A 234,290-nucleotide genomic window follows, 5' to 3' on the forward strand; every position below is an offset into this window, starting at 1 on the left:
GAAATTTGGTATGAACAACAGGTTTGTCCCTAAAATGATAATCATATAATGTGTAATTCAGAAAGCTGACATAGATGTGGGTATTAATATGACAAAGTAAAAAAACACCGCATCATGAATCATTTGGATCAAAAAGTCCGGTATTACACAGATGTATTTGAAAGTAACAGGCTGTGTCCCAATACTGTAATAAATTGACGCTGCTTCGTTCCATTCTTCGGCTCTGCTCCGTTCTACAGCCCGTGACCCGGAACTGCATCTAAGTACTGCTCTGCGAGAGCGGAGGAAACTTCTAAAGGAGGTAGGAAAAGTGAGAAAACACGGGTGTGTCCTATGCAGAAGTTTTAAAAAATATTTTTGGACGAAACACCGAACGCACGCATAGATTCTCCACCCTCTTCACACATTCAGTCATCTTTGCTTAAATATTAAAAATGCATCACTGAACAAATCAGCGAATTAATCTTTCTAATTAATGGGTTCAAAAGAGAGTAATTGCGATGAAGCAAAATCCCATTACCTTCTGTAGCTTTTCTATTTGACGATCAAATTATATTTAATAAACATGATCAGTTACAAAATACAGTAGGTTTTGTTGAACATATACAACATACAGGAAAAGAGAAAATAATATGAAAATAGAAAAGGGAAAAATAGCATGAGCATAGAGATATAGTACGTTTAGCTATTTTTTAAATCAAGAAATATAAGAAACAATTTGTATAATGGAAATTTTGATTATAAAAGTAAACATTATGACAGCGAGTCACTATTTTGAGATAATAATTTATATGTAATATATTTATGAAATAAAAACGTTTGACTGTTACAACTAATCATTATGACCAATTCCTCATAACTTTTTTTATCTTATAATTATGACTTAGTACATCATCATTTAGACTTTTACCTAATAAATATGACTTCGTAGTTCATATATTCCCCCGCTTATCCTCTTTTATGTCAAAATTATGATTTACTAAAGCTTCCTTACCAATAACAAACCTTCTTGACGCCCCGCGTCACGCCCAGCCTCTTCCTCGCTGACTGTGAGCAGCAAAGTCGGAAACACAAGTTCAAGCGCATCTTTTATGTACCGTTAGCCGAATACCGTTACTCTGCTACCGAGCCAAAGCAAGGTAGCCAGACAGACAGGAGAAACAGAAAGCATGGCGAAAACGTACGATTATCTGTTCAAACTGCTGCTCATCGGAGACAGCGGAGTGGGCAAGACGTGTCTGCTGTTTCGATTCAGTGAGGACGCGTTCAACACCACCTTCATCTCCACTATAGGTCAGTTCACCTCTGTGGCTTCTGTGTGTACATTACAGGAATGCCTCTTATACGGCAGGAGGAGAGGAGAAATAAGTTGTTCTAGAGTTACTTGCAGGTTTACACACACGTGACTGTCTGCTGAAGTGACAGGAAGAGGCCGTGGATGTGACTGCCGCTTCACTTGAGCTATTCATCGACATGTGTTTTATTAGCGTTTCAAATGACAAACACCCGATTTTACTAAATGAAATGTCAGGATCACTTGGAATATACTACTTTAATCTGTAATTTGAACACGACGTTATAAGCATGCTGTGTTTGTAGAGCTAGCATGTGATTAGCTGTGTTGTGCTAGCGGTGTGGGTTGGACTGCACTTTAGTTTCTGTGGTTAAAGAGACGTGTAGAGTCACGTTTTACCACTAAACTAGATTTCAAGAGGGCCAGAACGAGCACTTTACTTGGTTAAGAGTAAAAAATGGGTTTGTGTGCTGTCACAGGTGGCTTATTTCATCAGCATCTGATTGCTTACAACATGGTGATGTTTCTACGTACACTTTCACTTTAAAGTTAGCATGAAATTTAATTTCATGCTAACTTTGTTTTGTAAATTCATGTTATAGATCCTATTTCGAACAATTAATCTGTGTATACGTTTAATTTTTTCATGTTTTGATCTCATCAAAGTGTCACATTTGACCCTTCTGGGAAAAACGACAGACTTCTCTCTGGTGACATATGCAGGACTTGTCCAATCGTTTAGTCTACTTAAACCTCACCCCTGCAAGCTCACATTCATCTCCCTTCACTTTTGAGTGCCACATCTCAAAATCCCATCAATCACCAATGGATTGAAAGTCCTCACCCTGCATTTTTTCTTTTTCGGTAATCTGTTTCAGTCGGATGTACGCCACAGTAGAAAAGATCTGTAGTTACTTCCTTTTCGTTGTGATTTTAACACTATTACAGAAGAAGCATTATGTTTCTTAAGTCAGCAGAGCTATAGTGTTATTCTAGAATATGGAACCCTCAAAATCAGAATGTACACATCACAAGAAATTGTACAAACATATATGGACTAGGTCATCAAGCTCATAGTTTTTAACCAAGTTACTTGTTGTGATATTTTTGACATGCCTTTAGGTAAACCTGTCTCTACTGTGGTCCAATACATCATTTCCTGTGCGAAACCCGTGCGAGAGTTCCTTGACCTTTTGTCATTGTTATGCCACAGACTTCCCCTATTGCCATAGACAATACTGGTGTGTCACTTCCTGTCCCATGTCCTGTCTGAGCTTTCACTGGTGGCAGGATTGAATGCCTCAATACACACTGCCAAGTTTTCTCATAATTGCCATAATCAGGGGCCATGTTCTGTTGCTACTGAAAGCAACGGGTTTACATGCATGTGCAAAGCCTTTTCCAACACTGCAGCCATTGAGTCGGTCAGACATATGTTACACCATTCTGACCTTTCTACACATTCCATCTCCATAGTTACGCCATGAAAACGTGCTAATGCAACAGTCCCCTTTAAGTGGAAAGCTTTGTGATGTGTTCTGAAATGAGTCAGTTTCACATTGTGGGGTGGTGCGTGGTGCAGTGGATAAGACACATGCCTTTGGTGTGAGAGACCCCGGGTTCGAATCCACTGTGAGACACCAATGTGTCCCTGAGCAAGACACTTAACCCCTAGTTGCTCCAGAGGTGTGCGACCTCTGACATATATAGCAATTGTAAGTCGCTTTGGATAAAAGCGTCAGCTAAATGAATAAATGTAAATGTAAATGTGTCATGATAGGACTGACTTTTGTCGTGTGAACACTAGGTTTTGAGATGAAGTTTCACATCACTTATTTCTAAACATTATTATTGCAGGGATTGACTTTAAAATCAGAACAATTGAGCTGGATGGGAAGAAGATCAAGCTTCAGATCTGGTGAGAACTTGCACAAGTCTGCATTATACTGTATAAAGCAAAGATGCCCAAACCTGTGTAAAGATTTGGCCGCTATGCCATATCACAAATGGGGGGAAAATAGGGAAAAAAAAATAGGGATGCTCCGATCAGGAATTTTGAGGGCGATCACAGAAAGCGGTATCTGCCGATCCGATCACCGATACTGATCTTTTTAAAGCCATCTTTTAATCATGTAGAATTATTTATAGTGATACTCCAATGAGTATTTTTAGACATTTATTCAGTGCCTGAATTTCATTTTTGAAAATGGAAGGTATTCCCTTCTTAGGTGACTCTTGTGAGAGAGGATTTTTTTAATTTGAGGGGGAAAATATACATTTATCTCACCTAAATGTTTGATCATCCAGTGCATTTTTGTTTTTACAATTGTGCAATTGTTGCAGAAAAGCTTACACACAGCACAAGCCTGATTTCACACAGGAGTCCACTACTGATGTGAACACAACATTTATCCATTATTTTGATTTCAAATCCAAACATTGTTACTGAAAATGCTTTTTCATTGTGATTCTGTTTTCTTTTACAGTAATACAATCTTTATAGACGTGCTTAAATGCAGTGAATATAAGAAACACATTATTCAATGCTTTTTACTTTTGCATTTAGGTTACTTCTAGATTAATATATTAAGTTGCTCAAGCAAGTGGCAACACATTTAAACTACTTTTCTTATGTTATCACAAACATTCTAAATTAACTTATGACTAGCAGAAACAGTCAGCTCTACTGAATTTTCTTTTGCATTTAAATCTTTATTACAAGCAATCCTGCCGTTTATAAAGAACTTTGCTTTCCATACTTCCATGAGTGCCATCTATTATTGCCTTGTTTATAAAAAGTTTTTTTTTTTTCCCCTTTAAACCTAGCCAAAAAGCCACGTGATGACTCTGAAACACAGTAGACTGTAATTATATGCATTTATAGTAATTACTACATTTTCGTGTCAATCCATGTTCATATTTACCGCAAACAATGTGCTGTCACTTTGATTCGGTGCGTGCAGTACAGCAAAGATAGACTCGGTGCAGAAACGACCGGAGTAATGTGAATCTGGCATTATGTACGTGCGCTGCGAGTGTGCATGAGCGCACATCGGTTAGAGTGTGCATCAGCTAGAGATCGGCTTTTTTAGAGACCACCGATCAAACATCCCAAAGCAATTATCGACAGATAATGATAGGTTCCCGATCAATCGGAGCACCCCTAGAAAAAAAACATTCCATTAAAGCATATTTTGAATTTATATTGTTGCTTTACAGTTTTTTGTATTGCTTTTGAAAATCATTGAATTTGGATTGAACTGGATAATATGCAGGACTTACATTAGCCCCACAACCCTCAATCAAGTTTGATTTTTCGGCCTGCCTTAGTAAAAAGTTTGGGCAAGCCTGGTATAAATTATAATGTGTACAAACTATTTTTAAATGTGTTTTTTAAATTTGCCATAAAGGGATACAGCCGGACAGGAGAGGTTCAGAACCATCACCACTGCATATTATAGAGGAGCAATGGTAATGGTCTTATTCTTTTGAGCAAATAATGCTAGATATGCTTCTGCACAGGTTACATTGCCTAATCTATGTGTTTCTTTTCTGTCATTTTCACAGGGAATTATGCTGGTGTATGATATCACAAATGAGAAATCATTTGACAACATCAAGAACTGGATCAGGAACATTGAAGAGGTGAGAAACAGATCTAATGCATGAAGTTTTCACTTTTTTCATTTAAAGTGAGATTCATTTTCCCTCTGTCTGTTTGATCAGCATGCATCATCAGATGTGGAACGGATGATATTGGGTAACAAATGTGACATGAATGATAAGAGGCAAGTTTCAAAAGAAAGAGGGGAAAAGGTATGTATCATTATGTATCAGTCATTTTCAAATGACTGAAAATCTATTTTATGAAGCAAACCTCAGTTCAGAAACAAGCTAGTGCGTAAAAATGCTGATATGTTTATTTAAACAGTTCCCTTTTTTCTGCTACAGCTAGCTATTGATTATGGAATCAAGATCTTGGAAACAAGTGCAAAATCTAGCTCAAATGTTGAAGAGGTGGGGGAAATGCTTTTGCTAAAATCAGTCTTTTTTGGATCTAATGTTGATTAATGTTTTTTGAACAAGATTTGCATTTTTTACTGATCTAGTCTAATGGCATGTTTTCTTCAATGCTAGGCCTTTGTCACTCTTGCTAGAGACATCATGACCAGATTAAACAGAAAAATGGTGAGAATGAAATATTACAATCATGTAGAAAATGTTTATCATCCTGAATCTCAGAAAATGGTTAGGCTTAGTACTACTCACTGACAACTCGAATACAGAAATATAAGATGTTAGTATTTTTGTCTTTATTGTGTCCAAAAAACTTTTAAATGTGGTTTTATGTCTAACACTAATGCTGAATGGATTCTTGTTTGCTTGCATCTTTGTGTTTAGAATGAGAATAACCCTTCGGGAGGAGGAGGAGCAGTCAAAATCACAGAGAGACGATCCAAGAAGCCAAGCTTCTTCCGCTGCACTCTGCTCTAACCTGGCAACTTCTGCAGCCTCAGTGTGTGAATGATTTCATTTCTCTTTGTGTGTTTGGCGCGCGCGTGTGTTTGTGTGAGGGTTTACAGTACCACTGGACTTTCAGCTGTTAGCTGCTGCTGAGAGCTCTGGACTTTAGTCTGCCTGATCTATATGTATTGAAGGCCTGAAGAGAGTGTGCTAGATAAAGGACTCTTGCGCTGTTCCCAAAACATTCCTTTTAAGCCAAAATATCCATCTACCTACCCCTTAACCTCCTGGATCAGTCCCAATTTAGTGTAGGCTAATTAGAATTTTGAGAGCCTTTTTTTTTTATCTTTAAAATAATTAATTACATAGTCAATTTATAGTTACGTTGATTTTAAATGGTTTATTAAAGCACCATTTAATGAAGGAAAATATATGAAGAGATTACAGTATATCGAAGTCCTGCTATTAGTTTTTGGCAATAAAGATTGTGGACCTAAAGTAGCGACTGAAGAACCTGATGGTTTGACAGTTAAATATTGGTCAAACTGAAGGGCATGCAAAATATATATATATATATATATATATATATATATATATATATATATATATATATATATATATATAATTTTTGTTGTTGTTGAATGTTTTGATATATTTTAAGTCATCCATTTTATATTTACTTAATTGTGCTTTTAGTTACTGTTCCAAAGCCGCAATAAACTGTGGAATAGAAGGCAATGTTCCACAGGTCTTCGTCTTCCCCCGTTCCCTGACTTCATGTCATTTAACTTTAACTGTAACAGAGACCAAAGTAAAAAGAAATTGAAACTGTGATGGATACTAACAGTAAAAATTTCTCCTCCTTTTTCTTTCTTTTTTGGTTGTAATCTCTCATATATATTGAGCATGAAAAAGAAAGACAAAAGAATAAAGAGAGAGGGCTAGGACCTGTTTCCTAATGCTTGTTGAAGCAGCAGCCAGCTAGGCCCTGTATATTAGTATATACAGTATTACATTTACTAATGGTATTCTATTTTTATACTCTTGTCGACGCAAGCATCTTTTACTCACCACTGCATATGAAGCACCTAAAGCATGTTAACCTGTGCTTATGCGAGATTGATTTATTTGTTAATACTTATTTTTTTAACTCATTTAAATGTTGTCACAGTATTCTGTACGTTGTCTTTTGTAATTCTATCTTTTATAAGACTCTTATGAGTGTGAAGTTGTGTGTTTACAGCACCACTGCAACAGTATCTTTTTTTTTTTTTTGAAGTCATGCACTGTTATTTGTGTGTGTGGGTCTCTTGTAGATCCTCCTCACTTCATAAACCACTTAAAGTCCCGCCTGTGAAGTCAGCTACTTAAAAAAAGAGCGCAAGATTGTAATAGCTTGAATGTGTTCAAGTGTCCTTTGAGCTTAATGGGCTATTACCAGGACCATGTGGAATTTGAAGACTTTTATCACTGATTCTGTGGGGGGAAAATACATGGCATTTTACATTTAAACATGGTTAACCAGAGCTGAGAGTACCAAACTCTCATTACCTTAGTGTATGAGAAATGTTCCAATTCTGTGTAAATCTGCAGATCTTTCCATGTACAGATTCCATGTGGGCCTGTTACAAATTGAGAACACAAACTGAAATGCTGAGAGTCAACCTAGATATTTCAGAATGCACCTAAGTTACTCAGAATGAATGAATGATTCTGTTTATGTTTAAGGGTATACGATTGCTCGAGTTCTATTGGCTTTATGCATCTGTTTGAAAGAACTCGTGCTTGTGAAGAGTGCCATTCCCAATTAAAGTGATAGTTCACCCAGAAATAAAACTTCATTAACTCACCCTCATGTCAGTCCAAACCTGGCTTTCTTTGTTCTGTGGAACATAAAAGAAAGTATTTTTTGAACGAGAAATGTGTTTTTTTTTTTGTCCATACAATGGAAGTCAATGATTCGGTTAAAACATTCTTTAAAATATGCTGATTTGTGTTCTGTAGAAAGTCATACAGGTTTGAAACAACATGAGGTTGGGCAAATAATAACAGAATCATAATTTTTGAGTGAACTATCCCTTTAATTGCCCAGTAGTCATGTTTTGAATATGCATGCAGGCACATTTGCATATTTTTCAATGAAACAGTGACAGCACTCAGCCTCCCATATGAGCATAAAGTCTTACTGACCATTCGATTCAAGCTTTTATGTCCTATTTTATAACATGTCTTCCTTGATTTTCTTGTCTGTACTGTAATATGTCAGTGTTAACAGATTATGTAAAAAAGATTAAAATATCTTTTCTAAGTTATTTACAAGTGCCTGATTTATTCTTTATGATGCTTTACCATATTAAATAATATATAATTGATATATTATATTATTGAAAGATGAAAGATGTGAAGTTGTTGAGTAATAAACAGCATAACTGAAGTTAAATTTCCCTTTATTTTGAAATAATGGGTTAGTTAATAGCTACAGCACAGAGGTAGTCCCTGATTTCCCTTTTTGCATACCAGGTTTTAGCATTCAAATTAAATAATAAATAAACATAAATGTATGTAAATATGCCTGCTAGCTAAGATGTCAATGCACAAGCATAGCTAGTGTTCGTTAGAAGTGTGATCCATACTGGAAAACAATGAAAATCAACTTTTTAACCTAACGTTACTGTGATGCTTTTGGTTTTCGCTTATTTCTGTGTGTCTGTCCTGTCTCTGGAGGGTCTGTAGTCATTGGTGTTGACTTCAAAGGCCCCAGCCAGGTCTTTCACACTACTTGCTGCTCTAGGTTTATCCAGGATGTTCCCTACAGCCTTTGCCTTTCGTGGGTTAGTGTTCAGACTCTTAGATCGGAGTGAGGGGTACATCCTGTCCTCTGCAACATACAAGTGATCTGAGTCTGTCAGCTCATCTCTTTTCTCTTCTCCTCCCTCTGTTTTGGTGCTTTCGCTATTTGCCTCTGACTGATCCTCATCTTTCTTCTCCTCACTTTCCCCTTGTTGCGTTTTTGTCCACTTGCTCTCCTTAGAAGATCCTTCTTCGTCTTGGGCCTCTCTCTGTCTTAATTTCTCTGAAGATGTCTTGGGTGAAAGTCCAAATGGGGAGTGATGAACTTTGTCATCGAAGCGTGGAGGCCAGCGACCTAATGTTGGCGATCTGCTTGCTTGATCCTGTAGGCCGTGGGGCTCCGAAGCCCACGTATTCCCTGGACTGCACAACCTCGACTGTGCCATCGAGACGTACAAAGTACCACTTTGGGATCTGTTCCCGTATGAAAGTGAGTTACTTTGAGCTTCAGTTGGGTACTGCCTCAGGGATTGCGCCCTTTCCAGAGGATGTGAAACTGCTATGTCTATTCCAGATACTAGCAGAGCTTGTGGATCTTTAGGGTGTTGAGCGGAGGTGAGTTTTGGGGATTGAGAGGTCTGGACTCTGTCTTGTGACTCGCAAGGAGAGATGATGATGTCCACACTGGAGCTGGAGCGTGTCCTTTGCCGGAGGGGCACCACATCCAGCGTGGGTCCGTAGCAAGAACCTTGATGAGGGTTTAGAAGGAGGTCGCTGCTGCCAATACTGCTGCGTCTCTCTGCGTGGCTCTTCCTGTCCCTTGACATCTCCTCACCGTGGTCCTCGGTATCCAGGTGCCAGCGGTACAAACTGTAGCCGTCGGCGCTGTTGATGCTACCTCGGCGAAGCAGGCCGGATTGGTCCACAGCCATTGAGCTCCCGGATCGAGCACGGACCAGTTCGCAGCGGTCTATGCCAGTCAGACGTTCCAGCGCGTGCATCATGCGGCCGGAGAACTCCTCTAGCTGAGCCAAGCGCAGGTCTACGGTCTGCAGAGAGGCTTTCATGGAGTGCTCTCGTTCATTCACCTCCTCTAGGCGCATGGACATGTTCTCGACTCTGCGACAACAAGTGTTTCAAATGATTGTTTTTTGTTTTAACCTCAATAGTTATTCTAAATGAAGGGCTCAACAATTAGGATGCAAGTGTGCGAGAATGTCGCACCAGATGACAGAATTGTTGCCAGCTTTTTTGGGCCAGTGCTGCATTGCCACTAAACATATTATATTCACTGAGTTAACAATTAGCAATTCTGCTAATTTGCCACAAAGACAATGTTATCTAGATGGCTAACATACAGTAGATGAGGATTTGTTGAAAGTCTCCAAAGCATAAGGGGCTGTTCATCTCACACATGATGGCGTTCTAAAAAAGCACCCTTAAGTTAAAAGAAGCTCAAGTAAAACTTTTTTCCCATTCTACTGTTCGAAAACAAAACTCAAGATGCAACTTTTTTAAAAGATAGACTACAATTTTCATTCCGCTGACTTCCATTATAGCAAATGGGAATGCGGGACATAGGAAACGCAAGCTCATGTCAATTTTTGCTGCGTTTCAATGTTCAGATTTGGTTAACTCTGACATGCAACTTTGTATCACGTCAAGCTGTGTGATCAATAGAAGGTTGGTTTGATTTTTTTGCTGAATTAGTAGTAATTAGAAGTATGCTAACTATAAATATGCAGAATCGGAGTGGAGTAGGTTGCATATTTTTACATTTTGAATGTATTATATGTTGAATTATGTTTAAAGAAACAGCAGAGTGTGATATCATATTATGAGCATTGCAGTGCCTGTAGAAAGTCTAGTATGTCCACAGCATTACTTCAGCGCTGCATTTTTAGAACATCATCATGAGTGAGATGCTGCAAAAGAGAGCAGATATGATGCAACGGTCAAAGAAATCCATATTTAGCACATATTTACTTAAAAGGGAATCAATTTGAAAGCAGTGCAGTGGAGTGCAAAAACACATTCTTTTAAAAACTACATACCAGATCGTAATGTTTTACATCGCATACAATAGTTAAAAAATCTGTTTATGAATTTATGGAGTAATATTATAATTGTGTTTTGCAGCTCATTACAAATGTTCCTTTTCTCAAAAAAAAAAAAGGGTAAGAAATTGATATAAATGCATTAAAAATGCATACAATTCATATAAAAAAAATGAATAAATTGATATAAATGCATTGCTAACTATAAAAACTGACCATTCAGAACCACAAAAGAAGATCCTTATTGTTGAGCCCTGAAATGACATTTGCAGGTGCAGTTATTATTTTTCATCCAGTACCTCTGGGAAGTAATTCGGATTCGCTCATCATTGGAAGACTGCGCCTCGTCCTCCTTCTCTCTGAAGTACTCCTCCACACACTGTTCCTCAAACTCATACAGACTCTTCAGTTCCTCCAGACTCAGAGTCAACTCTGAAAAAAAAAAATATATATATATATATACAGTCAGGTCCATAAATATTGGGACATCGACACAATTCTAACATTTTTGGCTCTATACACCACCACAATGGATTTCAAATGAAAAGAAGATGTGCTTTAACTGCAGACTGTCAGCTTTCATTTGAGGGTATTTACATCCAAATCAGGTGAACGGTGTAGGAATTACAACAGTTTGCATATGTGCCTCCCACTTGTTAAGGGACCAAAAGTAATGGGACAGAATAATAATCAGAAATCAAACTTTCACTTTTTAATACTTGGTTGCAAATCCTTTGCAGTCAATTACAGCCTGAAGTCTGGTACGCATAGACATCACCAGACGTTGGGTTTCATCCCTGGTGATGCTCTGCCAGGCCTCTACTGCAACCGTCTTCAGTTCCTGCTTGTTCTTGGGGCATTTTCCCTTCAGTTTTGTCTTCAGCAAGTGAAATGCATGCTCAATCGGATTCAGGTCAGGTGATTGACTTGGCCATTGCATAACAGTCCACTTCTTTCCCTTCAAAAACTCTTTGGTTGCTTTTGCAGTATGCTTTGGGTCATTGTCCATCTGCACTGTGAAGCGCCGTCCAGTGAGTTCTGAAGCATTTGGCTGAATATGAGCAGATAATATTGCCCGAAACACTTCAGAATTCATCCTGCTGCTTTTGTCAGCAGTCACATCATCAATAAATACAAGAGAACCAGTTCCACTGGCAGCCATACATGCCCACGCCATGACACTACCACCACCATGCTTCACTGATGAGGTGGTATGCTTAGGATCATGAGCAGTTCCTTTCCTTCTCCATACTCTTCTCTTCCCATCACTCTGGTACAAGTTGATCTTGGTCTCATCTGTCCATAGGATGTTGTTCCAGAACTGTGAAGGCTTTTTTAGATGTTGTTTGGCAAACTCTAATCTGGCCTTCCTGTTTTTGAGGCTCACCAATGGTTTACATCTTGTGGTGAACCCTCTGTATTCACTCTGGTGAAGTCTTCTCTTGATTGTTGACTTTGACACACATACACCTACCTCCTGGAGAGTGTTCTTGATCTAGCCAACTGTTGTGAAGGGTGTTTTCTTCACCAGGGAAAGAATTCTTCGGTCATCCACCACAGTTGTTTTCCGTGGTCTTCCGGGTCTTTTGGTGTTGCTGAGCTCACCGGTGCGTTCCTTCTTTTTACGAATGTTCCAAACAGTTGTTTTGGCCACGCCTAATGTTTTTGCTATCTCTCTGATGGGTTTGTTTTGTTTTTTCAGCCTAATGATGGCTTGCTTCACTGATAGTGACAGCTCTTTGGATCTCATCTTGACAGTTGACAGCAACAGATTCCAAATGCAAATAGCACACTTGAAATGAACTCTGGACCTTTTATCTGCTCATTGTAATTGGGATAATGAGGGAATAACACACACCTGGCCATGGAACAGCTGAGAAGCCAATTGTCCCATTATTTTTGGTCCCTTAACAAGTGGGAGGCACATATGCAAACTGTTGTAATTCCTACACCGTTCACCTGATTTGGATGTAAATACCCCCAAATTAAAGCTGACAGTCTGCAGTTAAAGCACATCTTGGCCGTTTCATTTGAAATCCATTGTGGTGGTGTATAGAGCCAAAAATGTTAGAATTGTGTCGATGTCCCAATATTTATGGACCTGACTGTATATGTTTTAAAATAGGTTGTTATAAAATTGATACATTGAAGCAGTAAAAATGAGTAACAGGAGTAATAACTCAGTCCGCGGTCTCTCTCATCCAGCTCTCCTTCCTGTTTCTTCCTGCAGCGGCAGCACAGGCGCTTCAACACAATGTACATGTGGCTGAAAATGATGAGGGGAGGAGGAAGCACCGGTCTGTCGTGAAAAGTCATGATGAGCTGGTAGCGTTGGAACTTCCATACTTGGTTGGAGATGGATTTCACTTCAAAGAATGTGTTACTGTGAAAGGAATGAGTTCTCTCAGTGTTGTAGTGCTGATAATGAATCTATGAGAACATAATATTGTGCTACAGTACTATGGCTCATCATTGCTTTACATCACAGTGCTTACATTTTGTGTTTATTTTTTGACTCACTTAAATACAGCAATGAGCAGGTTAACCAGTAGGATGTTGGCTACCAATAAGTAACAGGCCATGATGGCAGGTGTGAGCCAGGCCCCAGGTATACATGGAGGAAGCTTCTTCCCATCTTCATCATACATGTTTTCACCACAGGGTGCTGTCATACATTACAGAGGTTATGATCCAACCATGACGTCATTCTAAAGTGTTTGATAATTAAATTTAATTGTGGGTATAGTGGAAGAATTTTACACTCACGATTAATCTCCATCGCATAGACTATGAGTATTTAAAAAGAAAGAGAAAATGCACGGTTAAAGATTATGGAGAACTAAACAAATATTAATCATTTCACAAGCAGCCAGCCATCTAAATAGTGCATTAGGAGGGGAAGTTAAATATTTTAAAATAGTCATTGTTAAAGTTTTTTTACACTTCACACTTTAGGTGACAAAAGGAAAGATACAATACCATTCAAAGTTCTGGATAAGAAACTTTTATTCATCAAGGATCCATTAAATTGTCCAAAACTGACAGTTAAGACAAAAATATTTTAACAAAAGTCTTCCATTTAAAACATTATTTAAACTAATATTTCACAACAGTACAATTTTTACTGTATTTTATCAAATAAATGCCTTGGTGAATATAAGAGACTAATATAAAACTCATGCGAAACCAACCCTAGACCTTTGAATGGTAGTGTAGGTTTGCACAATAAGTTGTGCTGTCTTTCATAACCGTTGAAAACCATTTTCACTTACTTCTGTAAAACTACCATCATGTATTTTTATATGTTCTATATTATCATTAGATTCGTCCAAAAATAGTAAAAACTCAGTACTTGAAATTCATTTGCACTTTATCCAAAATGGACTACATGCCAAGATACTAGCAATTTTCCACAATTACTACAAAGTGCAAAAAAAGTACTCACATACAAACAAACATTTTAGTAACACAGGACCTTCCTCAGTGGAGGAACAGGTATTAAATTTTTACTCTTTTTGGAAGAATTTATTTATGACTTGAAATCATGTTATATATTACATATTTTGACAGTATTATCATTAAAAACAGTATTTTTATTTATTTATTTAATTTTAAAATTTGTTTTTCACATTCTTTTTAAATTTACATTTAATCATTTAGCAGCTTACAAATGAGAATTATACAGACACAATTTAACCAAGCAAGCAGTGAAGTGTAAAAGTGAAAGATAAATGGCAACAATCAACAGCTACAAGACATAAAGACCTAAAACTCACAAGCAGGGCAGGCAAAGACTGGCACTGTCACACACTCAGTCCATCACACATGATTCAGTAGAGGGTGAATGCCATTGCAGTATAAATGGTCATGAGATGAGACACAAATCTTTCTGTATAGTTCACAGATACAGAGAGGGTGGAATGGAGACGAGATGGGTCATCCACACATGAATCAGGAAACAGAATCTTACTATGAATTCTAGTCTTACGGTCTATCGAGTCAGCAAACACTTCTCCATAGATCATCCAGTAGGGCATGTAGAAGATATTCCTCGCCAGACGCCACGTTGGCTCCTCATCTGGGTGCAGGATGGCCTGACGAGCCACACCGAAACTCATGAGAACCACCAGCATGATCACCACAAAGTACAGCATGTCAATCATCTGCGCACACACACACACACACACACACACACACACATAAAATATCATTATTCTTCAGAAAACAAAAGCTTTTGAGCCATTAATATGTTTTTCTGCTAGTTCTCACCATTTTACCAATCATCATGACATACGGTCCCAAATACTTGTTAACTCCAAAAATGTTGAGGACACGAATGTACCAGAAGATGATGTCTACACAGTAGATGACGCGTCCGTAGCCCATGTAAGGCTCATTCTGCAATCGCAGTAACAGTCCCATGAGGAACGTGGTGATGGCAGCTAGGTCAGTGATATTCCAGTACTCTTCAAGCCATACGTTTATCTTCTGTTTCAGCTTTCCCGGCTCTGACATCAAGATCTGCACACAAACACATGTGTCCAATGAAGAAAAAATGCATACATATGACAATATAGCTATTTCTGTTTGTGTACTTCACCTGTCTAACTTTCTCTAGTCCAAGAGTGATGATGTAGGAGATGACGATCCATTCCTGCAACGATGGCCATCTCTCCATTTTCACCAGGATGATGTAATTATACAGCATCAGGTATACCAGGTAGGCAGTCTGAGTAGATACATTAATTGTTTATACATTACATTACATACAATGCATTACAACAATACATTAATCTTTGTTTTTTGCTTTTAAATAATATCATACCGTATTGAACCAGAACTTGGTAAACGGAGCATTATAAAAATAGTATATCTTCTTCCCAACAGGCACTCGTTTTTGTTTCTTTTTGCCATCTTCCTCATCACCTTTCTTAGACACTCCATCCATGCTCATGGTGCCATCCTGAAAATAAATACCCACCCTGAGAATTTTACTCACTTTCACCTCATTAAGATCCATAACAAATTAAGAAGCCAATGGTGAACATGTATTCTACCATTCAAAAGTTTAGGGTCAGTACTTTTTTCTTTTTTTTTACTGTTGTTGAAGTCTCTTTTGCTCACCAAGAGGGCATTTATTTAATCAAAAATACAGAAAAACAGTAATATTGTGAAATATTATTACAACCCGAATTCCAGAAATGTTGGGACATTTTTTTAAATTTTAATAAAACGAAAACTAAAATACTTTCAAATCACATGAGCCAATATTATTCACAATAGAACATAGATAACATAACAAATGTTTAAACTGAGAAATGTTATGCACAAAATGAAAGTGAAGTGAAGTGACATACTGCCAAGTATGGTGACCCATACTCGGAATTCGTGCTCTGCATTTAACCCATCCAACGTGCACACACACAGCAGTGAACACACACACACCGTGAACACACACCCGGAGCAGTGGGCAGCCATTTATGCTGTGGCGCTGGGGAGCTCATTTAAAATTTGATGCCTCCTACAGGTCCCAAAATAGTTAGGATGGGGGCATGTTTACTATGGTGTGGTATCTCCTTTTCTTTTCAAAACAGTTTGAAGACACCTGGCCATCGAGGTTATGAGTTTCTGGAGTTTTGGTGTTGGAATTTGGTTCTTGCCTGATATAGGTTTCCAGCTGCTGAAGAGTTCGTGGTCGTCTTTGACATATTTTTCATTTAATGATGCGCCAAGTGTTCTCTATAGGTGAAAGATCTGGACTGCAGGCAGGCCAACTCAGCACCTGGACTCTTCTACTACAAAACCATGCTGTTGTAATAGCTGCAGTATGTGGTTTTGCATTGTCCTGATGAAATACACAAGGCCTTTCCTGAAATACATGACGTCTGGAGGGGAGCATATGTTGCTCTAAAATCTTTATATACCTTTCAGTATTCATAGTGCCTTCTAAAACATGCAAGCTGCCCATACCGTATGCACTTATGCAGCCCCCTACCATCAGAGATGCAGGCTTTTGAACTGAACGCTGATAACACTCCTCTTTAGCCCGGAGGACACGGAATCCATGATTTCCAACAAGAATATCAAATTTGGACTCGTCTGACCAGAACACTTTTCCACTTTGAAACAGTCCATTTTAAATAAGCCTTGGCCCACAGGACACGATGGTGCTTCTGGACCATGTTCACACATGGCTTCCTTTTTGCATGATAGAGCTTTAGTTGGCATCTGCAGATGGCACGTCGGATTGTGTTTACCGACAGTGGTTTCTGGAAGTATTCCTGGGCCCATTTAGTAATGTCAATGACAGAATCATGCCGATGAGTGATGCAGTGTCGTCTGAGGGCCCGAAGACCATGGGCATCCAACAAAGGTCTTCGGCCTTGTCCCTTACGCACAGAGATTTCTTCAGTTTCTCTGAATCTTTTGATGATGTTATGCACTGTAGATAATGAGATTTGCAAAGGCTTTACAATTTGACGTATTCCACAGTCTTTTTACGCACTCTTTCACAGATTGGACAGCCTCTGCCCATCTTTGCTTCTGAAAGACTCTGCCTCTCTAAGACATGTTCTCCCAGCTGAATCTTTTCAAAATTTCTTGCTTTTTCAGCCCTTTGTTGCCCCCGTGCCAACTTTTGAGACCTGTAGCAGGCATCAAATTTAAAATGAGCTCATTTAGTGGATAAAACTGTAAAATTTATCCCTTTAAACATTTGTCATGTTCTCTATGTTCTGTTGTGAATAAAATATTGGCTCATGTGATTTGAAAGTCTTTTAGTTTCCATTTTATTTAAATTTTAAAAATGTCCCAACATTTCCGGAATTCGGGTTGTAGAATAAAAAAAAATGTTTTTCATTGTAATATTTAGAAATGTACTGTACATATTTTTACCTTGCCAGATTTGTTATCATCCTCTTTGTCTTTGAGCTCTTCTTTGTCTTTGGAGTTTTGGTAAGACAGATCATCTCCAGTTCGGAAGTCTAGGAGAAGAATGGTTGGAGGAAAGATGATTCCAAGGATTACCTGTGAATGATACGAAATTATAAAAATGTTGATATGTAATATTCAGTGACATATAAATATAGTGTGTTTATTTTGTATTGCAGACCTTGAGTCCATTGCTCTTGCCCACCCGCAGGCAGCCCATCCACATGTCGGTGAGCAGCATTTGGCTGCAGGTGTGGGCTATAAAGTCTCTGTGTTTGGCAGCTACAGCCAGTTTCAGACAGGTTGAGTTACTCCAGTTCTTCAGCTCATACGTCAAAAGCTTCATGGCCACCTGTTCATCATGCTTGTACGACTGATCTAGCAGCTCATACGCTAACTGACCAAATTCCCTGAGTGTGAGAGGGAGAAGAAGAGAGAGGTTTTATGAGAAGTAACACTGTTGTGTTAACAGTTCTATTCTATTTTGTTCTGTTCTATTCAGCCACATGCAACCTTCTCCTGCTTTGCCCTTCCTAAGTAAATTAATACATAAATACATACATTGTTCATAAAATACACAAATTAATCAACTACCTTTCAAAAGTTTGGGGCCAGTAAGGTTTTTAAAGAAAGTCATACTCTACTTTTTTTTCTTTTTAGCAAGGACGTATTAATTGACCAAGTGTGATAGTAAAGACATATTATAGAATAATTGCTCACTTGGAATTATTGTCCAGATCTTGCGAGATGTCGTCCACTAGTTCGCTCCGTGAGGACTCGTGTGCCATGGCTTTATAGAGTTTACATGCCACCAGAGCTTTGGCCATGGCCTCTTCTCCCCTCTGCCAGAGAAACAGTGCCATCTTTTGGCGCTTCATGAGAACAGCCCACACCATCAGCTCATGGAAGGGGTACTGGAATCGACTGACCTCTGGGTCATCAACGTCAATATCGATTTCTTCCTCTTTCTTCTTCTTCATCTTCTTTTTGCCTTTAGGTCTTGGGTCATCGTCCTGTCGAAAACAAAACGAAGTGATTGTGTCTGTAAATAGGCTACTACAAGTTTTATCTATCAGTCAAATTTCATTGTGTGTGTGTGTGTGTGAGCGAGAAAAAGTATACATATTAATACTGAATACTTACAAAACAATTTTTATGTTTTAGTAGCTTACCTCCATACCCAGGAGTTTCAAAGCTTTGGGCTAAAAGAGAACAGAAAGAGAGAGAATCAGATGTTTTTGAGCATATTTGATTATTTAATAACACATTGGTAATTTTATGTCTGTTTTAATTTCTCAAAAGTGTGGAAGCTGAGAAACAAGTTAGGCTACTATTAATAATTATCTATATTTTTGCTAGACCATAGACTAAGCAAGAACAACTAACTGGGCCATTAATCGACAAGTCAGTTATTTTTGTTTTACATTTTTCTGTAAAATATTTCTATATTTTACTATATTTTTTCTGTATGTTCTGTAGTGTTCTGTTGGCCACTATAATATTATTAAACTAAGCAATTGTGTTAGGTATAATGTGTTTTCAGGGGAAAAAAAGACTTTGTATTTTTTAGATATGCATGAGTAAGTATATAAGGGATGGTGGTAACTCACTCTTTTCAGTCCATAGAGGTTATTATAGAGTGTGCGGAAACTTTTCCTAGTATAGTGACACCGATACGCTCCTCCCATGAGGTACTCCAGAACCAAGCCAATGTCAATCAGAGTGATCTGGTAATCTGGCGGTAGGTTTCCCTGGAAACATTCATTTCATAACACCATAAGGTAACTTATTCTGTAACTGGTGAAACTACTGAAACTAGAGTGAAATAAAACTATTTATGCAATGCTCTTACACAAAACACACATACACAAATCCAAACACACAACTGCATTCACACACTGCTAAGAAGATTAAAGTATTATTCTTTAGAACAATAGGCCATAAAATTACAGAAAAATACAGTGCACGTTTTAACTCATTTTGATAACCTCGAAGACAAGAAAGACCACTGCACAAATTATTAATAATGACTTTACCTTTTTGACATCTCTGACCACAAAATGCAATGTGTTGGTCGGCCCTAATTTCTGAATTTAAAAAAAAAAAAATCATAAAACCAAACACACAATTCAGGGAAAAGCCCATTAGGCTTTGTCTTCTGTAAAACACACAGATGTTTGTGGGCTAAGTGCTTTCTCCTCAACAACAGATTGTTGATATGATAATGGATAATACTAAACACACAAATAACAATTTCAAACCATACTGCATGGAAAGCGAGAAGTGAACAGCAGTGAAAGCTCTAATAACTGGACATGTGGGTAACATTTGTTATTGGTTGTATCATTAAAACATTAAATGATGAAACAGAGAGTGGCTACGTGACCCTCTAATATTCCATAAATATATGATTGTGTGCCAACTGTGTTATAGAGTTCTTCCAGTCGTGGGATTGTCAGGAAATGGTGGATGTTGACGCCATTTTCAATAAGGAGCTTCACAAAATCCACTCTGTCAAGCACGAGTGCGTCCATCATGGCCTGCTCCAGAGAATGAACCTATTTTACACATCAACACACACACACACACACACGCGAAATTTAGCAACAAGAACATACACACATATATAGACAGAATTACTTTAATTAGAATATATATAAATCCAGCAGTGTATTCAGCGGTGAGTAAAGCAAATGCTCACTAACCCAATTTTAGTAAAGAATGAATCTTACCCAGTTAAGCAGCTCTAGTTTTCTAGGATCTGTCTCCTCGGGAGGCTCAGGTTTGGATTTGGCACCTTTGCCCTTCTTGGCCCTGGCAGGTTTACCCTTGCTGGCACGGGTGGTGATAGGGCTCTTTGGTTTATCCTGCTGGCTCGTGGATGAGGTGGGCAGGGACCCAGCAGGCTGATGATATAGACATGTAAATATGTATTCAATAACTATATAATACTGAATACAAATAATATAATATATGTATGGATGTATGTGTATATACATATATGAATACTGAGCCTCTATCTGTGTGCTATGTTTCCATTAACCCTTCACCTACAGGCCAGTGTTGTCCATGGACGAAGATTTGACTGCGAGCAATATCCACACGGTTCCAGGCCAAAGCTAAACTCAACTGGTCTGGAGCTGAGGCATTTGTGCCTGACAAACCCAAAGATTGTTAATGGAATAAGAGAGAAAGAGCTGCATTACAAATATTTTTGAAATAAATCTTTCAATTTTGATACAAACAATATACATTTCAGGAATGTTACATTTCAGTTTTCAGAACTGGTCCTGTATACTGTGTGACGTGTGGTCTGAACAAGTGTTCACCTTTCAGCAGAGCAGTTAAGATGGCCATCTCAATATCCTGCTGACCCTCTGAGGCTGTGCGGAAAACTGTGATCTGTTACAGCACAAAATGTAAAACTGTATGGAATGCATTTAATAGCATACTACTTTTATATACTACATTATACGCTACTGTTCAAAAGTTTGTGGACAGTAAGTTCTTTCTTTTGAAAGAAGTTTCTTACGCTGACCAAGGCTGCATTTATTTGATCAAAATTACAGTAAAAGCAGTGATATTGTGAAGTATTACTACAATGTAATATTTTTTTTGAAAGGTCATTTATTCCTGTGATTCCTGAATATCCAGCAGGCTTTTACTCCAGTCATATGCTCCTTCAGAAATCATAATAATCTCGAATTATTATCAGTGTTGAAAACAGTTATGCTGCTTAACATTTTTGTGGAAACTGTCATACATTTTCTTTCAGACTTTTTTTGATAGAAAAATATAAATCTTTTATAAAGTCCTTATTGCCACTTTTTAGCATTTTAATGCATTCTTGTATTTAAAAAAAAATCTTACTGACCCCAAACCACTGAGAAGTTGGGTAACTCTATGAAGGACAAGCGCAAATCGACCTACATGGTCACAGTACTTAACAATAAATAAAAAATATGAAATGAACAGTTATAGTATTTGTTTATTCACTTTTCCACAGCTGTTTTTAATTATCAAGGTTGGACAGAAATGTAATATGTATTTGTCTGTATATATATATGTTGAAAGACAATAAATTATTAGCTGGTCAGATAATATGTGAGCAATAGAGAGATCATAATGATTTGATCAAGAGAGTGGGCAGTGAGTACTAATGCATTAAAACATGCATTTATATATTACATTATGCAAACTTTTACAAGGCTCCTAAAGATAACATATTCCCAGCAACAATAAAGCTTTTTTTTATCTTAAACTTCAAAAAATGTACGATCTGAGACATCACAAATTGCTACCCAGAAAAGCCAAGATGCACAAACATGTTTGCGGATATGTGTTTTCTAAGTTTCCTCAGCGTCCCCAGGTTATGGAAATCATTTTAAACCTCATGTCTATATTTTCATGAAGGACAAAAGCACTCAATGGGATGACAGGGAAATAGGATGGAAAATTGTGAGCTGGGTGGTTTGAAATTACAACATAGGAAAAAATAGCAAAAAATAAAAAGAACAATGTATGATATGAAAAAGGCAAATGAGTCCAGATGAATAACAGTCATGTTTATTATCATATCTGTGAAATATAACACAATATAAAACAGAATGTTGCTCATAAATACACAGTATGTTTTATATTATGGCAAAAAACTTGAACAAAGTTGTCTTTAATCTGTTTTCTTGACATCTCATCCTTTATTTTACTCACCAGCTCTCTTTTCTTCAAGCACTCCATCACCATGAGATAAATCTGCTGTGCCTGATTCCGGTTGTAGTTGAATGTCTTCTGTATGGTTACTAGAAGCTGGTCTCTAACACTTTCATTAACCAACCTGCACCAGAACAAGGTAATGGAGACCAAGAAAAGGAGCTTTTAGAAACAGTGAGACCAAAGCGGTTTAATATCGCCTTTAATATTACAAATATGTTTTTTTCAACAGCACAATAACCTATCAGTAAAAATGTACTTTTTCTCTTGCAGAACTGCACCTTTAAAATTCATTAATAATCTCTGAATAATCATAAATATTTTCCTCACCCATCCTCCTCAGAGTACTTGTGAGCGAATGAAATGATATCTGATGCTCGGCCGCTGCCGTCACACACAACCACAGGTACAGGAGGCTCCTCACGCAGACTCTCCAACACAATAGAGATTACATTCGGCCCTCCTTCAAGAATCAGACACACCAAAGGGACACCATGACCCAGACCTGTACAAACACACATAAAACACACTCATGTACAAATGTGCACAAAATAAGCAGCGATTAGACATGAAAAGATACTTTTGAGCATGATTAAGATTTTTGACTGCAGAATGGGATGACGTATGGACCTCCCTTTGCTGTCCCAGCCTCATAAGGAACTCCAGGCATAGGATGACAAAGGGAAACCCAGGAGGTCACAGACTGGGCTTTCCCTCACTAGACCAACATTCATGTACTCCAACAGCGTTTTGACAGTGTTTTATTCCCTTTTGATTTGATGGCTTCATTAAAATTGTTTAACTTTCTTCAAAAAGCAGACTTAACTACTAAAAGTTGACTTACGTGTGTTGATCTTCTGCAGAGAGATGTGTTTCTCCAGCTGCCTGCGCAGTCGGACCTCCGCACCATACTTTCCGTGAGTGCCATTGTCAGCCAGAATGAAGTGGGAATGGCTGTTGTTAAGCACAGAAAGTTTGCTGAGAGGGTTGGACATGGTTTGGTAAGGTCGCGTCACCTGGTCAAAGCAAAAACACAGACACTGTCGTAATACTTCGCCCAAAAACCTCACAGAAACCAAACATCAAATATTCACTTATGCTGATTAAACACGAATGCATGCATTCCTGTGCAATGGCTTACATCTCGTCCGATCAGATCCTCTTTATTTTCCACAATACCCCATGGTGCAATTCCAATGGCACACACTTTCCCACGGGACTTGGAGGAGTGGTCTTTCAGCGCATCTCCCACATGCCGAATCACTCCTATGTAATATGAGAAGAAGGAATAAACATGAAATTATTAGTGTCTCATGTGATGGAGTCATTCGCAGTTTCTTGCACAACAGGAAAGCAGATGATTCAGTATCTGAAACAGGAACAGAAGACCATTTCATTGATGTCAGTTAGGTCACACCATGGCCTGACCTTCTTATTTTTGTGCTGCACTTCTCTGTGTTGTCAAACACCCACCTGTACTAACTCCCCCAGTGAAGATCCAGGCCCCAGTGGTAACTGCTGCTTTTATTAGGCCCTTTCCAAACACTTGCTTGAGTTTGGGTTGCAAGTCGAAGTTCTGCAGGCCTCCATGCACAGAGATCAGCAGGGTGGGCAGCTCCAGCTGCCAGTCTTTCACCATCAGATGCAGAAGGTTATCAGGCTTGGTATCATAGGACACACGGATATACTGAAGATAAACAAGAAAGAGAGGAGAGAAAATTATATGACTTTAGGGGTTCAAATGTTCAGGACAACTTTCAGGATGACTCCCAAAGTGTATGAGTACATTTCCGTGCAATGAAAAACAAATGAATCACATGGTTATCTGAAAAATACCATGGCCTTGTTCACATGACCTCCTCCCTGGAATTCAATGATGCCATATGCGTCAGTGGGCGTGGCTTGTGTGTGCTTAGCAACCGACCATTTCTCTTGTGAAGGCTCGGTCTGCACCCCCTGGCCTTCCTCTGTGCTCTTATTGGTGGAGCCAGGAAGAATAGCCACATGTTGGTTTACCAGTTGACCGCAACAACACCTACAATAGTTAGCAAAAAGGAAAAAGTCAATATTAACCGCAAAAGCATACCTCATTAATTTCTACAAGTTTATATATAACTTCTCTTGAGTGCCAAATGAACAAGCATGTTTATGAATTTAGAACTATCATGTTGCACTAAGTTTAAATTATTGTATTAATAGATTAGTCTAAAAGTACTTTGTAAATGAGTAAATCATCCAGTTTGTCTTTTCTCAAATTACAGTGAGATAAAAAATATACTGACCAGTGTTTATATTAAAGTTTCCATTTTCATATTAGTTTTACAAATTTTGTAAAATAATTCTGTTTGGCTTAAATTTATTTTATTTAGCAATTTAACTATTTCATCTTAGACTTATTTTGTTTCTATAAGCTGCCAATGCAATATTTCTTGTTTTGTAAAATATAAAATTTTTCATTTAATGTTTGTATTATATTTCAATTAACAACAACAAAAAAAGTAACAGTTTTGGTTTTAGTTTTAGTAAATTATAACAACACTGTTACTCACTTGTTGGGCTCTTTGCTGGGGAATATGTGAATGCACTCCCTTTTTAGAAATGTCCTTTCAATCCATGCCCTCTGAAACTGCAAGACACAACACAGGAGAATTTAGTTCACTCATTGACTGTCATTTAAAGTAGAATGCCAAAACATTTCCTAAATCGCTTTTGTAATCCATTACTTTAATTTCTCAGTAGCTACAAAAAAGATCAAGCTGTTCTGCAGCTTATCTGTTTATCAAATTGTTTCTGACTAACAATGTGGAAAACAATGAAAACAGCACACACTGTAAGAATATTTGTGATCATATATAGGTTACCTATATATACAGTGCACAAGTACGAATGTTTGTGTTCAGGGTTTTCACAACAGCAGTAAAGCACTCCGGGTAAATGAAATCACTTTAGCCATATTAAAATGATGAAAACAACTGAACCCTTCTAGGTCAATGCACAGTCACATTACACAGTAGTACTTCTCCCACTCACAGTTGTTTACTTTCTATTCATATATTTGTTAAGAATTTTAATTGCACTTGTATTTAAGACAATAATATATGAAAACAGGCATGTGATACATACATACAAATATATAATAAATAAATAATCTTGCACAATCATCTTAATGTTATTTGTGTAACACAAGGGTATTTACAGAAATACACCTGACCTTCAATGCAAGAAATCCTGCTGTGGAGGCTCTAGTTTACAATATTCCACCAATAAATATCTGAGGTATGTACCATCATTAACAATATCTCTTGAGCTCAAACTGACTTGCTAGACAGGCACTTACCCTTGAAAATAAAGAGAAAGACAAAAGGCTTGCATAATGGCAGGCTGTCATGAAGTCTTCCTCCAGCCTGCCTTCAACTGCCTGTGGCCTTCATTTATGGAGCAGAGGTCTGGACCACGTGTGCTGGACCTCAGCCTCAGGGTCCCATGACCACTGAAGATAATCCTGCTGGAACCTCATGACCAATCCACCAGAACACCACAAACTAAAGCCTACTCCGAGACGAGGGGCTCTCTAATCTGCCTCATTGGTCAACATGCTAATCTCTCCCATTAGCCCCTCCACACCTCTTCTTAATGCTGCTTGTTGAGGTAAACTGGGAAGGATAGGAATCAAATGAAAGATACAGGTGCCTCAAGTTCTTACTGAAGTCTTGTCAATAATTTATGATTTATATTGGAGACAGTAAGCGTGTTTTTACCTTTTTCAGAAAGGTATTCTAAAACAGTTTCTGTAGCAGCACCATATTAAAAAGCCTCCCACAGAAATCAAATTAAGCACAAGCGCTCTCATTCACAAAGAGCAGTATCGCTGAAACACAATCTGGCTCTGTCCCAAGTACATATGAGATTTGTGTTTAGACATCTGTCGACAGCTTTTGACATCTTTGGATTTGGCCATTTTAGAGCTTCATTTCTCCCAAATCCAAAAGGGTTTAGTCCTAGAAACACACATGTGGAATTTCCCATGCTGAAAGTGAAGCTGCACAGTCACACAAACCACTCTCTGAAACTGCACAAACAATATTTTTGGGAATTGTCTTTTAAGCAAAACATAAATATATATATATATTTATATGATATTAGAATCAGAATCAGAATCAGAATCAATGAATATTAGGCAAAAAATATGATATACTTTAGTTGTAGAGTGAATGTAATGTAGAATGTAAAAAAATAAAATGCATATTTTTAATATATTGTTTTTCATATGGTGTTCATATATATATATATATATATATATATATATATATATATATAATTTTTTTCAACTACACATACAGATAGCCACATAGCCAATATTGTCCTTAGCTTCCTGATAAGGACCGACTAAATTAAACAGAAAGAGTAAACCAGAAAAATCTGCTCCCACTGATCCCTAATTACAATTTAATCCCTCAAAGCTCTCACATTAACACGTCTACCCCGTGAGCAGCTACATAAAGGAGCTCTGTGAGAAGCTCAACTCAGATAATCCTCATCTAAGCAAATCAAGCAAAGAGCAAATCAACTCTGTCTGCCAATAGGAAATTAAGACTAATGTTTCCACATGGTTTACAAGAAAGAAAGATAATACAGTAAATATTCTACAATGCAACAGGATTCAGTTCCAATGGATTTTGTAAAAGGTATTTGGGGTCTTTATTCAGAATTGATAAGCCATTCCCATCCACTCATTTGGATTGCCCCAAATCATATGATTCTGGGAGTTATTATATTCTAACATTATTATGGATGATTAAAAGTGCCTTTTTTGTGAATGTTGAATTAACAAACATTGTTACAGAACATGTCCAGCTGTGAATGCTGATTATAAGCATGTATAAGTCAGTTTGTACCCAGACAAGGACGGAACAGACAGTTTACAGAGTTGGAAGGTCAAGTGAATCATGACATTGCTGCACTTTTAATGCAACCTTGAATTTTCATGAACTCCAGTACACCACTTTCCATTCCCTTGAAAAGACAAGCTGATTTGAAATGATTTCAGGTCCATTGTAAGCCCGCTGAGTGTGTTTTGTCCACTTGTGTTTGGACTCGTTCCACAGAACTCTGCATTAATCACATAAGATTGAGACTTAGAGAGAACAGGGGTTTAAGCTACCCGGGCCAGTGCTCTTTACTGGGCCATTATCAGAGATTAAAGGACAATGGCGAAAACAGGTTTTGTACTTGTGCACGTGTGTAAGTGAACACTCAGAGATCAAGACCATCACTGGAAACAATGCATTCCCCAAATAAATTTACACACATGGACAAAATCACTGCCAACAGAGACCCAAGTTCTGTTAACATTATAAAACAAGCCTGCAAAATGCAACTAAACATGCAAGTGCAAAAATCAGTCAAACCTCAAACATTCCCAATCCTAAACAAATTCAACACGAATTGAGTATGATAACATCACTTCAGTTTATTAGCCATGCCAAAGCGCAGGCATTGCCCGACAGGTAAAAGTGGGAACGATTCTAGGGGCTCACAACCATTTCTAGATTTCTAAAATAAGGGCCCAGATTTCTTAGCTGGCTCTGCTCCCAACCATAATTTGATACAGGCTTGTTTCTTCACCAACTCAAGATAACCCAGTTAGTTTCAGTAGAAATGAGGGGAATTTCAAAGCTTGTTGAGGTCTCTTACCTTCTGAGAGCCAGAGGATGTGCGTTTAATAGATGCACGCTTAAAAGACCCCTCTTTGGCCTTTTTCCCTCCAAAGCCCCTGTTGTCCATTTTTATGAGCTCCTAAAGTCCAGCCATCACCATCCAGCCTTACAGTCTCTGTGACCAGCACACAAAATGACCAACAACTGAACAGAGTGATGTCCACACTCCAGCATTCCAGTCAGACACAGTGAGATGCAAATAGTATGACGCTGACACAAAGACCCCCTTCCCTGACTACTGTGTGTAATCAGGCTTAATGGAGTTGCCCTATGAGTGATGCTTTTTAATGCAGGAGATTTATTAAATGGTGATTGAAGGTAAATCTGGGTAAAAGTCAAACAAAAATGGCTCTAATGCTAAATAAAAAAAACGCATGGTTAGGTCATGATTTAGGAAGTATTAAGAAATCGAAAAGCAGGGCTTAGCTGTGAATAGGAGAGTGCAGCATAATCACTCATGTACCAATGTTCAGGTGATGGGATCACAAAACTTTATAAAAACAATTCTCATTATTATCAGTTAAAAACTCAAGATTAGTTTGAAACGTAAATGCAGCCAACACCTATTGTTCTGCTACTGCAACTGATATACAATGTAAGGAATAAAGACAGGCATTAATTCTTCAGATTACACATTTGATAGCATTGCTGCCTGATTTAATGTTCAGAATCACTGAATTGTGAGCAAATTTTACACAGTTCATCTTAAGTTGATGGTTTTGATACATTTAAGGTTAAAGGTGAGAGCTAATAAGAATTAAACTCTGCAAAAACATTTGAAGACATGACCAGTCAGCTAGTGCAGATTCAGCAGTGCATACGTTGTATTATACTGTTACTAATTACTATAATTACGTTGTATTATACTGTTCATTTGAAGGAAAAAGCCAAAAATTCTCTAAAACAACAGAAGCCAAAAACCATTTAAAACAAGTTTATTAGAGAATAAGCTACATAGTAACAAACTGAAAAGCATTGGCATTTCTATGAAAATTATATATATTTATTTATAAAAAGAAAAATTTAATGTGACATCCAAGGCTTTGTGTGCTCCATACGTTTGTCAGTCCTCCACTGAGCAGGTTGATGTATGAAGGCTGGAGAACTGGTTCTTGCAATAAATAATATATACACAGTCCCCACCGCTGTGTGCCTCGTCTTCAATTCTTTTCATCCTTCCCATCAGCCAGCAAATTCAGTTCACTTCTCTTTCACACTCTCTCTCTCCACCTTGGTTTCACTCAGCTGCATTAGACCCAGTGTCTATAACAAAGAAAAGGTTTAATGAGGAGGACTGCATCACAACACCATAAGTATGAAAATGTAGAACATTAGCAAAGTCAATCAATTGTCTTACTTTTGCCATCACATGCTACAATTTTTACTTTGTCAACCTTGACCAGATCCGTCACCTCTCGGAACTCAACGTCATTTAAAACAAACGTCCAGACGTTATCGCAGAATCTGTATGTGTTCAGAGATCCCTGTGGATAAAACAAACAGCAGTGATTTTTAGCATGTCACAGCTATGTCCAGGTCAAAGCAGAGCTAGTTATTCAAATAACTTGCATAAGCAGACATTTAAACTTCTATTTTAAGGTTATTGGAGAGCATTAACATTCGCTTGTCTTACCCTAAAATTGACCCTGTTGCGGACCCGGTTGGCCAGTGCTGTGTTGATAGCTTTATCAAACTGTAAAAGGACTTGGAGGGCTAACTGTGGTGTGATCTGTTGAGTCTGTGGAAGGACAGAAAATACAGCTGAAAGCGTTCTGTAAGACCAAAAAACAATACACAAAATCTCTTGGATTACAATTTGCAACTAGACGGATGTACTGTTACGTCCTCTAAAGTCAAAAATCTGGGTGTTATATTAGACAGCAACTTGACCTTTGACAATCCTATTTCCCATGTTACAAAAACAGCATTCTTCCATCTTAGAAACATTGCCAAGCTTCGAAGCATGCTACCTGTTTCTGATGCACAAAAGCTAGTTCATGCATTCATGACCTCTAGACTGGACTATTGTGATGCACTGCTAGCTGGTTGTCCTGCATCTTCAATAAACAAGCTACAGGTAGTCCAAAATGCAGCGGCTAGAGTTCTTACCAGGTCATGAAAATATGATCATATTACCCCAATTTTACAGTCTCTGCACTATTAAGTTCTGTATCATTTACAAAATATTATTACTTGCCTATAAGGCCCTAAATGGTTTAGCTCCTGTGTACCCAACTCGTCTTCTACCACGCTACAATACAACCCGCTCCCTAAGATCGCAAAACTCTGGACTTTTGGTAGTACCTAGGATAGCAAAGTCCACTAAAGGAGGTAGAGCTTTTTCACATTTGGATAGCTAGGATAGCAAAGTCCACTAAAGGAGGTAGAGCTTTTTCACATTTGGCTCCCAAACTCTGGAATAGCCTTCCTGATAACGTTCGTGGTTCAGACACACTCTCTCTGTTTAAATCTAGATTAAAGACACATCTCTTTAGCCAAGCATTTACATAATGCATCTTATAATCTTGTACTGCAGTTATATCTGATCAAATGTACATTATTATTATTCTTTAGCTTGGGTTGAACAAATCATTTTTGCTTAGATGGAACAGCAGCTTTGTTTCTCTGTTTCTGTAACTAAGCATTACAGAAGCTTCAGTCTGGATCCAACCCTTAAATGATCTGAGATGACCGAACACCTGAGAAAAGATAATGCCAACCCCTCAGAGGACCTCAGAGGACGCCAACGCTCAGACAACATACAGAATTACCAAATTTTGCCATAAATTAAATATATTAAGGTTCTGCAATATATAAATATATTGTGGAAACTTAATTTCCTGTAGAGCTGCTTTGCAACGATTTGTATGGTAAAAAGCGCTATACAAATAAACTTGAACATGTAAGAGAATTCATACATATTTAACACATTACGATTCACTGTATTTTTATTTTGAATAAACACTAATAGGCTTTCTGGTTTCTTGAGTGTGCTGATTCAGGAATTCCATCTTAAATCAGAGTTATTATTATTAGGCATAAGCATGTACAAACAAAGTCTGTCTGCATGATTGTTATTATTAAAGACATACAGGCATGGCTGTTATGATCCCAATCTGCGGTGAAATATATATATATATATATACACACACACATGTAAACATCTAAGAAATACTAAAACAGTTAATTTATCCCTCACTGGAGAATTTAATTCATAACTTATTCTGATAAAGAGCAGCTCAATTGCAAACACAGCTGTCCTTAGCTAACACTCGTTAACTTTAATAAACCGACACCTCACTAACCACGATGAGAACAAATCGTAGGATTTAACAATAAGATACGATATAATAAATCAGATGCCTAGATGTAATCGTTTTTATTCCGTTATCTGTTTTTATCTATTAAGTTACATCATTCTGCGCTGGCTAGCAATCGAGCTAGATAACTTCACTTTGATTCAACTCTCTTACCTGAATAAGTTCATCAAGACTCTCCTGTAGACTGTTCCCGAGGGTCGTGTTTCTGTAGAGTTGATATGCCATATTTTCAGTGCGAACGCTGTACGGTGTTGTGTTTAAAATAACCGTAGATCTTCGCAGATGCTTTGTGATTTGCCCGCTGGCCGAGCACTTCCTCAAAATCCAAACTTACACCGATCGCGCTACGGAAACTCGCGAGGGTCAAAATTCCACGAACATGAAGGTAGGAGGATACAAATAAAATCTTCTAGGTGTTCGTACAGTTCCTCTTTAAGATGGAAAACGAACATAAATATTCTAAACATAACACATATATAACAATGCATATATACATATAATAACAAACAAACAAATAATATATATAGGTGTGTGTGTGATTTGTGTGTCAATGCTTTGTTTTTTGTTGTTGTTTTTCCTTTTTGCTTTAATTGTTTTTCATTACACATCCTTCCGTAAACTTTAAGTGTGGTTCCATTTGTGCCAAAAAATTAACCGACTGCTTTATGCTTTGTAGGCTACTACACATTTGTTTTTGTCTACAGTTATTGCCTACTTGTTCAGATAAAAGGACAAAAGTGAAGTACAAAGCACAAAAGAGTCGGTTCATTTTTAGCACAAATGAAACCTCATATTTAAGTACAATGAAGAGATATATGTGACTGCTTGTTAGTCACAATAACATTATCCATCCTTATTTCTTGCCACTCTTTATTTCCCGTCCACATGAAGTGAGGGAGAAAATAGTGAAAATAATGATGAAACTTGACATTTTCTCAAAATACCAGTAGATGGCAGCAAATGACAAGTCCAAGCCATTATTATTACCCTTTTAATCTCATGAAAATCCCTTATTTGTTCCTTTGTAAGATGCTGTAAACTGTACATTTCTGAATTGTCTTTGGACACTTCTGTTTCCCATTTTATTAAAACAGATTTGAGGTTTTCTTATTTTTAAAAAGGTCACAAATAAAGTTCTCTTTGATTTTTTTTTTAAACCACGTCGTAATCTTCATAATCTATTTTAGCAAAACTACTTGTTTACCATGTTAAGTAGATAACAATGCCAATGAAAAGCATGACTGAGGTAAAATATGAGACTATATAGGCAATTTATGAAGTAATTCATCAATTAAAATCAAAATGTAATTTTGTCAATTATGGAAACAAAGATTTTGACAATAATGTATTATAAGTACACGTAAAATGTTAGCTTTATATAAATTTGTCTAAGCAGCACAAAGGAGTCACCCATTTCATTAAAAATAAAACATTTAAAGTGTCAAAACACATCTGAGATGTGGTGGAAATGACACTGTTGTGGAAATATTCATGACTTTCATGATCAGTCAAATATTCCGAGCATCATCTCTGGGCAATCTATCCTTAATGAATTGTAATGACTTCTCAATTAATTAAAAATAAACTACGAAATTAAACTCAGTATGATGTTCTTTAACACTTCAAATATATAACTTCATATCTGCAATATCTGTAATATCTGCACATTTCAACTTTGTCATTCAAGTTTAAAAGTTGTAATAAATCATTTTAAGTTAATTAACTAAATTCATTGAAGACATAGGGTTAGGGGTTTAGGGTTCGATCCAACCAAAAGCAGAAGCTGAGCCTAAATACAGCTCTTCATTAACACTTTACACAGACAAATGAAGATGCCAGCAGATGCTGGAATAAGCATCTACACAGAGAAAACCACTGATAAATCATAGTTTGGAAGAAATTTGGTCAAATCCTCACTGCGCATTAGTTTAATAAACTGATGTTGATAATGAATGGAAGTGTTTATAGAGATATTTGAAATGACACATCCTTGTAATGATTTCATTTTTAAGAGAATGCAAATAAGGCACCTGGTAAATAGATGAAAAAATGGTATGCAATTATTTGGATACAATGAGAGAATGTGGGCTCAAACCAAACCATCAACATTGATCAATGGTTCTGTTCCATCTGTGTTGGAATAATGGCATTCGTTTAGCTTATTCATCTCCTCTTGAGCGTGTGTTTGTGTGCAGTGGAGGATGGTGGGTTTTAAACGATGATGGATACAGAGAGGCTGGCAGAAATGGGAGCTGCTTCCTTCATTTAATTACTGTGTCAAACTGAATTACCTTCGAAATCAGAAAACATGACCACTAAACCACAGATTTATTCATACTTCATTTATGCGGGACTTTTTGCTTTTTCCCTCACTTTGATGCAGTTGTTTAGTTATTTGTTGGCATGTGGAATATTCCAACATTTATTTAGTATCTCACTTTTGCCGGATGATATTGTTTCAACAACTCCTGTTTTGCTGTGTAAAGACTCTCTTTAATGGGACTGCAGCAGCATTGTTTAATAAGCAAGATTAAGACAGATTTATCCCTTTCAAAATGTTGTTTCTATAATGGTCAACATTTATTAAATAATTCCTTTTAAAATGTTTTTAGATAGATAGATAGATAGATAGATAGATAGATAGATAGATAGATAGATAGATAGATAGATAAAATAATTGAGTGTAGTCTTTGGAGGTCAAAATTGTTCCTACATGACCTCAGTTATAACCCATGTTATTTACTGGGAACTTTCACCCTCTTTTGACCTCTGACCTCTTTTGGAGCAGAGATGGGGTCAGTGCAACTCATTTATATGGGACACAAGGCAGTGTACTGTGATACTACATCTCTAGTCATGAGTCAAGCTCATTTACAGCACACAGCTTATCACCAATCATTACACCATTCATCAGCAGGATTTTCAAGAATGCAAATGTGATCAGCAAACAAACAATTACACAAGTCAATGAGAACAATTAACACAACAATGCCCCAGAGACTGGGATAAGCTTAATTAATTTTCCCATTGCCGTATAACAACATGATTAGCCACAAACTGGATATTTTCTCATGCAGCTCCAGCATTATGAATGCAAAACGATTCTGAGGTCATCAGTTCTGATTAACAAAAAGACATGAGGTGATGTAGAGAAAAAAATAACTTATACATTCACATTTAATTGAAATCAAAGAAATCAAATCAAAATATCAAATACGCACTGTAAATAAAAAAGATCAGTTAAAAACTACTATAGCATCCTTTCAATGGCTGATATTATTTGAAAATGGCATCTTGGGGAAGACCAGGAAAACCTTCATGAAAGGCCTTTATTTTATTTACACATATCCTGTTCAGTTCAAATAGAAAAAAAAAATCAATATAACTCCAGTGACAGCTCATTGTCTTTGATGGACAGCGTTTTCAGTTATATTTCCCCGTTTCAGATGACTGCCTTTCAGTTCACCAGACCAAAGCTCATCCTCGACAGCCGCAGCGCTGTGATTCTGGGTTTCCCCGGTTAAGCAGTGAAGATGAGTGCAGCATCCTCCCCCACCGCTGGACCAGCACAGATTAGCCTCCCCTTATTCTGCTCCTCTGCCTTTATTCAGTGCGGTGGGTTCATTGGAACTCATTCTGCTATTGTGATGCCATGACGTTAAAAAGAAGAGTCTGTTTTGTGACAATGGTATATTTTATTTAGTAGAATTAATTTATTAATGAAAAATGAATTGGACTAAAACCTCCCAATTGACTGATTAGTATAAATAATGACTGAATAAGTAAATAAACAATCAAACAAACTATCACACAAATAATAAACAAATACATTGTTAAAGAAATAGTGTATGGTATATATCCACACAAGCTGTTTATTGATTTGAAATGTTCACACTAACTTTCAGTATATTCTTTCATATTAGAAAAAAAAAGAAGAAAATATTTCTCTCACCGAGGCTGTATTTATTTGGTAGACATTACAGAAAAAACAGTAATATTGTGTAAAGTTATAAACAGTAGGATTGTTTTCTGTTACAATACATTTTAAAATGTAATTTATTTCTGTGATTCTATATCAGTTTTTCAGCAGCCATTACTCCAGTCTTCAGTGTCACATGATCCTTTAGAAATCATTCTAATACGCTGATGATTTGGTGCTCAAGAATTAATTCATATTATCATTAACGCTAAAAATAGTTGTACTGCATAATATTTTTGTGGAAACTTTGATAATCTTTTTCAGCATTCTTTGATGGATAGAAAATTGAAAAGAACAGCATGCATTTAAAATAAAAAAATATTGTAACATTAAAAATGTCTTTTAATTTTGTTTAAATTAATGCCTGGTCGAAAAAATTTTTTTCTTTTAAAGTATTGAAGTAATGATTAAAAAATATATGAATTTATTGTCTATTTGTTTAACACCCTACATAATGACACATATCTTGATATACAGAAATTATTTTCTTTTGCAGCAGTAGACAAAACCTAATTTCTGCATGCTCTTGATTGTCAATAAGTGCTGTTCTTTCTATGCAAAGAGCAGATTTTTTATTTTTATTTTTAACCAGACCAAAAAACTAAATGCACTGTATCATTAAGAAATCCTGGTTGCATTGAACATTGAGAATTGATCAACCTGTTAGTGTTTGCATACATGATACTATAGATGTGAGGACCCTGCCATCAAAGAAGAAGACCACCACCCACCAATAAAGCAGCTGTCAACTCATACAAGAAATGAAATACTGTCTATGCACGTTCATTTACGCTTACACACACCCTTAATCTGGAGGGAGGAGCAAAAATAATCATTTCCTATGGGAATATTGCCCCCCAAATTAATTACTGCGATTCAGCATTTTTAAATGGACCACTTAATAAAGTGGCAGCATAATTAAATTTCCAGCCCTGTGACCTTGAGAGCACTTCCTAGATAATTAATGATACACGCAGATAATCAATGCAGATAATCCATCTATGCACCATCTACACATATTGTATATATACCACCACACAATGAAATACTGACCTGTGTATAAAAATACATATGACATGCAAACAAACTAACACAAACAAAAGTGGCATCAAGTACAAGTACACACATTCGAGGTCATGGGAATGCACTGGCTGCTGATAAACAATCATTAAAAATTTGAGTTCATTAAGTCATGAAAGTAAAAAAAAAAAACTTGTGTACTATGTTTTATCCCTTTAACCATTGCATTCATTTTTTTTCATTCCGATATTTGCTGTCCAAAAATGCAAGTGAGAAAAGTTACTGATATCCTTTTAATTTACAGTGTGCAGTGAGCAGATCTTATTTTCATAAAGCATTCTGATTATCTCTTGATTCACGACTTGTTCAGCCTCTGCTGAACAGAGAACACATTCCATTAGTGTCATATAGATTATCATTCATAAACCTTGCAGAAACTACATTAATGTGCTAATTCACACTGATGATGAGATTAAGCAGAGCATAGACAAATGAAGTCCAATATTTTTACAGAACTACACATCGTATGAAGTTGGAGGTTCAGTTAAATCATGAGAAGTGGTGTCATTTTACTTATGAGAGTAAGTCTCTTAATGGCTTTTGGTCCTACTGTACTGCCTTTTCTGCCATTGTGAAGTAATAACTTGAAAGAGAGCCCCCTAAACCTTGTATGTGTGTGTGTTTAAGTGGTACTACTTGATTTATGGTGGGCACAACAACAAACAATCCATTTACTACACATTTATCTGCCTAATCCTCAGCTTAACCGGAATGCCAATAGTGTATTGACAAAATGTCAACACATTCACACCAACTACCCCGAATCCAACACAGTCTCATTCATCTCTCCTCAAATGTGCAGGGAAGAACACACGGACACACGCACACGCACGCGCACACACACACACACACACACACACACACACACACGTTGGGTTTCCATGTTTTATGGGGACATCCCATAGGCGTAATGGTTTTTATACTGTACAATCTGTATGTGCTATTGCCCTACACCAACCCTACACCTAAACTTAGCCCTCACAGGAAACATGCTGCATTTTTAGATTTTCAAAAAACTTTATGCTGTATGATTTATAAGCTTGTTTCCTCATGGGGACCAAAAAATGTCCCCACAAGATTAAGATTTACTGGTATTACTATCCTTGTGGGGACATTTGGTCCCCAGGACGTGATGAATACCAGGTGCACACACACACACACACAGACACACACATGCATGCAGTGTATGAGAATACAGCAGTTCAGAGCACAGACACCTGGAGGAAAACATGGCTGAGGAAAAATGAGTGCTGTCAGAATGGCTCATGATTAACCTTATCTGTACTCCATGGAAGAGCTACTGATCTCATACTTTGAAGATACAAGACATAACCAACCTACTACCCCACGCACACACACACACACACAAAATAAAAATGGTTTTTTTATGTATACAAATTTATGCTGTGGGAAACAGTACATGTGATATTAGACAACATGTTGTTTGTAAAATTAAGTGAAATTACAATATCAGCTATTTAGCTTTTTGCCACTGTAATAAATCCTTATGTCTTTAGGTGGATCAGGAAAGTGTCCGATAAGCCATTCTGATTCAGCTGATGATATTTGGACTCTTCAGCTTCAGCAGATATTCTTCTGAAGGCCTGATGATTCCTGACTCTATCTGGACTGAGCCCTCTGAGACCTTTAGGCCTGAAAATCACACACACTCCACAAAACTACTGTCTGACTACCTCCACTCCACTCTGACAGCAGCGGAGGTGATAAATGGCCACGATTATTAAAAGAAGGTTACTTTTAAACACTGTTCCCTGGCAATGAGAGAGAATAGCAGCTGCTAAATCACTGTCAGGGGAACTAATGATAAGATATCATAAGACACGCAAGACACAAGACAAGATGGAGTGGAGCTTCTCCCTCCTTTAATCAGCTTCAGCTTCCACCTCTCGCCACTCTCACGTCTTTATCAAGCACACAAACGCACTTATTCCTGTTCACGGCGGTGTATCCATCACCTCGGCTCTGTGCCTCTCTCTCTGTGGCTCCACTGTGGGCTGGTTCTGTCGCTCAAGCAATTTCATGCAGACAGCATGATTATGATAAAGAATGGACGACGTCTGTTACGTGCTTATACTGCTTTTGTAGTGTGTGCGATGCGGTTACAGTTATTTCTGATGAATGTGAAGTTTAAGGTTTTTTTTGGCTCTGCAAACATCAGGTTTGTAATAATATTTTCTTTCAGACCCTGAAGATTAACCCTTAAAAAGGTCCAGGTTTGGATAATTAATAGGAAGGGTATAGAGGTCACGCTGTGCCACTCATGTCAGAACCTTAGCAAGGGGACAGATATGTTTCTCTGGGGCATGCAGAGTTAATCACACTCTGAGTAAGGGCCTCTAGATTAATCTAATTAATAAAAGTCATGGTCTGTCCCAGCATAGCTAATACTTTAAGCTAACGATGTCATAAATTCACCCTGCTAATATGGCAGGTGGAGAGATGGTGGTAGGAGGAGGTGTGTGTGTGTGTGTGTGTGTGTGGCGATGATGGAGAGATAGCACTGTGTATTTATGTATGTATTTAAGAAAGCTTGGGTCATCAGTGGAGGCGGGATAAGAATACACAACATATTGTATTAACCACTCATGGATGCTCGATAAAATTAGATGGGTATCATTTCATTTAGATCCAAAAAATTAAAAAACAAAAAAACTTTTATATTTTTAATATGCCTTTTGAGGCAGTTCACTTCCACAATATAATATTTTTTCCCCTGAAACTTAAATCGTTAACCCCATAAAGCAGATGAAATAATATGAAATAATGACAAATTAAATAATATTTAGAAAAAAAAAATGTTTGGAAATGGAAGTTTATTGAACTTAAAATTTTTAAAACTGTGTTTTTTATTAAGTATCATGATACATCAGGCTTTTAATGGCTCATATAGTATGATACAGGAGAATATGGAGCTCATATTCAAAGAGGAAAAAATACCTCAATGTTATTCAGAGGCCCAAACTGAACAAAAAATATAAATCTGCTGATATTTATATGGCCAAAAATGAAGATGAAATTCTGATAGCTTGTAAAATAAATCAATGAGATCTACATAACAGTATAACAGACAACTTTCATAAAATGCATAAAGCTGTCACTTCCAATAAAATGTCTTAGCAAGACGATATTTAAATGCTTATAAGCTCTGTAGTTTTTATTGTGGGAGGCAAAACATATAATGCAACGCAATAATGATGATTGACATATAAAATAATGTATCATATTTTTTTCTACAAGAAAATTTTGTATGGATAATCCAGTTGCTTCAGTCCATCAAGTGTTCATCTTGAAATATTACTAACAAAATAAATAAATAAATAAACAAATAAAAAATACATTATAAAAATCAGTAAAGCTTTCACATCAAAAAGAATAGGTATGTTTTTAGAATTGTACTTTAGTACCTTTAAGGCATTTTACTTGCTTAAAAAGTATAAACTATCAATCAGACAACAGCAGGTTGTGTAAAATAGTTTTGTCAGCAAACTTTTGATCATACTGATAATTTTGAGGCATTTTGCATATGAGTATGATAGGCTTTCTATAGTTAAAGACAATACAAGCATAATTGTGAGATTTGAACAATTTGACAAACCTTTTTTTCCAAAAGAAATGAGTGCAAAATTATTCATCAGCAATGTCCATGATTACAAAAAATGAACAATACTTGGACTGAGATTTATATTATCATACAGAACATGAACTTTACTATTGATCTAATACCAAAAACAGCATAATCTTTCATCTCGGACAATGACACAAATGCACATCCAGATAAGTGGTCTAGCTGAGACATTGCCATAATTAGAGTGGTCCATTTTACAAGTGTTCTAATAAATCTGAAATCTGATCTGATAAATTTGAATAAATTAACAGGGCATTACCACACTACCACATTCGATTTGCATAGTGCATTTACTGTAATGAATATGCAAGTGAAAAGGCTGCTCCTCTGAATCTCCTTAATTAGAATAGCTCCTCCCAGCATGTTTTCTGAAAGAGATATCTCATTAGCATATCACTATAGCCTCACACAGACTAGCCTAATGATTAAAGCTCTTTGATCAGAGTGATACTGCTTTAACTCTCCTGACATCACAGAATACAGGAACCACCCATAACGTTGCTCAACATTTAATTCAAAAAGCAGTTAGAGTTGTGATGACTCCCGAGGAAAAATGATGTTGCTAATTATTTATTAAATATTCATGATGCCCTCTGAGTAGAAGTGAGGGTGCCAATTAAAGAACTGTTGTAGTACTGCTTCTAGTCAGCACAATGTATCTCTATTTCCCAATACAAATATATTATATCAATTTAATTTCATCATTTCGTTTTCAAATAAATGTCCAATTGTTAATTGTTGTTTCAGTATCTGAAATACAAGAAAGTTTGTGACCTCAAAAGAGACCAATATCAAGATTTTAAAATATTTTTCAGATTTGTCAGATTTTTTCATTATTACTTAGTATTAATATTTTGAATTAGCTTTTATTTTTATATTTTCAGCTGTCATTTGAATTAATTTTAATTTAATTTATTTATTTATTAGTTATTTGCTTTTGTCATTTTATTATATTTTGGGTTTTTTTCTATTTCAATTTATTATCATTTTGGAAATGTTAGCACTTAAAATTTACTTCAGTTAGTTTTCAAAACAACACTTTTAGTTTAAGTTTTTATATTTTATTTTATTTCAGCTTCATTTCAGTTAATGAAATAAATTTTTTAATAGTTTTAGTTTAACAAAAACAACAATAGCATCTGCCAAAAATGACAGAATGAAATGTCACAATGGCAAACCTCAGGATGAGGCTCTTTGTAATGAAAAACCTTTGCATGGTCACGCATTACCACTGCATTTGAGAGGGTGCACACAGTGGCACAATACATCCTCTGGTCTCATTACCATCTGAGAGAAGAAATGCACAGCTGTCTTAAGAGGAGGAAGAGCTGCATCCTTGCATGAAACATGCTCATCATCAGCCAGCACACTTCAGAGCCACTCGCACAGACTCCTATCAGAGAGCGTAACGTATGCGCATAGACGCATTCATACATACACACACCTCTAAGCAGACACACTTGAGCATTAATAAACAAGAGGGCAGAAACAAACACCATGGAGAGTATGTTCTGTGACTCTTGAGAACAAAATAAGAGGTCAATAATCCCCTTTAAAATCTAATTACAATAACTCTGAGGGAAACTGACAACTCAGTGTTTTCATTTTAAATGACAAAGCATCTGATCTCACTGATGTCAGGCACACAAATCTTAAATCTAACTATTTAATCAAAAATCACAGATTTTGGTCTACACAGGGCCTTTTTAAAAAAAAGAAAGCTACTCTGATGATCTTAGATAGGTCTGTCAAAAAACAAACAAACGAACAAACACGTTAATGGCCTCTTCACAAAATAATTTGGGGTCTGTAAATTTTCAATAAATACTTTTTCTTTGTTCATTTCTGTTTCATTTTCAGCTTTGCCATCACAGGAATAAATTACATTTTAAAAAGGAAAACGATTATTTTTAATTGTAATAATATTCCACACTATTGTTTTTACTGTATTTTTTTTTACTAATAAATGCAGCCTTGGTGAGCCTTTCTTTCAAAAACATTAAAAAAAAAAATCAGACCAACTTTAAATCTTTGAACAGTAGTTTACTTTTACATTTCTTCAGCCACTTCTTACAGGAATCTTTCACCTCACAACACTAACCTGTCAACCCTTTATCAGGACTGTTGTCATTCTTACACTACAAATTGTTGCCCTGTGCTGTAGGTGAGGCCTGGTTGCTGTAATGCTGACAGCCACAGACAGACGATCCTTGGTATCTTCATGAACTCTTGGTGACCTGTCATATAGCTGCCCCATCAAGTTATATAAAAGCATTATTAAGTTGTGAATAGGAATTGGTATTTTAAGTCAGTTCACTCTTTAATTCTTGTCATATTTTAACAAGTTTTACCAGAACTTTCTGATCATGAAATTAAAAAATATATATATAGCCAAAGACCAGTAAATGCAGTAAAGAACAGAATACAAGCACAAAAAGCTATAAAGAATAGGCGAGGCTCTGAGCTGGCTGAGGATGAGGCAACATGGTGTTATCGGTGGGTTATATTTACAGGCCAGTCTCATCTATCAGACACAGATGCGTCACATGTTCTCCATTAGACTAAATATAATTCATCACGGCATACGGCATCAACCTGCTCCCAGTCTTACCCGGTGCTGTAGTGGTCAAGGGTTAACTGCAGCATCTATACACACACACACACACACACACATACATGGGCACTCCATCAGGAGCATTTGGAGAATGCTAGTACATTCTGTATAATTCAATGCTTCCTTCCTCCAGCTGTATATGCCTTTCCAAATGTATTGATGACAACAATAAAAGACAGGAGTACAGATTAAATATTTACTTGGCTCGCTAAATTGACTTAATTTGAGCTAATGACCTTTCCTTTTTAATGTTAATTAATAAGTTAAAAAGTAATTTGAGGTTAGAAAATATTTTACGATTATTTTTATTATTAGTGTTGTTATTACAACTGTGCATTGTAAATGCATGTTCATATTTTATGGGGTCTTTAGAAATCTCTCTCAAATTAAGTGTGCCATTATAAAAAGATAAAAGAACTCCATAGTTTGGTTTATGATTTATAAATTCATCCTCCATTCAAAGGCCCTTGACGTCACCCCTCCTCAAACCAATTATGACAGTCCTTGTCTGCTTATAGGCCTAGGACTGATCTGCTTACACACACACACTCATTCCGTTGTAATGCCAGCACTTCTCCGACTGTGCACATTCTCTATATCCTGGACACTACTAGCCTTTATCGGTTAAGATTTACAATAAAACATACAATGTTAAAAAAAAATAAAAAAAAATAAAGTTAGTCCCTTTAAACTCTCTAATGTTGTTAATTCGTAATAGCCGGCAATAAAATGCATTTTCATCCGTTAGAAGACATTAAGTTGACTAACTGAATTTATTAATAAAAAAATTTATAATAATAAAAAATTATTAAGAAATAGTTATGAAATATGTAGCAGTGATCCTCCTCACGCCGACGCTCTAATTATGATATGAAGATATCGAGGCTATAGAAACTATTCCAGGCTATATATATGCACATGAGTTCCGTTCTTCAGTGTGAATGGGAAGCTGTCTGCGTGTGGTCTGAGTGATTGTCTAGCTTTAAAGAATGACTTGAACACAGTCACAGACCTCCTAAAGAAACGCAGTAGGCCTAATTATGGTTATATCTAAATTAGCTAATTAAAAGTGATCTCTAAGCTTAAGTTTAATTGGCGTCTTAAAGTTTAAGTAAAATCAGAAGTCACACTTTTTTTAACACTAAATTTAATTTCTGATGAAGAAAAACGAGTTGAAAATTGAGTAGAAATGACGAGAAATTATGAAAATAAAGGTGTTGCAATAAAAACAGGCTATGGAAACATTTTGTAGGCTATATAAAATAAATGTAGCCTACATTTTAAATAAATTCATAAATAAAACTTAATTAAGAGTCTAATATTCAAAGTAGAAATAAAAACAAATAATGAAAAAGTTATGCTTCAGCAAAAAAATCGGGAGAATAATGTCGATATACGATTTGAATTATGGTTGCTGTGCGGACAAATAAGTCACCGCAAAGTCTCTAGCCAAAAGTGCTTAAATGACTGGCAGTCCATTTTCTGTGTATGTTTATAAAGCTCACGTGCACAAGAGCCAGATGCCATAATCTCACATCCAGTCGCGTCTTGCAGATCACTATTCTCAGGCAGATGTGAATATTATTATTGGTTCAGCGGGTCGTGTGAAAGAGGTGTAAATGAAAACTGTTCAGAAGACAGTGCGCGCGCCCCTCCTTTTGAGGAAGATTGTCATGTGACAACACAGAGGGCTCTTGAGAAGACACAGAAAAAGGGGGACAGACGCTCACAGACTTTAGCACACACAGAGAAGTCCGGGTGAGACCATGAGAGAAGACTTTGAGATTTTGATTCTGTGCTGAAGTTAGGTTAGCCTATAATGGACAGCAATTCGCAAACTCCTAAAACAAACGAATGAAACGCACTGCAGAGGCCTAACTTGCTCAAAACTTTTTACAAGAATGGATATTAAGTGAGTGTCAGCGGAGGCACCTGTATTTAGCCTATTAAGATGTCTGACTTTTTACTTCGGATGAGTGTGCGATTTTCAACAAACTCGGAGTGTTTTGAAGATATTCATCACTGAACTCAAGGTAGCCTAATTCACTCGGGAAAATGCCTCGTCCTGGAAGAAACACGTACAGCGATCAGAAGCCGCCGTATTCGTATATTTCTCTCACCGCTATGGCCATTCAGAGTTGCCCGGAGAAGATGCTCCCGCTCAGCGAAATTTACAAGTTCATCATGGACAGGTTTCCTTATTATCGGGAAAACACACAGCGCTGGCAGAACTCTCTTCGCCACAACCTTTCCTTCAACGACTGCTTCATCAAGATCCCTCGGAGACCGGACCAGCCGGGTAAAGGCAGCTTCTGGGCTCTCCATCCCAGCTGCGGTGACATGTTTGAAAACGGGAGCTTCTTGAGGCGCCGCAAGCGATTCAAAGTGATGATCACCTCCGAGCACCTGCAAAAACCCTCAGACGCGGCGCATTACCTCCAGCAACAAGCGAAACTCAGAATGACCGCTTTAGGGACACATCTACCTCAGATGACCAGCTACAACTTAAGTGTGTCTCAACCCTCCACTTTCAAACACCCCTTTGCTATTGAAAACATCATTGCCAGAGATTACAAAATGCCAGGAAGCCTTGCTTTCTCCACCATGCAGCCCATGTCTACGGGTTATCAGATACACAATCAGTTGACCACGGCATGGCCCCACATGTATAGCAGTAACGTGATAGATGCTGAGTATACTGCCTATGGAGTGCCACTCAAATCCCTGAGTCATGGCGCGCAAAGTTTACCGGCGATCCCTGTGCCAATCAAACCCGCTCCAGCTTCTTTTGCGCCCATCCCGGCGCTGCATGCGCACCTTCCAGCGTTCCTCTCCGGCTCTCCGCAGTCCATCAGCCCGACGTCTCCCAGCCAGACCAGCCGCGCCACACCGAGCCCGACCTCGCTGCTCCATTCGGTCGCCGTGCACTGTCAAGAGGTCACTTAAAACTTTAAGAGGGACTTCAGACTTTCCTTACACATCCACCCTGATTCACTGGCACCGACCACAAGGCAAGACAAAAAACTGACAGTATACAAACCATATTATCCGAAACCTGTGAAATGATAGAAAGTGACTATTTCAAAACACAGTGGAATTAAATATTCTGTTTACTTATAGCTCAATTTGTGTATGACATATGTCATGAATTTAGGCTACCTCATATTATCAAAGGTCAAGAATCTTACTGAAAAAATGCACAACGGACTATGAAAATGAAAATGAGAGAAAAAGCGTAAAGAGTCTTGGACAATACAGTTCATTAAGCAGAATTACAAAGACGACCATTCTCTATGTAGATAATTTTACGTGTAACTTAAAATGTTGGGCTATTTTTAAACCATTAAGTTTCATCGAAAGAAACAGAAAAGGACTGAGAATCGCATGTATAAGCACAGATGCTGCAGTGTTTCCGTGTGGCAGTGTAGAAATATAAAAATGGAAATACTCCTACAATGCACTTTTGGTGTGACGTTTCAAATATCGAAAGAGATGTTGTTCTGTGAACAATGCTCAGCCTAATTTATCCGCTTCCTTGAAAATATAGTCAAAGCTGTTGTATATAAGTTTTCTGTATGATGACAGGCTCTGATGTATTAGCATGCTGCTTTTCACATATACCGAAATAAATGATCAACTTTGTCATCAAACCTCATTAAAATATCCTGAGACTTATGTCATTTTAATTTGTATAACCGAGTTGCTCAGAATTAGAAGAGATTTGTTTCAAGACACCGTAAAAAAAAAAAAAAAAAAAAAATCAACCAAATAATACTAATAGACCTAATAATAATGAACAACATGTATTAATAGACTAATTGCATATTGCAAATTGCTTTTTTAAATGGAAAGGAACCGAGACAAACAATCGTGAGCTCAAAATACACTTGTTGGGCCAGGTGAAAGTAAGAATTTTGTTTTTATGTTTTGTATTGCAGAAATGTTGTAAAATCGGCGGGGAATTGGTGAAATCAAAGGAATCATGCCTGCATAACTTAATTAAAATCAATGAATCCGAATCGAGATTGATTCATATTTTTAGTAAGTGACGTGCAATGCGAACAAAGCTGCTTTTGCATATGATTTCCTCAGTTGGTGACCTTTTGAATTCTTTTCAGAGATGAAACGTGTCTTCTTCCTCTTACATGTGTCTTAATAGAATAAATTTACAATAATAAAGCTAATGGCCCCCAAAAGTATTTTAACAGCTTTTGTACCAACAAAAACAAATCATAATATAATACAAATTTAAAAAATATATATGAATGTCATTGGCATTTAAGAAAATATCAGTGGCATTTAAGAAGTGCCTTAAGAAAAATACCACAAGAACACTTTTGGGGAAAAAGAAAAAACATTTCACAAAATAGATAATTCAAAATTAAGACAAAGTATTTGTACACTTTCTGGTTTGCTAAACTTTATTGTAACATGCCCATATTTGATGTGATGAAGTACCTGTGATTACTCACATCTTAAGGAGAACTGATGTCATACATCAATGAAAAATACATGACCAGTTGGCTAACAATAAAATAATCATAGTAAAACAAAACAGCTTATTTAACTTGAGTTAGTTCTGAGATTGTTTTTTTTTTCTAAGTGTGGCTCAAGTTTCAAAATTTTTGAGGCCACATAAATTAAATTAATCTATGATTTATTATGAACCAAGAAATGTCAAGAGATCTTCACTCACTTGTGCCTTTTTAACTTTAACTTAAACGCATTTTGTCCATCAAAATAAAAAGCTCCTATTTTTCTATACATTTATTTGAATAATATAAATTACTCAGTTAACTTTATCCTACTGATATGGGGAACTGAATACTATAATTCTTCAAATGACAGTCTTTCTGCTGCAGTTCTTCTACTGTAGACATATATGTAAAATAACAGAAAAACACAACAGGAAATTCAAGGCTTTCTTCAGTTGTTTTTGCACCAGGTTTTTAAAACAAGACATTTACAACAGTAAATGTGAACAATGAATTTAGACCATATGTTATAAACTATGATCTGAGAGCATTTTTCACTTCTTTACATTTAAATTGAACTGAAAAAAAGTATCCTATAGCTTTGAAAGCTTGAATTCAGTACTGACACATGACATTATTTGAGATATAGAAGATTTTAAGTCTCTTTGATCACCAAGTCAGGTGATCAAAAACATCAGATAACAGGCATCTATTGTAGTCATACTAAAGGTTAGTCTATGTTGTTTGTTCACTAAATATAACATTTCATACCCAAATTTAATTAAATTAATGCATTAAAATGGAGAAACATCTAAGGTAATTAGCATGTGTAATTTATCCATTTCTTAATGCACGTGGGCAGTGGCCTGAAAAATGAGGCAGCTTTACCCCGGGACACAAGCGATGGAATGGACAGGAACCTGTTATTTATAATCACAAGAAAAACTAATGTAATCAAGCTTGAAATCAACTCACAGAACTTATTTGGAGGGAAATGTTGCCAGCAGTAAGCTAAATAGCCTTATTTATTTCTCTCTGTGACAAAATACCTGAACATGCTCAGGCAGGGGATGGCAGGGATATTTATATGGCCATAAATCAACAAGCTGTGGAGCCTGGAGAGTGAAAATCAAACACACACAAACAGACTATGCGTGTTCATAAGTTTTCAAAGACCTGTTTAAACAAAATAGCGGTTACCACCCTTCAATGACCACCTTATTCATCCAATATATTTAGATTCAAAGAATCTTTTAAAACATGAATCTTTAAATGAATACAAATGAATGAGCATAAAAATACAGCACTGTTGTGTGCCTGATTTCTCTAATGACTCTTGTACAGGATTCCCAGTGCAAGAATATTGCCGTAATAATCAGCATGGCTGTAGCTGAAAGCAGCAGCAGGTGCAGGGGAGACTCTCTGCTCGATCCAGCCAAACGCCTGTGTGTGCATGAAATCACTGTGTCAACATTTAATTCATGCTCCGAAGCAGAGACTGTGAGACAAATTACACCACTGGGTAGGACTGCCAATATTAGCTCAAGAACAGCTCACAGCAGTTAAATGGTCATCCATTGACCACTGGACTTAGGATTGTTCTGGACTTATATTAAAAAGCAAAATACTAAAAGTAAATATTGTCAAAGCGATCTAAAACATTATATATAAACATTATATATTACATAATCTTTTACAAGTTGTAAAACACTGAATTTCATTATCAATGTTTGCAGAGCTAAATCAGTCTCCATCTGAAAAGATGACGGATCACAAAATGATTTCAAAGAAAGTATTGTGAATAAACACTCTCAAGTTTTTGGAGTGGAGCAAGAGCGGCAAGGACTGTTTGGTCAGCCATAAAACATCAGCCAGCAAACACTGGCCAGGACTATTGTGTCCCATCAATGCACTTCACTCCTTTCAACATGTTGCCAGGCGACTGGATGCGTTGACACAGCCATGCTGGTCTGAGTGATCAATCCCTTGCATGTCTGTGTGTTTGGTGTTGTGAGTGTGCAAATGCTTTTGCTTTGTCTCACTAAGAGACCTCCAGTGAGAGGAACAGCACCCTTTTGTGTGAGTAAGTTTTTTTTAGTTTACAACACACAATGTAAAAGTGGCTGATGTGTGCCCAGTGCCAAAAACACTAAAAAGTACAATATTTGAGAATTTCTATCTCCTTCAGAGAAACAATCATTAAATGCACTGGGCAAATAAATAATAACCAGAAACTCAGTCTTCTGAATCTTCACTTTTAACATTAAACCTGTTGTATTATTTATTTATTTATTTTTGCATTCTGCATTTAAAAGGTTTTGGGTCAGTAAGGTTTTTCTTTAACAGAAATTAATACTTTTATTCAGCAAGGATTATAAATTAAATTGAATGAAATTGATCGAAAGGGAAAGACTCTTATTGACTTTTAAAAGATTATTTTTCCAAATAAATGATGTTCATTTAAACGTTCTATAGGCTACTCTCAAAACATTATGACTTTAATCTTGTAATCTTAGATATTATTTTTTATCTTTTAATGTGGCATTAAAACACTGCCAGACAAACTAAATATATCATGGTTTCTAAAAACAGTTTTTGACATTGATGTATGTTTCTTGAGCATTAAATCAGCATATTAGAATGATTTCTGAAGGATCATATGACACTGAAGACTGGAGTAATGATGCTGAAAATTCAACTTTGCAATCACAGAAATAAATGGCATTTTAAAATATATTAAAATTAAAAAAAAAGTGTTATTTTAAATTATAATATTTCCTAGTTCAAAAAAACGTTAAAACTTTACATACCCCAAATTTCTGTAGTGTGCACATTATTGGTTCATGCAAGAAAAAAAGGCTTGTAATAAGAAGAAGCCCTCAAGGAGTTTGGTTTCAGAACACTCAAAGTCAGATTCTGATTCTGAGCTGATAAGGTGGCGCCAATGACCCTCCACCTTCATAACAGCAGATGACTGACAGCCTGAAGATGACGGGGCCTCCAGCTGCTGCTCTTGTGCAATGCTGACAACATATCTGCTAAAAGAAAAATGCAACAATATCACTTGCAGGCCTCCAGAAGTGTTAGCATTAACTGTAGAAGACATTTATTTAGTTTAATCAAGTTCAATCAAGGAAACTGTCACAAGTCCCAGCTGGAAAGTAAAATTCTCGGTATGAAACATTACAAACTAACATACAGTATCAACCTGCTTTTCTCCTTACACATTAGGAGTGTAAAGGAAGGCAGGGTTGCCAGGTTTTTACAACACAAGCCGCCCAATCGCTACCCAAAACTATCCCAAAATCGCATTTCGATGGGTGTCCCCAGGTAAAAATCGCATTCTTGGGCTCACTTTAACCCACGGACATGAAAAACAATCCGCGGGAACAGTGTTGAAGTAGCCTAATTCCGTGGGATAACCACGGACTTGGCAACACTGAAGGAAGGTATAATCACCAGTATAATAATCAACTACAGGCAAGTAGATAAACAGATGGCTAAAGATTTAACATGAAAACTATGCTTCAGGACGTCACTTTTCCTAACAACCAGTTCACACAAACAGCCCTTTTCATGAAAACAATGCAATGATTAACACCATACCTTAACTGCAGTTCTTCTCTGAAGCTCTAGGGCATCTTCAGCTCTCAGGTGTTGTGATGTTTTAAATGTAATGGGTGTAATGACAGACTGAGCTCTGCTATTTCCCCTGCAGCCGCTGACTGACAGGTTGATTTAGGCCGAGCAGGAATCTTCCTTGTTTCTCATAAACTAACACCTCTAACACCACACTTCAAAGGGTCATTCGCACCTGAGATGACAAAGGGCAGCATGTTTCTGTGCACAGAGCGAGATGATAGATAGAGGAGATAGTTGGGGTTATATATTGCTGGGGGTCAGGTGCTGCTTCCAGCTTTGAGTCACATTTTTAAGGAATCCCAGAAGGAACATATCTATCAAAAATAATGATTTTATGAAAAGCTGGAAACTAAACCTATCAGCTTCTAAATCTAAATGATCGATACAACTTTGAAATGAAATTAACTAAACAAGGCAGCAAATTACTTTCGGCTTTAAGGCCGTTACTCCCAGTACTGCATTAACAGGAAGGAAGAGTACATTTTCTTCTGGCTCATAACAATGGCCTGAATTTCTTTGATCTGTGTTAAGTCCTTCCCAATGTCAGGAACTAATAACTGACCTTTTGTAATTGGGATTAACTCCTCTGTGCTTTGTTCATGTTGCCTTTGTTCTATTGTCAGTCTATTTACAAAGTCAATGAGAAGATCATTAGTAATGAGTAGTGTACTTTGAACTACCATGAAATTCCTTGCGTTTCAAATCCATTGCAAGCACAACTATTGCTTCCATTTTTAACTAACCTGTAATTGCTAGCTTAAAATTATATTGAGACTGTCTATACGAAATCTTCAAAACACTATCTTCATGTATCTGCTACAATGAACACACAGAACCCTAAAGTGTGATGATAGTGTGACTGACACCTAGATGGGCAGGGACTGATGTCTCTGTTTTCCACAGGTGTGTGACCTTAAGAAAGAGAGTGGGCTGATTATGGTGGAAACAGTTAGTCTGTGAGAGTAAATTACTCAAGCCTCCATAAAAACACTCTTTCTAAATAAGGGTCAATTTGATTGCTCCCTTTCACCCTTCAGCCAATTATCACACAATGGATGGAGGAAACGGACTTGGTTTTCAGTCCAACAAGTCCACTTCTCTCAACCAGAGCAGAACAGGATACAGACTTTAACTGAGAACTGGTCAATATCACAATATTGATTGCACAGTTAAAAAACAGAATGTGTTTATTTAATTTAGCAGACATGCAAAAGCATGTCAGCAGAATATGCAAAAAAAAATTTTTTTAATTATATATTATTATATGTGACCCTGGACCACAAAACCAGTAATAAGAGTCAATTTTCTGAAATTGAGATCCATACATCATCTGAAAGCATGTATGGTTTGTTATGATACAACAATATTAGAATATCTGGAATCTGAGGGTGCAAAGGAAAATCAAAATACTGAGAAAATCGCCTTTAAATTTGTCCTTATGCATATTACTATGCAAAAATTAAGTTTTGATAAGTTTACTTAATATCAAAATGATTTTTGGCATAAAAAAAAGAAAAGTAGATAATTTTGATGTATTTTAATGTATTTTTTGTTATTGTTACAAATATACCCATGTGACTTATGACTGGTTTTGTGGTCCAGGGTCGCATATTCACTAATATATTAAGTATGGTTTAACTTTTACATAACTTTTTCAAAATAACTTTTAAAATTCCTGACAGCAGGATATACATTTGAAGTCTAGAACTGATTATATAACTCATACAAACACTAGGCTTGAGTTTTCCTAGAAACTAGAGAAGTACAGATGGACACACACAAAGGGCAACTGTACCTCAATGTGAGCTGTACTATTTAGGTCAAAGCAAATCAAACAGAACAAGCTGTAGCTGAATAGAATGATTTATTCAAGCCGTGGCAGCTGATTGCTGTGACAACAGATTGCCTCCTGGTAAAGTTCCGTTACAACAAACAAAGCTCTCAGGAACTCATAAACCGTCTGATTCATGGCACAGTGTTTGAGTAAAGTTCTGACGGTTTAATTATATGCTCATTATTAAAGTTTACATTTCTGATAATCACTGGGAAGCTTGGCCATTGATCAATTCCCAGTTTTAATTTTTTAACAACTGCCCTACTATAGTATATCTTGCATTTCACTGAATCCAGTTCCACTGAAAGTGGAACAATTTTCTGCATTTCATCCTGAATGCTGTTGCGTTAGATTATAAAAAAGTATTTATTTATATTTAATCAACTGATCACATTGAGTTGACAGAGAAAAAGTAACAGAATGAAGACAGGTGCTTTAAAAGTGCACTGGTGCTATTTATATCGTCACTAAAATAAACCACTTGATATTTTGTTATCTAATGCATAACATTCAAATATTTTAAAAGTGGTTATGTTCTGTGGTTATATTTAAAATCATAAAATATTGCCTCCTCAAAAATCCTTTTTGTCAATTAAGTATCCAAATAATAGACTGTTTAAAATTAGTGCAAAAGAACCATAATTTCACCCCTTTGTATATTTAGGCAAGCATGTTGAATGTTTCCGTATACACTGTACTGTGGTCATCGTGAAATGTTTGATTTTATTATTCAGGGTCAGAGTGCCCACTCCTGACTCATCAAAACACCCAGAAAGACCCCAACTCAGGACAACAAGAGACAGTTACAAGGGTAAGATAAGGCTGGAGTAAAGCCTCTTACTGAGAAAGAGAAAGACTCCCACCCTAGAGCTCCACAGGACTGAAGAGGGGGCGGTGTCAACATCACATTGTGTATTGGAGTGGTAATTCTGAGCTTGGTGGTCTAATGCGCTTTTGAAGCACTTTTAATTTTCCAAGTTTGCATTTGAAAGGAACAACGGGTAGCTTTTATTCACAGGTAGCTTTGAAGTATACAAGAGATTCTGACATAGTGGTCAGGCGTTTAGTGAGGGATTGTCTAAGGAGAAGAAATGGTGAACAGAAAGCTCCCTGCTTTCCTTGGACTTGCCACCAAGTAGAAATCCTTAGAACTATCTTTTACCAGCTGTATGTTGGAGTTTAAGAGAGGATCAAAATCAAAGGAATAAATTATTTTCCAGTTTTTAGAAAAATTCATGGAAAAAACACTTTGTGTATTACTGCTTTGTGTGTGACTTTACAAAATCGTCTTTTGCTTGTAGTTATTCACTTATAAACTATGGCTTTTCTCTCCCCCTAGTGGTCATAATCACTACTTTTTCATGGTAATCTACCCAAAATTGACATTACAGATGTCATGTTAGACTGAAGTAGGGTAACATAACAGAAAAAGTAAATTGCTTATTGACAACAGAGCCAAAGCTGGCAGACTGCTGATTTTTAAACTACGATAGCAGATTTTCTGGGTATCATTATTACTAAATGTACGCTATTGATCCAGTTAATATGCAAATAGAAAGTAATTTATCACTAAAGTCATATAAATGCACTGGAAATAATGAATTAAATGAGATGTATTTTCTTAAATGAGCATACCTTTAAAATCTGAAAGTATTCAATTCCTCTATTTTTGTTGTAAAGTAAACCCCTTTGTACTTCTGAGAAACCAGCTTCCAACTGAGGAGAAAATAAATGGGGTGTGTTCTTTACATGCCATAATTCTTTAAAGTTAAACAACCATAAAGGCTAAGAACTCTGACCTTCACCATCTAACTAAGCAAGAAAAGCCAATGATGTGTGCAAGGCCCCACTCTCTCGTCATATACTGATTATGATAAAATATGTCTCAGCCTCACGAAAAATAACCGTATGTCATCCATGACAACACGGGGCCAGTATTTCAACAAGAGCCAAATTTCTTCAGCACTGAAATGTTTTACTGTCGGCTGTAAAGCTCAGACTGGACTGCATTCATTGGACAGTGTTAGACCCTCAACATTCTACAATAAATACAATATATATATATACACATTTGATACGTTTAGTTTTATGAGTCTGTAATTCTTTTTTTTTTATCATTTACCCAATAAAAAAGATGATTTGTCAGGTAACCCAAAAATGAATGATTTTGTGGGTGTATTTAAGTAAAAATATTATTTATATCATTAAATCCACTTGACTTCAATAGGTTACTTAAAACTAATGATTGCTGGTTATGCTAAATTGCATTATTATAAAAAAAAAAAAACTGTGCATGCATACGGTGTACTGACATCACACTTCATATTTAATTTCAAGAATTAATTGATCACATTCATTTTTTAAGTTAGAAGAAAAACAAATTCAAAAGATTTTTTTTTTTTGTAAGATCGTCTCAGCATTATTGTATATATCATTAGCATTTAGATATGTATCCAGCATTTCTATTTTAGCACTTGCTTGGTTAACAAATAACTGACAGAAGGACGAAGCCCATAGGTCTGTGAAGCTTCTCCGACTGTCTTTGTAGCGGAGCCATGATGCAGAGGGTACCATGCCTGCCGAGGACTCCCTGAGGCCATGCCTCCCTCTCCATCACTGCCATATGTTTGCATACTTACACAAACATATGAGCTTTGCACCCTGTTTGGCTCTGTTAGCATGTATCATTACCCGTTTGGCAGGACAAAATATTAAGCTCACGCTGGCCTAATTTAACTGCTTGGTGGATTGTGTTTAAATCTTAAAATGTTCAATCTAAAAATCAAAAACGAGATTGATTTTTACTGAACTAAGACTGGAGGTGATGGATGTTTTATTTGTCGATATGACTTCCACAAAAGTGAAATAAGAAAAAAATATTTTGTAATGAGAAGCCAAATCGCAATGAGCCATGCTCGAACGATAAACCTGACTGTGAAGTGCCTGATGTTTTATTCACTCTTATTGCAGGAAACAAGAGGATCTTCTTTCATTATCAAGGGTCATTTACAATACCATAACGCATTTTGACGCTAGGGAAACCGTCCCATGATAAATTCTTTGCCGTGCCCTTCACAGTTGTCGTAGCAGGACCATAAACAGCATTTATAATAATCTAGCAGGGCGGCGCACCCAGCTTGCTGATTAGCATGCAGAAGATGAGAGGATAGGAGAAGTGACAGAGGCCACAGAGCTCATTGATATATCTTCATTGTTCTTCATCAGAAACACCACGAGCGGTGCAGAACAGAAAACACACATCAGACATTAACACTTTTGGGGGTCGCAGAGTCTTTCTGGAATTCTTCCTTATGTTGAAGTAAATAAAAGATGTAAGGCTGGAATCTGAACCTACATTAAATAATTATGAAATCATGTAGAAAAACTTCTCAGGACACTCCGTGTGCGACTGCCTGAAAGAAACAGTTGTGCTGTTGATCTGTGAACGTTTGCGATAAACAACTGCATTATGATTTCGAAATTAAATCACCCTCATCTCTTTCTAAACCTGTACGACTTGTTTTCTGCAGAACACACACACACAAAAAGATATTTTGAAGAACAATCAGCATTGGACTCTACTGACTTTCAATGTATGGACAAATAAAACACTGAGAGATTTTATTAAATATCTTGTGCGTTTCACAAAAGAAAGAAATTCATTCGGGTTTCAGGGTGAGTAAATGATGACAGTTATTGGGTGATATAAAAGGGTTATTGTTATATTAGAGTTTAACCTTCAAAAAACCAAATAGCAATATAAATATAAAGATTACATAACTTATAATTATATATCACTTGATTTAAATCAAATTAACATCCCATTCAATCGAACATTATAAAATGAACCCACACTTTCTTTTTCTTCTGTTTTGGCTTAATTTTGGTCACTCATTAACCCATGAAGCATTAATAAACATGCTTTATCACATGATGCAATTCTAATAGTTTGACATGATAATGGGCTTCAACCTCATTCTGTTCAGAGGATAATGCTGACTTGCAGAAAAGACTAATTTTTGCTCTGACTCTGCATGAGCATCTTAAATTAATTATTTAATTCCTTTCATGGACGGTACAATGTTCACCTAAGCATTTCCTGAGATGTTATTGTGTTTGTAGTGGCAAGACTGTTTCGTAAAGAAAACAAAGGACGAAAAAGTAATTAAATTCAGTAATAAAATCTCAAGCATCATAACACGCAACATTAAATGCCCATCCAACTCCATCAATTACTCCAAGTGCTCACACACACATACACTCTTTATCCATCTCAGATCAGCACACGCTTTTGTGTGGATATAACAGTTCATCTCACTCGCAGATTCAGCAACTCTGTTTTAATACACAATAACACTCAATAAAATTCAATAAGCATTACCACCCTAGTTTTTAACATGCACATGGAGAGCCTGAAACCTAAAATATGATGATAGCATCCAGACATGTCTGAATCCAAATTCTGCGTAACATTCTGTCTGTGGAGATGGCTCCATTTGCCCAGTTTCCTTTTTTTGGCAAATTTTGAGTTTAGAGTTAACAGGAAGTGAAGTGGGAGAGACAGGGGGCAGGATTGGGAAAGGTCCTCTAGCCTGGATTCGAACTCGGGACACCCATAGCGCAACGGCACTGCATGTTAGCATGCTGCCCGCAACTCCATCTGCCCAATTTCTGAAGGAAGAATAGATGTTGCCCTTTTTCTATTCAAAGAATCCTAAAAAATATCTATCATGGTCTCCACAAAAATGTAAGCAGCACAACTCTTTTCGTCATTGAAAATAGTTCAAACTAATGTTTCTTCAGCAGCAAATCAACATATTAGAATGATTTCTGAAGGATCATGTGACAGTGAAGACTGAAGGAATGGCTACTGAAAATTTAGCCTTGATCACAGGAATAAATTACATTTTAAAATAAATTGGCATAGAAAATAGTTATTTTAAATTGGAATAATATTTCATAATATTTCTGTTTTTACTTTTTTTTAGTAAATAAATGAGCATAAGAAACATCTTTCAGAATCATTAAAATATCTTTAAAAATTAATATATTCATATAGTTCCTCGGACGTTTACGGTTAGTGTTCAAGCGCATTCAAAGCAATGGCGACAGGCGCTTGATGCACAGTGGGATTGCGATTAATTTATTTAATCCTACTGTTTAAAATGTCAAAATTAAAATGAGATCATTGTTGGTCGGTGGTTGGGTGATCCCTCTGGGCTGGAACTAACATTAATTTATAAATAATCAGAAATGAAAGGGTTAGATGTCCGAGAAACGCGCCTGGATTGCAGCAGTGAAGCGAGAAGCAGAATAGACAGTAGCAGCTCTAGGATATACAGCGCACATTTCCATTCAGGTAAGGAAAAGTTATTGTTTTTTCCATTTGATTCTTTGTATTTATTTACATTAACTCTTCAAGTATGATGCATTGTCTTTTCGTCATTGTTTACATATGAGCCTAGCGTTTTGATTCTTTTTTAGTGAAAAAGGCGTTATGTGGGCTATAATTAAATATGAGTTCTCATTAGTTGTCCAGCTATCTTGTCAGCAGATAAATGCAGTGAGTAACACGTTATAGAAACTCTCTAAACTTGAATGTTGAATAGTGAAACTGTTAACTGCAGTAGTTTACTAAAGCTAACGGAAAACATTTTTCATCACTTATGCTTGTCTAATGTTAATTCCAATATGTACTGATGTATTAAACAATAATAGTATTATTTGTAAATATTGTGAATTGAAGTGAAGTGAAGTACTGCCATACTCGGAATCCGTGCTCTGCATTTAACCCATCCAACGTGCACACACACAGCAGTGAACACACACACACTGTGAACACACACCCAGAGCAGTGGGCAGCCATTTATGCTGCGGCGCCCGGGAGCAGTTGGACTGTGGTGTTCAAGGACTGAGGTGTTCAAGGACACCTCAGTCGTGGTATTGAGGATGGAGAGAGCACTGGACATTCACTCCCCCCACCTACAATCCCTGCCGGCCCAAGACTCGAACCCGCAACCTTTGGATTACGAGTCCGACTCTCTAACCATTAGGCCACGACTTTCCTAAGATGGTGAGTGCTACAGGGAGACAGGACAATGCCAAACCACATGTGACCATATGAACACCCAGATGTGTTTGAGAACTTGAGGATGAAATGCAATGCAGTACTCAAAGCTGCTCATGGTCAGCCTGCTGCATTTGATATTGATCACGTTAATAAATAAGATGGAAACAGTCTCTGTCTTTTGTTTATATGCAGTACTGGTCAAATATCTGGATGCATTACTATTTTTTATGTTTTTGAATGAAGTCTCTTATGCTCATCAAGCCTCCATTTATTTGATCAAAAATACAGACATAATCAGTAATATTGTCAAATATTACAATTTAAAATGTTTTTTGTTTTAATATTCTTTACATTTATTTCTGTGATGCAAAGCTGGATTTTGATCACTCATTACTCCAGTCTTAAGTGTCACATGATCCTTCAGAGATCATTCTAATGTGCTGATTTGATATTTGGTTATTGTCAGTGTTGGAAACAATTGTGCTGCTTAATATTTTTTCTAGAACCTGTGATACTTTATACAGGATTGATTGATTGAATCCTGACAGGGATTTTCAAAATTATAGAAATCTTTCCCAACAGTATGTCTTTATCACTTTTTAAAATAAATTTTAAAAATTGCTGAATAATTGTATTCATATTCTTAAAAATAAATAAATAATAATAATTAAATACTGAGCCCAAACTTTTGAACAGTAGTGCATGTTGTTACAAAACATTTCTATTATAAATAAATGCTGTTCTTTTATTCAAAGAATACTAAAATTATCTCAGTTTATAAAGAAATATTAAGCAGCACAACTTTTTCCATCACTGATAATAAATCAGCACATTAGAATGATTTCTGAAGGATCATGTGACACTGAAGACTGGAGTAATTATGTTGAAAATCACAGAAATAAATTATATTTTGAAGCATATTAAAATAGAAAACCATTATTTTAAATTGTAATTTTAATTAAATTGCTGCCCAAATATGACTGATTCTGTCTATATTTTTGATCAATTAAATGCAGACTTGATGAGCATTAGAGACTTATTTAAAAAACATTAATAGTGGCCACACTTTTTACCTGTATGTGTGTTTACAGTAAATGTGCATAAAAACATAGCCTACATACCCATATATATACTGTATGTAGTGTGTGTGTGTGTGCATCTATTAATCTGCCTGTAGGCTATACTTTTATCTTTAAAAAAACAATAACTAATAAAGGTTTATGCAAAACACGGTAGCCAGCATTGAATTGCATTCATCTTGTTTATTTGTGACCACGTGTTGGCTCAGATAGAGCATTCAAATGCTTTCTAGCACTGTTCCACAGCAACAAACTTGACCAAACTAAGCACACATTATAAAACGAATGAAACCAGTAATAATGGCATGAAGTGATTAGCTTACTAGCATTCATTTAGCGTTGTAATAAACATGCATGTGCTGTAAAGCTGCAGTGAAACGATATGTATTGTGAAAAGCGCTGTACAAATAAAAATGAATGCGTAGACATACAGACTGACCCAGCAATGCAAGTGAAATGTCCACTAAAAACCTCCCCGGCTATATTAGCACAAACCATGATAAGATCATAAGTAACACTGTTTGTCTTGCTTCAGTTTAATCAAACATAAGACTGATGTCATCCATTGTACAAACAAATGATCCCAACTTTTCCGCTGAGGAGTTAATTGTAAGCATCCAGACTGCGATACGCGTTTCCCGCCATCTCTCGTGTACACGCACGCAGCATCAATCAGAGCCGTCCAGAACACTACTTTTAATGTTCTAAGTAAGTTTGCACCTCAGTCATGTTTAAAGGGTAATTCTTTCTTTTTTTTAAAATACCTAACTTGCGTTTTTGCTAGACTTAAAAAGGATGCGCTGTAGGTTTTGATAGATCTGAGATTTAAAAATGGCGCTACCGGAAATGCTTCAGGACCAGACATGCGCAGTAGCGTTCCAACGCCTTTGTTATTGTTTACGTCCTTCAAACATTTGAACAGAATAACTATTCCCCATTGTTTCATGTTGCTTTTATAATGGCTTCATCTGAAACAACGGCATTAAAATAAGTAAATCACTGACTGACAGGAATCAGCCTTTAACAGACTGAGTGGGACACTGGCATGGCCTCTGCACAAGTTTACTTTGTTTTGGTTTTGGAAGGAAGCAAGGTTGTTCACTGTGGCAGGGCATTTATCTTATATTCATCAAAGGCCGCCCACATAACAAACAGCCGTACTTGTTTGATTTTATAAATAATTGAAGTCCACAGGGATTCACATTGTTTTAGGCCTAAATCTGTTGTTTACTGATAGTGTGTGTGTAACAGTGTGTTTGGATAGAGAGAGAGAATGAGAGAGAGAAAGAGAAAGGAAACTCACCCAGGGCGGAAGCGCTTGGCGCAGAAATGAAAGCGTCTCTGTTTGCAGGCTGAGCGCGCCGTGGCCACGGGGCAAGTGCAAGTCCCCAACGAGTACTCAACACAACGTCTCCTCGTGACAGAGAGGCATCAAACAACCCATCTGAAATGAGAGAGTAAATATAGATGGAACCAGAATCTTTTTTCTAGACGTATTGTATTTATACTGCACACAATGCTTTAGAAAATACTGTCACATGATCTCAGACTCAAGTAGCAAACTGTTAACAATTTGATCAGTTTTATCATTTTTGATAACCACCTCATCTTAATGGCAGCTTTGTGAGGGACAGAAGTGTTTGCGCCATTTGATGTTCTCTTATTTTCATTCTGTCATCGTGTGCACCTCACTCAAAATAACAAATCAAGATATGACAATAAGTTGTTTCTCTATTCTTTTTGTTCTTTCATATGCAAGCTTTCATAAAGATGCGGGGCAGCAGAGGGGGAAATCATATATTCATCTCCAAGAGCTCTGTGAGTGAACGTTCTTGGCCAGAACAACCTGTGCAGAAATTTCAGTCTCCAAATCAATTATGAGGTTTGACACGCTCAAGAGGAATCAACAACTAGCATTAAGAAAAGTACAAAGCTGATATAAACAACACCAAATGAACTCAAGGCACCCCTGTCTATAAATTGTACATGCAATCTAGCAATCAAGGGCCGGGTGTCACCAGAATAGGGTCCATGACAGAATCACAGCATCTATATGTAAAACAGCAGGGGCCAACAAAAAGCACTGGCTGCATTGCTTTAAAGTGCTCATAATGAGATGCATCTTCCCCCCAGTCTGTCTGCTTTTGTTTAAGCAATATTTAATAACCGCATATAAATATAAATGCATTTTTCTTTTTATTGTTTGCTGTTTTCTTATTAGATTACACTAAAATAGAGGTATTACACTAAACAATTATCTAGATTTTTTTTTTTTTTAGTCTTATGAACCTTCAGATCTAGAGTCAACTTTCATAAAAATAATGATAGGTACATTACCATTTACAAGTTTGGGATCTAAGATTTTTAAGTGTTTTTGAAAGAATTAATTTGATCGTAAATACAATAAAAATTACGTGAAATATTATTACAAATGAACTGTTTCGCATTTTTAACATGTTTGAATAAAGTAAAAATGTAATGTATTCCTGTGATTGCAAAGCTGAATTTTCATCAGCCATTACTCCAGTCTTCAGAGTCACATGATCCTTCAGAAATCATTTACTGTTCTGATTTGGTACTTGAGAAACATTTCTTCTTCTTATAAATGTTCCTCAATTTTTTTGTGGAAACTGATAATTTTTTTAAAGGATTCTTTGATGAATTCAAAGTTTAAAAGAACAGCATTTATTTTAAATTAAATTTATTTATAAAATGTAAAGTTTCTACTGTCTCTTTTCACAAGTTCATGCATCCTTAGTAAATAAAACATTTCTTTAAAAAATAAATGAGTACTAACCTCAATCTTTTGAACAGTTTATAACTGAATTCTTAAGCATGTAAGTTTTGCAGTTGTGTAGTTACAGTGACTGCTTTCCTAAGGCAGAGAGGGATGGCACTCACTGGCTGCCTTCATCCTAATTACTCAGAGAAATAATTGAAATTAAAATAGCCACTGCATCCAGCAGCGCAAGGATGAGATCGTTCACCTCCGATAGCACTCGCACATCAATAATCATATTATCAGTGGGCCATGGATAAACAGAAATAGCTGGCCTTAGCATATTTAAGAGCTACTTTAGCCAGCTACTATTAACTCATCTCCCTAGTTATTTATGTCCCCTGTTTCTTAATAAGACTCCTGGAAATATTATTCTAATTATATCAGTCCAATCAGCAGTATTGCATGTCTGGCCTCATTTACATTTGCCAGTGCTTTGTCTTTCACAGTGGGATACTAATTCAATGAGACATCTAACGTTTACGTTATATGTAGCCTGCAGAGTTCGGCCTCCTCTACCCTTCCAGTCCATTAGAACCACCGTGTATGTGTGAGTGTGTTGTGTCAGTATGATTGGGTTTGTCTCTGAGCACTTGACCGATTGATCAGGGTTACGCTATGGCACAACCGAGTTTGCTTTGTAATACAAATATGTGTTTAGTTCTGTGAGGGTGTGCTGGCGGCCTTTTCTAGATGCCGGCCCAAAGCAATAGCCTGTAGCTGTTATAAGTAAGTTTAATTTCATGAAAAATCTTGCCTGTGAACATGTACAAATATCAGATGAATGAGTTAGGAGGTGTATGTAGTGTTTAGGTGAAACTAACCAGGTTTAAACCAATATTCTACAAGAGCTGATGCGAAGCCATCACAAAATAGATAATATGTAAGCATATGCATATCAATGTAATTTTATAATAAAGCGTACAATTTTTGGAGCTTTCAGAAAAAAGAAGGGGAAATGAGAGGAGAGAAGGAAACCTAAGGAGAGGAGCAATGACAACATCATCCACACTGATCACTTTTTCCTCCTTGCTTCTAAGGAATGACATTAATCTGGAAGATTAAAAACTGTCACGTCTGATGATTTACTACCATCCACCTTCAGAAAACACACAGCAGTGCACACTCTCTATTATTCATGCTCTTTCAGGCTGTGATCATAGCAATATAGTTGACCTGGAGGTCTCCATTACAATAACCGAGGGTCAAAATGTCGATACGGTGTAGGTCTACACAAGTTCAACAATGCATGATCAAGACATCAAATACCAATTGTTCAAAAGACAAATATATGCATCACATTTTTGGATTCCTGCCATTCCTATCGACATACTTATTTCCAGTTCTAGCTTTGCTCGTCGAGATTGTGTGCTTTTAAAGGACATTAATTATTATCTAATATATATGTTAATTTAAATATATATATATATATATATATATATATATATATTTTTTTTTTTTTTTTTTTTTTTTTTTTTTTTAAACATATAAATACATAGGCATGACAAAACGGTTTCTTTTGTAGTTTAAATGCTTTCAAGTTTATTATTATCCATGGTTCATTTCTATAAGGGCTGCTATAGCTAATCAGTCTTTAAATGTTAAAGTTATTCATTTATTATTATGGCTTTGATGTTAAATTGAACCGCTTGCTAATTTGTAATAAAATTACACAAATAAATTTCAGTTTGTCTTCTAGAGGACGTAAAGCGTGTTTGGAAAATCTTTTTGGCACTTATAGTTGGAAGGGGCAATTCAGTATAGTTCAAATTAATCTACTGCCCTCTTGTGGCAGTTGCGTGTGTTCAGCCAGCAAAGTGTTCACAGCAGTTTACATGTTTACAGGTTTACATGTACAGAAGACAGCTGGGGTTTGTTTTTCTATAATGACCAGATGACTGTACATGATCCCACTTATTATAGGACTACGTAGGAAATAATCCAATATTTTTTTATTATCTTGTTGATTAGTACAAAAAGTAGACTGAAAATGTAAAAAACAAAAAACAAAACCAAGGGTGTGTTGTGGCAACTATGCCAGCCAAGCAGTACATCAGCAGTACACACATCACATGTGAATCAAGTTTCTAGTTGCACTTGTTCAATAATAATTGTTTCATGATATACCTTAGTTGTTAGTTTGTTCCTATAATTGATAATGCCAACCCCTCAGAGGACGCCAATGCTCAGACAACATACAGAATTACCAAATTTTACCATAAGTTAAATATATTAAGGTTCTGCAATATATAAATATATTGTGGAAACTAAATTTTCTGTAGAGCTGCTTTGCAACGATTTGTATCGTAAAATATACAATAATATACAAATAATTATACAAATAAGCTTGAACTTGAACTTAATCACTTATGTACGCTGTTGATCTTATCTCAAAACTCGATCTTATCTAGCAAAATTCAATGTGCAATTTAAAATACAAGTAAAATGCGGGTGAAAATGAATACAGAAAATTCCTTCATATTAACAGAGTACACTGTGCCCTATTTTTATGGACTTTCCTAAGAGTGTAGCATGTAACTTACTAATAATACACTGCTTAAAACTATAATTGTAGAAAATACAGAAAATGTAACTGTTCAAAAATGTGCCAACTTTTCAGTAATTCAATATTTGTAAAACAAAATGTTTTATATTTACAAATTTTTATTTCAAATTATATTTGCTGATTTGAATAATTTCAATGTGTTTTCTATGCAATGACACAGTTTTTTTTTTTTTTATGGACATTTTGTGTCATTAATTGACAGAAAAGTAGAGAGCAGACAGAAAAGCATTGTGTGGAGAGAGGGGAGCGGGATCGGCAGAGGACCTCGACGGGACTCGAATTCGGGTCGCCACAAGCACGGTTGCTCAAATTTAGAAATGTTTTGACCTATGATTGGTATTTGCACACAGATAGCACTTAAATTAAGTTATCATTGTAAATAACAATGTGCAAAACAGCAGCATATCTAGTTATATATCTATTAACAATGTAAGATTATCAAGGTTGTGCTTATGTCATGTGTATGTGGGAGAGACCAGTTGAGAACACCAGAATGTTTTTATGTGATTGGTGGCAGATAGATACAACATTTAGTCAGTAAAATTGAGTGTGCGTGCCTGCGTAGACATAAGTGTGACAAAAACAAAAAAAATCACTCTATATTATTATTATTTTATTTTAACTCTTTTCACTTAAGAACTAGTAACGAAGGAACATTGAGTTACTTCATTAAAAGGCCTACTGTATAGATGGGGGTATCAATTTTTTAGATTTTTCTGACACAAATATTTTTAAAATCAATTAGCAAAGTTCGGTTTGAGTGGCGGTACGGATGTCCTCGTCGATGTTCCAGAGGATAGGACTCACAATGAAGGCTGGAGGGAGGATCGGCTCGGGATCGGATGGAGCATCAGTGGAATGGAGGCGGGATAGGGCATCGGCCTTACAGTTGCAGTTTCCAGGGCGTTAGGTGATGACGAAATCAAACCGGATAAAGAACAGTGCCCAACGGGCTTGATGGGGATTGAGCCTCTTGGCTTCACGGAGGTATTGAAGATTTTTGTGATCAGTAATGACCGGGAATGGAAGAAGAATCTCGAGGCTGCTGGTGAGCTGGATGGCCGGATATATCCCTGGTAAGAGCCTCCTTGATGTACTCCTCCATAGCCTTGCGCTCCGGGATGGACAATGGATATACTCTACCCTTGGGGAGTTTATGTCCAGGCAGCAAGTCGATGGCGCAGTCCCATGGCTGATGAGGTGGCAGTTGAATGGCTGCCTGCTTACTGAAGACATCCTGGAACGCCCTGTAATCAGATGGGACGGAGGGAGACACACTGGATTCGGGACTCTTAATGAGAGTGGAGGCGATCTGAACGGGTGGTGACTTATGGGGTGGACGTGGAAGATCGGTGAGACAGTGTTGACGACAGAATTTGCTCCAGCAAATAACCTCACAGGTGTACAATCTGATTTCTGGGGAATGTAGGGTGAGCCAGGGGCGTCCCAGGATGATGTCCACTGTGGGTCCCTCCAGTGCCAGAAACGTGATCTCCTCTTCATGCAAATTACCGATCTTGAGCTTCAACAGAGGCGTTTCAAGGTTCACGTGCCCACGTCCTAGCAGCTTTCCTTGGATAGTCTTGACTCAGAGCTCCCGGGCATGCCGTTGGTGGGGCAGATGGAGACGGCTCAGGAGGTCTTTCGAAATGAAGTTGCCCAAGGAGCCCGAGTCGACAAGGGCAGAGGCTGTAACGGAATAGGCTGGAGTGAATAGTTGTACCGAAAGCAGGGACAAGGTGGCAATGACTGGGTCTAATTGAAGGGTACTCACCGCAGGACGTGGGGGTCTGATGGGGCAGGATCTAATGAAATGATCGGCTGGGGATTCTCTAGCCGTTGAGTGTGCATCAGTTGTACACTCGTTTTTGCGGTGCATCGTGGGATTGAGTGCAGTCCAGAACATCCACTATGGTTTCGAACACCACTTAAAATGCCGCATAAAGCCCAAAAGAATGAACTTGGGGGTTCATTATTATAATTATTATTATTATCAATAATAATAATAATAGTAATAATAATAATAATAATACAATACGTGTAATGCTCATGTCATATTTCTTTTTAGCGTTTTGTTGCTGTAAAAAAAAACAAAACAAAAAAAAAAACGTTGAGCCAACTTAAAATTTTAAGGCAACCAGCTTCAGCAGATTTTTGTGTTCTCTCAACTTATTTTTGTAGGAGATTCTCAACTTTTTATTGTATAAACTTAAAACGACAATTTAAGAAAACTCAAAAATCTGCTGAAGCGGGTTGCCTTAAAATTTTAAGTTGGCTCAACTATTTTTCTTTTTTTTTTACAGTGTAACCGATCACAGACGATTCTGTTGTGAACACAATGGCCAATGGCCATGCTCAATCAGTGGTGTTCAGATTAGTTATCGCTGAAATCTCGGAGCTTTGTTCAGGATACACGCGTGCTAAATTAATTCTGACTGAAACTCGCAAATTGTCTCATCAGCAACAAATTGCAGATGTATGAATTACTTAAGAGATTCATTTATCATACAGTGGACAGCTTCATTGATTATAACAGGAATTTTGAGAGCTTAAACTCTGGCTATAGACTAAAGTCAGTTATAATATTCTTTAATTCGAATGTTCTTTGCTCACACTTTGCCTGTGGGTAGATGTCCTGGTTAGGGGGACCCCCCAAGAGCTCTGACACAATTCGAACACTGATTGTGCGATGCACACAGGTAAGTTATACCAACATCATAGAAATATGGTGATTTCGCAGAGATGTAGGCCCTTTTCAGTGGCGGATTGGCCATCTGGAGCACCGGGAGTTTTCCCGGTGGGCCGCTGTACAATGTGGGCCGGCCCGTTGCGTAAATATAAATTAATTGTAGTAAATGTACGCTATCCTTCCATCGGCCCAGACGAATTGCCTGCGCGGCCTACATCTCTGTCTGTTGACAGTCAGAAAAGCCGCTTTATTCAGTGATGGTGTACAATTTAGCCATGTGTGCACGAACCTACCCTAATCATCATCAGTGACATATTCTGTGCATTTTCCAGCCATTTTTGAGCCTGGATTCATCACATTCAGTCTTAAATACTGAAAGGGCAGCTTTGGCTCTTTGTTCAGGTGTCAAACCAACCAGGTGTAACGCTGAACATGTGAGTTAAAAGAATATTCTGGATTATTTAAAACAATGTAAATGAACAGCATTTTGACATGCTGTTAATCACCACATAATGCATTGATAATACATGAACAATGGAAATAAAAGTGCACAGGTGTGTTTTGTTGTTAGTAATGCACTCATATTGTTGCAGTTCTGTATTGGTGGAGGTGGACACTTTCCTGAGGGCGCCCCTAGACAGTGTGGGGACTTTGTGAGCTTCGACTGGGGTGGCTATGGTACTAATACAGGATGGAGTGCTTCCAGAGAGATAACTGAAGCAGCTGTGCTGCTGTTTTAATCGCTGACACCCTGATCAGACTAAAATTACCAGCTTCCTTCCCTTCTATCCAAGATAATCTACACTGATTAATACTTAAATGTAACATCCACAGTTATTTGCACAAATGTATTTCTTTACAATATATATAAATCCTTTATGTCTGTTATAAACAAATGCATTTGTGATAGGTGATTCGCCGTACAACAGATTAGCCATTTATAGTGTCACAGTGCACACAGCAGGGAGGAACAAGGAACACGCATAGGAGGACGTAACTCAAATAATAACCTTCTTTACTGGAGACAGGGCAGGACAAGGCAAACTCACAGACATCAAACACCGGGGGGAGGGGGGTGACGAGTAGACCAGACGACATCTCACAACACAGACAGGACTTAAATACCAGGATAATTAACGAAACACACATCTGGAACAGAATAAACTACTAATTACATTAAACGAGGACAGGAAACAAACCAAATATGGGCACGGAAACACAGGGAGCACGAAACACAAGACACACACAACAGAGGCCTGACATATAGAGCTTCTGCTAATTAATATCTAACACCTCTTCTAAATGTTCATGGGTAACTTTTTACAACTGTTCAAAAGTTATATACATTATACAAATGTATAATGTTCTAATAAAACCAGTGGTTTGTCAATATTGTTCAGATATCAGAGTCAAAATTTACTCGTTTAACTTTTAGTCTGTATTTCCCATCATCCTCCCTGACACTCATCAGACCTCATCACCAGCTCTATAAATAGAACACATACTGCCTGGCTTTGGTAGATACTACAGAACACTTACTGTAACTGTTTAATCAATCTGTTTATGGTGATTGCTAATCCAGTTATCTCATTCATGTCGATTTCCAGTCTACTTGATCATCTCAACACCTACTAGTCCTCCAAGCTGGTATCCAATTATTTTCTATTTCAGAGTGTTTCCCTTGTGTATGTACTCTTCAGGATCTGTAAGGCTGTAAGCAAACGACTTAAGTTATCAATAACATCTGTTCTCACCATCTATGATCTCAAGAATCATTTATTACCTGATTAACGATTGTTCCTGTGAATCTGCTAATAAATACCTTTTTACTTGGTTTCCTAATCATATCAAGAATATGACTCCCTGGATACATCTGCAAAATAGATGTTATTAGAACTGTAAATGCTCAACATGTTTGATGTGAATACTTGAGCAATATTCTCACTGTTTGAAATAAATGAACCATCCTCAGTATGGTTGACATAGTGTAAGCATCCCCTTTCTCAAAGGCTACTTGTTGAGGTGTGAAGCATGTATATCTGAGGATGTGCTGCTCATGGAAACTGGACTATAGGGCTGACATCTCACAATGTAATGTCACAATTCTCATGAAAGCATGCATTTGGACAGATAACCTGCATTGTATCACTACAAGATATAAAAAAGTCAAGCTAGTAGATCCCCACCTCTGTTGTTATTTGAGACTGAAGAATGAGTATATGGAAAAAATAAAATGTTGAATTATGCCTATTTAGGAGTATCAGAGGAGGATAGTTCATAAAAAAATGAATGTGTGTGTGTGTGCGCGTGTGTATTAAATAAACTTTTTTTGGAACGACAGGAATGACTGTAGTGACCTCTAGTTGTGAAGGAGTTTTCAAATAATTTGTTCTGACAAATCTTAGACCCAAATCACATTTTAAAAACCACAAGTACTTAGAAGTGTTTTATTAATATCAACAACAATTAAAAAATCTTATTTTAAAATTCTTCCTTCTGTATTCCTTTGAGTGAAATGTGATCAGTTAAAGTAATAGTACATAACAATCAAACATAAGAAAACACAAAGCATGCTTATAATAATACTGCATTTTTAACTAATCATTTCAGAAAGTCTTCACTGCTGGACATAAGCAGCAGAAGATTACAGATGTTTAGTCATCTCCTCCGCAGAGGTTCAGTAGAGCTCTCTGGTAGTCCCCCTTGGTGTGCTCCTGAGGAGAAAAAGACAAAGAGAAACATTCTGATTAAAATGCTTCTTGAATGAAGGCAAACTAAGAGCAGAAAGAAAAGTAGAGATAGGTAAATAATAGAACAAATAAGAAAAGAGACAAATGGAAACTTACTAAAATTGTCTGGTACAGAGATTTTCCAAAATTCCTCTTAAACTCTGCACGGACCTTCACGAGATCAACTTCACAGCGGGAGACGATGATGCGGGTTATGACTTTCTCTTTAACACTTTTACTCTGCAAACATCAAAATCAAAATGTTCGGTATAGACACACTTTTTCACAAACTGATCAACACAACTCAAAATCAGCCAAGGTCACCTCTTTATGTCAAATGACCTACAGCCAAAATGAGATATTCACCTTCATAGAGTCACTGAGTCTGCTGGCAAAAAACAGATGTTTGTTCTCCAAGCACTCAACTGCAGAAAGACAGAGATCAATTTTAGGACATTTTTACGTGTTCTGTTTTTTCAGACTTTGATAGGAGTCTCTCTTCACTTCTCCTCTGGCTTCTTGCCATGTGCATTTCCACAGGACTTTCCACAAAATGTTCCTCATCTAACAGCTTGTGATTATGTTAAAAAGACATGAAGAAGGGATTCCCAAGAAAAGTGTGAGAGTGTGAAAGAGTAATTGAGCGGACAGGCATAACCATCATCAAATCTGCCATGCATCTCTATATCCAAGTGTTTTAACAGCTTATGTGAAGAACGGACAGCTGATAGATACCTAGTATGAGGAAGGATTTTTCTAGATCTCCCTTCACCTCCTTTCGAATGCTCTCCTTAATGTCATATGGGCTGTATCTCTTGTACCTTTCAAACACTAAGAAAAAGAGGTGTTGGTTAGGTTGTTGCACAAATAATAATGGCAATTGACTTCAAATACAGCTCTGTTCAGGTGTCACCTTTCTGCAAGTGTGAGACACTCCTCTCAGAGAAGATTGAAATCCAGGTGGTCACATCAGTTCCTTTTCTCTTCACTCCAGCTTCATAAAGAGCCTAAATATTTTTACAAAAATTACAAAAAGTAACCTTTTTGTTATTCCAGCGTTCCTAACAAAAGTCATCTGAATGCACAGTGGTTTTAGAATACCATAATGTTATTTTAATCATGCTGAATAAATATACTGTCACTCTGACTGAATCAATTGAATTTCCTCAGTTAAAAGGGCTCTACTCACTCTTGCATCTTTGTCGATCTTCTCATAGTCCACCACGTTACTCGGCTCATCTCTTTTGGCCTGTGAACAAGAATGAATAAAGTGTGAGTACAGCAATGCAGAATCTGCAGTTTGCAAGCTATACTGTATTGGCGGTAAAGGAATTACCTGTTGCATATTGTGCAAAAAAGCGGAATCTGATCATAATTACCACAAATAACTGTTATAGTAATCTATTAAGTTACCTGTACAAGGGCCAGGAGCAGCTTAGCGCAATCACCAGATGTGTCCCCAGAAACATCTTTCTCCAACTCCTTCTTAAACACTGCAAGAAGAAAAAGAAAGGGATGTGAATACTAATGTATGTGCGCTTTTATGCCTTTTAAGGGCCAGCATCACTCACTCTCTCTGTAAACCTTTTTGATTTCCATGAGCTCTTCATTATTGCGAGAGCAGACAATTTCAAAAAGAGTCTCCTCATCAGTGCCCAGACCCTGCAAAAAACAACATACTGTCACATGAATACAGTGATATATGAATACACTAACAAGCAGTAAACAAGCAGCGTTCATAAACAAGTACAGATCTATGTAAACATACCTTCATTGCTGATTTCAGTTCAGAGGCGTCATATTGTGCGGTACTCTTCATCAACCCCAGAACCAGATGCTCCAAAGAGCCTGAGAGCGCTCCCTTCAGGGCACTTACCAAATCCTACAACACAAACAGTGTCAGGTTGTTTGGAACTTTGATATACAAGATATTTATTATACATATCAGTGTACTTCATAATGGTAAGATAATCCATTTTTTAATAGATAGTCCACAATTTTTGTAATAAATAATTATGGTGTGTACCTTCTTTGCCCGTTTTTCATACTCAAACGCAATTTCGCTTCTTTGTGAGCAACAGCGTTTTGTCAGAATGTCAATGATCGTCTGCTCATCAACACCTGAATGAATAAATGAAGGCAAGAATGAGAGGAGAAGATAGGGATTGAGAAAGAAAGCCGCAGTAGAGCGTCATTAAGATAAGGCGCTGAAGGACTAATTGCACCTTTTTATTTCCTATATAAAATCATTAAATAGTCATCAGCTAATATGAGACACTGACACTACTGGCATACATATGTGCAATCAAACTCATTCACACACTTAGCCTTGATATTCATTAAATAGCAGTGTGAGTACTACAGCATCACAGATTGTGCCTATATCTTAGCAGTTTAACACAAACCCATTTTATTTAGCCTCTTTTGAATTAAAATACATAGCCTATATTTCAAGATTCTACCCAAATACTTACAAGACACTGACTCATATTTGGCAGTTACCATTAATTATTTACAAATCTATTTCAACAGAGAAGGGCTCACCAACCATTCTACCTTAATTAAGAGTCTTAAAGCACCACGCATCCTGTTTAAGGTGAAGCTGAAAGCCAAAGCTCAGTTTGTCTGCTAAGCAAATATAAAGGCAATGAAACAAATATTTCAGTGAAACAATTATGAATTGTTGGACTCTATTTTGTTCCACTAGAAATATAATCTGTGGTGCAAAATCAAATCTACAGATTCCAATGCAAATGTTAAGTGTTTATGGCACCATCCTTTACCTTTGGTTTTGATGGCTGTCTCTATTTTGGCTGCATCCTGCTCTGGGTTAAAATCATAAGCTGGGACCACTGTAGGGCATTTAGGTTCTCTCTCCTGAAAATATATCAAGAAAATTTAGATATAGAAATATATAAAACATTATGGATAGAATGAAAAAAACAACATACAAACAATCAATCTTAATAGCCACTTCAACGTACAAAGAAGTGTATTTGGTTTGTTGAATTTTTGTGATAATACTACATTTTATGTTACAACTAATAACTTACCCCTCCATAACTCAATGTAAGTTTAGTCAAAATCTCAGACACTAAAGCCATTTTCCTGCAGAGGACAGAGAACACATGTAATCATCCAAGTTGAACAATGAGTAGATGAAACAGGAGAAACAATCTGTGTTTTAAGCCACTGTTAAATACAACCTCACCCTTTGTTTCAAAGGTCTAAGTGATTGTTGTCATAGATACAGTGATTAGACTGGGTAGATAAAGGCCCAGCTCAGTGTCATCACAAGCAATAATGCAAATCAATAACCATTTTATTGCCCTTAAAGGTGTCACGGAGAAAGTTATTTCTCATGGTATTAAAAAAAGACAAAAAAAGCTTTTTGTTGTGCTGTTGTCCCTTAGCAATACTACAGCGGTTAAACTTCCCCTACAGCGCTAACAGGAAATAATTTTCTCTCTGCGCTATACATTACGAGGTGAGCTCTGAAGGGTTTGCAGGAACTTTGTTCAGGCACACCCAGACACACACCCTGTACACATTCCACAGACCACTGAATCTCTGACCATCACACACACACACACACACACACACACACTTGTTTTTCTGAATTGTGGGGACATTACATAAGCGTAATGTTTTTTATACTGTACAAACCATATTTTCTATTGCCTTACACCTAAACCTACCTCTTACAGGAAACTTTGTGCATTTTTACTTTCTCAGAAAAACTAATTCTGTATGATTTATAAGCCTTTTGAAATATGGAGACATGGGGAAATGTCCTCATAAGTCACCTTCTCCTTGTAATACCCATGCCATTATACAAATTTGTTCTCATATGTCACAAAAATACCACACACACACACACAGCAAGAAAAATACAGCTCCTTCTGCAGATTAAACAGGACAGAGAAAACAGAAGCAGTACAAGTCGCAATAAAAATATGACAATGCTAGTCTTCTGGTAAGATTCATTACAGCAGTCCTGTCAAGAGATCCATTTTATGTTTCTCAGTCTCTAATCAATGGCGAATCACCACAGAGGACCAGAGTCTTACCTGAGATGCTGTGGAGAGTGAAGGTGTAGCTGTGGAGTTCCAGTTGTATCTCTGTGTATGGGATTACCTTTTAAATGCAGTCAGCCAATGACTCACCGTCTCCTCCTATCAACCCACACCTACACCCACTCAAGATGAAGACCCTAAAGATTCTGATTAGTTATTCATTTACACATTCCTTACAAAAATCTACTATAGTATATACTATATACTATACTATTTTTCATCTTGCATTGTTAGAAATTACATATTAATTTGATGTGAATTCATCATACTTCTGATCGCATTTTGGAAATGTTGTTACATTGAAAATGAACACTGACAAAATGAGAAACTGGGGAGAAATTTCCCGAACTGTCAACATGTAAATCTCTTCAGGTAAATTGAGTCATTCATTTTCAAATATGTGCAAGAAGTCTGTGTCATTATTAATGACCAAGGATTTGGTAACTGTGATTCCACAAGTTTGATACATAAATCCATACAGAGTTTTCCTCATCTCTGACATCACGGTTGTAGGCAAATTTCAGTTATTCAGCATGTATGTACAATATGTGTTTAAATTACATGGAAAAGCTGTCAGTTTGGACACAAATGACATTATGTTGAATGCTGAGAAATAGTGGTGTGAGGCTCCTACTACCCACGTTCCTGTTCCTGACAGAGAGGATATGAATTAAGACACGTGTGGTGTGTAAAATAAAAAAGCAGCATAGCAAGAAAAGAAAAATTCTATATTTTTAAAATCTAAACTATAATGGCAATAAAAAAAGAACATAGCCTACATCCTGAAACTAAAGTAGGTTTCTAAAATATATGATTTGATTATTTAAATATTCCACTAATCCCAGTTCAACATTCCTCAATGTTTAATACATTCTGCAAACATATTCACCGGGTAACTACATGACGGGAACAGTAATGACAACGCACCATACAGTTTAATTAATCATACAATCATTTAGAATGAAAAAAACTCGATTCATACCATTATTGAGGATTAAGAAGTAAACAAATTTGGCTTCCTATTAAAAATGTTGGGGATAAAACCACCATCGAGTCTTTCTCTGATGTAATTATTAAATATAAATTTTCAAAAGAATGAGTTAAACAGCTATTTATACATCTTTAGCAGACTCAACATGTTCATTTGGATCCATATTGTATTAAACTGCTTCACATATGGTGTATGTGCAGTATTGGGAGAACCAGAGTGGTTTAGAGATTCAAAGGAAGTATGTTTGCTAAAGGCGGAGAAGTATTCCTCAATCAACAGTTTCTGCCAATGTCTGACTGTGCTCTCGGTCATAGCAGCAGTGATAACAGTGGGCTGGGTTTTATAGCGAGAGTAGTTTGTACACTGACACTACAAACACACACTGGTTTCCATGTTTTATGGGGACATTCCATAAGTGTAATGGTTTTTATACTGTATTTTCTGTTCCTTGAACCTACCCCTCATAACAAAACTTTCTGCATTTTTAGATTTTCTCAAAACTTCATTCTGTATGGTGTATAAGCGGTTTTCCTCACGGGGAGCAAAAAAATGTCCCCACAAGGTCAAAATTTACTGGTATTACTATCATTGTGGGGATATTTGTTCCCCATAATGTAAGGAATACCAGATACACACACAGCTCATACCAGTAGACTATAATCTGTTCTGATTTTGTTCTTTGTGCCTCACTTAACTATATGCAAATAAAGCTAAGTGAAAGTGACTGTTACAGTAGCTCAGAGTAGATGTACAATAAAAGTCCATCTTATGGGTCATGTGTTTCCTTAGCAATCAGTGTTCTAGACTTGCATCCATGGCAACGCATGCAACAAGCACTGAGCAATGATATACCATAATGAGGTGATTCATCCTATACATAAATAAAGGTCAGTCCCTCGATAGCAAATACCATCATTACTCAAAAGTGTTACAACACTTTAGATTGGAAGCAGACCATTTCAGGTAAATCAGCACAGCTTAAACAGAACAAACTTTTTTTCTGTTTCAAAGGCCTGTTTCTAGATGAAAATGCTGTAGTCACTTTAAAGTTCACATACACACTTCAGGAAGTAGGATCATTTGATTTTCTGGATATCATTTAAGTAAAAATTGCTTTGTAGATTTCAGACATTTCCAGAAAAGCTAAGTATTCTTCAATAAAAACAACAGTTGTTTATGGGACAAATTAAAACAAGAAATGTCAGTTTAAATGTTGTACATCTTGTTTAAACCATTTTTTAGCATTTAAAGTTTTAGAGAAAGGCTGATTATATTCATATAACTTATTTAAGGTCATCAAAATTGCTGAAGCTGCCTAGAATTAACTTACTAAATGGTCATAGAACAGAGAGCAAGAGAAAAATGACAATGAAATTCATTTTCATCACAAGCTGTGGGATTTTTTTTTTAATTGTCAGCACGTTCAACACACTATTCGTCAATGTGTGACATGCGTCTTTAATAAAAGTAATTTAGGGGGTTAAACCTCTAAATACAAAAATCACAACATTAGATGAAAACTGTATTTCAAAGAAACAATACTTTTGCATTTTTGTACAGGTGTATATACAAAACAAAGGCAAAATACCTCAAATCGAACAAATAGGAAGAAATGGACTTTCTACAGATCTACTGGAGAACTAGTTGAAGAGTGCTTGTGGATTAAATCAAAAGGAGACCACTGGTTAATCTGTTAAAAATGAAGGATGGAAAAATATACAGAGGAAAAACCTTCAAAACAAAAGGACGTTTTTCTTCAGTATAAACTGTGATCCACTCAAATGATTAGCATATTATGGTGTGTATATCATACAAAACATTTGGTCATTTGTCAGTGAAAATATGACAACCTTAAAAGGGACTGTGTTACTGTGAAAGGCTACTCATCTTAACATATACATAGAAAGATTAAGTACTCATGCCCCAAAACCAAAGCAAGAGAAAAATACAATACCGCCTTAGTGATGGACATTTAATGAATAATTGGCAAATTAAAGAAAGAACATTCCAGGCCTCTGGACTAGCACACAGATAACACCACACGTTACACATGTCATAATAATAAACAGCTATAATTCATACTGAACCTCGATTAGATCAGAAATCAATGCGTTTAATTGATGAGTGTAAGAAATTAATTCGCTAACCATTTAAGTGCCATAATACTTCTTTAATAGCCAACCAAAAAGTTTGATAGAACCAGCACGAACAGTGGGATTGAGGATCGCTAAAAAGATATTCACCGAGAATACACAGGCCAAATCAGGTTTCTAAAGAAATGGGAAGGGGGTAAAGACATCAGGACGTGGGAGAGGCCAAACCAAGTGAATTTCAAACCAAACAAAAACAATGTTCTGCATTTAAAGAATTTGCATGCAATTTTCAAAACATGATTTTTAGATTATGCCATTATTATTGCTTTCTGCTCAGTATTATTTTGGATAATTCTTCATTTCCACACCTGACCCTGATTCTCGAAGAGGACAATTTCATATTTCACTACTTTTTACACATTGTTTTTCAAACGACGGTACTATAATGCCGTCCCCTTGCAGTTACGGACACGTTCACTCTCCTCCTCAACTATAAAACAACAGTTTCCCTGAGCAGTCCCAAAATACCCTTTTATGAGGTCAGATATTTGATGGATTGTCTTTCACGGAACAGATACGAACAAGAATACTACAGGTAAAGCAGTGCCAGCCCTTACAAAAAACATTAAACAGATGTCAGATCGGAACATCTTTACTAAGGTTATTGCTTGTCCTTGTTTGTAGGCTGCGTGCTAAATGCATTCAATTTGGTTCAAACGCGCGTGTTGAAGGGGCACAAAGATATTGACACAAAGATCCAACATCTATTAAAAAACAAGCCTGTGTACACAGCTGCAAATTAAAGAAAGAAAAAAATTAAGTGACCATTTTTATTCTCTCCTCTTCCCTGATGAGCTGCATTACTAGGTGCAAAAATCGTCTAGACGTATCTCAAAAAGGGACAACGCCAACCACCTCCAATCCCCATGACATTTAATACGAACTGCTAGATCCCCTGGAATGTCAACACATGCCCCTCATCTGTCAATCATCGCTCCACTCAGCTCACTTTGACGGAAATCTAATCACAGAATCACTATGGCACAACAGGGTGTCACACCACCGTCTAAACAACGCGAGCTGGCTTAAAAAGACAGAGATTTAACAAAACAAACAAGTATTTCAGATCTCACCGATCTAAAATAACGGCATGTTCCTTCAGATTTTTTTTTTCAAAAATTAAACTGAAATCGTTTATTGCTGGGAAAAACACAAAGTGCTACCTTTCGTTAGGTTCTACACATCATACATTGCATGATTTAACTAACCATATAACCAGAATATATGCACGTATTTGAGCTCACAGCCTCAGAACATGCCATTTGATCGAAAAAGTTTCAGTATGATTCAGGTCTCATAGTTTGAGTCCCATGTCATGCCTCGTCCACTGTCTTCTCCTGGGGCTGGGGCAGTGGTTTCGCCAAATTATGTCCCTGCTGAAAGTGTGTATACTGGAAGTGGTCAGTAAAGGGCAGTGCTGTGACGTTAGCACCAACGTGGGCTGTTCATTGTGGCACCGGAGAAAAAAGACAGGGATTTCAGCTCCAGACGTTCATTTCCTGTCTTCGTCTACCCCAGCCAGACACTTCGTTACTGTCTATGGCCAGTAGAGGGCGATGCTGGGGCGGTCAAAAGCAGTGGGCGTTTCCGCTGAGATCTCATGCAGTCAGAACAGGAGGCTGAAATTTAAAGCTGTGGCATGGAGGAATGCACTGATTCACATTACAAGACATCACCAGTATTTTTTTTTTCTTGCATCGGAAGTTTCCTCTTCTAAGGGACCACCAGTTTTCGGCCGACGCGGCAAGTTCAAAGTGGGGCTGGACTCTGAGAAGTGCTTTGTGAAAATGAAGTGTACATGAACTGAGGCTGAAGTGAGCTTAGAGTTCTTGTCAGCATGTTAGTATTATCTCTCTCTCTCTCCATCTCTTTTTTTCTGAATCTGTGCAGTATTAAGATAAGTCTCTATCAGGCCTCCTGAGGCAGAACCTGCTCAAAGTCCGAGCCAAACAGCTCCTTATAGAGCGGAGGGAAGCGTGTGTGGACCGTTTCTGGGTAAAGAGCTCTGAATGTGCTCAGTTGCTCCATATGGCGACGGCATAACATCCGAACGGTGGACACTTTGCAGACAAGCTGAGGGGGGACAAGCAGAACATCAGAACTGGTAGTTCTAAGGCTGTTCTTAAGAGAAATTTGACTTGGGAAACAGTGATCAGATGAGTAAATAAAACTAGTTTCTACAAAGGTAATTGCGAACATGAGTATATATACCTTTGTGAGAATTCCCTCATCCCTCTGGTTATTCTTCAGGAGGTTCTGGAGGGCAATCTTGATCTTCTGCTGGAGTTTCTCCACTCTGCTCTTCTCCTGCAGCCAGGAGCGATCTACACACACATAATGAGTTCAGCACCTACACGGATTTGCAGCAGATACACTGTGTAACAGATACACAGCAGAGCTGGCCAAAATTCGGATGAGTTGGAATTGGATTTGAAGTGGTCACCCCTCAGGAGGATAAATTGGAATTAGATAAAGAAGAATTTAATAAATTACAATTCAAAGAACACAAGTACTGCATTCTTAGAAATGAACTAAGTCCCACTTATATTAGATGGCCTTAATTACTATTTACTTATTGTGTTCATATTGTATTGCAAAACACTTCTTCTGCTATTAAGGTGGGATACGGGTAAGGTTAGGGACAGGTTTGGTGGTATGGGTAGGTTTAAGGTTACATTTATAGTTACAGTGTAACTATAAATGTAATTACACAAATTAATTACAGATGTAATTTCATGTAGGTAAATTGTATCAAGTGGTCAAATGATTTGTAAAAATTGATTAATTTAAATGCAAGTACATAGCATCTAAGTCCACATAACATAAAGCGGGACCATGAACTGTTCTTCCACCCTGGACCACAAAACTGACGTTCTGAAATATGATGAAATATGCAAAAGTTTGGGGTTGGTAAGATTTTTTTTTAAATGCTTTGAAAGAATTCTCATTTTCTATTATCAAAAACACAGTAAATGCAGTAATACTGTGAAATATTATTACAATTTAAAATGACTCTTTTCTATTTTAATATATTTTAAATGTAATTTATTCCTGCAGTAAGCAGTCATTACTTTTTTTGCATTTTTTGTAGGATTCATGCATGAAAAAAGAACAGCATTTTTTTTGTTACAATTAAAAAAAAAAAACACGTGTGCATATATATATATATATATATATATATATAAAATTCAAATTGCAATCCTGAATCAAGTTTGGTACTTCACTTCAAATTCAGGAACTAAATTGAAATTTAAAAGGCATTTTTAATTTAATTATGATTTAATGACAACCCTGATATTCAGAGAATGTACAACAATAGCCAAATGCAAGATGCGACATTGGCCTTTTTTTCTTCCCTCACCTGCAGACAACAGCACATATGCTGAAAACAGGCCGATCTCATCTTCACTGAGCTGTAGAGAGTTCAGGCTCTTCGCAAACTCAAACACAGAGCTGATGAGATCATCACAGCCTAAAAAAAGCATAACAAAACACTGGTTAACGCTTTGCATTTCCATTTGCTATTTCCTTTTCCTTTAAAAGTGGAATCCAGTTCTTAATGCGCACCCAATGCTTTGAAGACCTCCGGCCCAGCATATTTACTGTCAAAAAAGACAGTGTTGTTCTGGGAATTATATGCCCGACACATCCTCACGAACACTACTTCTAAAGAACCTGAGAAGCAGAAAAACACGCTCATTATTCAGTGGTTCTGCCCCAGTTTGTCACTACTCTGATGCTGTTATGTGAACTTGGATATGTTTAGAGGTTTATCTGAGGCGTACCTGCTTTGAGCAGCACGATCTGATCGTTCTGACAGAGCTCCATGAATCCATCAATGCGCTTGGCAAACTCAACCACATACTGCACAGCTTCAGTGACTTTAACCGCACATAGCTGCCACATGTCCTCCTGAGTCTAGATGGTGCAGAGAAAGGGTCTGTTAGTACACATACCTGATTATTCCCCTCAGGGATCATTCAAGTGCATCCATCCATCTTTCTATCCATCCATTTACATACAACAACAACAGAGAAATGTGGGGAAAACAAATGAAATAATTAGTACAAACTTGTCCTGTTTTATACTCTTTTTGTGCTTTATCTGACCTTACTACTTATAATACATAGCGAACAATACTTTTAGTCACTTCCAGCTGTAAAATCCAGTGGTGGTTATGATTTGTCTCGAGATGTTAATATCAGGTGTACACACAGAGCCAAATGGACATAAGCAAACACCTTCTTTTGATATGCATCCAGGTCGGTCTGTAAGACTGTCTGCCAGTTGCTGGGCTGTAGCTCTTCTCGAAGATACTGGCACGTCTCCATGTGAGACTTGCAGATGTTCTCTGACAGATGTTCTGTGTTAGAAACACACAAATCGAGTCAAACAGCTGGAGCTGACACACACTCCTCGGTTTGTGAAATGCATATCAGACATATTGAAGTAGTATTTATTGCCACATATTTTCTAAAACAAAACCATTAAGACTTATTCAAAAAGTCCTGTGCTAGTATTTGACTGGTCTGTGGTAATGAGGCACTTCTGACTAATGACATGTTAAATGGGCCATGGAGGTGAGTTCACAGACCCCTGCTGTTTCAAACCCCACAGCTGTCAATCATGCCCATAATGGCAGCATCCCGTATAATTATGTAGGGTGGCACTATGTAATTTAATTTCATATTATTTTCTTTCTTAAATGATGCCAAAGTAACTAATAGCTAAAATGATAAAAAAAGTAAAAAATATTCTCTTTTAATATCTGTTATATATTCAATGGAATAACAAATTGAATAAATTCTCAAATAAAAAAAATATAGCAATAAAAAAATGAAATAAAATATAATTTTGAATATATATTTTTGTAAGTGATTAGTATTTGATAGTTGTTACCCAAGTCATTGTCAGGAGGTGAAGAGTCTCCATTGCTATAGCAACAATATTGATCTAAGCCAGAGTCCGAGCTGAGGTCGCACACAGGTTCTAGTTTAATGCCATCCATGTCTAGACCAGACTGGTCTGGAGAGGGCTGAACGTCTAGGTAAAATCCACCAATCGCTGAATCCGCCTTTCTTTCCTCTTGGGTCTGACCGTTCACGTATCCACTGAGGTCATCGGGGAGCTCTGTGACACCATTGGTGTACAGGGCGTAAGAGGGCGTGAGTGGCTCCGCCTCTCCAGGAGGTTGAGGTTCCCGCCCCTTCTCTGTGTCATCACCCACTTTCTCCTCCTGCTGCTGTTGACGGTGTTTCTGAACCTCTGCGAACAGACTGTCCCTCTGCTTCTTAGACATCCGGCCGAATTTAACAGCTGTGAGTGAACAGTTTCTCATTAATAATGCTAATATCATACTAAACATCTCACAGTATTGGTAACACTTCACAGTAAGGTCCTATTTCACTGTAAAAAAATATTTCCTTCAGTTTTTCTGCTTCAAAATTTCATATGTAATTTAATATTTTACTTGCCATTCTTTGTAGCTGTAGAATTTACTAGCAATTTCTGAGTGAAAATGGTTGTTTCAGTGTAGTAACTTTACACAAACTAATATTAACAGTGAACAGTTTTTGCTACAGTATTTATGTTAGTTAGTAGTAAAAATTTAATATGTTTATTGTTAGTTTATGTGAGGTCCTTTAAATAATATGAACTTTTGACTTCCTAATATACTGGTTAATGTTGGAATAAATTAATGTTTTTCAAGTGTTTTTCATTGTTAGTTTATGTTAACTAATGTAAGTTAACAATGGAAAAAGTGTCACCAAGTTTAACAAGTAAGTAGCCAAGATCTTTATAAAGGGCTGAACTACTACTAAAAGCAACGTGAAAGGCACAATTGAAATAAATAAATAAAAATATTAGATTAGCATATATGCCACTGTTCAATATCATCAAAGCTCTGGTTATGGTTCTCTATGGAGAAAACGAATGGTATATTTACATTTAAACATTACTGTCACATACATCTCAGGAGAATTATATACACCAGTAGCCACATGCATATCACTCAGACTGCTGTGAGAGTTGAGACTGAGCCTACCATCTCTTGACATGCCCACTGCTAAGCATTTCTGCAGGCGACAGTGCTGGCAGCGGTTTCTGCTGGTACGGTCGATCAGACAGCTCTTCTGCCGAGGACATGAATATGACACAGTGCCCTGCTGACTCCTCCTGAAGAAACCCTGAAAGAGAGAGAGAGAGCGAGAACCCAACAATAAGTCACCTCTAGCTTGCATCTTTGAAGTTCGCATTGCAGCACATTTCAGAATGATTTATTAACTCTTCAATTAGTACAGTAACTAAATATGACGGGTTTTTTACACTGCATATTTCCATGCAAATGCACATTTTTATGCTTCTCTTTCCAGTGCAGTGGTGCGTTATGGGAGCTCCAAATGAACTCATATGCATGAAGAATGCATGAAATGTAAATGTCTCTAGAGCACTCTAGTGAGCACAAGCTCCTTCTGTGGTGGTTCGTGCCACACTCAGACAAGTATAAATAAGCCTTTGATGTGCACTGTGAACCCAAAGCAGTGTGGTTTTATTTTATTCTTCAAATTTTGGCCATTACAACATGACAGAAAGTGAAAATTTGGGACAGAAATATAGAATACCATTTGTAACTAAAATAACAATAATAATCTACACCACCATTCAAAAGTTAAGGGCCGGAGGTTTCAGCATCATTACTCCAGTCGTCAGTGTCACATGATCCTTCAGAAATCATTTTAATATGCTGATTTGATGCTCAAGAAATATTCGAAGTAATATTATCATCAATGTATTTGATGCATTTGTGCAGTTTAAGCATTTGTGCAGCTTAATATTTTCATGGATAATTTTCATGGAATATATTTAGGATTCTTTGCTGAACTGAAATTTTAAAAACTACATTTGTTTGAATTCGAAATCTTTTGTAATGTTTTTAATGCTACTTTTGATTAATTTAATGCATCCTTGCGAAGTGTTAAAAAAAAACCACTTAATGACCCCAAACTTTTGAATGGTAGTGTATAGTCTAAAAATTACGATCATGAGTATAACAGCCTTAATTATACATAAAAAAAAAACTAAAAAAAAAAACTGATGCATTGGCATCTTGCTAACAAGACATAAGAGATGTGTGTGTTTTTTTTGTTTTGTTTTTTGGCTGCCTTACCTTGCATCCCTCACATGTGATAACACCATAATGAATCCCTGATGATTTATCTCCACAGATTTTACAGGGAATACTCTCAATCTGAGCTACAAGGAGACAGAAACACACTTTCAGAAAAAAAAAAAAAAAAAAACACATTTGTCTTTGCTACAATACTTTCTCCGGTGTCATCTTAACATGCAAAGACAGCTTTAATTAAGACATTTGTTAGTAATTTTTCTCAGGAACACTGTGATGCTTTTAACATTTCTCTGTTTGTTTGAACGGTCCAACCAGCCCAACATAGCAACACTGGCTCAAACGATGGCACGAGTTTGCGCCAAACAACCAAAATCAACAAGTGTGCTTTGGAAACTTGTTCGGAAAAATTTGCAATTCTATTTAGTGCAGCAGAAAAGACTAAATGCAGGTCTTTGAGTAGAGGTGGGCCATCATCAATCTCAAATCAATAGGATACACTGATATAACACTGTTTGACAAAGCACATCTGTTTTTGTATTTTAAAACAATCTTTTCTTCCTTTAAACTGATCAGTGGAGACCGTAATCACATCAAGACTAATTCCTCAGCTCCTGACCTTTGAGTTTGCAAATGCAGAGAGAACAAGACCTGAGGTTTGTTGTGCAGAGTCTAACCTCAGGCTTTAGCTACCAGAACAACAGTGAAAACATTTTAAAAGAATGAATCGCGGCAGCACCACATAAAACCCTCCATTTATTCAAGCAGAAAAAATGGCTATGACTGTTGAAATCACCCATGGGACTGACATCATCCGTAAGTACAATCTGGTCTTCTAACATCCAACATTCATTTGGGTAACTACAGCAGGACAATGCCATCCTCCCTTAAGCCACGAGCTCGCTTCACGACAGCACCATGTTTCAGTAAATATCAAAGTCAAGACACCATCGCCAACTAGGAGTGCGTCTGCGTGCACTGGATTGTGTGCCTTAGTCGTGCGCGAGCCCCTCAGCGGCTCGGCTGCGGTTGGTTGTGGAAAAGCACACAGAGATGGTGTGCGAGGCTGTTGACAGGGGAGCTGAGGGAATAGAGCAGGAGGAGAAATCCATTTAGAGAAGAGCGATGCAGTCGTTCCGGCAGCCCTGAGGCACATACAGTACAGGATGAAAAAGTAAAACGCATCTCATCACCATCAGAGCGCGCTCTTTCTCTCGGTCACATACGCTCAGACTCGTATGTTTTTTTCAGCTGCGGACTCTATTTGCAAAGGCATCAGAGCAATTTGAGAATGACTATTTTCTCATGATTACAGAAAGGGCTAATCCCCTTTGGTTCTGCATGCCGTATTCATTAAGGGCATCCTCACTCTCTCTCATTAGATATGTAAAACCAATCGGCAGTAATTAGTTACTCTGAAGCACAAGACGCTAATCTGGTCTGAATTATGGATTAATACATCAAAGGCACATTCTCCCAGAGCTGCCGCTGAAGTCTTGCAGCAGTAGGTACCACTGTTTGGCTCTGATGCAAGAGAGCGGCTTACAGAGCTGCTATTTCAGACTACAGAAAAGGAGCGTTCATGAGGGCCATATACAGATGAGGATTGTGAACGCATGAATTCTGTATAACAATGCAAGAGTTTGTGTAAAGAGATTAGATTGTGGTGGATATTCTTAAAGACTGATTAAGTCTGTAGACCATTTTTGAGATCACTTCAACCATGAACAGTAGGATGAAATGCCCTTGTACATCTTCCAAAAATCAAAAATCTAAAAATGAACACACATTTAAAAAATGTATTTTATAAAATATTATACTTTTAATATTGCATTGCATAATGCGACTGCATATAAAGAACATTTAATTCATAATGTCAAAATACGTTTTTAAAAATACATATATTCTAGAATTATATAATTTGATTTAATGCAATAATTTACTATACTAAAACATACACACTACATACATGCAAACATAAATACATACACACACCCACTGTAATATCTTAATGTTTTGTAAAATACAATTTTTTGTAGTGTGTGTTTATATACATTGTGCGTGTGTGTATATACACACACACACGTGTTTATATACACACACACACATACATATATATATGTATATACACACACACACATACATACATATACGTATATACACACACACATACATATACGTATATACACACACACATACATATACGTATATACACACACACATACACATACGTATATACACACATACATACATATACGTATGCACGCGCACGCACGCGCACACACACACACACACACACACACATATATGTAGAGTTCAGATGCAAAAGGACCTATACATTGCCATTAGAATAAATGTACTGAACCTAAACACAGGAGCTGGATAAAAATGCTCATTTTAGATGAAAATTTCAGACGGCACTTTTTGCATCTTTTGCATCTGAAGTCTTATATATATATATATATATAAAATATTCTTTATACAATATGCAGCTGCATTATGTATTTCGGTATTATTTAATATTATAATAGCTTATAAAATACCAGTTTTATAATGTGCATATTGTTTAATATAATATTTTACAAAATACAATTTTTTTTGTATTACTACTTTTTCCAAAATATGAGGTAGGGTGTGTGTGTGTGTGTGTGTGTGTGTGTGTGTGAATATACCTCATTTTGTGAAATATTGTGTGTGTATAGGTATAGTATAGGACAGAATGTAGTATAATATTATACTATATTGAATAGTACAGTCTGTCAACTGCTGCATCTTCAGATTTTCAGTCAATATAAGAGCCTGAAAACCCCTAGACCACCACTAGAATTTTATAATTTCATCACTTTTACAGACAAGCACCTACAAGCCAACCAATATTTTACAGGTGCGTATCATAATCCGCAAACACAGACTTTCACACACAGAAGGCTGTTTGCAAGCGTCACTTCCTCCTCATGAGATGATGTGGTTTAACATGTTTGGTTTCTCTCCTGGTGTGAAAGTGCCGATGTGCCGTCTAAGTAGGAAACATAAAACACAGCACCCAACCAAAGTCAAAGCCTGCAGATACACATGCACAGACACACACACACACGTTCCCTCCCCCTTCACTCCCACCCTTTGGGGTTTCTGTAATCTGTTGACAACACTGGCTCACACCGGGTTGAGATAAACACTCCATCATAACAAAGGAGAAAAGAACATTCTGGCACATATTAGACTTAAACTGAGCTATCATCAATGATAAAAGATTTTTGCAAACACAGACATTATACCGTTATTTTCTTATTAGCTAATGCTTATCCATTCATTCTCTGTAATTAGGGTGAAAAGAAACACTTAAAAATGAACAAATCATCTGCTCCAAGAACAAACTGAATGATGACCAAGCCCTTTAAATTCTACATAATTAACTTTCACGGTTAACCCTAATAAGACTCTAAATTAACCTATGCGTACGTGAGTTTCAGTTGCTCAAATTCCCACCAAGTCAACTAAGGGTGAAATCTTATTAACCTTTAGTCATGATGTCAGCAGGTCAGCCAAGGAAAAGCAGTACTTTCACAACAATTTCTAGCTTTGTTCTTAGACAAAAAGATGGTTGAAAACAGTGTAGGAGGACACATCTGAAGTGCCGAAATAATCTCTAATCTCTTTGAAAGAAAAGCAGCGGAGGCTCACACAGATGTTCCAATGCCCTATACCTTATCACTAATAGATAATGGCAGCTGCCAGCAAGATTTTGCATTGCCTGTGTGTGTGTGTGTGTGTGCGTGTGGTGATTCAGAGTTGGGGGTGGGGAGATTAAGTAAAACACAGCCGTTGGTGGAATAAACAGCCAGGCGCTCCTATGGCAGTCCACCCTTGCCTGCCATAAATAGGTCAGTGGAACAACATTCCCCAATCATCCAGCATGGCAACATTCCCATGCTGTGCCAAACAGCCAACATGGCCGCCCATGTATGAGCTGTCAGAAAGACGCCATCGCATCGCATCACACACTTACCGACTTAACTTATGCTCACGGCAGCTTCAGACTGACTGAGATGTTCCCTCAAACACACACATGCTTTAATGCGCGTTACTACAGATCCTAAAAAATCTAATATTCGCTTTGCAATTCAAAATCGTAGAAAACACGTAAATGAACATGCAAAACAGTGCACTGAACAGTCCATGCAATGTTTTGAAAACAAAATTACCACAATATACATGCAAAGAGACATTATAAGATAGAAACATTAACACAAGCTAATGCACTCATTCTCTCAAGTGCACATACACACACATTTCCACAGCTGTCCCAACTTGGAAATCTCTGTCCTACCTTTCATGGCTGTGATCATTAAGTACATCCTGAGGCTCTGTGGCCACGCTGAGGACAGTCAAGAGCTACGTCTCAAGAGCATGTGCAGGCTGGGACGCAAGTGTTGTGCTGCTGTGCCTCTCGTCTCTACCGCATGAGAATCCATGTGACCGTGACATAAGGACTAAAACCCTTTCTTCCCGCCCCTTCAACCCTTGAGTGACAGCTTTGTCATCCAATGGCTGAGTTTTTAGTTGACTGTGTGGTTTAAAGGGTTAGTGTTGACTCTCACTTTGCACTGCTGTGCAACGTGTTTTCATGATACTATACTGTATGAAGGAAGTTGTCTGCAGGTAAGACTTCAGTGTCAGAGAAAACTGAAACACTTTCTCTTCTTCCATGAGAGTGTTTCACAGTGAGACGCAGGGCATCGAGTGCCTGTCGCCCTTATCACACCATCTGTAATGATTGACTTCTTTGCTGATATGTCTCACTATTATTACTTAGCACATTATGTATTACAAACTACAAAGCATCTAGAAATGAACGTAAGACTTATACAATGTGAAGAATAAATGTTTTGAGGTACACACCGGAGGTATTCTGTAGCTCTTCTACATGCATACACATTTACATATATTTATATATAGTTTAAAATATTCATTAAATTTTATGCAGATATTTTGTATTTTTATATTCATTAAAATAATATCTTCAATTCATGCAACCATTTACAAGTACATGTATTTTTCATTTTTAAATAAATATTGTCTGTATATTTTGTATGTTAACTTAATTTCATGTACATAATTGTTCATATAATACATTTTAGATTTACAAAAATAATATCTTAAATTTAAGTAAATTTACTCAGGTTTGTGATTTTACTAACGTACTGTAAGCAACCTACAAGTGTATTATTATTATTATTATTATATATATATATATATATATATATATATATATATATATATATATATATATATAATATATTTGTATGTGTGTTTAAATCAATATATGTTGAACATATATAGAGAATTTTTATAACATTATGCGAAATTAAATTCTAAATTGTATGTACATAATTTAATATAACATATAGGGATGCACCGATACCACTTTTCCCAGAACTGGTCGACACCCATACTCTTAATTTTTGTACTTGCCGATACAGAGTGCCGATACCTGTATTTTCATTGCATGTGGATTTTTTTTTTTTTACTGGGTACAGAAACCAAAAGAATATGTATAGTATTAATTGGCTTAGTTTATTTAGCAAACATATATTTCCTTGAGTTATTTTCACACATAATTATCAATTAAAACCCAATTAAAATGTATTTCAAGCTGTATTTCAAGTTGTTTATAAGCTTTTGTTTCTTACACTGTTCCATTTTTTGGCTCTAGGATATTTCATTTTTAATTTAATAGCACATTAGAGCTGCTCCACTGCAGCGGCTCAGTACTGTAATCACAAGACGTTTTCCTGTAATACAGTACGGAACCACTCCTTTTCCTATAGCCTACATAATTCTTGTAACAGTGATGAACATATTTTCTTAAACTTGTCATGTTTTTTTTACACTTATCTATAATAGAGATATATATATATATATATATATATATATATATATATATATATATATATATATATATATATATATATATATATATATATAGATCAGTGTTTTTTATAATCTGAAACTTTATATTCCAAAGCAACTAAGATGTTAATAATGCAATTAACATCAACAAGCAAAACATGCAACGTGTGTACACATCTGTATTGATGCAGAATGAGAGAGACGTCCTTAGATGTCCTTCTTAGACGTCCTTAATCTCTAGTAACTCCTTTCTGCTCTCTCTTGCTCTGTTGTCTGAACACAGCACTGTTTATGCTGTATGATAATGGCGTTTGGTATCGGGGTATTTTAACGAGTATGAGTAAGAGTACGGTATCGGGCCCGATACCGATATCGGTGCATCACTAATAACATAATAATCATACAGAACATAATGTAACAAACTAAGTTATGATAAATTCTTTTTTAATGTATTTGTATTTTTCTATATTTCATAGGTTTTCAATATATTCGCAATTATCGGCATTATAACAGCCATCTGTCATTAGACAATTATCTGCACCAGCTAATTAAAAAAAAGCTCATGTTCACCGACCACTAGTTAAAATTATTATTGTTTTTTTATTCCCCACATAACACAGCCATATATAGTAAAGTCATCAGCAGCACAGCAGTGATTTGAAATTGCATGTGTTTGCCTACAGGATAACTGGCATATTTGAAATTCTACCCATAAGCACACGCACATGTAGCCTTATACAGGTCTGGCTGAATCTGAGGGGAACAGGGCCATCTGAATGCTAATGATCTGGCGAGGGCCAAGCACAACACACAACACCCTCTCCAATCCACCATGGCCAGGAGGTCGGTTCAAAAAAGGCGGCACACATCTAGCTGAACCAAACATCTTGTAAAACCATCTCTGAGGTTGTGAAAGTCACTATTACGCAACACAGTAGCTGTAGGTAAGTACCTGCTGGCTAACCTCATTAGGCAACAAGTTTCAAAGATGTGACCTTAAACGACAGTTCTTTTCACTTACTCAAACTCCAAATCTGTATGCATTTCTTCTGCCGACAACACAAAACATTAGAGATCGTTTAATTAGTTCTAAGTTTAATGTTTTTTTGCCCCAGCCAATTACCTCAATGACCATAACTTCAGAAACACTGCTCTAAACAAGCCTCTCAATCCAGTTTCTTCTAGAAACGTCTCCCACATGCTGTCCAACTGAGGACTGAATAGCTGAAATAGAGATGCTGGAGCTCATGTTTGGTTTCATGTTTCATGGGCATGACAGCAGTGTGAGGATGGGGTTCTGTTGTGTGAGACACTCTCTCAGAGAAATTCATCCCTCTGCAATCCTGAACACATCTCTCACTGGGCTGGGTTTAACTTCGGCAGGACAGACATGCTAATACATGCTCCCAGCTGCTGCTTGTTTGCTTGGTGTCTCCAACACAAACATCAAGACTCGCATACAAACACACGTGTGCAAACGCCTACAGTGACTATCACACCGAATTCTCTTATTTAAGATCGAATAAATAATATTTGAATGCAATCTGAAATTACACGCTGGAATAATACAGTGAATATACTCCTTTCTAGTTTATATACACTGTCCTTCCACTACATTCAAGTACATGAGGGACATCTCATCCAGTAAAGAAGACTTCACATCATTCAATGCACAAACAGGAAGTCTCTGTTGGTAAACCACAAAAGCATCCCGCTAGTGTGCAGTTATTTTCTTGAGCAGCTCCTCTCACCTTGACCAACATTTTTCTGTCATGTTGGCAAAACCTTTTAGCATGAAACCAGTATATAAGAAATGGCTCTCTTCTGTTTTCATAAACGCCTACATTTATAAAGAGCATGTAGGGCACATCCATTAACAAATAAAAAAACTACATTTAGTGGTAAATACGGATTCAACCATGTAAATCAAAATTGTTTAGTGTATTTCTATAATTGACTATAAGATACAATAAGTTATATTACAACAGCAATATATGAAAAATAAATTACAAAACAAATTACACTATTTTTACACACACATATACAAACTATTTGTAATTTTTCATAATTTCTCATTTATTATTGCTGTTTATTGTGTGTGTTATATATATAAATATATATATATATATATATATATATATATATATATATATATATATATATATAACACACACACTAAACAGCAATTATATATATATATATATATATATATATATATATATATATATATAGACCTGCAGAGAGCTGGGACCAAAGTAACAAAGGCTACCATTACCAAAACATCACTGCTCTAGAGGAGATCTGCATGGAGGAATGGGCCAAAATACCAGCAACAGTGTGTGAAAACCTTATGAAGACTTACGGACGCGCCTGGAAAAAACGAGCGCGTCGCTTCCATTATGAGCGCGAATACCACGCGTCTACATTTTAAATAACGAACTTGAGCGCGCAAAAGACGCGATATGTGAACGGACCCTAAGAGTTTTGTGAAACAGTTACGACAGATTGTGTGCGCTTTGTGTTCCCAAAGTGTTCCCACACAGGAGACATAAATGTTTCTCGGAGATCTGCAATTTCAGTACTATGTGAAGCAGCCATCCTGCATATACTAGCAACCGAGTTTTTAATTTTGTTCTAAATATTATATTCTAAAGTTACTGTTTTCCAAGTGCATGTCATTTCACGTGACTTGGGAGTGAGCGTCACACTCCCAAGTCACGTGAAATGACATGCACTTGGAAAACAGTAACTTTAGAATATAATATTTAGAACAAAATTTAAAAAGCTCTTATTAGTCGTTACTAATACAATTTAATCAAATGTAAGCAAAGAAAAATTTTAATTAATAGTTAGTTAGAGATAAGTGCCATCACCGGGTGGTGATGGCGCAGTGGATAAGACACATGCCTTTGGTGTGAGAGACCCGGGTTCAAATCCACTGTGAGACACCAATGTGTCCCTGAGCAAGACACTTAACTAGGGCTGCAGCTATCGATTCTTTTTGTAATCGATTAATCCAGCACTTAATCGATCGATTAATCGAGTAATCGGATAAAAACGTTTTTTGTGTTTTTAAACAACCAAAACAAATAATGCATAACGAAAATGATGTGGCTGTAAAATGATCAAGCATTTGGCTTTTATTTCTCAAAAAAAAAAATATTTATTCAAACTTCAACATTTGAACAGTGCATGACTGAGCTGGGCGAACAAAGCTGTCCATACTCCGTTGTGAAGTGCTGAGAGGGAGAAAAAGAGGAAAAGCAATTTAGCTTATTAAAATGCACAACAGGTTTCCCCATACACAAAAGAAATATGTTTTCACAATATATCTGAAATATATTTGCATTGTTGTTCACTTATATTTATCATTTTGAAATATATTCTGAAATATAACTAAAATATATTTATTGGGCCAATTTCGAATATTTGCATATATTCCAAAAAATATATTTCAGATATATTGTGAAAACATATTTCAAATATATTTATTTTGTGTATGGGTCATGCTGTAATCTAGCCCTGAAAGTATATAGTATGTTTCATCGTAAAAGCCATTCACAACTTTTTTGACAGTAAATTATTTCCATTGGTTAGTTACCCCACAGCTGTTAAATAATGTACGTTTATTATGTAAGGGATAAACCATGACGGCCAGTGCAATTCTATGAAAATATACCACACCTCCACAGCATGTCGTGACCGCATCACACATCACAACGTCGTGCGGTATATTTTCATTAAATTGCACTGTGGATTGCATTGTGGTTTATCCCTTACATAATTAACGTACATTATTTAACAGCCTTCCTCTCGACTAGCAATCACATTGATTTAACGCTACATTGAATTTATTACCTTGTCTCGGGTGACGGTCCTCCGGTCTTTGAGTAGAGTGGATGCTTTCTGTTTAGATGCTGTAGCATGGACGACGTGCTGTTGTGGTATGCTAGCTCGATCTTGCCATATACACACACCACGGCGTTCTCTTTACTTTTCAATTTGAAATGATCCCAAACCTTGGACATTTTCTGTCGTTTTCTCTTGTTTGAGTCTTCTCTTTGCTCATTGTTACCGCTCGCATCTTCCATTTTGCTGCCCGCGCTCTCAAATCAAAACACCGCTAACGACTTGCGTCTCCTTCCGCTTTTTGGGTGACGTAAGCGCGTTGTGTCATACAAAAAATAATAATTGCGAAAGAACGTGATGTGAGCTTTAAAATTATTTAAAAGAGGCTTCGAGGCAGATGAATTTGCCTCGATAATTTTTTGTAATCGAGTTACTCGAGTTACTCGAGGAATCGTTGCAGCCCTACACTTAACCCCTAGTTGCTCCAGAGGCATGCGACCTCTGACATATATAGCAATTGTAAGTCGCTTTGGATAAAAGCGTCAGCTAAAATGAATAAAAATTAACCTCAACAATGGGAAGCAGGGGGCAAAGCAGGGGGCATGAGAGTACCACGATTCGTATCGTGGGTGGTGTATCGCGATCTTTCGGTTCGGTTTGTGATATCGTTACACCCCTAATATGTGTGTGTGTATATATATATATATATATATATACACACATACATACATACATATATACACACACACATACATACAACTGGTAAACACTACTTTACGTGGATATCAATGTGGGTATTAACATTCTCAGTTGCTTGAATGTTCAAAAAGTTCGGTGTCGTCTCCTCTCTTTAATAATTTTTGTAACAGCCTCCCTGATCGTTTGGTCTTATGTGTTCAAATGGAGTATTTGAGTGGCCACAGGTCTGTACTTTTACATGAAGACTGTACTTACATGTGTGTGTTTTCTTTGCTGAGGACACATCTGAAAAAGAGAAGCAATAAAATAAATATTTAACAGGGCTTGCGATAGAGTTCATACTAGACTCTTAAAAAACATTTTGCTTTAAAACATTTGGAAAGAGAGTTCATGCTTAAATTAGGATATAAAATTGATATAGGCTAATACAAATGATGTTTTCAAAATTCTGTGTTCTGATAAAATATATAATATATTTATATTAAATACACAGAATTTTGAAAGTATCATATCTTGCAATTAATTGCGGCTACGATTCTTTTTGTATTTTCTGTTTAAATTTTATTTGGCGTTGGAAAAATGGTTTCTGTTGTAGCTTTTTCACCCTTTTAACACTATAAAATCCAACCTTGTCTGACTTTTAATGCCTGTGCATCATGGAAAATAATTAAAATACCAAAAATCATTTAGCCTTAGAAAGCAAAATAATAATTAAAAAAATAATACCCATATGTGTTTGTTGTATGCCAACATATTGCTAAACATGAAAATAATAGATAAATACTATGTATATAGTGAATAATGTACACATTCATGTTTTTTATTTTATTTTATTATTTTTTTTTTTAAATCGCACAGAAGTGAACTGAAGGCACCCTGTAATCCCAAGACATCACAGGCCCTGGCTTATGCTTTTACATTCAGGGCAACTCAGGCCAGTGCAGTCAATCACCATTAATCCATCCACTCCCTTTAATCAGGGCTATTGTACTACAGCCAGCTCTATTGTGATGTATAGTGTCCATCTGAGAGAAATACAATCTGTCATGACTAGCGATACTGGCGAAACAAGATACAAGTGGTAAATGGCAACTGCCAATCAACAAAGCATTAACCAGTAATTTGTGCCAAATGAATTTCCATCTGCTTGTAAATTAGACTCAGTAATAAAAAGAGTTCATGTCCAACTCGCAGCACGCAATGAGACACAACCAATAACTAATTGAACATTTCGCATGAAAGGCATAATAATGCTGCATTCACGCCACTTCGTAATTCCGAGATGTCAACACTTGACATTCTACTCTATGGCAACACTATCAATGCCAAAGCCCTCACGTGCTCCCTTTTTAGCCCGAAGGCACTTGAAGCTTCTTGAACTCATTAATAAAATGTTATATTTTAATTAGTGCTGTCAATCGATTAAAAAAATTAACTAATTAAATCACACATTTTTCTCAAATTAATCGTGATTAATCACGCTTAACCCCACCTAACATTCAAGTTTTTAAATAAACAATCTTCAAATGTACAATGTACAAACAACAAAGACATAAATAAACAAACATAAATTTTTAATATTTCTTTAATGGTATCTTTTTCATGATTGAAGGCCAGCATCACTGATATCAATACTACTGATGTCTCTATAAAAAAATTTTTTTGCCCCCTGAATATTTAACCATTGACTGTAGCCATTCAGCATTACAGTATAATTGAGAGCTATCAATTTTAACATTTATTAGACTTAACGTCTAATTTAAGTGAACTTAAAACAATCTTCACGTGAACCCATTATAATAAATGACATATTTAGCTAGCTGTGCCCTTCAGCAGAAATATACAGAAAATGAATACTTACCAAACACTAAATTCTAAATTAAATATAGATGAACCCCTTAAAACTATAAAAGTTATTGATTTCCTCTCTTTTCTTTTGTTCTTGGATTAATAGACATCACAGCAGCTGGTTATTAACTTATTTGCCTGCTATTGCTTTAAAAGCTGCTGCTGCTGAAGGTGATGGGGATCTGACATGCATCTTATTTTCTCACAAATCTCTTTACATTTTCTGACTCACTTCAGGTCTGAAAGTCTCAACTAATGAGCGGATGAGTTGAATTGGGTATTTTAGATGAGGGAGACAGTGCTGGGGTGCCTCAGGACAGTTTTTAAAACCATTTCAGGGACATGTACTTAAATGTGACGCATATATAACATAGGCTATTGCATGCATGCACACAGTTTAAGGCAGCTTTAATCGCCTTTTTGGTAACTTCATGCCTTAACTGACGGCATAACTACGACATTGCATGCACGTAGTTTCTTTCGCTGTATGATATGAAATGATATCGGCTACAGCGCGCACCGGCACCTATGTGCGTGTATTTGAAGAGTGCACGCTATGAGCACAGTATCTTTTACGCGCTTGTTTGACTCGCGTCTGGTGTGGAGGCGACGTATAGAGCACGTGTCTGAAACTTCTCCCATTTGATGTGATCATAAAGACATTCTGCATCTAAATAAACGCAATCCTTTGCAAGAAAAAAAGAGACAGAGGCAGCAGTTGCGAATGGGGTGGCCAACCCTAGCCCCGCCCCTGCGTTAATTGCATTAAATATTTTTAACGCGTTAATCTGAAAATAATTAATAGCATGCGTTAACGCGCTAATTTTGACACCACTAATTTTAATATAATATGCTAAAATGTTATGTTATTTCTGCTAATAAAATATATAATATAAAATAATTATTTGTAATCGCTAGTTAATCGAAAATTTGACAAAACCATGCTATTACCACCATAGACATATATAGATGCCCTATTTGACCACCCCAGGCATGTAGATGCTGCCGCCATCTTGGAACAGTATTTTTGACATCATTCACCATAACTGTAGGTCCGCACAGAGCTGTTGAGCCTTTCTGCGCATGATTGTAGCATCTTTCGAATATTCAGTGATTACTATGGTGAATGACGTCCAGTTTACCACTGCAATATGGCGTACGGCTTACATATAGCGGCCCAAAGAAACAGTCGCTAATGAGGCATCTACTTACAAGCTCGCGTACAACTGAGATTTTAGCGGAAATGCATAGGCGGTGGGCCGTGCATAGAGTCCATTACAACTTGTTAACTTGGAATGTTTTGAGAGTTACGACTTGGACCAGTGACCGATGTGCCACGTGACCGCAGCCAGGATCATTTTGGCGCTACTTATGGCACTTTACCACTGCATGGTACAGCACGGTATGGTTCAGTATGGTTCACTTTTGGGGGGGGGTTTCCACTGGGTACAGTACATGGTTCCTGGTACTTTTTTTAGTACCACCTCGGCCGAGGTTCCAAGCGAGCCGTACTGTTACCAAAACATGACGTGTAAACTCTGCTGCTCACTGATTGGCCGGAGAGAATTGTCACTGCCTGCGTCACTGAACTTGCAGCACGAGACACAACAGACCCGCTAGATTTAAATCAGCACAGCCAGCAAAAGATCAAATGCAACTGTTTTGAGTGAGAGCAGCTTTTTTAAACAATCAAAAAATGGCTGTTTCGTTGTCTGTTGAGGAAGTATAGACGATCCTCTCATTGATAGCCAAGGAGCGGATCCAGCGAGAGCTTGGAGCGACGTGGAATTAAAAGGTTTTTCAGGAGTCACCGCAGTAGAGGCGGCGCAACTATAAAGACGCGTAACTATTCCCGCCCACTCTAAAGTGGTACTAAACTGCAGTGGAAACGCAAACCGACCTGAACCGTGCCGTGCAGTACTGAGCCGTGCCAAGCCGAGCCGAGCCGTACAATGCAATGGAAAAGCGCCATTATGTGCTACCGAGTCCGACAACATGAAAAGCTAGGAGTAAAATTTCACGTGTTGTCATCTTGGAATTACGGTAATTACGACATGGAGTGAAGGCAGCGTTAGGTAGCAAATGACGGGAACTTTCAGATGTTAGACTGAAGAATTCATTTCATCATGGATGTGATAATATTGTTGAAAATCTCAAGCAGCTATACTGAAATCGGTGTATTGTACTTGTTAAATGACTGAAGGATCTTAAGAAGGAGCTTATAATTGCTTGAACCAGCATATTCATTAAACTGATGAGAAGAGCTTTCTCTTTTCCTAGCTCTTTTTCATATCTTATATTCAGCTGGACAAACGTTCTGCCTTTAGGCTTTTGAGGAGGCACATTCATTATTCCTCTCCAGCTGAAAATCTGAACGATGAAAAGAAAGGATCTGACTGCAAACCTTTATTTATCCATCTATTTATGAAAAAAAAACAGGAGAGGCATAAAAAAAAGATCCAGCTTTGTCTCGTTCCCATCTTAGCAAAGCTATGTAAGAAGCGGCTTCAGATCTGATGATGCTCAGCAGTGAAATGACAGCGAATCTTCTGTCGTTGTTCTTTCCACCCATTTCTAATTGGTTTAACTCCTCGGTCTCAGTCTCAAACAGCCTCCCCCCGTGTCTCTTTGTTTCTGTCTGTTCACATGAAATTTCCCTGTAATTCTCCTTCCATGCGCTGAAGAACAGAGAGCATGTGGATGTGCACGGAAAAAATGGCTGAGAGTTGAGAGGATTAGACCACAATAACAATGTAACATTACAGAAAGCAAAGGTCAGACAGACGGCTTGTACCCAGTAAAATGTACTTGCAGGGAGATTATATGCCATCCAGATTGTTGGGTTAAAAAATAAAAGATTCAAATCAATCATCTAAATCATCTATCTATTCGCACACATACGTGTATATATACATAAATGTGTACATACATACATACATATACACACCCACTGCATAATTAATCATAATAAAATGCAACACCTACACAATAAACAGACTGAGACAACACGACTCACTGGGTTATTAAATTTTTTAAGATGGCTTTTAGGGGAGAACATGTGTGCTTTCAATCTTTTCGAGAGATTAGTCAGAGCTGAATGACACAGAAACTGCCTCAGGATTGAGGTAAAACTACTCATTTGCTGATTTTCTCAATCCTGTTTAAACCGGACGCAGAGAGGATCGACATCATCCAATAATGTGCCAAATAAACCTTGTTTAACAAAGTTAATATATTTTCAATTTTACATTTAACAATTAATAAGTGTTACCGCCAATGATGATTGTGTTATGTTGTAGCGAAACAAACAGATGGCCTCTTCAGTTCAAATCCTGGGGGTCTGATTACTTAATTCACTGATGTTATCAAAGCCAAACAGTGTACTTATGTGATTTTGAGTAATGCAGAGTTGAATGGGTTCATGCAAGGTTGGTTGAGTTCACTCCCATTCACCAGATAGTTTTGAGGCCCTGCTCATATGAGAGGTCATAAGTTGTCAAAGTCATTTGGTGTCAGAAACCTAATGAGAGTTTGACACAGCGACTCTGTTAACCAATTGAAGAGCTTATGACTTATGGTTCGAGTTACACTTTCCTTTGAAATAGATATAATCTTTCAGTTGAGCTGACCGGGGGTTAGTTAGGGATGTGAGTACATAAATATTTGAGGTTTTAACTTGGAAGCACTTAGAAATCTGATATGTTTTATTCATTGTTCAGGCTTAATGTTTAATCAGGTTGCGGTAGTATTCTCACCATGTTTAAGAACTGATGTCCCTATCAGAAATGCAAAGATTTTACGACAACAGCCTTTGTTTATTTATGAAGAAGTCCTGATGATGCAAAATCTTTTGTTTGATATGACTGAAGTATTTACAGCACTCAAAGCACAAAATCCACGATAAGAAGGATCTTCAAATCAAAAACATGTTCCACAAAAATTCATTCCCTGAACAAATAACACACATCCCAAAACCTTCTCCATATGCCAAAATTATACATCTCTACAACCTAAGCTGCTTACCAATAAATAAATGAACTGACAAAATATGTGTATAAATGAATACACACTACCGTTGAGCTTGGTAAGATTTGTTAATGTTTCTGAAAGATGTTATTATGCTCATCAAGGCTGCATTTATTTGAATAAAATATAGGAAAAGCTGTAATATTGCTAAACTTTTAAAAATATATATTTCTAATATATTTTAGAATGTAATTTATTCTTATGACAAGACTGAATTTTAGAAGCCATTAATCCAGTCTTCAAGGTCACATGGTCCTCAAGAAACTTTACTTGCTATTATTACTTGTGTGGCTTAATATTTTTGTGAAAATCACAATACATTGTTTTCAGGACTCTGATGAGCTGAAAGTTTAAAAGAACATCATTCTACACTTAATCCAAAACTAGTTGCAAAAACAGATAAATACATTTTTTTTTTAGATTTTAAAAAAATCATGTTTTTTTTAATTTATTATGTTATCATGTTTTTATTGTTTTTAACCTAATCAAAATAACCCAACTGCAGTTCGATTGAGCTTAATTGGAATGCAGAATGAAAAAACATGATTTTTGAAAATTGTTCAAAACTGAGTTATCCATTTTTGAATATGAACTCTTCATTTGTCTAATTATTAATAATTATTAGACATAGTTTTTATGAGAGTTGTTTTTTTACTGACTCTTCAAAACACCACATTACAATAAGCATGTCTAAATTATGCTATTACGGGAAACAAAATGAAGCAGTAAAAATGAAGAAAAATAGGTAAGGAAAACTTGTCACTTTTATAATTTAATTCTTTATGTTTTTGCAGGATAATCTCAACAACAACAACAAAAAAAGATTCAGACCAACACTCTGGGTATTCCAGGGGTCAAAGGGTTCAGACGGACACACATGCTTACAGGACCATGGTTTCTAGACTATGAGATGAAGCTGGAATGCAGGCCATAATGTTGTTACAACTCCACTCTTCTCTCTCTCTCTCTTGCACTCTGTTTGACTCTTTCAGTCCTCTTTAAACTCTTAACTATGTTAGCATCTGCGACTGTCAGTTACACTGATGACAGGTATTCTCCTCGGTTTGAAGATCTCACTGATATTCATGACAGGCTCTAGCACTGGCTGTACACACTCCCTGGGGCTCAAACATGCTGATAACCCCGGAATTCATTAACGTCAAGCAAAAATGAAATATTAAAAAAAGCAAATGTTATAAAACGGATAGTTCAGACTCTGGATTTTGATTGGATGAGCTGCGTTGGAAGCCGTTGTTAAATGCAGATAAACCTGTAACTGCTGCACATTCTGTGTTAATGTGCCAAGTTTTCTACTTTGTTTGGCAACTGTAAACAACGGCTAAGCTCATACTTTATTACTTGGCGGAAGAATGATTTACTTAGCTATTATTTATTAGTTGAATTCATTATTAAATTATTATTTATATTAAAATAAGAAAAGTCCTGTGTGTATTTGTACTACACAATGAACACTTACCAATTTATAGGGCCTCAGACTGTGATTAAACTGGTCACAAATGCGATCAAAAATTGCATTAATTACAACTCCAATTCTAGAGATGTTGGGACGTTTTTTAAATTTGAATAAAATGAAAACTAAAAGACTTTCAAATCCCATGAGACAATATTTTATTCACAATAGAACATAGAGAACATAAATGTTTAAACGGAGAAATCTTACAATTTTATGCACAAAATGAGCTGATTTCAAATTTGGCATCACATTTGAAATGAGCATTCAGTGGATAAGTATAAAATTTCTCCGTTTAAACATTTATGTTCTCTATGTTCTATTGTGAATAAAATATTGTCTCATGGGATTTGAAAGTCTTTTGGTTTTCATTTTATTCAAATTTAAAAAAAAGTCCCAACATTTCCAGAATTCGGGTTGTACTATTAATAATTTAAAAGATGATTGTTCATCAGACATCATCTCATTACGGTGCATAGTCTGAGTTTTCTATACGCAATAATGGGCTTTCAAGAACAATTCATTCACTACTTCTGAGACAAATAAACAAAAGACTTGGGATATGAGACTTTTCGATTTATCTTTGGCTGCATTCTAAAGATTTCCTATTTTGGAATATAAATGAAAGATTGAGTATGTGAACATGTACATGGAATTTTTTGCTATTGAAATTATAACATTTGAACTAATGAGTTTAAGGATCTGAATAAAGGTTAGTTCATTTTGGTGAAACAATAGAGCTAGACAGTCAGTAAAATGATCCTCCCATTATTAGTATGCAACAACTAACACCATGTGAGCTGATTCGAAAACTTCTAACGTTTTTTTTAAGTTAGTCTAGGGGTGGGCGATATGACCAAATTCTTAGCTATATCATGATATGTAAGTGATAGGTAAGTTTCACGGTAACGATCTATATCACAATATAGTTATTTTTGCTTAAAATAAAGCATTTATGACAGCAAAATTTTTGATACATTGGAAAATGTATAATTCTTGTCACCAGTGTCAAGATTACAAAAAAATTATACTAGCCTAAATTAAAAAAAAAAAAAAAAAAAAAAAAAAAAAGGAAAGAAACCCTCAAGCTCACTGAAGACAAGTAAACTAATTACAAGCATTAGGACAAAAAAAAACTACAGTAAAACAAATAAATAAGAAACGCTACATACATTGTATAAAGTAATCAAATTTGAAAACACTACATATTCTATGTAACTTAAATATATATTCTTATTAAAGTTACAAAAGTGATTTAGTCAAAAGCAGTGAGATTTTCTCTCTTTTGTTGTTTGACAGACAGCAGGAATATTAGACTGCTGTCAATTTAAGAGCTGCCCGGATGCAATATACTACAACATGTGTTCTTTCTCAGCTGTTTGCTTTTACTTAAGACCTAAATTACTGTTTACAAGGACACTTGCACAGACAGGCATTCTGACACATACAATTGTGTCCATTTAACCATTCAAGGCCTATAAGGCAGCAAAAATAACTCCAACGTCCAATACTCCTGCTCTATGAACACCGTCTTCACGTGCACGCGGACCGTTGGCTAAATGTCTGATGCATATTTAACTTTTTTGGTTTCACACAAAAGTGGAAACACTTGGAGTTTTGAAGTCGTCCTCTGATTTGTTGAATTATACAGGATTTCCAGGAGACATGTGTCGCGTTCTTTAGACGAGAACTGTGATGACAAGCGCTTCTCAGGATTAACTAAACGCTGGATTTTCAAAAGTATGTGAACTCTTTAAAGTTCTTTAAAATACAAATACAGTTTTACACACCGGTCTTTAATTGTGGCGACATTTAGACACCCCGAAACGTGCCGCTGAACGAGACAAACTGTGATTAGTTGTTTGACATGTCGGTCAAATGGGTGGGCCTCGACCAATGAAAGCTGCCATGTTGCTGAAGGTCTGGCTAAGCGAGACTACAGTCTCTCAGACTGCACGCATATAGTAAAACGAGTCGCTGCTGAATGTATTTAAATGGCTTAAAATCACTTCTTTTTTTAAACTGCAATACTTGTGCAGTAAAAGACGCATGCGCATTCTGATGAAAACAAGCACAGATGAGAAGCGCATGGCTGAACGCGTGAAAGACACTCTGGATGAAATCACATTCACACTCTGACAGCAGATGGAGCTAAACAGCAGAAATGCAGCACTGGAAACCCCATAAATAAAGCTGCTGCACTGCTTTCTAAAATGTATTTAAATGGTTTAAATAGCCATTCAGAGTTTTGTATTCGCAGTGGTGTTAATCACAGCTGCAAGTAGCCTACTTAAATATTTAGACTTAATATTTTCAAACTTTTTTTACATTTGAATCTGGAATACAACATGCCCTAGATATTGTTTGAAAATGTTTTGATTCTTTATTGTTTGGTCACACTCAAGTCTATCACCTGTAAGCAACTGCTGTCAGTCCCAAACAGTAACTGTGAATGCAGCCATAATGTGCATTTCTATTGATTGCATCACTGCCCTGTAATTCTCTCTTTCTTTTTTCTTAATTATTTGTTATTTTCTTTCATTTTTCTTTTTATTTATTTGTCTCTCTTTTCTTGTTATTATCTTTATGTATTGTTATTTTTTCTCTCCTTTCTTTCTTTGTTGTTATTATTTATTTTTTGTAAAGTATGAATTATGAGAAAACATTTGAATAAAATAAGATTAATAGTGGCTTTCCTATAGCTCAAATGGTAGAGCATGGCGCTAGAAACGCCAAGATCATGGGTTCGATTCCCAGGGAAAGCAAGAGCTGATAAAATGTAAAACTGTATCTTCAATGCAATATAAGTCGCTTTGGATAAAAGCGTCTGCTAAATGCATAAATGTAAATGTAATAGCAGAAGTTATTGTTATTATTTATTGAATATAGAATTCATCAACTTATAAGAAAATAATAAATAGATGAATTGAAAAATAAATCAATAGATTAGTCGACAATAAAAATAATCGTTAGCTGCAGCCCTACTGTCGTACAATCCCATTTAGCAGATGTTGTGGTCTTCTTTATATTGACATTTGCTTTATTTGAGCTACAGACAATCAGTGCTGAATTAAAGCCATAACATGATGGTCCAGAGGAAATGGAGAATGGCAAGCATCAGTCAGTTAAATGGCAGGTAGAGTTTCACATCATTTTTAATCAACTCTCCAGTCCATGCTTCACACCACTCTTTCTTTTGTATTTTTCCATCAGTCTATTTCTGGCTGACAAGCTTACAAGAGGTGATGATCGCATTTACGTAATAGGCACACATGAGCACACACACACACGGACACACACCCACAGAGATCCAGACAGCACTTACACAAACACTCCCACTGTGCATTACAGCACTGCACTGAGATTATGCCAAATTGGGTTAGTAGAGCAGTACTGGGTTACACAGAACAACAAACACACACTGAGGAGGTTCGAGAGGGGAGGAGAAGACAAGAAGGAAGATAAAGGGAGGGGAACGAGTGGTCATGAAGTGGACTGCCAACACCAACTCAGTTCATTGCTTATGACCAGCTCTGCATGTTAATCTCTGCGAGTACAAAGCATGTTGATGTGCCTCTGCCGGGCGTAATGAGGGGGCTATCGGCTCCTACTGCGGAGAGGAAAATAGCGGTTATGCACCAAAGGGAGGGAGAGAGCGAGAGATCACATAAAGAGATCACGGAGAGTGTGGGTTAGCAGCAGGATAACAGAGCTTAAACCTCCAAAGGGATTAATAAAATCTGGTTTCCAGGGACTCTGGGATATGTGAATTTAAAGGTTTAACCATGCACAACAGCCAGACAACTGGAAAATATTTTCCAGTGTTTTTTTAGTAGCATTTTTGTCGAAAAACATCAGAAGATAAAGTGGGGTTCAAAAGTCTAATACCTCTTGTGAAAATGCTTCTATTTGTATTTTTCCATTGTTTCCACACAAATATTAAGCAACTGTTTTCGATATTGATAATAATAAGAAATGTTTGTCTGAAGGATAATGTGACACTGAACACTGGATTAATGACTGCTACAACACTGAAAAACTAAATTATCTTAACTAAAAATGTATCAAATTTATTTAAATTTAAATTAATTAAAATTATTTTTTAATCTACATTTTCTAAAAGTTAACCCTTAGCTTTTACTTTGTTCCTTTTTTTGCTTTAAATGACAGCAGCACTCAAGCCTAACTCCACAGGTTTTTAAATCAAAAATAGTGTAAAAAATGATCATGTTCTCCAGCATGACTTGAGAATGATCCAAAACAGCTTTGCCTAATTACTGATTTACAAAAGGCGCAGATTAAGAAAAAAGTATTCTTCATTTTACGTCATAATGTTTCGTAATGTAAATGTTTACAAATCCTCAAACATCCTGTTCATTTCCAGATTTAAATTAATTTTGAATCCCATATTTTCAGCATGGTCTCAGACTTTTGGCCCCCACCTTTGTAGATGTTAGAACTAGGAGCAAATGCTGTTCTGTCAATAATCTGTTCATAAAACCATCTGCTAATGTACAGATGCATAGTAGACGCCAGAATAAATTCTTATGTAATATGCTCCTTTTATGAATCACCCACGAGATGTCACTCTCAAGGGCACTAAAAGATTTGATCGTATTTCACAGCATGAGAAAAAGGTCATGATGTCGGCTTTATGAAGACTACCGACCTCTCATGGCACAGAAAAATAATGCATGTAATCAAAATCCTCAAATCCACTAACTATTGAACCTACTTGAGCATCATTACAAATAAACAGGCAAATAAAAGGGAAAACATCAGCATTTGTGGGTCAAATCTGCTGTAGTGTTTTTTTTATTGAAAACGTCTCCTGACGATAAGTATTTTTTATATACAGGCAAAAAATGAGAGCACAGAAGGAGAGGCGAAAATAGCAGAAGCAACTATGAGAGAGAGAGAGAGAGAGAGAGAGAGAGATAGTAAAATACACTTTGAATGTAGACTTTATATAATCCCAATCACTAAGGATTAGCTTCATCTTACATAAACCCACGGCTCGGCTCTCTCCTCCCTCCCATCCAGATGCTGCATCTGTCAAATTACTCATTTCAGCCACTGCCAGGTTTCCACTAACAACAAATCCACTAGCATCTCCTCTCCGAATGACCGGCGCTCATGTTTTCACTTGATAGTCTGGACCAAATTAAACATTTAATCTTGGAAAAGGTAACTGTCAGAAACCATTTTAAGTCCTGACGTTTGCTAGTTTGCTTAAACATTGATGTGTACTGACGCATATTATTAATAGCACCCACACCGTGAAACACTTATAGCAGGTAAATAATCGGGGAAGTGGTGTGACTGAGAGCAGCTAATGCATCCGAGTCACCAATTCACACACAGACATTTACAGCCAGCCATAACATTACAATTCAAGCAGACACCTAACAGTGACAGACATGACGATGAAGCATCTTTAAGAGCTGTTCTGCTGAATCGCACATGGAAGATGTTTATTTGACAAACTAGTCGCTGAAGGTGGAAGCATTTGCGTTTATAAGTGCAGCGAACCTGAGACACAGCTGGTGGATTCAGTCCTACCGCTGCTGTGTTTAACAGGATGGAGGATGAGTTTAATGGAAAAATTTAATGACTTTATTGACGTCATCTCCGCTTTAAAATTCCACATCGGTCTTACTCTGGATGCAGATTTCCCCGGGCCGCAGTCATGTCTGCCTGCTTCTTACGGCGCAGCTCACTCTCACAATCTCGAATTCATCAAAGATTGCTCATCAGCACAAACCCCTCTGCCTTTCATCTAATCCACAACACTACTGCATTGGCAAAGGGGAAAGGCATTTTCTTGCAGATGTTATCTCATGGTGCGCTCTCACTTTTCGTTTAATAACAAAGGCGAATGAAAAGCCTGACAATGCCAAAGACACCTGATGAAACGAGGTCGGGACAACTGGTTTGCCCTGTTTGGATGTGGCCAGCGTCACGCCTAAAATTTTCCTTGTGTAATGTACACAGACATACCACTATTTTCATTCGCATCTTTACCTAAGGGGCAGCATAAGAGCAGATAGAATTAGAGAGAAAAATAAAAAATGGAGGATACACTTTTATTCAGCAAGGATGCATTAAATTGATAAAGTGACAGCAAAGACTATTAAAGAGAAATATTAAGGAGCACAGCTTTGTTTCTTGATCACCAAATCGCCATATTAGAATGATTTCTAAAGGATAATGTGACACTGAAGGCTGCTGAAAATTCAGCTTTGAAATCACAGGAATAAATTACATTTAAATAAGTATTTGAATAGAAATCAATTTTAATTTGTAATAATATTTCACAATATTACTGTTTTGACTGTGTTTTTAATCAAATTAGAATTTATCTGGTAAGACTTTATTTAAAAAAATATTAAAAAAAAATCCATCCACTGTAAACGACAATGCACTGTTAACTTTAGTAAAATTACGTTCATCTTATTTGTTTCTGCTCTGTTGACATTACTCAGTTTGATTTTATTACTTTCTGTTACTTAAAGCATTGCAATTAAGTTCAATAAACTTAATTTCTTTGTGTTCAATGAAAAGGTCGCAAATATGGCTCCTTTGTGCATGAAATGTTATAGACAGAGGTGCACATTCGTTTTTCAGCCTGGTTCTCATAAGAGAACATGGAGATTTGGTTTGGTCCTCACACTGCGCATAGTGTGGCCCATTAAATAAAAAAGTTAAATAAATAAATAAGTGCTGTCAAACGATTAACAGCGATTAATTGCATTCAAAATAAAAGTTTTTACATAATATGTGCGTATACTGTGTGTATTTACTTTGTATATAAAAATACAAACATTTGCATGTAAATATTTAACAAAAATATGTTTATATATTAAATATATTTATAACAAATAAGAATATAAATATATAAATGTATATAGCTACATGTAAATATTTTCAAAATATATAATGTATTTGTGTGGATTTATGTGTACATAATACATTTATACAGTACACATACATTATGTAAACAATGATGTTTTTATTGTGTTTTATTGTTTTAGTTAGCTGTATTTTTTAGTTATTTTTAACCTAACTTAAACTATAAAATAAATAGAAATAATATTGCACTATTTTCTTAAACAAAATAATAAAGTGTGATAATACTATAATACATAATTTTAAATATCGTAAAATAAAAAGTGAGTATTAAATACAAATACAATTATTACATAGTAAACTTAAAAATAAAATGCTAATATTTACTTTTTTAATATGAATTTTCATCATTTCAAACTTAAAATCAGCAGGCTTTTATTTTGGCGGGTTGCCGGCGCTTCCGACAGAGTAGACGCGTGCCAGCGCGAGCGCGAGCATTTGCTTGCTTTTTTTATATTGTCAAACGGCGGTAAGTTATTTACTTCCACAGTCTATAAATATGTAAGCAAAACACTGTAATGGCAATGTTTAAAGTGTTGTCAGGTGGTAATTGAAGCAAAATAAACTCTTTTAAGTTAGCCGCGAAATTAACATGCCTCATTCTGAAGGGACCTAACTTAACTTAAACATGATGCAAGCAACCGCGAAGACTGAAGATATTAATTCTGTATTTTACTAAAGACTGAAGATATTAATTCTGTATATTGCTAAAGACTGAAGATATTAATTATGTATATTGCTAAAGACTGAAGATATTAATTATGTATATTGCTAAAGACTGAAGATAATACCACGGTGGTATTGATAGTGATATCATCAGTGATATTGAATATGTAATGCAAATGTAAAAATAATTAAAATGCAAGTTACTGTGACATACTGAATATGTAATGCAAATGTAAATATATAATGGAAATGCAATTACAGTTACTGTGACTAATACTGAATGTAATGCGAATGTAAAAAATAAAATGCAAATGCAAATTCATTGTTGAATGATTATATCCATGGATTATATCCATGGTATTTTGCCTGTTAATGCCTGCAGTGCAGAAAATGATATGACAACAATAAGGTCTAAATGTAACTGGCCCCTCTAACAGTACACCTGGCCCCAGCCTGGCCCCCCCAGTTGAAATGGTCTAGAACCGCCACTGATACCACTGCGATATTCTGTATGTAACTGACTTTATTCTGTTGAGGACACTTTATTAAACCTACAGAGGATGGGACTCACAGTAACGGTCATCTGACGGGTGCCAAGCCAAAGGTAAGCTTTAGAAATGTACTTTTATTCGTCGTTTTGTCCATGTAATGTTAAATTTCACACTAAATTTATATTGTTCTGTGTTAATAAGTTTTCAAATTCCCCTATTTGTTATTTTACAGGCTAACGTTATCCCTGTTGTTGGTGTATTTGCGCGGGAGGTGGTTCAAGATACAGTCTGAGGTATTTTTTCCCTTTCAGTTGTTTAAATTGGTCACTAAAACGCCTAACTTTACAATAATATATTTAACATTTCCTAAACTTTATCTGGTGTGAAGTGCTTGTTCTTGTAGTAAGGCTTTGTCGTGGATCTCATTTACAATTTAAAAATAATTTAAAAAGCACACTGAAACGATTCAGTAAAGACTAAATATCAGTCTGTCAGAAGCCAAAATGAGCATTAAATATAAATATATATTTAAAAATATGTAAATATTTGTTGAGCAGAAGAGACTCATTTAAAAACTTAACCCCCCATTCATTCTTATTCTGAGGTCACCGTAGCCACCCGGATCCAGTCTGTATCCAGATCAGATGTTCACCGTAGCCACCCGGATCCAGTCTGTATCCAGATCAGATGTTCACCGTAGCCACCCGGATCCAGTCTGTATCCAGATCAGATGTTCACCGCAGTCACCCGGATCCAGTCTGTATCCAGATCAGATGTTCACCGTAGCCACCCGGATCCAGTCTGTATCCAGATCAGATTTTCACCGTAGCCACCCGGATCCAGTCTGTATCCAGATCAGATGTTCACCGTAGCCACCCGGATCCAGTCTGTATCCAGATCAGATGTTCACCGTAGCCACCCGGATCCAGTCTGTATCCAGATCAGATGTTCACCGCAGTCACCCGGATCCAGTCTGTATCCAGATCAGATGTTCACCGCAGTCACCCGGATCAGATGTTCACTGCAGTCACTCGGATCCAGTCTGTATCCAGATCAGATGTTCACCGCAGTCACCCGGATCAGATGTTCATTGCAGCCACTCGGATCCAGTCTGTATCCAGATCAGATGTTCACCGCAGCCACCCGGATCCAGTCTGTATCCAGATCAGATGTTCACCGCAGTCACCCGGATCAGATGTTCACTGCAGTCACTCGGATCCAGACTGTATCCAGATCAGATGTTCACCGCAGTCACCCGGATCAGATGTTCACTGCAGTCACTCGGATCCAGTCTGTATCCAGATCAGATGTTCACTGCAGTCATTCGGATTCAGACTGTATCCAGATCAGATGTTCACCGCAGTCACCCGGATCCAGTCTGTATCCAGATCAGATGTTCACCGCAGTCACCCGGATCCAGTCTGTATCCAGATCAGATGTTCACCGCAGTCACCCGGATCCAGTCTGTATCCAGATCAGATGTTCACCGCAGTCACCCGGATCCAGTCTGTATCCAGATCAGATGTTCACCGCAGTCACCCGGATCCAGTCTGTATCCAGATCAGATGTTCACCGCAGCCACCCGGATCCAGTCTGTATCCAGATCAGATGTTCACCGCAGTCACCCGGATCCAGTCTGTATCCAGATTAGATGTTCACCGCAGCCACCCGGATCCAGTCTGTATCCAGATCAGATGTTCACCGCAGCCACCCGGATCCAGTCTGTATCCAGATCAGATGTTCACCGCAGCCACCCGGATCCAGTCTTTATCCAGATCAGATGTTCACCGCAGTCACCCGGATCCAGTCTGTATCCAGATCAGATGTTCACCGCAGTCACACGGATCCAGTCTGTATCCAGATCAGATGTTCACCGCAGTCACACGGATCCAGTCTGTATCCAGATCAGATGTTCACCGCAGTCACCCGGTTCAGATGTTCACTGCAGTCACCCGGATCCAGACCAGATGGTGGAGACAACTCTATAGCCCTGAATGTCAGCGGAGACCATGTCAACTAGATGAGCCCCAAAGACAGATCCCCAGTGAAGGCCTCATCAACTATACGGCCATTGGCACAAAACCTCAGCAAAGACCACGATGACAAACACCACCTTGGTTCGTCTGGCTCCCCTACTGAGCCTGCTTTCTACCAAGGTTTTTTCTCCATTTCGGTCACCTTTGGCTTGTTTATTTGGGGACACTTAATTTTTGGGAATATTAATGACTTGATTACAGAGACACTATGGCTGCGTCCGAAATCGCATACTAGTGTAGGTACTACATTTGAATTCAAACGTACTTCTCGACCGTTAAAAAAAGTACGTTCTATATAGTATGAATGAGGGTAGTATGAATGGAATTCGGACGTACTACATCCGCCATGTTCATGAAGTCATCTCATCGATTTACAACGTTTAAACTTTAATAAGTCAGCCGTTTACTTTGATTATTTTAAACAAGTGCAATTTAACCACAATGAACAACGCTTTTCCCTTGAGGTACTTGCACTTGAAAACAGCCGCGTCGCCGCTTTCTGCCATTTTTCGAATATGACGCCTCCTCTCCAGTGGCCTCATGGGATAGTAAAATGTCCATCGTATGCCTACTACAGAATTCGGGCAGAAGTAGTAGGTCATCCGGATAATTCTCGCCTACTGTTTTTCGAATACTATGAATTCGGACATACTACTCGCCTCGCATACTGTTTTTCACATACTATATAGTAGGGAAGTATGCGATTTCGGACGCAGCCTATTTAAAGGGAACTGAACTGAGCTGGATGATGATGACATCACTGAATCAACGATGAACTAAATGACTTTAACTGAACTATTGATTGTTTACTTTTGTCCTATTTTTAGAGCTGCTTTACTGCATAACTGAATTTTGTTTACATTATTGACAATATTTTCCTGTTTAACAACGTAGAGCTGCTTTGACACCATCTGTAGTGTATGAAGTGCTATGTATAAATAAGGGTGAGTTGACTTGCTTTTGACAATTCATCATGGAAATGTTTGTGTGCAGTCTGTTTTGAACAATTTTGCATTTTTGAGAATTGTATTAGTAGCCTTCAATGTGAAAGAAATCAGTAAAATAAGATTACAACAAATCAGTCTCAAGTGAATTGTAATTACACAAATACAATAAGTTGTGGTTACTTAATTTTCTCAAGGCAACGGGTTTCCTTTAAGTAGACAGAACTCAGATTAACTTGTTAGATTTAAGTTAAGAAGATTCACAATTTTAAGTAATTAGTCCAACTTAAAATAAAGTGACCACAACACAGTTTCTTTTATTTGTTAATGTAACTCAGAATTGTCAAGTTCACTTAACTTTTTTCTTTTATGCATGAATTTCCTTTACTTCATATTTTCAAGGCAACAGGTTTCCTCAATTTTTTTTTAAGTAAAAGTCAACTGATTGCTTTTTAGTGTACAAAATCCACATTTTTGAACACTTTTCTAGAAGTGCTTTTGTATGTTGATTTCAATCATGTAGTTACTTATTAGAATATGAAAAAAAAAAATCTCTCTCTAAATATAAAATATCATTAAGATACAACAAAAGAAGTGTAAACTATATTATAGAGGTTGAATTTAATCAAAAAATTGAATTGTATTTTCAAGACATTTTTTTTAATAACTGTCTGGTCCAGGTCAAAACATTTTTATAGTCACCCATTAAAAATTCATCTAAATTGTGCATTATAATATTCTATTTATTTACAGGTTCCTACTGTGATCACTTTATAGTGTGACAATATAGCCTATAGAGTGTGTTCAGTAAACTGTATCTTTTTTTGGGCAATGACAAAACAAGAACACGAGAACAGAACATACTGAACATTTATCAAAAGCTGAACTGGTACTTCTCTGTGGTCAGTGTGGTTACAGTATAACTTCAACTAGAAGGTCTGTGGTAACAACCCAGAGGATGGTGTAAATAACTTCAGTTCTGCTACTCTATAAAGCTAAGAGATTTATAAAGTGACTACTGGTTCATTAAATATTTCCTGCCTGACACTGGCCACTTAATTAATCAAGATAAGACGGCCCGTTTGAAAAGCTCTAATTACAAAGTCCTTTAACAACTGATAACAGTAAATTACAACACTGATCAGAAGAAGAAAAAAAATCCCAGCTTTATGAAATAACAGTTGTTCTCTCAATGTACTGTACCTCTGCTATGGCACGTCGCATACCAGCTTATTCGCAGATGTGCTGTGTCAGGGCAGCTGAACCACCTTCCTTTACCAGTGGGAGATCTGTCACTGAAGACAAATAGCCTGGCCTCAATCCAGTAGCTTAATGAATGAGATATTTACTCTTACGTGGCAGAGGCCAAACTTAATGGCCAAATGGCCGATTCTGTATGCTGAAAAAAACAAAACACGTTCACTTGAATAAGACTGCATGTGTAATTACTCAAAAAGATCAGATTATCACTGCTAACAGCCGATTGTGTGTGTAAATTATCCCTGACAGAATTTATGCTTACTAAATTATTCATTAATAATATTTAGTAGGCCTGCATGCACAAATTTTCAAATTAATTGTCAAATGATAACTACATTTCATATACTAATACCTTTAGATCATGTGAAACTGAATATGCTATCTATAGTTAACAATGTTTTAATACGGTTTAGTTTATTCACTATATGAAACATCAGCTTTTAATGTTTTTGTCATGAGAAATATTTCTACCTCCTATAACATTTGGATAAAATACGGCTAAACCTGAAACAAAAACAGAAGTCACCTTAAAAAGATCAAGTGTTACTATATTTTACAGAACAATGACTTCTCTGGTGAAAATGTACATCCATCAAAATGATGGATCGTCTAACTTTAAAACTGAAATTGTGAAATGGGCTGGATTTGGGCTGTGGTCTACCATTCGAGCAGGCCTACTATATAGTATACTGCACATTATTCTGAACTCAAGCACTAAAAACTAGTATTGTATTCTGAACACAGACTAAAGGCCCGTTCACACCAAGAACAACACCTATAAACACCTTGACACGCTCTGAGAGTCACTTCACGAGCATTTGAGTAAAACTAGCTCATATCATATACACACAAAAAACTTTAAAAAGGTATTCACGGCAACCCGTCAAAATAAAAGTTTGGTTTAACTTATTAAAGAAATAGGCTATATTACTATTGTTTAGTAGAATGCAAATACTACTACTATTACTACTACTACTGTTAAAAAAATTATAAAACTTTTTTAAAATAAATAAATCACAAAATACTTTAATTTTAATAGTAAATCCCCTTTATTTGCCAAAAATTTATGTTTAATCTTCATTAATTAAAATCAAAACATTTCATACGGCCCTAAACATGTCATTTTTGTTACACTTTTAATCAATTAATGTTAATTGTATAAGATTCATGATTTTAATTAGACATGCTTTTTGATTAATAACACTTAATTTGACCCAAAAAAAAAAAAAAAAAACGGAATCCAGAAAAATTAAAACCGAATATAGAAAAAAATAAAATAGAATTTGGGAAAAATAAGACGGATTTCATAGGGCCCTACTTTATTGTTATAGTTGTGGTGTGGCCTCTGCTATTCTTTAATATTGAGAATGATTTTTAGAACTATATCTTTATCGTTATCGTCCTTGGTGTGAGCGGGCCTCTACCTCAAACAGCAGAGCTTGGCGCTAGCAACACCAAGGTCATGGGTTCAATTCCCAGGAATAAATTGTATGTAATGTTTGTCACTTTGGACAAAAACGTCTGTAAAACCCATTAAGTGCTGCCCTTGTGCAGGTATCACAGGCCACATTAAAGGAAAACGGGACGCATCCTGAATGTTTAATTCACTCACTTCTCTGTGCTGAATTAACAATGTGCTGTTTGAGATTATGGTTTGTCTGCCAGCTGCTCTGACATCATTCAACAAAAGTGTAACTTTCTGCCAATGCCACGAATCATCCATCCATCCAGGAATGTGTGTGTGTGTGTGTGTGTGTGTGTTTGTGTGTGTGTTCCTCCAGCTGCACAAGAGAAAGGAAGATGTTTTGTCCAGCCTGCCTGACATGACACTCTGACAAATGATTCAGAGATTATCGCACTGTTTAGACTGGAACGCAGCTCGCTGGAAAATAGGATTCAACACATAACATCTTCTCTTGGAAGGTCAGTGCGTGCACTGACAATTTATCAAATTAAAAAGCTTCAACTAAACTCAAGCAATAAAGCTTCAGTCGCAAGAAGGTTGTGAACATCAGCGATGATGAAATAGTCACTCAAAGAAACATTCCTGCAGAGAAAAAACTGCATATTTTCAAAGCTGACTGGCCAGAACTCTCTCGAGTTATAGGAAAAACTACAATATGTGCAAAACAACATATTTTTGACTAGTCTGTGGGTTGGCTGATCAACAAGTTGACTAATAAGTCCCTGTATAATTAAGTTGGTTCTTGGCCATATTTGCAATGCTTCTAGACAGCCATTTCGGGCATCCAAGACCACCTCCTGTCTGCTTGAATGGGTAAACACCGAAATCGCAAAAACTGTTTGGCTAACCCACATTTAAATAACATATTTGAAATCAGCAGCAAAATCTGACATGAACTTTTCCATAAATGTTGTTTCTATGCTCAAACAGCATTAAAAGTTGGTTCAGCCAATGAGCAAGTACAGTCCCAATGCGCATCTCAGGACACTGGCTGTTTCTATGGGAACTGGAGTTTCTAACGGCAGCTGGAGTAATGCGATGACTTTACCAACTGGTGATTGTCTCTTTTATTTAGTTGGAAGGCAGCACCTATTGCACGTTGAACTTTTTCCCCTTTGTAGTAAAATGAGGGAACCATCTGAAAATGCTAGAACAATTTGAAGACATCTTTATTTTTATAGCGCTTTATAAAACAGAGGTTGTTTCAAAGCAGCTTCACAGTATTAAACAGGAAAGCAACAGAATCATTGATGCAAATTTTAATGAGCAAGTCTAAAATTCTGCTGTAAAGCAGCTGCAGCAAGACAATAGTGTCATTATTCAGCTCCAGTTCAGTTCAATAACTGTGTGATGTTCATTCACTAGAATTAGCCTTTATGAGGGACTTACTAAAATATCAACACAGCTCATTTTTTTATTTTATGTACAAAGAAGAGCAATTGATACTGTAAGAAAAATTAAGAAAAAATTTGCTATTATAAACATGTTTTTCCACATAATTAGATAACTGGCTTATGTTGTCATGATTGTACTAAGAAAAATGACTAAAATATCATCTGAAAAATATTTGATTTTAAATGTTCAGTATTTTCCATGTATCAACTTTTTTGTACACACTATTAATGGTAGATGTAGAAACATTTAATTGAATTGGAATGAATTCAATTTTAAATTTTTATTTATTCTGTTAATAACTAGGGCTGTCAGTAAAATAAAATTATTTCAATTAATTGACCCTTCACCAGGAGTTTGACTGACAGGCGACCTGACCAATCATAACGCCAAATCTGCCATTTTGTCCGACAAACAAATCAGACCGGAGAGTAGATTAATGTCGGTGGACATTGAACTTGAAAAATGGTGTGTTAGCGACTTCACATGGTCTTTAGAAATCAGGACCCCAGAGCTAGTCAGCCTCACTAGCCATTTAGGTCCACTTCTGCAGAGCACAACGTCAACTTTTTGACTTACTAATCATTGATTCTATTACACAATATACCAGAATGATTCATGAGGAACCTGTGAGGTGGAGTTGCTCTGAATGTAAACAATCTAGTAGCTTATGGTACATGCTGCAGGGGAAACATGAGGCCATGTGGCAAGACTAGAACCACGGTTACAGCCCGGGTGGGGAGTACACAGAGTACAGTGCAGGGTATTCAGATAAACTCAGCCAGAACGCTCACCCCCTTTCTTCTGGAATCTCACTGAGCAAGAAAGTTAAAAAAAACAGGCAAAAAAAATAAATAAACACCATTCCTGCAAATGTCATCTTAACTACGTGTTCCCCTCTGACTTAGTATAAGTGGTTTACAAGGAGAGTCATTTTCAGCTCATATATGGAGATATTTCACTTTGCTGTAAAGGGGTAAAGACAGCAAATCTTTAATTGTGTATTTGGTATTTCAAACTAAATACAACACCTTGGACAGAAATGGAGCTTTACATGACAAATGGACAATTTCATGGAACTACTCACTTTTGTAAATGAGTGTAAAGTGAGATTCCAAACATCAGAGTGCATCATGTAATCAAATATTCCACCAGATGGACAACGCATTTGTCCTCTACCTAAAAGCAGCAGTTAATGATTCGTATCTACTCGAGAGCTTACCTTCACATCAACAGCTCCTCAACAACCGCATTTACAATCACTTCAAATGTTCTGTACTTTTGAACAGTCTAAATCCACAGCAATTCTCAGGTTACCGTGAGGCCTGGTAACAAAAGTCAATTAGCCCAGAGTGAGTGATCCTACATAACCCTCTGTTTGATGTAAACACCTCCTCTCACCAAACATTTATTTAAAACAACAATTTAAAAATGCAAGCCTTTTAATAGCAGTCACCAGATGCCAACTCTTCAATGGAAAGTTGCCCATGATCAATAGCTAAAGAGCAAGGTGGCCGCTATATTCATGTGCACAAAACTGCTGGAAATATTGCTTACTGTTTCTGTAATGTCGTAATTATCATAATTATTAGATGATAACCCGGGACGTCCTACTCAGAGCTTATGCACTCAGACTCATAATTATGAGTTTCTATAGCAACACTATTAATGGAAAAATTATTATGTGTTATTTGGTTAATCAACATAACCACATAAACAGCCATTATGCAAACACCTTTTTGGAAAAAAAAACAAAAAGCATAATTTGTTTATCGGAATATTAATTATTCAACTGTGCCATTTACATTAAACTGTATTGTATGTCTTGCCTTTATTTTCATACTATTCACACATTAAGACACTACCAATATTCAACAATACTGCAGGAAATATTTAATAGAAATATTACAAAACAACTGCTTTACTACATTTTACTGCTGAAGCCACTGTTATTTTAAATATTTCTGCATGATGTTGCAGCAGTCAATACAGATCAGAGCTTTCATAAATTCTGAAGTTGTAAATACGAGTTCTACAAGTATGTGAACCCTTTCTACAAGTTGAAATCTAAAGTCCGGAATGGTATGAACACACCTTTATATTACTCAGAATGACCACTTCTAATTCAAGTGGACATGGTTATTAGACAATGTATCGTTCACTATTTTGTCTGCTTGGACATATGTAACAAAGCTCTTTCCTTATTTATTTTTTGCATCTGAGCTGTGAGTGAGGCACAATGTTGCGGCCCACTGCACAAGAGCCTCAAGTAGACACAAGATGCTCAGCAATGGTCTTGCACATTTTTGGCTGAGTGCTAGTGTTTAGCCACTTGTCCACCCTTAGGCCCACCACCTCCACTGGAGTGAAGAATTCACGGAAACACAGAGTTATGTAACTAACATCAGATTGAGTAGGTAGTCCCTGGACTTGTGTAAAATATGGAGCTTTTAGAGAGACTGCTGAGAGGAAACTGCTGCTAAGGCTGAAGACGAAGACTCCTTAAAGAGATAGTTCACCCAAGAATGACAAACACACACACACAACTATATTTTGATGAATGCAAGTCATACAGGGTGATTATATAATGACAGAATTTCCATTGTTTGTGCCAAGGTGTGAGACATAAATTTGCGATGTAATTGAAGTAACAAATAATCCTTTCTTCCATACTGTGATGTACATCAGAAAAAAATGTAGGGTGGGGATTTGTTTCGATCATTGTTTGTTGATTAGATGGAGTCAAATATGAATGTCAGCTTGAAAAATAACTTACTGATGAAACAGTCTTGGATGAATCATTCACAAGTTCATAGGGTAATATATAGGGTGAATGTTAATTCCATGCTGACTTTATTGGTCTTCATGATGTTTCATAATAACACATTACATAAAATCAGAAATATTTAACTCAACGCCAGTGAACAATTTACTAGAGCCATAGTGATGACAGCATCTGAAGAAATTCTTTGACCATCCATTCATGGGCATTTTTTAAATAAATGAATCCTAAATCATTCCTAATTGCTATGATGTAAACCTCAGCCAGTGAAACAGATGTGTACACGTTTGAGTGTTGCGCACCGTTAAATTACTCTTTAATCCCGGGCGAATCTTTTAGCCAATCCTCAGGGAAAGTTATGTGAACCAAACAGGAGAATTTGAGAATATAGGTTAGCGGGTTAGGACTGTCAGACCCTTTTTCCGAGGCCAAAATGAGACTCCTTCCTCGGCCGGATCCAGAAACATACCTGCCTCCGTCCTCTGGTTACGTAACAGAGCAACTAGACAGCGTGTCCGCGAAGAGAAAACGGTACAACCGTATCAACACACAGGGAGAATAACGCCCTACAACCGCAGTAGTCATGACATAAAACCCCATTTGTTTACAAGAGTAGTAAAGACGTGAAAATATCCCTTCATATTCCTCTCCTTCTGTGTGTGTGTGTGTGTGTGTGTGTGACTTAACCTGTTACATAACCGCGCTCCACACGCACGCACGCACAGCGCAACGCCTGCCAGACACAGGCGGCGTCTCAATACCAAACATGCTGCCTATTTAGACAGCATTTGAAGATTACATAATCGCACACAGTGCCCAAAAATGCCGCTCAAGTATGTTTTGAGGCACAGCCGCAGACATGACTGCCAAAGCCATGCAGACCTGAAATCTGTACGGTGTCAACTATGATAGTCTACCGAATGACACATTAAAAGATATTTCTTTGACTTGTGTCCCCAAATCAGAGCTACAAAGGGGTGTGGCTGTCCCATGTAAAACAAACGGCTTTGTGCTCATTTACACACTATGAAATCACCACTTTGCTATGCAAATGTTGTCTCGCATGTGCTTTGTGCACTAACATACCTTGCGTTTGAGTACGCGTGTTATTAGCAGGCTAGTACTCAAACACGGACACGTTGGCCACAGTTTTGTCTATCGATGTACAAACATAATGAGAGCAGGAGTGGATAAAGCTGTGACAGTCGGGAAAAATGATAACACATCTTTATTAACTGCTAAACAGCATGCGAGTAATAGATTAGAAATGACAGGTAGCCAGTGGCCAGGAATGTTTGTTCTCGCCAACAAAGGTGTATATTATCAGTTAATTTGCACAAAGCGTGCATGTGCTTCCAACAGGCCTCCATAGTTGGAATATAACATCGCGTTTAATCGGTTAAATCCATTGTAAATTCAGCGCTAATATGAAACAGGTCACATGCATGGACTGAAGTTCAAGATTAGGCTCAAATTTGATCTCCGCGAACTTGATTAAGATGGAAAATAATTCACAAGCAAGTTTGGGTTCTGTTCTTCAAGCCTTACCCCTGTTGGTACTTGAGCAACTCTGCCGCCGAACTGGTGCTGGTTTGTCGGGCTCAGCCTTGCTGTCCAGTTTCACCGGGCTGTCCTCCACCGAAGCGTCCGCTTCAGAAGCGCTCTTGCGCGGCGACGCGACGGACTCTGGCGGAGACTCCATGTTCATCTGCGCGGTTCAGTTACTAATACAATGGGATCGCTTTGTCGAACAACTCGGATTCGTTTTACATCGTCTTTTGGTGCGGATTGCACTTGAGCGTGTGACAGATCTGTTAGTGTTCATGGGAGCGGGTGTGGCCCTTCTGTCCGCAGACAGCGCTGTTGAGCGCGAGACACGGTCACACCAAACATACACCGACATGCTCTAAACATTACAGCAAAGCCATATGGCACATTTTGCTTATGTTTTATTAACATGGGTGTTTATTGTAGTTGTTTGCACCGTAATTTAGTTGATTCAGCAAATACAAATGTGAATTAAGCCTATTAGAACCTATGTAATTTGTATCTAAAATAAACTACAATCACATTTATTTTGCACCTCTCTTGGTAGTAAAAATCCTAATTGCCATTAATTAAAATAAATTCTATCGTATTTCAAATTCAAAAATATGCTTTATTTAACTCTTTTTTTGTTGTTGCAATTAGTCTTACAACGGCTTAATTAGTCGGTGAGTTGTGAACTTTATCACCGTGATTCGCTAAATGAATCATTAGACACATAAAATCAAACAACGATCTTGTAAACCGGTTCATTAAAAGATCCGACTCTACAGAACTGTTTGTTCATCGGTGCACTGTAATAATATTTGGCAGGTATGACTCCCCACATGGACAATTGAGTGGGAAAGGCATGTCGTTAATATTTGAGCTATATTTATATATTATTTTTGAGAATAATAATTTAACAATTCCTCTGCGTTGTCCAGTCCTTTGTACAAAGATGCAGGATGTTACTAATAAATGTACGTATTTTCTCAGTAACAAAAAGGTTGTCTCTCTCACTCACACACACAGAGAGAGAGAGACAGCATGCTTGACATGTGACGAGCGAACATGCTGCTGACGTACTTCCGCTAAATGCCGTTCCAGAGCTTGCAAGTTCATGTTGCCATGTATGAAGTTTATCGAATAGCAAGAATCGCAAAATAAGAAAGACAGATAAACCAGATTTATGAAGAGCCCAAAACATTTATTTGGTATCCTGCTTCTGACCGTCTTAAGTTTTTGAAGAGTATTTTACTAGTGAGAATTGCAACCTTCACAGACACCATTCCTCCCCGCATAAAAAAGATTTGCTAGATTACAAGTAATAACGTTATGAAAATATGCACTATACAGCTTTAGTTAGATAAAAATGTCTTGAGATAAATATGTAGTTTTCAATGGACTGTTCTATAAGGGTCCATTGGCACCACAATGAACAGTCATTTGTACAAAAAGAAATCCACTTCTCTACATTGTTCATTATTTTTTTTTAAATCCAATTTAATCTTCTAAAGTTGAATCAAGATGCATTCAAAGTGCAATAGTTTTAATTACAGTGGCATGAATTTAAGATAGTTTTCACAATAGAGTTCAGTCATGAGACTGATCTTAGATTAGATACTGCAGTTTTACTGCTCTGCATTGACGTATGAGGTTGTGCTCACAGTAACAGCACACTGAATGTTTCTGAAACAGCTTTTATCTAGAGAGGCAGATGAGATCGGGAGATTCTTATATAACACATGACATTCCTAGTGTTTGCATTGTATTAGTGGAGATTATTTATGACGTTTGGTGTCTTTAGCTGTTACAGCTGTCTACACACAATGGCATTGACCTGTGGGTGTATGTCTGCTCAACTGATGCATAGGAAATAAGAGGACATGGAAAGACCCACAGCAAAGGGCATGGGATAGCCAACTTCTCCTTTCCTGCCCACACCAGGCTGATAGGGGTCACTTGCACCCACATACGGGAAGCCCAGTTACTTAGCAACATGGAGAGGATCCATTGCCAGGTGCTCTGACATTACGTTCATTATACATAATTGTGGGAAAACTGTGGAAAACAGCGCAATCTTTCCTTGCCATATAAACACGCGCTGTTTACTCACATCTTGGTTACTTCCAAAACAAACAAATAACCATGAGAGGTAAAGCTAAGCTCATATCATAGTCTCCACCTCAAATAGCAGGTGTGGTCTGCCATTTTAACAAACTGTGGAACAGCAGAGACACAGGCATCACTTTTTTACTACATAGTCCTAGTACACTATGTCTTCGAGGAAAGTGCAAGGGACAAGAGATGCATATGTGTGTCTGTAAATCAATACAAGAGAGATCAAAATATTGCAATATTATACTTTTCAAGCTAAGAGATAGTTTGTGTATTATACGTGTCACTGATGAGCAAAACCTTTTTTGACAGGATTTGTAATCAAGGTAAGTGAGCTAAAATGGACAAGCCTCACATTGCACATTACAGTTGTATGTTGAAGTGATGCATTTTTTTTATAGCAAGTGTAAAAGATTCTAACAAAATAATTAACAGTTAACAAAATCTTTAAAACACATCAAGACCTATCTCAAGCAAACATGACAACATAAAGTGCTTAAACATCTAAAAAAATCTAGTTCTAACTCCAAAAATTCAGAGATACATTCAAAACTCCAGTGAGTTTAACTAATAAATTTGCCAAAATATATATATTTTTTTTTTTACACATGATTGATACTTTGAATGCTAGGCAGTATATTAAACTAAGGAGATGTGGGCATGACTGACTTATTTAAACGTTGCCCGTTTTGATGAAGCGCTGTGATTTCTGCCGTGCCATCTGATATTGTTTGCGTGCAGACTGGGCACTGTCAATTCCTTCTCGCAGTCTCTGTGGAGTGTGAAGCAAAAGAGGTCAAACATTTCTTGACAGAAAATGAAAAGCAGTCATTTTGATAGCTATGTACTTTTACTCAGTGTAAAGGCATGTGAGCATGAAAGAGATCAAACTAGTGCAACCTGTGTAACCTGTGTAACTAGCTTAATCACAACTTGGCATCTGTAAAATAACTAGCGAAATGCAAAATGCCCAGTGTCATATTCAACAATGGGCATTGACATTTTGCTTACCAGTTTTGATTTAAGGAAATCACACAATAGTTCACACAAAAATAAAAATGAACTGATAATTGACTTACCCTAAGGCCATTCAAGATTGTTTCTTCATTGAAACAGATTTAGAAAAAATTACCATTACATAATTTGCTCGCCAATGAATCCTCTGCTGTGAATGGGTGCCGTCAGAATGAGAGTCCAAACTTAAAAACATCACAATAATCCACAATGTTTTTATAAGCTTCATGGCGGCCCACATTCAGTGCAGAGGATCCAATGGTAAGCATGTGATGTAATAATATATTTCTCAAATCTGCTCCAATGAAAAAACTAAATCATTTATATCATAGATGGCCTGAGGGTGAATACATTTTCAGCAAATTTCCAGTAGTGAACTATTCCTGAAGCTAAATAACAATTTTCAAGCAGCAGTTTTAAGTTACAATCCACACAAAAAACAAAACACATCTGTGATGTTTACCTCAGCCGTGCCAGCATGTCTCATGTGTATCACTTTCACTAGCATCTGTCTATCCTTCCTAATGAGGTTCAGTTTGTTCTGTTCCTGCACCAACATCCAGATTGTTGTCAAGCAATGTTATTTAATTGATCATGACTTTATCATTATGTTTTAAAATTATACACTTATCACCGTGCTGTTAGGAAGCCTGTCAAAGAAAGTAATATATAATAATATACCCGGTAATATATCTTCAAATCTCCTCCTTCTGTGCTTGGAGGCCTTTGAAAATTCTCAAACTGACATTCCCATTCTTTGCTGAAATGTCCAATCACATCGATCTCCTTCACACACATCACTCTCCTGCGTGATAGACAAAATAAATAAAAAAAAGAAAACTGGCAAAATGCCAATGTTTCATCACTTTTTTGTTGTTGGAATACCTGTTGGTGATAATGATGTTTGTTTTTCTGTGCCCGGGGTATTCATAGTGTTCTCTGAAGATTTCTCCATCCAAATATTTAATCGCAGACCTCTGAAAAACATACACACTCATACACAACAATACACAAAATACAGCACACACTGCTGTAGTGACTGTACCTGAATGCTCTTTCAACAATAATGATCTGAATCATAATGATCAAAAAAAAAAAAAAAAAAAAAACAGAAATCATCCAAAATGCAAGTGATCATGGCAAAGAGGAGTATTGATTTATTCCAGATTATTTGGGTCAAATCACAGGATTCAAGCAATTAATACAATTACAACACAGTAAAGCCACATTAAACAATTACATGACAATTATGAACCACACGTGTTATATAAGAGTGTATGAAGTATATAGGAAAATACATCAGACATTAACTCCAACATGCACTGTAAAATGCCCATTTAGTGCATATAAATAAGTTTGCATATATTAATATGCATATTTGTATGTATTCACAATGATTAAGAATAATGTTTTCATTTTTAATAAATATATTTTATATAGACTATAATGTTGTGTTATCAGACTTTAGATTCATGGAAATGTATTTACAGACATAAATTCAAAGAAATTAAAATGAATTTTAGAAAAATAGACAAACTTTAGAAGTTACGCATCCTATTTCTAACAAATCTAATAATTGTTTAAATATTAATAATGAAAATCTATTGTTGTTTGCCAGTGTGGCTCTAAAGTTTTAAAACTAATTTGTTATTTTTTTAAATTTCAAATAAAATATTCTGGGGGAAAATAAGATATTGACTAATGAGGTTATGTTTGGATATATTTGGCATTAACTTATACAAAATAAAATTATATACTGATATAATAAAAAATGTCTGAGGTATAATGCTGGAATAATTTTTTGGCAAAATGAATACACACAAATAATAAAAAAAAAGTTTTCTAGATAAGAAAAGTAGCACAGCCATAAAAGTGCACAAGACAACTTCAGATGCAGACTTAGGATAATATATCATTTTCTAAACACAGCAATGTAACATTCTATTGTAGGTGGACCAGGCTAGACTGAGTCTAGTACTGGATATCCAGTTTGGTTCATTTAAGTGCTACAATGTCTCTCTGTTCTCAAATGTTTTCAGTAACATATTTAAGGTAATAGTCCCAATCCCATCCCCCACTCCCAATTTACATTTCCTCAAGCTGCATTTGGGAAAGGACAGAAAAGAGAGAAAAGGGAAAAATTAAATGAGTAGGCAAACAAGAATTCATTTCTTCACAGCAGGGTAGGAGTCGGTTCAAATTTGGAGTTTAAGGTCAGTTTTAATGAAGAATACAGCTGGAATTTTAACAAGGGGATTTGGTTGAGTTTAACACCACAGGTAAACTGAGTAAAAATGTAACCAATATCCCCATACTTCCCCAGTTGAATAATCACAGCACTAATGCACTAATTAACATACATTTCCTAACCAGAAAGCTGAGCATTAAATAAAGCCAAGTTCAATATTCTTATTTGATTTTTTGCTGACATATTAGAAATAAAAGTTTTTATAGAGGGGATTTTGAACATCTCTGTTTATTATCCCATAAATCCATATTTATGGATATAGTACTGACAACAGCCAGGAAAAAAAAAAAAGATGTCTGAAGAAATTAAATGTTACATAAATCAGGATGATATATGAGCAAACCCCTCTGTAAAAATAAGAATAACACTGGAAAGTTTGGTGCATGTAAGTCCTACTGGCTCAGTGCATGAGGAAAAACTTATTTCGATGCACTATAATTGAAATCTACAGATGCAAATATATAAAGTGTAATAAAATTAACACTTAAATGTGTATTTGGATGTTTTCTTTCCACAGATTTTCTTTTTCTTTCCATAAAAAATCTCAAAATTGACAAAACTGCCTTCATCTGTCAAACGGACTCCAATCCTTCAAAACAATTTGGCTGTTAGTAGTTAGTAGTTATAAATTAAAATAGAGAGTTATGCTGATTATATTCCTTCCCATCGGGGTCTAATAGCCTGGTCAGTGGGGCTGACAGGTGACCTCACCTGAAAGAGGTCAAAGCCCTCCGACTCATGGTGGTCGTAGGGCCGTATGATGCCATCCTCTTGTACGAGACGCACTGGCCTTAATTTAGTCACCTCTTCAGTCGATTCTGCCACCCTGCAAATCAAGTCAAAAACAGCACGTTAGAAAACTCTCACAAAGATGACATCCTGTGATCCAGTGTTTTTCATCCATGTAAAATGCGTGGGCAATGGATGAGTCATTCTTAACAGGTAGTGAACAGAAGCTACTCGATTAAAGTTCATCTGAGCATGCCCGAACAGCCTTGAACAAACGCAATGCATCTCAAGAGTCATAGTGAAAAGCATCAACCTACAAAGTTTCTTTGTGCTATTGCGTGCAGTGTCTGATTCCTTAAGCCCTCTCTCACCTTTGGTTACTTCTACAGTGCGAGCATGGAAAGGCAATGTGATTAGTTCATACAGACAGTGCTTGATCAGTTCAGGTATAAGAGATGGAAAGCAGAATGCATATGCTAGAGAAACACTGGAGGGTTGGGGTGGGGTGGGGGGATAATCACTGTTCCAGCTTGTCGTGAAAGGTTTGGCATGAAAAAGCCAGGGGCGGGAACACCGTAAAACAAAACAGATTGGCCAACTCATCTTTCTGGGGCAGAATTAATGGCATGGGTGCACAATGTGATCGGTTAAGCCTGGTCATCGACTGCCTTTGAATTCATAATGCTTCTTTTGCTATTGGTTGGAGAGCGCCTGGTCACACCAGGAGTGAGCTCATGCGGTGGACTTGGTCTGACAAGGAGAGCAGTCGGAGAGAGGGACATCATCCAAAGTTCACCCAAAAATGATACTCATTTACACATTCTCATGTCGTTCCAAGTCTGTACGACATTCTTTCTTCTGTGGAACACAGAAGACATTTTGTCCATATAACGAAATTCAATAGACCCTTTTCACATTTCACAACAAATATAATTTTTTAATGTCTGTTTGGTCCAATAGGTAATGAAAAAATGCATGATAGCGTCTCTCTGACTTTGTAAACGAGAACAAAAATATAAAGAGACTGATTACATTGGTCAGATTTGTGTGTGTATGTTTTTTTTGTGGATCTTTGAGCCTGAAAAAGTGAAATGAAACAAAATATATACTTTGCTAGATTTATGATTTTAATAACTGTGGAAACAACTCAACTCATCTGTAAAAAGGGTCCACGGACAAAAAAAACATACTGAAATATTTTTAAAAATAACTTATTTTATATTCCGTAGAATAAATAATTTATTGCAGGTTTGGAATGACATAAGGGTGAGTAAATAAAGAAAATTGTTATTTGTTTGAACTATTCCTTTAACTATGATTATAAGGACATTAAAAACCGTTGGTTTAAAGTCCATTTCTCTTACAAGTGATAATACGTGCTTTATCTGTACTTCCTCTCTTCTCTATATCATCTCTGCTCCTGTCTGTGCTGCTCTGCTCATCAGACTTTCCATTGGCCCCAAAATGCACCAGTGAAAGGAGTGTGGAGATCAGAAGCGAATGTTACAATGATGGGAAAATAGGCACATATTGATTAATCCAGTTATAAGGGGATTCTTGAACTGTAGATTATGGCAGAATGCTCTGAGCTACAGCTCACATCCTTTGCTTCCAATGATGCAATACTTACCTTTCAACCATTCATACCCTGTAGATTAAAAATTCATTCATGCTGCAAAATTAACTGCTTTTTGTTTTTTTTTAGCCAGAAAACAAGCAAACCCAACTGAGTGAATGCAGAGGGATCATTCACTGTCATGTCTTTGGGTAACATAGGCATAAATATACATACATTCGCACTCCAGTTATAAGCACATTTGTACACATACACACTCATGTGCTTCCAAATACTCACTGAACTAAAAAGAACAAACATATCCAGGAATTAACTTATGAAAAACATGAAAAAAGAGTCACAAAATTAGTTAACACACAGTAAAACAAAAACACCATGTGAGAAAAAAAATGCAAGACAATAAAGACAAAAGAGAAACAAATTAGGACACCGAAACTCAGTTGACAGCATTGCCACAATTATTGCCACAGGAATTTATTTTTTTTATTAAATGTAAAGTATTTTTCTAGTCCTTTCAGAATGTATATAATTAATCTAATAATCTTTTCCAAAATGTATATAATAAAGTGCACATCAGCGCTTACATAATACAATGCATCTCTGCCCAAGTAGGAAGAACAAGATTTCCAAGCTATATTTAGAGTGAGAGGAAATGGCCTCACAACTTCCATTCTGCAAAAATGAGTAAATGTAGGCCCCTCTTAAAACAGCTTGCTATAGTAATAGGACTACATATGAGTATTTATGTTTAAAATACTGCTTAAACTAAAATCTTCATTCAACTAAGACCTATGTGAATATATACATTACTGTTTAAATATTTGGATTTGGTAAGTTTTATTTGATCGGAAATAGAATAAAAACTGTGATATTGTGAAATATTACTACACTTAAATGTAGCTCTCTCTCTTTTTTATTATATTTTAAATTTATTCAAAACTTTACTAACCCAAAACGTTTGCGTGGTAGTGTATGAACATGGTTGTCTGAATGTGAGACTGTGTTTGCAGGCGTGTATGTAAATATAATATTCATGTGCATGTGCGTCTCACCTCTGAATGCCCTGAAAAGTACTGCTTGCCATGTCTATGATGCCCCCTGTTGGTCTGGCCACCACTCCAACCAGGCCTTTCCCAATGCCCTTGAAGAAACCTGCAGCCCCCTCTTTCTTCGCCCCTAAACCCACGATTTGTGCATTTTCAGTTCCCAATAATATAATATTTACTTGTTATCTCATCAATGAATGCAAAAACAGATCAGATTAATTTAAGTACGTGTTACATCAGCAGTAAACCGCCATACCTTCCACCGGTTTGGTCACAATTCCTGTTACTCCACCAACCATTCCCTGAAGGAGAGCAGAGACATGACATGAAAGTCAATTCATGCTAAATACAATGGATTGGTGTTATATACATTGCATGAAACAGAAAGGGAAATGCTTTGATGTTTTATTATTTACGTAGGAACTTGTGTTCAGTACCTTGAGGAACCCCTTTCCTCCTTTAGCCAGACTCTCTCCAAAGTCTTTAGTGGGTCTGTTCATCTCCTCCCTCCGTTTTTGCTGATACTCTTTGTCCATAGTGATGGCAGCCAAGCCTTTTCCTACAGAGCCTGTTATACGAGACACCATGCCAGCTGCACCCCCTGGGAAGAACATGTCAAAACAAAATATGCATGTGCATTAAGGATCCTCTGTGAGTATATGTGGGTTTGAGGGAGAAAAGCAGGAAAACAGGGACTCTTACCCACTGTGTGGCCAAGTAAACTTCGAACACCGATAACAAAACCTTCTGCAAATTCCTCAGGTCCTTGAACAGCCCCCTACACACACAAACAAATGCTGGTAATCTATAAATTATAACTTTACAACCTTGTAAAACATGACACATGAAAGAACAGTCTTTTTCAATTTGAACTGTTGAACAATGAGACAAAAAAGCTTAAATATATATTATATTAATACTTAAGTTATATAAATAAATCATACAATTTTAGAAACTTTTAAATAATAATACAGCAGGCTGCATGTACAAAAATCTTAAATTCTTTAATTTAAGGATTAAATGATTTGATGATCATTTTAGTGGTCATAATATATCATTACATGCATTACAATAGTGGTGATTGATATTAAATATACCTCAAATACCTGCGGTATCATATAATTTGATACACTCATTTCTGTGGATGGGCTGATCTAGGTTACTCAAACCTGCACTTATATCTGGCATTTAAAAGATAACACACTCACATTTGTAGTGAATTAAATGATGAGGCCTGAATGGATAGATAAATGATCAGCATGTGTCAGACCTGGATGGGCTCGTAGAAGAATGCCTCCACTCCTTCTGACAAGCCTCGGATCAGCCCGAATGGATTTCCAAGAACATCCAGACCCAAAACCAGCACGTACATCTGTGTTAGGAACTATGAGGAGAGAAACAGAACTTTTGAACTTCCTTCAGGTACAATGATTTAAAGTGAAAATGTAAGCATATTGGAGAGTGTTTGCTCATGTAATGAACTCTAACACTGCATGAGTGTGTATTTAGATCACCCACTTGTTCAGTATAGTGTCTGATCACCGCCCACATCAGTTTTTCTCGCCGGTAGAACTGATATTTCATCTCAAAGTAAGCCAGTCTGAAAAAAACGAAGTCAATCGATGTCCAAGTTAATCTTATTTTCAAAGAACCGTGTAAGTCAGTGTTACAGTACATGCACATCTCAAAGTCTTACTTGAAAATCAGATCATCTACATCAGTGAGTGTGGCACCAATGCTTTTGAGCAGGAGGTTGACGGACTGCATGGCGACCATGTCACCCTGCTCAGATTCATCTCCACTGGAGCCCAGAGACAGACTCAGGTGCAGCTACACAAACACACACATAGTTTCTTAAGATAAATCACAAACAATTACATTACATGTCCTTTTACAGTTTGATGCAGCTATCGGTCAAAGGAATCCTTTTGCAATGTATCTATCATTTGACATTACTATATTATTCATAGCCTGGTAGACAAGTAAGTGTTTATTCAGTTTAGTCTTTCATTTGTCAGTAAAGCCAAGCATGTCAATAACCAAAATTCATAGCATTATACTGTAATATCAAAGTATATTTGGTCCTTCAAGCAAATTACTTTTAATTGTTTTCTTTTTTACATGAAAAAATATGTAAAAAAAAAAAAGAAAAAAAGTATGTGTTCTTTTGAACTTTGTCAAATTAAAGAAACCTGAAAAAAAATGTTTACACAAAAATATCAGTAAAAACAATGGTTTTCAACATTGACAGTAATAAGAAATGAAATAAGAAATTTCCGAAGGATCATGTGACACTGAAGCCTAGAGAAATGGCTGATGAAAAATATATTAGAATAGAAAACAATAATTTTACATTGTAATAATATTTCACAATATTACTGTTTTTCTGTACATTTTATAAATAAATACAGCCTTGGTCAGACTTCTTTCAAAAACAATACAACTTTTTATCAACCCCAAACTACTGAATGGTAGTGGGTCCAACCATGCTGTATCATGTGGAAGACTGAAACAAGACCTCAGGTCTTATTTTAGATTTCAAATTTCTGTGACAAGTGACCTTGAAGAGAACATGTGTTGTGTTTTGGAGTGGACAGTGGTGCTGGATCATTACTTTAATAGGGGAGATGTGGAAATGCTCAAAGAAGCTCAGGCCCGAGGCGTCTGTCATGGAGGTCTCCATCAGCTGAGCCTGAAGCGTCTCCAGATCCCTCTCTATCAGCTTATTCTGAAGCACAGAGAAACACATACTGACATCTCCAGTCCCCTTTCCATTCACATTGCATAGAGCCACACAAAAACTGAAGATTGTGATGATGGAGGAAGTGTTTACCACTGCGCTCATTATGGATTAAGTTTATTAGTAAAAATATGTGACAACACCTGTCAGAAAAAAGCAGTAGTTACCTTCTCTTTAGTATCCTGGGAGTCGGTAGTTGGGTTAAACAGGGCGAGAATTGCTCCCAAGAAGCCCTGATCGATCTTTACTGCCATCTCCTGCATTAATGCCATAAAGTACCTACAGAAAAACAAACAATGCCAGTCAAAGGTTGGATCTACTTTTTCTTTATTACACTATTTTCTAATATTACCATTAAAAGGCTGTAGGATCAATAAGACTTTTTTAATGCTTTTGAAAGGCATCTTTTATGCTCACTATGGCCACATGTATTTAAAACAGTAATACTGTGAAATATTACTACAATTTAAAATCATGGAAATTTTCAGGATTCTTTTACGAACAGTAAGCTCAAAAGAACAGCATTTATTTGAAACATATTTTTGTAATTTTTATGAATTTAAAGCATTCTTGTTGAATAAAAGTATTAATTTCTTTAAAAAAAAAAATCTAACTGACCCCAGCCTTTTAAACAGTGGTGTGTATTTGTGTATATTAGTTTTTAAGATGAAGAGAAACGTTAGATTAATACCATAAATTTAGCTTAGATTTAGATTTCACACAAGAGTAATAATGTAGATAATGTAATCTGTGCACCATCACTTACTTAAACTGCATGACTTGGCTGTGCTCATTAAACCTTGTGATGATGCTAACGTCGAAAAACGGCTTCGGTTCTAAAGATAAAAGGTAAGATATAGCGTGTTCATGTCAACTCACTCTAAATGTGCACTTAGATGGCATATACATATGCTAACTTGTGCTTATACCTGAGTCTTGAACAATAGATTTTGGAAGAGGAACAGGATGAAACACAGTAGGAAATATAGCTCCCGGCAACTGATTATCCACCTGGAACAAATAAATGATGCACATAATAACTGATCAATTGCCAAAAATGACGGAAGTGTGATATTCAACAAGTACATTGTGTGTGGGTGTTACCTGTAGCCAATAGAGCTGTGCACGTAAACTCCTCTGGTGAGGCGACTGTTTCAACTCAATACAAATGCCAGGCAGGAAGTTTCTCCTGATAGCGCAGGACAATGGCTGTCTCATCAACATGGGCAATCTTCCAAAGTTCACCTGTTTTAATAAAGACAAAAAAATAATAATGTCTAAGCAGTGTAATTATATTACTAATCAAACTTTATTTAAAAAAAATCCTGTATTACCTCTAGGCCAGTTTCTAGTCTAGTCCAGCCTGGTTCACTCTTGCTGATGATGTAGTCCTGGTAGGCTTTCTCCAACAGTCCAATGTTTTTGTGGTTAAAGGACTTCCAGCGGTTCTTTGGTCTCATCTCCCAAACCACACCAGAACTTAAAAACACAATTCAAACATTCCTAAATCAACAACAAACAACTTGCGCAAGAGTGGCATTTATGTTCCCCTTTAAAAATCAAAAATAACTATAAATGAGTTGTCAGTTTACAGCAAAACTTATGTTTGCTGGGTGTGGGTTTAGTTACCTGGTGATGCCAATGTATGCTATCTCCTGCCTGATGTCATTGTTGATGAGTGACAGGCCCAGGTTCTTTAAAGAGATGTTGACTTCTTGCTGGAATTGCTCCAGCTCCTCTGCCTGCCGGGCTTTTGTGACTATTCCAACATCCTCAGTAAAGATCAGCACTCGTTGTCGGCCGTCCAGGAAAGACACCCAGTGTATCTGAACTAAGCTGCTGTAAGCAAACTGCCCACACTCGTCCTAAAGAAAACAACATGGGAATGGCATGACCAGTAATATTAGCGGATTATTAGATTCACTAACCCAGGATCCCTCTCTAACCTTTACAAGATCCAGTTCTCCGCTGTGGTCTTGACAGCTCCAGGAAAGCTTCCGCACCCCTGCTGGATCATCCCATGCAAAATGCTGAGCTTTACCTGGTCTCAAAGCCCAAGACTCCTCACAGCCTCTTTACAAGCACAGAGACACAGACACTGATTACAGACAGGAAACATATTCACACACTCCAAAAGAAAACACTCAATCAGAAGATGATCTCCTTAAGTGATCTTCTTAATTTTGAAGTGTACAGATGTCAAAAGTACCATTACTCTGGTACCAGGTTGATGCGTGTGAATGGTCGAAGGCACTTCTTGATCGAATAGCTTGGTGTCTTGGTGATTGGTTTGTATAAAATGATTGTACGAAAACAGCCAGGGTGTCAAAATACTGTATTGAATCTGTGCATTAGACGGTTTTAATCGAGCCAAATGAAAATATATTCTATTTGAATTATTTAAATGTAATTAATTTCTGTGATGCCAAACCTGAATTTTTAGTCCACTTTACTCCAATATAATGTCACATGATCCTTCAGAAATCATTTCAATGTATTTAGGAAACATTTCTTATTATTATCATCAGTGTTGAAGAAGAGTTGTGGTGTTTAATATTTGTGTGGAAACAGTGATATATTTTTCAGGATTATTTAATGAATAGAAAAGAACATAATTTATTTAAATATTCTGTAACATTTTAAATGTTTTGGAACAAATTTGATCAACTTAAAGTGTGCTTGCATAAATAATAATTTCTTAATTCATTTTAATTTTTTTTTTTTTTTGGTTTGAAATTGGTTTCTTTTGTCTTCGTCTTATTACTACTGACTTAATAAATTAATTAAAACAAGGCAATGTACTCTTCAAGTATTTCTCTGCACATACTTTCAGAATTAATATTTCACTTTTAGATAAAACAATGTTTTTAATGGCAATTAGTTTTTGCTATGGTATCAAAACTGGTCAAAATATTTGTGAAATTCCGGTATTGGAACCACTGAATACTGAAACCTGGGTATCGTGACAACCCTAGTCTGTTTTTCATGGACTTTCTACTCAGTCAGACATACTCAGACTTTTCATTCATCTGTTATACGAAGTGAAATATTGAAGCAGTGCTGACCTCTGTCTGAAGTTGACAGTGGCTGCAGGTGTGTGATTGACAACCAAAGCAGGTGCAGCTCCATCATAGTAATCAGTGAAGCTGATGACAGTGGAGTGGTCTGAGATATTCACATCCACTATCACGCCACCATGCTGATGGAAACCAAGATTAGAATTAAGCGATCAATATGGTTTAATAAAGTATCATCATGTTTACAGTCAGATCATGTTCACCTGTTCCATGCGCAGCAGAGTTCCGTTGTCCTGCTTGTTGAAAAAAAACGATTTGGAGCTAGATTCAGATCCCACAACGCGTACACACAGCTTCCCTGTGCTGGCCTCAGGCCAAAAAGGCAAACACTGTAACACACACAATCATACACTCAACACACATACTGTGGGAATACTTCTGCCCTTGATAAAAGACAAATTCAGCACTGACCTCAGTGGAGGAGATGTAGTGCCACTTGCAGCTGAAACCATTGCTGTTTTGCACCTCTCCAACCTCCAGCTCAAACAAGGACTTATTGACTAGCGTGTAGAAGGGACTCATGGTAACAATCCGTGTCAGATTAAAGCTGCTCATCTGGATGCTGACCCCAACCTGGACATCAAAGAGATTTCCAACAAGTTAATTTCCATTTTTACATTTGGATTACCTTTGCTGGCATCTAACGTTTACTTAAAGTTCACTTAAAGTTACTATTATTTCATTAAATGTCCAAAGCATTTACTAAGTAGTTCCCGTTTTTGTCTGGACAACGGACACATCCGTAGCTGCCAACAGTGTCCAACGAGAAGCCATCGGACCATGAGCTGGTGGACACACAGAGCTGCAACTGAAAGGAAGAGCAGAATGCAAATTCATGAAATACTATCAGAACATTTCATACCAGAATCTACAGGTAAAACATGGCTTTCTGACCATTACAGCCCAAACACATTAAGGGTCATGTTTTTTAACATTCATGATTTTATAATTTTAGATATTTGGCTGACATGGTACATCCATCAAACTCTGCCAAGAGCCCAATCCAACCTTATTCTTGCTGAAGAAATTCTTCTTTTTGAAGGAGAACAGAATGACATCTCTGAAGTCGGATGGGTGTTTCACAAACGTATCCTCTGCACGATACTGCAGCACGCGGGATGTCTTATTGATGATCCAGTACGGACTGTAAACAGAGAGGACCATTTTGCCGCTCACTCGAGACACATGCACACACAGGTCCATGGTCAGTCCTTCTGGTGGGTCGCAGGTGAAGCAGATGGACAAGAACTCGGGCATTTCTCTGCTAATTCTCATACGTCCAGTCCAGTTGCGACCTTGGTACTTTATCAAAACAAGCTCAATTATTTCACCGCCAACATTTGAGTTCAACACATCCGCCGCACTGCCCTCCTGAAGTTCACACAAGTCAGCAGAACCCTGTGAGAGACATGATTTGGATTTAAAAAATTACCGCTGGCTGATATGAATTAATACTGATTTTATAATATGTGAATGTCATACACAAAAGTTTGGGGTCAGTACGATTTTTTTTTTCCTGAAAGAAATGTATACTTTTATTCAGCAAGGGTGCATTCAATTATTTAAAAGTGACAGTAAAGACATTTAATGTTAGAAAAGACTTGAAATTTCTATTCATCAAAGAATCCTAAAGAAAAAAATCAATTAAAAGTATTTTTGTTGAGCACCAACAGCAGCATATTAGAATGAGTTCTGAAGGATCATGTGACACTGAAGACTTTGCCATCACAGAAAAAAAAGGACATTTTAAAATATTAAAATAAAAAAAGTTTATTTTGGAAAAAAAAAAAATCCTACAAAACCCCAACATTTGAGCCAAAGTGTATGCCAAATGTGTTCTAGCTTTTGTGTATTGAAACTGCAATATTCTGCACCTCCAGCAAGTAGCGTATTGAGTAAGGCAGCAGGTTTTTGAGAGTGACAGCTGGGTACAGGTGGATGACATAAGCAGGGTCCCAGTCCCCTTCCCCGTGGCTGGCAATATGGCTGAGGTCATCAGGCACGGCCAGTGTGTTCACCACCAGTGGCAGGAAGCTGCTGTCTATGGCGGGGCACTGCAGCACTGCGTGAACCTCTGAGCTCACGTGAACCTGCTCCTTCCATGCGATGCATGTGGTGGACGCACGATACAAATCTTCTAAAGGACCGACAGGCAGCAAGAACAACTGACTCCTAAAGTAATACACAGAGCACAGAAAGTTACAACATAAAGCACAAAAAAGTACAGGTAATTTATTTTACAGTATAGTGCAGGGGTGTCAAAGACACTGCCTGCAAACAAAAACAAAAAAAATTACTAAATGAAAAAAGAAAAAAATATAATATATTCATAAGATTATATTTACAGCTACAGCAGGAGTCACAGAGCTTTACAGTTGCTCCTCATGATATTTGACTTATGTGAGTGCAAAATTCACTGGAAGAGAATAGGTAATTACACTTCTCATCCATCTATACCTGTAAGCCTCTAGGGGAACATGGCACTCCTTCTCAGGCTCAGCAACCCCTACATTCACCATCCCTCCAAGTTCAGAAGAATACTTCAGAATGGCAAAAGGCACAGAGAAATGGTTCTTTATCTGTTAACACACACACAAAAAAAGAAATCAATGTTACCATGATTGTAACAAGGTCGTTTTCACTAATCATTTCTTTATCCAGACAGGTGAAGAGATGTATGCACTCTGCAGGTAGAGTGAGCAGACGAACCTGTAGGGGGGACCGTACTGTGATGACCTTGTTGCCCTCGCTGGCATCGATCTGAAGCAGTACAGACACAGCATCCTGTTGCATGGGTCCTCTGATATTATACAGTCTACGGCCAGGCTTACCCAATGGGATATTTGAAATCTCACTGTAACCTGAGGGAACTGCACAGGGGACATTTATGATTAGGATTAGCATACTGCATTTACCTATAATTCTTGACCTAAAAATAATTGCAGTTAAAAAAAAAAAAGGTAATTTTTACAAATAGAATTACCGGATAAGACTTCCTTTATTTTTGTATGATCATTTAGGATGTTCAAAACTTCAGAGCGTGACCTACCAAGACAGCATTTTTGGGGATTATAGACATGCTTAATGCCTAAAAATGCTGTCTAGGTAGGCAGCTCACTAGTTTTTGAGGCACAACCCAAAGCATTTGTACAGTTTACGAGGTGTATATTGTCCTTGTTACTGACCTATGCTGAGATTGAATAAGCAGCTTTCCTGCCTCTGCAGGGCAGACAGTCGTGATGAACACTCAAAGGACGTATATTCTAAATCCACACTTTTATCCACGGCCAATTCATGCAGTTTACCCGGTGAGGATGAGCCAGTCAAGCACAGGTTTGCACTGTGCTGAACAATGAGTGGAATGCCTAATGCATTGCGGATGGTGTACGGGGATTTCTCCTTCAGAGAATGGTCAAACGTGGAGGCTGTGCTCTCTGAGAAAGCCTGACAAGAGAGAAATTTTATCTTCATATGTAGAACATGGATTACCATTCAAAGGTTTGGGGTTGGTAAGATTTTTTTCAAATGTTTTGGAAGAAGTCTCTTCTGCTCACTAAAACTGCATTTATTTGATCAAAAATACAGTAAACATTGTGAAACATTATTAAAAACTAAATTAACTTTCGATTTTAATATATCATAAAATGTAATTTATTCCTGTGATGGCAAAGGTGGTCATACTTTAGTTTAGGGACCACTTCTCACTATTATCTATTTATTAACTACAACTTTTTGGGTGTAACTGAATGGTTTACCTTAGCCAGGTTGTTGAAGACACTGAGGCAGCACTTGGACACTGTGATGTTCATGGTGTCTTTGGAGCATATGGTGATAGCTGTGCAAGGGTCTGGCAACATAATGAAATCATCCCCAGGAACTGGACTTTTATCTCTAACAGGGTTATTCTTCATCTACACACAGAAACACACAAAAAAAAAAAAATCACCAACAGAACAAACCGCAACATATCTTCCTGGGTGGGAATGTGAATTCATGTTTATACAAAAGTGGAAAAGGAAAAGCAATTCTTCTTACTTCTAATTTAAGGTTCCACCTTCGTCTCCCATTGTCCACTCTCTCAAGCAGTGGCTCCCAAACTGCATGAGTCTCATTGAAGTAATTCACCTCCAATGTCATATCTGCAGAGACACTGAGCAACGACGACCAGTTCTGAGCAGTACCGGTGAATGACGACTCTGCAAGCAGCAGGGGAACAGTCCGATGCCCCAAACCTGACTCCAGCGTGACCTGCACCACCTTCACGTTCACCTCAAAACTCTCTCCATCCTTACTGCTGTCCACATCCTTGAAGCTCTCAGTGACCTCGGAGGCTGTATCCACACCAAGGAACCAGTAGTTTGCATTAGCGACATTCATCAAAGACCAGAGGCTGTTTAGGTCATCTGACGTCTGTTGTGACGGCTCTTCTTTAGGTTTGGGTGCCATGGCCGCCGTGATGGTAATGACAGTGTTAAGAATGATAGGAGAGATCTGAGAGAGCAAGACCAAGAAAAAAAAAAAAACTTTAGTTCAACACAGATTAGATTAATATATTCCTGGGATATGTAATGAAAACATGAGATGTTTGAACAGTACTGTATATATTTACACAGAAAATAACTCCGTTCACATGATCTTGAAATACAGTAACAGCATATTTGTAAAAAAAAAAAAAAAAAAAAAAAAAAAAAAATTATATATATATATATATATATATATATATATATATATATATATATATATATATATATATATATATATATATATATATATATATATAGTGAGCAAATACATACAGTTCAAAAGTTTGAGATCGGTAAGATTTTTCAACAGAAATTAATACTTTAAGAATGCAATATATAAATCAAAAAGTCACAGTAAAGACAGTTACAAAAGATTTCTATTTTAAATAAATACTTTTACATTTCTATCCATCACAGAGTATTGATGTCTTGAAGAAAAAAATGCATCATCGTTACCACAAAAATATTAAACAGCACAACTGTTTTTAACACTAATAATAATAAGAAATGTTTCTTCAGCACCAAATCAGCATATCAGAATGATCAGCTTTACCAAGAAATAAATAAGATTTTTTTTTAAATATATATTAAATATATATATTGTTAAAATACATTAAATATAATATTTCAAATATTATTATATTATATAAAATAGAATATTTTTTCATATTTACTGTATTTTTGATCAAATAAATATCTTGGTGAGCATAAAAGAGACTTATTTTAAAAACATTACAAAAATCTTACTAACCCCAAACCTTTGAAATATTAGAATACATGTTCCTTTCAAAAAGATATTAATATGGCAAAGAGCTAACACCCACTTTCACTATGACCTCCTCTACAGTTACTGAACCAGTTAATGGGGCATTGGCTGGCATTTTGGTCTCAAATTCAACAGAGCATGGTCTCAGCACCTGCAGTAAAAACAAATTCATGATTTGAAAAGCATTATAGATAATTGCAATTACATAGCCTGCAATATATTTTTCACTGTGCCTCTTAAAACACAAAATAAGCATAAAACTTTATTCCTGTTGTAAAAATAGAGTTAAAACAGAAAGACATTAGTAGAAATCAGTAAACATACGGTGGTCTCGGCTTTGTCACCCTCCTTCCTGATAAAGGGGCAGGCGAGCACTTTGAGGCTTCTGAGGTTGGCCTTCATGGCCTGGCCAGTGTCTTCGGACAGGAGGCTAAAATCACACTGGAATGAGGCTACCAGTGCAGGAGCATCTGCCTTCATCAGGTTAGCCACAAACACAACCTCTGGGTCCACCACGACTGCTCGAAGCCTGGTTCTCAGAGCTGAAGTTAATAGATAAAATATCAGAGACATTTTTTTTTTTTTCCTGAAATGAAGGGTTCCTACACTTTGACCAAATAATTTCCATTCCTTTTTAATGACTGCTCCAGCCCTTCCTAATGATCAGACATTACAGACATTGTACGCACAAGCATTTCTAGCTAAAAAATACTTCACAACTGATCAGAAAAATATTTATACTGATTTTCACTATTTCCATAACCTTTGAGATTTTTTAATTTATGTTGACTTTTCCAGGTCTCGAAATCACATTTTTGAAATTCCCTGACATGTCCTGGTTTTCCTAACTGTGAGAAACAAGCATTCTTTTAGCAGTAGCATTCATACCTGCTTTAGGTTCACTCTGGATTTTGGGCTCCGAGACATATTTGAGTGGCAGCTGATTGGATTTGTCTCTCTGTGTAGGTGGACTTGTAGGCAGGGCTTGCACAAAAAAGTCGGCCACAGCCAACAGGAACTCCACACTAGCACACAAATAGAGCTTCTGCAGCACAGCGACCACGGAGCGCTCATCCGCACTCTGAGAGTATGTCACATCAATCATGGGCTCTGATGTCTCCTCATCACGCCTTCCCAGCATCCTGTGAGGAAAAATAATGTGATCAGACCAGAGAAGTAAGGTCTTGAAATAAGACCGCTATAATTAGTAAAAGATAATTTTTTAAAAAGTTGCATGACGGATGCATTCATTTTATGAAAAACACATAGTAAAAACTGTAATATTGTGAAATATTACAATTTAAAAAATGTTTTCCATTTGAATAAATTTAAAAATGCACTTTAACCCTGTAATGGAAAAACTGAATTTTCAGCTACAATTACTACAATCAGTGTTCAGAAATTATTTTTCTGCGAAATCTTAATCAAATTTACATTAAAAATCTAAATGTGTAAATCACCTGGATGTGACTCTCTGAACATCGCTCCGTCTGTCATCCAGCGTGCATGTCGTGAGGATGGTGGAAACCTCCATGTTACCGTTACTAAACATTTTGCCTGAAGTCTTCATTTTACACAGCATAAATTCACCTAAACACAATGACTCCTTATGTATAGAGGGCTAGAGAAAGACAGATAAAAAAAGAGAGAGACCGATATAACGCTCACTTTATTTATCAATGGACTCTAACTGTACACAGTCACTGATGTTCACGAATCTGTAGACTTCATACACACCTGTGCAGGATCATTACTGTAGAGAGTAAGGCCAAGGGACTCCACATTAAAGCTGAATTTGACACTCTCCAGCAGCTCTGTCTCCCCCAGTTTACCTTCAGACAGCTTCTCCACAAGAATCCCAGAGCCTACACAAAACACACAAATCAAGCCCATCCACTGAGTTTTTCCTCTAGGAGAAGGATTATTATACAAAACATTTGTGTGTGTCCATCTTCCCTCACCAGTCACTGTACGCGCTCTGACAAGCACATTCTCTTGTTTGAGGGCTGCCTCTGAGCCGATCGGTGTGTCAGATTGAACACTGCTTGCCTCCCCAATGTTCTCCATCAGAATCCGCAGCAGGACAGTCAGGTCATCTTGACTCAGAGCCACCTGGAATGCAGTCAAAAAATGAGAGAACCTTCATTCATTTTTATTATTAAGCTCTATAATTACATATTATATTAATTATAACCAGATCCCAGAAATGAACCAGCCAAAACAAATTTCCACAGCATGAAATGTGACTTTAAATGCTGAGAATACATCCTGACTTTATGTAAACAGACCTTCATGGGCTTCAGATCTCCATCCACCTCTATGGCAGCCATCTTCTGGTACCATGATGCCGCCAGGTTACGTTTAACAGACAGAACAAGGTTGACTGGCTCCAACAGTTTTGAGCTAGGCTGATTTGAGTCCTGTTCCATGGAAATTCTGAGGATAACAAACAAAAAAGCATGTATAGGAGGAAACCCATATAGAGCTGTATAATGGACAACTAGAATGTGGGCTTTGAAAATTCATGAATGAATACTGTTCAGTTAATTATCAGATCTTTAAATACACATATTGGATATAATTATACTTTGAAAAGCAAGTCTGAAAATCCTAGATATGCTTTGTGGCAGTGGGCTACCTGGACAGTTTTAGCTGTGTGAGCTCTATATCCATATTATCTATGACAGCAGGCAGCGGACGACCTTCCACTGGGAGCAGAGAGAAGCTGTTTCCCACAGTGATGAGACCCAGGTCCGCCTCCACAGCATTATGGGATGTGGAGGACTGAGGGATTATGATAAGGGGGGCCTTCAGCCTGATGTCCATGGCAAGTCTGAAGCTCTTCTGAGCGAAATCCCTCACACTGGAAGCAGCTTTCTCTGCGGCCTGAGCCGTGGCGGCACTGAGAGCCTCTTTAGCTGTCTGGAAGTTATTACTGAAATTCTGTGGAGAGAAAAAGTAAAAGTAAGCTAGTCTGCTTGAATCAGCAGTGAGGCCATGTGTGCAATTTAAACTTACAAGTAATGACATGACAAATTTGTGAAGGTAGACCACTTGAATACAGCCCACGTTGAGTTTCACTTTGCCATCAACCTTTGAAGTATCTGTATATCCAGCCCCCTCAGTGGCTTTGGGTGTCAGACTCATGCTGAAGCTGAACACCTCATCGCCTACGATGGAGATGGCCTAGAGAACCAAAAATAACCCAAAATAATCAACAGATATTGCAGTTCCCTTTACTTTAATGCACTTCTGGTGTACTGTGTTTATACAAAAGCCAAAGTAAGGCTGTGCGATAAAACAATAAAGATGATTATCGCAATATTATTTTCCTCGATAAAACGATTAGAGTTCAATAAATGTTCAATATAATGTTTAAAACTCATACAGTCAGAAAAATGAGAACAATTAGGTTGTTACAATTTTTACATGTTACTGTTTTTGATAATGAGCATACATTTACATCTGCATTCTAACTCAAGCTACTACTACTGTCTGCATTTCTAAGAGACAAAAAAAAAGTCAATATCATTAATATTGCAGCCTGCACAGCAAGCTGTGCTGAAGATACACGCCATCAAAGTCAGGCGATACAAATCTGCTTCACAATAATATCACTCATTAGAACATGCAGAAACTAAGAAATACATTTTTCTATTAAGATATTTTTTTGTAAAGGAAAAATGACTTGAAAAGTGTAAAAGAAAGTGAAGTGTTTGTCATGTTCTGCCAAAAAAGACTAGTATAAAACCACAAATTACAGTTTGGTTTCTACAACTTTCACTTAGGAGCAAAAGTACCTTTAAACTTGAAAGAAATAAAGATTTGAAATTTATTGTGATAATTATCGATATCGACTGATATGAAAAATTGTATCATGATCATTTTTTTGGCCATATCGCCATGTATAAAGTAAAAATGTATAAAGAATAGTAAATGCTTAAAATGTGCTGTAGTGGTATAGCTAGCTTGCCTTCTTGTGAATTGTTTTAGGATCCACATTCATGATGATGAAGTCACGCAAACGTGTGTACATGTGTGTCTGAGTTCCTTGCATCTTTATAGAACCATCCAAACCTAAGGAGAAGATTTGATAAAATCAGCTAACCAACAAAACCAGCCTCAGAATAATCAAGAAATAGATACTGTATAAGCAGACCTATACACCATAAAATTAAAAAGTTGCTTTATTACAACTATTTCAGAATTATTGCTATAATTCTATATGCTATAATAAAATGAACAATAATTACACATAATTTTCGATTTGTAGTATACTTGGCATATAATATTACATTATATCATTATTTAATCAAAATCAAAACTCAAATATAAATATATTATTCAAATATATTTACATCTTGAAGATCCTGCATTATTTTTTATTTTAAAACAGTAGCAGTAATGCAGTAACTTTTATATTATAATACACAAGTACATTTTCAAAATAAGAATGTATTCTCACCCTGAATTTTGATGTCTGCCATGTTGCTTTTTTGGTCACAAACCAACACATTAAACGCACCAAGCTGCATGTTAACCATCAGGTCAATAACGTCACCGTCAGAGGGAGAACTCAGTGCAGCTGAGACAGAAACAGTCCTTCATTAATTCATTCCTAAATCATGGGCAAAAAGTCCATGTTTGTCAGTTTTAGTGATTGTATGTGTGTGTGTGTGTGTTTACTGGATTTAGCTGAGGTAGTTCTCATATCTTCACTCTTTTTGCTCTCTCTCTCGGGTGAGGGAAGACTGCTGTTGGACAGGGTAGCGGACAGGAAGTCCATGGTAGAGAGGAGAGCCTCAGTGTGCAACGTCAAGTCTAGAGAGGAGAACATCACCTAAAGACACACACAGGCATGTTAAACTCCTTCAATATGAAGTTCTTTTGAGATCAACGCCTCAATTTCCAAAACTGTATGTTATTTAACCTTTTTTACATTTACAGATGCTTACATTGATCTTCTGCTCAGTATTCTGGTAAAGGCTTGCAAAGTTGGGCCCATTTCGATCAGCCTACAAAGATAGGAATCAAACAAAGTTAAGATCTCCATTCATGAGTCCTGGAGGCTCTCAAAACCTGTTACATCTTAGTGAAGATGTCTACACTGTAATTCTAGGATCTATAATCTATCACCATTGTGTGAAATATTAGAACAACTATACCTTTAATCAGAACTTGATTAGTATGCATTCATATCTCCTGACTTTTACCAGTACACTTATATGCAACAAACACTGCTATCTCATTTGAGAGAAATGGTCTTTAGGAGTTAAAAGAAGAGCCAATCCCCAAACACTAAAGAGCATAATGGCTAATGACTGGATTTAATTGTCCTGATTCTTTGACCAGGGTATGAATTCATGTGCTGCCCTAAATAAAGAGTTAAAAGCTAAGAGCTGAAGCTCATCTAGACACAAAACGTCCTGCCACTAGTCAACTCCAGCATGGATTAAAAGGGTGTTACTTAACACTTAATGTACAAAGTTTTTAACAATTTTCTTTTTTATAGGAAGTTTTATAAATAATGCTTCTGTGCTGATGAAAAGGTGGAATTATGCGCTCATATTCAGAAAGAAATAGTTACCTTAAAATATTTGACTTTAAGAAGATCTGCTCCTGAATCTGCTGAGGAACTGATTATACAGAGTGGTTCTTCATTTGAATCTGTGAAGAAAAAAATTAAAAGTTAATTTGAATGAATTTATGTTTTTTTTACCAAAGAAAAATGCTGCTTTGTACTGTGAGGCTTCAAAACCAAGCACTACAAACCAAGGAACTCTGGGCATTCCATGGAGATGTTTTTGATGTATGTTGTGGCCTCCATGTCATATTTTCGAACTTTGGTGTCAATTCCAAGCTGAGCTACATGGAGAACCAAAAAGGGACAATCTTTCCCATTTATGGACTTTTTCAACCTTAGCATAACCTACAAAGAGAAAGATACAGGATTCTCAGTTGACTACAGATCCACTCCAAATCCGGAGTTATGACTGTAACTGAAAATAAGAAGTTAAGAGCGCTTAATCACCTCCTTGATTTCAAAATTGAGCAGCACATTGACAATATTTTCACTGAAAGCACCATTGGTCAATGCAGGTTGACTCCCTGTCCCCACAGGTAGTGTTTCGATCAGTCCTTCATCTACAGCTTCATCTGTGGAGGAAAAGAAGGTAAAATGAAGCCCTAAAAAGACAAACTTTAATGGACAAGTTTACTGGCAGGTTAAACCTTTTCATACTTTTAGCAGAAGCTTTCATTCCCTCCACTGCAGCAGCCCTGCTTCCCTCGCCAATGTTCTCTGCTAGGATTCTCATGAGGACCCCAACATCCTCCTGGCCAAGAGCCATCTACAGAAGCCAGAAAATATTAATCTTTAGTTTTCTCTCCTGAAAAGTCTGATTGGGCCCCATTTTAGATTTTAGATTCAACACTTCCACGTCTAAAACGTCATGAGCAACTCACGTTCATTGACATAAGTACTCCTTTGACCTCCATTCCAGGAATTTTGTTGTACCAAGTGGCAGCCAAATTACGCTTGACTAAAAGCTCTAGATTTATGGGCTCCAGAACCTCAACATCTATATGACCTGCATCGCGCTTCAGAACAGTCCTGAAGAAAGAAGGTAAAAAAATAAATAAAAATCGGACAAAGTTAACAGCTGAAAATAACAAATGTTGCCTTGGAAACTAATTACAAAATAAAAGTTGAAGTACTAAAATCACTAAAACAAGTAAAAAAAAATCTCAATAAAAAACAAACAATAAAAATAAAAAAGAACAAAAGTACAAAACATAATACTTGAGAATCACTTCTCAAGCATAGAACTTAAAACTAAAATTAAAATGAAAACTGAAAATATAAAAATAAAAGTTAATTCAAAATATTAATATACAGTACTATAATCGTGCATAAGTAATATTAAAATAAAACGGCTACAGAGAAGACCGTTTTAACTGATAATAATGACCTCAAAATTGAAAGATAGTTCTTTCAATTGGTTGTAAAAATCACATAAATGAATTTTTGGAAAGATCTCCAGCTTTCTTTACTACCTAGATAATTTGAGCTGCGTGAGTTTTACATCCATGGTCTCCAAAACTGCAGGCAATGGGAAGCCCTCAGCTGCCAGTAGTGAGAAGCTGTTTCCCACAGTGATGAGACCCAGGTCAACCATAAATGCATTATGGGATGTGGAGGACTGAGGGATTATGATAAGAGGGGCCTTCAGCCTGATGTCCATGGCAAGTCTGAAGCTCTTCTGAGCGAAATCCCTCACACTGGAAGCTGCTTTCTCTGCAGCCTGAGCCGTGGCTGCACTGAGAGCCTCTTTAGCTGTCTGGAAGTTATCCACAAACATCTATGGAAGACAACCAATAGTTAGTTACAGTTTTGTGTGACTTGACATGGCAGTTTAGTAGAAGTGAGGGAAGGTCTTAATGTAACAGCCTGGGATCCACAGTAGGGAACATTCATGCAGGGATGTTCTTGTGTTTTAAAACGCCTGAAAGCCGAATTTACAAGGAAAAGTTGCAAATTCAGTAGGGGTGAAAAAAGCAGCGCTGGAGTGAAAGTAGGCAATTTTTTTGTGAGAGAAAGTAGGAAAGTTGATGATTATATTGTCTGTTTCTATTAAGCATGTAGAGTATGAAAGTTAGAACCAGTAAAATCAAGGCATCCATTTCGTGCGAAATTCCATCTCAAATCTCTGTGATTTCTACTTCAATATGTAGTATGAGTCACAAGCGCACATGCAAATCCACATATTCGCAATCAAGTCAAATATTCTGTGCCTTATTGCATTCATAAATAACACTATAGGCTAAATTTGCATAATCTAAAGTCCACTTCTTTAACAATATCTAACAGTTAGAGCAGTAATATCTCACAGTGAAAACTAAGAAATGAATACTAATATACTCAAGACATCCATCTAAGAGAAAACAGCATTAAAGCTGCAGTATGTAATTTCTGTAACATTAGCAACAGCAAACAGAATTGTAATCAGTTTAGCAACACTGACTCAAGATTTCAGACCTATTTCTGAAAAATAAAAGATGGCAGGATCCATTCTTTGAAAAAACACTTGGACGAGCTCTGCCTTTTAGGTGATACATAATTCTGTTTGATGCCATGCATCTAGCAGTGCAGAAATTATAAAATGCAGTGCTATAGTAGATAAATATCAGGTATGGGTGTGATCTTTGAAAGTCTTTCTTTTGGTTCTTCGGACTACCCGATTTGATAGGAAAAGCATAACTAAAAAGCCTTACCCATTTTAAATGAAGTTATTATATGTCAGTGGTGCATATAAATGTAATGTAAGCAATATTGAAATATTACTGACAATATTAGTGGCTGTAAACTTTGGAGACTGCTTCTGTTTAGCTTGAATCTAATGAATTGTTCGTGAATAAGTAGCAGAGCTACAGTATATATTTCTAAATAGTGTTTTCCAGTTTTCAAAATACATACAAATAATTTTCTCTTTTTTTCTACCAGTATTTATTATTACTATAAACCTACCACTAGAACAGTGGTTCTCAACCCCCCAAGCCACCCCTACCCCGTTGTTCAACACAATATCTTATGGCCTCCCCATAGGGCAGAGATATTTTTTGTATATGTATACTGTCTTGTAAAAAGTCATTTTTCTTGCATAGCTAGAATTAAGACCTTTTTTGTTTTTATACATGGATACAAAAATTAAATACTTTTACTTTTATTAATTCCATTTTTAGAATTTGAATTAATTTCTTTCTAAATATGAGAATAAATACTGGAAGTTTGTTGTGACCCCTAGTGGGTCCAGGATCCCTCGGTAAGAACCACTGCACTAGGAACAAAACAAAGTCAGTCATAAACATTGCTGTGAATGGTGTTAACATGGATTAATGTTTCCATCTTATTTGAAAAGGTTTAACTGCGTGTACAACAAATCCAGTAGAGTTTAATGGGGTGAGGACATATTTCAGTGTGTGCAGAGGTGCATTTGAAGATAAGCTGCAAAGCAAAAGACTTTAATGCTGCATGCCCAAGCCTGTACCTCATCAGCAGAGTATTGATAGCTAAAAGAGTCCTGAAAAGAGGAAGACACAATTAACAAAAACTATGAGGGAGAGAGGAAGATGCCAGAGTAAAAAGAAAGGGAGAGACATAAAGATCCAGACAAAATACAAACGAAAATACAGACACTGAGAAATACTGTTTTTTAAAACTCTGTCCCTCTTTGTTTTCCAATTACCAATAAGTGAGTTTTATCTACTGGTATAAATTTTAGATGACCGAGTAACACAGACAGAATAGGAGTACCGATACAATATGAAAGCTAAGTGGATTTACATGAATTCTTACCAATAAAGACGTAAGGAACTTGTGCAGGTAGACGATCTGGATACAGCCAAGTCTCAGGATAACTTTCCCATCCACTTTGGAGGTGTCAGTGTAGCCTTCACCTTCAGTGGCCCCGGGATACAATGTCATCTTGAAGCTGAACACCTCTTCTCCAACAATTGACACCGCCTGGTAGTATTCACAAAAACAGAACTGGAGCACAGAAACCTGCTTGCAATCATACCAAAAACAATATGACTGATGTCTCACCTTCTTGTGGATAGTCTTAGGGTCCACATCAAAAACCACAATGTCACGCAGACGGGCAAAAACATCTGTTTCTTTAGCCTGGACCACCACAGACGCATCAATGCCTGACATAAATGAAATCAAAATGTTCGGTTAACTTTCAGAAAATTAATATATCATTTTAAGATACGCTGACTTTTAAGAACAGACACTTTAGCTATTTTCTACCTTGAACCCGGATGTCAGCAATGTTGCTTCTGTCATCGCAAACAGCCACTCTGAAAGAGCCGAGTACGGCAGACAGCTTAAAGTTCACAACACCAGAGTCCTTCGAACCCTTAGACACTACCAAAACATAGACACTCCAGTTAACACACTCAAACAAAGCATAACGTGACAATCTAAAAACAGTACTGTCTGCAACATGCGTTAACACAAGCAAAACAGATACTGTTTCAGACCCCTGTTAGTACGTGGCATGTCAAGACCAGTGCAAAGGTAAAAAAAAAAAAAAAACATTAGTTACCCAAGAAAAAACCTACAAAGCAGAGACAAAGACAACATAGATGCATGAGCAATATTCAGGGTCTACCCAATAATTTGACATCAAACAAAACATTTGTTTTCACACATATTCAACAAAGCGTGTATGTGTTATTCACACCTGTCTTCCCTGCTGCTGCTCTCTCAGCTCGTCTCTTGGTTTCTCGGTCTTTTGAAGCTGTGAGGTCTTGTGGTATTGCTGAATTCATGTAGTTGATGGTAGACAGCAAAGCTTTAGTGTGCAGCTGGAAGTCCAGTGAGGAAAACTCCACCTGCGAAAAGAAGTAAATCAATTAGGCTCACTTAATTTTGATTTCTGATAAAACTTTCCAATAAAAAAATTAAAAATTTTTTTTTCAAATGAAACATTATTCAAATTAAAAAGACTAATAATGTAATTTAAAATTTACACACACACACTATTTGACATTTGTAAATTTAAAAATAGTACAATAATTGAATGAATGAATAAATATATTGAATGAGTAAGTAAACAAATTCTAGGATTACTGTCATTCTTTATTCGGAACTGTAAACTTAAACATACCTTCAGTGCTTGTTCTGTATTATTAAATATGGTGTGGAAGCTGGGTCCATTAACATCAGCCTGAAGGACAAAAAAAAGCCATGCAGACCAGTACAAATTAAACCATTCAGCTAAAACATCTCATTTAAGAGAGTCCTTCATAGAGTGTTTGATAAACAAAATGCTCATGATTACTTTGTTGTACTCCACTTTCAATAGATCAGAGCCATGCTTGTCTGAAGAGGTAATTAGATGAAGTGGCTGATTTTGTGCATCTGAAACACATACACACAAGTATGAGAGCAACGGCATCCCTGAAACAACATGAAGTAGTTCAAACACCAAAAGCTTGATCACACTTTTTGTGTGCGTGTGTACCTTTTTTCTCGCAGTAGTCCAGGCTGATCTTGCGCAAGTAAGATGTGACTGTGAGATCAAAGGTCCGTATCTTGCCCTCTGCACCCAGTTGAGACACATTGAAAGCCAATATGACATCCTCCTGAGCGGCCTGCCTCGTAAGCTCCAGCAACACCTACATATACACACATACATATATAGACACATATACATCACTTCACACTGAAACACATAATGGTCCACACAAACACGAATGGGAATCATACACAAAATAATTGTCATCAACTGATGGAATGCTGAATGATTTTTTTTTTAATGAAATGCGGGGCTCTTGCGCCAGCTGATGACAAGTGGTTGTGGCATGGTGTGAACAAAGTGAAGAAGAACGTACTGCTTTGACTTCAAACTGAAACTGCACTTCGGTCAGTTCCTCTAAGGTTGATCTGAGCGAGTCTTCATCTGCAGACTTCTCACTGGTGTCTTCTTCAGAGTCTGAACACACAAGTACAACATAAACTGTGTGCATACATAAACTGTGAGAAAATGTGTATAATTATATGAACAGTGTCAATTAAAAACAAAAGACTTGTGTGGGATTCATTTAAGATTTCTTTTTTTTGTGTGAGTATCTAGTTGAATTCTGACCTGACGCCACTGTATAGGACAGAACTGTGGTGTCTAAACCCAAAACCTTTGGCCTGGCATCAGACAGCGGCATCCCCAAAACCTTCAGAAGAATATCATCATAATTATACAAACAACAGTTGTTGTCATTTTCTCACTCTGTTTACTTCCTGTACATATGCAACATTAACTTTTTTTTTGCATTGTAGTCAATAGGTAACATTTTTGTAAGAAAGCATTTTAAGGAGAAAGTATTTAAAAAACAAAACAAAAAAAACTGTTAACTTTATTCTTTCTCATAGTTTAACAAATTTACACAAAGTATTTTTTTTATGTTTTTGAAAGATGTATATTATGCTATAAATACAGTAAACAGTAAAAATGTTAAAACTGTTTTCTATTTTAATATTTGTCATTTATTCCTGTGATGGTAAAGCTGAATCCTCAGCAGCCGTTTCTCCAGTCCTCTATCATTCTAATAATTATAATCATAATCATGATACTCTAATAATCATTCTGATGTAGTGTCAATAAGTGAAGTGAAGTGACATTCAGCCAAGTATGGTGACCCATACTCGGAATTCGTGCTCTGCATTTAACCCATCCAACGTGCACACACACAGCAGTGAACACACACACACACCGTGAACACACACCCGGAGCAGTGGGCAGACATTTATGCTGCGGCGCCCGGGGAGCAGTTGGGGGTTCGGTGCCTTGCTCAAGGGCACCTCAGTCGTGATATTGAGAGTGGAGAGAGCGCTGGACATTCACTCCCCCCACCTACAATCCCTGCCGGCCCGAGACTCGAACCCGCAACCTTTGGATTACGAGTCCGACTCTCTAACCATTAGGCCACGACTTCCCCAATAAACATACAATAAACATTTCTTCTTATTATTAATGATCATATTTTTGTGGAAGCTGTGATATATAAACTTTTGAGGATTCTTTGAGGAATAGAAAGTTCAAAATAACAGCATTTATTTCAAATAGATATTTTTTCTGCAGTTTTGTTTTATTTAACTGGTTTGCACTCTATCTGCCATGTGCCTTATGCCACTTTATCTATCTCTTTCTTTATTTTTCTACAATGTCCTCATTTGTATATCTGTATAGTTGTATGTACATATGTTTAAACTGTATTTATCTGTATTGTTAATACAGGGTCTGAGAGTAACGCAATTTCAATTCTCTGTATGTATGTGCTGTACATGTGGAAGAATTGACAATAAAGCAGACTTGACTTCATTAATGTAATTTCTTAAAACAAAATCTTACTGATCACAAACTTTTGAATGGTAGATCTTTATTTATTTAAATGTACTATAAGATAATATCTAGAATATCCTAACATTTGCTTCACAAAGTAAACTAGTAAGGGCTTTTCTTGCTTGTTGAGGCAGTAAGTTGACCAATAAGATACAGCACAGCGTTCATTGTGTAGAGAGACAGTGATGCTGATTGTGGATAATGTCTTTCCTGAGTTGTGTAATCTGTGAAGACTGAAGCTGCACTGTCACGCACACAGAACAACTTCTGTGTGCTAAATATAAAAGCAAGCAGCACTTCAAACTTAGCACATGACTATGAAAGCAATAAGTACATTGAGATTAGTTGTAAGGGCTTGAAATATTCATGGCTTTCAAAAAAAACAAAAAAATCAACAGCAATGACAATAGTATCAAATACCTGTGGCGTCCTACCAGGAAACTACTATTCATGAGCCATGACTTATTAAGTGTGAGAGGAAGCAACACATCAGCCAATACAGAGACTGTTTCTTTGTGTTTTCTGACCTTTTCTGTGGGGGTGCTAGGGGGGCTTGAGGTAGACTGAGGAAGAGGAATACTGTCCACCAGCTCCAGAACACCCTGGATCTTCTGATCAGAAATCTTCACATGAAGTAACGGCAGCTCTCCTGATACTTTGAACCTGGAAATGAACAGACGTTAGTGCATGTATGAGGATCAAGAGAGAGACGCGACAGAGAGCGAATGCTAACCTGGGCATACGGGAATCTTTGTCCACCATACATTTAGCAAGCTGAAGTGTGATGTCCATCGGCTGCAGGATGTGCTGATGGGTGAAGCCTTTAACACGAGCATTTTTCCATTTCTCTCCTTCAAAAAGAGCCACCGTTAAAAAACGTTTGTGCAGAGAGTTTAGTTTATTCCCTGTGTTGCATTGTGTTTACCTGATTTGCTGTAGAGTATCTGAACACTGCGGAGCTCCAAGGAATATCTTTCATAGGCTCTATCCATGATTTCCTCTAGAGATGAGAAACTAGCAGATACCTGCTGATGGCTGCCCTGGTCTACGCTGTTCAGCTACATGCACATGCATATATTTAGTCAGGCATTATTGACAGAAACAGTTCTCTCTTAAATATGCTTTTACTTCCCTCTCTCACCTGCAGGTAACCGAAATCAACGATCATGAGGTCTGATTTGCCATCATAGAATCCAGACTTGGGAAGCAGCAGGTAGGAGGGTTTTAGATCGATCCTCAAGTCCAACACCTTACGTGTCTCAATAATGTGAGACAAGCCTGGGTTCAGATAAAGACAAAGGGGAAATGTTAAATATAACTACTCGCATACTCTTTCTCAATGCATTTCTGTGATGTTGATGGGAAATGAGGAGAGGATTACCAGTGGCTGTCTTCTCTTTGATCTCCTCAAGTTTGCTGAGAGTTGCTGAGGTGATGACCTCCAGATCAACTCCTTTTCCCATCTTAAAGAATTCTGTAATGCTGATGACAGTCAGCTACAAAACAGACAAACGAACAGTAAATATTGGAGTAATTTTTTGTCTATTATGTATTTATATATTAAATATTTGATATTAAATGTAAAAAATATATTACTTGTTTTATTGTAATGTATTAAATTAAGAATAAACTAAATACATAATTATAAAAATAAATGGATTATATTTAGACATTATCTAAATGACTTCAATAATTTTTCACTGCATAAATATTATTATATTACATTAAATTAAGTACTATCTATCTATCTATCTATCTATCTATCTATCTATCTATATTTTAGATATAAATACCATAGGTAGATAGATTATATTATATTTTGTATATAAAGATATATTATATGATATAATTATATTATTATATGAATTGTCAGTTATCTGCGGAAGATGCAACTTGATTAGACTGACCAATCGCAGACACATGTAATTTCTGTCAAGAATTTTATGCAAACAATTCACAACCTATAATAACTGTGCAACTGAATGAATGTAAAAAGGCTGCACTTAAAATCCACTTAATCAAAAACTCCAACGGCTCTCTCTGAGATCAAGGCATAACTACAGTGTGTTTGTGTGTCTCTTACAGCGTCATAGATGATCTCTACAGGCTGCGAGTGGACTCTGAGGAGTTGGTCAGCGGTGCTGTCTTCTGGATTGAGCTCAAAGAGCACGCTGAGCAGAGAGGAGTCAGAGTCTCCGACTGATGCTATGAGAGAAGGCACCTCCCCCTGCTGCTGAAGACCAGTCACGTACCAGTGCTCCAGCTTAGCCTCCACCCTACACAACACACACATTTCCCACAACTGAAGCCTATACTTTACATATGGCTCTATATATTTATATATTTGTTGGCCAATACTAAGGGTTTCCCTGTATGTACGTGTAATACTGTACATACCTGATGGCCTGTGCTCCTGGTCTCTGTGAGACGGACGTACTGAGGTCAATCATTTGCACTTTGAGGATCTCTGGAACGCCAGGCTCCTCTCTGAATGTTACTGAGGTACTCAACAGTTTAAAATTGACAATCACAGCTACATACTGCACATAAAAAAACAAATATACATAAACATGTGAGTATATGTCCAGGATAAGCAGGATATGCAGTATTTGACACATTTTTGGTCAATGTGAACCATGTTTTGTTAAGGTGCGGTCACATTAGCAAAATTTTGCTAATTAATTTCAGCCATTAATTTCGCAGAACAACAGTAATGTGACCGTGACTTTACAAGGTAGTAGTACAGAGTATTTTCCACCCACGTGTTTTGGTAAGGCAAGGTTATGAGAGCTCCCGCTGTAGCCAATGGCTGTGTAGAGTTTCGTTTTTTCTTCAGGAGTCATGATGGAATCAATACCTGTACAAATAGAGTACATGTACATAAACATGGATGTACATTAACAATTTGCATTTATTCATAGCTTAGCAATTATTTTAGCAATTAACACTCACTCTCAGGCTCTATATCTTCCTCTTCCTCTTTCTTCCCTTCTTTCTTGCCAAAAAAGCTGCTGAAGAAGCCTCCTCCACTTTGTTTCTGAGTGGCAGCCTTTTTAGCAACCAGCTTCTCTCCTGACCGAACCACCTGTGGAGATATATAGTCAAATTACAAGACTGTATGAAAAATATAAAAACACCAGTACAGTATGGTTTCTGTTTTTGTACATGTGTTGTACCTCCATCTGAACCTGCTGTCTGGCCAATACAATGTTGAACACATCCAGAACTTTCTCCAGCTCCTGAAAAAAAAAAACAATAAATAAATGTAAAATGAATAGTAAAACATATTTAAGAATGATCTAGGAAAAACTAAAAATTCATTTTAAAATAGTATATGTAATACATAAAAAAAATAAAATAAAAAAAAACATTTCAGCATAACAATTTAAAGGGATAGTTCACCCAAAAATGTCAAAAATTCTGTCATTAATTATTCATCCTCATGTCCTTTCTACCTTTTTGGGCACTGAATATGTCAGTTGCATTGCTGTCTATGAAAGCTCTCGGATTTCATCAAAAATATCTTAATTTGTGTTTCAAAGATGAATGAAGGTGTTGAAATGAATGGGTTTGAAACAAGTAATTTATGAGGAAATTTCATTTTTGGGTGAACTATCCCTTTAACAAATTAAATGGCTGAAACATGAACTGGAACTCAGACTTTCTTAGCATTTTGTTTCTTTGTTGAGCAAAGTTGTGCAAAACCTGATAGCCCAATGTATTTAAATGCACTGACGTTGTCTCAAACTATTCATCTATAGTTCATACCTGGATCTGTTTCTCTGTGTCTTCTCGGACTTTACCCTGTGTGAGTTTGATTTTATATGCAGCTTTGTAAGCCTTAAGTGTGTGCCTGTGCTTCTTGATGTTGTTCCAGTCCCACATCTGGTTAAAGTGCCTGATATGCACTTCCAGTATACTGCTGATACTGTAATTCCACCTGAACAATCAAAGGGGCCATGTTAGAAACACCAAGCTCCAATCAATCAGCTAGGGGTGGGCGATATGGGACAAATATCATATCACGATTTTTTTTAGAAATATCACGATTCACGATTTTAATCACGATTCTTTGTCATGTTGGTTTTACAAGTTGTCTGAGCATTACAGCCAAACTAGAAAGACAAAGCCTTTCAAGGTAACAAAAAACAAAAAAAAAGACATGTCAGATATTTAGGCCAAAGTGGGCAAAGATAAAAATCTTTGTCATCATTATCTTTCTTATTAAAAACTAAGAACAAAGATACACATTACAAATACACATAATATACAAATAAAACAAACAGTGCTTTATTTTCAGGTACAAAAGGTGTATTTAGCAGAGCATTCAATTAAATTGAATGAACAAATATGAAAATTAAACACTACATAGACTGATTCCTAAAGCAACTGTATTAAAGTTTTTCAGTCAAGAATAGTGAGTGATTTTTCTCTTTGCGTTTTGTTTTGTTAACGTTAAGTGAATAGTTCCCCCCAAAACTAAATAGTCATCTGTATGTCAATTCTGTCATAATGTTTTATTTTTATGCCATCATTTACTCAAAAGTTGTTTTAAACCTGAATGAGTTTCTTTCTTCTGCTGAACATAAATGCTATTTTGAAGAAGGTGGAAAACCAAACAGTTGCTGGTCCTCAGTGACTTCCATAGGATTTTTCTTTCCTATCAAAGTCAATATAGACCAGCAACTGTTTGGTTACCCTCATTCTTCAAAATATCTTATTTTGGGTTCAGCACAAGAAATTAAAAGAGGTTTGGGACAACATGTGAGTGAGTAGATAATGACAGAAATTAAATTTTAGGGTGAACTATCCCTTTAATGACAGTCGACAGCACGTTTAGTGTCCTGTCCCTTTAAGAGCTGCACACATCTAATATACAGGCACGCATCCGTTTCTCTCTTAACTATTTACTTTCATTTTAGACATAACCAACTGAGTCTGTATGTAAACCTTGTGTGTTTTGACAGTATTAGCGCAAAAGATAAGTTAGTTGAGTAATCAGGCGCTGTTAGACAGGCTTTTTAGTGCGTGTGCTTCAGGCGTATGCGCTCAGAAAAGCACACGTCAGACCAGCGCGCGAATTAAACATTTAACCAGCAAGGCTTGTGTGCAAATAATGTACTTTTGCGATCGCGAATAAGTGCAGTGTCCTGTCAGAGTAACTCTACTGCTGTATGTGGTGTTGTACAGCTATATATAGATGGAGACCAGAACTGTGTTTGATATAATGTGTGCTGTAGCACGATACTACGATATTTCTTCAAAAGCAGATCGTGGAGACATTTTTATCGTCCACGATCAAAAATCGTCATATCGCACACCCCTACAATCAGCCATATGAAACATTATCATATGAACACATAATGCACTTACCATTGCCTGGCGTTTCTGTGGACTGGAACATCAGGCCTAAATTTTCTGTATGGGCCATTCTTCACCATGCAGTCTATAGACTCCAACAGATCCACCATAGACAGGAACTAGAAACACCCAAAAATCTTACTAATCCCAAACTTTTGAATGCTTAACTATGCTTAAGACACACGATGGTGGCCATATTGTTATACCTGTGGCTTGGTCATCTCAATTTCGATGTTTTGAACCTCAAGGTGCAGGTTTGCTTTAGGTGATTTTAGCTCAACTTCAGCATTAGGGTTGATGCACATCCTTGCTGAAGCAAATATGGGTTTGAAAACTGTATAAAGAAAAAATTCAGTTCATCATGATGGGTGCCACGATTTATAATGCTAACCCTAAGTTGGTCATAAATCCTTTAACCTTCAAAATCATTTCATTATATCTCATTGACAAAAGCTCAGTGCATTCATATGCATGTTAAATGTAACTGTATTGGCACGCTAACTGACATTTGTGATTTAACTAGTACATGTAAATATGGGGCTGTAGTAGAAATAGTATACTGCGATTACTGGAGTTTGTGTGCTAAAAGGTGTGTCATGTGTACCGTTTGACAGCACATAACCTGTTTAAATAGCACTTGAAAATGAAGCTGTGGCAGGTAACACACACACCTAACAAAATTATGAAACAATAGCGTACAATCAGCCAAAGATGATATATCATTAGTTTTTTACCATTTACAAATTAATATTTACTTCTAAGGCTTTCAACATCCATGTTGTTCTTTTTTGTCGCCACGTCTATTCTTTCTATTCTTTTAGTACCTCTTCAGTTGAGCACGACACCAAAACATACTAACAAAGCTATAATAAACAGCTCCAGGACAGATAATAATAAATATAGCCATGATATTTCTGTGGATAAGAAGATACATACTGTACTGATAGCCTTGCAGTTCCTCATTTTTTGTGCTGATTCCCACTTTCAGCTTGTCCTGCAAACAAAAAAAAAGTAATTTTAAAAAACATCAACACAAAAAAAGTGATATTGAAAACATTTTTCAATATTTTAAAATGTAATCACACACACAGTGAGGTTGAAAAGTCTGAGTTTTCGTTTCTATTTCATTTCCTTTATTTTCATTGCAAAAAAAAAAAAAAAGTTGAACTGAAAACTTTACTTCAAAATGTTAATTTCTCACTATTTATTATGTTCCCATTTGTTTTAATCACAGCAACACTAAAGCTACATCAACTCCAAGATTTGTGTAACGTGACGATCATGTAATCTAGCATGACTGGAGAATAATCCAAATCTTCAAATAGATATTGTGCTTGTCACAAATTTGCTACAAAAGTGATTGATTGATGAATAAAACAAAGACATTTGCTGAATCTATTTCCAGGATCAAATAAAAAGGCCTCAAACCTTTGGACTCCACTACATACACAACATGGAGATATGCATGTTGCATCTTATTTTTATGTCACTGAAAAAGCCATCTGCACACAATGAGGTGGACAGCTTTCTCATCTTTATGCAGCACAATATTAATTCAGAATGTACTTAGGCCTCTTACAGAAGTGAGTATATCCTTTTGACCAGTAAGAATAAAATCCCCCACACGGATTATACAGATCATGCTCTCAAACAGACAGCGATAGTTTAATAGTGGTTCGGCAGCACATTCAGGCCTGGACAGATACAGTAGGTAGAGCATGTGCAAAACAGAGTTAGTTATGTCTGTTATCTGGTTGAGGCAGCCCGTGTTGAGCTGAGTGCAAAAACCACTGAGAGCAAGTTCCTTTTCTTCTCTGAAAGACTAAAGATTAACAGATATACAGAGAGAGATTAAAAGTATGAGAGATTAAAAGATTTTTTTTTTTTAAAGTGCTAGGAGCTAAGCAAACTCAACCATCACTGCTGTACCTGTATGTAGGGCTGGGCGATAATTCGATAACGATAATTATCGCGATATAATTTTCCTCGATAAAACGATATGAAGAGTTTATGCGCCAAAAGCAGAAGGAAACAGCGCGACTCATTTGAATCTTGATATCAACAAATTAATTGTCACTAGTGACAATGTTCATTTCTGACATCTGAAAATTTATTTCTGATATCAACAATTGGGAGGCTAATTTCTGATATCAACAATTTAATTCTTGATATCAGAAATTAACATTGTCACTAGTAACAATTAAATTGTTGATATCAAGAATTTAATTGTTGATATCAACAATACAATTGTTGATATCAAGAATAGACATTTTTACTAGTAAGAATTGCATTTCTGATGTGAAATTGGAATTTCAACTAGTAAGAAATTAATTCTTGATATCAACAATTGATTTTGAATGGCAGCCTATGGTGACATTTAACTAGTGAAAATACAATTACAGATATCAACTATTTCATTAAATTAGCATTTTAGCTAGTAAAAATTTAATTGTTGATATCAAAAATTAATATCCTGAGAAGGAATAAAAGTTAAAACGGCTTGCCATAACGCGAGCACTAAACAGCGCTGTGAGATCCAGCGTGAAGCGCTTGAATTCAGCGATGAACACAAATGACTCGGTGATTTAAACTAGCCAAAGGCTGTTTGAAACACTGTGTGCAACGAGACGGTCAGAAGGCTTTTCAATCTACACATCGCCATCATTTACCATGGATTTACTGTAGTAACACTCACTGCACCATGGTATTGTGGCAGAAATGTGGGATATTCACACTGAATTTTATTACAGGAGTAATGGTATATAATTATAGTATGTATTTGTGATTAAGCTATAGCATGTGTGCATTTATACTGAATGTTTTTAGACTACTGTTTTTCATACAAACAGGCTAACGTACCTAAAAACCATATAGTTATATTTTTACCATGGTATCGAGGCGCTATATGTGTGGTTTTAATTGTGTTTATCATGATTTAAATGTATGCTACTATGGGAGATCATAAGCTTAATTTGAAAAAAAAAAAAAAAACTTAACCACATAAAACTGAGGTTGGTACAATTTTTTACAGATGTTACTGATTTTAAAAATGAACAAAAATTTACCTTTGCATTCTAACTCAAGCTACTATCAAATGTGCATTTCTAAGAGACAAAAAAGTGATATTATTATTATTAATATTATCAGGCAACCCAAACCCAAAATTTAATTTTTTATTTAGATATTTATTTTAAAGAAAATTAGCAAATGGTGCAAAATTCTGGCTTTAAACTTGAAAGAAATAAAGATTTGACATTTCATTATCGATATCGACTGATAAGAAAAAAATTATCGTGATTTTTTATTTTTCTGGCCATATCGCCCAGCCCTACTTGGATGTCACAGGCCTTGATGAGAGATATTTCAAAGATATTGACTGACAGATCAACCGTTACAGCTTTCAGCGGCCGAGATTACATCAACAAGATGAAAGATTTTTAGTATAGCTGTTTACAATAAACTATATCAGTGTATTTGAATGTGTAATGAATAGTGATCAAGCTATAAAATATTAAATACACATGAACTTTTATTATGTGTCTTATCAACACATCAAATTTTATTAAGTTTTATCATGTGTTTCTTACTAGTAACTACAGTACTTGCAATGTAACTGCTAACCCATTTAAATGCAAGCTTTTTAAAATACACCTTCACTGACTAAAGAACATTTTGCACTGGTTGTCTGTAAGCATCTTCAGATCTTCCCACACTGTACATATTCACACACAAATAGAAGCAGGTGGGTTGTTTCTTTGCATCTTCGGGGCATAACAGGATAAAAAATGCAATTTATACTTCCTTCTTATCTTCTGTCATCAATTACTCACCCTCATGTTGCTCCATTTCATAAGATTTTCATTCATATTCAAAACACAAATGAAAATATTTGAATGAAAACTGGGATATTTTTGTTTCACATATAAACACTGATCACACATTCATTGAGCACATCAAATATGGTAAATGGAAGCTCAATCATACTTGCTTGACGTGCAAGAACAAACCTCAAGCAAGTGTGGGTGACCAATTTGATGTGCTTTTTATGTACATTGATGTATGTGTTATTGAATGTTTATATGTGAATAAAAGCCTAAATTAAATCTTATCAAATCATATAAAGCGATTGCGTCTCTTCAGAAGGCATGGATTAAACCACTTTATTCCTATACAGTGCCTTGCGAAAGTATTCATACCCCTTCATTTTTTCACGTTTTGTTTTGTTGCTGCCTTATGTTAATCTGCTTTAAATTACTTTTTTTCCCCACATCAATCTAAACTCTACACAATCTACACAAAGCAAAAAATTTATTAAAAATAAAAAACTAAAATGACTCCATTGCATAAGTATTCATACCCTTATCTGGGACAGTTGAAATTTAGCTCAGGAGCATTCATATTGCTTGTATATGTTACTACACTTCAAGTGAAGTTAACCTGTGGCAAATTCAATTGAATGGGTATGATTTGGAAAGACACAAACATCTTAATAAAAGGTCTAACAGCTGATAATGCATAGCATAGCAGAGTAAAAAGCAAGCCCTGAGGTCAAAAGAACTGCCTGTAGAGCTCAGAAACAGGTTTGCGTCAAGCCACACATCTGGGGAAGAGTTCAGAAAAAATTCTGCTGCATTGAAGGTTCACAGAATCATGTAGTCTCTGTTAACCTTAATGCAAGAAGTTTGAAACAACCAGGACTCTTCCTACAGCTGGGCTCCTGGCCAACCTGAGCAATTGATGGAGAAGGGCTTTGGTTAGACTGGTGACCAAGAAGCTGATGGTCACTCTAGTTGAGCTCCATGATCATATATGCAGATGGGAGAAACCTACAGAAGGACAAACATCACTGCAACACTCCATCGATCTGGGCTTTATGGCAGAGTGGCCAAACTCAATCCTCTCCTTAGTGAAGACTAGGGGTGGGCGATATGGGAAAAATATCATATCACGATTTTTTATAGAAATATCACGATTCACGATTTTTATCCCGATTCTTTGTTAGTTTTATTATTTTGGTTTTACAAGTTGTCTGAGCATTACAGCCAAACTAGAAAGACAAAGATGCATGGCAGATATTTAGGCCAAAGTGGGTGAAGATAAAAAATCTTTGTCATTATTTTATTTTTCTTATTAAAAAATAAGAACAAAGATACACATTACAAATACACATAATATACAAATAAAACAAACAGTGCTTTATTTCCTGGTACAATAGGTGTATTTAGCAGAGCATTCAATGAAATTGAATGAACAAATATAAAAATAAAACACTAGATAGACTGATTCCTAAAGCAACTGTATTAAAGTTTTTCAGTCAAGAATAGTGAGTGATTTTTCTCTTTTGCGTTTTGTTGTTTTGTTAACGTTAAATGAATAGTTCCCCCACAAATTAATATTCTGTCATCTGTCTGTCAATTCTGTCATAATGTTTTATTTTTATACCATCATTTACTCAAAAGTTGTTTTAAACCGGAATGAGTTTCTTTCTTCTGCTGAACATTTATAAATGCTATTTTGAAGAAGGTGGAAAACCAAACAGTTGCTGGTCCTCAGTGACTTCCATAGGATTTTTCTTTCCTACTATCAAAGTCAATGTGGACCAGCAACTGTTTGGTTTTCCACTGAGTAAATAATGACAGAAATTAAATTTTAGGGTGAACTATCCCTTTAATGACAGTCGACAGCACGTTTAGTGTCCTGTCCCTTTAAGAGCTGCACGCATCTAATATACAGTACAGGCACGCATCCGTTTCTCTCTTAACTATTTACTTTCATTTTAGAGATAACCAACTCAGTCTGTATGTAAACCTTGTGTGTTTTGACAGTATTAGCGCAAAATATAACTTAGTTGAGTAATCAGGCGCTGTTAGACAGGCGTTTTAGTGCGCGTGCTTCAGGTGTATGTGCTCAGAACAAGCGCACGTCAGACCAGCGCGCGAATTAAACATTTAACCAGCAAGGCTTGTATGCAAATAATGTACTTTTGCGATCGCGAATAAGTGCAGTGTCCTGTCTGAGTAACTCTACTGCTGTATGTAATGTTGTACAGTATATAGAGACGGCGGCGCCAGAACTGTATTTGACAATGTGCGCTGGAGCACGATACTACGATATTTCTTCAAAAGCAGATCGTGGAGACATTTTTATCGTCCACGATCAAAAATCGTCATATCGCACACCCCTAGTGAAGACACACCTAAAGCACCTAAAGGACCCTTAGACTGTGAGAAACAAGATTCTCTGGTCTGATGAACCTCAATTCTAAGCATCATGTTTGAAGGAAACCAGGCACTGCTCATCACCTGCAGAGTACCATCCCAAACGTAAAGTTTGCTGGTAGGAGCCTCATGCTGTAGGGCTGTTTTTCAGTGGCAGGGACTGCGGGACTCGTCAGAGTAGAAGAAAAGCTCAATGCACCAAACTATTGAGATAAAAGCCTTAATAAAAAGCCAGTCCAGAGCACTCAGCACTTCAGACTGGGTAGAAGGTTCCCCTTCCAACAGGACAATGACCCTAAGCACACAGCAAGAGTGGCTTATAGATAACGCTGTCAATGTCCTTGAGTGGCCCACCACAGCCTGGGATTATACCCAGTTAAATATTTCTGGAGAAACCAGAAAATGTGTATCTGCCCCATCCAACCTTGAGACGTGAAGAGGTGAGGTGAAAAATGGCAGATAATTGCCAAATGCTGATGAGCAAAGCTTGTCGTATCATACTTAAAAAGAATTGAGGCTGTAAAGGTGCTTCAGCTAAGTACTGAGTTAAGGGTATGAATACTTATACAATGTATTTATTCCAGTTTTTTATGTTTAATAAATTTGCGACGTTGTGAAAATTCAGTTTTTGCTTTGTCAGTATGGTGTATGGAGTGTAGATTGATGTGGAAAAAAGTAATTTAAAGCAGTTTAACATAAAGCAGCAACATAAAATGTGAAAGAAATTAAGGGGTATGAATACTTTCGCAAGGCACTGTAGATTACTTTTACCACGTCTTTATGAAGCATTATATTTTTTGTGTAATGGACCTCAGAGACACAGAAATCTATCATTAAAAAATCACTTCATTTGTGTCGAAGATGAACAAAAGTCTTATTGGTTTGAAACAACGTGAAGGTGAGTAAATGATGACAGATCAATTTTTTTACTTTTTTATATGGTGCACCATTTACAGTGCCTGAGGACAATAGTAGTCTTCAATAGTATGAAAATCTCAATTAAACAACACTTTAGAGCTCCACACATTACCACTATTTCCTCCCATGAGCCTTTGTAGAAGATTGGACTGTTCACGTTCCAATAGGCACAAAAACACTCCAGGCGGCCCAGCTTATGTAGAGGATACATACAGACACACGTTAGTCACACAACCACAGCTGTACTATGAGATCTTGTTATTATTATGGAAAATAAGACATATTCTCTGGTGGTTTACCTTGTAGATGATCTTGGCTGCTTCATTCAGAATGCAAAGCTTCCAATTCTCATCTGTTGTCTATAAGAGAGAAAAACCAGAGCATGCAAATAAGAACTGCTCATTTTTCATATTAATCGTAACTGCAAGTTTTGAAAGAGCACCTGTAGACTGAGTTCTGAAAGAGTCATGCCCATAGCAAGAGGTCTTTGAGGATCTGACACCTAAAGCACAGACAGAAAATGAAAACATATCATCTAATTACACAAATCTTCATTAATATGCAACACGTAGGTTCAGAAATACACATAACTCATGAGCTGAAGTTTATGGAGAGTCAACACTTACATCATCCTCATATCTGATGTGAATGCTGGTGATTTTGACCTGGAGGTTTTTGATAACTTGTGTAGCCAGTTTCTCACCAAATGTGTCTTTCTTTTCTTCCTGGGGCTTCTCTGAAATTAAAAATTATTTAGTAAACACAAAGAGTTTATCATAACTCCATCCGATTTGTCATTCTAATGCCTTGTACAATCTAATTCTTATGCAAACATATTTAGTCCAACAAACAGAATAAAGCTATTGAAATGATTTGCTCATATTTGCCACGTTCACAGTCGCCTGGGCCACCCACCTGCTTTGTGTTCATACTTTTTAGATCTCCTAAAGGGTTTTTTATGCTTTTTAAGCTTACGTCCTTTGTCTTACCGAGCGCAGCATTTGGAGAAAGAGAAAAGTTGGTGAGGTAGAAAAGAACTAGTGCAGCAATAAACACACGCACTTGGATTAAACAAACATAGAACTGCACCAAATCACACCAAGTAGTGGGGAAGAAAAAAAAAAAAAAAAAAGTCTACACATATAAACCCTCAATGCACACTGTAAAAAAAAAAAAAAGGCTCTTTGAGATGGGCGTATGACTAGCCTGCTATAGGAATGGGTTGTACATACCCAGTGGTGGATTCTTATACACATAACTCTCGAGATTAAACACAAACTCTCCAGCCTGAGAGCCTGCCGTCCATCAGGTGCAGCACAAAGCAAACACACACAGCTGTTAGGGATAGAAATCTGAATGGATGGACAGAAGGATGGATGGATGGTTTGGTATGTGGATGGATGGGTGGGTTGATACATGAATGAATATAGGAATTAATGTAGGGATGCACGAATATTTAAACTAAGTGCTCCTAATAATAGGGACTTTTGGGATGCTGGTTAGAAAGTCCCTGAAAAACTATAAGGGAGTTTATGTGGTCTGAAACAAGGTTTCTTTGTTTTTGTTTTTTTCCACAGAGCTTTAATATTGCTGCATGCAAGCAGCAACTCACTTCATATGCCCTGTTAAAGACAAAGTGCTCTTACAGGTTTAAATATTTGCCATATTATATTGCTATCCTTTTAAGTTAGTGCTAGAAGATTATCTAAATCTTAAAACAGGCAAAAACAACATCGGCTGAGGCAATAAACTGATACAATGCAGGTTTAATGTGCAAACTCAAATAAAGGAAAATAACGATGAATGAAGTTGAAACAGACTGATTATGGTATGATTGGATAGGATTAAATGAAATGATGAACACCCGTTAATAGTTATACTTTCAATAACTGCATATGACTTGTACAGAGAGCATAAAAAGAGAACGGGCAAATTTTAATCCAAAAGTTGACTATGTACTATAGGTCAAAAAAGTATGTCCTTTGCATATAAACAGACAAGGGGTTCCTCACCTCTGCGTGCAACCAGCTGCAGGGTTTCCTCAATGCGCTGAAGCTCCTTCTGTTTGGCCTCCTGCTGGTAACGCTCTTCTTTAACTGGATCATACTTAATCGCTTTAAACACACAATACATACGCAATTAGAGGTAAACAAACATCAAAGATACCATTTATATCATTAACATTGTGTTTGTCATACCCATAAATGTACAGTGGAGAATCAAGCTCAGTCAACCATTTAATAACAGAAAAGCAATTTCCAATGACCATTTCCCACGGTTTGCACTGTGGCTTATAAGTAGCTACAGTCTAATGCTGCTCACTCAAGCAGACTTAAGATTTTCATTGTGCCTTTGTCCTCCGATTTGGAATCCACTAGTGAAGCTCTATCAGGAAGGACCGGTTCAGACCAATCCATTTGAGAAACAAAACCTTACTGCCTGCTATTGTATATGCTGCCACTGTTTATCTCTCTTCACCAGAGTAATAAAAGAGACAGTTATGAAGATCAAACAAACAATGTCATATAAAGAAATTGCCACTTGTTATTTTTGGTCTATAGAGATCAAAAGGGTCTTTGGAGTTTCTGAGGCAATTCAATCCATTAGATATACAGTCTATTCATCAGAATCAGAAAGAGCTTTATTTGCAAGTGTGCTAGCACACAGAATGAGTTTTTCTTGGTATTGAAGCTTTGAGTGCACACATATATATACATATACAAAAAGGGGCATAATACTAATAATATTAAAGAATAAAAGCATGAGAAAGTATGAAGCCTCGTGTTACGTTAGAATAGAAATATTTCAAGATTATGCACCTATTTATAGTGTTATAAATAATAATAGTGAATTTACAGGACATTGCACTACACTGGGCATATTAAATGATTCTGAGGCAATCCATCTTTACAGCACATCTTTCAGCAATGTTGAAAGATAAAGGCTTGTGTATATCTCAAAACAGCAACAACTTTTGATTGGCAGGTAGAAGTTGACTGTCTTCAATGCAAGAGACAGACAGAAAGTAGCAGACTTTCATGCTTAAATTTTTTTTACTGCATTTTACTTACAGAACATGCATTATACAAAATTGATCGGTCTACAAGATAAAGCAGATCCCAAAAAGAATAGAAAAAAAAAAAGTTACCAAGATCAATACCAAATTTGAACAAACACTCTCAAAACTCTTGATTGATACACTGTCAAAACATGCTATCAACAGCTCTCCAAATAAACACTTCTATTTGTTTGATTAAACATTGTAACCAGAGGTACATATACAGTTTGCCATAATAATCAAAGATTCAGATACACACAAGAGCAGCTTAACGGTCCGGGTCCCAAGCCACCACCCTGCTACCCACCTTCTACACCTGGCTTACCATTGTAAGGTGAGGAAAATAACTTAGACTCAGCTGCAACATGTAAAAGACAATGTTAGTTGAAGCAGCCCAAGTGAAGCTGAAAATATATACTGTATCAAAGAAATTTAGTTATTCAATATATTTATAATTGCTGCAATACTTGGCAAAATATAACATCCTCACATAGCTTTCAAATGGGTCTAAGATAATGATGCAAGTGTCACTGACTGCTTTTTATTACCGTAATTAATAAAAGCATTATTTATAACAAATTATCAAAATCGTATACTATGTATTATAAGTATATTTTGTGACTGAAAATTACATTTTCTTTGTTTAATGAAATGTTGTATAAAGCAAGACACTACACACCCCTCAGTTAAGAGGCAGGAATCCATCTAGCTTATAAATAAATCATGCAATTAATTTTTAAGAAGAGATGTTATAACAATAAATGAAAGCATTTTGCAGACAAATTACTGCAGTAAAGTGCCATGAAATAAATAGCATGGTGCTTCAAGCTAGATATAAAAACAACTTCCACATTAAGAAACATGTTGCATTAAGGGAATATAATAAGTAAAACAAAAAAACTATAAGCACTCACTTGCACCTGGAACCACCAGAAGGTATAATCCATCTAACGTAGCCACCACTGCCTCATTGTACAGGTTTTTCCAAGGGATCTTCAGAGTCAGTTTACCTTAAAAGCAGACATTTTCAATTCAGTGTGACTATATGAAAGATAAAAGCACTTGAATCAGACGAATGTAGATCCTCTGAATTATTAGCATTATGCTATTTCATGTGTCTCAGTTACAGGACACACATTAGTGAAGTACAATACAAACACGGTGAATAGGCAGATTCCGAGCCAGACTTGTTAAAATTGACTTGCTAGACAGACTTGTTGGAAAATAGTTTTGTTGAAGAATGAGGGCAAAACTTGAAAACAGTGGATAAAATGTAAAAAATGGAATTGGTTGCATTACAGATCGAGGTTTACTGGGTAACTTTTGGCTAAATATCTTTTGATCAAGCACATTTAATAAAGCAAAACAAGGGGTTATTTTTTAAAGGGGTCATATGATGCAATTTCATGTTTTACTTTGTCTTTTGAGTGTTACAAGCTGTTTGTGCGAATAATAAGATCTGTAAAGTCTCAAACCCAAAGAGATATTCTTTATAGAAGTTAAAACTCTACCACGCATCATTTAAACACGCCCCCACATCTACGTCACGGTGTGGGAAGATTTACATAACACCGCCCAAACGTATACACAATGAAAGAAGTCTAGAAGTCTAGTATTGTTGTTTTCAAGATTCAAGATTTTTTTATTCATCACATACACAATTATACAGAGTATAACCAGCAGTGAAATGTAAATGTTTATTGAACCTCGAACCGCGTAAACACATTGCATTACACCAAATACACAAAATAACGTTCTTTTTAGCAACATTATATGACCCCTTTAAATGAAGATTTTGTAAAATGTAGAAAATATGGAAGGAATTTCACAGTGCTACTCAGGCTAGCATGCAATCCTTGTTAACCAATTACTTTTTACTGCTTGACATCTTGGCACACTGCCCAGCAGATGTTTTTAAGTCATCTGACAGGATCATGTGATAACATGAGCTGATTTCAACAAGCTGCCGTTTATTGTCAAAACTTCTGTGCTGTGATGTTTGCTGAATTTCTGAAACAGAACAACTTTTTTACAACATTACTGAAATGGATTATTCTAACAAAGTAATTTTAACTAGTCCAGGAGGCCTAAAAAGTTTCATAACAGTGTCATATTGCGTCCACACCCTACCTAATATTATGCTATTTTTAACCTCCAGCTCTTTTGTGATTATTCATGAATAGAAGTATTTGTTGAAAAATGACTTAAACTCAACCTCAAATCTATTGAGAAAAAATTGGGAACTGTGAAAATAGACCACAAACTTCAATTTACTGTTTTAAAATTCATATTACAACAAGATTTACTACAGCTCAGATGTCTTTATTACATTTGGAGTGTGATCTCTCCAAACAAACATAAAATCACTTTCACAGTCAGCATAAAAATAGGAAGTGCAATTCATCAAACTGCACACTCAAACTTTTTTCTATTTCAGTCTCCTTGGTTACAAGTTATCAACACACAAGCCAGAATATTAGAGAACACCACATTTCACACTTTTTCATGGCAGTACACATGCTACAGCTCCCTGCAGCATAACTTTCCTGATAAAGTGAAATTTGGATACTCACCAATCTGACCAGCTTTCACTTTGAAAGGGACATCAAACTCGCTCTAAAGAATAACAATAAGTTGGTAAAATGGGTTTGATATGCAGATTTCAAGAATTCAATATAAGAATTCCCATTTTGTGCACATATACATAGTAAAACTCTATTTATTACGATTTAGTTGTGGTAACATCAGCAAATCTCATTGTTTTAGCACACTCTTGATTTAGCACATGCTTTAGTGTCTGCTCCTAACCACAGTGTTGCATACACAGACACGCACTCTCTCTTATCAAGATAAATATGGTTCTTTTAGTGTGTGTTTTATTTTTTATTTTTTTTACTATATTCTACATTTAGCAGCATGCCATCATGTTAATAACAATACAAATCTATATTAAAATAATAGATAAAGTGTAATTAACCATACTTACCAAAGCATTTTCTTTCACTCTCAGATTTTCCAACACCACGTTTCCTAAAAAAAAAAAAATAAATAAAAAAAAGACTGTTTTGTACATTTTATCTCATCCATGCTACATAACGTACAGTGGTGTGAAAAAGTGTTGGCCCCCTTCCTGATTTTTAATTTTATTGCATGTTTATCACAATTTAATGTTTCAGATCATCAAACAAATTTAAATATTAATCAAAGATAACAAGTAAACACAACATGCAGTTTTTAAATGAAGGGTTTTTTTATGAAGGGAAAACAAAATCCAAACCCACATGGCTCTGTGTGAAAAAGTGTTTGACCTGAATCCTATTGAGATGCTGTGGCATGACCTTAAAAAGGCGGTTCATGCTCAAAAACCCTCCAATGTGGCTGAATTACAACAATTCTGCCAAGATGAGTGGGTCAAAATTCCTCCACAGCGCTGTAACAGACTCATTGCAAGTTATCGCAAACGCTTGATTGCAGTTGTTGCTTCTGTGAAGTGGCATTCAGCCAAGTATGGTGACCCATACTCGGAATTCGTGCTCTGCATTTAACCCATCCAACGTGCACACACACAGCAGTGAACACACACTGTGAACACACACCCGGAGCAGTGGGCAGCCATTTATGCTGCAGCGCCCGGGGAGCAGTTGGGGGTTCGGTGCCTTGCTCAAGGGCACCTCAGTCGTGGTATTGAGGGTGGAGAGAGCGCTGGACATTCACTCCCCCCACCTACAATCCGATAGGGGCAGTCTAATGGATAGAGAGTTGGACTTGTAACCTGAAGGTCGTGGGTTCGAGTCTCAGGTCCGGCAGGAATTGTAGGTGGGGGAATGAATAAACAACACTCTCTCCATCCTCAATACCACGACTGAGGTGAGACCCTTGAGCAAGGCACTGAACCCCCAACTGCTCCCTGGGCGCCCACTGCTCCGGGTGTATGTTCACTACTGTGTGTACACTTGGATGGGTTAAATGCAGAGCACAAATTCCGAGTATGGTTCACCATACTTGGCCACACACCACTTATTAGGTTTAGGGGGCAAGCACTTTTTCACACAGGGCCATGTGGGTTTGGATTTTGTTTTCCCTTCATAATAAAAAACCTCATTCAACAACTGCATGTTGTGTTTACTTGTTATCTTTGATTAATATTTAAATTTGTTTGACGATCTGAAACATTAAAGTGTGACAAACATGCAAAAAAATTAAAAATCACTTTTTCACACCACTGTATATAGCAGATTGTATATGTATTATGTAGTCTCTCTCTCACAGCCATCCATGTAAACATCTTAAACTTTGAAAGCATCACAGAAAAGAAAAGCTACTATGAATGCATAAACAATTGCATCCTGATATGACTGGCCATTTTTGACACTGACGATAGTTGGACTGGCATCACAGAAAAGAAATAAATGTCAACCAGAGCAGCCTATCTTATGCTGAGATAAAGATGTCACCATATCAAACTGCATGCTGACAGAATAAGAGGGCACCCATGCTGATTTGGCCAAGGATTGTCTAAACCCCTATGGAGTCTGTCACACCTATGAAAGCTTGCTCTTCTCCTTCTCTCATTTTAAACAACAGATGACCATTTTTGCAATGAAACGAAAGTGGTGAGAGATCTGTATTATGGCATAAATCCAAGTGTAACAGATTATCAAAAAATAAAATTGAAGGGCAGGGACTTGGTTCTATGCATCGGCTGTCGGTTGAATTTTGAGATGTGGACTTAAAAACTGAGGCAGATGAATGTGCGCTTGCAGAGGCAGGGTTTAAGCAGTCCAGCATACATTACTAGAGAAAAGCCTGCCATTTTCACCGGAGGATGACATTTTGATAAAAAATTATGAGGTGAAAAAAAAATGTATATGAAACATATAAACTGATGACTTGTTCACAGTAGGATCTATGACATACATTTAGAAAACAGATTAGGTAACTTTTTGTTTTCATGCCACCATAGGTTTCTTATGGTTCTAATGAACGTGGCTTCAAACTATCCTTGGAATTTATCTGAAAGAATCTAGTTGGAGCTGTTCCGGCCTTGACACATCCTGGTTAACTATAACGACACAACAGAATGACAGTCATTTGATAAATGACTCCTTTCAAAGCCTTACTTATACTAACATTAACTGAGTGAACACAAATATTTGCATATAAACCTGCAAACATTATAACATATTGACCACAAAGAGAATGAAAGGGTCATGTTCCCATCAGTGTTTGTGTATGACCAATAATTTTGTAATGTAAACAGTTTACACAATGTAAAAGTATGTAAAAAAAAAAAAAGTTTACATACTTTAACTCTAAAACGGAGTCATTAGTGATGATAGGAGTAATAGTATAGTAATATAGTGCCCCAGGTTTTTCCAAACATATATGTGGAATTTAACTTTTCCAAGACATTTTCAATGTATGACATAAAGAGTTAGTGCAGCACTTAAATGTTTTTAGGAAAATTAATGCCATGATTAAACTTATTATTATTATCATCATCTATGAAGGTGTGGTCCACTTCACCTTGAGCTTTACTTGCACAAATTCAACAAAACTGAGCAAACAGCAGTGTTTGCAATACTGACTGTCCATTCATCTGCTCAGATAATCGCTGAGAACCATTTTCTGTGTCTTATCTATAAGACAACCGTCTCATGTAATATTTATGTAAACGGAAATGTAATGATGATGACTGAAATCCTTTTACACAATAAACCCTAAAAATAATGAAAGTAAACAGTAAAAACAATAGGTGTTTTCATCGCCTCCGAACGACTCCTTGGGACAAGCACCTTGACAGACTGCCAGTCTTACAGAGCAGAACCCAATCCAGCACGAGAGACATCAATGGAGACTGCAGGAAATTAACATCTAGCTTGCACTGCATATCGATAAAGAACGTTTCGCAACAGGCAACAATCCAGAGCAGAAAACAAGCGTTTCTTTGCACTAATGTAACGTTAGACTGACAGTTTTGACGAATAAACGCTTACCTCCCCATATGCCAATCTTGAGCTGCGACTTATCCAGGTTTTCCACATAATCTCCTATGAACCTGTTCAAGAGATCACTCACTAAAGACTCGAACACCATGGTGAGTCGAGAACGACAGATAACGCGCTAAAATGCCACAATACGCATTTGATAAGGTGCCTTCCCTCCCCTGGATGACAGGCGTATACAGCGAGATCGACTCGTTCGGTGATCCTCTAACACTGTCTGGATCAGGAGTCGCTGTGGCGAAACAGGAAGGATAGTTAATACAAGAACATGGATCGCAAATTGAAAGTGTACTGAGGTGGCTGATGTTCATTTGTTTACCAAATGAGAAACGCCTTGAGAAGATTCATTTATTTATTTATGTGCAAGATATAAAATTACTGTTTACTTTAATTTGTCACTTTAGGATAACCACATTATACAATTTAGCCTAACAAAATGTAAATATATTCTCTGGAAAAAAGCTATGGATTAATCATTAACAATTTTCATTTGCTGATTGTTATGATACACGGAACAGACCACTCGATGAACTCAACTTTATTAACATGCACGCACTTAGAACAAACTCTCTTTAGCCTTCAGTGCTAGACTGCATCACTGGCACCGCCCCCTTGCCCAGCAACCCTGGACCCCGACACAGAACAGCCAATCACAATAAACCGTTCACATGATAAATGTTGAATCAATAGGAAATACTTGACACAGTTAATTTGTTAGCTGAAATAATGTTTAATGGGCCTGACTGTGACTGCAAATGCATTTTCCCACCTCAGATGCATCCATCACACTCTCTCCTTTGTCCCCTGGTTGTTGTTTTCCTGCAGGGACAAGTTCCCAAGCTCTTCAGAAAGATTGGTCCACGTGGTCCCCGGGGAATCTGGTTGCAAGTTGATCTTGTGATGTTTGAACACGTGGCTTATTGTCTTTGTGCTGAATGTTTTAAACCCAAACATGTTGTCTAGAACCTGAAGCCTGTAATCAGATACTGAAAAATATAAGCTGCTGTTGTCTGTAGACACACTTCCAGACTTGGTATAGTATCCATATTGCATGCACTGATGCTCAATGACAAAATATATTTTAGCCACAAACTGTTATAATAGATGTAAATAGTTAATCGTCAAACTAATAAACAATTGAATAACTATTCCTATTGTTACAAAAAAATGTAATATGCAGGATGCTGCAAACAGTGCATGAAATAAATCTATTTGATGATGAAAAACTTTCTCATGCTTATATGTAATGTTAATGTGTGTGTTCTCCACTGTTTTGCTTTGTTGGTGTGTTGTTGTTATTTTTAGCCACATGTATATTATAAAGAAAAGAATCTGGCTGGGGCTTTAAATGACAAATCCACCCTATTCTCCCCCACCACTAAGTTCATTATTATGGAAATGACAGCTGGCGTTTAATTATTCAAGGGAAAGATAAGAGCAACAGCCCCATCTACGGGTGAATGGCTTTAGGAGCTTTTACTGTCAACTTTGAAAAACACTAAACTAAATCAGTTTAGTTTGAACATTTTCATGGAAACTTACTTTAAGTTTTGGTTCTAAAATACATGTCAATAAAATTAATGGCTGACTAGTTTCAACAGGTTTGGACATTCATTTGGGTCAATTTTTAACAGATATTTTAAACAAAAGGTAAGTAAAGGCAGGTAAAGTCGCCCGATGAGCTAATTTCCTACAAAACAGTGCCACAGCTCCATTAGGATGGAATGGAATATAATTTATGAGGAAAATTTGTTTTGGTTTGTTCATAATTTCTACTACACCTATTGAGTCATAATCATACAAAATTAAGTGATTATCATACTATGGTGTATGGGGCCATAGACCTGTTCTCTACCTAGTCATAATTTTAGACTTTATGCCCATATAATAGTGTAGAATAACAGCATGAAGGAGCTACATCTTGAACCTATGGTAACATAACATCAAAATAAAACAAACAATAACCCTGACCAAGCTGTAATACCCCGCTTTAATCCATAGAGAGCAGCATTTAGGCACTTATAGAAAAAAAGCTATTGGTCTGAAAATCAAAGTACATTTTGTGTCAATGAATATCATCAGAAATGCTTTCAAGGTTACAAGGCTCATGGTAATACATTGTCAAAATACAATGTGAGAGCCACATATTTCATGAGGGTGATAGAGAGGAGTTTTTAGGACAGGAGAGGTGTTCTCAATAGAATTTGTGGAATGCTGTTGTGGACTCACCCCTGCTTGAGCTTTGTTGGGTCAACACATCTATAATACATTCCAGGTGCCTGACCGCACAATCCATGACTTCAGTCAAGCTTGAGGCTAGATCCCCTAAAACTGGGAAGGTAATTTACAACTGCACATAAAAACAGTTCATATTTTTCTCTGTGATGCTGGAAGTGTGGTGTTACAATTGTATTTGTACTTGTAATTTAACTAAGTATTTATCAAATAATAAAATGATTAGCAGAATTGTTTTTAAGTTGCCAAGCTAATGTTTATATCTATAAAAATGTGTGGTGTTTGTGGTGCAGGTATTCCTACACTCTCAGAAAAAAAGGTACCAAATCTATTACTGGGGCGGTACCCATTGGACAATGCACTGATATCTGTACTCTTTAGGTACTGTATATACCTTTAACCTGTTAACTGTCACGGGCCCACTTGCCATCAAACAGTAATATCTTAGTCTGAACCTAAAGCAATCTTGACAAACTATATATCGTTTGAAAGTTTAAAGACTCTAGTTGTCATATTTGGTGACTGATTTTTGAAATATTTTACAGAGCAACCGTAATTTATTAATTTGTAAGAAGAGTACTCATCAGACTCAGAGAGCGAGAACTGACCTTTACTTTGAAATAGTGATACATATATAAAATCATGAAAAATCAGCCATTCATGTTCATGTCAAGCGTTCAAAAGATAACATTCATTCTATTTTTTGAGAAAAAAGGTCTAAAAGTGTTTCGAATATAAAGAAAAAACAATAGGTTCTCAATTTTTGATGCAGCATGAACTATAACATACATCCAGGGTTCTTGTTGCATGTCTTGCTGCCCCTTGCAGAATCTGTGATGCTCCAGAAGGAAACACGATGCATTAAGAGCCGGGGGGTGAAAACTTTTGAACTGGATGAAGATGTCCAAATTTTTCTTATTTTGTTGAAATATCATATTTTTCCATTTAGTTCTGCCCTTCGGAAGCAACAGAAGCTACTTGCATGTTTCCTGGAAGACAAATGAAGTACAATTTACCTTGATCTTCAAATTCAAAAAGTTTTCACCCCCGGCTCTTAATGCATCGTGTTTCCTTCAGGAGCATCAGTGAATGTTTGAACCTTTTTTAATTGTTGTGTTTGAGTCCCTCAATCATCCTCAGTGTGAAAAGGTGGATCTCAAAATCATACAGTCACTGCTGGAAAGGGTTCAAATATGCAAAAGATGCTGGAAAACTGAAGATTCTGCAGGACCTGGAGGATTTTTCTGAAGAACAGTGCTCAGTTTAACTGTTCAGAACAAACAAGGGACTCATGAACAACCATCACAAAACAAAAAAACAGTCGTAGATCATCCAGGTAACCACACACAGTATTAAGAACCAAGGGTTCCCAAACTTTTGAATGTGGTTATTTTAATAATTTCAGCTATTTTTTGTCTTGTGGACTATATGTAAACATCTTTTATGGAAAATATCTTACTCAGGACAGTACTAAATAAAAAATAACATGTATTTTGTATGATCTCTCTTATTTTGGTAAAATTATCCACATTTTCACAGATTCTGCAAGGGGTTCCCAAACTTTCGCATGCCACTGTATATGGAAATGGAGCCACCCATATATGGTTACTAATGGGGTTTGATGGTCATCTAGTGGAAAAGCCTGGTACTACGCCCAAACTAAATTTCACTGAAAGCTCATTTTTTGAGATATCAACCTCAAATTTGGAATACAACTTCTTCAGATTTTTTTTTCTAGCAGTTTTAGAGTAAAACATGTTTTGTAAAATATATATTTTATATTTCCATAAACTAAAACTTCCATAACTTTTTTGTAATATACGTTTTATAATTGTTTTCTAAATTTATAACAATTTAAGTTGGAAATGTCATTTTCAGGCCTATACTCAAAAAGTGGAACCGACAGTTAACAGGTTAAGGTACTTGTATGCATCTTTTAGGGGTAAATAAGGTAAAAGTATACCTTATAGGGACCACATATCCAGAGAAAGAAAATTAAAATCAGAAAAAAATCGTTTCCATTGAAGAAAACAGTATATAAATCATGATTGATTGATTGATTGAAATGTAAAATGCCGAATATGTTATGTAAGTATTAAGGGTTAGGGGACAGAATGTAAAGTTTGTACAGAAATCGCTATGTCAATAGATTCTCATAAAACAAAGAGCTTGTGTGTGTCTGTCTGTTGTATTATTATATAATTATTATGTCAGTAAATAATTGCTGGTAAATAATGCGAATAAATATTGTAAATAATGTAATACAAATTTACCATTTAAAAAACTGACTAATACACAGCAGATGCCGACTACTCACCAGGACTACATTCCCCTGAATTCCGGTCTGCATGACGCATTTCCTCTAGTCCCACCATTAGTGATCGGCTCGGCTCGGTAAATTCCGTAAGTCGAGAAGGGATTTACTCCAAAGAGGCAGGACAAGACCGTAGTTTACTGTGCATCGAGCGGCTGCGAGCTTGCAATGAAACTGCGGTAAACAAACTCACCGGTAAGATCCAGTGTGCTCAGATTTCAGTGCTCGGCGAATTATGCACAGAAATATCCGCGATCGCTGTGTGTTTTAATGTGTTATGTATTAATACGGCAAGACCGATCTCACATGCAGTGTTTGAATGGATTGGGATTTAGAGGTGCGTGGAAATAAGCAGTGTGTGCTGGACAGAGCCTTATATCGCATCTGCATGCTTCACCAGTTGCTTATGAGGAGAATTAATTCACGCGCACATTAATCGATGGGAACACTGTGGGTATCTGCATTGTAATTGGTAAGTTTTACTACTTAAACGTTTGTCTCTGAGATGCAGAAAGACGGATGATGACTGATATTTGCATTAAGACAAATGCTCGTGTTTGGTGGGTTGTGTTCGCTCTCGTTTTTCACGAGACATAGGGGGCTATGGATGAAATAAAAATGGTTACGTAAAAATATATATTTTATTTATTTATTTGAGATTTCAAACTTGGCAAGTCTTGTATTGTTTTTCTCAATAAACGATGCTTAACTTTTGTGGATTGCAACTAGAGACCGCCATATTCAGCGCATTCTGTGTTTGATAAAACTTTGCCATTAATCAGTTCATTTAATATTTTACAAGCATGGTTTTTAGAGCAGAAATGAGCTTCTTCAGAAGAATTCTTGCAGTGTTTTTAAATCGCAACAATAATCATAGGCTCAAGGAATGAATCTTAACGTATTATTTCCAGGCATTTCTCTCTCAATCCGCATTACCATAACCTTTCCATTCTCGCACAGTCTCTGACATTGTTTAAACCTTTACATCACTCTTAAAACAACTACCCACATTCAGCCGCAACAGTGGGATAAAATGCTTTTGTGATGGTCCAGACACATGGAGCCCATGCTGACGCCACACCCCTCTGTGTCATCACATTTAAACATCCCCTCAGAGCTTTGGAAATTTATACTTGTGGATTCTTCATTGTTCTTCGGATGTTTTGCTTGTCTTTGATTACATTAGCTACTCCCCTTTTTACATAATGTACTTGCTAAATTGTATATGTTTCTAGTTTATCAAACATAAGCCTGTGTTTGTTGATTTTGAAAACAAAGTCAAGCAGTAGGAGTTACTACCTGTAGTGACTACAGTTTCTTACTGAACAAAACTTGTATATTTTATAATGACAATAAGCTTATGTATTACTTATTTCATGAGATGCTTTTTACTGCTTAAATTAGCTATAACTAAAGTTATAGATTTTTGTGTTTTTTGGAAGATTTCCATTTTGACGGCTTACCCCATATAGTGTTACCACATGTCTCAACATTATGCTACTTTTGTTTTTTATTCTTTGTTATTCTTTTGCCAATTTAAAAACTGAAAAATGACCTTATGACAAGCTTTCATTAATTTCCTTTAACATAGTGGATAAATGTGGGCTTTTTATGAGAGCTTCTCAGTGTAGATTAATCATCTGTTTTGTAACTTTTTTTCTGAAAATATGCCACTGTACATTGAAATGCATTGGAATTTTTCTTCAGCTTCATCTTGTTTGTCAGTGTCAAGAAACTTTTTTTCTTGTTTTAGTGAGATTCAGGTAAAGAATGTTTCTCTTACATCAAGGTTCATTTATCAGCACATTCTAAAGATTAAGCACTTTTATGGGTCAGTATAACTCATCCTCCTCACTAAGCACTTGTAATCTCTCATTGAGAACAAACTGTGTGTTTTATTCTTGTACTTTTACCTTTTATTAGCACTGTAGACCTACTTTGCTTTTAAAGTCTTAAAGGGTTAGTTCACCCCAAAATGAAAATTCTGTCATTAATTACTCACCGTCATGTCGTTCCAAACCCGTAAGACCTTCATCATCTTCGGAACACACACAAAAAAAAAAGCTGTTGGATGAAATCGGAGAGCTATCTGGCCCTCCATAGACAAAATTATGCCCGCATGAACGTAATCTGTGTATTAAGCATTGTTTATGCTTGGGGGAAAGCGTGCGTATGCGTTGTGATACGTCGTCTACCATTTTAGAGAGTAACTCGGTGGAGAAGAATGGTTGAGTAAATTTGTTGTTTTTGTTTTCTTTGCGCAAAAAAAAAGTTCTCGTAGCGTCACAAAACTGAAGTTGAGCCACTGATGTCACATGGACTGTTTTACCGATGTATTTACTATGTTTCTGGACCTGGGAACATATCAGTTGCATTGCTGTCTATGGGAGGGTCAAATAGCTCTGCAATTTCATCAAAAATATCTTAATATGTGTTCCGAAGATGAACGAAGGTGTTGTGGGTTTGGAATGACATGAGGGTGAGTAATTAATGACAGAATTTTCATTTTGGGTGAACTAACCCTTTAAGTTCGTCTCACAGCATTCAGTGACTTGGAGACAGACAGGTCTGCTTACTGTTTATGGGCTGATGGACTGCTGATGCTGATGAATCCAGTAGCTTAGGAAAAGGGATCAAGTAGAGTACTATCTGCTGTCCTTTTGACAAACTGCAGCTGCTTTTTATCACAGCTGTCACTTTTATTGGTAGCTTGCCCATGGGTCATACCTTATTGGCAAGGTTCCTGATTCTCAGCATGTTTACACTGTATAGGTGAACAAGCTCATTGACTTGCTGCTAGCAACTCATCACTTGGCCCTGTCTTCACTCCAACAATGTCCCATATATTCTTTGTTAAAATACCATTTAATTTTGCAAGGCCAGAACCAGGCGAGTGTAAATGTGAATTTTCTCCAAACCAAACGTGACTGTAAATAAAGAAATGAGTTCCCTTAATGCTATGGATCAGTTGGTTTCTATAGAGAGAATTAGAGATATGTCAAATGAGACTCGTGAGTAAAGCGTGCTCTTTTATAATGGAACCTCAAACAGTCTCTTTTCTTTAAATTATGAATGGTCCCTTATCATGAAAAGTCCTTTTTGTTTATTTTGCCAGGCACTTGGGATTCAGATAAGCCTGTTGCTCCTCTGAACAATATTGCATGAGAAATGAGGTCTGTCTGATCGTGCACTTAATTTATATGTGTATATATATATATATATATATATATATATATATACACAAAAAGTTTTTTTTTTTTTTTTTTTTACCAAGCTATATGCCAGCCAACAAAGCTTATGAATGTGCATGCTTGCTTTGATTTGAGAAGAATGTTTTTTCATGGCTAATTGACACTAATTGTTAACACTTACACTGTTCAAAAGTAATATTGTGAAACATTATTATAATTTAAAATAAGTGTTTTCTTTTGTAGTATATTTTATAATATAATTTTTTCCTGGGACAACAAAGCTGAATTTTCAGCAGCCATTACTCCAGTTTTCAGTGTCGCAATCCTTTAGAAATCATTTACATGATGCTCAAGAAACATTTCTTACTATTACCATTGTTGAAACCAGTTGTGCTGATTAATGTTTTTGTGGGAATTGTTTTTTAGGCTTCTTTGGTGAATAGTTCAAAAGAATAGCACTTACTTGAAACAGAAATCTTCTGTAACATTGTATGTCTTTACTGTCACATTTGATCAGAGTAATGCATCCATTTTGAATAAAAGTATTTTAAAAGTCTTACTGGTCCCAAACTTTTGAACTGTGGTGTATGTATAAGGCATGTTTCAAGTGCATATACTGCATGCCTTAGTAAATTTAGACCACCAGCAGTCTTGGTATTTTGAAGGGCTTTTTGTTTGTTTGTTTGTTTATTTATTGCTGAACATGAATGGTAGCAAGTTTACAGATGTATGTGAGTGCACAAATGAGTCTTAGCACACCTGCATGTTCTGCCCAATTCTAGTTCCATCTTGGGCAAGTGCAGAAGTTTCCATTCTACATTTCAGAGAACTACTGAAAACTTTGAGTCAATGTAAAGATTTAAAATTACTTGGCATGTTGCGTGCCACATTGTTACACAAATGTATGATTTCGCAATTAGATCTTTTACAAGCCCTCATGTCATTTCAAACCTGTTTGATTTTCTGTCTTACATTGATTTTCTGTCTTACATTGTACACAGAATAAGAAAGCTTAGCAGAATGTTCACACTAAATGAACGGGCTGTCAGGCTCCAAAATAACACACAAAAAAAAAACACTTTAGTATTTATTTGTCTATGTATTTACAAGTCTTCTGAACAGAATGAAGCTAATCTACCGAAAATTCTGCTAAAATTTTAACATTCTGCTAAACTCAGTGTTGCACGGAAGCAATAAAGTCAGAAAGGTTTGGAACAACATGAGTGAGTAAATGATGACAGAATTTAAATTTTGAGTAAACTAGGTGGAAGTTTGACTGCAACTCCTCTTCAAATGCGGCGGTTATAATTAGCAGGGGTGTCGTTGGGTATGCGGTGTCACATCCTTTAGCTCCAGAGAGTTCTGAACACGACTGCCAACAGCAACTGATAAAACACTACATCTGTCATCATTCTCTCCTTTTGAACTCTGCTTTACTTGTTTTGCCACTCACTCTTATCTGCACCTTCATCTTGAGTGAAAATGCCTAATTGTTTAATTTGGCTTCATAGTTTTAGGAAAGCTTTAGGTTTGGTTGAGCTGTGACCTCACCAAAACCCTCTACATTTAGAACCTTGGTTACTTCTGTGATAAGAACCAATTATTACGATTGACATTTTTGCCTTAAACTCAAATTTGTGTCTTTATCAGCAATAGTTCACTAAAAAATGAAAATTCTGTCAATTACTCACCCTAATATCATTCCAAACCTGTGTAACTTTGTTTCTTCTGTGGAACATGAAACAAGATATTGTGAAGAACACAACTTTGGAGCCCACTCACTTCTGTTGTATAGAGAGAAAAAAAAATACTTTTAATAACATTAATATACTGAAATAAAAATACAGTTCCAGAGAACAAACAAATTCTCATCATGAAAGTGAATAAATGACATAATTTTAATTTTTGGGTGGACTATCGCTTTAATTATTGAGGTTGCTTAACCAATATATCACTCATTTCACATATTTAATTAATATTTTAATAGATATGTAATCGATCTTATCCAGAACCAGCTGACAAACGTGTGGTGGTTTGCTGCTAACTAGTTTATCAGTTCCTCGTATAGCCGTCATAAATTCTTTTAGTTTGTCACTTTTGACTTTGGTTCAAAAAAACATTATTCAGACATTTGGTTTCAGTTTTTTTTTTTTTAATAAAGGAATGCTTTTATTTAGCCAGAATAAAAAGTACTTTTATTCAGCATCCATGCAAATTATCAAAACTGACAGTAAAGACTAATACATTTTTAATGTTGCAATAGAAAAAAAATCTATTTCAAATAAATGTTGTTTACTTGACCTTTCTAATCAACAACAAATCATGAAAAAAAACTCACGTTCCAAAAACATTTAAGCAGCCCAACTGTATTCAACATAATAAGAAATGTATCTTGAACATGAAGACTGGAGTAATGCCTGTTGAAAATTCAGCTTTGCTGGCACTGTAATAAGTTTAATTTTAAAATATATTAAATAAAAAACAGTTTTTATTATCATACACAATATTACTTTTACTGTATTTTTGATCAAATAAATGCAGCCTTGGTGAGCAGAAGGTTTCGTTGAAAAATATTTTAAGAATCTTAGATGCCAAACTTTTAAACAGTACTGTAGCTGGTAAATCACAGGCATCTTTCAGTTACATGCAAATGAACAATTTTTAGCTGTGAAGTTGTGAAGCAGGGCGTTTGGCTCTGTACCGTCTAACACAGAACACCTATTGGAGCTTTTGTTTGAGTTTGACTCTGGAGGCCTGAGGCTGTTTCTCCCCCCACATTCTCTGTGCTGAAAGAGGATCCAGGTCAGTCTGTTATATCGGGAGCTTCTGCTATTGCTGCCTCCCCTTCGGCAGAATGGCTATCTGGCTCGTTGTGATCTCTTGTGCTCACTGTGAGTTGGTTGCCAGAAAGGGCAGGTACAATTCCTATCCAAACTGGTATGAGGGTTCATGCAGCCTTTTTCACATGAACACATTCCACTGGAGCTGTAGATGAGTGATCAAAGAAAGAGAAATACAGTGGTCTGATGGATTGATGGACAATGTATGTAGGTAGAGGACATGTCTCAGGTGCTCATATGAATAAATAGTTCTGAAGATAAAACCTTGTATGTGTCCTGTCACTTTGAATAGAGTTCTTTCTCTGTTGGTATTTTTGGGAATACAGAATATTTTTTGCCCTCTGACATGAAGCTCAATATGGTTACATGAAATCAGAGAGTGGAGAGGGGCTTTTCTGAGCCAGTCTGCAGCTGGCTGGGTTGCATATGCTGCATAGATCTGACGTTCCCAGATTCCCTGTATTGTAACTGGAACAGACTAGACTGTGGTGCTGCCATTTCTCCACCTTTATAACGTAAATGGGTTAGACTGAATGCTGCTCAAACAGTTGTAGCGTCTGTACATGCAGATAAATGTCAGGTTTCAACTATATTTATTCACTATTTATTTTAAGCTATTTTATAAGATGGTAGATTTGAAATTGAGATATTTCAGAATAATTGTTTTCGTTTTATGATTTTTATCATGCTTTTGTCATAAATACCAGTGTAGGAAAAGTTCACTGAAAAAACTTTACTTTACAACCTGTGTGACCTCATTAATTTTCAAATATATCTTGTTTTGTATTACACAGACAAAATAGATGTAACAATTATCGGCTTATCATATCAGTTAGAGTTTAAATGTCAATGCATCCCTAGTTATAGGAACTGAAATTTTAAACAGTTGTTAAAAAAACATATGTGAAGGAAGGGCTGCATCCTTATATTTACTAAAGAGTCTATGACCTAAAACATACTGTATGCACAAATGTATTGGGGCATCTGACCGTTACAACAGCCAGGACTTTAATGACATTGCATTCTAAATACATAGACATATGTATTTAGATAGAATTGCAAAGGGTGGGGGCAACTAACGGCTTCCACTCTCCTGGGAAGGTTTTTCACAAGTTTTTGGAGTCTTTCTGTGGGAATCTTTGCCCTCTCATCTTGTAGAGTATTTGTGAGGTCAGGCACTGATGCTGGAAGAGAAGGCCTGGCTCAATCTCTATTCCAGTTCACTTCAAAGCTGAGGTCAGGGCTCTGTCCAGGCCGATCAAGTTCTTCCATACCAAACTCCCTTGCTTTGTGCACTGGGGCACAGTCATGCTGGACCTTCCCCAAACTATTCCCAAAAAGTTGAAAGCGTTGCATTGTCCAAAATGTTGACCAAAATGTTGTCCAAATTTGCCTTCACTTGAAGTAAGGGCCCTAGCACAACTCCTGAAAAACAGTCCCATACCATAAGTCTTCACCACCAAACTTTACAGTTGGCACAATGCAGTCAGACAGGTAATATTCTAATGGAATATCTAACATGGATGACCCATTTCTTTCCCATGTCTGACCCATGTTTGTAAATACTGACTTCATGGCAAAGTGCTTGATTTCATACACTTGTGTCAATGGGTCTGACTGAAACATGTTTCCCAGTACTGTTGTCCATAGTGTACATGTAACATGCGCAGACTTTATAGAAGTTGTAAAGAATCATGTGATAAAACTCGGTAAACTTAATCTCCACACACTCTGATTATTTTGCAACACCATCAACTCATCTGAAGTATTATAAACATGCAAGTTATGTTACATTTATATAGCTGTAAATATATATATATAGCTTGGCAACACAGTTCTTTAAATGGACCTCACTAGTTCTTAATGACCGATGCATCTATAGAGTAAACGGCATGGATCGTACTTCATCTCAAGTCCATTTGCTTCAATTTGACACCATAAATATTTGTCAGGCTTCAACAACATTATTTGCCTTAAAAAGCATTAAAGTTTCAGGCTTTAAATTATGAAGTGCTATCTGTATGAAGATGAGTGGGGGCGGTTTAGCATGTGTCCAATTTTATCTGTCTCTCTGTCTGTCTCTCGTTCTCAGTTTACTACCGTCTTGGCCCCCCTCTGTCTTTCTAAAGTTGGAATTTGCCTTGACGTAGAGATGCTAATATTTGTCGACCATCCGTTTAACCTTCAAAAGGCTCTGTGTTGACAGAACATCTGAGTTATGGAGTATGTATGTATTCTTTTATCAAAGGTCAGGGATTGGAAAATCATAAAAGAAGAGTTATTTTAAATATTCTATTTACATTTGTTCTTCATGATAAATGAGTGAATGGTGCATTAACGAGAACAATAGTGCACTATTTATGAAGGCTATATCTTTAACACCAAGCATTTCTGCAGACACTTTTGATCTTCTCCTGGATTCATTTAACTCAAAAGTTAAGAATGTTATTGATATTGCTCCGATAAAGGTCAGCAAGAAGACTGGCAGACAAAAATCATCCTGGAGAAAATCAACAGCAGTTCAGAGTACGAAAAGACGATGCAGAAAAGCTGAGCGGATGTGGCGGAAAACAAAATTCACTATAGCATCTATAAAGACAGCCTTCATGCCTTCAATGTGGAACTAGCCACAGCTAGACAGACCTTCTTCTCAAAACTTATTAACAGTAACTTAAACAACACTTGCACTCTTTTTGCTACTGTTTAGAGACTAACAAACCCCCCAAGTCAGATTCCCAGTGAAATGCTCTCCGACAGCAAATCCAATGAGTTTGCTTCCTTCTTTTCTGAGAAGATCAATAATATCAGAAAGGAGATTGGCACATCCTCAAGTTATGCAGAGGTCACACAGATTCGACCGCAATTTCAAGAAGAAGTGACTATGTCTGTTTTTGAAGCAATTGATGGCAAAATTTTGGAAGAAATAGTACAGCACCTTAAATCATTAACCTGGCATCTTGACACACTTCCCACATCTTTTTTTCAAGTGTGCTTAACTGTTTAGAACAGCGGTTCTCAATTCCAGTCCTTGTGCCCCCCGCTCTGCACATTTTGTATGTTTCTCTTATTGCGTCAGAGGTTTGTTCTATTCGAACATAAGTGCCCTGCAAAGTGGACATCACAGGATATTCCGCCATGGTTCCAGTTCAAAGCGAGCGTATATGTTCCATTCAAAGTGCATTAAAGTGTGCGAGACGTGAATTTAAATTGTATATATTTACAGAGGTATATTATGTCACACTCGTCTGTGTGTGAAAACGTTGCGCAGCGCAAATCCATGAAGGAATGTTCCGAAGTAAAGTAAACATCAGCGTATTTCCCCTGCTCAGGTAGTAGGGACCAATGAACACTGTTTAGGGAGCATGTCAATCGGAACACAGTTCATGCACGGAGCTCACTTCTAACGAGCAGATTATCTGAATCAGGTGCTTTAACAAAGAGAGACGTGCAAAATATGCAGGGGGGGGGTGAGGACTGGAACTGAGAACCGCTGGTTTAGAAGCAGATCTCTTAGAAGTGGTGAACGCCTCACTTCTTTCTGGGACTTTTCCAAACTCCCTGAAAACTGCAGTTAAGCCCCTTCTGAAAAAGCGTAATTTTGATAACACTATGTTGAGCAACTATAGACCAATATCAAATCTTCCTTTCATAGGTAAGATTATTTTTAATCAGATGAACGACTACTAAAACTCAAATGGATACCTGCACAATTTTCAATCTGGTTTCTGAGCGCATCACAGCACAAATGGCTTTAATTCTGATTCTGGCAAAATATCAGTGCTGGTACTACTAGATCTTAGGGCTGCGTTTGAAACTGTTGATCATAACATACTTCTAGAGAGACTGGAAAACTGGGTCGGGCTTTCTGGGGTGGTACTCAAATGGTTCAGGTCAGACTTAGAAGGGAGAGGTTATTATGTGAGTATAGGAGAGCATAAGTCGAAGTGGACGTCTATGACATGCGGTGTCCCACAAGGCTCAATTCTTGCACCGCTCTTGTTTAGTCTGTATATGCCCCCACTAAGTCATATAATAAGAGGGAACCAAATTGCCTATCACAGCTATGCTGATGATACCCAGATTTACCTAGCCTTATGACTGTAGCCCCATTGACTCCCTCTGTCAATGCATTGATGAAATTAACAGTTGGATGTGCCAGAAATTTATTCAGTTTAACAAGGAGAAAACTGAAGTCATTGCATTTGGAAACAAAGATGAAGTTCTCAAGGTGAATTCATACCTTAACTCTAGGGGTCAGACAACTAAAAATCAAGTCAGAAATCTTGCGGTGATTCTGGAGACAGACCTTAGTTACTGCTTTGACATGACTACTAAAACTAAGTCAGCATACTATCATCTCAAAAACATTGCAAGAATTAGATGTTTTGTTTCCATTCAAGACTTGGAGAAACTTGTTCATGCCTTTATCACCAGCAGGGTGGATTATTGTAATGCTCTCTCAGTGGCCTTCCAAAGAAGACCATTAGACAGCTGCAGCTCATCCAGAACGCTACTGCCAGGATTCTGAGTAGAACCAGAAAATCTGAGCATATCACACCAGTCCTCAGGTCTTTACACTGGCTTCCAGTTACATTTAGGATTGATTTTAAAGTACTTTTACTCGTTTATAAATTACTCAATGGCCTAGGACCTAAATACATTGCAAATATACACACTGAATATAAACCTAACAGACCACTCAGATCATTAGGATCGAGTCACTTAGAAATACCAAGGGTTCACACAAAACAAGGGGAGTCCGCTTTTAGCTTATGCCACCTGCAGTTGGAACCAGCTTCCAGAAGAGATCAGATTTGCTAAAACATTAGCCACATTTAAATCCAGACTCAAAACTCTGTTTAGCTGTGCATTTGTTGAATGAGCACGTGCTACGTCCAAACTGATTGCACTGTATTTTATGTATAATAATTTTCTACTATTAACTGTTTTAAATTAATTTTAAATAAATTTTTATATAATTTCCTTGTTTTTATTGTTGTGAGATTATTTTTAATTCCTTGTTTTTATTGTTCTGATTATTTTTTTTATGACTATTTCACTTCCTTTTATGTAAAGCATTTTGAATTACCACTGTGTATGAAATGTGCTATATAAATAAACTTGCCTTGCCTTTAACACGCTTGATAAACACACTTGATGACAGATAAACTGTTTGAGTTAATTTAAGGCCAAATGGAACATCATTAATAAAAAGAAGTGGAGGATGTGACACTTCTGCTGCTCTTCTCAAACTCGCAATCCTAAAAATACACTTTGTTTACACACATCCCCACTGCCCATTAGGACGAGATCATGTTGAAGACTATGAGGAGTTTGGTGCCAGATCTGATTTGATTTTGATTTGACCTCCTACAAGTCCCGTAGCTCTATATAAGTTGATTTGTTGTGTGTTTATTGGTGAGAGCAACACCAGTGGGATCCCAGCCGAGATCTAGTGTTCTGCTCCATGAAGGTTACTCCCCCACAAACGGGGAGGGTTGTTTTGTTTTTTTGAAAGTGTCTTTAGAGCTCCAGCTGGATCCGATTACATGTGGACAGCTCTGCATTAATTAAATGCTCGGAAATAGCCTTTTCCCTAATACTGAACTAAATGGATACATCAGACTAGAGCAGATTATCCAGGCATGTAACTTCTGACTGGCATGTTTACTGGAAGGCTATGTGGTGTAATCCTCTGAGGTGCATCTCGTAGTACAAGACATAACTTCCATAACCAGTTCTGTGTGATCTGTTACAGCTGTGCGCACTGAGGTCATAGTTGTGGCTCAGGAAATTATATGATCCTTACCTTAGATGTGGGCGGCATTATGACTGTTTTTCTTCCTGGCAGTGCATAAGTCATTTGTTAAAGTATGCAGATGCTGCTCTAGTACTTGTACTCTATTTTAGAATGGAGCACTGCTGGGTCCACTAATATGCGTACTATGAGTAATAGCCTCATTAGCTGGCAGTGGTTTTAGTTGCTAATCCCCAAAATCTCAGTGACAGTTCAGATTAAGCTGTCTAGCGCCGCTCATTTTTCACAGGAATAGCTGCTTTATGAAAGTGTACAGCATGTTAAGTGTTGCCCCAGTCTTGTTAAACAAGCTGGATTGTCAGTGAAAATACAGTCATTAAACCAGCTAATGACTAGCAGGAGGCTGCTGATTGGCTGCTTGGCTGCAGCAGGAGATGATTTTGCAGATGTTATTGCTGTTGACTGAAGTCTACTTCCGTTTGCAAACTCTTCTCTGTATGCAAAATATGTTTAAGAGACATTACTTTTGTGCCAGTTCTGAACTGATCTTACTTGCTTTGAAACTATGGAATGGTTTATTAACTAATATTGACATGGTTATTTTTAGATTTTCATATAAACTAGTGTTTGAGGGTCAGTAAGATTTTTTTTTTTTGCTACTTTTTTGATGAATTGATACTTTTATTAAGCAAAAGTACATTAAAGGGGTCATGAACTGAGAAACCATATATAAGAGGTCATTGTCCTCAAAGTTTCAGAATTCAAAACTTTGTTGTTAGTCTAACAACAGCTTATATTGAAGCCAGTCTGCCAAAACGACAGCTTTTGGAATGTTCTACTCTTATGATGCAATAGTAAACAAAAAACTAAACACAGCCCCCGCAGAAGATCAACGCCTGCTTCTACAGCACTGTCTGGTTAGCCCCGCCCACCAATTTGCACAGTGTAGTGTAGTGTAAATAACAAGAGAGGTGAACACTGAACACAGGTCTATGTAGAAACCAAATTATAAAAATGGCTCTGAATACAACAAGACGCTGTGCAGTGCCAAGTTGTGGAAAAACAATCTTTGCATCGCCTTCCTTCAGATCCCAATGTTAGGAAAGAGTGGATGAACTTTATTAATGAAGTTCCCGACTGTGTCAGTAAGAACTTGGTCCTTTGCTCACTTCATTTTAACCCAGATTCATTTACAAACAAGGCACAGTTCGATGCTGGATTTTCAGAAACGTTGAAACTGTGCTTACTAGATTGGATCCGACAGTAATGTCGCACCACACAAGTGTGAGCAACTGTTTATAATTACGTAGTCACTATTGCTTTGTCTGTTATTAGAGATAATTTAATATATACTGAGTGTTTATGCATTTTTAACCTAAATCATAGCAGCGTTCATCTGTGAAGGATGTAGGCCAGGGATAGGCAACTTCGGTCCTGGAGGACCGGTGTCCTGCAGAGTTTAGCTCCAACCCTAATCAAACACACCTGAAGAAGCTAATCAATGTCTTCAAGATCACTAGAAAGTTACAGGCAGGTGTGTTTGATTAGGCTTGAAGCTAAACTCTGCAGGACACCGGCCCTCCAGGACCGAAGTTGCCTATCACTGATGTAGGCTATCAAACATACACAAATATTAGCCAATCATAGCAGTGGGCGTTTGCTTCCAAGTCTACAATCTGTCATGTCTATTCATTCAGAGGGTTCTGATGAGGGGGGTTAAAAGAAGGACAGAAAAATAGCCTATTACTTCTAAATTGTTTTCTTGATAACATTATAAGAGGACCTCACAGAACAGTACAAAATAATAAAATAAGGCAGTTCATGACCCATTTAAGTGACAGCAAAGACTTTTATATTGTTGCAAAGGATGTCTCAAATAAATGCATAAGAAAAAACTTTCTATTCAAAAAATCCTTTCACCAAAATATTATGCACAACTGCTTTGAACATTAATAACAATGAATAATTATTGAGCACCAAATCAGCAAATAAGAATGAATTCTGAATGATCATGTGACACTGAGGATTCCGCTTTCTCATCACAAAAATACATTTCATTTTAAAATATATTAATATAGAAAAATATTTCACAATATTACTGTGTTTTTGATCAAATAAATGCAACCTTGGTGAGCATAAGAGACTCAAAACATAAAAATCTTAGGAACCTGAAACTTTTGAACTGTAATGTATGAAGGAAATATTTCAAATAGTAATGATGTTTTTAGGATTTCCATACTTTTAACATGTTTTGTCATTGTCTATATAAAATGTATTTTATGTAGGGTCCTGATCTACTATAGGTCTTAATCATCATTGTTGTACTTTTGAAAATAGCTGTCTCTGAGATGCAAGCAAATGTAAAGGATTGGGGTATAATTCAGTGTGTGAATGCTGTGCTGGTCTCTTCTAGGGTTTTATGTGCATTGAAATGACTTTGAACCAAGAACACTGACTCTGCAAGAAGATGAGCGTATCATTTTAATGATAAAATACTTTCTCCTGCAACCCATTTTAATATGGAGCAGACTATAAGTACACTATTTGAAGGTTGATTTCCCCAATGTGTATATTTTAGTTGCTGTACAGAGTAAAAAATTTGCTCTGTTTGAGCATGCTGTCCAGGCTGAACAAAGGGAAAACAGGGGAAGTGCTCAAGAAATAATGGGAGTGTGTGCGCCTATGTTAATAGATGTCACACCATGTAACTGTCTGTAGCCGTGTCAGTCCAATCATCCACAATGTGAGCTGGCTGCCTGTAAAATAGAAATTTCTCTGTTTGTCTGCCCATATTTTTTTTTTTTTTTCATTTTTTCATTATTATTTTAGAATGATGATTTAATGTGCCCTCCTTCTTTTGAAACCATTCATACACCCCTGTGTCTAGACTATAGTACAGAGATCTGACTAGACTCTGTATTCATGCTGCGAGTTAATCTAGCCTGGAAGCTTATTGAGTTTTGCTGATCCAGCAGGAATATTGCTCGTCTTTCAAGAGCCAGGCTTGCTAACTGGCCTGTGACAAAACTGATTTTACATTTTCTGATATCAGAAACCCAAGAATTTCAGAATGAGCTCATTTTGCGGTTCAGTTTCCTTAAATATTTTTTTGGACTAAGGGTTAGCTCAGCTGAAAATGAAAATGGTCAGCATTTAGTCACCCTCATGTCATTTCATACAGACTTTCATAACACACATATATTTTTAAAGAAACTGATTTCTGTCCCTTTATTGAAAGTCCATTATACCAAAATTTTGATGCTTGAAAGCATTCATAAAGACAGGGTAAATCTAATCCATATCAATCAAGCCATTTAATCCAAGTCTTCCCGAAGAGACACAGTATGACCCACAGATTTAGACTTTTACTCGCATACCTACAGCACATTAAAAATGCTAAGCAGAAGCTCAAAGGAGAACCAATGAGGTTTGTTCTTGCACATATAGAAGTTTGTATTTCTGAAAAGTTAGTGTGTTTTGAGTGCATTGAACTCTTATCCCAAAAAAAAATCAAGGACAATTTGATTTCTCATGATTCATTAATGAACAATATCTGCAAATAGTACTGTAAATAGGTTGAACATGAACTGAATGTTGCTCTGAGTTAACGTGTCGCCCTGCTGGAACATGTTGCATGTACAGGGGGTTGTTCATTCTGTCTTTCAGTGATGGTGAGTCATTGGGAAGCCGTCTGACGCACTGATGTGTTGCCAGCATGGTCATGTGAACTTCACCGCCTACACATGCAAGTCAGGCCAATGGTGACCATGTCTGCTGTTCATCACATAGGCCTTTCAGACCATCATGATTTAGCAGTCACTCTTTTTTCCCTCTATCCATCTCTCCTCCAACTTGTTCATTACTTTCCAGAGTGCTCTTGACAGAAAAAGGGTGTCTAAGTATTTGTAATTGTGATGGCTGTTCTGCTACTTTCCATTATTTATTATTGTGCTTTGAGTATGATGGTGATTTGTGATCTTCCTTTTGTGATTTTAAGTTTTAATTTGAAAGCTTTTTCCAGCTTGGCATAGATGATGAAGAGCTAATTTTCTGCATAGATTTAAAGGAATAAACAATTAATTAATTGGGGTCACTCACCCTCATTTTAATTCCCTGCAACTTTCTTCCATGAAAGACAAAGGGAGAATGTTTTCACAGTCTTTGCCAACACACGCAAGCGTCGTGGTAGTCTTGTGAATGCCCGGCAGAGACTGACATTGAAGACCAGACTTGTTGAATAAAGCTGTTATTTTTGTTTTCTTTGCACATAAAAAGTATTCTCGTAGCTTCATAAAATTACGGTTGAACCACTGATGTCACATGGACTATTTTAGCGATGTCCTTACTACCTTTCTGGACCTTGAACTTGTCAGTTGTGTTGCTGTCTATGCAGGATCAGAAAGCTCTCGGATTTCATCGAAAACATCTTAGTTTGTGTTCAAAAAATGAACAAAAGGTCTTACATGTTTGGAACGACATGAGTGTGAGTTAGTAATGACAGATTTTTCATTTTTGGGTGAACTATCCCTTCAAACATTATGTTCTATATAGCATGTAGAATGAAGGCAATATTTACTCCATTATCATGTGACATACGGCATCAGTTGCTTCACTTCTGTGCCATTCATGACTCCGACGATCGACATGTCATTCCATGCCATTCAGGACTCCTTTGTGCATTTTTTTTTTGTTGCCTACTATATAGTAGGGAAGTAGAGTATGCATATTTGGACATGATGAAAATGTAATGCTGTTGTTGTTTGCATAACATTTGTGAGTGTGAGGTTGCCGTGATTAATCCGTGTGGAGTAAATGGTCTGTACTGGATTTCTGTTGACCTCTGTAAGGGTTGAATGGCAGCAGCTGCTGCTGCACAGATGTTCCTACCACTCACTGAGGTCACTTACCACACAAACACGACGCAACTCAATATAGCAGCAGCTCTATGACCCCCATCCACTATCTGAGATAGTCACACCAGTGTATAGTGGTTGACTAGACAATGTGGAAAACGTCATGACATTCTTTCATATGCTGTTGTTTTTTAGATTTACTGTAGAAGAGCTTGGTTCTTCTCTTCTGATTCTCGATATTTCTTCCCTCAAGCTGCTATTTTTGTAAGATTCTGTGTATGTGTTAAAATGCTGTCGTAAATTCTAACTTGATTTACATTCACCTTTAATTTCACCTTTTATTTAAGAAGCGCATTTGGTAATTTAGGAGTTTAGTGTAAGCTCTTGACTTTTAAGAGTGTTTAGAGGCCTCTGGCTTTGAGTCAGCTCTGCAATCATGAGATCATTAGCAGATAGACCTGGGTTAATTACTGCGGCTTTAACTCATTCCTCATGAGGCTCAAACGCGCACGCACACACATCACTGGTAGGATTTCCATTTTAAATTGGTTGGGTTTCTTTTTTCAATCATGCCCATTTGTTAAATCTTCCACCTAACATGGTTAATGGGAATAACATTTAGGCTGAATAATCCTTCATTTCTAAATTGATAATGTAGACTTTTCCTTTGGCAGTTGTGATGGAAGAACTTTAAAGCTTTTATGTGGATAAACCTTGTCAGGCCCAATTCAATTTCATTTGATTTGTCTTTTTAATAGCATCTGTAAAGTTTGCTCTCTATTTTCTTGTCTGATCATCACTCTTTCTCACTGTCTCCATAGCTGTGAAGATCTGCTGTGCTTCAGAGTTGCATACGCCTCATTTACAGTAAGCCAAGCCCTCTGGACCTCTTTCAAATTATTTTTTCCCCCCAGCTACATACAGTTATGTTGTTCTTAGGTGTATCTGTCATTGCTGTGGAAAAAAGTCTTCTTCCACCTTTTTTGTACCCAAAACAGTCCCATCAGTAGGACATTAATAATGTGATCATTTTTTACAATGATTTACTTTTTTGTATGATTTATTTATTACATTTTCACACCAGCAAAAAACAAACAAAAGGGAAAAAAATAGATCAAATAAAATCAGGAAAGAAAAGAATAATACAAAGATATCACATGCATACCCTCACCTAGGGCTGGGCGATATGTCCAAAAAAATTTTTTTCATATCAGTCGATATCGATAATTATCAGGATAAATGTCAAATCTTTATTTCTTTCAAGTTTAAAGCCAGAATTTTGCTCTATTTGCTAATTTTCCTTAAAATAAATATCTAAATAGAAAAATGTATTTCTTAGTTTCTGCGTGATCTAATGAGTGATATTGTTTCAAATCAAGAAACAGGTTTGGGTTGCCTGATAATATTAATAATAATATCTAATTTTTTGTCTCTTAGAAATGCACATTTGATAGTAGCTTGAGTTAGGATGCAGAAGAAATTTTCTTTTTTTTTTTTTTTAAATCAGCAACATCTGTAAAAATTGTACTCGGGTTTTATATGGTTAAATTTATTCTGACCAAGTGTTTTTTTTTTTAAAGTAAGCTTATGATCTCCCATAGTAGCGTACATTTAAATCATGATAAACACAATTAAAACCACACATATAACACCTCAATACCATGGTAAAAATATAACTATATGGTTTTTAGGTACGTTAGCCTGTTTGTATGAAAACGGTAGTCTAAAAACATTCAAAATAAATACACACATACTATAGCTTAATCACAAATACATACTATAATTATATACCATTACTCCTGTAATACAATTCAGTGTGAATATCCCACATTTCTGCCACAATACCATGGTACAGTTAGTGTTACTACAGTAAATCCATGGTAAATGATGGCGATGTGTAGATTGAAAAGTTTGTGGAGGGTGGAGTTTAACGGTGTAATAATTTCAGTAGTCCACAGTTACTAGAGTAACACTGGTGACAGACACGAGTCTACATGAGTGTATGACTGAATATAGCTGCTGAGTCTCACTGATATGAGGCAGTGGAAATAAAAGGTTGTGTTAATTGCATTACTGGCTGCATGTGTGCCTTTCATTACTGTAAGAACTTGAGTGAGTAATCAGCCTTTAGTCAGACTGCTAACCTGAATGCAGCATGAGATCCTGTTGAAGGTCTATAAATGGAAGAACATTCTCTGGAGTGTTATGATTTTTTTAGGCTCTCTAGTCTAGAGCCACTGGTGGGCTGGTCGAGTTAGCGCTTGTGGACCTATATGCTTGGAAACATTGAATCCAAAAGTCTGCACTGTGCATATGCAAATGAGTGTGATTGCGATAATATACAGGACAAGTTGCAGCTGATCAGACAGGAACTTTAGGAACTTTGTGTTGTTCCAGTGGCACTCGGCAACAAGGACTGATATATTTTGGGTGTTACCGATTTGAGGTGTTGTATTTAAAGGTAAAGTGTGTAATTTCTGCAGCACCAGATGGAATTTGTTTCCAAACCTCTTTTCTGAAAGCTGTTCCTCCGCCTCAACACCCTTTCTTCCATATTTTGGACAAACAGTCTGGCCCAAACTGATGGGTAACTCGGCAAATAAATGGTATAAGTTTTTAAGAATCATTTCTGAAATGCATATGTCAATGCTTTCTTCAGTGCTTTTCCACTGCTGACTCTCCATCATAGTGAAAAAAAGTCATATTTTACATGAGTTTTGAATATGAGGTGGCAGTCTGAATTGAATGTGGTTAAACCAAAAGGTTGTTTCTTTTCTATTGTATTGTCTCCTAGGGCTGCACACAAAAATATAAACAGTGTGACCAAAATAGCCTGATTCATAAGAAAATAACCCTAGTGAATCTTTCGTTTAATGAATCTTTTGAATCAATGAACTCCAAGTTCTTACTTTAGTGTCATCTGACTTATAATTAATATATGCATATCAGACATTGTGTCACGACTATTGCATTTCCAACAATACATTTCCCGATCTATGCATGTCTGTCTTTGATGGCTCAGAGCTCTATAGCTTGTCCCTGACATACTGGGTCAGATCACGCTGCCAGTGTTCAGTGTTCCAACTGTGCACAAGGGCATCCTCAATCCCCACAGACACACAGACTAAAGAATAGCTAGATGCTGAGAGAAACTCTGACTTCAAGGTAATAATTCTGGTTCTTTATTGATTTTGAAGATAAACCATGTTATAATTATCTCTCTGTTCCAGCAAGCGCCATTTGAAACATGATGTGAAACTCTATCCTCTGTCTAGTATTATGTTGTGTCTTTGTTTTTCTGTGTTTAAACTAGTCAGTGTTTCATTAATGTGCAGTTTGGATGGTGCTGAAAGAGTAAAGACAGCTGACTGGGAGTTCAGGTGTTAATAGTAAAGTGTGTGTGTGTGTGTGTGTGTTTTAGAGTAAGTGAGAGAGAGAGAGATGGACAGAATCCAGATACCTCTCTTATAACACACAATGTCAAACAGGAAAATGTGTAAAAGGGACAGATGTATGTGTATATGTATTAGAGGACCAAACCTCTAACCAAAAGTTTTTTTTGTAACTTATTTCAAAAAGTGAAACTTTCATATATTCTAGATTCATTACATGTAAAGTAAAACATTTCATAAGTTTTTTTTGTTTTAATTTTGATGATTACGGCTTACAGCTCATGAAAGTAAAAAATCCAGTCTCTCAGAATATTAGAACATTTCCAAAGATCAATCAAAAAAAGATTTGCAAAACAGAAAAGTTCAAGTTCTTTAAAGTATGTTCATTTATGCACTCAATACTTGGTCGGGGCTCCTTTAGCACAAATGACAGCATCAGTGAGGTGTGGCATGGAAGCGATCAGCCTGTGGCACTGCTGAGGCACTATTGAGCCTTCAGCTCATCTGTATTGTTGGATCCGTTGTTTCTCATCTTGCTCTTGAAAATATCCCATAGATTCCATATGGGGTTCAGGTCAGGCATGTTGGCTGGCCAATCAAACACAGTAATATCATGGTCAGTAAACCACTTGGAAGTAATTTTGGCAGTGTGGGCAGGTGCTGCTGGAGAGTCCTGCTGGAAAAGGAAATAAGCATCTCCATAAAGCTTGTCAGCAGATAGAAGCATAAAGTGCTCCCAAATCTCCTGGTAGACGGCTGCATTGACTTTGGACTTGATAAAACACAATGAGCCAACACCAGATCATCGGCACGGCACCCCAAATCATCACTGACTTTGGAAACTTCACACTGGACTTCAAGCAGCTTGGATTCTGTGCCTCTCCAGTCTTCCTCCAGACTCCAGACATTGATTTCCAAATGAAATGTAAAATATACTTTTATCTGAAAAGAGGACTTTGGACCACTGAGCAACAGTCCAGTTCTTTTTCTCCCTAGGCCAGGTAAGACGCTTCTGACGTTGTTTCTGTTTCAGAAGTGGCTTTGTAGCCCTTTTCCTGAAGACGTCTGAGCGTGGTGACTCTTGATGCACTGACTCCAGCTTCAGTCCACTCCTTGTGAAGCTCTCCTTTAGTGTCTGAATTGGCTTTGCTTGACAGTATTCTTAATCTTGCGGTCATCCCTGTTGCTTGTGCACATTTTCCTACCCAATTTCTTCCTTCCAGTCAACTTTGCATTTAATATGCTTTGATACAGCACTCTGTGAACAGCCACCCCTTTCAGTAATAACCTTCTGTGACTTGCCCTCTTTGTGGAGGGTGTCAATGATCGTTTCCTGGAACATTGCCAAGTCAGCAGTCTTCCCCATTATTGTGGTTTCAAAGAACAGGAAATACCTGGAATTTATACTATAAGGATGGTCATTAATTGAAACTCAAATGTAAATATTCTAATATTTTGAGATACTGTATTTTTGACTTGCATGAGCTGTAAGCTTTAATCATCAAAATTAAAACAAAAAAACTTTTGAAATGTTTTACTTTACATTTAATGAATCTAGAATATATGAACGTTTCCCTTTTTGAAATGTTACAAAAAAAAAAAACTTTCCTAGATGGAGCCAGACAGTAATTTTGTCCTCTACATAAAACTTTAAGTAAATATTTAAAAAATAAAATATTTATATACATTTATTTTTTTGTAATACTTAGTAAGGTAGTTGTTAAGTTTTGGTATCGAGTAGGATTAGGGATGTAAAATATGGTCATGCAGAATATGTGCTTTATAATTACTAATATACAGCCAATATGTTAATAATATGCATCCTAATAAGCAACTAGTTAATAGTGAATTGGTCCCTATACCAAATTGTTACTATTTTTTATTTTAAAGAAATTAATATTTATTTAGCAAGGATGCATTAAATTCTGATTTTACATTGTTGCAAATAATTTCTATTTCAAATAAATGCTGTTCTTTTGAACTTTCTATTCATAAAAAAAATAATAGATTCATTACAAATGTTACGAGAAATGTGTAAGAGATGTTTCTTGAGCACCAATGATTTCTGAAGGATCGTGTGATACTGAAGACTGGAGTACAGACTGCTGATAATTCATCTTGTCATCACAGAAATGAATTATATTTTAAAACCATATTAAAATAGAAAATTGTTATTTGTAAATTGAACTAATATTTCACAATATTACTGTTTCTGTATTTTTAAATCAATTAAACACAGCCTTGGTGAGCATAAGAAACTTATTTCAAAAACAGTAAAACCTTACTGACCCCAAACTTTTGAATGTTAGTGTGTTTATTTTTGTATTATTTTGCTGACAATCAGTATCTGCAGTATCTTAATGAATCAATAACACCGAAAATGTTTGACAGTATTTGTCATCATCTTTTATGAGAATGTCAATTAGTTCCTAAAATCATCATCATTTAAATGCGCACACGTTCTCCTGTTAGTTTGCAGTCTTCAGTTCTCCATCTTCCTAATTTCCCTGCTTCTCTCCACAGGTGCAGAATCTGTAATACATAAGCAGGCAAGATGGTGGCGCTGTCTCTGAAGATCTGTGTGAGACAGTGTAATGTGGTGAAGACGATGCAGTTTGAGCCATCAACGGCTGTGTACGATGCATGCCGGGTCATCAGAGAGAGGGTTCCAGAAGCCCAGACAGGACAAGGTGGGATACCTTTCTTTCTATGTTTTTGTAGTACATCTATGGAAGCCCATTTCCGCCACTGAATAACAAAAAAAAAAAAACCTAATTGTGACTTTATCTCACAATTCTGACTTTTTTTTTTCCTCGCAATTTCAACTTTACATTTCGCAATTCTGACAAACTGGCAGTTCAGATTTTTTTTTTTTTCAGAATTGCGTGATATAAACTGCAATTGCGAGTTATAAAGTCAGAATTGTGAGAAACTCTTTCATCCAGATAAACTCACAATTCTGAGCAATGAAGTCAGAATTGTGAGTTATAAACTCGCAATTCTGAGAACATATTAGGTTTTTTTTCCCCCTCAGAACTGGACTTTAAGTCACAGTTCTGAGAAAAAAAGTCAGAATTGCGAGATAAAAAGCAATTACATTTTTTTATTTTTTTATTCAGTGGCAGAAATGGGCTTCCTTGTATATCAATGTTTACAGTGATTGCAAATCAAGTTGCTTTAGTTATATAATTTTGCCAAGTACAAGTTCTAATACAGTGTCTGTTGTTTCTCAGCTTCAGAATATGGGCTGTTTCTGTCAGATGAAGACCCTAGGAAAGGCATCTGGCTGGAAGGAGGCCGGACTCTGGACTATTACATGCTGAGAAATGGGGTGAGGCCTTTGATCTTCTGTCTCTCTATTTTACAAGCTCCTGTCAAATGTTCTGTGACATGTCTTTGCACTCTTGTCTTGTTTTGTGATGTGTCTTTGCACACTTTTTTTAATGCTGAAAGATGAGAAGAGGTCTTAACTCTGCTCTTGGTTATTTTTATAGTCTCTGAGCATGTGTGAGAGAGGGGAAAGGCTCCCCTTAGCGTCTACACTTACTAAGACAAGCTACAGCAATGTGATTAAAGACATTTGTCAGTGCAGCATGTGGCTTTTGTTTATATTTGTTTACACTTGCGAGTCTCTGTGCTTGTGCAAAGGAGTGTTGTATATAAAGACAAAGCCGAAAGCTTGTTCCCAGGAAGAAATAAAGATGTGTGTGCAGTGTAAATTGAAATGTGTTAAATGAAAATTTCATCAGTAGTGTTTCATCGTTTGTTGATCAAAAGACCTCTTCTTCTCCCTCATACACACACACAGATGTTCGGCTTTCACAACCACATGTCTGTCTGCACGCAAAGAACACTTTATATATCCTTTCCTCTTGTTTCTGTCTCAAACATATTCACATTCATTATAGTGTTTGCAAGGCAGCACCCATTTATATTCTTCACTCTGCAATTCTGCAAATAATTCAGCACAAACTGCTTCACATACAGATTCCTTTTGAACTTTTTGTAAATAATTTCAGCCTTAGGTTTGTGGTCTATATCTATATTTGTAAGCTTTATACTTTAAAAACTGATTTGCTATTGGTCTTGTCTTTTAACTCTATTTGCATGCTAGTTTTTATCATACTCCTCAACCATTTATAGTCATTTTTGCCTTTGAACAGATTAGATTTTTTTTCTACAGCTGGCAGAAAACAAGATGTACTGAACAGCAAAATGGCTTTAATGCAGAATTTCATCCAGAATCAAAGCATAAAACCTAAGCTTTCCTTAAATTTGAACACTATTCATTTGCTGTGATCAAGAAATGCAAATCTAATCAAATCCATTTCCTCTCTCTCGATCTCTTAGGACATACTGGAGTATAAGAAAAAACAGAGACCTCAGAAGATAAAAATGCTGGATGGAGCAGTAAAGACCATCATGGTGGATGATTCCAAAACTGTGGGAGAGCTGCTGGTCACCATCTGCAGTAGAATAGGTCAGTGATGTTCTCATACTATCTGAAGAACTAGAACTCTTCAGATAGAAGCTAGAACTCTATCATATACAGTTACTTTCTCAGATTCTTTTGAGAGGGCATCTGTGGCAATCCTGACTCACTTGGTTGCCATAGATTCAGTCATAGGGAAAAAAATCTGTAAACTGTTTGTCTTGTGATTTATAGTTTTTATTTAAAATGCAAGGTGACCTGGATTCAAATCCCAATGGTTTGCGCATACCTGTAGATGCAGTTTCATTGGACTGACCAAATATAGACAATGTTTCTGCCATAGCTTTTAAGACCTACATTTTTCCCATATACACTACTGTTCAGTTTGAGGGCATTTCTTTAAAAGAAAGAAAGAAAGAACACGGTTTTAACTTAGCAAGGATGAATCCGTAAAGACATTTATAATTATACAAAAGATTTATTTTTCAAATAAATGCTGTTCTTTTGAATTTTCTATTCATCAAAGTCTCAGAAAAGCAAAAATGTAGCAGTTTTCACACAAAAAAGCAACAAATCTTTTCAGCATTGATAATAATAGTAAATCTATCAAGCACGAAATCAGCATATTAAAATGATTTCTGAAGGATCATGTGACACTGAAGACTGGAGTAATGGCTGATCAAATAGCATGAGATTTCTTTAAAAAAAACACACACAAAAAAAAATCTTACTGACCACACAGGCCAAGTCTGTAACTATGTCTCATTGCTTCTCTTTCCAGGAATCACAAACTATGAAGAGTACTCGCTCATTCAGGAGGTGGTGGAGGAGAAGAAAGATGAAGGGACGGGCACACTGAAGAAAGACAGAACTCTACTGAGGGAGGAGAGGAAGATGGAGAAGCTCAAAGCTAAACTGCACACAGATGATGACTGTAGGTAACACATTAGCCACCCTATGCAGATAGATATGCCAAATTATTCTCCGGCTGTAGAACTGCTAAATGGGCCACAAAAAGTCAATAAACTTTAGGTTTAGAATTGTTTCAGGGTTTATCTTTGCTTCCTGTCCCTCTTACTATAATAAATGTTACTTGAGCACTAAATCAGCATTAGGATGATTTCTGAAGCATCATGTGACACTGATTATGAGTAATGGCTGATGAAAAATTCAGCTTTGCCATAACAGGAATAAATCACATTTTAAAATACACATTTACGTTTAAACTTCAATCGTTTTACTGTATTTTTGATCAAATAAATGCAGTCTTGGTGAGCATAAATCTTCTTTCAAAATCACTAACAATATCTAACTGACCCCAAACATTTCAAGGGTTGTATATCTTTTGTAAAGATGTTTGTAAACTGTACTATATAAATAGTTCCTGTTTTTCTCACAGTAAACTGGTTGGATCATGGACGTACATTTAGAGAACAGGGAGTCGAGGAGAGTGAAACTCTGCTGTTGAGACGAAAGTTTTTCTACTCCGATCAAAATGTGGACTCGCGAGATCCTGTGCAGCTCAATCTGCTCTATGTACAGGTTCGACTCACCTTTTGTCACTTATTATAATGATGTGATGTGAAAGTCATGATGAACACCCCAGTTTAGCTTCACATCCCTCCCGCAGTGATGTTGTCCTAACTAATGTGTTTCCATGGTTCTATACTTGCCAGTTCAATATAATGTATATAGATTGAAATTCTGTAAATCTCTCATTGGCATATGGCCCTAAAAGCCTCTCTGAGTGGTGCACTGAATGCTGTTTTACACATCGTATTGATCACAAAGTAGTGCAGCCCCTGTTACCTTTTTATAAGCTCTCCTTCTGTAAGGGGCTCGTTTGCTGATCTGGATCATTTCTGCTGTTTGAAATTATTTTTTTTCTCCCCCAAAGGCTTTGATTTAAAAAATGTGTCTATCTGCATGTGTTTCTCCAGGCGCGTGACGACATTCTGAATGGTTCTCATCCCGTGTCGTTTGACAAGGCTTGCGAATTTGGTGGAATTCAAGCACAGATCCAGTTTGGGCCTCATATAGAACATAAACACAAATCTGGATTTCTAGAGTAAGACCATGTACTAATACATTCTGTTATAGTTTACAGCCCCTCTGCTTCATATTGATGAGAAATGATGTGTAAAATCTAGATGTTGTAATGACCATATGCTCCATTAAGTTAATGAACTTAATATACTCAAATGAAAAGTGCTTAGACCCATTTAAATATTTTATATGTATCATATAACTGTAATGCCTGTTTGCATTTCAGTGTATTGTCTCTAATCTGCATACTTTGTGCATTTCATTTCGTTCAGCTTGAAGGAATTTCTGCCTAAGGAATACATAAAACAGAGAGGTGCAGAGAAGAAGATCTTTCAGGTGGGTCAGTTTATCCTGCACTTTGTTTATGAATGGATATCATTTTATACATGGTTGTCTGTTTCTTAAACTTCACTATTTGTAAGCAAAGATGTATGAGATGAATTAATTGGGTAGATGAGTAAACGTTTTATGAATTTTACAGGAACATAAGGCTTGTGGTGAAATGACAGAGATTGAAGCCAAAGTGAAGTATGTGAAGCTTGCACGATCCCTCAGAACATATGGAGTGTCTTTCTTCTTGGTGAAGGTAAAGTGTGTGTTTGTGTGTGTTGTACTTGGATATATAATCAGTTTTTTTACAGTGAAGATTCCAGTTGGGCAGTGACGCATTACCTATAGTAACGCGTTACTGTAACTTGATTACTTTTTTAGTAACGGAGTAATTTAACGCGTTATAATTTTCAAAATAATTAGAGTATAGTTACAAGCCGAGGTCTATATGCGTTACCGTGGATAGAATGCAGTGTTTTATCATCTAGATTGTAAAAAGGCGGTAGCACTCGCACTGTGGAATCCAGTGCCAGTGGATTAGAGACCTGCACTCCCGGGACTGCCACAAAATAGAAATATCTAAACATAAAATATCTAAAACAAATAAATGAACTAATATAAACGATTAACAGGCGCAAGCGTAGGCAGAGTTTCTATTTAGGCTATAACATGTGTTTTCAGCGTTGAGCAATGGCCAGCCAGGAGTGCAGTGCTCATGAATCCTCCCATTATAACACACGAATTGTAGACATTATGAAAGATTATGAATATATTCATTGTGTTATAACAGAGATTTGTGAGACTGCGATGAACTGAGATGTCTTTTAGAGATTATAAATGCAGCGCTCTTTGCTGGCATTCTGCCATGCCAAACCATGCATGCAGCAGCCGCTTGCTTTAGTTAAAATAGTGTTTTGTGAATGTTGATGCTTTAATAGGAAATATTTATCAGGGAGGGTTTATGCTGGGATTTCATAAATTTCATGGATGTAGCCACAGAAAAAAGTAACATAACTAGTAATGTAACTAATTACTTTTTAAATAAAGTAATCAGAACTGTATGGATACCCATATGGACATTCTGTTTTCTTATGTGTTTGTCATATTTTTTATTTAGCTCACGTATTGTGAAGATGCTTTTGAGATCAGCAGTCCCGAGTCACAATGTCACAGACCGTTTTCTTTCATACCCAAGTCCAGAAATTTTCTTCGGTGTACATGTTGCCAATCAATGTTCTCATGAGAGCTTTCATCATCCAAGAGGAATTCCACCTCCAGAATGATTCCATCTATTCAATGCACCCCCCCGACTCTATGATCTGCATTACTCATGGACTGATTACAGTTCAGCTCTGCTTGAGTTGTAAAGTTAAGGTGGAGCAGATGTGCTTGTGCTTAAAATAAAGATCACAATTTTGTTCTAGTTTTTATTTATCCCCTATGACCAGTATAATTATTCTCTGTATTCATAAACTCCAGCTATTTCCAGGGTGTTGTTTGTTTCTGGGAATTAGTGGTAAATACATTTGTGCAAAAAGCTAAAATGAGAAAGATTGGCAAAGATTGACTGTACAACTCTAAACTCAGACAGGACAGCAAAGCTCATGATATCCATCTGCTGACAGCTCTGAGAGAGAAAAGTGTGGAAACAGAAGAAGGATGATGAGCTTTAGAAAATCTGACAGGATGCAGGAAGAATGTTATGTGAAATAGGTAGATAATGAATTTAACTGTTTTGTTTTTTTCTTGCTGTTTGATTTTGTGGTAGCTCTACTTAAAGCCTTACTTAAAAAAATACATTATAAAGGTTTTCACAATGTATGTTGTATTGCATTATATCTTTTCATAAATAATTTTGTTAAAATGCACTATAATGTGTGAATGTTTGTTTTTAATTCATTATACTTTCTAAAACTGTAACAATGAATAGGTAAGTATTATAATGTATTACAGTATGCATTATAAGGTGCATTACAAGTCATAATCAATACATTAAAACTACATTTATAATGTGTTATATATATAAGGAAGTTAAGTAAAGTGTTACTGATTTTGTTTCTCAGGAAAAAATGAAAAGCAAAAATAAGCTGGTTCCAAGGCTGCTGGGTATAACCAAAGAATCAGTGATGCGAGTGGATGAGAAAACCAAAGATGTGGTTCAGGAGTGGCCACTTACTACAGTGAAAAGATGGGCCGCCTCACCTAAGAGCTTTACACTGGTAATTGTACAACACCCATTCTTTCAGACTTGCATTTGACTTTCATATTGCTCAAATAGCTCAGGTGCACCTCCTGTGTATGTATATGTATGTATGTAAATATATGTATTTGTGTATAACACTGTGCCCATATACAGGATTTCGGGGAGTATCAGGAGAGCTACTATTCCGTTCAGACCACCGAGGGGGAGCAGATATCTCAGCTTATAGCTGGTTACATCGATATCATTCTCAAGAAGGCCAGTATTAACTCCTTTAATTGTTTTTCCCTCATTAAATATTCAACATTTTGTTGTTTCATGTGCTTTCCTGAATGAGATCCTCCTGGATAACAGTATGCACAGTGTTACCAGATTAAACCTTATGTGAAAGTTTGTATAAAGTGTTTATTCACTTCTGTCTGGCTCTACAGAAACAAAGCAAAGACCGCTTTGGTTTAGAGGGAGATGAGGAGGCTACCATGTTAGAGGAATCGGTTTCTCCGAAAAAGTAAGACATGCAGAAATTGAGTCGGCAGTGATAAGAATCGTATTTCCTTTCAAGGTTTTGTCATTTCTTGCCAGTTGTCTTTGGAAATACTTCTGTAATCAGACCAGTACAGCATTACAGGAAACTCATGCTGGAAAAGCAACCTTATCTCAGACTCTATTTATCTAGATGGAGCTGAGGTTACCTGTTCCACACTGTTTCAATACTCAGCCTGTTTTAGAGTGTAGGCGTCTTCACTTCTTGAATAACCCCAGAGTGTTGTAGTACGAACACAAAAACCTTTTTACTTGTGCCTTTTTGTGTCATTCTCTATCTTTATATGTCGTTTCCTCTCTATCTTTCACAGATCTACTATATTGCAGCAGCAGTTTAACCGTGTCGGACAGGCAGAGCATGGCTCTGTGGCACTGCCTGGGATTTTGAGGTCCGGTTCTGTTGGCCCAGAAACGCTGAACATGGGCACCATGCCTTCTCCACAACAACAGATCACCACTGGACAGATGCATCTTGGACATATGCCACCACTGGTGAGTCTACATATACAAATGCTCCTGTTCATGGACCAATTAATCAGCAAAGTTCATAATTTGTTCAGTAATTGACCTCACATTGCACCTTGCTGTCTAGCAGCATATCAGCATCAGCCCCTACATAACGCATAGAGGTTGATCAGCAGCTGTCACAGTTTAGATTTGTTGGTGGATTAATGTGTCATTTTTGCCCTCCTTAATTGGGTGATCAGAGTGCAGCCCAACAGGCTCTCGTGGGAACCATTAACACCAGTATGCAAGCGGTGCAGCAGGCACAGTCAGACCTAGAGGAGGTGGAAGAGCTGCCACCACTTGGAGATGACATGGTGATAAAATGCACACATGACATTTTACTACTTACTTGTACCTATCACCAATGTTTTGTTTTATTTGAGATGATATGGTGAGAAAATTAATAAATGTCACTTCGCATTTACTTTCCTGTGTCCATTACCGATATTTTATTTTATTTTATTTTATTTTAAAAGTGAATTTTATGAGGATATAGTAAGGAAGTGCACACATCTTGCACACAATTTTTGACTCTCATGTACCTATTACCATTTTATTTATTTTTACTTTTACGTTTTTATTTTTATTACCTTTTATTTGTATGAATTTTTTTCAGGCTTCTAAAATGTGGATTCAGAACAAGATGGATGAGTCCAAGCATGATATTCACTCTCAGGTGGATGCTATTACTGCTGGAACTGCCTCTGTGGTTAATCTTACTGCTGGTAAAGCCTTGACTCTATTAAAATGTATTAAATTATCTTTTAGATAAAGCTTGAAGAGCTTTAAGTTTCGTCTGCAGTATAGTGATTTGACTGAGTTTTGCTATTCTATCTCCCAGGGGACCCGACAGACACGGATTATACAGCAGTAGGCTGTGCAATCACCACCATCTCCTCTAATCTGACGGAGATGTCAAAAGGTGTGAAGCTGCTGGCGGCTCTGATGGAGGATGAGGTGGGTAGTGGACAGGACCTCATGAGGGCTGCCAGGACCCTCACCGGAGCTGTATCTGACCTGCTTAAAGCTGTGGAGCCTACATCAGGAGAGGTGCGAGCAAAGAATATGCTGCGATTAATCATTATCTGTCATTTTGATGGACTGGACTGTTGAAAATTTTCTCTAATTCTTTTCATTTTCCCAAAATGTATATACAAATGCCATTTACATTTTTGTATCATCTGTATAGTTTCATCTTGAGACACAAATATGATTTAAAATAATTATTTTCACTTTTTCTATGGTAATATTTCTATTTTTTGTTAAAGGCAAATGTATTTTCAGATTGTGGGTTTTTTTATTTTAATTTGGTAAATGATTGTAATTTTTTATATTTTATTCTTCACAAGAAAATAACAATCAGTGATTGTGCGGTTGTGTTTTCTCATGCAGCCACGACAGACGGTTTTGACTGCAGCCGGCAGCATTGGTCAAGCCAGTGGAGATTTGCTTAGACAGATTGGAGAGAATGAAACGGATGAGCGCTTCCAGGTACACAGGTGTCTTTTAAGGAACGTGATGTACATTTGTGTTTTTATCGCCCTGAGTGTATGTGTGCATGTGTTTCAGGATGTCTTAATGAGCCTAGCTAAAGCCGTGGCTAATGCAGCAGCCATGATGGTTCTGAAGGCCAAGAATGTGGCACAGGTTTCTGAAGACAGCGTCTTGCAGAACAGGGTTATTGCAGCTGCGACCCAGTGCGCCCTCTCCACTTCCCAACTAGTGGCCTGTGCCAAGGTGGAGTTCACATGCACATGTTTCTAATCCAGATTGATTAAAAGAAGAAAAAAACTCTAACCATTTTTGTGTTTGTGTATCAGGTTGTGAGCCCCACTATCAGCTCCCCTGTGTGTCAAGAGCAGCTGATTGAAGCAGGGAAGCTGGTGGATCGTTCAGTGGAAGGTTGTGTGAAGGCCTGTCTGTCAGCTACCAGTGATGGAGAGCTTCTCAAGGCCGTCAGCGCAGCGGCTGGTATTGTCACACAGGCTCTCAGTGACCTACTCACACACGTGAGGAACTATGCCACACGCGGGGAACCCATTAGACGCTACGACCAGGCCACGGACACCATCATGACAGTTACAGAGAGTATTTTCTGCAGCATGGGTGATGCTGGTAAGATGAGTGCATCTTTTACACTACCATTCAATAGTTTGGAGTGGATGAGGCTTTTTATTTTTATTAATTGTAATGTATCCTATTCTCATCAAGATGACTAAAATACAGTAAAAACTATTTAAAATAACTGTTTTCTGTTTTAATTTATTTTAAAATGTAATTCATTCATGTAATGGCAAAGCTGAATTTTCAGCAGCCATTACTCCAGCCTTCAGTGTCACATGATCCTTCAGAAATTATTCTAATATGCAGATCTGGTATTTAAGAAACATTTGTTACTATAAATGTTAAACTGAAACTGTGATATTGTGAATATTTATTTTAAATGCGTCTTTTGTATCATTATGAAAGTCTTTACTTTCATTTTTTTCACAACAATTTAATGTGTCCATACTAACCCTACTGACTCCAGTGTTAGTGCAGTGACTGGTAGTCTAACTTATTTTATTTGCTTAGCTCCTCTTTGCTGTGTAATAATAGAGATGTACTATTCTCCTCCGTAGGTGAGATGGTACGACAGGCACGGGTTCTTGCCCAGGCGACCTCTGACCTGGTGAATGCCATGAGATCAGATGCTGAGGTGGAGGTGGATGTGAACAACTCCAAGAAGCTTCTTGCAGCTGCTAAACTGCTTGCAGATGCCACTGCTCGAATGGTTGAGGCTGCAAAGGTGGGTTTAATATAATATTGAGACATCTTTGCACTAATGAAGCATTTCCCACAAGTTATTTTGAGCATCTCTCTGTCTCTCTGTAATCTGGGATCTAATAGACAAGTAGTAGACTTGTTACATGTTTGTGTGTGTGTGTTTAGGGAGCTGCTGCGTACCCTGAAAATGAAGACCAGCAGCAGAAGCTCCGGGAGGCTGCGGAGGGGCTGCGTGTGGCCACAAACGCGGCTGCACAAAATGCCATCAAGAAGAAACTCATAACAAGACTGGAGGTCAGTGAATTACTTATGATTTTGATTATGAGTGTCCATGTTTATGATAAAAATAATTTAGACAGGGCTACGTGTGATCTACACAAGGAAAACGCTACACTGAGTGTCTGCTTTGTTTTTCCAGAACGCTGCTAAACAAGCTGCTGCTGCTGCAACTCAAACCATTGCGGCATCCCAGAATGCAGCAGCCTCTAACAAGAGCACTGCTGCCCACCAGCAACTTGTTCAAAGCTGCAGGGTTTGTATAATTTTTTTTTTTTTGAATTTCCAAACAAGTGGCAGTAATGATGGTCCTCCTGTTGTGTTTATAACTGTGTGTTTATATTCTCTGTGTTCATGTGCGTTAGGCTGTAGCTGACCACATTCCTCAGCTGGTGCAGGGAGTGAGGGGCAGTCAGGGTCAGCCAGAGGATGGTAGTGCCCAACTTGCCCTCATCATTGCCAGTCAGAACTTCCTTCAGGTAACCATCAATCCTTTCACTGATACTAACCACCTGTCATTCATCTGATACCAACACTCCTCTTTTAAAAGTGCTCTTTGATTGCTAAAAAGTCTAATTCTACGTTTGTCTTCCAGCCTGGAAGTAAGATGGTTTCTTCAGCGAAGTCGTCTGTGCCGACTGTGACGGATCAGGCAGCAGCCATGCAGCTTGGACAGTGTGCAAAGAATCTGGCCACCTGCCTGGCTGAACTCCGCACTGCTGCACAGACGGTACTGATTCTGTCGTCTCCACACATGTATTTAATGAGTAGACGATCCAGAATTGAAGACTGTCATTTACTTACCCTAGTAGCATTCCAAACCTCGATGACTTACTTTTGTGGAACAAAAAGATGATGTTTTGAAGAATGTTGGTAAACAAGCAGTTTCAGTTCCCATTGGCTTTCACTGTATGCACAAAAATACAATGGAAGTCAATGTTAACCGAAACTGTTTGGTTTGCAACATTCTTCAAAATATCTTAATTTCTGTTATGGGTTTGGATTGACATGAGGGTGAGTAAATGACAAAATGTTCATTTTTTTTGGCTGAACTGTCCCTTAATCAAATCCTGTCGTGATATCAAGGCTCACGAGGCGTGTGGCCCCATGGAGATCGACTCTGCACTTATTGCTGTGCAGACACTTAAGAATGAACTCAATGATGCAAAAATATCAGCTTCTGAGGGGCAGCTAAAACCTTTACCTGGGGAATCGGTGAGTTGAGACCTATTTAATATCAGTGATACTATTATTTTATAATTGAAAAAATATATCTTTTCAACGTAGACACACTGATAGTGTGGATTATGCATTCGTTTGATGTCATTTAATTTTTGTGGTTTAGTTGGAAAAATGCACTCAGTATCTGGGTGGCACATCTAAGGCTGTTGGTTCCTCAATGGCCCAACTGCTTACCTGTGCAGCACAGGGAAATGAGCATTACACAGGTAATACACCCACTCTCATATCTCAACACATTTATTTGGCTAAATGGGGACGTATCTTGCAGCTCTGTTCTTTCATGTAAAGCTAATTATAATTAATAACCATAGCCCTAAATGTTAAGATTTGTTTGGAATAAAAAAGTTATTTATATTCGAGGATGTTTCTAGAGGTTTTGTCAAATTAAGTTAATGTCCAGGGACTGTTTGGTTCCCTACAATATAGCTAAACAAACAAACATACATTCTGGTTCACACACACTCCCATGAATCGTATGTGTTTGCAGGTGTAGCTGCCAGTGAAACTGCCCAGGCTCTTAAGACATTAGCACAGGCTGCGAGGGGTGTTGCTGCTACCTCATCAGACCCTGCTGGAGCTGCAGCCATGTTGGATTCTGCTCGCGAGGTTATGGAAGGATCAGCTAAATTAATTTCTGAAGCCAAGGAGGCACTGGTTGCTCCTGGTGATGCAGAGATACAACAAAGGCTAGCGCAGGTGAGGGGGCAAAGAGAAGAACATTAAACTAAATTCAATCATTTAACAGATGTTATTATTCACAATATTAACTTAGAAATTAGGAAATCCACAAACAATTTATCATTGAGGAGCCAGCAATATTAGTAGTACCACGATACTGAATTTGAAAAATAAACTACTTTTCGTCAATTGCTGAAAGTACTATTCATTTTCTTTAAAAAAAAAAAAAAAAGTACATATAAATATTTCTAAATATATTTATATATATGTGTGCCTCTGTTTTGTGTGTTAGGTAGCAAAAGCTGTGTCCCACTCACTGAATGCTTGTGTGAACTGTTTACCTGGACAAAAGGATGTTGATATGGCTCTGAAAAGCATCGGAGAAGCCAGCAAAAAACTGCTTATAGAGACGGTGAGCTACAAACAAGGACTTTTTTTGTTGTTGTCATCACCCAATGTGCTAAATGCTAATGCTAATCAATGAAAATGCTCCACAAACATTGTAACTTGAAAATTTGTTCTATCCCTTAATGCAGTGGTTCCCAACCACATTCCTGGAGGCCCCCCAACACTGCATGTTTTCCTTGTCTCCTTAATCAAACACACCTGATTCAGATCATCACCTCATTAGTAGAGACAAAGGAGAGACAAAGGAGAGTTGCAAAATGTGCATTGTTGGGGGGACCTCCAGGAACGTGGTTGAGAACCACTGCCTTAATGTACTCTCACTGTCCTCAGTATAGTGCATGCAATTATTAAATGTCCTAATGTGTGTTTGGTAGCTGAGTGTTTTGTTACTTTATTTGTTTGTTTGGCAGCTCCCTCCCTGCAGCAAGACCTTCCAGGAGGCCCAGAGTGACCTGAACCAGACTGCAGCTGATCTGAATCAGTCTGCAGGTGATGTGGTCCATGCCTCTAGAGGGACCACTGTCAAGCTTGCAGATGCTTCTGGGAAGTTCAGTGAGGACTTTGATGAGTTTCTGGATGCTGGCATTGAGATGGCCGGCCACACCCAGGTATGATATGTGGAGCAAGAACATGAGAATGTGGATAAGTCTTCCTTTTCCTGAAATAAGTCATATTTGGTTGTTTAAGAGTAAGGATGATCAAATGCAAGTGATTGGGAATTTGAAGAACATCTCAATGGCCTCCAGTAAGCTGCTGTTGGCTGCCAAGTCTTTATCTGTGGATCCTGCAGCAGGCAATGCAAAGAACCTGCTCGCTGCTGCTGCCAGGTACTTCACCCCATGTTTATTTATGCATGTTTTATATATGCTGTTGTTTCTGTCTTTTAACCTTCTCTCTCACTGCGTGTTTATTCAGAACGGTGACTGACAGCATCAATCAGCTGATTACGCTGTGTACCCAGAATGCCCCAGGACAGAGGGAATGTGACAATGCTCTAAGAGAGCTTGAGGTATATACAAACAATGCATACAGTGCACACTAAGTAATTTGTTTTAATATTTGAAAAAAAGGCATATTGTCTCTTTTTGTGGGTTACAGGCTGTTAGGGGACTGCTAGATAACCAAAATGAGCCTGTCAATGATGTCTCCTACTTTGACTGCATTGAAAGTGTTATGGAGAACTCTAAGGTAACAGAAACATAACTATTACTGGAGGTTTTACTTGGAATACCATCAGGATTTTTATTGCAAATGTTTATTCAGTACTGTTACAAGCAAATAAATATTTTAATATTTTCTGAGTCAGAATGATTTCTGAAGGATCAAGTGACACTTATGATGCTGAACTGCAATATTCATTTAGCCTGTTGATACAGTTAAATGTTGATTCATATCATTAGATGATAACCGATCTGTTATCCACCTCTTTCTGATATGTAGATTCTTGGTGAGTCTATGGCTGGGATCTCTCATAACTGCAAGACAGGAGACGTTCCAGCATTTGGAGACTGTGTGGGTGGAGCCTCTAAAGCTCTGTGTGGTCTGACCGAAGCAGCTGGACAAGTAACCACTCTGCCCTTTAATGTCACAATTTGTTCACAACCATTATACATTTTTACCTCTGAACACTTTATCTTTATGTATGTATCAATCATACTTGTTTTTTGATGTGTCTCTAGGCTGCTTACCTAGTGGGTGTGTCTGACCCCAACAGCCAAGCTGGACATCCAGGCTTAGTGGATCCTATCCAGTTCGCTCGTGCTAATCAGGCAATCCAGATGGCTTGCCAAAATCTTGTTGACCCAGACAGTAGTCCTTCCCAGGTAGCGTCAGACATTAGGCATGTAATGTTTGGACTTGAGCCCAAATCTTGTCTTTCTGCAACATCCTGATCTGCACTTTTAAAGCCAAAATATTAATATGTGCATGTTGCAGGTGCTCTCAGCTGCCACCATTGTTGCCAAGCACACCTCGGCGCTGTGTAATGCTTGCCGACTTGCCTCTTCTAAGACTGCAAACCCTGTGGCTAAAAGACACTTCGTGCAGTCAGCCAAAGATGTGGCCAACAGCACAGCCAACCTGGTCAAAACAATCAAGGTTAAACCACTCGTCCTTCATACATTAATCCAACTTTTATCCACTCCAGTGACATCAAATGATTGTTCTCTAACATTATTTTCTAACATTTTCCTCTTCTCTCCCACCATAGACTTTGGATGGAGATTTCTCTGAAGAAAACCGTGAGAAATGTCATGTTGCCACAGCGCCGCTCATTGAAGCTGTTGACAGTCTGACCACGTTTGCTTCCAATCCAGAGTTTGCTAGTGTTCCTGCCCAGATAAGTAGAGAGGTACGAGGTTCTTCTTCATTGAATTGTTATTTACGATTGTGTCCTCCTTGTTATTCATATTTATGTTTTTCTACTCACAATTTAGGGTTCTGCTGCACAGGAGCCAATCATCCAGTCGGCACGTGCCATGCTTGATAGCTCCACCCACCTTTTGAAGACAGCTAGGTCATTGGTTATGAACCCTAAAGATCCACCCACATGGTCATTACTGGCGAGCCATTCACGCACCGTGTCGGACTCCATCAAGAGCCTCATTACTGCTATCAGGTACTGCAACACACATATAGTCACAGTTTTGTAGTTTGTATGAGACCTGCAAAGTAGAAATTAGCTACTATTATTTTTTTTATTTTTTTTACAATAACTTCAATTTTCATGTAATTTGATATTACAGGGATAAAGCCCCTGGCCAGAAGGAATGTGACTCAGCCATTGATAATATCAATAAATTCATTCGAGATATTGAGCAGGCTTCTCTTGCAGCTGTCAGCCAAAATCTTCCACGTAGAGACGAAGTGTCGTCTGAGGTAAATGTGTGTTTATATTGCAACTACTGGGGATTTTTTTCCTCTCTTTATTTTCTTTAATGTTTTTCTGGAAAATCAACTAATTCATGTAGAAACAACATAAAGATGTACACTTTAAATTACGTTTTCTTTTAGTTTTTTGTACTATGAATGAAGGCAAGTATAGCTGATACTGATGCCTCTATTGCCATAACATTACAGAAACATTTAAAGCCATAATTTTTAACACTTAATTTGCAGAACAATTTAAGAAGTGTTCTTAAATTGATCTCTACATATGTCCATTATAATAATATCACATGTAGCTGTGAATTTAATATGATGTGTATTTTGTGATTATATAGTATAGTGATATCTCTGTCTTCGTCTGTGTCAGCTCTCTCTGTTTGAAAGAACTGGTGGTTCACTTTTTCCCCACACTTTGTTTTGTGCATTTGTTTTCACAATAAATAAGACAATTACGAGTTAAAACTTCAGTAACAATATTTTTATGTGAGGATCAGGAAATTACAGTGGGTTTTCTAACCAGGAGTCCTTAACCATTATTGTATGTTTCAGGCTTTGCAGGAGCAGTTAACATCATCTGTTCAGGAGGTGGGTCACCTGATTGAGCCAATTTCCACAGCAGCAAAAGGAGAAGCAGCCCAGCTGGGTCATAAGGTGACTAAAATTGCCTTTACAGTCTAAAACTAATTGTCACATAGTTTTCAACCCTATTGCATGCCATATTTAACTCCAAACCTACGTCTGTCCCTCAGGTCTCTCAGTTGGTCAGTTACTTCACTCCTCTTGTATCTGCCTCTATGGGCATGGCTTCCAAAATCTTGGATCATCAGCAGCAGATGAACCTTCTGGATCAGACCAAGACTGTCGCTGAGTCTGCTCTACAAATGCTGTACGCTGCCAAAGAAGGTGGTGGAAACCCAAAGGTACTTCTCATTCATTCATTCAAATTTGAAGTTTTCTTCGTAGAAATTCTTCGTAATTCATTAACTCATTTGTCTTCAGGCGGCTCATACCCATGATGCCATAGCAGAAGCTGCACAGCTGATGAGGGAAGCTGTTGATGACCTCTTGCTGACCCTGAATGAAGCTGCTAGTGAGGTTGGCATGGTCAGTGGTATGGTGGATTCGATTGCTGATGCCATGGGCAAGGTAATAACCCACAATTACTTTTGGATTAAAACGGCCTTAATACACATTGTAATTCCATTCAGTTGAAAATAATTGACATTTTAAGTTTTTTTAATCATTTAAAACAGCCATGTAACACATTTCAGTGGTCTTGTCATTCTGTAGTTAGGTGAAGGTACCCCATCAGAACCAGAAGGTTCATTTGTAGAATATCAGACCACCATGGTGAGATACTCCAAAGCTATTGCTGTCAGTGCACAGGAGATGGTAAGCAATCATCATTTTCTACACTTAATGTTTCATATATTTCTTTATATCATAAATATTTATTTATGGACTTTGGTGTCTAATTTCACACTTCGTTCTCTTCCACAGATCACTAAATCAGTGAGTGCTCCGGAGGATCTGGGCAGTTTGGCCTCTCAGGTCACTGCAGACTACAGTCAGCTTGCAGTTCAGGGACATCTGGCTGCTGCTACTGCTGAACCAGAGGAGGTGACCCACATATAGATGCATGGTCACTCTCTGTATTTCTTTTTCTCGCACACACATGCTGACCCTTGTGTTTGTTGGTGATTGTAGATTGGGTTCCAGATAAAGACACGAGTGCAGGAACTGGGGCACGGCTGTATTGTGCTCGTTCAGAAGGCTGGAGCACTGCAGATCAGTCCATCTGACTCGTTCACAAAGAGAGAACTTATAGAGTGCGCACGTGCTGTCACAGAGAAGGTATTAAAAACGCAGAACTCACAAAATTAAATTATATGCTTTTTGCACAGTTTCCTGTCAATGAGTTTTTGGTGTTTTCTGTTTAATTGTCAAAATCTGCATATAGTAGAAGTGTTTTTTTTTTTTGTTTTTTTTTAATGCAAGTTTGTTTTCTGTAGGTGTCTATGGTGCTTTCGGCATTGCAAGCCGGTAATAAGGGCACTCAAGCCTGTATCACTGCTGCCAGTGCTGTATCAGGCATCATCGCTGACCTGGACACCACCATCATGTTTGCTTCTGCTGGCACACTCAATGCTGAGAACGATTCAGACTCCTTCGCTGATCACAGGTACAGTGGGGTTACAGTGCATATGCAGTGCAATGGGGGCTTAAATGTAAAAAAGGGGACTTTATATGGAGTAATTCCAATTTAAAATTTACTATAGTAAAATTATGATCATACTTTATTTTAAGATCCAATTCTCTCTATTAACGAACAATTAACTATGAATTTTGCCATAATAAACTCCTAAATTGCTGCTTTATTAATAGTTAATAAGGTAGTTGTTATGTTTAGTTATTGAGTAGTATTATGGATGTAGAATAAGGTCATGCAGAATATGTGCTTTATAAATACTGATAAATACTGATAAATAGCCAATATATTAATAATAGGCATGCTAACTAGTTAATAGTGAGAACCCTATATTAAAGTGTTACCAAAATATGTGTATGCATAATTGTAAAAATAAAGTCCTTCACGTGTTCTTGTACTTGAACTGCTTACACTTCACATGATAGGCCTGTTGGTGGCACTTGGGCTTCATTTAGGAGTAAATTGAACACTACTTACAATTAATGAGACTACCTCTACTCTAGCAATTTCAGGTTTGTTAAAAAAAAACAGACACTGGCTGCATATTTTCAACCGATTTATAAATAAAATACCATGAGGGGAAAATACCGTCCCACTTCACATTGTCCAATGAAAATTGTGCTTGCTTTTGTACGCACAGTATTGACCACAATATTACTGTTGATAACTGTTGAGAGAGAGGCAGTTATTAAATTAAGTAATTGGATATTAAATATAGAATACATTTTTATATAGAATTTCTTATTTTATATACCGACGTTATTAATATATTGAATTTCTATTTTATTTACTTCATTTATATATTGAATTTATTTTATTATGTATTTTCTATATTGAATTTATTTGTATACTTGATTGGTTTTATCACTTGAGATGAAAGAGACCAGGGAGTGATACTAGAAACATGGAACAGCACAGGAGATTGGTTACCAGAGAAATCTGTCAAATATACAATTTAACAGTAAAAAAAATATGACCCCAGAATGCTACAGTTGACTAAGCAGAATCGCATATTAAAGAGTAATGCTAATAAATGTGCCTAACCAAGAAGGCAGCATATGAAATCATTTATATGTACGTAAGCATTATATTAACATTTTTATCACTTCAATTCTCTCTCTTTGTTTTTAGGGAGAATATTCTGAAGACAGCCAAAGCATTGGTGGAGGACACTAAGAACCTTGTTTCAGGTGCAGCATCAAGTCAAGAGAAGCTGGCCCAGGCCGCTCAGTCTTCTGCCAAGACCATCACACAACTCACAGATGTGGTGAAATTGGGAGCAGCCAGCATAGGCCCGGATGACCCAGAAACGCAGGTGAGAGCCATGGAGAAAGTGATGAAGACAGATGAGAAGTCAAACACAGGGACTTACCAGCACCCGCTCGTAGCTCATCTCTCTGGAATGCACATGCGTTATTGTCATTCATCTCCTCCTAGGTGGTGCTGATCAACGCAGTGAAGGATGTTGCTAAAGCTTTAGCTGAGCTCATTAGCGCCACCAAGTGTGCGGCAGGAAAAGCAGCAGATGACCCCTCCATGTTCCAGCTCAAGAGTGCGGCCAAGGTACGACTCAAAAACACTTCTGCATAACATAAATATTATTCTCCCTTTTCCACATTCATACCTCAAGAGCACAGAACTTGGTAAGAAACACTCCATCTAGACAATTAGCTGTTATGAATTTGTCTCTGAAACTGTAATCTCCCAGTTGTCCTTCAGAAATCTGGCTGCTCGGATGGAAATGTCTCCTAACTCAGATATGAGTAAAAGTGTTCTGGTGAGAAGCTCATTCCAGTGTGTGCCATTAATCAGATTAATTATTAATGAGAAAATTAATGTTTTCTTCTCCATCAGCTACTATCATTCCCATTGCACACTTAGTCCCAAATATTGCGCGATAAAATGAACTACATGCTCTATTAATGGTATAGTTCTGCATGAGTTTGGATTCATTCATTTTTAGTATTCAAAAAAAGGTGATTTTACCAGTTTGACCTTAGATCAGTGTTATTTTAGTATCATGTACTGTTTTAAATATTTATTGATATTTTGGCATTTTTTTCATATTTTGCCACTTTTGTTTTAATTAAATTTTAAGTTATAGTCATTTTGTTTATATGAGAGAGAGGGGTTACTGGTGTGTGTGTGTGTGTATATACAATTTCTTTCAGTTTTTTTTTTTTATTTTTTTTTATGATTAAGTTGCCAAGGAAACATTTAATATTTTAATTTAATATTTGAATAATTTCATTTCATTTTTAATTCAGTCAGTGAAAACAATGTCTTTTATAAATTGAGAAGATAGGAGAAAATAAGTTGTTGTCTATAAATTGCTGGTTTCCAAAGGTAGACATGTTTGCAATAGCGAACTTTGCCATCAAATGTTCTTCTGTAGAAGTTCAACTGCGAGTGGTGTTCTTCTCAGATGTGAAATGTAAATGTATGCCTTACGTCTGCGTGTTCAGGTTATGGTAACTAATGTAACATCCTTACTGAAAACGGTGAAGGCAGTGGAGGATGAGGCTTCAAGAGGAACCAGAGCTTTGGAAGCCACTATCGAGTGCATCAGACAGGAACTCACGGTAAGTTGAACACGCAAGAAAAGCGCATAATACTTTAAACTGACCTTAATTTTGACCTGTGTTCAAATATTGCTTAAATATATACGAGTTGTGACGAAGCTGAATGTAAAACATTTAAATGAACAATTGTGTCGTCATCAGGTGTTTCAGTCTAAAGAAGCCCCTGAGAAATCAACCACTCCCGAAGAGTTCATTCGCATGACGAAGGGCATCACCACAGCAACCGCCAAAGCTGTTGCGGCAGGAAATTCTGCCAGACAGGAAGATGTCATCTCCACAGCAAACCTCAGCCGCAAGGTCATAGCCGATATGCTGACCACGTGCAAGGTGTGTGCATATACTTGTTTTCTGCCTGTGTCTCTCTGTGCTTCATCATCGGTAGATTATCAAATGTGTTTTTGATGCACACAATGGAGTCTAATGTCTTCCCCTCAGCAAGCGGCGTATCATGAGGAAGTGAGTGCGGAGGTGAGGAGCAGAGCTCTGTTATACGGCACTGAATGTACCAATGGATATATAGAGCTCTTAGAACATGTTCTACAGGTACAAACACAGTCATTTACACACACAATGAATCTGCATGGTGCTTTGATGGTGCTTTTGTTCAGGATTGGTCTTAACCAGAACCGTTTATATGCAAATATTTCTTTCAGGTCTTACAAAAGCCAACAGGTGACCAGAAACCGAAAATGGCGATGTTCTCTAAAAAGGTTGCTGCAGCTGTCACTGAACTGATTCAAACTGCAGAGGCAATGAAAGGTAAGAGATATTTTGTAACACACACCTTTATTAAAGGAATAGTTCACCCAAAAATGAAAATTTGATGTTTATTTGCTTACCCCAAGGGCATCCAAGATGTAGGTGACTGTGTTTCTTCAGTAGAACACAAACGAAGATTTTTAACTCAAACCGTTGCAGTCTTTCAGTCATATAATGGCAGTCAATGGGACTCGCGGCTTTGAGAGAGAAAAAAAACATACACATACAAAACCAAATTAAACCCTGCGGCTCGTGACAATACATTGCGGTCTAAAGACACGAAACGATCGGTCTGTGCAAGAAACTGAACAGTATTTATATAAGTTTTTTTTACCTCTGATCCACCGCACTGTCCAACTGTCATGAGCGTGTTCACAACAGCCGGAACACGTTTTCTTCTTCTTGCTTTACGGCGGATCGCAGACTGAAAAGTGCATTGCCGCCACCTATCTCTCAAATGGACCATTGACACTCTATGTACAATCTCAATTAGGAGTGTCAATGGTCCATTTGGTCCAAATTTTCATTTTTGGGTGAACTATTCCTTTAAGACAAACATGTTCACTCTGTGTACTTTGGGGATACTTTGGATTTACTGTGCTGAGTAAAGTTTCCTATTTTTCCTGTCTCGCTTAAGATGAGGGTGAGTACCATAAGATGCCAGTACAAAATAATTCCATCTTTCCGGTCTTCATTTTAAACATTTTCTTATTTAACCACATTTGTGTCTTGTTTATTTGTTTTGTGGTATTTCATTCGTGTTCAGCACTGTGACTATATTAATTACTCTCTGGCTTGCTTTGTTTTAAAATCACCATTATTATTTTTTTATTCAGCTGACACACATTCAGTCATTGCAGCATGCCGCCCATGTATTGGTTCCAGGCCTTGCCAAACATTAGTTAATTGTGTGTATTTTGTATTTAGGCACTGAATGGGTCGACCCTGAGGATCCCACTGTGATCGCTGAAACCGAGTTATTGGGAGCTGCAGCCTCAATCGAAGCAGCAGCCAAGAAACTTGAGCAGCTCAAACCAAGAGCCAAACCAAAGGTAATATATACGTGCTTAATACACTCTTTAAAGACTACGCTAAATTGATGCATTGTAAGGGCACTGTGCGGTGCTCTGTAATATTTGCAATTGTGTAATGAAATATAAAAGCTAGTGGTCAAAGGTTTAGGATTTTTGTAATTTTTTGGGAAAATATTCCTTATGCTCACCAAAGCTGCATTTTAATATGTACAATTTATTCAAGTGATGGAGAAGCTGAATTTTCAGCAGCCATTTCTTCAGTGTCACTTGAACCTTCAGATTTCATTAATTTATTTTGATTTTAATTTCTCAATTAAATGCAATGGACCTCAATAGAAAATAGTTCAGTGTTACTGTATTTACTGTCTTTTTGATCTTATAAATGCAACCTTAGTGAGCATAAGAGACTTTCAAAAACATTCCAGTAGAGTATTTGTTTATTAATATTATAAATTATGATTACCGCAACTATAAACAGTCTAACATAGGGAGGGATTCTTATTAACTCTTCAAGATGTTACAACTGCATTTTTCATGATATTTTAATTTTTGTTTGCAGCAAGCTGATGAGAATTTAGACTTTGAAGAGCAGATACTTGAGGCAGCCAAATCTATCGCTGCAGCCACCAGTGCTCTTGTAAAATCAGCTTCAGCAGCTCAGCGAGAACTCGTAGCCCAGGGCAAGGTAAGAAAACAGTGTGAGCTGCAAAAAAATGTTTATTAATCAGTCTGTAAAATTATTATTTATAGCAGCCTTTTTTTTCTTTTTTTTTTAGCTTTTCATTTACTGTTTTACCCATTTTTTTTTTTTTCCTTCCTGAAGGTGGGAGCCATCCCTGCTAATGCTGTGGATGATGGACAGTGGTCCCAAGGGCTAATATCTGCTGTAAGTCCTTAAGATTAAAAAGTGCTGATAAAATGTCTTCATATTATTCCTTTATGACTTCTCTGTTTGTTCACTGTTACAGGCACGCATGGTTGCCGCAGCCACCAGTAACCTCTGTGAGGCAGCGAATGCATCAGTCCAAGGTCATGCCAGTGAAGAAAAGCTCATCTCTTCTGCCAAACAAGTGGCTGCTTCCACTGCACAGCTGCTGGTGGCGTGCAAGGTTAAAGCTGAGCAGGATTCAGAGGCTATGAGGAGGCTACAGGTATATTCGGTTGCATGAAGAAAAATACTAAATTCATTCTGATATTTTAAATGTTAACTGCACTGTACATGTTCACATAAAAGCCTAGGCTTACATTACTGCCTTCACTGAACATGAATTTCATAGGCACATTTCTTGAACTTCTCATGTGTTATCTGCAGGCTGCAGGCAATGCTGTGAAACGGGCCTCTGACAGTCTGGTTCGAGCTGCCCAGAAAGCTGCTTTCAACAAGGCGGATGATGATAATGTAGTGGTCAAGACCAGGTTTGTTGGAGGAATTGCTCAGGTAAGATTACAAGCTGAATTCTATCTATGGTTAATTCGATAATAATTAGTTCATAATAATAATAAATAATGTATTGGTAATTAAAATAATATTATTTAAATGATTATTTAATTTTTTGTTGTTGTTGTTAATAATAATAATAATAATAATAATAAATATATTTATATAGACACTGAGCTCTGCGTAAATGCAATGTAATACAAAAATACTCAGAATAAGTCTAAAATGCATCTTCAGGTCATTTTTATTGCTTATATGATTTTATAATAATAATAGTAATATTTATTTTTTATTGTTTTATTATTATTATCATTATCAACAGATCAATGGATAGATGGATAATTAATAAATATATCAATTAAATTTGTGTAGACAACAAAAAAACAAATACTCAGAATATCTTTTAAATGCATCTTCATAATTTGATCTTTCTGACTGCCCATACATTTGTAAGGATGAAAGAAACCTCAGATACTTTTGATCTCCTGAGAAACAGACAATACAAACATACACAGGCATCTTCAAGACACCCCACAGAGTGGAAGTGCAGGAAACTTCCCCTTCTGTCCATTTGTTTCTTTTTAAATCCCTTCACCCATCCTTCCTTCTACTCAGTCTGCTCAAAATGATTACATGAAAATGCCAACGCAAGTGAACTAACAGTCATGTCTGGTATCATTTGAAATGTCTCGGTGTGACTGGTACAATGGTCTCATTTCTACAGAAGTAAACTAAAAGGTAATAAAGATTTGAAGATTTTAGAGATATTTTGCTAACTGCAATAGGTGTGCCCTCTCCCAGGGTCTTTCATGCAAATTACCTTCTGTTCCCTTTGAGGTGTAAACTACCCAGGTCTGGGACCTGGGTTAATGCAAATTCCAATTCTTGGTACATGCCTCCATTTGGGGGATGTTTTATCTTGGTTTTGTATTTTTGTACTTTGTAAAGGATTGCAGCAAAAGGGTCGGGGCCTTCTGTAGTCAGAATGAGCCTGTGGTATACGAAGTGTGTTCACACACTTCATACTATGTATTTTTCTCAAGTCAGGTATGCATATTTCTCTTAGACTCATCTTTGAGATTTTGATGTTTTATATTGATTTGATATCTTTGAGTTGGCTTTTGTAATTGACATAATACATATTTACCTCACTAATAATAAATTGTTACATTTTGATTTTATTCTGTTTTACTCTGTAATTATTGACTCTAGTAGATTACGATATATCCTTGTTACCCCATTTCCTGCGTCAGGTTAGTAACGGACTAAAATTCAGTTGAGATGGAGCATAGGGCACACCAACTGTATCTTTAGAGATCCGGCTAACATTTGGTATTAGTTCAAGTGTACTTAGATTGTAAGAGCTTATAGTGAATTTCTGTTTAGGTCAACTGAATGTTGTTCGACCAACCTAAATAGGGTGAGCCTAACCTCTGTTTATTGAAATATTATTCTAGCTAAGTGTACATGGGGAAACCATGGCATGGCCATACCAAAGCTACTATTAGGGAAAGTAATGTTGGTCGGCTTATATCTATAGTAGTGGTCGTGACCTCTGACTAAGAAATAAAGTGTGTACAAATCTATGGGCGCTAAATATAAGTACTTTTAGAATGAGCAAGCATAGGAGTAGCCGTCTAAAGTATTAGCCAATTACCTCTGTCTAATAACCAAGACTGACGAGAATGTGACCGTAAGATACGCTAACAACAGCCAAAGCGATATCTTTGAGCGACATGAGCACCCGAATGAACGAGTACAATAATATGAAAGAATAAATACAATAATCAGATGTCTAGATAAATTATCCTATGAATGATAACATTTGTCATTCTAACCCAAATGCGAAGTCATTATAAAATGGAGTCAGATTTGAATTAACCTAAATTTAATAACTTTTCATGCTGAAAAGACCGAACACACAGGAAACCTTCATCCACCGTTGCATACCTTCCTTGGGCCAAGAGCGTGGGCCAATACAATAAATTGTTTTTTAAATTATTATTGGGGTTTTTCTGGGACTAAAAATTATAATAACATTTTGTATTTTAAGATTATACTCTCCCATATTGGCTTTATTCAGTTCATATTTAATTTGTGCTGTGCTTTGTGTGGCTCAGATTATTGCTGCTCAGGAGGAGATGTTGAGGAAGGAGAGGGAGCTGGAAGAAGCCCGTAAGAAGCTGGCACAGATCAGACAACAGCAGTACAAGTTCCTGCCAAGTGAACTCAGAGAGGATGAGGACTAAACAGAAATGCTGGCTTCCCTTTGATCAAATTGTCCACCGTTTGATTTTTGCCTTCAGGACACTGATGAATTTCTCTATAGTGCAGTCCATGTGACACCTACTGAACTGATGAAGGGTTATTGATTGTTGACTGGATTATGAATTTTTAAATATTTCAACTCTTGAACATTTCAAACAACGACCGTCTTGTCTCTTTAACTGTGAATGTCCATGCCTCCTCCACACCCTCATGAAGAAGCTTCGAATTTCTGGCATGAATCTGAACTTGTGAATGTGTGCATGAAGATTTGGAAACACGTTACCGTGTGCTCAGAACAGCCAGGATTACACTTTTGGGATTGGATTGTTGAGGAAAAAAATAAATGAACTCTGTTCGATCTCAGTCATTTAAATAAAGCATTTATAGGGTTTCAAACAAGGTGCAGACTTTAATGCTTACATCATTTAAATTCAAGAAGACTGATTGTTAGAGACTCCAGTTGAAAGTTTAACATTTGTACATTTGTAATGGCGAGATAAAGTTTTTTATGCTTCACTTTCATTGCTTCGAAGTTCACCAAGTATACAAATAAAAGATATTTATGTAGACAAACAAATGTGCGTGAATGTGCAATGTAAAACAAAACCACTCAGAATAAGTCTAAAATGCATCATCTCCAGTGAATTTTTCTTGCTGCCCATACGCTTTGTGAGAATATAATGACCGGAGGTAGTGATTGATGGATTAAATCTGGAGAACCATAAAATCATACTAACCTCAGAAGATCTGTGGAAATTCCACCTCCAACCCCTTAGAACTGACGTTATACCACAGCAGAATATTTCTTACAGAGATAAAAATCCAAATACTGAATGTATAGAATCACTCCTATTGTTGTTTTGGGCACAAGGATGTACGTTTAAAAGGATATGGCTAAATGAATGTGTTGCACTTCACTTTATGTAGAGCCAGACATACTTTTCTTCTCATACTGAAATTACTGGCCACTGCAGTATTTTACAGTGCTGTTTGTAGCTGCTTTTATTTTCTCTTCATTATATCTCTAAAGCCTCTAAACCATTTGATGCTGGTATGACTTTCTGATTTTTAGCCTTATGCTCTATAGCGTGTCACTTTTATGCTTGTATTTTACTCGTATGCAACCCTGGAAATCTGTTCTCAGTGCTTTATTGCTTTGCCACAGCAACTCTTCTGTCTCTGGCTTTATGTACATTTAGTTTCAGTGCCTTAGTTTATCACTGTCAAATGAACATATCAGTTCTCTGACTGTAGGAGACAAGATCAAGTGTTTATATTCTGGCTTGCATTCACCAGAGTGTGTGTGTGTGGAAGCTGAGTTGCTGCTAATATGTTATTACTTTTGTGCTCTACTTTTCTGCTCTATGAATTGCTACAGCAAGACATTGTCATAAAGTGGCCTGTGAAACTCACTTTAAGCAGTTCCCCCTTTAGATCTGCCTAGAAAGTGTCTGTCTGCTTCATGTTGCTGTAAATGCTTATGTACAAATGTACGACTGTATGTTAAGACCGCACACTTTTGTACTGCATTTCTTGTGCATGCTTCTTAATGGCAGAGTTGGAGAATGATCGATGTTGCCAGCTCATGCATTGTGTAGACGAGTATAGACGTCTAAAATATTGCGAAAGTCCTGACAGGGACTCCACTTTTTGAGAAAACCAATTGACTTTGTTTATTTGTGGGCGTCTTTGAACGATTGCCTGTAAGAACATTGCGGTAAATCAAGTTATACATGTAAAGCTTCTACCGATATGGAAGAACATTTTAATTTAAATAAAGGGTTTCAAAGTATAGTTCTCTTCACATGATGTTCATATGGAATGTTTTTCTTGTTCCTTTGACCTGAAAGTGAATTGGCAATGAAACGGTACAGTATAATGCTGGTTGTACAGTGAACAGTGTTAGAGGGTTAACTATCACAATTCTTATTTTTAATGTTTCCTCGTACATGGTATATTAGAGAATTTACTCTACTCTCTCAAAAACATTTTCATCCTTCATTGATTAAAGTTGTATATTACAAAAACATTTGAGCCTCAGGTACCAGTCACTTTCTTCATGCTCTTTAATCATTTTGATTGTGGTTAATGTGTACAATACTTTGTTAATAACATTATTATGATTATTATTTGTGTTATTTTTTTAATTCATAGTTTACATTTTTTAATGCATATAAATAGATAGGGAAATAAATATACTGGAAAGTGTAGTATAATAAAAAGTAGTTGCGACATTGTAAAAAGTTGTATTATAAAATAGTTGGTTGCTAAAAATAATTGAAAATTTGTTAGAAAATAAGTTAACTTCAAGGAAAATAAAACATGCAAGTTCAGTATTAGTTCTGAGGCAAGGAGTAATAAGCTTGCAAGCTTGAGTTTGGATGAATGTTCTACACCGTCATCTGTAAGAACGCAGTCTCAATTTAGAAGGTTATAAATCTCTAAGATGCCAAATAGAATCAACTTTGCCTTTTATGTACCATCTCCCCTTCTTCCACATATACCTTGTGATATTTACATACTTCTAAAAGAGGTACATCTCAGTGATTTGTTAAAGTGACTGACCCAAACATTGTCTCGCTCCTTTAGAGCATGTACTCAGTGTCCTGTTTCTGTCTGCAGTTTTGCTGTTATTCTGAGCTATTCTTTACGATTGTGAACTGAGATGAGGAATCTGCCACTAAAGATCAACTCAATATGACAGTACTGCATTAAGTTCGGGCTGACTGCTCCTTTAAGACACTGGCATGGGGGTAGGGCAGAGGTGGTATGTCTTAGTCAGCATGAGGGTAAGGGGCTATATTGGGTGGGATCACATACTCGAGGAGGTGCTAATTTTAGTCCCCTGTGGGGAGATGGTCATAGCAGATATGCATGTTTAAAGATTTACAGTTGGTACAATTAGTTACAATTGGTTTGGCAAATTTCCTCAAACGGTAGATATCTTCGAACAGAAGTTTCAAGCATTAAACAGTCTGTAAAACTTCCATGTGAGAGGAGAAGATGGTGAGAATTACACACATTGTGTATGGTTATATGTGTAATACTTGCTCTGCCAACATAATGGAGTTTATGGCTGTTTAATTCCATTACACCATAATAGCAGCTCTGCTTTCTCCACCACACATACTTTTATCTTGGATCTCAGTAAACAGAATATAACCTAGCATATTTTCTAGGTCATATCAATTTTACCAGTTTTCATTAGTGCTACATTTTAATTTTGCAGCTTTCTGTAAACTAATTCAAATTATATTCCTCCAAATTGCTGTATTCAAATGATACAGAATGGTCCTATCAACGCTATAGCCTATTCAGCAGCATTCAGAAAATCTTGAAGTTGAATCAAAGGCATTTAACAGGTTGAGGTGCCAGGCGCAAGTGCGTTGTTGAAAGGTTTTCCCCAAGAGGAAGCTTTGCACGTCTGCTTGAATGTCTCTGGATATAACATGCTAGTCTGATCATTCTGAAAGGCTAACTGCAGAAAGCAGTGAGGAAAAGAATGAACTAATAATGAAATAATGAAGGTTATTTATTGGTATATGGTTCCACAAAGAACCTTTAGCACTGATGGAAACTAGGTTCTCTATAGTGGTAAAAGTTTCTTGAGATTAATAAAATGTTCTACACAATAAGAAAATTGTTCTTTTAAGAACTGTTCACAGAAAAATGGTTCTATAGCATTGCTGCAAAACCACCTTTGGAATTTTGTTTTATTAAAAGAGTGTAGGTGATCATAATCTATCTCAAGGCAGTACGGATACATATACTTAGTCACAGAGAAACAATTCAAAGCGCCTGTTTTTTCCTAAGGCTTAATGTTAGACCATGAAAGCAGAGAAAGGTCAAGTGTCCATATATTCCATGCATACTATAATTAATTACTATAATAAAAATGCACCTACAATTGTTCATTACATTTGTAATAGGCAATGATAAAAACACTGTTGTGTGATCCAAGATTAAGGTTAGTTGTGTGTGTTGTAAAGCTTGTCTTACAACAGCTAAGAAGAGACTGTGGCAGGTGCTTCCTTCAGGAGGGGAAGGGTAAAAATAACCTCCTGGACGAAAGTTCATGGAGTGGGAATGTGAGAGTATAAGAAATTAATATTGAGGGCAAACACCTCAGCTTTGTAGAAAGACTGTATCTTATGATCTTCTTATCCAAAAATGCCTTTACATTACGACTGTTATAAACTGTAGAACAAATATAAAGTAACCATTATCTGTTCTAACTTGCAAGTATAAGAAATCCGAACCCAAGTAACCTCACTCCTAAGTGAAAATGTATTAAATGATGTAGCAAAGCTCAAATAGAGGCGTTACATGGGGCTTGTATCTTCGCGGCATGGCTGACAGCTGTAGCTGTACCACACGACACGTCGTTGTGATTCCAAGAGATTTGGGGGGGTTTACCGCGGCCGATTAAAGCCAGCACGGTGCTTGGCAATGAATGCAAGCGTGCTGAGAGATTGCTGTTCAACAGCCACCGTGTCTAAAGCTCTTCAGATTATGAACAATGCCGGAGGGACTCGCTGACATGCCTCTCTGGTACGAGATTGACCCAGAGATAGTAACGCCTTCCCTTAAGATAATCACTTTCACTAGCCCCTCGTGTGCTGTATAAAACTAATCGATTTTTTTCTCTCTCTGTAAAGACTTATGCTTTTCTTAGTACAGAGTTTATGGATGAAACACACACACACAAAATATATA

The 234,290-nt window shown here is 36.9% G+C and overlaps 8 protein-coding genes across 12 annotated transcripts; 3 read left to right on the forward strand and 5 right to left on the reverse strand.

Moving 5' to 3' along the window:
• Positions 1-1,042: 1,042 nt before the first annotated feature.
• Positions 1,043-5,935, forward strand: LOC306882880 (ras-related protein Rab-8B-like). The gene is made up of 8 exons (XM_079437866.1): positions 1,043-1,293; positions 3,152-3,212; positions 4,705-4,765; positions 4,862-4,939; positions 5,021-5,110; positions 5,246-5,311; positions 5,432-5,482; positions 5,696-5,935. Exons 1-8 carry the CDS (start codon positions 1,170-1,172, stop codon positions 5,786-5,788), a joined length of 624 nt encoding a protein of 207 aa, XP_079293992.1. The 5' UTR covers positions 1,043-1,169; the 3' UTR covers positions 5,789-5,935.
• Positions 5,936-8,189: 2,254 nt separating this feature from the next.
• On the reverse strand, positions 8,190-28,029 carry LOC306887651 (transient receptor potential cation channel subfamily M member 1-like; the record flags this gene model as incomplete). Of its 2 annotated transcripts, XM_079445579.1 has the most annotated exons (26): positions 8,190-9,667; positions 10,905-11,037; positions 12,786-12,988; positions 13,126-13,270; positions 14,594-14,768; positions 14,875-15,126; positions 15,206-15,334; positions 15,431-15,568; positions 17,500-17,631; positions 17,717-17,945; positions 18,256-18,548; positions 18,708-18,737; positions 19,146-19,286; positions 19,572-19,622; positions 19,959-20,093; positions 20,268-20,441; positions 20,590-20,690; positions 20,865-20,937; positions 22,246-22,369; positions 22,576-22,750; positions 23,090-23,261; positions 23,387-23,511; positions 23,719-23,932; positions 24,082-24,280; positions 24,795-24,871; positions 27,940-28,029. In XM_079445579.1, 26 exons carry the CDS (start codon positions 28,027-28,029, stop codon positions 8,452-8,454), a joined length of 4,926 nt encoding a protein of 1,641 aa, XP_079301705.1. In that variant the 3' UTR covers positions 8,190-8,451. The 2 variants fall into 2 exon arrangements, with proteins under 2 accessions (XP_079301705.1, XP_079301704.1); XM_079445578.1 differs by lacking the exons at positions 8,190-9,667; positions 10,905-11,037; positions 12,786-12,988; ... (9 more) ...; positions 19,146-19,286; positions 27,940-28,029 and adding an exon at positions 25,583-25,680 and having other exon boundaries at positions 19,572-20,093.
• Positions 28,030-28,586: 557 nt separating this feature from the next.
• On the reverse strand, positions 28,587-31,619 carry LOC306878458 (transcription initiation factor IIA subunit 2). Its single transcript, XM_079430840.1, has 4 exons — positions 31,436-31,619; positions 29,596-29,700; positions 29,320-29,446; positions 28,587-29,225 (listed from the first exon to the last, which is right to left on the reverse strand). The coding sequence occupies exons 1-4, from the start codon at positions 31,505-31,507 to the stop codon at positions 29,200-29,202; spliced, it is 330 nt and encodes a 109-aa protein (XP_079286966.1). The 5' UTR covers positions 31,508-31,619; the 3' UTR covers positions 28,587-29,199.
• Positions 31,620-44,656: 13,037 nt separating this feature from the next.
• On the forward strand, positions 44,657-45,547 carry LOC306879364 (forkhead box protein B1-like; the record flags this gene model as incomplete). The annotated part of the gene is made up of 1 exon (XM_079432229.1): positions 44,657-45,547. One exon carries the CDS (start codon positions 44,657-44,659, stop codon positions 45,545-45,547), a length of 891 nt encoding a protein of 296 aa, XP_079288355.1.
• Positions 45,548-70,389: 24,842 nt separating this feature from the next.
• Positions 70,390-73,568, reverse strand: LOC306879628 (annexin A2-like; the record flags this gene model as incomplete). The annotated part of the gene is made up of 12 exons (XM_079432732.1): positions 70,390-70,449; positions 70,582-70,704; positions 70,831-70,889; positions 71,200-71,295; positions 71,378-71,471; positions 71,654-71,713; positions 71,878-71,957; positions 72,036-72,126; positions 72,233-72,346; positions 72,491-72,585; positions 73,248-73,341; positions 73,518-73,568. 12 exons carry the CDS (start codon positions 73,566-73,568, stop codon positions 70,390-70,392), a joined length of 1,017 nt encoding a protein of 338 aa, XP_079288858.1.
• A 3,345-nt stretch (positions 73,569-76,913) lies between these two features.
• Positions 76,914-122,429, reverse strand: LOC306883858 (nuclear receptor ROR-alpha B-like). 2 transcript variants are annotated; one of them, XM_079439346.1, is made up of 11 exons: positions 122,107-122,429; positions 95,524-95,553; positions 84,853-84,938; positions 83,731-83,872; positions 82,584-83,000; positions 81,926-82,047; positions 81,470-81,602; positions 81,252-81,359; positions 81,046-81,156; positions 79,896-80,008; positions 76,914-79,757 (listed from the first exon to the last, which is right to left on the reverse strand). In XM_079439346.1, exons 1-11 carry the CDS (start codon positions 122,264-122,266, stop codon positions 79,593-79,595), a joined length of 1,587 nt encoding a protein of 528 aa, XP_079295472.1. In that variant the 5' UTR covers positions 122,267-122,429; the 3' UTR covers positions 76,914-79,592. The 2 variants fall into 2 exon arrangements, with proteins under 2 accessions (XP_079295472.1, XP_079295473.1); XM_079439347.1 differs by lacking the exons at positions 95,524-95,553; positions 122,107-122,429 and adding an exon at positions 89,138-89,279.
• Positions 122,430-123,273: 844 nt separating this feature from the next.
• Positions 123,274-176,606, reverse strand: LOC306886940 (intermembrane lipid transfer protein VPS13C-like). Of its 3 annotated transcripts, none has more exons than XM_079444328.1 (83): positions 176,379-176,606; positions 173,369-173,412; positions 172,956-172,998; positions 171,297-171,392; positions 169,337-169,438; positions 167,951-168,060; positions 167,767-167,826; positions 167,624-167,683; positions 167,437-167,517; positions 161,125-161,182; positions 160,395-160,522; positions 160,201-160,307; positions 158,596-158,767; positions 158,004-158,066; positions 157,780-157,912; positions 157,590-157,684; positions 157,225-157,367; positions 156,911-157,103; positions 156,209-156,323; positions 155,969-156,105; positions 155,753-155,885; positions 155,561-155,678; positions 155,355-155,490; positions 153,577-153,658; positions 153,323-153,423; positions 152,953-153,106; positions 152,770-152,849; positions 152,596-152,655; positions 152,170-152,320; positions 151,734-151,850; positions 151,527-151,630; positions 151,278-151,445; positions 150,970-151,002; positions 148,979-149,283; positions 148,388-148,535; positions 148,164-148,272; positions 147,954-148,078; positions 147,695-147,851; positions 147,510-147,589; positions 146,878-146,937; positions 146,609-146,762; positions 146,388-146,507; positions 145,896-145,999; positions 144,941-145,108; positions 144,561-144,865; positions 144,211-144,358; positions 143,884-144,034; positions 143,660-143,787; positions 143,383-143,543; positions 142,811-143,064; positions 142,247-142,464; positions 141,981-142,073; positions 140,669-141,124; positions 140,389-140,544; positions 139,819-140,077; positions 139,343-139,503; positions 139,091-139,212; positions 138,508-138,805; positions 137,642-138,031; positions 137,337-137,441; positions 137,045-137,206; positions 136,837-136,962; positions 136,622-136,755; positions 135,503-135,629; positions 135,186-135,421; positions 134,891-135,035; positions 134,661-134,801; positions 134,486-134,567; positions 134,323-134,392; positions 133,724-133,835; positions 133,431-133,544; positions 132,513-132,646; positions 132,335-132,416; positions 132,087-132,200; positions 131,519-131,594; positions 131,254-131,417; positions 131,073-131,118; positions 130,823-130,946; positions 128,177-128,291; positions 126,103-126,194; positions 125,899-126,022; positions 125,681-125,764; positions 123,274-124,975 (listed from the first exon to the last, which is right to left on the reverse strand). In XM_079444328.1, the coding sequence occupies exons 1-83, from the start codon at positions 176,476-176,478 to the stop codon at positions 124,877-124,879; spliced, it is 11,115 nt and encodes a 3,704-aa protein (XP_079300454.1). In that variant the 5' UTR covers positions 176,479-176,606; the 3' UTR covers positions 123,274-124,876. The 3 variants fall into 3 exon arrangements, with proteins under 3 accessions (XP_079300454.1, XP_079300456.1, XP_079300455.1); XM_079444329.1 differs by having other exon boundaries at positions 123,280-124,975; positions 125,681-125,758; XM_079444330.1 differs by lacking the exon at positions 150,970-151,002.
• A 4,421-nt stretch (positions 176,607-181,027) lies between these two features.
• Positions 181,028-231,596, forward strand: LOC306843981 (talin-2-like). Its single transcript, XM_079375763.1, has 57 exons — positions 181,028-181,131; positions 203,494-203,660; positions 204,204-204,301; positions 205,321-205,450; positions 206,184-206,336; positions 206,802-206,944; positions 207,343-207,470; positions 207,721-207,784; positions 207,930-208,034; positions 209,842-209,997; positions 210,135-210,236; positions 210,410-210,486; positions 210,833-211,013; positions 211,229-211,342; positions 211,645-211,753; positions 211,870-212,078; positions 212,421-212,519; positions 212,598-212,765; positions 212,849-213,143; positions 213,650-213,816; positions 213,960-214,088; positions 214,213-214,326; positions 214,436-214,549; positions 214,666-214,800; positions 215,157-215,285; positions 215,416-215,518; positions 215,800-216,008; positions 216,283-216,402; positions 216,809-217,006; positions 217,086-217,225; positions 217,314-217,407; positions 217,497-217,586; positions 217,839-217,961; positions 218,078-218,221; positions 218,334-218,495; positions 218,608-218,748; positions 218,834-219,015; positions 219,143-219,275; positions 219,834-219,935; positions 220,034-220,204; positions 220,284-220,430; positions 220,575-220,676; positions 220,785-220,904; positions 220,992-221,138; positions 221,297-221,466; positions 222,625-222,808; positions 222,931-223,056; positions 223,959-224,075; positions 224,217-224,402; positions 224,511-224,618; positions 224,729-224,834; positions 225,762-225,886; positions 226,428-226,553; positions 226,692-226,754; positions 226,837-227,019; positions 227,181-227,306; positions 229,427-231,596. Exons 2-57 carry the CDS (start codon positions 203,525-203,527, stop codon positions 229,553-229,555), a joined length of 7,632 nt encoding a protein of 2,543 aa, XP_079231889.1. The 5' UTR covers positions 181,028-181,131; positions 203,494-203,524; the 3' UTR covers positions 229,556-231,596.
• Positions 231,597-234,290: the final 2,694 nt, after the last annotated feature.

The sequence above is a fragment of the Barbus barbus genome (assembly GCF_936440315.1).
Source record: "Barbus barbus genome assembly, chromosome: 2".
NCBI classification, from domain to species: Eukaryota; Metazoa; Chordata; class Actinopteri; order Cypriniformes; family Cyprinidae; genus Barbus; species Barbus barbus.

Coding starts and splice junctions, on each gene's coding strand:
- LOC306882880 (XM_079437866.1), top strand. CDS start 1,170: ATGGCGAAAACGTACGATTATCTGTTCAAACTGCTGCTCATCGGAGAC. Junction 1,294..3,151: donor CACCTTCATCTCCACTATAG/GTCAGTTCACCT, acceptor TTATTATTGCAG/GGATTGACTTTAAAATCAGA. Junction 4,940..5,020: donor GGATCAGGAACATTGAAGAG/GTGAGAAACAGA, acceptor CTGTTTGATCAG/CATGCATCATCAGATGTGGA.
- LOC306878458 (XM_079430840.1), bottom strand. CDS start 31,507: ATGGCATATCAACTCTACAGAAACACGACCCTCGGGAACAGTCTACAG. Junction 29,447..29,595: donor GCAACAGGGTCAATTTTAGG/GTAAGACAAGCG, acceptor TTTTATCCACAG/GGATCTCTGAACACATACAG. Junction 29,226..29,319: donor TGTAGCATGTGATGGCAAAA/GTAAGACAATTG, acceptor TCTTTGTTATAG/ACACTGGGTCTAATGCAGCT.
- LOC306883858 (XM_079439346.1), bottom strand. CDS start 122,266: ATGAACATGGAGTCTCCGCCAGAGTCCGTCGCGTCGCCGCGCAAGAGC. Junction 84,939..95,523: donor AGCAAAGAAAACACACACAT/GTAAGTACAGTC, acceptor GTCTCCTTGTAG/CTCAGATTGAGAGTATTCCC. Junction 83,001..83,730: donor AGTGGGCATGTCAAGAGATG/GTAGGCTCAGTC, acceptor GTTCACTCACAG/CTGTTAAATTCGGCCGGATG.
- LOC306886940 (XM_079444328.1), bottom strand. CDS start 176,478: ATGGTGTTCGAGTCTTTAGTGAGTGATCTCTTGAACAGGTTCATAGGA. Junction 146,508..146,608: donor AACTACCTCAGCTAAATCCA/GTAAACACACAC, acceptor TTTCTGTCTCAG/CTGCACTGAGTTCTCCCTCT. Junction 146,000..146,387: donor GGCAGACATCAAAATTCAGG/GTGAGAATACAT, acceptor TCTTCTCCTTAG/GTTTGGATGGTTCTATAAAG.
- LOC306843981 (XM_079375763.1), top strand. CDS start 203,525: ATGGTGGCGCTGTCTCTGAAGATCTGTGTGAGACAGTGTAATGTGGTG. Junction 211,343..211,644: donor CACCACTTGGAGATGACATG/GTGATAAAATGC, acceptor AATTTTTTTCAG/GCTTCTAAAATGTGGATTCA. Junction 216,403..216,808: donor AAAAACTGCTTATAGAGACG/GTGAGCTACAAA, acceptor TTTGTTTGGCAG/CTCCCTCCCTGCAGCAAGAC.